The sequence below is a fragment of the Tyto alba genome, unplaced genomic scaffold (genome assembly GCF_018691265.1).
Source record: "Tyto alba isolate M040663 unplaced genomic scaffold, T.alba_DEE_v4.0 Super-Scaffold_42, whole genome shotgun sequence".
In the NCBI taxonomy this organism is placed as follows: Eukaryota; Metazoa; Chordata; class Aves; order Strigiformes; family Tytonidae; genus Tyto; species Tyto alba.
This window is the reverse complement of record NW_024881318.1, coordinates 15,506,650-15,795,007: the sequence shown is the minus strand read 5'-3', so window position 1 is coordinate 15,795,007 and position 288,358 is coordinate 15,506,650. Positions and strand designations below refer to the sequence as shown.

Sequence of the window (288,358 nt, the reverse complement as noted above, 5' to 3'; positions counted from 1 at the left end):
CTGAAAAACTTTACAGCCTGAGTCAGAGTAAATGAGTTTCAAGCCATGACAGCATTATTGTTTCATAGCCAGGAAGTCCATTAACTCATTTATTAGCCTTCATTGTCTGCTACTTATTAACATTCACAAAAGTTGTTAACATTATTTTTCATAAATAACATCATTTTTTTCCATAAAAGTGGTCCTAGCTGTGAAGTGTCATTTACAGAGTTACCAAGGAGAAGGTGTTTGCACCATTAACTACTTCTTGTCTATACTCTGAAGACTGCAGGATCTTCCAGCTTCTTTCTTGATATAATTGTGTTGATGTGGATGACTGGGAAAATGATTCCCTGACTTCAGGACTGTTCTCCTTTTTGTTTTGGAATTACTCAGGTATTCCTACATTAAATGCTTACAATAAAATCTGTTTGTTTTTCTTTTGTTATTTTAAAATTGAGACAACGGAAGCTACTCAAAGATGGCATGTTGGAGTGAAGACTGGTTCAATTTTCACATGGCTTCTATTGATTTAAGACCTATGCTTCTAGCACAGGGAGATAGGAGCACCATGAAACAAATCAAATACATTAATCAAGGTGCAAAGGCTCAGTTCAGTGCAAAAAGCCTCCCAGTAAGGCTAAATGGGCAGTTGTATCCAATACTACTCTCCTGCTTTACCGGTAGATGTCTCTGTGTCAGCTTCTCCCTCTGTCTTGCCTCTGATAAAAAATTTGCATTTGAACACTATGCTGTAAAAGGATGCCTAGCATTCATTGCACCTGTTAATCTTTGTCTATATCTAAGTGATTTTGAAAGTAATTAAAAGAATCTGCTTTGTCTAGATTATTTTAAAATGTAAAATTATATTTTTTAAATAGACAAACTACCAGCAATTAAGTTAACCTTAAGTAGGGGATTTTCATCTTGAATATCTATATGTTATTTATGAACTAATCTAATAGATGAAATGGTAATTCAGCAGAAGCACATCACAACAAAACAATTGATATAAGGAAAAAATGGGTTCACACTAAAGAAGAAAACCCCTACAATAAGACTGGCTGTGAATTTCACATTATCTCAGTGCACTTTTATGTCCAAAGAAAAAAAGAAATGCAGAAATATCACCAGAATGCAAATAACCTTCCCTCTAAACATTGACTATCCTTAACAAAATTTCCTAAGAGAAAAGAAGTTAGTAACCAATAACAGGAATTATTTGGGACGTGCAGTTCACACATATAAATGTCTGTCAAATAGAAATAACTGAGAACTTTTTTCTACTGCTGATAAAGTTAATCTTATTAGGACCTGATTGGGTGCAGCAATCTGAACCCAGAGATTGTGACTATACTAGAATACCATTCCATGCCTACCTTTCCTCTCAGGCTACAATCTAATCAAAGAGTTATAGGACAATAGCACAGAACGGAATGAGGTTAAGAAGCAAAGATGCATATGGACCGCACAACTTCAAGATCTCTAAGTATAGCACATACCTGCTTTTATCTTCAGGTAGAATGTATTTGATCTATCAAATTTTCTGCAGTTGCAAGCAATATACACAGAATTACCTTGTGGCTGATGTCAGTGCTATTAGAGGAACTTGGATGTCAACATCCCAGTAAAGGTAAAGGTAATGTAAAGGTGTGAATGACAGTTACCCATCACTGTCAGAGACGCAACTCTGTCGTAAGAAGGCTGCAAACTGAAGGGAATGTGACCTTGTCTGAGCTGTTTCATTTCTGTCATTCCTCACATGACAGAGACTGGCAGCTTTGGAGGCCATCTCAGAGGAGAGGGAAGGGAGGAAACAGCAAAGAGCCCTCCCTCAGTAAGGAGGCAGGGAAGGTTAGGATTATAGGGGTGATGAACACAAGCAAAAGAAGAATAAGCAGAGAAGATACATAGAAAAATAAGTAGAAAAATGGTGTAGTACAGGATCAAATACATTGCTCTGTTTCCTCATTCTATGGGGTTAGAAAGATGTCTGAAGATGAATGTGAGTTCAGATTTTCCCTGAAGTAGAATACCTGCCTGCCTGAGTTGAAGGCCACTGATCTTGGGATATTGCCTGATGCTAATGAGGTTCAACAGAAAGGATCTTAAAATTGCCCATGACTGAGAAGTTTGCATCAGCTGAGGTCATTTTCCAGAATACACAAGGTAAAGCCTTCCTACCTGTAAGTATGTATATACAGAGGTGAATTATGGGCTCACTATCTTACCTTTTTGATAAAAAAGGCAAGGGAAAAAAGCAAAGAGGACAGAAAGAAAAAAGTCATGACAGTAAATGAGCTGATGCTTGGAGAAGAATACATATTTAGTGAATGCTCTGTCTGCTACTGAGCTGAGAATAATATAGTATATGTTGTGACCACTGTGATGTTTTGCTAACACCAGTGAGGACATGACCCACAATTTTAAAGCTCAGTGCCATGGTGGAAAAGGAGTCCAGTCTCTAGCACAGCCCAAAGTCTGAATGAACACACCGATTACTGCTCTAAGTAATCACTGAAATACCTCTAGGAGACGTCAAAAAAAAATAGTTAATCTAAACTACAGTCTAAGCTTCAAGTCTTAATTAATTTCAGAATAGTTATGCAAATGACTTAAAAAATAGATTGTCAAGTAATTCCAGCAAGAATTCCCTCCATTCTCTATGGCATGCTGCAAAATACTAGAACAGACCACTACATAAATAATCCGGGGAATTTCTCCATCAAAACTTTGTTTTCAAAGACAGTAATTGAACATTTAAAAAATTGGCTTCAAATTATGAAAGACTTAGGTGTAGAGATTAAAGCTTTCTGACATAACATTTCAAAGGAACACACTCATTGTTTATGAAACAGCAGGCCCACATGTACAGGATATGTGAAAACACAGTATTTTCTCACAAATTAACTCCTGTCTGTTTGAACTAAGGCTCTTCCCTGAATTGCTCTACCAAATTGCCACATTTTTTTCTTCCAGGTACTTATTAAGAAAATCAACTTTTCTCAATCAGCCTCTAAGCATCTCAGAAACAGAAAACAGAACAGCAGTTGAAAGTTGCAGACTATTTTGTAATCTCCTCCTGAAAGACAACTATGTAAAAGAGAATTTAAATTTTAAACACCCAGAGAAGTTGTTCAGGCAATTTCACTTAAGGTAGCCTTCAAAGATCAGTTACATTAGAAAACTTTCCTTCCATTGACTACCAAAGAGAAGTCTGGACTCTTAACTGGAATGGCTCTGTTAGTTGTTAGTGTACTGTCACTTATGTGAGGTTAATACACCCTCCAACACAGTTTGTGCCTAACATCATGCTCAGGTTTCCTGCATAAATAAACTGTAAACAAAGGAAAAGAAGAAAAAAATAGGCACTTAAGTTGAAGAGGGTCAAATAGCAGAAAGAGTTGTTTATAAACATGGCATATTAAAGAACTGTTAGAAATAGACTACACAGACATGGTTAAACATACTAGATTTCAGTGTCTAATAACTAAGGAATTCAACAAGGTACAAAGAACAATGAATCTCAGCCTCTGAGAAAAAAGAGTTAGCATGGTACAGGTAAGAGGCAAGTTGCCAGTTACTGGACATTATACACTGCTTTGTGTTAGTAGACTTTTCTCCCCCTGAAAAGAGCCTCTTACATTTAGTTTCATATTAGTTCTGACTGGTTTAGTTAAGTAAGAATCACATGTTTGTTCAAATGAAAAGCAAACTTATGAGTTCAAGCACATTCATTAAAGGAATATGTCCATTTGCCTTTCTTTTCAAATACCAGAATTCAGCTCCATCACTATCCTTTAGAGCCTTGTATCGGTGTGTTCCTCTTGTGTCTTTTTTAACAGAACCTTTTCAAAAACTTACTTCCCAAATATATTCAATTCCTTCCAAGCTACATCATCTTTGCGCACTCATTACTGACCTTTCTTCTTTTTTCCTTCTTGATTTACAGCCTTGTCTTCTCACTACTTCTAAAGTCACACCTCACATGCTTAGTAACTTCTCCCAGTACAATACATCCACATTGCTACAGTTTGCAAAACTCTAAGCAAACACCTGTGTAATCCCACTGAAGTTGACTCGCATCCTACAGCTATTGTTGAAGAATGGCCTCTTTGAGTCCTTACCAGCAACAAGTGGTGTCAGGACAGATGTATCCTGTTGAAGAAAGTCTGGGATGGGAACAGGGATTAACCCATGACATTTACATCCAAATCAGAAAGAGTTTGACCAGCTGCAATAAGATGAGCTCTCCCAGAGGGAATTCAGCCTTGAGAAAAACCTCTCACAGGTGAACAAAAATGGAAAGGTAACAAAAATGGAAACACATAAATATATATCTGTCTGAAGGTTGTGGCAAGGAGTTTTAATTTTTTGTATTTTGAAACAAACAACTGAAGGGAAGCATTTACATTATTCTTACCTAGCTAATTAACTTATGGTGAATAATAACAGTTATTTAGCACTGTTATCTTGAATGCCAACCATTATGTTACTTGTAAGTCAAGTGTACAGACAGGACAGCAGTGAAACTACAAATGTGAGAGGCTTTGAATTTGTACATGCAACCAGCAGGTTGTAATCATCAGCAGTCAAACAAATGTGAAGATCTTTTAAAGGAAGTAAGCAGTCCTTAAGGGTAAAGATGCTAAAGTTTCAGTTTATTCATTTCAGTATTCATTGGATGCCTGACTACCTGGATACCTAGAAAACTCTGTATGGACAATACATTTAGAAAGCTTTTCATGGCACTTCTTTCTCTTCTCACTAAAAACTTAAGAGAGAAAAAGTAATCGGAAGTGCTTTAAGGAATCTCCTGTAAGAAAAAGAAATCCAACTTGTCATTGTCAGTTTAAGAGGTTCCTCATTGACACAGCTTGTCAACAAAACAGTGAAAAAGAAGTCCTGCTTCTCTTTTGTCACAGTCATCTGATGAACAAACCATTGTGCTGCTCCTGTTGCTATTTAAAAGTCTAAGATAATCAGAGAAGTTTTCCTTCTCTCAGCACTGTGTAGTTCGTTTCCCCAGTAGAAGATAGATATTTGTAATATGTTCTCTCCTTGTCTTCTTTCTCTATCTTGTTCAAATTTCCCCCTCTTGCTCTCTCTTTCTTCCCCATCAATATTACTACCACGTGTACAACCTTCTCACACAAGGGGTTTTTTTTTTTTTTTTGGCCCTCCACATTAAGTACAAAAATGTAAAACCCACAGTTCTGGGTATGTTACCAAAGGAAACAGTTTTACTTAAAATCTTGTTTTTGCCAAAATATTTTCAAAGTATCTGGAAAGGAGACAAACCACAGTGGCTCTCAGTTGTATTTCCTTTTACTATTTCCCCAGGTACTCCCTGCACAGCACTAAGTAATTGGATAGTCTTTTGGGGGAAAAAAAAAAAAAAATGAGGCTGCACGAGACAGTTTGTAGATTTAAGAATTATCCTTCTGGGGCCTGTGGGGATAAATACAGGGCACACAGTTGTCAAACTTGAAATCCTTGCTTGTGTTAGTTGTTCTTGAAGACAGGAATCAAATATGACAATTTGTACTAAATACACTGACTATGTTCAGTCTTTGTAATGCTGCTTCAAAGTTGCTTAACTTTTGAAAATTAGGAATCAGAGATTGAAATTTTCTCTGATTTTACTTGATTTTGATACTCAATCCTGCCTCTATTTCAGCTCAGTCTTTTCCGATAATGTAGATATGAATTATTACTTTAGCTATACACTACTCACAAAGCATTAATAATGTTGTAGGGAAAAAACGTTTCTAATGAAGCTAGGTTTTCTGAATTAATCATATAATTATATGCTATAACTGCTATCATTCCATTTTACATGCCATCTAACTAAATCTTGTTATAATCCAGACTTCAGCTTATATTAAAAACACAGCTGCAAGGCTTCTTGGTATAAGCCAAACACATATTCCTTGTATATTGGGGGTCTTCCCACAGGCCACCTGTAGTCTATTATTTTTAAATTTTACTTAATTCTTCTCAAGCTATTTGTGGTCTTGCTGACATCTCCAGAAGACTTGTTCCACATCCCCCTTCAGGAGTGTTAAAATCTTGAGAACACAAGCACTTCACTTTGGCACTAGGAGTTCTGTCTCCTTCTCTTGACTGTTGTTGAATTCTCTCCCACTAAAACTGGAAAAAATGTTTTAAAGCTGAAGTAGGAAAAGTCTTTTCGTCCTGTGCCTTCATTATCCTCATAGAAAGCTTGATGTGAATGAATTCTCATTATGTTTTCATTTCTTTGCAGGATCACAATTTCTGGAGGAAGAGAGGTATCAGACATTGTTTGGTGAAGAGCACATGCAAGATTGGCTGAGGGAGCAGCAGAATAAACGTAATTCAAATATCACAACTCACAAGATACAGAGTTTATGGTTAGCCTCAGGGTGCCTGTTGGATGCAGAGCATGCAACTAGGAGTTTGTTGGATAGACCTTTCAGTGAGTTAACAGTTCCCTTACATCTTTGAGGAGCCAGTGTTAGCAGATGAACTCTGTCTAATGGGTTTGTAAAGAGGAGACAACAGTTCCCTGGAGTACACACTGCTGCTATTCAGTATATGTGCCCTACTGCAATAATGTCTTACAGACCTTAATATGCCTTCTCAAAGATTATTCATTTGAAAATGTGCACACATAAACAACATATATATAGCTGTAACAATGTCCAAAACACAGAACCTTTCATCTCAAGCTGGGATTCTCTCATCACCCAGTGTTATAACAAACTTCCCTTTCCAAAAAGTGTTAGGAAGAATTATATAATCTGCAGTTTGACTTGAAAGTCAAGACATTTATGATTGGTGGGATGGAAGCTGATATTCGGTTCCATTGCTGTGCTGGTTTTGGCTGGGATAGAGTTAATTTTCTTCATAATAGATAGTATTGGGGCTGTGTTTTGGATTTATGCTGGAAACAGTGTTGATAATTCAGGAATGGTTTAGTTACTGCTGAGCAGGGCTCACACAGAGCCAAGGCCTTTCTGCTCCTCACACCACCCCACCAGTGAGTGGGCTGGGGGTGCACAAGAAGCTGGAAGGGGCACAGCCGGGACAGCTGACCCCAACTGACCCAAGGGATACTCCATACCATGTGGTGTCATGCTTGGCACATAAAGTCGGGGAAAGAGAAGGAAGGGAGAGACGTTCAGAGTGATGGTGTTTGTCTGCCCAAGTAACCGGTACGTGTGATGGAGCCCGGCTGTGCTGGAGATAGCTCTAAAAACCTGCCTGTCGACGGGAAGTGGTGAATTAATTCCTCATTTTGCTTTGCTTGTGTGTACAGCTTTTGCTTTACCTATTAACCTGTCTTTATCTCTACCCACTAGTTTTCTCACTTTTACCCTTCCAATTATCTCCCCCATCCCACCAGGGAGGAGTGAGTGAGTGGCTGGGTGGTGCTTAGTTGCTGGCTGGGTTTAAACCACAACAACTGTCCTGTGCAGAAACAACCAAAAAGTGCATCAGAGAGGAACTTATTCTCAACGACAAATACTGTATTAACATGCACTACTGATATCCTAGTATGTCAGAATATGTTATTGCGTTATTCAGGTCTGTAAAATCAGATTTGGTTGCATCACTGAGTGTAGTCCTTAATCTGAAAATGCATTTTGGATGTACATATGCAGGAGGAAGTAAAAATCCATCATAACTTTTCAGTCTCAAATCTTTGTTTCTTGGGTCACATGGCAGAATTTCACTTCAAATCATCTTTTCTTGCTACTAGACTCACAACGTATGTGAAGTAGGCCTGCCTGGAGAAAATGTAGCATATGGCAAAATGTCACAAGAACCTGTAAGTAGTACTGTTAAATCAGAGGAATGTTTTGCTTTTGCTATTCCGGAGAGAATAAATCATCTCTTCATTCTGATCTCCAAAATAAAGGAAAACTCTTTCTACTCCTAACTACTTGCAGGAGTTACAGAGACAGTGGAGCTTAACTACTTGATATAGTGGCAGATTACAAAACAAAGCTGTCTCACTAGTTAAGGTTTAAGAGGTTCAGACTGGACATTAGAAAAACTTCTTCGCTAGAAGAGCATTACAGTACTACAACAGGTTACTCAAAGAGGAGATGGAATCTCCGTTCTGGGAGGTTTTCAGCACTTCACCATACAAAACAATTGTTGATTTGATCTGTATTGGCAAAAGTGCTGCTCCAAGTGAGACACTGGACTGGATAACCTTCACAGTTTCTTCCAGTCAACATTTCTATGATTTTAACATAGTTGCAACAAAGGCTAAAAACAATAATAAGAAAAGACAACATAATAAAAAGCAAGTAAATCCAGCTTTGGAAGAAACATTGTAGAATGGAAAACTCTCTGTGAATATCTATGTTCTTACTCTGTTTCAACACCAGTGAACTTAATCAACAGCTGATAAGGGCTATTCAGGAGCATCCCTAGAAAAGTGGCATTTGGGAGCATCTTCCATCCAGTCTTCCTTTTTATGCCTGCCTTGAGTCCTCTGAATTTATTGCAGGGATACCAATATAGGTGGTCAAAGATAGGATTGCTCTACCAGAGCACAGTAAATCGGTCACATCACCTTGTTAGTTTTGCTGTGGAGTCCATATCGGAAGATAACTGTTTGTGGCAGCGAAAGTGGGAAAGAAATGTTCACTTTTATATAGATGTGACTATGCTGCAGTCCCTTCTGAGATGTTTGGGAAATGCCTACAATGAATGGTGTCTTATGGTTTGAATTGCTCTCTGTCTTTCTGTGGGGAAAGCAGGATCATAATTCAGATTTAATAACCCCCATAACAATTTCCTGTGTTTTGCCCACTCACACAGAAATTTTCCTTATTCCCAAGGATGAAGGAGCCTGTATTTCTTTAAAAGTATTTATTTAAAAATATTCCAGCTGCTGCCTTCCTATTGGTTGCTAAGTTTAATGAGAAAGATTTCAGTCAATATCATCCTTCAGTCAGACTCCAAAATGAAATAAAAGTATTTCTTTTTGAACATCATTGTTTTTCTTGAAGGCACCCCAACTTATAATTGGTCCCAAGTTGTTTCTTAATTTCTCCATATTTGTTCTTACTCTGTTTTATTATTATGAGGACAGGAAATATGAGTCAGTAACCCTAAGATCATCCATTTCACTCACTTATGGGGGGTTGAAGACCAAGGCAAACAAAAAGTGTCAAATATTTCAAATAAACTGAAAATACCTCTGCCATTTACCACCCACAGCTGAGTTCACATTTGCAGCAGAAACATAGCTGGTCTACAGCATGTTTAAAGAATTAAGCATAGTAGCCCCACAGAAAGGAATGTTTAGGCTCTCAACAGTTACTCCTGAAAAGGAATATATTATGAGGTGTTCTTTTAAATGGAGCATTTAATGTCTCTAGATAAATTTTATATATTCTTTGTTGCATAAATAAGGTATTCACATTTGTCTTGGACTACTGAAAATGTGACCAGTCTCCATATTTTCTTGAATGAAAAATTTCACTGTTTTAACTGCTCATTTTCCTGACATTATCTTCTTGGATTCAGCTGAATTATAAATAACCATGGTTATAGAAAGTCCATTTTTCAGTATTTCCTGTTAGACAGAAAGCACTATTTGCTGGGCTTCTCTAGTGTTCATCCGTTCTCCAGAGACTCTGAGATCTGCATTTAAGGTGAGAGGCTCAGAATATTTAGAGAAGTTTATATGTGTTTCTCTAGGCTCGCCTCAGCACAGTTAACGGGTCCCAGTCAACCAGAGTAGTACACCTACCTGGAAATGGCAACTGAAGCAGTCTTCCACCACCAAAAGCCAAAAATTTTAAGCCAAATTTAGTGGTGACAGCTGGACCTCTAATTTATTCACTTGCCAGTTACCCTATGGTTGAAGTGTCTTAAGTGGAATCAGTCACTGAAGTTTTTAATTGTAGAGTATGGCAAAACCACTGTGCTATCAAGAGTTACACACTTGATAACAGCATTCACAGAAGACAGTACGTAGAAGAAGAGGACATCTACACAAACAAACAGGAGCAATGATGGATAAGGATGTCTTAACAGCCACTTTGCTTCTAGATTCAGGCACTGTCTGCAACACTACAACAGATGCTTGAGTGAGAATGTGGGTAACAGTCTCAAACCCATCCTTTACTTAATTTTTCCATTTGGTGTGGGAGCTTGGTTACTCTATTCTTTTAAAAGATGGGGAGAGATCTTGGTAGTGCCACATTTTTTGTAATAGCTTAGTGGTGAAAGGATTTGTGCAAGAAATCAAGTCATGGGCTCAGTGGTGCACTATATATCCTGAAAATGTCTATAAATAACTTACTGCTATTGATTACATTCCCTGGAATTGTTAATGTTTTTAGAAGAAAATTAATTTGCATTTTGGCAAATAGTGGCACCACAAATTCTGGTGTTCATGGGAAATTTACAGTACATCCAGAGCATTGCTGAACCATAGGCTGCCATTCCTGAATGTATGTTTTGACTTAAATGTTTACTGTAAAAAATGTTGGTAGAACCAGCTTCATCAGTTGCATGTTTTCAGTTAAGGTGGCTGGAGATGTCATGGGTGAGCACTAAGTATGCAGGATCTGTGCTCCTAATCTAGCCCTGTGATTAGGTCACTCATAAAACTTGTACATGGGACAACCTCCTTTGGGAAATTTAGGTGTGCACAAACTGTTGAGTGTCATTTAGGCGATACTAATCAAAAACATCTCAGGGTATGTGAAACAGCAATATTATAGATGACTATTTATCTTCACTGGTGGCAAATCAGTGCCTGTGGTCCTTCTGTTTAATTAGAGAACTAGGAGTTGTAGATTTCTCCTTCAGTTTAGATACCTAAGACACACACTAGACTCCTAAATGCTTTTTCAGACCTATATTTTAGATGTCTAAAAGCAACCCCCCTCCCCCTCAAAACCAATGGAATTTTTGTTCCTTCACAACTTTAAAAAATGTTATCCCACCTCTCATGTCTGATATGAAGAAATATGAATCTTAGGTTACCACATACCTTTCTAAAACAGGGTTATACAAGCTTGCCTGGTATAGCTCCTCAGTAATAGGGCAGGGGGAAATGATTTGATTTTGTTTCTGTGATTCTTCATGAAGATCTTGTTGTCTGCGAAGAGCAATCAGTAACACTGGGTGTTTTTCAGTTTTCTAATGAGTTCCTAAGATTTTCCTGTTGCTATAAACAAAATTATATAAATTTAACAAAGCTCTTTAAAATTGTCTCAGGGTCATTCTGCTGACTAGGTGGAGACACTGCACAGAGGTATTTGGCCTCTCTACCTCTTAAGCCTTGTATTTCGTATGTTAGGGAATTCAGTCCACTCAAGGTAAAAGTTCTTTGTGGGAGGTCTGTAGGGTATCCACTGCACCATTATACATTTCTTTGCTATGGCATAGGCTGATTTTTATCATGTTCTTGTAGTGCTCAGCAAGCTTGGGAACTGAGCCGAGTCTTGTGTTACACATTTGATTACAGAAATGAGTACATTTGGGAAGAGAGAAGTGTTATTAAACTGAATTATGATATGCCTTCATTTTTCTGCTTCATAGAAGCATGATATAGACTGAGTTAAGTCAGGTTTGGGGCCTTTGCATTAAGGGAATGAGTTAAACATGAGTATGGTACAGTGTGGAAGATGGTTTCTACCAAATTTCAGAGAGATTCATTAATCTTAAAGTAGTCATATTTTCCTCTTAGTCTATCTGTCCAGAAAACTCTGTTAGTCTGATTGCCTCTTGATCTTTACCACAGTTTTATACATTCATGCTTAGTTTGGCTCAGAATCACATATAAAACTTATGCGAAGAGATGGCTTCTCTAAATATTACCCCTTCAAATACAATCTGATCTAAAGGTCAAGCTAAGTTCTTTCTTGTGACTCATCAGGAATAATAATGTTTCTGCAAGCCAAATTCTGGTCTTAAATTCATGGCCTCGCATTCACCTGTGCAAATAACTAAATGCAGAATTTGTTCTCTAAACAGATCCATTAGGAAACTACATTGTCTTCCACAGGGTTCTGCAAAGGTTCTGTAAGATCCACATCCCCTTAATCTAAGTCATGCTAAATAATTTCTCTTACTTTTTCTCTAAAAGAGAAAAAGATATATACTTTCGTTTCTAAAGCATCCAGAGAATTCCCTCCCATATAATTTTTTATGTTTCTCCACACTCTAGCCACAGACCAGAATTGTTCATTTATTGTAATACAAAATGGAACTGCTGCATTGCACAACTTTCTGAGTGTTTTGATATGATGTTTTAATTCAGATCTATTTCTAAATAACTGGAAGTTGAAAAATCTCAACCACAGTAGTCCTAAATAACAATTACTCTTTGTTCAACTTTTCCCTTCAAAACTTAGAAAAAATAGGTTTAAGTTTCTTTTTTTACTGGTTAAAAACTTACAATTTATCTAAGTACTTTTGAAAACGATAACTATTAAAGGAAAACTCATAAAATGAAGAACATTTTAAACAATTAGAAATATTATTTAACTAGCTGGTAAAAGTGTCAGCACAAAAAATGAGTAGCACTAACATTGATTCTACTGGGAATGTGGAGTAAGTTGAGGCAGGTTAGGTTGGCAGGTGTGAAAATAAAACAAATGATTTGGACCAAGAAATATGTTTGAACAATGAGAATATAATTTATCATGAATAGTTATGGCAGAGAGAAAAATAAAGAAAAGCATTCAGTCATGAGCCTGGAGGAAAAGTGATCCACCCATAACCTTTCCTAACTTCTCTATCAGCAATACTAGTTTAATAATACTTTTTACATTTCCAAGTCCTTTGTTTTATTAAAATATATATAAATACATATATATATATACATATATATACACACTTGTAGTAAATACTTTCACACAACTGATTATTTTAAGATATTTTGTGAGCACAGACCCTGTACTTGCCTGACTTTTGGGTTTTTTTCTCCCAATCAGAATGTCAGAGAACATTTGTTCCCAACCTCACAAGTTTCCTCCTCAGTTTTGCGGTATTCATTGAGTTAAAAGAAGAAGCTGCTGCAGTGATTGAGAGACCACAATTCAAGGTCTAAGACTTGCTCTATTAAGTTGCTGCTGAAATTAGAACCAAAATCTTGAACGGCATCACAAATGAATTAGGAAGCAGCTGTCAGCTTGAGCACAGTACAGACAGGGGGGTTCACAAAGCATCCAAAATATTATATATTAAACTGGGAGTCAATATCAGATTCGATGCAGTAAAACAGTCCTCTAGAATGAGTGTGGTAAACACATGGGCTGCTGTGTCCAGACTGCACTCTGAACAAAGCTTCCTAGCAAGTCAGAAAGTAAAAGAAAGGCAGGCATTCAGACTTGTTGGGAGGAGTATTGCAAAGATTTTGTGATGTTGTGGGTTGAATGCCTACAGAGACATGTGGAAACAGCATCATGGACAATTCTTTTATGCTTTTTTTCCTTCCCAAACATCGCTTTCATCTTGCTTGTTTCAGCTTGAGTCAGTTGGTTGTCATCTGAAAGGTTATTTCCTGACCTATGCTGATGCATTAGACATAATGACAGCCACATGTGCAAACAAGATAAATAGTTAGGTGTTATCATTCTATTGTTGGTAGCTAAGACCAACTAAGAGTGTTTCTCTCTCACCTTCTTCCAGAAGTCTTATGTAGATCTTGAAAAATAAGAAAAAAACCTCCAAGGTTAACACCATCTCAGCAAGATGTTCAGAGAGAAAGTGCAGTTGCACATAATATTAGGAAGTAATCTGAGACCGTGCCTTTGTATTCCTGCTACATGACAAAGATGGTGGTAGTGGTAGTGAGTTTTGCTATGTCAAGGCTACAAAAAAGCCCAGTAGTTTGATAGGGAGTATTTCATGTGTGCTTATGGCCTGGAAGAAGTTTTTAAGTAGCCTTGGCACTCTGTCCTATTCTAAACTCCACTTATGAGCCTTCCATAAGGTCATCTAATGTCACCAGCTGTTTGATTTTGATGGTTACTTTTTCCTTGGTTATTTTGACCAAAAGGAGGAAAATCAGGATTTTCCAAAAGGAATCAAGACAGTAGCTGGAGAATACTCTGACTAACTGTAAGGTGGAAGATGAAACTTTATCTTATAAAGTCACCAATTCAGTTGTCAGTGCCATTCTCTAGCCTAATATTAAGGAAGTGGTTGTAGCTGCTATTATCCCATTTTGAGCAAAACAACCATTAATTTCCACCCATTGGAATGACTTCAGTTTCCAGGTATTTTTCTGCAACAACTTTTCAAGAAAATCTAAGGTTATTATTCAAAGTCCTGAAACTACAACTCAGAAATTGAAGCATTATTAAATGCTTCTAACACCTTAAACAACTTACTTTAATATCCATCAAGGGAGAGAAGACCTTTCTGTTTCTCTGCTTTGCTTATACTTCATGACCAACTCCTTCTTTTCAATCTGTATGTTCAAAATAAAGATACAGCCTTTTAGTTGTATTTTTTTGAACATGCAGCTGATTCATCAGGTGTTCTGTTTATCATCAAGGTAATATAATCATGCGATTACGTCTCTCAAAGTAAATCCTCCTGTAGGCTGTGGACCCAAATCAACAATACTCACTACAAATATCTAGACTTTGGATTTCCTTAGTTGATCTTTATGCCTTTCTAACTAGGGAAATCTTTCAAAGACACTCCCTGTGGCTGTTGGCAGAGTGAGCTGCCAATTAACTGGGAAATAACATACCCAGGCCTTCATTTAATGTGCATTATCTCATGTAGATGGAGATTCGTAGTATCTCAGGACACATACCCTAGATATGTACACATACCCCAGAATCTGATCTCTAGAATCTGCTACTAATAATTAGCTTTTGAAGTGCAAAATAACAACTTTCAGAAGAAAATATAAGAAACAAGGATCCTAAGCATCCACTGGGAAGCTGTGAAGTGTTTTGTGGCGTGGTAGTCAAATGATTCTGGCCTCTGATGTGCAAAGCTGATGCAATTAAGCAAAACACAAAATAAGATGTTTTAGGATGGCATGTTACTACAGACATCTTAAGAAAGGGTCTGGTAGAAATTCATATCAACCTGATATTTTTCAAGTCAATATCCTCTGTAATGATGAAGTGGCCATTTCCATACCAATTCAATTTTTCTAGGATGATGCTGGTTTTAATTATTTTATCATTCCCTCTCCCATAATCCAGAGCTCCGTGCAATGTTTAGCTAAATCTGTGTCTGCACAGTCTGGGTGAGCTTTGCGTTTCTGAACAAGCGAGTGTTATTGGGATTCCATTCATTCCAGCTGGGGAACAGCAGACTATGGGAACAGTTACAAGGAGAGAGGTTCCCTTCTCCTCCTACTCTCTTCCCCCCTACCCCCTTCTTTTTTAAACCTTTTTTCAGGATAAATATTTAAAGATTAGAATGAGGCAAAACTCCCATTCGGCTGGAAACACAGACAAGCTTACACCAGACAAGTCTGAAAAATACCCTTTTTGTTTTGTTTTTCTTTTTAGCGTCCAAGCTTTAAAGGTTTCCAGCTTTTAAATTATCTTTGAAGAGAAGAGAAACCATATTACAGACTTTTTAGTGAAGATAACATATTGGGCATTAATTTTAGTTTCAGGAATTCATGTCATGTAATTACTAGAATATGACTTGGTGGCTAATAATAGTAATAATAAAGACAGAGAATGAAACCCATTTTCCACTTTATGATTAGAGGTTCAAATGCTCACACAAATGATTTTCCACTGTTGTTTTTCCACCTTTTATCACTTTTGTCCTTTGGCCATACAGTCAGGTGATAACAATTTCCCTACTTTAATTCCTTGTAAAATACTATAGAGACAGCAATAGTTCTAGGGGTTTTTAGGATCTCCCATGTGACATGGTACAGTTGGTGAATAACTTCGAATTCATACTAGCATTGTTCAAGTCTTTGTCAGTATGACCAGGTATTCTAGAAGTTGTTTTAATAAAATTCCTGTATCCCATATATTTTAATCATTCACACAATACAAACACTTACATCCTAGTTCTGTCAACATAGAATTACTATTTGTTGGACTTCACTCACCTCATCTCTACAATTTTTTCTTGTAGAATGCTAAGTTTCCCACTACTGATCCACTTAGTTTAAGTTTTGCATGGGCAAGTTGAACACAAAGCTAAGACCCTGACAAGAAAAAAATTTCTAATGTGACTTTAGTTTGTGGAAGAAAAAAAAGAATGAATGAATGGGCTGGTTGAGAAATTTTCATGGGTCATGCTTAGATATCTGCTATACTAGTGGAGATTCATGCAGACACACAGTCTGTTGCCTATAGTGTCCACTTTGATCTATCAGAAATTCCTATATTCTCATTTTTTAAACTAAACTAAACTGAACTTTGTCAAAAGTTCCTGCACCATTTTTTTATACGCAGCTTGGATTTCAGTCCCTGTCAAAGTTACCTGTTTCAGTGTCTTCTTTGCCATCCATGTGTCTACAATTTTTTCCTACTTCTTTTCTCTCTTCACCCCATTAGCAACATAACAATTAAGCTGCAGTAAAAGCTTGTTCAGTCTCATAGTGTTTTCCACTGATTGTGAACTCAGAAATTGGACTGTATTCAACTCTTCTATCTATGATGAGGGAATGCAGTGTATTGATTCTTTGGACATAAGGTTGTTATATTTCCCAGAAACTTCCATTGAGGACAGTTAGAAAATACCCTTCCAAATGATTCAAGGGCAAGTGTTAGACTGCAAGCCATTAGAGAAAAATATGTTTATGTCTATACTAGGGCATTAAATGTGCTCCACACTGTCTTACAGCACTGAGTCTAACTGGCACACAACACCCTCTGTCGATACCAGTAAAGTCTCCTACCCTGAAAAGGGGGGCCTGTCAGTATACACCCTATTTAGGAATGGTGGCTCTCAGACTGTGAGCAGAAGTAGTTTGGGAAGCTCTTCATCCATACCATGCAGCAGAGAATCCTGTTTCACACTTCTATAAGAATGAGAGTTCTGTAAAGTGCAGTAGCAAGAAGTCTGTTGGCAAAAGAAGCTTTGTAAGGGCCAAACTGTGTTGGATACCATTCTGATAGTGTACCAGCACAATTAGCTAGCATGCCCTGGCTCTGTTTTGTTTACTATCACCTATGTAGCCACTGGCTTTTCTGGGCTGACCATTGACAATTTCCCCTCCATAGTCATGTCCAGGTCTTCCTGGTTCTTATCACTCTCATTAGGTACAGCAGCAGCTGTACATGACCCTCCTGATCTGCATTTGACTCTTCCCACCTTTTGGGGAGCAACATCTTCACTGGGAGTGATCAGGGGGTGCTTTGGCAAAGTCCTCTTAGAAATCCTCCCCGCAGAGACGACAAACAGTGTCAACGTCTGACAGCTAAAAAGGACTTGTTTCTTTTGGAACTCAACAAAATACATAGAAATACTTCACTTTCAGGTAAAGGCAGAATAAAGAAATTCATAGGATCATAGAATGGTTGGGTTGGAAGAGACCTTAAAAGTGATCTAGTTCCAACACCCTTGCCATGGGCAGATATACTTTCCACTACACCAGGTTGTTCAAATCCCTGTCCAACCTGGCCTGGAACCCTTCCAGGGAGGGGGCAGCCACAGCTTCTCTGGACAACCTGTGCCAGTGCCTCACCACCATCACAATAAACTATCTCTTCCTTCTACCTAATCTAAATCTACCGTCTTTCAGTTCAAAACCATTACCCCTCATCCTATCACTACACTCCCTGATAAAGAGTCCCTCCCCATCTTTCCTGTAGGCTCCCTATAAGGTTTCCTCAGAGCTTTCTCTTCTCTAATCTGAACAACCTCAACTCTCTCAGTCTGTCCTCAGGGGAGAGGTGCTCCAGCTCCCTGATCAATCTTTGTAGCTCTCCTTTAGATCTGCTCAAGCAAGTCTATGTTCTTCTTGTGTTGGAGGCCCCACAGCTGGACACAGCACTGCAGGTGGGGTCTCATGAGAGCAGAGTAGAGGGGCAGAATCCCCTCCCTCGACCTGCTGCCCACACTGCTCTTGATGCAGCCCAGGAACCAGTTGGCTTTCTGGGCTGTGAGTGCACATTGCTGGCTCACAGTCAGTTTTTCATCCACCAACACCCCCAAGTCCTTCTCCGCAGGGCTGCTCTCAGTCCACTCATCTCCCAGCCTGTGTTTGTGCTTGGGATTGCCCTGACCCATGTGCAGGACCTTGCACTTGGCCTTGTTGAACTTCATGAGGTTTGCACAGGCCCACCTCTCCAGCCTGTCCAAGGCCTGTTGGATGTTATCCCTTCCCTCCACTGTGTCACTGCACCACACAGCTTGGTGTCATCAGCAAACTTGTTTAGAGTGCCCTCAATCCCAGTGTCCATGTTGCTGACAAAGATGTTAAACAGCACTGATCCCAACACCATCCCCTGAGGAACACCACTCATCACTGCTCTCCATGTAGAGATTGAGCTGTTGACCGCAACTTTTTGATGTGACCATCCAGCCAATTTCTCATCCAGTGAGTGGTCCATCTGTCAAATCCATGTCACTCCAATTTAGAGAAAAGGATGTTGTGTGGAACAGTGTCAGATGTTTCACACACGTCCAGGTAGATGACATCGGTTGCTCTTGCCTTATCCACCAATGCTGTAACCCCGTCATAGAAGACCTCCAAATTTGTCAGGCACAATTTGCACTTAGTGAAGCCATGTTGGCTGTCACCAATCACATCCTTATTTTTCATGTGCCCTAGCAGTTACCAGGAGGATCCACTCCATGATCTTGCTGGGCACAGAGGTGACACTGACTGGCCTGTAGTTTCCTGCATCCTCTCTATTTCCCTTTTTAAAACTAAGGATTGTGTTTCCCTTTTTCTAATCAGTGAGAACTTTGCTGAAGTGCCACATCTTCTCAAATACAATGGATAGTGGCTTAACCACTTCATCTGCCAGTTCCCTTAGGACCTCTGGATGCATCTCACCAAGTCCAATGGGCTTATAACCTTCACATTCCTTAGATGGTCTCAAACCTGATGTTCTCCTACATTGTTCCTTGGCTATTTGCGGTTACTAGTCAACACGGCTTGCCTTATATGCATCTCCAAGGATAACCAAATAAGTCAGTTGTCTTCTGAATTAAGATATATTCTTTCAGTCATGGGGGAAGGGAATTGATCTTTTTGGCCATATCCTAAGAGAAAAAACAGTAAGATAGTCCTGTGCACCTCTTCCTAATCCCAGGGCATTTGCCTCTTCCCTTGTCTGAATAGTTAAGAAAAGTAGTTACCCTGATAATGCTGAAATACATTGCAAACACTGTCTGTGGTGCAGTAGGCTTCAAGCATGCTGGCATTTCAGTTGGATGAATTCTACGTTATTTGAATAACATATCATTTACTTGATGTAATATAATAACCAGCATTATCTGAGAGAATTATCTGAATAATATTTTCCTTGATGTGCTGGACTTACTATGGTGTTTGATTGTTGAATTGATGTTCTTTGGCCTTACCACAGAAGGAGCTTTGCTCTGTCCTACACTTTAAAGTTTATCTGCAAATGAAAGAATTAAGCTGTGACCTTTCTGTTTGATGTATGAGAAAATATTAGTTGTTTGCAGTCTTCTCTTTACATCTTTTTTACTCTAGATTTTTTTCAAAGAAAATGATGGGTTGTGGTGAGCAAGAGAATTCATTAGAAGCTGACAGAAATCCTGATCCTTCATGTTTTGAAATCTCTTTGCTTGTTGTTAAACCAGGATTCAAAAATAAATGTTTAATGACAGTTAGACAAAGACTCTGACTTTTTCTTGTACAACAGGAGCCAAGAATGTTCCCATTCCATTTCTCTGGTCTCCTAAACTGACTGCCAGCAATACTAAAGAAAACAAAAGTTGAAATTCTTTGCGTTTCTGAAGGGCATTAACCTCATTTTTATTTCTTTATATCTTCTCACCTTCAAATTGGAGGAGTCATTTGTATAAAACAAACAAAAAAAAGTTTAAAGGAAAAAAAATAATCTGGGTTTCTAGTTTGTGTATGCAGTGTTCCCTGCTCCCTGAGCAGCAGTCTCATTGCTACTGAACTTTGGGATTCCTTACAGAATGTTTATCCTTGCAGAAGGATAAACCAGGATGCTCTGCTACATGGTGGGAATGAAGGGGAGCATGTTTCCTTAACCAAACATTTTGCAACATTGAAGAAAAGTTCATGTCTTCTTTGCTTAGAAATCTTAACTTTCAATTACTTGCATGTTACTCCAGCTGAAAGTAATCTGCACAGGCATTATATGATGTATATTATATAATCAGTAAAAAAAGTAAGCATTTTCTAATTACAGGTTTCTTTCCAGAAGCAGAATGGAAAGGTTTCTGAGGGAGCTTTTAGACATTCTACATTTTAGAAGGAAAATAATTACTAGATTTATATCCCAGAATTACCAAGGATAATTACATGATTTACATCCATAACCCAACTGAATTACCTTTTTCACAAAATGAGAATTAACAAAATAAACCATCAATAAACCCATGCAGATTCTGTGAACCATTTCAATCCCATTTTCTCAGTTTGGGGAGAATCTCACACACCAGATTTTAGACTTCTTTTTCATTACTTAACAAAGAAAGTAAATTATTCAGTAGAAAAAGTTTCCATCAGCAGGATTTTTTTCTTCTCCATGAACTTTGAAATCCTTAAAGAAAAACAAACAAACAAACAAACAAACAAACAAACAAAACAACAGAATTAGAGTTTGGCATTTAATCCAGTTTTATAAACTCTTGGCCTGAAAGTTGACTTTACAAAAAACATTCTTCCACCTTTGTTTCCCAAACATCCATTCTTACAGATCACTACCAATAAGGTGTGGGAAAAAATTATCTACCACTAAGTTCATTCAATGAGAACAAAGTCATGCTCCCTATATCCTATTAAGCATAATATTAAACAATTCAGGCAATGTTTTTTTCAGTACTAGTATACAATGTGAAAACTCTCCACACAGTAAAATAGCTCAAAATTTATCAACTTTTTTTGTTATTGCTCTCATTAACTTCTCTATTCTAGCTTTCTGGAATAGAGTCACAATAGAAATAAGACTATTAAAACCTTTTGAAGTGTGTGGCATATACTGATTTCATTTTATTCTTAGGCAATCCAGCCATTTCCACAGGGCTTTTTAATGATCCATACACAAAAATCTACAGCAACAAGCTAAAATAAAGTATATTAGTCAAAAAAAAACCCCAACAATCACTTTTAGATAATTTTAGCTATTAGCATTTTTCCAAAATGGGATTTTTTGTTTGTTTGTTTCAGTGTATACATGAAGTGTCCACAGATATGTCTGAGTAATTTTTTTTTCAATGTACAGGTAAATTGAATTATATCTCGTTCTACATTCGCATAATAATCATTCAGTTAAATCTGGAACATGGCCCTAATTCAGCAGAGCATTAGCTAAGTACTTAAAAAAATTAATAGGTCCTCTAATCTTGTTACTTAGATTGGTACTTTTTGCAGCTAAAATAGTTACTGAGTTACATGTGATTGCAAATGCTGGTCTATAAATTTTTCAATACGTTTAATGATAATGACCCCTTTATACTGCTTTGAGAAAATCAGTGTTTAGCTTCTACTTATTTTTAGGACAGCAGCATGGATCCTCTGCTGAGTATAAAAGGATTCTAGTGCAGTTGTATTCAGGGAATCCCATTGGATTCAGAAATGCATAAGGATATCTGTTAGCTCCTTCTTTTAAGTTCTGTTCAATTCCTTTCAAAATGATGCTGCCATGTATTTAAATGACAACTGGGTCAGGATAAATTTTTGTTTAATTTATTTAAACCATAAGTACATCATATTGACATAGGCCTTAGCTACTTTGTAGTTTTACTTCTTTGTAAGTAGACTAATGAATACCTGACAAAAAACATTTTATGGCTCTGAATCATCTCTTCCTCCTTTTTAAAAGAGGAACCAACATCAAGTGATCAGTTCTTCAGCAAGCTGCTTTTTAAAATGACAGTGCATTTCTTGTTACTCTACTGATTTCTTTTTTCCTGAATGTTACACAATATGGGTCTAATCCAAGCTATATTGCAGCATCTCAGTCAATAAATTTATTTATGCAATGAAACAAGTGCGTGCAATGAAATGGCTGCTTGTATACAGACACTCATTTTGTAGGGCTGGAGTCTGGCACAAAGGAAGAAATGTCAAAGGCTTTCATACAGTACTTAACTCTGTGAAAAAACATGTTACACTGACCTGAACTGTTAGAGATTGCATATGAAGCTCCTGTTGGCTTTAGTGGGACACCTAGTCATGATAGAATTACCACTGACATATCCAGCCCATACACTTCTGCTGAAGTTGTTTTCCAGGCTTTATGATGACAAGAAGTCCAAAAGGAGTTACTGCTAATATGACACTGTCCAAAATGCCAGGATTAAAATGGTTACTGTGTTTTGGTTGTAAAAATACTAACCACTTGCAAAAGAAAAAAATAATTTTATTTTTAAAAGACCAGCCCCTTAAAGACTAATTTTTTTTTAAATTATAATGGATGTGATGGAATCTAGCAGCAGCAACAACAACAGACTCTGAGATCAATTCCAAATGCCACTGTAAAAGATATATATAGAACAATTTTATAGAAATATGAAACATGCAATTAACTTGGATTTGAATATTGTTTCAAGGATCCAAATAGTGAACTCTAAAGGCTAATTTTTTACAGTGGAGACATCAACAATGTTAACAATGGCAGCTCTGCTTTAAAGTTCTAATGAAGCCATTAAATGCTTGTAAAATGTTAATAACTACTAAGGCCATTTGTTCACTACTGGAAAAAATAATTTCATTTCCATGTTTTCTCCTCAGGTCATTTAGGTTGGGCTATACTTGAAGTTCTGACCACAGTAAGAACCCCAGACATATAAAAGAGCCTGAGCAGTAATGTTACCTGCCAAAGATAACTGTTAGTTTAAGAAGTAGTATGGTGAAAGCACATCACACCACTTGCTGGGATCAGACAAATGCACACAATTTCAAGAGAGAGAGAAACCAACCATAACTTAACTAAAATTTTGAGGAGCTGGCATGAGTCTCCTATCTTTTTTCTCTCCAATTGAAAATGCAATGATATGTAATATTTCTGCCTCCACCCTCGGTCCTACTAATTAGAACTGAAGCAAAATCAAGCTGATATTTTCCTGCTAGGTGAGCCAATAACAGACCAATATATACAGTGAGCAGTACCCAGAGAGCTGTTTTACACACTGGCAATTCTGCTCCAGTTTCAGTTACAACACTCTGAGGCTACAAAGTGATTATTTCCCTGGCACAGAAGGAAAAGAGAGTTATGCTTAAACATCATAGTAAGCATGAAACCTATCTGTATCCTAGGAGTTCCCTTGTTAGTTGTGCAAGGAATACATCACTGTCTTTAGTGAATTTGTTATGTGAGGAAGGAATACAAATCAAGAAATTACCGTTGTTGCAAAATGTATTCTCTTTCTGTGTTTGAAGATAATCTGAATGAGTCTGATGCATGCATCACAGGTAAATAATTTCTTTTAAGACCATATATTCTTTTCTCCCTCAGTGAGACTCCTTTAACATCTGGTTCAGCTGGATGAAAAACAAGTGAATTGGCTCTTTTTGGAGACACATTGTGAAAGATGTTTTCTAGCAACCATCTTCTGCTGACAAGAAGCTCTTAACACAGTTTCTTCTCTATCATTCTGCCATGCCATACATTTGTGTATTCAGTGTTTCTTGCTCTCAGACACTGGAAATCATATAACCAGTAAACTGAGGCCGTCTGGCGAATCCAATAATCATATATGCAGGGGGAAATACAGGATCTCCCACAGCTTGCAACCCCAGTGCCTGGACTGACAAAGGCAATACAGAGCTAATCACAGGGTTTGTATGAAAGGAAAAGTGAAGGGTAAAATCTGAGGGAGATTCTTTTTGAGGAAGAGAGGAGAGGTGGGACATTCCCAGAAAGGCCTACCTCTTTATTCAGAGAGAGAGATGGTGTTTGGAAGTGCTATTAGCCCTGAAGTTTACTGTTGTGTAGAGGTGAGAGGAAAGAAGGTGAAATAAACAGACAAACCAGGGTTCTGGTTATCCCAGCCCTTTCAGGTGGAAAAGTATTTGCTGATATTTAATAACAACAATAACAATAACAATAACAATAACAATAACAATAACAATAACAATAACAATAACAATAACAATAACAACAATAACAATAACAATAACAAAACAACAGCAACAACAACAACAATATAATTTGGGAATGTAGAGGGTATATAATAGGAAGGCAGAGTTTACTCACATGAAAGAAGACATTTTTTGAAAAAGACAAGAGCCCTGTGTAGCAGTAGATGTAGGATTGTCAGTGGAATAAGCCTTAATAAACTTGAAACATTCTCATATCTTAGCTGTTATCTCTTCATTTTGAGCGGTGGTGAGAGATAATTTACACATGATCTAGTTTTTCTATTCTGGATCCAAATACATCATCATTTCTCTTTGATGTGGATTTAAAGGAGTTGTTTACTTCATTTAAACCTTTTATGTCCTGGACCACTTTTGTGGTCAAAGAATCCAGGGTCCACTAGTCATTCACATGCTCCTTTCTAATGAGAATTTACATAATTTCCCCAGCAAAACAAAGAATAACAAAGTATTTTGCAATGATATTTTCCCAAATTTGAGCTTCAGCCTAAGCTCTGGGCTAAACCAAGAGGTTTTTCCCAGTTAGTCTCTCCCTATTTCTGTAGCTGCTGCTAATGTTATTGTTCTCTATGGGACACATGCATGAGCCAGAGCTGCTGTTAATTTCAGCATTTGTCAAATGCTGTTCTCTTACTAAAGTCCCAGATAAAGAGCAAAATGCTGCTTATAAACTAAACAGAAAGCACAATCAAGTTGTCACTGAGAAAGTATTGTAATGTGGAAAGATATGAGAGCAGAAGAGAGAGGCTGAGGGAAAAGGGCATGAATGATGGTATCTGGAAGCTGCATTTTTACCAAGGCCCAGTTTCCTCAGTTCAAAACACACCAGAGCTGGATGGTGCACTCCAGGACATAGAATATATATTAAGATTTGGTTTGGAAATTTTGTGACCTTCCTGGGAAAATGGCCTCCATAATGTTGCAAACAGAGCAAGTGTTTAAATTCACAATATTGTGCTGGCACAGATGTGTTCAACTGGTCTGGACTTAATAATGCCCAGATGCAGTAGTCATGAGTACAGTAGAAAGGTGTGCAATAAATGAAGTAGTGGCTGTTCAGTCTTCATCACAGTTTTGGGCTGACTTTTTCTAAGCTCTGTATGTGAGCTTTGACAATAAGGTGGATGAATTGCTGGTTCCAGTTTGTAGTTATCTGTACTCCTGGTTTCTTTTTATACAGCTCCATTGCCCTTGACAATCTCTTGCTTGAATGAACCAGAACACAGTGTGAAACACAGATAAACTATCTATTTCTGAACTGTCCGAGGTCATCAAACAAAACCAAAAAATGTCTCACAGAATTTCCATCCGGAAGCATGAATTGGCTGAGCTGAATGCACAAACCCTGTCAAGCCTTCCCTTAAGTCTCGCCAGGATATTAACTTTGAAATAAAGCCTAGTTTTCCTGAGTTCTGTTTTGAAGATTTCTGCTCTATTCAGAATGTCTGGCTTGCCATTATTTTAAGAAAGAGGCAAAAGCCAAAGAGTAGAATTTGGAAATACATGTGTCACCAGCTCAATTATATTGTTGTCTCAAAGTGAGCCATGCTGGCACATAAAACTAATTTATGGTTGTAATTATAAGCATGGGACACTCATAATACCTTTGCTTGATCCCTCTAGTAGATATGGCCACTAGAAGTACATCTGTCCCATGTAAATTCAGCTATTGATAACTCTCTGTATACCCCATTTCTGCATTTTGCCTTAATATAACAAACAAGAAAGATCTGGGGAGTCATGAGGAACATTTCAGAGAGCTCGCTTTGTAATAAAGGTTTCTAAAAACTCATCCTGAGTTTCTACCTTCAGGGTCATATTCCTGCCATATAAAAATTTTACCACCAGGTTGTAAACCACTGGAAATTAGGGAATTCACTCAGACCCAATATCAACAGTGCTCAACCCTCACCGGCAGTACTATCATGCAACAGGAATCACCAGATAGATTAATTCAGTGCCCACCTAAGTGAATAGGAAACTTTCTGTCGGTTTGAGGGAGAGCTGGTTGGGAAAAGAAAGAGAGGTCCAACAGTGATTTAGGTATTAACATGGATAGGTAAATTTTCAAACATCAAGCCATAAGACTTCACGTTTTTGTAGAGAGTACGTGGTTTAGTGACTGAACAGCTTTATTTCTTTTTATTCCTAATAGCATCAAAACATTTGTTGGATGAGGATAAAACACACACGCGTGCACACACACACACACACAAAACATGTAACAACATTTATGGTAAAACCTTGAGGTGTATACACTAGCCAGTTCTTTGAAAATACTGATTTTTAGAAATATTTTTTTCTGATTGGTTTTCTACCATTCTTTGGGAAATGAGGTCTTATATGGCTCACATTTTGCACTATGATTCATCACTTTGAAACATCGATCATGTCTGGATTGTTGAAAAGCTTGGTGTTTGAAAAGGTTTTGCTCAAAAATTTCAAACTGGGTGTTCTCTGCCCACATACTCATGGATACATTTCTTTATACACAGTGCTAAAAAAATATTCAACCAACTCCTTCACTCAACCAAGCTCATCTCAGTTAGTGGAAGTGAAGCAACATACTCCTGACCCAGCTTTTGTTCACTGCAAGGATATTATGTATCAGCTGAATTCAGATTAGAACATCAACTGGAAAAAGATATGACAAAACATTATCAGATCTGACTGATTTTTGATATGTAAGCTAAAAACATGACAGGAAAGCACTCACCTGAAAAAGTATTCATGACTGGTGAGCAGGGATAAGCAACAGGGACTACATACTTACGTGATTGTCAAGATTTTGCCAGGAGGTGCTATCACCTTCCTAGCAGCTGCTGTTAGTAGGCCTTGGCTCCAGTGCAGCAGCAGTCCCTGGATGAAGAGCCTGAAATGTCTGTGCTCCTTTGTTTCTAGCTGCTTCTACAGGCCCCCAGGCTTCTTCTGTAAGCTGTCAAATACCACTATTAGCAGCTGGAAAAAAGGCGAGCCAAAGTTGTTCTACATACACCATAAGCACCTGGTCCATCAATGGTTCATTCATGAACCACAGTGTGGGAACCTCTGAGAATATATGTAAACAGCATGTGCAATTTGGGGATGGAAGGAGACCAGTCCAAATGGGGAAGCCAGAGCAATGCAGCTGCATGATAGCTTTGTGTGTGAAAAGTGAGCACGTGTGGGTCACTACTAATGAGAGCATTAAATCCCTGTTAGTTCCTCTGGTAAACTCATGCTGACAGTTTTGCGTCAACACAACATAATTAAGTGCATCAAAATGAAAATCTAGCCTATTCCCTAGCAAAGGAATGATCTATATGATACCAGAACAAAACAGGTCTGCCTTGCTAAACCCTCAGATCATCTACCCTAACTCTCTATCAATAGAAGTCATCGGACCAAACGAATGTTCAGAATTTGCCTAAGTCATGCAGCCTACACAGTGAAAGCTATAGAAAACAATGCTTTTCAGATCTCCATGTTATGGGTAACAGACACAGGCTGCATGTTAGGAACACAAAGTTTTATGCTTCACCTGTCCAGTTTTGTGACTATTTTAATGTTCTGCTCTCTTAGCAGAATATCTAACCCAAACAACCCTCTGGAGGACTATTTGAGTCTGACCCGAATCCAGACCCCAGCAAGACTTTTTCTGTACCCTGGGCCTATGCTTCTGCTACCAGGCTGTCTTATTAATTCAGCTCTTGGAAGCCCCTTGGAAGACTGTGCTAATATGCTTGTGCATTGTTACTTCATTAGCTTCTACATCCTTTGCTTTCAGATTACAATGTCTTCCCAAATTCAGAAAGTTCAAAATAAATACTGTCTGTGAGCTCTTACACTGTGATTCATGACACCTACTTTTAGTTTTAAAAGTGGAGCAACTTGTCTAAGCTGGCCATCCATATTCCTCCTGTTGCAGGGGGACAAGGGCCTCCAAAAGACAATTCACTCCAGCAAAAAATGAATGCCTAATATAAATAGAGTGAATCATGATCCAGAAGCTTCAGTTTTTCCGATAGTAGAGAAAGCTTGGGCAACTGGTTTAGATTACAAGCCTAACTCTGCCTAAAATTAGTTGAGATGCATAGAACACTTCACCATATTTTGAACTGTTTATTACAAAGATCTTGAAACTTTGGAAAAAGTCTCACAGATAACTTTGAAAAGCGTCTGAACGAAGTGAAGAACTGCACCTGCTATATTTACAACAGAAAGCAATTTACTGTTAGAAATTATTCAACAGAATAACCAGCAAACGGACCAGCCAGAAGCAAGGAGAACATGGCAGGTTACAGAATTTCTACCACAGAATGTTGTGGATGATAAAACTTTACAAGGGTGCAATAGGAGACTAAATTTCAAGGCAGAGAAATACATGGAAGGTTACATATATATCATATACCATCAGGAAGCCACATGTTGTGACAGGCTGTAAGATTGCTCTAGGGATGCTTTGCTGAATTCATATACCTTGTCCTACACATCTGCTTTTGGCTACTGTTGGAGTGAGAGTATGAGTTAGACAACATTGGTCTGACTGAATATGTCTGCTCAGATCACAGATTCTCATGCATCTACTAGTCCCATTACCAGTTTTTGATTCAGAGATTTACTGGCTAGGAATTACCACATTTGAATACCAGTCATCTAAACTAAAATTAAAATACTTGCCAATTAACATTAACTACCAATAAAGTTTCATCTCTGATAATTATTTAGGCTGAAGATCATCCTGAAACTATATCCATAAAAATGGCAACAATAATTGTTGAAATTTATTGACTGTACATACTCTTTTGGGGCCCCACATGCACTTATTTATGCTTAGAAGACCATAATATATGCTCAGCTGAACATTTCTTCACACTCAGTCTTTTTCTCATTATCATATTTTCTTTTTTTTTTTTAATGAACTACAGTAAGTTTGGATCTGCTACTTAGCCTACTGTTTTAGTTGTCCAACCTACTAAAAAGCCACATGAAACACGATAAAACTTAAAGCTTTTAAGTGGTCACCACCACCTGAGCCAAACCAACTTTTTGGTATCTTTGGGCTCTGAGCATCTGGGTTTTAGCTTTACATCCTGTAAAGGAGAGAGGTAATATCACAGGACACAGACAAGAAAAGTTGGAGCAAAACAAAGGTTTAAAAATAAAAATTCTGAATCAAATTTTTCAGGCTGTGATAACCATATTAAAAGACTGTTTTCAGCAGAAGTTGTGGGATGTTGCAACAATTGTGAGTCATACTACTGAGGCTTGTGGAATGTTGCAGTTTTTCTCTTCAGTCTGAGAATTCATCACAGTTATGCTCACAAAGACTTTAAGTAGCCGTGAGTATGCCACCAGTTTGGATGAGGAAGGTATTCAATTCCTCACTGACATCAAGTTATTCTGAATGAACTTTATATATCTCTAAATGAAACCAGAAACAGCAGATTAGAAAGAGGCAAAAAAAATGGCAAGAGATCATGACTAGATATGATTTCTGTGTGAAGAGGAACACATTTGAACACTTCAGGGAAGGTCAAATTTCTGTTTGTTTGCTTACTCATTCCTGTAATACAGGATCAAGGGGACATCTGATGAAATCAAAAAGCAAGTCACTTAAAGGTGTTGAAAGTAAGAGACACATAAAAATGAACATTTTTAAATAATAACACCTCACATATTACTGACTTGTTACCACAGGGCTGATTGAAGGAGAAAGCCATTATAAGACTCATAGAAAGGTTAAGCATTATGTGAATTGTACAAATACCCTCTCTTGCATAAAACATGATGAAATTTTGGGACATCATTCCTCAGTGAATAAACAACCACTGAGAAATAGGGTTAGGAAGTAATTTCCCATTGCACATATTTTACCATAGTTCTCTATTTCATGGTTCCCTTGTAGTTTCTTCTTAAGATTTCGGTCATGAACAGTGCTGGAGGTCAAGATACTGGAATAAGTGAATTTTTGTGTGATCTAATAAGATTGTGCCAAGAATCCTTAACAAATTATTTGGTTTCTAAACAACTATGAACCTTGTTTAAGACCTGGAAGGACTATTAAAAATGTCATGGAAGTCTTCAAAAGATACCTGATCCAAAGAAAAAAAAATTCTACTGGAGTAAATGGGAGAACAAATGTGAGAAGTGTAAAAAAATCAGCAGAGAACTTTTTCATGTCGTTTTCTATATCATTTCGTACTTGCATTGGAAATTATCTAATTAGACTATAACAATAGTGTGATTAATTTCATTTTTAAGAAGTATTTCTATGCAAGAGAAGCTCTTAAATTTACCTAATGAGTAAGACAAGACAGCATTTTACAGCTGTGCTCAGTATTAAACTAGAATAGGTCTAAACCAAGGATATAGAGAAATATATCCAAGGGAACATGAGATAAATGAAATTAAATGCAAGAAGCAGTACAGCCAAAGAAACACATAGCTGAATGATGGTTAATCCACCTTCTTTAAGGGGATCAAGAGACCTGAGATGCTATTTTTCATCCAGTTTTAAACAACACATTTTTGCAAAGATGTAGATTACCTGGAAGAATGCAGAGGAGAATGGAATAAAGAGTATAAAAATAAATAAGTTACAAAAAAGTTTGAGGATTTTGTTTTCTTTAGAAGAAAGAAGAACAAGAAGGACATGATTGTGTCCCTCTGATATATAAAAGGCTGGAAATACCATAATGAAAAACTGGTTTTCATGCAAACAGAAGAAAAATCAAGAAGAGATCTTACTGTGACTACAGAAAAATATTTGGTTGGATATTAAGGAAAATGTTCTAATCAAAAGGCGCTGAAACACTGGAATAGGCTACTTCAGTATGCTGTGGTATCTCTCGGATAACTTGGAGAACAGTTCTGAAAAATATCTGTCAAGTACGTGCAAGGATATCTGATTGTGCTTCAGAATAGTTCTGGATCATAGAATCATAGAATCATAAAATGCTTTGGGTTGGAAGACACCCTAAAGATCACCTAGTCCCACCCTTCTGCCATGGGCAAGGACACCTTCCACTAGAGCAGGGTGCTCAAAGCCCCGTCCAGCCTGGCCTGGAACCCTTCCAGGGAGGGGGCAGACAACCTGTGCCAGTGCCTCACCACCCTTATATTGAAGAAATTCTTCCTAATATCTAATCTAAATCTGCTGTCTTTAAGATAAAATGATGTCTCACCACTCCCTGTAGCCTTCCATTTTTATCATTTTGTGGTACACTCCTGGGCAGATGAATCCCAAGGAAAGATTGGTTGTGCTTAGTGGGAAATCCCAATGGGCTATGCCAAGGAGCACAACAGCGAATTTGGGACATGGAAAGCTCAAGTACTTGTAGATATACTGGAAAAACTGTAACATACCACACAAGCAGCTTTTGTAATTCCCAAACCTGGTATGTGTTCATCAGTCAAAACTAACATGACACAGGCGCCAAAACCTACATTGTTTTCTGTGCTGATTTATTTTGTGGTTAAAATAGAGAAAGTGCCTACATTTTCATACAAAATATTGAATTCATATACAGACCCTCTTTTTTTTTTTTGTCTTCTGAGTTAGTGAAAAGCGAGGTCTTTTGAGATGTTTTAAGAACGTAATCCAGCCTCCTTCAGGACTGAGAGTAACTGACATTCAGCAGTTTTAGCTGAAAAATAAACTACTGGAAAAGTCTAAAAGATGAAGGCTGAAGACTCAGTGGCAGGAGCTGGGGCATTAGCATAAGCAAACTTCAGTGTTTAGGACCATCTTTCAGTTTCCTTTCAAAATTCTAAAATTTAAGTAATTTTCTAATTCCTATCAGTTTTTAGTCAATTTAACTCTCAATTCTGGCACTTTTTCTAGTACAGATCTGTTTAAATTGCCTTCAAATCAACTCCATCTGAATTTCTTTAGACAAATATGCTAAATCTTACTGAGTTAACCAAGAAGTTCTGCTATTTCATGATACTGTGTAAGAAAGGACTCATTAAAAGAATATTATTTCTCTCATTCACTTTTAATTAGTAATTTTCAGTTTCTTCCAACAGTAACAGGGAAGATCATTTCCCTTGGACTATAAAAGATATAATAGTGAGCTGAAGTTCTTTCCATGTTAGCTTTATTAGAATTAATCATTATTATAACAATGATTTTTCAAGAAGTGTCACAATATTGTCAGGTACCACATAAAAGCAAAAGAAGCCACTGTTCATCTGAGAGAGCAAACAGTTAATTTGTTTTACAAGAGCTTCTACTCTACCATTTTTGGAGTGTTTAATTTCTCATCAGCCTGATGATGGCACTTTAGGTAAGATTTGGACTGGGAGCAGCTTTACAAACATATGGGAAATGATCTACACAAACGTCATAGCATCAATGGCACGGCAGACAGCAAAAGTCACAGAGTCTGACAACAATTTCAGGATAGCAAGAACAGTGATAATTACCAAAAGTCATATAGGCATGTAAATAGAAAGGGTCAGGCAGAAGTGTGGAAGGTTATGTGAAAAGTGTATTTCTACATCAAGTTGAAAACTGTTGCAAAAAACTAAGAATAAAATATTTCAGTTGGAAGGGACCTACAACCATCATCTAGTCCAACTGCCTGACCAGTTCAGAGCTGATCAAAGTTAAAGCACGTTGCTAAGCACATCATCCAAATGTTTCTTAAACACTGACAGGACTGGAGCATCAACAACCTCTCTAGGGAGCCTGTTCCAGTGTTTGACCATCCCATTTCCGGTGAAACTGCTTTAATCACCAGTTCCAGTATTTCTTTGCCAGCGTCAGTAGTGTGCCAGTACTTCAGAGGCCATGGCTTCAGTTCTTTTTGACACATTTCATCAACTTTCCAATTCACTCATTACATACATACCATTAATAAATGGTCTATAAATAAATGAATACATGCAGCATGTTTAAAACTTAACTTAGAGGAAGAATTTTAAAATGCAACAAAACTGTCAGTTTTGATATTTTACTGAAACCCTGAGACTTCATACATCCTTCAACCTTTCCTCTCTAGCCACATTACTGTTAGGTACCTTGGAGGTTAGAAGGCCTGAATGGGCACTGGGGAATACAGGGGTCATGAGTCTTTGTAAGGCACAATCAACACTTTAGGCTTCCTGTTTCAATCTACAACCAGGCCAGGGCTAACTTATATCATGGCTTTGCACTAAAATATCTGCTTTAGAAAGCTAGTAAGTGCATACCCCTTTACTATACAGACTTAAAAACAATAGAACTGAAAGTTTGCCATGCCCTGTAATACTTTAGTTTTGAAATGGTGGCTGTAGGATAAAGGAATCTAGTTGAAAAAAAAAAAAAAATTATCTACAGAGGTGAAGCAAAATAATTAATTAATTTGTAATGGTTCTCCAGGGTTGCTCTGAATTCCTTCAGTTCTTTGTTCTGCTGATACGGTAAGGGCAATCTGCTCTTTTCAAGTCAGTGGGCAATGAAGATACTCAGGGCTTGATCTTGCAAAAGCTGTTCTAAAAGTATGCATGATTTTGGAATCCCAGGAATGTGCAAAGATTTAGAATTTATGCTTCTAGCATTACTTTTTTTAACCCAATTAAATCTCACTGTGCCAGATACAGTAGCTGAAATTATAGATTTGGAACAGTTATTCTGAGGATGTTCCAAAGTATATGTTAATCAAGAACCATGATTATTTTTAAAAGAACCAAGAAGCACTTAGTTTTGTGTAACAGAAGTTTCTTAATAACCCACATTCTTTCATGTTTGCATGTGTATTTAAGTAGGGTCTGGATTACATCTACATTGCAAAATAAAGCACCCAGGAAGGAGAAAAAGTGTAGAGAGATTGAGTCTCATCACTGCTGCTTCCCAACCACAGGATAAGTGAGAAAGGCAGTATGAATTCTACAGTGTGTTCAGGTGTGTAGTTGAAGCTCATCCAGGCTATTGAAACCACTGGGGACTTGAGGCTGAATATTTCTTTTAAAAAACTCTCCTTCTGAAAAATCTATCATACTTCACTAGGCTCAATACTGGTACCCAAACTGAGCACACTAATCCACAAATCCCATGAAAGCCAGAAGGCCAAGATAAGAGAGGATGTGTTAAGATTATTTTGATACTTACAGTTTTTGACAAAACTAGGTTTTCCTATCACTGTGGCAATCACTTTCCTGACAGAGAAAGAAGTTACGCTCTGTCAATAAGGTAATTTAATTCAGAAGATAAGCTCTGTTCAGAGCCTTCAGCAAGACTGTGTGTGTTTTAGAGACACAACATGACCCTATCTATTTTATCCTCAGTTTTATAATAGCAGAGAACATGCTGAAAAATGTTAAAAGGCATTTTAAAGAAACTGCAAATGAGTTCCTTCTCTATCAGCCTAAGTGGAATTTTCATTGCAGTTCAGGGTAGGAGAAGGCTCACCACAAAGCAAAGTCATGAGCAAATTCCTCAGCTCATTTTGCCAAAAGCTTGTACACCCCTTTGAGCAGTAAAATACAGAATTCCTGTGGCAAGTGAATTAGTCAGGTATAAAACCTATCCTTGCCAACAACTCAACCCTTCTGTGTTGTGGTGGGAGAAACAGCAAGGGTAAAAAGTCAAGTAGAAACAATATCATCAGACTTTGCAAGAACCAGTTCATTGAACTGGTCACTTGAACGTGGATGTGTAGGAGACCAGGACTCCCAAGACGTCCCTCAAGGACACCCAGGATTTGTTATGACACCATCAGTTTCCTATGGCACAATTTTAATTTTCAGCTGATAATCCCATGAAATGGGTCTTAACATCTGACAGAACCTGTTCTCAGACTGGTATACCTGTCACCATGCATCTGTGTTTGTCCCAAATCCAAAACACTGAAGGCACCATACCTCCCCATGCCCTCTCCACAGAATTCTTTCTGTACACAGGTCTCGGAACAATTAAAAAACAAACAAACAAACAAACACACACACACACAAAACACCACCAAACAAACAAACAAAAACAAACAAACCACTAAACAAAAAGAATCAGCCAGGAGAAGTAATTTTCCTCCTTTCCTAAAGCCAATATTACTACTAGAGTTACTCTGGAGATGGACACCCTAGAAGCACATGTAACTTCAAATGTAGGTTCTTTTTTTACCTGGAGAGAAAACAAACAAACAAAATAAAGTGTAGCTGCCATTCAGCTGCCTTAAAGAACTGCCCAAAGTTTGCACAAATATGAATGCTTTGAAGGGAAGACTTCTTTATGAATTTATTTGGCTTTTACAGAGAGTGCTCTTCTTTTTCCAAACTCTCTGAGGTAGGTCATGTGGAAAAGACAAATGATGATTCTATCCATGTCATGAGCTTTTCCATCAGTTCTGAGATTAAAAATTGGGCAGATCTAGTTTCTAAAACTCTTGACCTTCCCTACAGGATACTGTATCCAATGACTCTTTTAAGCAAGGCTCTGGGTAGCCTATTTGTTCCCAAATGGAAAGAACCTGACATAAGTTAAAAGATAAGGCTGTCCAGGAGAGCTGTAGAAACTGAGAAGACAGAGGGCAATGACTGACTTTTTTTGCTGTAGCTGCAACTTGCAAAAAAAGTATTTCACAGAATTACAGAATCATTGAGGTTGGAAGGGACCACTCAAAATCATCAGAATTCCTCAGAGCTCTGTCCTGGGTTGAGTGAGTGGTGGAGTTTTTTGGTGGCAGGGGAGGGGGCTATCGGGGCGGCCCCCTGTGAGAAGCTTCTCCAAGTTCCCCCAGCTCCAAGTCAGCTCCACTTCTGTTTGGGAAATTGAGCCCATCAGCTGCGTCTCTGCGATAACGTATTTAAGAAGGGACGTGGTGACGGGCAGTGGGACTTATGAGGAGGAGTTGCTGCAGCTGCGTGAACACCAAGGTCAGTGGAGGAACGGAGGAAGAAAGGAGGGGGGAGGTGTGCCGGAGCAGAGACCCCCCTGTATCCTGTGGTGAGACGGCAGGGCGGCCCCCCCCTGCCACCCATGGAGATCTACGGTGGAGCAGACATTGATTTGTGGCCTGTTGCTCCTGCTCAGAATAATCAAGGTTCTGTGCCCGAAGAAGGCCAGGGTCTCATGGAAAAAGGCAGCCCCGCTGCTGTAATTCAGCACTGGGAGGATTGCAGCATGCGGGGGAGTCCCACGCCGGAGCAGCTCGGGAAGGGCTGCAGCCGTGGGAGGGAATCCAGTCGGAGGAAGTTAGTGACCCATGACGGAGCAGTATGGGGAACACTGCGGCCCATGGGAGGAATTCAAGTCGGAGAAAGTTTGTGGAGGACTGTCTGCTGTGAGAGGGGGACCACGATGGAGCAGGAGGAACAAGTTCCAGACACTCCCCTCACCGAAGATAAGAGAAGTGGCAGCACTGACTGCACCCCCCATTCCCTGCCCCTGCGCCACTGGGGGAGGAGGCAGAGATATCGGGAGAAGAGCCGAGCCCGGGAAGAAGGGAGGGGTGGGGGGAAGGTGTTCTCAAGATGTGGCAGTGCTTCTCACTGTGCTGCTCTGTTACATGTTGTTAGTGTCTGTAATAAATGTATGTTCTTTTTTTCTTCCCCTAACGAGTCTGCCTTTTGCTCGTGACCATAAAGGGGAATTTTCTCCCCATCCCAGTCCTATCTCGGACCCCAAGCCTGGCTCTCTGTCCCTTCTCATTGCCGGAGGGGAAGGGAGAGAGAGCTGCTGCGTGGTGGTTGGCTGCCAACAAGGCCCAAACCACGACAAGCTCACATCATAGAAAACCCAACAAAATCACTTACAGAGTCACAATTCTAGAAGATCCCTTATGATCACCCATTCCACACAGATGTGTGCAGGTAGAAGTTTTCACACAAGCTAACCAAAAGCATAGTCATTCAAAAAGACAATAAATATTATGCAAAACAGCTTTCTCTGCCAACTCCACCTAGTAAGTCATGCTTCTTTCAGTAGTGACTTGCATGAAGCAGAAGGTCCATGAAGTCTTCAAGGTTTTAAAATCAATACCTGCAGCTACAAAAATCATAGAATCATAGAAATCATAGAATCATGGAAGGGACCTTTGAAGGTCATCTAGTGCAAACCCCCTGCAATGAGCAGGAACATCTTCAACTAGATTAAGTTGCTCAGAACTCCGTCGAACCTGACCTCGAATATTTCCAGGGATAGAGCATCTACCACCTCTCAGGGCAACATGTTCCAATTTCTCACCACCCTCATAAAAAATTTATTCCTTATATGTAGTCTGAATCTACCCTGTTTTAGTTGTTCTATTACTACAGGCCTTACTAGAAAGTCTGTCCCCATCTTTCTTTTAAGTCCCCTTTAAGTATCAAAAGGCCACAATAAGGTCTCCCCAGAGCCTTGTCTTCTCCTGAACAACTACAGCTGTCTCAACCTTTCTTCTTAGGAGAGGTGTTCCATCCCTCTGATGATTTTTGTGGCCCTCCTCTGGACCTGCTGAGACAGCTCCATGTCTTTCCTGTGTCGGGGAACCCAGAGCTGGACACAGCACCGCAGGTGGGGGTCTCAGAAGAGCAGAGTAGAGGGGCAGAATCCTCACCCTCGACCTGCTGGCCACACTTCTCTTGAGGCAGCCAAGTTTATGGTTGGATTTCTGAGCTGCTAGCTTACATTGCCTGCTCATATCTAGCTTTTTATCCACCAGTACCCCCAAGTTCTTCTCGGCAGAGCTGCTCTCAATCTCTTCATCCCCCAGCTGGTAGTGAAACCAGGGGTTGCCTTGACCCATGTGCAGGACCAGGGGAGGGGATGGGAGGGGAGGGGAGGGAAAGGGAGGGGAAGGGGAGAGGAAGAGAAGGGGAAGGGGAGAGGAAGAGAAGGGAGGGGAGGACCAGTTTGCTCTAGAAGCAGTTTCATCACCAGTCAGCTTTACTGCCAGGAAAGCTGATGCATCTGGTGGACAAAATGACAAAGATAAATAACTCTTCATAATGTCTGATAAAACTCTGAATTGATTGTGGTGTCCATTTATTTTGCAGCTGGCTATAGAAAGAAGTAAATATCACGTCTGCAATCCAACTGTCTGAATAGACAATAGTTAAGACATTCCAGCATAATGGAAACAAAAAGGTATAAAGTCCAATATCTTATTGAATTTACTGAGATTTTCACTGTCGTTGGGATGGTGGGATTCAGAAGTAAGTTCTCTAGTATTTCAGAAGAAAGCCGGAAAACTAAGAGAAAATGTCCATTTTTTCATTGTAGCTTGAAATATGCAAAGACATTGAACTTTCTTCAAATGCCTGAGAGACTAGGTTTCTGATATTCACTGACATTCTGAATGACCATAAAAAATGTTCCTTTCATCCAGTAATATACATCCATATGACCTCTATGAACCGTAGGTTGTCACATGCATATCAGAACATGGGCTCTGTGCTTAAAACTTAATTGGAATGTTTTGCAGACACCTCACTGGGGATGAGCCAGCAAAAGAAATAATTTGGTCTCTCAACCAAAGATCCTTTTCTTAAGTTTTAGTCAATACTAGCATAGAAGGTGGGTGGTAATGTGTGGTTCTAAATCTCAGTAGCCAGTTATGTGCAAAGGTAAAGAAAACATCAAAAGCAGGCTGAAAAACACAGCAATTCACTATTGTATTTTATCACTGGATCATATTTTACTTAAATGCACATAAAATACTTCAAATTCTGAAGTTTAAAAAAAATACTTCAGGAATCCCAGTACATTTTTTTTCCATAATAAGCTTATAAGTGCCACTTTCTAATTTTGCAACAATTTACCTACTGACCTCTCTTCATGCTTTATTCTATGCTGCCTGGAATGCCCTTGAAAGAAACACTTCTCTCTCTGCAAAATTTACCCGTGCTCTGCAGACTGAAAAATGTATATCTGCATGGTATGCACTTATTTATGCATATTACTACAGGAAAAAGAGAAGCCTTAAACTTTTTATGCATTACTGCAGAAGGAGACATCTTTAAGTCTGGGAAATAAGCCAGGCCAACAAGAGCAGCAACAAATGCTCCTTAGCTTCCTCCCAAGATGTGAATCAGAAGACCAGCCACCTCAGGTTGCATATCAATGCACTCAGTCTGGGCAACAAACAGGAGGAACGGGAGCTCCGTGCCCAGTCAGAAAGTTATGATATCATAGGATTAACTGAAACATGGCTGGACAACTCACATGATTGAAGGATCACAATGGATGGCTATAAGCTTTTTTCTAAAGACAGGTAGGGAAGAAGAGGTGGAGGAGTCACACCCTATGTTAAGAAGAACCTTGAATGTATAGCAGCTCACACATCATCCATCAGGTTCCTGGAGTGTGTAGAGGACTGCTTCCTCATACAAAAGTTAGATGTGCCAACAAGGAATGTGGCATTGCTGGACTCGCTACTCCCAAACCAAGAAAACTTGCTTTGTAATATCTCTGTTGGTGGTAGCTTTCCCTGCAGTGATCACAATATTGTGGAGTTTGGGATCCTGTTGTGCATGCTGAAGGTTAGTACTAAGACAAAGGTTTTAGATTTTATAAGAGCAAACTTCAGCTCTCTCAGAGCTCAGATGGGAAGGATTCTGTAGGATGTTTCCATGGAGCATCAAGGAGTTAGCAAATGCTGGGATTTTTTCAAGGATGCTCTCCTGGAATCACAAAACCTGTTCATCCCCTTTAAAGTTAAGGGAAGTAAGTAAAGCAAGAGAGTCCCCCTGGTTTAACTGCAAGTTTTTGAGTCTGATCAAAACCAAAAGAGAAGCATACCAGAGATGGAAAAGTGGACAAATACCTGTTGAGAACTATAAGGGCATTGCCAGGGCATTCAGAGATGCAGTTAGAAAAGACGAAGCTCAGCTCAAATTGAAATTGGCCAGATATGTCAAAAACTACAGGAAAGGGTTCTTCAAGTATGTAAAGCAAGCAGAAAGAGAAGGAAAATTTTGGTCCGCTGTTAAACAGGAGAGGTGAATCAGTCACCAGTAGTGCTGAAAAGGCAGGAGTTCTCAACACTTTCTTCACCTTTGTCTTTACCAGCACTGCCGGGCCTCAGGCCTTGGGAACAAAAATCCAGGTCAATTCAAACACAGAGCCACTGTCAGTGAAGAGTTGGTATGTGAACTATTACAGGAGTTTGACCCTTACAAATCAATGGAACCTGACATTATTCACCAAAGTGTATTAAGAAACCTGTCTGACATCATTGCAAGGCCACTCTCCATAATCTTTGAGAAGTCATGGAGACTGGGGGATGTCCCAGAAGATTGGAAGAAGGCTGCTAACATCCCCATCTACAAGAAGGGATTAAAAAAGTATCCAGGAAATTATAGGCCCATCAGTCTTACTTCAATCTCTGGGAAATTTATAGAACGAATTCTCCTGGGGGCTATCGCAAGTCAAATGAAGCATGTGAATAGGAAAAGCCAGCATGGCATCACCAAGGGCAAATCATGCTTGACAAACATGATTGTCTTCTAGGGCACAGTAACCTGCGTGGTTAATGTGGGGTGAGCATTGGACATTGTCTACCTGTATTTCTCCAAGGTTTTTGATACTGTTCCCCACAGCCTCCTCCTAGAAAAACTGATGTGTTACAGGCTAGACAAGTGGTGTATGTGGTGGGTGGATATCTGGCTGACAGACTGCACCCAGAAGGTAGTGAGAATTACCTCTTTTTCAAACTGACAACCTGTCACAAGTAGGGTCCCCCAGGGATTGATATTGGGCCCAACTCTGTTTATTATCTTCATAAGTGATCTGGATGATGGGGTCCAGCGTACCTTGATGAAATTTGTTGATGGTGCCAAGCCGAGTGGAGAAGTAGACACTTCGGAAGGCAGAGACACCCTCCAGGAAGACCTGGATAGACTGGAAGAGGGGGCTAACAAGAAACTTATGAAGTTCAACAAGGGCAAGAGTTAAGGTCTTGCACCTGGAGAAACAGAATCCAGGAGTACAACACAGACTGGGATCTACCTGGCTGGATACCATCTCTGTGGAAAGGCACTTACGTGTTCTGGTGGACAACAAGCTCAACATGAGTGACCAGTGTGCTGCTGCAGCAAAGAAAGCCAACAGGATACTGAGTTGCATCAACAAGGGCATCACCAGCAGAGATAAAAATGTCATTATCACACTCTACTCAGTGCCTGTCCGGCCACACTTGGAATACTGTGTTCAATTTTGGTCCCTGCTATGCAAACAAAGATGTGGACAGGCTGAAGAAGGTCAAGAGAAGGACCACAGAGATAATCGAGGGACTGGGAAGCCTGACGTGAGGAAAGGCTGGGAGAGTTAGGTGTGTTCAGCCCTGAGAAGTGAGGGTCTAGGGGAGACCTTATCACCATGTTCCAGTGTGTAAAGGGTGACTACAAAGAAAATGGAGAAAATTTTTCACAATGAGAACAATCAACAACTGGAATAATCTCCCCAGGGAAGTGGTGGAATCCCCCAATATTGGACACTTTTAAGATTCAGCTAGACAGGCTGCTGGACCATCGTGTCTAAACCATGCTTTTGCCATGAAAACTTGGACCAGATGATCTTTGTGGCCCTTTCCAACCTGGTATTCTATGATTCTATGAAGTAACTCATGTATCCGGTTTTACTGATAGCTGGCTCGTGGTTAGTCTTATTCTACCTTTTTCTTCATCTTTGCAAAAGGTGTCTATTTTCTGTCTTGTGCTATGCCTCCATTCCACTAAATTAACTTAAATGGGTCTGATTGTGATAAATTTCTGTGATCCGAACAAAATCAGCTACTGAATTTATTTGTTAAAGTAAGCTGCCAGCTGAGTTTAAGATTCATCTTGACTTTTGGTGTCACTATATTTTAAATATCTTGCACTACAGAACTAGCCTATACAACACCTCACCTATTATCAGTGACTTTTTTATTATTACACAGAGGGTAGCAAAAACTGGAGAAAAATAAACGTGTCTCCTTGATACAATGGGGTATCCCGGGCAACCTCACATGACAGCCTTCAAAGAAAGAGCTAAGAATATTTCATGTCAAGACACAATAGAAAATTTATCTGAAATACCATGTGCCATTCTCATCCCTCATGTCTGATCAGATGAATTGAAGTCAGAAGAGATTCAGTGAAGACAAAACAGAAGGATCCAAAAGGAAATATGGGAACTGGGAGGAGTTTTGATTTGCTAAGTCTGAAAGGAGATTTGCTCACTGCAAACATACAGATGGATAGACATATGTGGTGGAGAAAAGATATTTAAACCAAAAGACAGCGTATTTATTCCATGACGTACCAAAGGAACCAGCTGATAAGAACCAATGAATAAATCTAAACATTTCTCTTTAAAAGAGCTTTCAGCGGAGCCTTTCAGATGAAAAAATCAGGAAAAAAATATAATTAGTTTCCAGGCAGGGTTTGATCACATGCTGTTTTCTGACTTCCCCTATCATAGCTAGGGAACTAGACTTCATGGTAACTTCCTGCAGTGTCTTTCTACATGACGTAGTTGTGTTAGCCCCATCTAAAACCTTGGAATAGATGTGACATTGTCAGATGTGTTCAAATAATGATTTGATGTTACAAGTCGGAACTTAGGAAAACTGTCTTTCCATATTTTAATTCATAGTATCTCTGTTATTTTAAGTACCAGAAGATATTCTTTCTTCTGGATCTATCATGATCGTTCTCTTCTCTCCATATATGATAATGATATACAGGAAATTATATACAGGATTCTATGTCTTCATATAAAGCCAGATATAATTTACAGGAATTGATCAGGAGACTATTGAGACAAGTCCAGCAATTTTGACAAGTCTTCTCTAAAGACCGTTTCCCACTGTCGAGGTAGACACCTCAATCCCATAAAGTCATGCAAAAATCTTCAACTCAAGTTGGATCTCTGGCCCACACTATTCTTTCCATTGAGATTCCAAGCCAAATGTTCAACAAAAATTCTGCATCTTATTTTTTAAAACAAGTGCTTCACATCCAGCTACCAGTAAAAATACAGATCTTAGCAAAACCTTGTACCCAAGTCTCTGTGTTATATTCTCAGAAACATTATGTTTTGTGAAGACTTGCATTGCTTCTGAAATTCCTTTGTGAGTTGTGCTGTCTGTGAAGAGATGTAGAGCAGTAAATTCATTTCTTTCACACAACACCACTCACATTTTTCTACTTTACTAATAAGAATTGTAGGAAAAGTAAATTAGAATAAAATAATTTAGAGACTACACTTCATTTGGGAAGAGATAGACAAGATGAGTTTGTTTTAGTTTTTTACCTATATGGATTTTATTACCTTCTTTTATTTAGATCTAAAACTAGATGGAACTTTACCTCACACAGCCTTGGTGAGTTACTGGATATATTACAAAATCTCAGAATCTTTGGTAATTTCCCAGAAAATCATGAGGTTTGAGAGGACAAAATAGGGTAAATTAGCATGGCTCCTGAATGACATGATGTGGATGGCCAGTCCAGTGGAGCAATGAGGAAGCAGAGATTCACTACTACTGGCAAGCTAACTGGAAAGGACACTAAAACACTTCTGCACACCAGTGTCTCAAAATATAGTCCTATGTGATATGATTTTTCTCACAGTGTTACACATCACAGAGCCATTGGAAGGAAAATGCACATGTACAATTGTGAGAAAAAAAAATTGTTTAATACATAGAAACCTTACCTCCAAGAAAAAAAAATAGTGGCAGGGCCAGCTAAGCATGTGCAAAAATGTTTATGGGACAAGCTGTGAAGTTAGGCAAGGACATCCCTCCTGGGCAGTTCAAAAAAGACATCCCTTTTGCAAACATCTATAACAGCATTCTGGAATCTGCCAGATCCATGAACTACAGTAACTAGACTTTAGCAGTGAATATAGCTGATACATCAAGAAAAAATGGATCTTATCCCCTTTCCCTGAAAGTCTCCTCTATGTTATTTAGATGATTAGATATTTTTTGTAATAGTTAAGAAAAATCTCTGACCTCTGTGGAATCTGCTAATTCACTGCAGCACAAAATGTAGGCTTTATTTTACTAAACTGAGGGCACTTATGTTTGGGATGACAAGCCAAGTGGAATTCATTTGCAGAAACAGAATTCAAAAGTGGGAATTATTCCAGAAGAAGGAAGAGTTCCCAATGGGAACATTTGCAATCTGATGCTTTTGCACATAAGAAAAATTAACTCAGCTACCAGTAAATCCACTACCAGTTCTCAGCTTTGAGGTGGAGAAAAAAATATCTTCCTCTCCAGATACTTACCCTAGAGATTCAAGAAAAGCATGAGGGAAATGCACAGAAACACCAGTATGTCTCATCAACACAATTCCCTCCAACCTCAGCTCTTCACACTAATGTGAATGATTTCATGGCACTTCAAAGGTTTTTGTACAGATAACTGACATAAGGGTTATGTATAGGATAGTCAGCTCTGAAAAAGGTGTCACAAATTACCTGATGCTATATTTGCTGCTGCTCCTGCCAGGACTGTTGCTCTCTTAAAACAATGGACAGTTCAATGCAGAGAAATCACCTAAAGACACCATTAGCCACTATTTTATTAATTTACCTTACCCAAGAGTAGAAACTAGTAGGCTTGTTTTTGTTATACTAGGCTGTACAAGGGAACTTAAAATGGGTTGGCACCTTGCTGTCCATCACACAGGTCACATTCACGTCACCAACAGACAAAGTCAAAACATCCTGGTATGGCATGTACAAGGAGTGCAAGATGCAAGATGTGCACTGACAAAGCCAGAAAGACAAATCTTTTCCATATCTTTCCCCAAACTGCACAAATGAGGAGGCCTAGCTCTAACTAACTAACTAAGCTGAGCTGTTTTGATTGAATGAAGGAAACGTTACTCACATCAGTGAGTCTATGTTCAGTGTATTCAGTCCTTTGGTTGCCATAAATATCAAGCTCAGTGAAAATATTTGATGAAAAATCATTGTTTGAAGAGTGAGGGAGAACACCTAACACAGTCACCATTATACAAATATACAGAGTATACTAGCTGTGAAATATTTGCAAGTATAGACTCTAAACAATAGTAGTTGATGTGATGCAGTGAAATATGTACATGCAAGCCAATTTAACACTCTTTAGAATAATGTATTCACAAACCACATAAAACAGTCCTTTCCAGTATTGTCAGCTTATATGCTACAAACTGACCTTTTGGGCATTTTTGTAACCAAAAAATGGAAGAAAATAGTGTCAAATTTATTTAATTTTAAATAATGAAAAGATTATATAATTATTTCCTTTTATTATTTCTGCATTAAAAGGATACTTTTCAATAATCAGAGAATGTTATGCTTTGCCTTGGTGTCCATGTTATCGTTTTACAATAACTTCTACAAACTGTAATATCTGGAAGTACTACAGGTCTTCACTTGGGAAATCTTAGCACTGTTTGAAGGAATGTTCTGTGTTTCAGGCAACAGTGGCCTCAAAGAACAAAGATGGGTTATAGTGATAGCCAGTGGATTCAATTCCCATGATTACAAATCCACAGTTAATGATGGGACAAAGATATTCTACATTGTATTCCAAATAAGGAAAATCTTTGATATAATTCTAGGTAAAGCAAACTGCAAAGAAAAGGGTATTCTATGAAAAGCTCCCTGTCTTCAGCTTCTTGGAAACTTAGCACAAAATGCTTTCTGGTCTAATGAGGTGTAAAGCAGGTCTTGCAGAATGGAGTTAACAAGACAACAAAGGAGGCTTGAAGACTCTCCATGACAATGAAGTGGTACTAGCTATGATTGGCCCCATGGATCTGTGAAAAGTCATCTACTAGAACTCCACGGATGGCAAAGAAATGGAAGGTTAAGTTGCCCCTCTTAGTAGGAAAAATTACAGTTATTGGTATAGATACATCTGGAATCATCATTTGAGGTCAGCTTTAAAGACAATAAACAAGGTAGAAACTTGATAAAAATAAATCTTATTAAAAAAAAAAAAAGAGGAAAAAAAAAAAAAAAAGAAAGAAAGAAAAAAAAAAAAAAGTAGAGGGAGTTCTGCCTGTTATTTACATGAGGAAATCTACTGAATTTTTCCTGGAAGACTATGGATGGCTGGAGAACAGGTGGGATTATCACCACAGTAGCACACAAGTAAAGTCTAATTAATACAGAGGGGAAGCAGTTTATTATTTGGACTGTTTAATGCTTTGATTTATTTTTGTTAACACCTACTTACCTCAAACACTGAGACACCTGGCAGAAATAACTAATCCATTTTGCATTTCAATGGAGATCTGAGAAAGCTTATAACATGCACATGGGACTTCCAAAGAGACTTTTAGGGAAAAGAGAAGAGATCAAATCTAATATAGCTGATACTTTTAAAAGCAAAAACATCCATGACTATAACACCCTAGAGAAGTATGAAAGACCTCACAGCTTCTTTTCTGTTTTGTTCTGTTTTGGTTTATTTCAGTACTTTGGCACGGTATTTATAATGTAGAAGTAGCCATTGTCTTCTGATATTGTCTCACAGGATAAGGACAGAGCAGACTGTTACACCATCACACCTACACACCAACAACCTCAGTGCTTCATTTAGGCACGACAAGACTTGTTGCATAGAAGTGAAAGAGCTCACCCTAACTAACCCAGTAGCTGGATGTTGTCAACCAGTTACATTTCCCTAATAGTTTTTAAACTGGCGTGAGCATTTTGTTTTTATGTTCAGAGTCACATACTATACAATCATTTCTGCAAGGCCAGGGCCAGGAGATGGCTGACAGCAGAGAGGAAAGAGGGGAGAAAACAGTGCTGAAAAGAGAGTTAAAGACTCACAGTTGGCATTGGAGGAGAAAAATCTTTTAATATGGTAATGTTAAACTAACTTGACAAAAATGGCTACAAAATAAACAGCAGTTTAAGTAATACAATGGAAATACTTAGTTATACTAAAAAACACTGGGCTAAGGATTAAAACCAGAAAAAAAGTGGAACAAATGTAACCAAAACAGCGCTCAACACCCACACTAACAAATACCACTTCACAAACACATTTTTTCCTGAAGGCAGAGTTTCAGATATGACACTAAACCAAGTCTCATATCTGGTCTAATATTTCTTCTCAACACAAAAATAGGCACAGATTAGAAACTAAAATCTGAAGTGTGTCTATATGTGTGGTAGACAGATACTGACAATTAAGTAGGAGGTGATGTTTCTGAAGACATTATAGTTAATATGCATTCTTTCCCTTCAGCTGTATCTGGTAGAAATTGCAAATTTTCTAACACATGCACACAAGACACTAAATAAAATCACTCCCCAAGTTATTAGGACTCTCTCCAAATCACAGATCAAGATAGCATGAAATGTAAAAGCCAGACACTAGTAGAAGTATAAAGATAGGGCATTACTGTCACCAATACCATTTTGCTCTTCAGAGTTTGAACACTGAAAATTTGCATGAATTTGCTCTAAAGTGAATTTTATTTGCACTACAAATTTTACAGGCCAAGAGTTCAGAGCATCTAATAGAGAACTTGGATAATCAAAATCAAGTATTCAAAACAATCCTGACACTAAACCAAACATAGAGATTTATTTACCGGTTACTTCAACAGGATTGCCAAGCAAGTGGCTTTTTTTTTTTTTTTCCCAAAGGACCCTAGATGTTTTGGTGTGGCTTTTTTTTTTTTTTTTTTCCAAAGCACCCTAGCTGTTGTGGTAACATAGATGGGCCAAATTCTCTTCCTATTCATGTCCAATTTAAAGGGAAGCTGGTGACTACCAACATTCCGTTTTCTGAGACTCTGTTTTACACCAAGATCCTTGAACAAACCCCAGAAATGGGATTTTAAGGCTGAAAGCAGCCATAGAGCATTTCTGTTTCCTTTGTCAGAGAAACAGCATTTCCTAATAATATACATTAAGGTAATATGTCAGTTAACAGACAACTGTCACATATCCCAGATTTTTCACTTTGGACCCAAAGTCTGAAAATATTCAGTAAAAGAAATTTAACCATCTTAACATGTCTTAAGATCCTTCCATGATTTACCTTTCACAAAGAAGTCATATGTATTGGCACAAAACAAAAACATGCATGCACTCAAAAAGCTTGCAAGTTTAAGACAAGTTTTCAACAAAACTAAGGGTAGGCTCTTAACACATTTTGTGTTCCAGTGGGATTTTAATGTTTCCTACCTCAAGTGTTCATTGTAATCTGATCCTGTTTTCACACTGTTACAATCTTGTCAGTTTCATTACATGAATACCATAAGTACTTGCTAATGTCAGAATCCCATTATGCTGTAAGACAAGAATGATCCTAAACAGTTGACTGTCCCAGTACTTTGGCTTATTGTTAACATCAACATCTCCAAAATCACACCTTACCTTTCTTAATTTATCATCATTCACCTTCCTGAAATCCTATGTCTTTATAATGTCTCTGCTAATGATTTCACTCAGCATGTACACATGTGTGCTGGTTTTGGCTGAGGTAGAGTTAATTTTCTTCATAGTAGCTAGTATGGACTATGTTTTAGATTTCTGCTGGAAACAACAATGACAATATGGGGATGTTGTAGTTATTGCTGTGTAAGGACTATTCAGCATCAAAGCCTATTCTGCTCCTCACACCACCCCACCAGTGAGTGGGCTGGGGGTGCACAAGAAGCTGGAGGGGGCACAGCCGGGACAGCTGACCCCAGCTGACCAAAGGATACTCCATACCATGTGGTGTCATGCTTGGCACATAAAGTCGGAGAAAGAGAAGGAAGGGAGAGATGTTCAGAGTGATAGCATTTGTCTGGCAAAGTAACTGATATGTGTGGTGGAGCCCGGCTGTGCTGGAGATAGCTCTAAAAACCTGCCTGTCGATGGGAAGTGGTGAGTGAATTCCTTCTTTTGCTTTGTTTGCATGTGCAGCTTTTGCTTTACCTATTAAACTGTCTTTATCTCTACCCCCTAGTTTTCTCACTTTTACCCTTCCAATTCTCTCCCCCATCCAACCTGGGGAGGAAGTGAGCAAGCGGCTGGGTGGTGCTTAGTTGCCAGCTAGGGTTAAACTATGACAGTCTTTTTTGGCACCCAATGTGGGGCTCAAAGGGATTCAGATAATAACAAATTGACCAGAGCATATTAGAAGGGATTTATATTCATTAACAGTTGCAGGTCACAACTTTGATTTGTCTGTTCTTGGTATTAGTTTATGTGATCTGCACCATGCTCTTTTTATTTGCTGTACACAAAAGATTGATGTCAGCTTCTTCAGTTTTCTGTGGTCTGTAGTAACTAGTGATGTTTTGCCTGGGAGATTTGTAATTAAACCACTGACCTTGAGCTTAATCTGGTATTTGGGCTCTGTACTGAAGCCATTATTGTACTTTGGGTACCATCTCATGGACACAACTGACAATTGTGCTTCTTCCTCTGAGAGGCTTTTTGTGGAGGGAACACCCAGAGAACTGGTCTTACTATTAAAGACTGATGCAAAGAAGGCATTAAGTACCTCAGATTTTTCGGAAAAAAAAAAAAAAAAAAACAAACCAAAAACCAAACAACTGCCTGATCACATATGTAGAGATTGTCTCACAATGAATACCTACAAGAGTACCAGCTTCACATTTCACAGGCTTTTCTAATCCCAGTATCTGACTTTGCAGCTTTACTAATAATTTTTCTTGGAGACACCTGTGTGAACTAGCTGTGACTGGTAATGCTCATACTGGCAAGGTGAAGGAGAATAACAGGGAACTTGAATTTCCTTTTTAAACAGTTCTAGTGTTTGAGACAGCCCAGTTTAATCAGTTTTTTAATTGGACTGAATTTTACATTCACAGGCATTTTTACTGACAGTCCAGCAGAAGGAAAACATGCAATAGAGTAAAATGGGGAGACTTCTGAGACTACATTCATTCAGAATCTACTGTGGGACTGCCACCGAGCAACAATGGAAGAATTGGAGTTTCTAATTCAACTGTGTTTATTTCCTGGTGTTTTCACCATCAAGCTTCTTTGCTGCTATATTCAGATGATTGTCATTTACTAAATGCCAAAAGAGTATCCTTACAAATCCATGGGGAAAGTAATAATTAAGTCCTCAGATCTACATTTTATCTATAGGCTTCTTAATATTTTTATCCACAATGACCTAGTGTCTTTCAAGTGACCCACCCATGTCTACAAGGAGACTTTCTGTCCACCACAGCTTTTAGAGTCCTAGACCTTCCCTGAAGGAGTCATGAGAAGCAGCTGTATCTTTCTTTTCAAATAATTAAGTCAGACTTGGGTTTCTCTCTCATGATGTGGCTTGAAGAAAAAGCAATATAGGTGAGTAAGTAGAAAATCATACAGCCAGAATTGTTACAGCAAGAACGCCAGATAAACAATTTTCCTGGGAGGAAGGGGATCAGGAGCTGAAGCCCAGCAAGAAGAGAATTGATTCAACTTGGTGCTCTTCCACTCTCTTCCCCAGAATGTAACCTCTGAATTACTGCATAAGGCGTACTTTACTACTCTGACAGAAAGAAGCTGCTGCATTTTGTGGAGTTGAAAGCTGCAAACAGGCTCTGAGAATGGCTGCATGACATGGAAGGAGACAAACACCATCTGATGAAGTTCCAAGTAAACAGAGACATAGGTGTTGGGAAGTTTAATGTCAATATATTTGGCACCTACAGATTTTAGGTACCTACAGGATTAGGAAACAGCTGAATAGGGATTTGGAGGATCTAACTGTTGGGTTTAGTCACCTAAATCACACATCATCTTCTAAGGTCTTTTGTGGATCTAGGCCTCGGTCCAATAGCATCTATTGTTGGGAAACAGAGCAATGTCCTTTGTTAATAATAATAGTGATGAGAATTATTGCAAAGCAAAGATAGATTTTTTAACCCTACACAGAATGTAAAGAGAAACAAATATACTTTCCAATCAGATAAATAGAGATTAATCTCAATCTTTAGATCACCTATAGTGCATAGCTTGCTATTTTCTCAGGCCAACTAAAACAGAATGGAGAACTCCTCCAATCAGTTTCGCAATCAGGTTAACAGAATAGTCTCTATTCTTCACATTAGAAAAATTCTTACAGCCTCTGTTAAAACTAGTTTGTTGTTTCTTCAATTTTGTATGAGTCAGGAACACAAAAAATCAGTCTCTAAATAAATCTCAGGAACTAGTAAAAACAAAGCAAGTCCAGAGGACGAAGTGCTCATAAAACAACCAGGCTGAACAAATAGGTAGACTTATTTTTTGTACAAAGTAAGCCAGCTAGAAATTTCTTGAAACTTAATATAGTTTGGAGACATTCCCCTTAAATTAATTTTTAGTGAAATAGAGGAGAAACAGAAAAGCATCTTAATGTGACAGCAAACTGCTATCGTTATATTCATCCAAAGTTTTGTGTGTTCTTTTTTAGAAGGGTCCTCTGCTCCCTTACTGTTTACCAACATCTGAGCAACTAAAGCAATTATGAAAATTTAATATAGGTAGAGGGTCAAATAGATTATGCATAGTATGGTTATCACTTATTTTAGCTTTTCCCTGAGTTCCCCACCCTTCAAGACCTGTTTGATTAAATAACCATTTCCTGTACATTAGGAAATGTGTTTATCAGAGCTCAATCTACAGTAGTTTCTTTTCAGGAATAAGATCACTGTGTTAGGTGCCTAAAAAAAAGTATTCCGTTACTTAAAAAGGAACCCTTTAAAAGGTCTGACAGGCAACATCATAAAGGGATTCTAGAAAGACATGTGCCCCCTAAAACTAAATAAGCCCGTCAGGACATGACACATTAGCCCAGACAGCTGAAGTTCAATGAGATGCATCCCTTTGTTTGCCCTAGTTGCAATGAACAGAGGCTACAAAAGTTGTAGGTTTTTTCCTATCCTCCTCTGGATGACAGAAATAATTTTCTACCAAATCTGCTAAAGTGCTTTTTTTGGAAGTTTCTTCAAACCCCTCTTGTTTCTGAGGAAAGGATCTCTTTCATTGTTTCAAAGTGATCAAATTTCTCAAAAAGATTTGCAATTTCAAAATAGAATAGGTCCTTAGGAAATAAATTGTTTCTGTATGTACTTTTATTTTTTATCCTGAAGAAATGCATTTATTGCATGAATAGAGTAAGAGGAGCTTAGACTCCTTCCAGGAACAGCACACCAAGGCTAATATGCACTGTCTGCATTTGAAACATTTTGGTGAATCATTTCTCTCAGAGGGTCTATTCTGAAAACTTTTGCAGTAAATCTGCTCTGAGGATCTTTATTTCTTCAATTTAAAATATTTCAGATTAAAAAAAAAAAAAAAAAGAGTTCTGGATTAGATAAATGGCATGACTAGTCTAAATAAAACTTTTCAGGAAATTGTTTTTAAGCACTCAGGCTAGCTGGTAAATTTCATGAACATTGTTCTGTTTCAGTTGTCCCATCCAGAACTCCCGCTTCTCAAACTATACTGTGGTCTTTGTTTCTCTGAGGCTAAAATACACCTTTCATTTGAGAAAACCAAAAAAATTTTCTGGAAATGGTGGACATATATATTTGAGAGTACATTCCTCATATTTGCCCCCAAATTACTTGCCAAGTCTGTTAAACAGTCAAATAATGCCTTTTGCTTCTTCTGAAATTTGCAAATAGTAGGCTTTTGTCATGTCTTCTAACCCTCCAACTCCCCTGAACTATCATACTGGAAAAGAAAACATATTCAATGCTGCATCTGTGTAAGTTAACTTTAAAACAACTTCTAAGACCACAGTTATAAAAATGGAAAATATATTTCTCCGTAAAGAAAACCTGCAAGTTAGCTAATCAAACTTTAGCCTCAGGGGTTCAGAGAGGTGTCATTAAGCGCTTTTAATGTTGCAAACATAAAGTCAGCCTGCAAAAGTAGCAGAGGCTTAAGCCATAAAGCATAGTGTGACACTCCTCCACCTTGCCCAGCTGCATGTTCAGGGTTATCTGTATTCCAGATTCCAGCATAGCATAGAAATACCCATACTACCTTTAAATTCACTGATTCAGATATCTGAATCATTCTGGGCTCAGTAGCACTGTGCTTGTCAAAATTTTACTTTTACTTCTTGCTACTTTACAGGTAGCAGGAAGGCAGCCAGTGTTCAGTTTTGAGCCCCACACTACAAGAAAGAAAGACATTGAGGTGCTGGAGTGTGTCCAAAGAAGAGCAATGAAGCTCATGAAGGATCTAGGGCACAAATTTTATCAGGAGCGGCTGAGGGAACTGGAATTGCTTAGACTGGAGAAAAGGAGGTTCACCTTATTGTTATCTACAACTGCCTGAGAGGAGGTTGTGGCAAGGTGGATGTCAGTCTATTCTCCCAAGTAACAGGTGATAGGACAAGAGGAAATACAATCAAATTGCACCAGGGGAAGTTTGGTTTGGATATTTCTTCACTGAAAGGGTTGATAATCACTGAAACGGGCTGCCCAGGGAACTGGTTGGGTCACCATCCCTGGAGGTATTTAAAAGACATGTAGATGTGGCACTTAAGGACATGGTTTAGTAGTGGACTTGGCAGTGTTAGGTTAACTGTTGGACTTGATGATCTTAAGGGTCTTTTCCAACCTAAAGAATTATATGATTCTAAGGTTATTTTAATCGTTCCAGACTCTTCCTTCTTCTATCCCTATCATCATTCATTCATTTTTAAAATAAATATTAATAAAACTAGGAGGTGGTATCTTCCTCATGCATTGGAGAGCTGGAAAAAAATGCTTCTGAAGTTCAGGGGCAACACCTTTTAGACTTGTTTTTCCCTACCGTAAGTCTAGTGGTGATTTTTAATTTTTAGGTTGAATTGCTGAAGCAGATACATGCCTAATTTCAAAATGAAGATAGAGCCTCTAGTTTCATCATTTGTGGAGGGAATTTCATCACCTCAATTTAGGCAGCTCAAGGTTACGCCTCCAACTCTTGGCTTGTTGCCAAAGATGCCTTTGACAATCCAGCATAGAAGAACTGGTACTCTGATGTGTTTATCCCCAGTGTCTAATGCAGGGGGAGACAAATCAGTATCTGGTAATGGTGAGAAAATGAACCTGGAGTGATTGTTTCAGACATAAATAACTAACTTTCCACAGGTATGCCTCAGGCCTTGTACCAGCCAGCCACATTATTGGGGACCCCGGTGACCACTGCTGCCCATGTAGAGAATATGTCCTCCAGCATCTGGAGCATCAAGATCCAGAGTTTGGCCATCACATCCCCAGGGCAGCAGTTTCTAGAAAAGACATTTCTGCCCTGCCATTCACCTCCAGTATTTGCTACTTTTCTCCACTGAAAGGACACTTTGGTTACCATGCTGACAAACACTTTTTTCCCCTCTTTCACAGGACATGCCCAACCTCTTAGCTGGGCTCTTTGCATAAAAGTTTACTCTGCCTCTGTCCTGATTTGAGCCCAGAGGGCAACTGAGCACCAAGCAACTGATTACTCACCACTTCCCATCTCAGGAACAGGAAGGAGAAAATGAAACAAAATGGCTCAGGAATCCAGATAGGACAGGGAGGGGTGCTGATCCATTATGGTCACTGGCAAAAGACAGAATCATTAGGGGAAGAGAAAAAAATAACATCACTTTAATTCAAACACCAACAAAGACAACACTTAACAGACAAGGTGGGACAGTGAGAAGCTCCACCACACCCCAAAACACCTCCCCCCACCGCTTCCTTCTCCCTGGGCTCAGCTCTGCTCCCCATCTCTCCCCCTCCTCCCCCAGCGGCGCAGGGGCAGGGGATGGGGGTCACAGTCAGCTCCTGCTCCTTCCTTCTCGGGAGGTGGGGGAACACCACACATCCCTCCCCTGCTCCCTGGGGCTCCCCTCTCACTGCAGACAGTCCTCCACGAACCCTCTCCACTGTGAGTCCTCCCCATGGGATGCAGCCATTCCCACACTGCTCTGGCATGGGTCACCCCTGCGTGTTGCAGTTCTCCCAGTGCTGAACTACAACCGCAGGAGCTGCTTCTTCCCTCAGAGTCCTGGCTTCCTTTAAGCTAATACTCCTGTCCTGGAGTGGGCTCCTGCACAGACTTCAGGCCATCATCTACTCCCTCCATGGGTGGCAGGGAAGGCAGCCCTGCCATCTCACTGCGGGATACATGGGGGCTTTCTGCTCCTGCACACCTCCCCACTTTCCTTCTTCTTCCTTCTACTGACCTAGGTGTTGGTCCTTCTCATAACTCCTCCTTGAAAGCCCCCCGTCCCCCTGCCTCCCAGGTCCCCTTCTCAAATAAGTTATCACAGAGGCACAGCCACCATCTCTGGCTCAGCCCTGGCCAGAGGTGGGTGCAACTTGGAGCCAGAGGAGCTTCAAAAAGCTTCTCACAGGGGCCACCACAGTAACCCCCCCACACACACACACTACCAAAAATCCCACCACAGAAACCCAGCACAACACCCTATCTTTCTGCTTCCATACAGTGTGATTCCCTCAGTGGAAAACCAGGAGTGATGTGGGTGTCAGGGGATTGTGAAGGTCCCACTCAGCTCAGAACAACTCCCCTGGGATGAGGCAGGAGATGGCCTCAGCCTCCCCACTGCCTGTCTGGGGCCTCTCCAGAGTCCCCAGTGGGATGACGGCCACCCACAGTGGCCAGGGCAACCTCAGCAGCCAGACCCCTGGAGTGGGAATGAATGAGGCCCTGGCACTTGCATCCCCTCTCAGCGAGAGGCATCCCAGGGGCCCGAAACCACCTGTGGCCTGAGGGATAGGGAGCCAGGGCTGAGAACAGCAGCAAGGCAGGACCTCACCAGCCTCCCATACCTCTGGCACTGACAGACGGCTGCTTACGCTCTGTGAGTTCCTCCAAGGGTGTCCTTATTCCCCCAAACCAGACCAGAAACAAGGAGTGGGGTGCACTTAAAAACCTTTACAAAAGAAATTATCAAAACAGGTAAACCACATCCCAAAGACCCTGTGATGCAGGTAATAATTTTGGAGAGCCAGCAGCTTTTCTCCTGAATGCAGGCAACATGACAGTAGGCTGTTTCACTTCCAGGAAAGCAGAGGCTGGCCCTCCATGACAGAAATGAGAAGGTTTTGAGAAGGAATGAAAACTGGAGAATATTTGAGGCTGCAAAATGGGTTGAGACTGTAAAATCAGAGCACCACTGTTTGCTTTGCATGCTCACACAGCAGGCATGACCTTGGCACTTTTTGGCTGGGACTTACCTCTACTTTGCAGTGAAACAAGACTCTGCTCCCTCACTGAACAAAGTACTTTTAACAGAAAAAAGAAAAAATAGTGAAAGGTCTTCATCTTCTCCCCTACACCAAATTTGCCATCTAACCGTGTTTTTAAATGTTAAGAATCATGAAACAGTAAATGCCAGGGATCAGGCTTTTCATATGTTTATACTGGAGACAAATACCAGCAATTCCAAATACCATGTCCAAATTCAGGTTTCAAATATAAAGAACCTGACTGTTAATTGAAATTTTCACTTTATTTAAAAGCTTGTATGACTTAAAATACACCATTTCAGCATATATTATTTTATCAAATAAAATTAGAAGATTGTTGTGATCTTAAAAGAAAAGGCCCTCCAAATAGAGAGAATATTCATCTCACTGGTGGTGGTTACATTTTTAAAGAATCTAATGCAATACACAAGATTTCTTCCTGTGAGTTGTTTTTGTATTTTTTTTTTTTCCAGCAGACACCTGCCTCCATGTATATAGACTTATATGTTCAAGATGTATCTTTATATGTGTTTGGGTGTTTGAGGACATTTAATGGCTGACAGATGAAATTGGTTTCCTTATGGAACATGTAATATTCAGAAGCTGATTGACCTGTAGACAACATTGAAGGAAACGAACAAAACCACTTCCAGTTCTTATGAGCTGCCAGAATTCACCTTAAGCCACTGGGCTGATGAAAAATTACACATGGCTCTGCAATTTTGATCTGAGTACAAAACAAAATAGTGACACTTGTTTTATGTCTGGCTTTCCCTACTTCTTATTTATTGCCAGCAGTGAAATAGATTAACATATCAAATTTGCTCTCATACTAAGAAACCAACCACAATTTGCATAAGCATACATTTTAATGTGCTGCACACTTCACATCAATACCATCTATTCTCATGCTACTTGCCCAAAATCTTTAGGCTGAATTGTCATTCTGCAGCTATACAACATTTATTCCACAGGGCTCTACATTTCTGCTTTATATTTGTTACCTTAGGAGTGAAGTGTTGGTTGATAAGGGAAGAACAACTGACATCATCTACCTGGACTTGTGCGAAGCATTTGACACTATCCCACACAACATCCTTGTCTCTAAATTGGAGAGACATGGATTTGATGGATAGACCATGTGGTGGATAAGGAATTGTCTGGATGGTCATGCTCAAAGAGTTGCAGTCAAGAGCTCAGTGTCCAAGTGGAGACCAGTGATGAATGGCATTCCCGAGGGGTAAGTGTTGGGACTACTGCTGTTTAACAACTTTGTCAGCAACATGGACACTGGGATTAAGTGCATCCTCAGCGAGTTCACTGATGACACCAAGCTGTGTGGTGTGGTTGACACGCTTCAGAGAAGGGATGACATCCAGAAGGACCTGGATGGGTTGGAGAGGTGGGCCCATGCAAACCTCATGAAGTTCAACAAGGCCAAGTGCAAGGTCCTGCACATGGGTCAGGGCAATCCCAAGCACAAACACAGGCTGGGTGATGAGTGGACTGAGAGCAGCCCTGCGGAGAAGGACTTGGGGGTATTGGTGGATGGAAAACTGACTATGAGCCAGCAATGTGCGCTCACAGCCCAGAAAGCCAACCGTGTCCTGGGCTGCATCAAGAGAAGTGTGGCCAGCAGGTCGAGAGAGGGGATTCTGCTTCTCTACTCCACTCTGTTGAGATCCCACTTACAGTTCTGTGTCCAGCTCTGGAGCCCCCAGCTTAAGACATACATGGACCTGTTGGAGTGAGTCCAGAGGAGTCCACTAAGACGATCAGAGGGTTGGAGCACCACTCTTATGAGGACAGATGGAGAGACTTGGGCCTGAAGAGAAGGCAGCTCCCAGAAGACCTTCTAGCGGCCTTCCAGTACCTAAAGGGGTTCTACAGGAAAGATGGGGATGGACTCTTTCTCAGGGACTGTAGGCATAGGATGAGGGTTAAGGGGTTTAACCTGAAAGAGGGTAGATTTAGATTAGAGATTGTTGTGGTTTGAGCCCAGAGGGCAACTGAGCACCAAGCAACTGTTTATGCACTCCTTCCTTTCTCAGGAATGGGAAGGAGAAAATGAAGCAGAACGGCTCAGGAATCCAGATAAGTGCTGGGAGGGGTGTTCACCCATTAGGGTCACCAGCAAAAGACAGACTCCTTAGGGGAAGAAAACATCACTTTAATTCAAACACTAACACTGACCCCTCCCTTCTCCCCCGGCTCAGCTCTGCTCCCCATCTCTCTCCCTCTTCCCCCAGCGGCACAGGGGCAGGGATGGGGGTCACAGTCAGCTCCTGCTCCTTCCTTCTCAAGAGGTTGGGGGAACACCACGCATTCCTCCCCAGCTCCACATGTCTCCCCTCTCACTGCAGACAGTCCTCCAAGAACCCTCTCCACTGTGAGTCCTCCCCATGGGATGCAGCTATTCCCACACTGCTCTGGCATGGGTCGCCCCCATGTGTTGCAGTCCTCCCAGTGCTCAACTACAACTGTGGGAGCTGCTTCTTCCCTGAGTCCTGGCTTCCTGTAAGCACAGCCACCTGTCCTGGCGTGGGCTCCTCCACAGGTTTCAGGTTGGCCTCTGCTCCACTGTGAACCTCCACAGGTGGCAGGGTGGGTGGCCCTGCCATGTCACCACGGGATACAGGGGTCTGCTCTGGCGCACCTCCCCCTCTTCCTTCTCCTTCCTTCCTTCCACTGACCTTGGTGTTCACATAGGTGTCCTTTTCGTAACTCCTCCTCACAAGTCCCAACCCCCTCTCACATTCCTCTCTTTAAATACATTTTTTCAGAGGCACAGCTACCATTGCTAATTGGCTCATCCTTGGTGCAGTTGTGGGTCTGACTTGGAGCCAGGGGAGCTTCAAGAAGCTTCTTACAGGGGCCAGTGCTGTAGCCCCCTCCCCTGCTAGCAAAAACCCTACCACAGAAACCCAGAACAGAGATAAGGAAGAAATTCTTCACTGTGAGGGCAGTGAGGCACTGGCACAAGTTCCCCAGAGCAGCTGTGGCTGCCCCCTCCCTGGAAGGGTTCAAAGCCAGCTTGGATGGGGATTTGAGCAACCTGGTCTGGTGGAAGGTGTCCCTGCCCGTGGCAGTGGGTGGTTGGAATTAGATCACTTTTAAGGCCTCTTCCAACCCAAACGTTCTATGATTCTATGATTTGGAATCTTCTGTCACACACATTAAGAGCTTTTTTTTTTTCCATGGTGAGTTTAATTATCTCTAAATCTCTCAGTCATGACTCAGTTTAGTATGACTAAGCATAGGTGTGCTTTGCTAGACCAAGTCAATGGCAGTATAATTCATTAAGCCAAGGGTCCGCTGTTTTCAAAGGTCTGTGTCACCTCACAAGGGCTCAGTGGTAAACCCTCCAAAACATCATACTTAACAAATTCAGGAGAGCATGCTACTGGTAACATCTATAGCTATACTAGGAATTTAGATACTGAATCTTTACAATTACCTAATTCTTTATGATTAAATCATTCAGAATGTTATGATCATTTAAAGCAGTTTAAGCACACTTGCAAAGGCATTATTAGAAACCATATAAATACGTGCGTATCACCTTTTCATAAAGAATTGCAAGAATAGTTTTAGCTTTAGAATAAAATACATAAGAATCAGATGATTCACAATAAACTGGGCATTAATATTATTAGTTACTAACGTAACTCAATAGTATGAACATAATAAATGTGTATTAGTTGAATTGTATTTATTATGCCTTTTTAGAAAATCACCACCTGGCAATTCATCACACCATTTAACATGCAGATACAGGCAGAACAAGCACAGAAATCTGCTTGCCTTCTGATGGAACACTGTTGCTATGAAACTGGTAAAAAAGTAATTATTTACAGAGAAATAATCTTTCTATTGTGTACATGTATTATGGCTAGACCAAAAAGCCTTAAATTATGTCTGAGGATTCCAGGCATCACCACAAAAGTAGAAATAATATTACTGGTTTTGCCTGGTATCTCTAAGATGCATTACTTATGAAATGATAGAAATTATAGTTTATAATAGGGAAGAAAGTTTACCTGCAAAATGGTTGTAATGTGTTTTTTCTTTTTGTATCTATCATTAAAAAAAATCCTACCTGTGAGAGAGGTTATTCCTACGTTTCTATGGGAAAAAAAGTCTTTCACTGAAAGAACAGGAATTGCAATTATATCATCCAACCCCTCTACAAAGATTGTATTTCTGATAGGGGACAAATAAATTTCCTGTAGGTTGTTCCAACCAAGTCCCTTGTTTTCTAATTTTTCACTAAACTCTCAGATAGAGTGGTTTGTCCATGGCTATCCATGTATAAGGACTACTCTAACAGTTAACACCCAGACCTATCAGGCAGAGACTCCTACAGGCGTGAAATGGAGTCATGCTCACTTTCTGCAATCTAAGAGTCCACATGTTAGAAAAACATTAGGAAAAGGTGAATGGTATCACTGCTGGCACTTTAAGGCACAATGTTGCCTAACATGAGAGAACAAGCCCCATGTTCCCCGCCAGGCCCCTGCTCACCGGCACAGCAGGACTGACACACGCTGCTCCACTGCTCCTCCTCACGGGACCCCGAGAGGGAAGAAACTGGAGATGAGCTGTGCGTGTACACTCCAAGCTGGGGCAATGCTATGCAGTATGGCATGCACTGCTTCAAGGTCAAAGAACATTTGTTCCATGCTCCACTCCATGTGAGGACATATTGTTTACCTTCAGCCCAGTTCACTCAAGCCGAAACCGAGGGTTTAGGGCTTAGGTCTAAATGAGTTATTTACATGAAAGGATAATGTGTGGGTCAGGTTCAACAAGAGGCATTAGAATAAGAAGTACAAGGCTGCCACAAGATTGAATAAATCCAAATGTTACCACCTTTTCTGGGAAGAAAATAAACACCACTCTAGAGAAAAAGTGGTCAGAAATCAGAGACGTGTCTGACCTGAGTTGTACATACCACGGTGTTGTTGCTCAGGTTGACATTCCCACTGAATCACTGGCCAGAACAACACTGCTGCTGAATTCAGTCGCCGCACTGTGAACCCAGCTGTTAAATACTGAGAACTCAAACAATAACCTTTATAATGCACTGAGTTAGTGCTGTTCCCACCCAACTTTCCTATCTCCCCCTTCACTTTATTATTAAAGGATCTATTACCACAGGTTTGTACAGCAATTTAATCATACAAGGCCTGATCTTGTGAGTGTGCTGAATACCCTCAGCTAACATTTACCACACATCAGCGGAGGAATGTTTTGTCTTTGGCTACATTTTCAGCCTGGCTGCTTCCACTGTCTTTTCCACATGTAGTGGTGCTACATGATCCCTTTAAAGGGCACCTTCACTGTTCTTTGTATTCCTGATACATGGAATTATTAAAATAATTTATTTAGTAAAGTAACTATTTTAGTGAGGTAACTAAGCATATTTATAAATTTAAAAGCAGAGAGTATTTCCAGACTTCAGGGGAACTAATCATATGTTTAATATTCTTCATTAAATTAAATTCCAGCCAAAATGAGCTCTTTACTTTATAATGTTGTACAGGCCCTGAGGACGTGGCTAGCACTAGGGATTCACAAAGCTGTGAGGGAGCCTGTGACATCCACTATGTCACATAGGCCCTATGCAGCAAAATAAACATCACCGAGGCCATAAAAACAAATCATCATCTTATACTACAAAGGAACTTCACAAGGGCTTTCCAAAGTACTCCACAAAACAGAGGGATTCAATTATGGCATGTTGTTTGCACAGCCACAAATACATGAAATGAAGATCAAGTCCTTGTCTAAAAGAATTCATCACCTGAAATGCAACTACCGGTAGGGAGAACCATGACAGCTCTTTAAAAGCTTTGTGCATTTTAGGTTCTCCAAGGACTGAGGTAACTGGTCAATCCATCAGGTCTATAAATAACAATAAATAATACACATGTACAATTATGAATCTATTTTAATAAAGAGCTGTCTCATTCACCCAGTTGTAACATTTCCATTATAAAGCTGCCAAATTTCATTAGCTTTCTATTTCCAGTCAAAACTACAAAGGAGGTGCCAGCCACTCAGTAAGAATTGCCAGTTTTGGCCAAACAAAAACATGGGACTACAAGACAGATCTTTCCAGAGATTAATGAGAAGAAGGATCCTGACAAAATACCACTACTGAGATGGGAACTTTCACTGAGAGAGCTGATAGTTCTCTTCAGCTGGAGAGATTATAGAGGCAGAAAATCAGGGTTAGGCCTGATTAGTAGGTCTTCATCCAAACTCATGCATTTTGAATGAAACATCACAGAGTTGCCACCAGCAGAGAGAAGGGACAGCAACAACTGTCTGCATCAGGAGGGGGAAGGAGAATCTCTGACCAGGGGAAAAAGTAATTTCTTCATCGAACACTGCTGAAATGTAATCATGCCCTTGCCCAAGCACTCTTTTTAAAGCATGATATGACTCATCCACATGATTCTCCTCTGAAGCAAGAGCAAACACCTCTTGTTCACCCTTCACCTGTAGTTTTCCAGCAGATAGATCCATCAGTAGCAGTTAGTCACGGGTATATGATTACTCATGTATCTTTTGACAGAGAAAACAGGACAGTAGCTGCCCTTATTTGGTGTAAAGCACCACTGCCCTAAGCATATTTTGAACGGTGAAATAAAAACTGTGCTATGTGCTCTGCAAGCCACCATTGCCTTAAAGTCCAAAATATGCTCTTCAATCTTCTAGGTGAAGAATTCATCATCCTTAAGAAAGAAAATAAGTACAGTCAATCACATTTGCCAAAAGTCAGTCAAAGGATGAGCTATTAAATTGAAGCTACTGCATTTATCAGGCTGGAGCTAGTCCTTATATTCCCCCTTAGGCAAGCTACCAAAAAGTTTTGTACAAGCAAGTGTTTCACTGACTTTGAGAGTCTGCTTTTGTGCATAAGGATATCATACAAGGGGGACACTTCTCAAGGTCTTACCAAAAGCTATAAAATTATTAGCTGAGCACACATGCATTTGTACGAATGTGAACAGTGTTTGCTCCTAGTTCACCTGCATATCTCTCTCCAAGAACATGAAGGATCAAACCCAGTCATTATTGTAATCAGTATTGACATTTTATCTGTATATTAGTGTGTTCTGGCCTCAGGTACAGGGAGATGTCAAGCTAACTTTTAAATTAAAATAAATATTTTGAGTTTTTCTAGCCAGTTTGAAATAATGAATGCCTGTATGATTAGCATAGCAGTATTTAATCAGTGACTAATTACAGTCTGAAATTTGACCAAATAAAGAAAATAATTCATGGAACAAATTATTTTCTAAAGTGGACATTAATTTTCCTGGCTACAGTTAAGAAAATAATATTTAACCTTTACCAAAGTCACTGACAAAATACAACTCGGCACAGATTTATATTTTCCATGAATATTTGTGATATGTGATTGATGGTTTATATTATTACCACATGCAGTAGTTAAACATTTGAAAAAGTAAACCTTATAAAGAAACAACATAGAAGATAATATTTAATTTCCAGTGGAAAGAATTTAAGAATTTTCAAATGAAAGTGGTCTGTACGTGGAGTGAGTAAATTATGTAAACATGATTTAAATGTTTGTAACAGAGTGGTTGTATAGAGCATCTAAATACTATCTAAACCAATTAACAATGTTTGAAACCAAAGTAATAATAAAGATTTACAAGTTGTAGAAAGTTTAAAAATAATAAACCAACATTTTAAGTACAGGCGGGAAAAACTTCAAGGCACCTTGTAAATACAAACAGACAACAAAATTTTGTTACCTGTAGTGAGTTTTATGAAGAAAGAAGTGTACAAAAACCACTTATTTTCCCTAAAAAATATTCTTTCTGTATTTGGATTCCACACAAACTAATTTAATTTAAAAAAATATAGGAAAAATTTTTTTAGATTGAACCTTTGCTTTCAACATAACAGATAATCACAGTACAGCTCTACATTACAGTGGCCTAATTTCAGATGGGGCATGGGTGAGGGACACCCAAAATTCACTCGAGAGAATTGTTTTGGTTGTGCATAAACATTCAACATTTCCATCATAAGGAGGAAATCTTTAGCTTAATGTAGACCTAATTTGCCTAAGTCTTTTCCATCCAGTCCTCCATTTAGAAGAAAAGGTATGTAACATATGACAACTAGAGAAGCTGACGTGGTACACTTGGGATAACTGTGCACAATATATCTAACTTTTCATGAAAATGGTTCAAAATGTGCTCAAACTATGATATGTTGTTGGGATCCAACAGAACTGTGTGGAAAGAGAGACACAAAATCTTCTTCTATCATACATCGCTGGTGTTGCAAACCATGCTCCAATGAAAACAGAGCAGCATTTTAGAGTAGTGTGTAGCTGATTGGCATAACCTTAACGATCAGTCTTTTTTAACTTACTCTACCCAGGAATGTCTTCATCTGAATAACTTAGTCCAGTAGCTTTATTCTTTTCAATATAATATTAAGAACACAGAGGGCTATAAACTTAATTAATATTACTGCTGAACTTGCCTTTCTTTGTTGACTCTGTGAAGAATTTTTTGAGGAAAATAACAAACATTTAAAAAACCCTCTTTCATGCTGGGAAATGTCTTTTTCTCATAAGATGTATCCTATGGGGTACTTTTTATTCTATGTCAGTAACATCTGAGTTTATACAGATGAGCCAATCCTATACAAGCTGAAACTTTGATTTAAATTAGAAAGACTATTATATACACACTCATGCCCAAGAACCAAATGTTTCTTTAGGAAAAAAGATATCTTTATCTTTCTTTGAGGACTGGAGTGACGGGAACATTGACATTGGTAAGGAAAGTGGGGCTGGGAGACAGCTACTGGACTGAAAAAACTGAATCAATTAAATTAATTTATGAAGTTTTGCAGCCCAGTGCCATTTCCTCCAATGATGACAATGACACAAAAAAACTTGTTTCCTTCTAGGAAGAGAATAGAAACTGTGGAGAAGCAGTGCATTTTTGAAAAAAACAGCTTTGTGCTATGGCTGGTCAAATTGCTGTCTGGGCCAATGATGTGACATTTGTACAGATGAAGCTGGGGATTGGGAAGAAAATCACTTTTATATCTTTTACACTGACCTGGAAATTGATTTCTTCTGGTTTAGAAATTCTACATTAATCTCTTAACCTCAAAGAAAACCTTCCAAATACATTTATTGGAAAACCAACTGCCTAATCCTTCTGCAAGTGAAGCCAATTCAAATTTTACTTGAGCAAAGACAAAACCCTAGAGGTTTTGTCTGGTTTGGTTTCATGGCCTGATCCAAGGTTGATTGCAGCCACTGGAAGCAGCACCACTGCATTGCTCCAGGCTTCAATCTGCTCTACACACCTGATCACTTCATCATCTAACACTTCCTTTGCTGGAAGAAAGTGGACAGAAGTTTGGACAGTGGGACAATCACCACCATTTTTGCTGGAAACAAGGAGGGTACTCCTTCAGGAGGAGCAAGAGCTTAAGGAAAGAAAGGTCTTAGTGTAGGTGCTATGAATCACTGCCTGAAGCAGCTCCTCTCACTCCACTGAAGGCATGTCGAGCCTGGGAAAGCAGATTATAACATAAACACGGAAGGTAAATGCTGCCCATGACTTCCTATATTTGCCTTTGCAATATTTTTCACACTGCTGGGGCTGTTACAAGGAAACTCCTTTTCACCTGAGATCTGAGAGCATTTCAGCAGCAGTCATTAACGAACAAGAGAAAAAGAAAAAAGACTAAATTTACTGTCATTGTCAACCCTTAGTTTCATTTTCATAATCAAGCCTAAAATTAGCAGTGTCACTGGAAACAATGCAAATAAACTCAGCACAAGAAAGAACTGATTAATCTGTCACTGAAGTCGTAGCATTTGAATTCCTGTGTGAAACCCCTGAGATTTTAGTAAGACTTAAGGCTCCTCTAAAAGACATAAACTCATGAAAATTCTTGCAATTTCTGTCCACAGTTAAATGAGATACACAATCATAAGATAAGGCAGAATTTAGGGGATACATTTCATCTTATGAATACAAGGAATAAGCTGCAATTTCCCCTGCTGAATGAGGTACAGCTGGATCTCTCCCCCTTGCTTTCTGTAGACTGTACATTTGAACTCTCTCTAGCAAGAAATTTAAATAACTCAAGAACTCTTTTAAGTGGCATTTCTGGATTGCACAGTGACATTAATAAATTATAATTTATTACCACAAAACAGCCTAGAGCTCATATGGAACTGAAGTGTCTATGAACATATAACACCAATAATATAATCTCTGATTTGAGATGAGTAGGACTTGTGAATTATTTACAAAATTCCTTGGGATGTTAAAGTGTTTCTGGCATGTAACTTACAGTAGACTTCCATAAACAGGTATACTAATGTCATTTAAAAGTCAAACTCTGTCCTTAGCCATACCTTATACATAGGTTCGAAGGAGGTGTGCTGTGAAGGTAGTGAACATCAGGTGGGACTTCTATGCAGGTGAAAAATTTGTGCAGCTGGTCATAAAGTTGGCTTGCTGGAGGTAAAGACCATTCCTGCTGTCAAAGCTAAACTCTGACCCAGGCAGATTCTTGACTACAGTTTTAACAACAAGCCATTGAGTAAAGTCACTAGTTTTGAATTAGATATATTCTTAGAAGTGTTGCTGGGTTGAAATGAAAGATGAAGAAGAATTTTTAAATTTACTTTCCTTTGTTTATATACTAACAAATAAACTAACTATAAGTTCTTATAATATTAATTCCAAAGTACATTTCTTTCTACAAATATTCAGGATACAATGCTGTATACAAGTACAGTATATGTCAGGTATCTCAAAAAATTACTCAGATGAAACAGAATAATGTGTAGGAAAAACCTGCAAATGAGATTGGAATTTGCAAGCCTTAAAAGAAAACAAGGTAATAAACATAGTGCTCCTAACAAACTACTCATATCTGAGGCTACTCAGCACCTATTTTTCCTGGAGCAGAACTAGATACCGCTCAGCACTCAAAGCTGTTTCAAACCCAGACTGCACCCTTCAAACCTCACCTTTTCCTCTTTAGGTCAGTTCAAAAATATTTTCAACAGTGGGAAGTGCCTGATTTACAGAACACATCCCCAGAACTTCTGCCAGCCTCAGCATTTTCAAAAACTTTCAGATTAATTATTTTGAAATTAACTATTTCATACATTAACTCAAAGCTTCCCTTGAGAACATCTCCATCATATTCATGCATATGAAGTATATTTCTGTAAGAAATTTCTGATTAAACTAGATTTACTGTCATTCCCTCATCTTTCTCTGCACCTACCTCCTGTGTTAAATTTGCTTTTAAATTCCAAGTCTTTGGAAGCCTGTTTACAGATTAGAAGAGAAAAAAGCCAGTGTAGATATCAAATCAGGACCCTTTACTTAAGTTCCTCATTTCACTTCACTTCTGCACTGAAGCTGGGAAGTGCATATTTGAAACCAAATGAAGAATATTTTCAATTCTAGTAACCTGAACCAAGTCTTTGTGGGGAAATTGTTTTGGGATCTCACAACATTAGGTTAACATCTGCTGCTTTTGTGAGAAAATACTGTGTAGAACTGAAAAACTTAAATGCTGGTGTACAAAACAATTTGAAATAACAACATCAATCTAGTTGTTTTTAAATGCATTTATTTTGGGGTTTTTTAACAAAATCAGATTCCACTAAAGTGGGCCTTTTTTTTAGATATACTGAAAATTGTCCTGAAACAATAAATCATCTTCTCCCAAAAGATTTCAACTATAATCAGCAGTGTAGAAGGAGGTAGTATCTCAGGGGTATTGAAAGGCATGCCAGTTACTAAAAAACCTGATGTGTTTTAAATCATTTTCATAATGGATGTGCTTTAGAAGATGCTGTAAATTATTTTGATTACACTCTTCTCCCAATTCAGACCACTCTACTCTCACTTTCTTAGTAAACAGGCAATGCAGGAAGCCTGCTCAAACTGATCTTTTTCTTTGCAAACTATAATACCCTACTTCAAAACCTCAGGAAGGTAATTTCAAAACTTTTCAGCTGTTCAGGAACCCGGACTAATCCGCTCAAATCTACTGACCTCACATATGGAAAATAACCAAGTAGGAACTAATGTGTATATCCTCTTTGAACTTCCTCTTACAAATTTCAGACTTAAGAAAAAGGCTGAAAAGGAAAAGCATTCTTTCCTATAAACATTAAGCTTTACAATACCATTTGCTTTCCGTTCTCAAATTAAACCGGAGCCCACATTTTGTTATGGTTTTAAATTGTCTTCAATAATAACACCTTCCCCCCCTTCTAAAATGTAGAAGGCAAGGCATATCCAGGATCATAATGTCTGGGGTTGTTTTAAACCACTTAGGAAGTCTGCAGAAACTGGACTCCCACAACTGCTTTGCATTGAGAGGAGAATAGGTTCCCGAAAGGAACAAGAGGTCTTTGTTTTGGGTTGTTTAAGATGCAGAACAAAGGAAACTTTTTGACAACAAACAAGCCTTAACAGACCTTAGAAAAAAGCAGGGTTAAAAAAAAAAAAAAAAAAAAAACAAAAAAAAAAAAAAAAACAAGCCACACAGCACCAAAATCAACAGCAAAACCAAACAAAACCACAAAATCTTTCTCTTACAGTATATGAAAGAAAGAAATCTCACTGCATTCCTCAATTCTTATGTTTTTTCCCAGGCACTACCTGACTTGTTCCCAAAGCCACAGAGGACTCTATCCTAAGAGATGAGTGCATTCAGCCCCTGCCCACTCTTCAATGTCTTTTGTTTAAGTGTTCAGAGCATTGCACACTCATTTCCAAAGTTCAGCTTCCCAGATATTTGTGTCCTGCTAACTCTCATCAGAGTTTTTCTTCCACAGCTTTCTTCCACAGCACAGCTTTCTCCTGTTAAGTGTGATGCCTTTTGCTGAATGCATCCTTTTCCAAACGGACTTTTCTTCCTGAAAGCTTTCATTTGTTGTTTTTGTTCCATTCACTGAGAGACCAGCCGAATGTCCTGATATTTCTCTTAATCATATTTCCATTGTTTTGTAAAAGCCTTTTGCTGCTCTCCTGTCTCTGGCATTGGTCTTACATGGCTGAAATGAGTGGGAGTTTTGCCACTGAATTGCATGGGAGCAGAAACAGATTCTCAAAGCAAAGTAAGCTTGTCAAAGCCCAATTCTGTCTTCTGAGCAGATAATGCACTTACTCTTCATATTAACTGCTTTTGTTTACAGAATACATTCTGATTTCTAGTAAGCATATAATAGTGAAATGTTGGGAAACAACACAAAAAAATGAACCTGTATAGGCTTTTCAAACTCAGTATTTTTTTAATCAGTTAAATACATAATTTAAAATATAGAATTTTATAAAACTATTGTTGACTTCCATTTCCAGAACAATATTTCAGGCAATGAAGAAATCTGCCACCCACATTTGAAGTGTGTTTGAATTGACAGGAAGCTTTCACCCATAAATTTATCCACAATAATGCAAAACTCATCATTACACCACCTTTGCTTTCAACAGAACTAAGGTGAGCGACTGTCACATAAATGCAGTGGAGTACGGAGGGAGCCATTTCCCTTATGATGCTCCCCACACCATGTACACATAGCCAGAAATGTATGTGCTCAGTTCCTCACTGGACTGGAAGGATTAGCATGGCTGTGCGTTCCCCAAAAATAGCTGTCATTCTTCCTGACCTCACCTCTTCTGCAAACCAAAAAACTGCCTTTCAGCATATGTTTCAAGAGGCAAATTAATGCTTTCTCCAAGATCTGAAGAGAGGCATCTTCAACACTTCTAAAGACTCAGGGTCTACTTTGCAGCCAACCCTCACACAAGGACCTTTTTCCATTCATAATGATGCATAAATAAGTATTTATTCATGTGTCTCTTCTGCAAGGTCTGTGTCATTGATGGAGTCATGAGATCAATCCATCAGAAAAAGGCAAATCTTGTGTACTCGAGAGCTGCATTGATGCAAAGTACAGGTCAATGGCTTGAATTTACAAAACAGACAATGACTGAAGGGAATGGAGAGGAACAGCACCACAGCTGTTGGTTCTGTCTCCTGTACTATCAAAATGTCACGAGGAGTCTCCATGAAAAACACAAGATATGACAGAGCCAGCAATGATGGATTGATGATGCATTTAATTTTTATGTACTTTTGGTAAAATGAAGCCATGAAAAATTTTGCTATTCAATGCATGACCCAGAAAGGCTGCATCAGATGACATGGGAATGCAATCAGCTTTCTTAGAATGAAAAGGCAACATCTGAAAGTCTTGTATATCTCAACCTGAGACGAGAAACAAGCAGTATGTAGACAACACACAGCACTCAGAAACACATATGGTTGTAGACAGATGTGTCATTTTTTCCAAGGCAGATACTATTTGCTTGACAAACTCATCAATTACATGGTAATCTTAGGATCATCCAATCATATCAGCATGTATGAGACAGTAACCTCACTCAGTAGTCTAGTTGTCATCTAGCTGGTGGGTTTGTGATTTCACATAATCATTTGAACTGGCTCTTGTGAGAGACTTGCTAATCATGAGAAGCTTCAAACTGTATTTCCTGTTCTGCAAGAGAACAGGAACATTGTGGGTACAAGAAGTGTAAGAGTGGCCATGTTCATGCTGATTTACTGAGACAAAATCTCTTTAAAATCATGCAAATATTAGGAAGTTTACAAGTTTCAAAAGTGATGTGAAACTCGAGCCCATCCAGAGCCAAGGAGTCCCACAGAGAGCTGCTTCTTGGGATACTGTAGTCCTCTGGTCAGCACGCCATAGCACAAGTTCAGCATAGCACATCCAGTTCCAACATGTGCATGCCAGAACTCTTCAAAAGCACAGTTCCCTACTTCTTCCCTTTTTATAATCATAATACAAGATTTTAAACACTGAAAACTGCAGTCCTGTAGTTTTGAACTTGAACCACGTTAATGCCTCAGGTGTCTTGCACTACCTGGCCCTGCAAACAGAAGCAGACAGAAAAGATCTGGCGCTCAAACCTCTCCTCATTCATGGAAGCTAAAATCCAGTCTGGACTCTCATGCAGGCAAAGCAACTGACAGGCTGCCCACATTGCCCTTCTCTTGTGATATGGCTGGGCAGTGACTGTTTCCAGGACACAGCATCATGATGGTTTCATTTTACCTTCTCTGCCCCTCCATGTATTCACAGGTCCCCAGGCATGTTGACAGGGGGTCTTAATGCTGCTGATGTTCAACTCCTGTCAAAGAAAGTATCCATAGTTCAATCCTACAGTTCAAAATGTCCTTCTTGCATGGATTTAAGAGGAAGTAAATGAGACATTATTCCCACTGTTATCTGAGATCTCACATTACACGACTGGGCTTTAGCTGACTGATGCACAGCCCCTCTGCCCTCCTTATCACATGAAGACCCTGTGTGCACATGAATTTTTTTTAACAGGTTTGTGTTGCACTTCTTGGCAATTACAACCCAGCAACCTTAACTAAAGTCTCATTTGATACTGACAGTTCTTTTTTAGAGTAACAATAACGAGTGGGAGCACATGACCTCTGCTACTTGGCCATAATGCCTTTACTTGTTTCTGAGCAGTGAATGAGAGTATTACACACTTTGTCAGTGTTTTTTCTTTTAGTCTGATTATGTACAAAATTTAACTTTACAGTGCTTCACTGTATTTTAGACAAATTTTACAAAACTTATTTTTGTGGTGGAGGAGAGCAACTGTTTTCTCAGAGGACAAATCTGCCAGACTCTTTCTGACAATGAGAATAAGACTCATCAACCAGCATGAATGTCTTATAATAAGATATTTTGCATCAGTGAGCAAAAAACAAATCTTCCTTGCAATGATTCAGTGCTGGATGACCATATCAGGCGTGATTTTAACAGTGGCAAGGAGGTGGAACTAGACCCCTCATTATTTCTATAATGTTTCAAGTTTTCAAGTTTTCAACTTTGAATGAAAAGGAGTTTTTATGCTGACCTGTGATGGCATGCAGAATCTGCCCACACAGACTTGGACCCAGGACCCAGGGAGAGGCATTATATTTCACATTTTATAGCCTGGCAACTTGGCAGTGACTGCACCACAGATTTGTTTGCCTTTATTCTGCAATCACTGTCCCAATCTCAGTGGACTACAACAACTAGTGGCAGCTCTGAGTGTAGTCTCAGCAGGAGGAGATGTCAGGCTTTACCCTATGGGGTACCCATTAGGGCTGAAATACGCCTGACCTCCACTGCTTCATTTGTTGTGTGGGTAAACCCAGCATTTCACTTCCAGCACTATCAGACTTGGACTTTTGACAAGCATTTGCCTGCAATATTAAGACAAGATCCTGTTGATTTTAGCAATTTTCCAAGCTTGTTTGTTTTGGCATCATGAAAAAGTCCTACCGACAGTGCTGGTCTGATACCATCTCTGAAACATCCCTTGTTATCAGAGAACACTGCAGTCAGGGAATAGCGATTGTGCAAAGGAAGGAACTTCCTCTCCCTGACTCCATTCCAGATCTTGGAATAATTTTCATGTCAATAGTAACAAGGGGATGCATACACTGAAATGCATCAGCATTTCCTTATAACATTCTCATATTGTTCAGCAAACTATTCTCCCTGCATGGAAAGAAATACCTTCTTGCATGATGATAGCAGGAGCTAAATTTGCATCAGCCAAAAATAATACTTTCTTCATTCACATGTCAGGGTGTGAAAAATGCACATGAACTGAATGCTCATAGAAACTGCTTGATGGAGGGCCATGGGCTAGCTCTTACCTGGAGAAGCATAGTACGGAAAGAACATCTTGCTAACAAAGACTGATTGCTGGCTTGACTGTCCATGCTTATCAAGTATTCTGGTAACAAAACCTACATTTCTGATATGGTTTTCCTCATCTGAGACTCCCAAAACACACACTTGTTGAACAAGAAACACATTACATATGCAGTGGAGACCCAGGAGCATAAGGGTCTGGTCCCAACCCTATTGGAGTTAGTAGGAAAATTCCTCCTAAACGTTTCAGGCCTGCTGGGACAGTCTCCAGGTGAAGACAGTGAGGTAGATGAGACAGGACTTCTCCCTTAATCTACCAAGCCTTTGCTTCTGACAAACATTAAATGCAACAGAAAGAACCATCTGTACTCTTAGTCCTCACGCTGAATTGTCATGACTGACTGCCAAAAAAGACATGTTGTAATAGGCTGACTGATTTTTGACATACCTTAAAATAGCCAGTGATTTTTTTTTTTTTTTTTTTTAATTAAAACACATTTATGCTATATCTGTATCACTACATAAAAAAGCATCAGGGAGTGATCTTGCATGCCAGACTGCTGATCACCCACGTTGACTCACTGTCAACACATCTCAGCCTGGGTCAACTGCCACCTCCCAGTGAGGAGTGTGGGTTGAACTGCACCTTCTCTGGATCCCTCCCCTTGACAAAGTCCCCCAGTGGTCTCCTGTAGGAATCGACACCCTCAAGCACCCTGGATGTTCTTACACCCTACATGCAATGCACACCTATGGTTTCATGAAATGAGAATGTCCCACCAGTGGCCCATAACATAGCCCTCACTTTAGGCATTTGGAGGTGGAAGGGAAAAACAAGCAGCTAACAACTACGTTCAGGTCTGGAAGAACCTCATGTGGGACCCAGAGAGACACAGGGCCAATAGACACATGGATGAGATGTGTCTGTAATATCGAGACCAGAGCACAGAGAGTCATCCTGTTTTATTTAGCAGTATAAAGGTAGCCCAAGTTTTCTCTGGTACCAGGAGAAATTGAAGTCATAAAGGATGTTCAAACCATATACCTTTTTTGTGTTATTCTTGTTCTTCCTAGTTTCAGAACTTCTTTCTAATACACATTTATATAACACCTCCAAAGTATCCTGCTTGCCTCAGCTGCTATATTTGCTACTATTCTCACTAACATTTGTTGCAGAAAATCCGTTTCTTCCTACATCTGTGTTTTGGCTCTTTTCTATTTCCTTCATTCCCTCATTTTTTTTTTCTTTTAATAATAGAATATATACATCCAGCAGCTTTCATTTGATGCAATACGATCTACTATTTATATGTTTTTTAGCACATGACCTGAGACCTGAAAATACAGCTAAAGGCAACACAATTTTCAGTCAAAATTACAGGAGTTATATATTCTGCTTTATTTAAGCACCAAATCAAACAATTTGTTTAACTTGTGCCAGGAATTAGTCCCTGTTCTCACCACAGCTTTGCAAACATTTTGAGCTGGCTCTGTAACATGCCATGGCAGTGCCTGTATGCCAGCCTCCGTGAGCCTAGACTTTTTGTTAAATCCCTGAGGAAAAATGGTAAAAATCATGTGTTCTGGCACAAAGATTTTGTGCTCTGTCAGTGTCAGGAAAGGGGAATGACAATCCCCTTATATGTGAAAGAGGAAAGGGGAGGATTTCAGTTAGAGGCAGACCCACTCCCAAGACTGCTCTCTGAGCTAAAGTGATTTCTAATAATAAAATTCCTCAAAATATAAGTGTCTTGTATGTAACAGTGCACAGAGCAGCCTACAACAGCCATTGTTGAAACACAGAACAGACCTTGAATTCAGGCAGGGTTTTGGATGAATAACTGTTAGGGGGAATTGGAGAAAAACCTTATAAATGGTTGGAAAGTCCAAAGAGAGAAGTGAACTATAGAGCTGGGATCATGTGGAGGAAGAGATGTCTCATTATATAGTCATGACCTCGAACTATGTCTGAAGATTTCTTGCTTCCAAACTAAAACTAACTTCCTCCTTGTGGGTGAGGAATGTTAGAGAAAAAGAACAAACACATAATTAAACAACAGCATTTCCTTCCTCTTCCCCCTTGCTGGTATTTCTGGAGTTGAACTGGTATTTATTTTGGTCCTTCTTGCTGAGCCAACAGGTAGCAAAGTTAAGATCCAAAAAATATAAAAACAGTTCCTCCCATCTCAACTTGTTTACATATCATTCAAAAGCTTCACCATCTTTCATAAGACTGCATTAGACAACAGACTGGCAAAGCAATTTTTTTTCCCCTTGGAGAGATAAATATATCTTGACATCTATTTTGTTTAGACTGCAGATAGTGCTGTTAGCATGCAGGTTTCTTAACTTCCTCTGTATTTATCCAATTTAATATATAATAAATAGTAGAAGTCTTAAAAAAGAAGAAAGTTAACTTGTTTAGAATTGCATTGCTGCTTCTGCTTCAGGCTCAGAACAGAAATCTTGAAGGTGCAACTTCTGGATTATTCAACACTTGTGTCATTCAAGCAATGACAGCAGGACTGTGTAATGAAAATCAGGACATAGTTTTATAAGAACAGACTTGGGAGTGGCGTAAGGTAAAGAAAGATTTAAAAGAGGTATTTCAGAGATTTTTAATTGCTTTATAATACAGCTGAGAGTTTCCTGAAATTTCTTGATTTTGCAATGAGACTCATTGTCAATCTGCAGAGAATGGGGAATGAACACCCTCATCATTTGCTTTTGCAGCACAACACCAGAGATTCCCTGTAGCAGTGACTGGCCCACAACCATCATTTTAAAAGAAGATGTTTTGCAACAGAAGGGGAGGAAAAAAATCCTTGTTTTCTTCTATGGCCTCCATGAAGCTGACGAGGAAACAATATGTGTTCCCTATAGATACACTTTTGGGATCCCCAGACTTCTCTTGGATTTCATTCATTTCCCTTCTATCCAGAAGAGAACACCTTGTGAACCCCTTGGCAAAAATGGAGGAAAGCTGTTTTGAAGCTTGCTCATCACATTCCAGCTTCTGCATCAAGAGAAGCTAGAAAAACCTCTGGAGTGTAATCAGGTCTGATTTTAGAGCCCAAGCTTATCAAGCTTACTTGAAAAATTCCCACTGAGTTTGTATTGACCACAAAAATCAGTCCATTAGTCTGAAAGAGACAAGTTACATTTTGCCTCATTATCTCTGAGAATAAAAATCTATATAGATTTTGGCAAACACAGCCAGATATTTTTTACTGTCTCTTTAAATCTTGCTTAATATATAAATGACACTTGAAAGTACTTTTTATTGCAGCTGGCATTTTACCTAAGGTCATAACAAGTTGCTTCCCTAGTAAAATGTCTTTTTTCCTAACCACAAGGATATAATTCAGACTCTCAGATATATTTAAAAAAAAAAAAAAAAAAAAAAAAAAAAAGAAGTTTAAGTGTTAAAGCAACCCTGTGGGAATAAGAAGTAGGATTTCCCACCAAAGAGAAAGCAGTCATTTCAGTGTGCTGAACTGGCAGGACACCAAGGCCTGTAGTACTTCCTACAGACAACTTTCCAACACAATCCTTGAAAGAAAAACTCTCTTTTTCACTCATTGAGATAACCTATGATAACAGCAAACTATAAACAAAAGGAAAACAAATCAAAGGAAGTCTCTCTGCTAAGACATGAGGTGGCACATTATTTACTGGGAAAGAGCAAAAATAAAATGGCAGCACATGGCAGTGTACAAGCAGATACAGGCTCTCTACAGTGCAGAGCTTTGTGCCTGTATTTGCACTGCAGGACACATCTGATGCCAGAATTGATTACCGTTAAGCTTTACATGAACAGTGTGCAGGAAGAATGGGATATTTGTTTTGAATAATGGGACTACAATTTGGACCTGGTAAAAAAAAATTTAGACCCCAAGGTTTATCTATAAATAGAAAATCACCTTAGAATTTAGCCATTTGCAATCTGGCAGCTTGTTTAGACCATTTCTTCCATGGAGGTCCCTCCCTACCATTGGAATCAAATAGTGAATCTCAGTCTGTATTTGCATTTGCTTTCTGTATCTTACAGCTGTTCCTCTCTTCAGGTTCTAATTCAGCTTTTGCATTTCTAATGTAAACTTCTAGCAAAACAAAGACAATGATTAACAAGCCACAGAATCTATAGAGTGGTACCTGCACCCTGCACAAACTCTTCCTGCATGTATGTATTACACCTTTTTTTTCAACTGCACTTACTTGAAGCTCCAATTTCTGCCCAGGAACTGGTATACTTTGAACTGCAGCATATACACTCAGGAAATTATTTCCTACTGTGTGTATGGATCTTTAAAAGCCCTGTGGCCCATATAACAAAGGTAATTAGGAATTGAAGCCAGCTGGGTTTTAGACACCCAGCCAACACCTGCACTATTTGGTGTTTATCTACAACCTGCAGTTCCTAAACACCTTTGTAATCAGGCACTATTTGTGCCAAAGAAAATATTTTGATGAAACTCTGCAAATACACTGGTTTGGTTCATAAAGGTAATGCACATATTGGGTTTTGTACCTATTAAGTAGCTATGCGAGTTCAAACAGTGTGTCACCGTTTGGGCCTGGTTGGCAGCCAACCACCACGCAGCAGCTCTCTCTCCCTTCCCCTCCGGCAATGAGAAGGGACAGAGAGCCAGGTTTGGGGTCCGAGATAGGACTGGGATGGGGATAAAATTCCCCTTTATGGTCACGAGCAAAAGGCAGACTCGTTAGGGGAAGAAAAAAAGAACATACATTTATTACAGACACTAACAACACATAACAGAGTAGGACAGTGAGAAGCATTGACACATCTTGAGAACACCTTCCCCCCACCCCTCCCTTCTTCCCAGGCTCAGCTCTGCTCCCGATATCTCTACCTCCTCCCCCAGTGGCGCAGGGGCAGGGAATGGGGGGTGCAGTCAGTGCTGCCACTTCTCTTATCTTCGGTGAGGGGAGTGTCCGGAACTTGTTCCCCCTGCTCCATCGTGGTCCCCCTCTCACAGCAGACAGTCCTCCACAAACTTTCTCTGACATGAGTTCCTCCCATGGGCCACAGCGTTCCCCACACTGCTCCGTCATGGGTCACTAACTTCCTCTGACTGGATTCCCTCCCACGGCTGCAGCCCTTCCCGAGCTGCTCTGGCGTGGGACTCCCCCACATGCTGCAATCCTCCCAGCGCTGAATTACAGCAGCGGGGCTGCCTTTTCCCATGAGACCCCAGCCTTCTTTGGGCACAGAACCTTGATTATTCCGAGCAGGAGCAACAGGCCACAAATCAATGTCTGCTCCACCGTAGATCTCCATGGGTGGCAGGGGGGGCTGCCCTGACATCTCACCACAGGATACAGGGGGGTCTCTGCTCCGGCACACCTCCCCCCTCCTTTCTCCCTCCGTTCCTCCACTGACCTTGGTGTTCATGCAGCTGCAGCAACTCCTCCTCATAAGTCCAACTGCCCGTCACCACGTCCCTTCTTAAATACGTTATCGCAGAGGCGCAGCTGATGGGCTCAATTTCCCAAACAGAAGTGGAGCTGACTTGGAGCTGGGGGAGCTTCGAGAAGCTTCTCACAGGGGGCCGCCCCGATAGCCCCCTCCCCTGCCACGAAAAAACTCCACCACTCACTCGACACAGGACACAGTGAGAAACTCTTCCCACAGTCTGGTCCAGGAGATAAAGCGACAAGTTACAAAGATTTAACCTACAAATATGCAGTGGCAGCTAGAGTGGACACCCATGGCAGCACAGAACCACGTTCCTCCACTGTCCTCACTGAGCCTGTGAAATCTGTGAATCCCACCCCAGGGAAATGCTGAGTTTCATGCAAGCAAATTTTCTAAGAAAAGATACACTTAAGAGGTGCCTGAGGGACACAGACTCAATGGCTAATCACTTTGGATTTTCCGAATCCCCTGCAGGCAGTTGCTGGGACAGTACACACAATCTTTACTGCTGACTGGCACCAGGCACACCATGAGCCTGTCCAGCTCTGTTCAGACAAATTGCCACATCAAAGAAAGCTGATGAGCTGCAACCATCCTGGCTTCATGATATACATAAGGAGGGGAGGGCTCCTAGTGTACTTCCCCTTAGCCTCTTTGCAAAGACCAAATACGTGTTCCCCATGTCTTTATAGGAGATTATTTCTAACCCAGCAGTTCTAAAATAAAATTACAAATTCCAGATTGTTTCAAACCATCAGTGAACCTGTTCTTGCCACTATTGTTCCAATAAGATCTATAAAGCACAAGTTGAAAACACAGTCTCTCCTTTTAACATTTTTGATGCAATGCCCACTTGGAGTCAGGAGAATGCTGTATAATTCTCCGGACGAAGGAGAAACCACAGCCATTTCACTCTGAATGTTTCCTTCTTCCTGTAGCTCTTGTGTACATTTCTTAGCTCATATCCCTAAAAGTTTTTGGTTTTAATTTCAATACTTACATTCCCCTTTACCTACCTACCTCCTCATCATGTAATAGTTTTCCTTTCCTAACTTCCCCTCTAAAGGATTGTGCCAAGAATGTACTCGCTGCAGAATTTGTATTGGCTTTTATATTCTTTTTTATATTTCTTTTTATCATCTATGGTTGTACATTCCAGTCATATACATTCTTTACACTCCTTCATTATTTATACTGAGTCCCAGTGATTACTGAACATTCCTTTAATTCCCTGCCATAGGCTCATGTATTTCTGCTCTGCTGTGGAAAAAATGAGTGAGCACAACAGAGAAATTCCTCTGGACAGTCCAAATTGCTTCTATTTTCTTCCAAAATCACAGTGGAATTAGTGTTTTGCTCCTGGGGCTTCACTTTGTCTTAGTGGTTTTTTGATGCATTGTGGTATGGGCGGATATCTGGCGTAGTTCATCTTCTGAAGATCACCTCTGAAGTCAGCAGTCTTGATTCAGCACCCCATGTGATTTCCTTTTGCCCCAGGGTGCTCTGATCCAACCTGCAATTCTGAAAACCTTTATTCCTGCTGACTGAATTATCCATGCTTTGCCTTTAATTTACAGTAAGTCTTCATATGGAATTTCAAAAACCATTAATAAAGAAGCTTTAACTGGTCTAGTACAAGCACAGAGAATAGTCTTAATGTCTTCAAAGTCATAGTCTTACTGTCTTCAAAATTAAGGTCTACTTGACAAAAATGAAAGGTAATACTGACATTTATGGCTGAAAGGTCTTCTCTAAATCAAGCAAGTTGAGATCAAGTTGAGATCTGTTGTTTGCATTAGTCAATGAAATGATATATATGTTCTTGCATATATGTACACTGTCTCTTACAGAGTTCAATACTGATGATTACTCTCTATCAGAGAATTTAGTGTCTTTGCAGTGTAATTCTTGCCTTCCTAACTCAATCCATCCTACACTTTGGGGATAGGAGGATGTGGGGAGATGAAGTGATGGGGGAACACACTACCCCTTGTTCAGTTCTGGCCCCAGAAGGCTTTGCAGAGGCTGAGTGTGCAAGTCAGTTTTCTGCAGTCTCTCCCAAGATCCCTCCAGCACTGATAGAGGACTTAATAGGGCTGCAACACACTGAGAAAATAAATTCCCAGGAAAAAGCCAGGTATGGGAAACAGTGAAAGCCAAATCAGATTCAGAAGAGGAGTACTAAATCAATTTCTATATAAAGTTTTAAAACTCAGTATGCACTGTGTATTAGAATATATAAATATACATACACGTTTATATTCTTTTTGAAACTGTGTATATGGGGAGTCTGTCCTCCCCATATGAACCTGTTCAATCCCCACCCTCTGTCCCTCTCTCAGCCACTTTCTTTCTGCCTGTGCAACATCATCAAGCTGTATCATGTCTCATCCTCCCCTAGATTTACCCAGCAGCACAGGGCAGATCTATGCAAGAATCACCAGCAGCCTCCCCAGGAATCACCAGCTTACCCCACACTGTCTACTCTGCAGTAACCATGTAGGAGAGAGACCAGACCCCATACAACTGGACATTGTACATTATACCTGGCAGTCCTCCTCCCACCATGGAGAGGGCTCACGATTCACCATACACCATGGAGTAGTAGTTTACTTGGACCAATCCCATAAAATCACCTCGATGGCAGGAGAGGGCTCGCAGGATGCAGCCAGGGCAATGCAGAGGGCACTGGCTGACAATGCCTCAGGATTTTCTAGTTCCCGGGGCAGGTTTCCAGCAAGAGGGACATGGAGCCAAACCTCATCATGTAGGAGGCTCTGTGGAGGACTCGGTAGGAAGGGAGGTCCTCCCCAAGACCCCTGGTCAAAATGTACAGTCTGTCCTCTGGCACTGAGAAAGGAAAGACAAAGAGACTTCATCTCCCATTCTGACGTCCATGCTTTAATTTCAGTGCTCGTGTGTTCCAGGTGACTGTTATTCCCCTCAGTGCTTGCAGGCTTTAAAAAAAAAAAAAACAAAAAACAAAAAACCAAAAAACAAACAAACAAACAAAAACAAAACAAAACAAAACAAAACAAAACAAAAACCAAACAACTCAGAAAATAAAACCTTGAGAAATACTGAGTTAATTATTGTGGTTATTCAACATGCCTCCAAAGGGAACCACAGTCCCATCTCTCTACTTCTTCTGGCTGCAAGTCTGTTCCCTCAGCTGCTCTGAATTTTCAGATGGTCTTACCCAATTATGAAGATATAAAATGACACAAGGGTTGTAAACTCTTTTTACAGAGAATTTAATTGAAGTGCTTGTTTCTACAAAGCTAAGAAACAAACAAAAACTCAGACCCTTACTTTAGATAAAATAAACAAATGAGACATAGTGCATCAAGCCTTACAAGATTTAAAATGTGTCTTTATAAGGTGTAAGCAGGACATTGTAAACCAACTTCGCTTGCCAGAATTCTCAAGTAGGAATTTTATGTGGCTTGTTATTAAATGTTTAGTCTGAATAAGGTGAAGGAAGAACTGAGTCCTCACATGTTCTAAATGAGGCCTGCAAAGTAGTTGAATCATTTTATTTCTCATGAATCATAAAGTGGTCAAAGTCTACCAAAAAAGGATAGAAAAATCAAAACAGAAGCACTTAGGACAGTGTTACAAACCACCCTTCAGTTAATTACAGAAACCTTTGGTATATTATACAAGTGAAGAAATGTCATTAGTCCCCTTGAAATCGTATCTGTCAGATTTTATTGCAATTATCATGATTAGTGCCTCTGAACATTCTGCTAGAGACAGTCCAGTTGTCTGTCTATGTAAGAAAGAAGTTGATTGCAATTCTCAATTCTGCTCAGACCTGAACCCAGCTAAGTTAAAGGGCCTGCCTTTTCCCATCATTAATCTTGGCTCAAATGCAATGCTTTTGTTCTCCATCAGAGCCTGGTCTGGCACATTTCAAGTAAAATTATGCAAAAAGCACTTGCTTAATGTGCTTTTTCTCTGATTTTTTCAATAGCTGGGTTGCCATTTGTCAGCAGGAGGCAGCGGGAATAAAAGTTTGGTTTGTTGGGAGCACATTGTTATAAAATGTTTTAAATTAGAAACACATCCAAGGATTTGGATGGACATGATTACAAATTAAAATGCATGTAAAAATATTACCCCAAAGGGTGTGCTTCTTATTTGTATTGAGACTGGTTTTGTCCTCTACCAAGCAAGTTAAGACAAGGTTTTAAATTATGGAATTACACTCATTGGCTCCACAGCACATGAGAGAGGCAGCAGTACCAATGCTGTACTTGGCTAATAAGCTCTAGAACTAATTAGAAGATTCTCAACAGAACAGAAAAGATATGATCCTACTTACCAGCTTCTGTATTCCTAATTCTGTCAGTAGGTCACAATCTTATGTCATCAAAAAGCAACAAAGCCTGTGCTTTCTTGATATACCTACCAGAAAAGAAAGATTTGGGGAAACAAACTTCATATGAGTTTCCTACCAACCATTACTCCTTTTTTTTTTTTTTTTTTTTTTTAAGATATATATAGTTTTAAATATTAGAATAGCTTCTTTGAGACAACTGAGTCACTGTGCTTGGATGGATGGGAGTGACAATCCCATCCTGCTTTCTTATAATACCCACTGCTGAACCAGCAGTGCTGCCAGTGCTGATAGTCCAAACCATGGTTGATAGATCAGATGTTTTGCAGCAGCTTCTTCATCCGTCTGGCAAAATCTCACTCATTGAGAGGCATAGATCCCACCTTTGCCATCACATACACCGTGCTTTTCTTGGGCTTCCTGCTGTCACACCTGTGGGTACCAGGGAGGGACAGAAAGCGAGTATAAATGACTAATGTAAACCGGTGGTTTTAATCAGCTGCATGCCCATTCAGTTAACACTCTCCTTTAAATACTGCCTTCCATGTTCTCTAAAGAAAACATCTTGAGGTTTCTTTTGAAACAGGATTTTGACAGCCACTCTGCTGAAATTAAATTAGAAATACACATATATATACATATACATTTTCTTCTTCTTGCTTCCTCAGAGTAAATAAATCAAAACCCCAGGTCTACATACAGCTTTTATTTCTGCAGTGCAGCTGGCAAAGAAAAGAAAAAATAAGGTCCCCTCTTTCAGTTATTTGTACACTTTTTAGATGACCTCCCACATGTAACTTATAATATTCATGAAAATTACCCTGACATTTTCCTATTCATTTACTAAACCCCAGGAGACCATTACAGTTTCTAGCCATTCAAACAGAAAGTCACATCATTTCTCACACATTCCAAATGGAGCCAAAAAGATGCTGGCAACCCATCAACTACAGAGCAAGCCTATGAACATATTTCCTCCAAAATGTGTTTTCCTTACATTAAGATGGTGTGAAGATTTCTAATTCTTGCAGAGAAATGAAAACAGTCTGTAAAAATCCAGCAACTCAGTAATATTACAGCATTATGATCAGAGTCAAAAATAAAATTCAAAAGGCTGGGCGCCTTTCCATGGAAATGAGTGCACTAAGAGCAGTCTGCATGGACAGTACACAGGGATCTGAAGGCAGGAAGCTAAGGAACTGCAACAGCACCTGCTCTTTAAGGTACCCAGATGTTACACAGTCAGAAGGAATAACTAAATCTTGTCCCAAGTAATAACTTTCAAAGACCATTGAGAAATGGAACAGAACTACTGTACACAGAAAAGACACCAGTCTGGCATCAGCACCTGAACTGTAAAAAGGTAATTTGTGAATACTTATTTTTCAGTGAAACACAGGCAAATACAAAGCAAATAACAAAATAATATCATCAACTGGTCAGTGAGAGGGAGACTTACAAAACACTGTAGAAGCCAGAAAACAAGAGCTGCACAAGAAGCACACTTATAAGATATAAATCCAGAAAGAAATAAGTTTTGACTCTACCATGCAAGACAGCAGGGATAGTGCGAAAGGTTTCTTCAAGCACCACAGATTCCTCAAGACTGTCAAAAGCTTGGAATAAACTTTGCCGTTTATCAAAGACTTTTTTTCTCTTACACTTTTCTTGCTCAACAATACTAGTGCCAGTAAAGAGGAGAAAGGAACGAGTATTAGTGGATACAGTATGTCCATATCTAATATTGTTTGGCAATCTTTCTGGCAAAACATCCTAGAATGAAACATAGCAAATAAAAAGTATCATCTCACCCTTAAATATGGTCATTTCATATCTTGACTAAAGCACCAGAGCAGGACATTGTGAAGGGTATGTCTTAATGTATTTCTGTACTGTGTATTGATTCTTGCTTTTTATTTTATTACTTATCAGGGACATGTTTTCTTAAGGTCTTGCAGATGCAGCTGGATAGACAGCCTACTGAAAAGAAGAATTATGAATGACTTTTTCTTGCCTGCACCCAAGATTTCTTTTGTCTTTGGCTTTGTCTGGAAAGGATTTTGTAGTTTAAGAAGCCGCACTTTAGTTCACATGCAAAGGCCACTTGCACAAAGGGACAGAAGCAGTCATAAGCAAAACTTAAAGCACTTTTCCTACTGAAGTGCTCAGGAGTATTCAGGTCAGCCGGAGCACTAGCATGAGTTGGAACCCAGGAAATGTGCATTTGACTGCAAGGACTTCACTGTGCATTGCCAGCAGCAGTAAGATGATGCTCTTAGCAGAAAATACAGAGACTGTCAAAATATGTACTGCATTTATTGAAATCTCAGTGTTTAGCACCCAAAAACCTCTTAAAATCATTAAGGTGCCTCAAAACTTCTTCATAAACCAGCACATGAAAAGAGTACTGTGTTCCCAACATTATGGATGGAAAAACCTCCCAGAAGAAAGTCCCAGACCTTATCACGATTGCTTCCTGAAAGGAAGCAAAGCTAAACAGTGCCCAAGGCCAATCGAAGCCTGCTTGGAAACCTTGCCTCTTGTTGCTCTAGGTATCAAAATAGGAAGTAAACAGCTTAGAAACAGTGCTGAGAATGGTTTGGAGGAAGTACAGTTTCCTCTCCCTGCACTTGCTAAGTTTGCTTATCTTTCATGCTCTCAGCATCACCCCCTTCACACACTGTAGCCAACAAACACCACAGAGGCCTTGTAGAAATGACCTAGAAAAATAACGTTTATACAAAAAAATCTGTCACCAGCTCATGGCTCTGAGAAACCTTGCAATGGTCTGCCTGAGAACAAGAGCTTGGAAAGCACTGCTTTTGTGAGGATAACTATACATCACATCCCTTAGACCCTCTCAAGGGCTTTTTCAAGGACCAACATCTTCACCAAAGATACACCTCAAATAGGAGGTGATCTTACACCTTTGCTGAAGATGCAACCTGATTCTGATTTTCACCATATTTATATGCGTATGGTCATAATGGCGAAAACTCTTTGAAGTACATTATAAGCATGACTTAATGGGGAAATATTGTATTTCTTTAGTTTTCTTTGTATTTGCATTGAATTTTGAAGAAAAACAATCTCTGATCTGCCTGGTGTCTTAACTAGAGGGATGATGTATCAGAGATAGACAGAGATATGAGATTTTTCATCAAAGCTAGAGGCTTTTATGAAAGACTTGGCAACAGCAGACCTACTAATGAGAAAGAATGAAGGGCTGTACAAGTCGCCAAGGCATTGATCCTACATGTGAAGGCCAAACCAGACCTAAGACCGCAGTGTCACTGGTCTCAGGTTCCAAGTGACCCAACTTATTACTAGTGTATTAGGGATTTTGGGGTGGGTTTTTATTAGGGTGAGGAGCTAATATGTGATTTTATATTGTCCTGGTTTAGGCTGAAATAGAGTTAATATTCCTTTGGGGGACTAGATGAGTGATGTGTTTTGGATGTAGCTTTGGGTTTGGTATGGGAAGAATGCTGATAGCACACTGATGTTTTCAGCTGCTACTGAGACTTCAAGGACTCCCCGACTCCCCATGTCCTGCCCGTGCACCAGGGCACAGGGAGCAGGGAGGGAGCACGGCCACAGCACCTGACCCAAACTGGCCCGTGAAATATTCCATACCATGGCACGTCATGCTCACTATATAGAGGAGGGGGGGTTGGGAAGGGGCTCTCTTGCTTCTGGGATTGCGACTGTGGGATCTTGGTATCTGGGGGTCGCTGGCTGGGAACGGGCTGGGGATTGGTCAGCGGGTGGTGAGCAATTACATTGTGCATTGCCTGTTTATATTTTTTTTCTATTATTGTCATTGTTCTCATTTTATTACCATTATTAAACTGTTCCTATTTCAGCCTGAGAGTCTCCCTTTACCCCTCTAATTCCCTCTCCAATTCCCAGGTGGGGAGGGGGAAGTGTGGGTGACCAGCTGCAGTGGTTGGTTGCCAACCAGGCTCAAACCACAACATATATGCATTGGTGTGGTGAAATTCACATTAGGTAAAGAGGCAGTTCAGCTATAGAGCTTCTAACAGATATAACATGATGAAAATGCCTGATGGACAGAAAAAGGTTCCCAGAAACTGGAAAAAGCAGAAGTGCAGTAGTTTAGCAGGGAGGAAAAAGAAAAAGGAGAAAAGAGAACCCAGTCAGCTTCATTCCAGTTACTAATAAATACAGGGACAAATAAACAGCTGTCTCCAAGATAAGTAGGCAATAAATTACAGGCAACATGGAATTGTTGAAAATAAATCACATGAAACCACTCCAGTTTTCTTTATGACAATAACAAGCATTGTGGGTGGAGAGAAGCCACAAATGTCATTTATATTGATTTACACAGAACAATGTCAAAACCTTTACTAAGCTTTCTCAGAAGTTAACCAAAGAAACACTTTCTAGATGAATCAACGGTAAAGTGGGTGCTAAACTGGTAAAAACCAGACCAGGTAGGTCTCAGTTTTTCACTGCAAGGCAGAATCAAGCAGGACTCCCAGCCAATATGCTCTAAATGGGGACTGTTTTGACATTTTCATGAGTGATTTGGCCAACAGGATATATAACATCATTGTTATTAAATTGCCAATGGCTGGGAATAGCAGTGGGACAAGATGACTTAGAGCCCTAGGGAATTCCCATAGGTAAGAACAACTGATTACACAAAGAAAGAAAAAAGGGGTTGCTTCTCCAGAGAAAAGGAAGAGCAGCTGAAATGTGGTAATTGCCTTCAAGTACGTGAAATGTAAAGCAGAGCCTGTTCTCCAGGCCTGTCCGCCCTGTAGAACATGGATTCAGAGACCTAAATTCCAGCAAAGGAGATGCCAGTTATGGCTTCAGGACTAGTTTAGAGTAGTATCTGTGGGCAATTGTTAATGCTTGGGGCTCAGGGTTAGCACAACACTTGTCTCTCTCCTAGCTCTGTATTGTCTCTGATTTTAATTACAATTGAATACTTCTGTAAGCTATAAAAAAAAAAAAAAAGAAGGAAAATTTGAGGTAAATATGTAGATCTACAGACATCTGGTTTGGACTATTACCATCTGGAAGTTGATTAGTTAAATGAGTGGTGAACATATTTAAATTTAATTTCAAGTTTGAATTCAAGTTCAGGTTTTCACAATGAATCATGTAAACGCTTGTGATTGACTATTCCAATATAAAATTACCTATTTTGCAAAAAAAAAATCTCTGCTGGACTGTAAGCTGGCCCAAACTTCAAATTTGGGTAGGTGATTTAGGGAGTTTCACAAAGGAATTTTCATATCCCACCACTTTTTGCTTTCACTATCAAGTGTGAGAATTTTTAATATTTAAAATTAAGACATTTGGAAAAACTGAGCTGATGAAACAAAACTTTTATTCTCATTTGCTTTTTTGTTTTCTTCAAAAGCTCGTGACTTCAGTCTTTCTGCTAAATGTATGCTTTAATTCCATTATTTTATTAACTGAACAAAACACTCTACTGGAAAAAAAATGCTACACCAAAACTCTGATGGCTGCTTTCACAAGACACTTACAGAGTTTTAATACAATCTGTAAAATACATGGAATTTTAGCCTTTTCAATATTCTAGAAATTATGATCAAGATTTTGTGAACAGTTGTATTAGCTTTTCTTCATCAGTGCACTCACAGATTATAAAATCAAATTTAACACTGGGAACTATTTGAGAATTAGAGGGGGGTTTTGTACCCAATGAGTAAGCACACAAAATCCTTTCAGAAAGAGAGAAACAGGAACTACAACCATCATAACCTCTGGGGCTAGGAAGTATAATCACCTTTGATCATTTTTTTTTTTAAGGAACCAAACTAAGGCTGAATTATACAGAGGTAGTTTCAGACTGCATCTCTAGAGACCTGCTGGAAACAAAAGCCTGTTATTTGTGAGGGGAATATGCTCACATTCGGGTCCATATTCAGTTAGGGCATGGTGAGTAGCCAGAGAGCACTCCTGGGAGCCTGGTGATTTCTGTCCAGCAGACATGAAAGGTGAGAAATTGATTTTAGCTGGGGGTGAATGGTGAAGTAAATCTTTGTTTTTCCTCCTGAACGCATAGCTGCCCTTCTCCAGGCATGACTGTGTGTGAAGGAGGAGAAAGAAGCATCCTTCAGGCCAAGAGGCCTCATAGGCAGTAGATTAAATAACAAGCATGGGGAGGAGTGTTTTCCTCTCTCTCTTTCTCTCAAAAAAGCTTCAAATGGTCTTAGTTTCATCCCACTGTAGAAAGGGAATATGTTGAAATATTTAAAAATAAAAGGCTTGGGGAACGGAAAAACAGTTTCCTGCCAAGATTTAATTTTGAATCCATTGAGTCAAGCCATTCTGACCTCACTGTTTAAATTTCAGATTTACTTGGCCAGCCTCTGGGCTTTTGGATGGGAGTTACTTACCTTGTGAAAGCAACGATCTGCAAAGCCTCCCCCCAGAAGTGGCAATGGCAATGGCAGTGTCACGTGGAGAACCTGACTTTGAACTGGGTCAGTGTTCACTGTCAGTGCAAAGTTTGACAGTGCATTCAAGAGGTTCCTCAAAAATGCCCTTTTCTAGAAGTCTAAGCCCATGGTGAATACTATCCTTTCCTTTCTAGGCTCTGTGGTCACCCTGTTGAATCTTACCTTACACAGCTTTATTTGCAGTTCTTTTATATGCAAGGGAAGTTTTTAAAGAAGTGTAATTATTGCTGTGAAAGCCACAAATCTTGTGCTGGGAATCCACGCGCCATTTCAGGATTTCAGCTGTATAACAGTTTTCACCATGCTTTTCTGATAATAAAGTCACTTTTACTAGAGAATGGAAGTTGCCCTAGGGCAGAGTAAAATAAGTTATACTTGTATTATGTGAAGTGTTTTGTGATCTGACAAAATATATATATATATGCGCACTTTTTTAAAAGGGAGAGAAAAAACTCTTTATTTCATGTTTGGAAGTTTGGATTAAGTGCCAAGCTTTGATTGAAGGGAGAGCTTAATTTGAACACCTGAACCAACAATGGATATTTCAAAATCCATCCATACATATTGCATTGCTTTTATTTGAAAGTTCAGAAAATAATGGTGGTAAGAATTTAAGTAGCATGTTAAATCTTCAGCCAGTCTTTCCACTCGATATATTTGTTAAAATAATGTGCTGAAGCAGCAGGAATTTATTATTGGGCTTTTTCATACAAGACACACCTTGATTTTTTCCATTCTAAATCTTGTAACAGATGCATAAATTTGTAAAGTTCTTCATAGAAAAAGCTTCATATATGGTATGAGTTCAAACAGCAACATAATGAAGATATGAAATATCAACTGTTGAACTATATCTTAATTAGTTTCAGATTTTCAGTCTAACATTTTTAGGTGTCTTTATCATCAGCAATCATATAAAGTAAAAGCTGCAACAGACATTAGACTATGGAGAAAAGTCAGTTATCGTTAGCATATATTTTGGGTAGCTTTCTGGTCTGAATTTTAAAAAATAGCTAGTTTAAGTATCACTTCTACAAATTCAAAACGCTGTATACTATGGATTTAGTCTAAAATTGTATTAACATCCCGCTGTAGCTGACCTTGACTGTCTGAAGTAGTGTACGAGACACAGAAATCTTCATTACTGTGTCACAAGAAGTAACTAAAGATGCCTATTTTGTCTGGACAGATAGAGTCAGATGACAATATAGAGAGCCTGCAAACCTAATGCCTTACCAGGATATACAGTGCCTTTTATTTCAGAAATGTGTGTTCAAAATGTCAGAACAAATGTAGAGGGCTCATGTACTCATGATGCAAATGCTCACACATAGTGGGTGCTGCACCTGGCAAAGCTTGCAGGACTGGATATCACCACTGGAATAATGTGGCTGACACAGGAGCTGCCAAAATGGGTTAAATCAGATTTCCCCTTTTCCCTGTGTGCTGCAGCACTGTATGTTGGCTTCTTGCTCATGGGCCTCTTGCCTGCACTCTCACCAATTCTGCCCTGCCACCTTCATTACAGAGACAAACCTTTCCTCATGACCATACACACCAACTTTTGCTTAAAAAATACAACATTATGTTACATTAAGAAACAGATAAACTGTCATGAAATGATGTTAAAATTCAAGAATATAAGTTTGCTTGATTTTTCAGCATGAGAATTAGTTCACTGTTTACTTATTTATAATTGTGCCTTTTGTCCAGAAGCATCCTATCATTCATTCTTGGACAAAGCACATGTAATAACATGTCACTAACGCAGCACCTACACAGATCAGCTTCCAGGATAAAATCTGAAAAAGGTAGACCCATGTGAAGCTTGTAAGATTCCAGTAATAAGTCCTGACTTTTAAGATATGCCTGATGGCGTTTGTTTTCATTTCAAACGGTATAAAAAAGTATGCAAGCTGCTCATAAAGATACCAAAACAGAAGTTATCGCACACTAAGATCAAACAGCTGTTGAATCAGTAAAGATAAAAGTAACCCACAATCTTATAACAAGGTTTACAATTTTCAGAGCCTGTTGTATTGCAACTAGTTAGCTGGGCTGCATATGGTAAGTCATAGTGTTTCATTAAATTTCCAACACAGCCTCTTGGGCAAAAAGAGCAAAAGATTTATATCGGTGAAAGAACTGTTTGCTAAAAATTGATATAAATAAATTGAACTTCTACAGTGTTTTGCATCATACTGAAAGAGATATTTTTTTGGAAATAATAGAAAAAAATCTTTTGATAAGGAAATAAGCTACATAGGCAGCAAAAAAAAAAAAAAAAAAAAAAAAAAAAGACGTGAAATTCACTATTACAGTGTGCTTCTGGAAGAAAATAATGTATTTTTTTCCCCAACAGCTACATATTGCTGGGCAGAATCCACTGCCTGTGGGCAAACTGGAAAAATTCCTGACAGTTCAAGGCACAGTTGGCCATTTTATTTAGCTCTGTATTTGGAAAAGAGAAACCAAGTGTAAGAAATACAGAATAATGTCTGCGCTCAAACAAGATTAACCTTGTTCCTTTTTGTGTTTTAACCTGTCAAAGAATCTCTGCTTGAGCAATTAAAGTTTTCACAAGGACTCCTAGCATTAAGAGGTGTTTAGAAGATGACTTCAACAACTCCTGAAGTATTCTGTTAGAACAGTAAGTAGGCAGAGAGCTCAGCCTGTGTGAAAACAAAACAAAATTGTTGTTGCATTACTGATGTTCAAAATCCCCAAGAAGTAATGCTTGTTGAAAGTTTCATCAATCACATAAACATAAGTAATCATTTGAAATAGAAGTTCTGTGCTAGCAAAATTTCGTAGCACCGAGAGACCAGATTAAGCTTTTATAGGCTGCTCAGTGAAGAAATGGACTCTCATCAAGCATGGGAAGAAAGGATAATCTAGAATGCAGGTAAATCCAAAATGACTGGAAACCTGAAAATGTGATAAATGTTTGATCTGGTTTAGCATCTTAGAAAACCAATAGAAGGGCAAATGCAAGAGATCATTGTTGAATCATTGGATAATACTGGAGGAAAAAATTTATGGCAGGAAAACAGTTGTGTCTACAACAAATACTGAAACTGCATGAATGAAAAATAGTGCCTTTTTGTTGCAGTTAAATTTAAATATCAATGTGCTTCATCTGTGGGGGAGAAGAAGTATGTGTGCAAAGAGATGTTTTACTAAAGCACAGCAAAGTATGTGGCAGCTGAGAATAACAAACACTGAGCAAAAGACCAGGACATCTAGAAGAATGCACAGCTACTTGATTAAATCACCTGGGCAGATTTAATGCCTAAAATATAAGCAGTTTCTGGCAGAACAAACACAGTCAAAGAGGTTGATTTTTATAGTTAGTTTGTGCTAACGCCTGTCCCAGATCAGCTTTTAGCCAGTGCAAGATTTGCCTGGGAATCAGTAATGGCTGTACTTCTGTTGTCCCCAGTGAACTGCCTCCCCTTTCTCAGAAGCTAAACAAATTTGGCCTTTTCTTAAAATTGCTCCCAAGCTAGAAGCCCACATCTTAGTTTCAAAAAAACATGACTTGCTACTTAGGAATGTAAATCACTTTGCATCCTGATCTTTGAGAAACACAAGTCAGCCCAAGGAGTGGGAGAATGATCCCCCTTGTTCTGCACCACCCCAAGGGCCAGAGAGTGGGTGACCTCCACCCCCACGAGCAGAAGGGCCCAGCGAAAGGAGCCGGGAGGCAAAGGAGGGCACGTCATTTTGTATTGAATGTGTTTCATTTACACATAATGAGGGCACGTCCTCCACCAGGCTGCTGGGGGGGAGCGGATGCTGAGACTACTGATAGAGTATTTCAATGCTTTTCAAAAGACAGCATTTAAGGGCTCTCTTAAGGACTTTTTTTGCTCCTTTATTTAAAATACATAGGCACCATACATGCAAAGGCCTGGCCTGGAGGTAACTTCTGGGGAAGGCAGCAACATTGCATAAAAGGGGGAAGCAGAGCCTCTCCTAAAGTGGTTTTAAAAGGTCTTATCAAAGATTTTAACCCACTGGTGCAAACAGATTATTACAGCACAAAAACAAATAGCACATCACAGGAGTAGGGTAGCTAGCAGTGTGATATGCATCAGGAAGGGATGGCAATGCTCTGAATCCACAGCAATATGTATCAGCCCCTGTGGATCTGTCTCAAACCAGTTGTGCAATTGCTGCCCTGGGAGGGTTCGGGGAAGTCAGATATATTCTCATCACCTTGCAAGCAGTGTTAGAGAAGATCCTGAGATTTTTTTGCCTGAGATGGCCATTAGAAATGTGAAGATGAATAAGGAGCACTTCCTGACTAGGCGATTCACGAGCACCTTTCCTTTTCTTTTGTAGGCAGAAACATCCAATTCTCTTAATTTCTGTCCTGCTTGCCTGCACCTAGATGCAGTCTGTTGAGGTTGTGGGAGAATATACAGAGGCAAATCAGACAGTATTTCCTAGTCTTCTCACCCAGGCACAGACTTCTCCCATATTACTGTGAGGTCTTTGAAGTGGAATTTATACTGGGACAGCATATCTAATGGCAAGAGACTATTTCACAGAGTTATTGAGCATCACACAATGTTCAAATTGCAAAACCAAAATCTAAAAGTTCATAACCAGTAAAAAATAAAATTAATTAAATAGCTGTCAATGAACTAGCTGAAGGAAAACATAAGCAAACAATGGAGTTACCAACAGTTCCTCTAAAACAAAATCCACATTCCCACTTACAACTTCCACACATTTGAGGATGGCCGAATGTCTTATTTACTCTTACTAGATAGCACTGACTGTTTCTAGCAAAGTCAGTAAAACATGGACTGAGCTATGCAGATGAACAAAGGGAAACAAGTGAATAATGACTTGAAAAATGTTTGATTATGTACAACTGTACTTTTCATATTTTTATAATAACTACTAGTCAGCAATATCAGAGTGTCTTCAACAATGACAGTGAATAGTAGTCAATTGTTCACAGCCCAAAATTTAAATCAGGTATTTATGAATCAAGATGACTAATTATAAAGTCAATTATTTTTACTACTAATAGGCTTAACTTCAAAAATAAATGTGATTATGAAATTTTGCCAAAGAGCTATATGATATTTAAGGTAAAATTCAGTTCCATTACAGCAAACAAAGGTACAACTTAATATTCAGATCTCTTGGACTAAAGGAAAGACTCAAAAGCATAATTAGATGTGATGGTAATTGCTAAAAGTCTCAATATTGCACCACATGAAACAACTAACAATAGCTTTTAGGACGACTTCAAGGAAATTCTGTTCTAGGACTAACAGGAGGATTAAAAAGTTAATGTCATATAACAATTACTGCTCAAAGTTATGGACTCTTCCTATTTACCGCTGTAGGTGAACATTTTTCTGCTGTAAAAGTTAGATTAAAAGCACTCCATCCAAAAAGATCAGTTCCATAACATCACAAAATGAGAGAGATAGTGTTGCTCGCACTGGATTTGTTGCACACACAAACTGGTTTTGTTGGACAAAGGTTGGAATTTTAATTTTTTCTGCATTCTGAAAACGTTATTTTTTTTCTATCAAGAGCATGTATTTATTTCTTTGGAAACTCAAGAAATTCCTCATGGAATCTGAAGGAAGAAGTGTTGATTTCTCTGATTTCTCTGGCACTGAGCCATCTGGGTGGACTCCATCCACACAGCCATTCTCTCAGTGGTCTTTGAGGGAAGTTAGAGAAGCTCTTGGAGAAGGAGAGGTTCCTGGTCATTCAGATCTTTAGAAAAGTTGTTTCTTTCCCAGAATTATTGACTGTTTAAATGACTCTTTGGAGAAGCAAAACCTTTAGCTGGGGAGTTCATTCCCTGTTCAACAGCCTGCCTGAGAAGAAACTTTGGTTTTAGTGGATGTCTCACTGCTCAAGCCAAGCTCAGGCTTTTACCATATCCCATTTCTCAGATTCCAGATTTTTTTAAAATCTGAAGGTTAACAAAATGGATCATGAGAGACAATCTGCCTTTGTAGCTGCTGCCCAGAGGCAGTTGTCCCCTTACATTCAAGCTCTTCTGACTTCCCTTCACACATAAGAAGACTGTATTCCTCTTTTGTTAAACATTTAAGTATGATACTTAAAGATGAACATTTTGTTCATCTTTAAGTATCATATCTGTAACTAGTATACCCTAAATAAACTGAAAATTCTGCTTGAAAGGTCTAACAGCCTAGAAAATTTTGAACATATGAATCAAATGAATATGGTTTCTGACTAGCAGCATCTTCTGTGGTTAATTGTCTCAGGATAGAAAAGATGTATTTTGTTACAATATTTTGCATTAGTAGCTTAATAAGACCTCCCAAAAAGCAAAAATATCACATAGAAACAATAGCTGTAAAAAAAGTTAGCCATGCATTCATCTGGAGTTTCAAACTTTCTTGCAAGAAATAACTGCAATTTGCATCATTTTAGAGAAACCATTCACTCTTAACAAAAGTCTGTATCTGAACGAAAAGTATATCTTAGTGAGTGCATGTTTGATTAAAATCTGATTTCTTTTTAGGAAATGTCTGATATATATTTATTTATTTCAAGTCCTTAGGAAACTTTGCAAACAATAAACATGGCAGCAAACTTGCTGATTTCTAAGTAAGCATTTCAGCAATAACAATAAATTCATGATTGCAGCCTTCCTAAGAGAGTCATAAATATTTTTTGTCAGTGTGCAGTTCTACCATTTTCAACATGATGCAACATTCATGGTAGTATCAGAAGTTCAAATTATAGTATCCTGCCAGGAAGCTTTAAAGCAGCTCTTGGACTGCACTAAAGTATCTGGTATCAAACATAAGATCAACAGTTTCCCTGTTGACTACTATTTCCTAACATGATTTTCTGGATGACACAACAGAAGATACAACTTAGAGAATATAACTGTATTCATAGAAAAGAAAGCAGAAACAAATGCCAGTGTTGTTTTATTGTTTGTTCAAATTATTTTATGATTAAAACAAGCAAGAACACCCCCACATGCACAAGGAACAGATCGGTGGGGAGAGCCATAATTCTGAAGCCCAGCTAGGAGATCATAAAATTAATTCCTGGTGCTCTGTGCATGCCTGCACAGCTATGACTAGAAAGCTGTATGTGATCCTGGCAGAAATGTTTTATAGGTTGAGTTGCTCATTTAAAACTTAAAAAAAAAATATGCTGAGAACATTTATACATGTGATATTAAAGCAGTATTCATAAGCTGGCTTCTACATGCAATATCAGGTTCCTCCATAAACACAGAACCCTCTTCTTCATATATAATCCCAAAGTATTACAAGGCTGATATATTAACTAATTCCCATCAGTTGTAAATCACTGTGTGAAATATGCCATAAAACTTACTGAGTCATAGATACTACTCCTTCCTTCAAATCAAATACAGGTTAGGCCTAAACTTGAGTTTAAGTGTTTGATTTAATATTTTTTTTATTGTTCCCAGAGTTATTGTTTTCTAAACAAGGAATTTAAAAAAAAAATCAATAAAGTATGTTGTGAAAAAAGATCAGAAATATGTGATCAAGTGTGAGAACGGGGATGGAATAATTTTAATTAAAATCATGCTTTTCTATCATTGTTTCTCAGAGGACAAACTGAAAGGACATAAAATTAATCCTCTTTGCCAAAATTAAGCAATGACACTTCCTAGGGGAATCTTCAGTGAAAGAATATCCAAGCAGAAAAGCCAAGTGTATTTATGGTTCTCTAACCATATGGAAAGCTGTCACATAAAGTTTTATGAGCCTTTTTTGAGAGGTTATAATAAGTCTTTATTAAGTGTATTGGAGATAATTTGAACTCTTGAAAGTGTATTCTAAGTACCATGAATATCAGTGGGCTCTGCATGAGTTTTGTAGAAACACAGCAGATACTTCTCCCCTGTTTATAGATAAAAATAAGAATTATTTTTTCACGTTGAAGAGGGACTGTGGCCACAGTGACTCTTCAGCACTGTGTATATTTTTTCAGCATCTAATATGGATAAATGGCCTCTTCATGGAAAGACTGACTTCCATGTTGTAAAGGAAAATTGTAGAAGCTCTTGAAATTTATAGAAGTTAGAGACTTAGTGAAGTTTCTCCACTCTTGGTGGAACAAATAGGAATTCCTGCAGCTCTTACCACTTCCTCTTCCCAAGTTTGTTTGTTATCTCCAGATCAATTCAGTTCTTGACAGGATGTAAAACAGATTAAAATACCCCCTCTCAATTTGTGCTCTCTTGGAAGGTTAGAAATTAATTAATTCATTTTGACTCAATGTTAAAAATATGCCAGAATTTAAAAAAAGAAAAAAAAAAAAAAAAGAAGAAAATACAAAGCTTTCTGACACCTTTCAGGTCAAAACCAACCAAACAAAAATAAAAAGAAAGAGAGCACAAACATGTTCTTTATTGAAATTGAAGCCTCTCCGTCTGCCAAACCAGTGGCTATTTAAAGATCTTCTGCACCTCATTTCTATGTTCTTCCCTGGTTGACCTTCCCTAGGCCATGTCTAGATAGGGAAAAATAGTGAAGTGCAAGGAAAAAACCCTTTAATTAGCCATTGCCCTCTGCAAATGGGGTCACCAAAGCAATGAACTTACTCAGCATCCTCCAGTAAAATCTTTTGGTAAGAAGTCAAGCCATAACCACACACCAGGCTCCCTCTTCCCTTTTCTGAGTTTGAGGCCCCAACCACATCTCTGCCACAGGGACAGCAACCTCCAAGAATGCTATCCCAGCAGGGTCATCCCTGAGTCACCCTCCAGCCTACTGGTCCTGGGGACAGCCTTGTCATTGGGTACAGGAAATAATAATAGACAAGGAGGAAAGTTCATACTGGCGATGTCTATACCAGGGAGTGATCTGGCAAAGTGAAGGAGCTGGGGCTGAGGACCCAACAGTTGCACTATACACATTTCAGTGCATCTTTACATAGGACTAGCTCTGGTCTCATCCCAGGGACCAAATGCCCACCTGTACCTGCAGCTCACTTGAGGCTCTCTCAGCTTAGTATCACCTAAAAGGAGACCAGCTCATATACCCTAAGACTGCTCCATGATGCAAACCAAAGTACAGTAAGTGGGGAAAACCAGGAAATTTTCTTCAAAAGCAGTCTCCTGGTCTACACGTCATGCCTAGAGCTCAGGGTCAGCCTCTCCCAACAAGTACATCTACTGTCCTTCTGGGACAGCTGTTCCTGGAGGGTTCTCTCATCTTCCAACCACACAAGTACCAGTAATATAGCAGGGGGAGACTGACTGGTCCCAAGGCACCTCATTAACTCTTTTCTGTTCTTCATGGACTTTGCTTCTCTCATTCCACTGGGAAATCAAAATCCAAGGTTTGGTTTTGCAGAAAAATATTTCCAATCCATTCTTCTCTATGCACCCAGGAGAGGTCAGGGTCAGCATTGGGCAGGCAGTTTATTTACTGTATATTTTTTTACTTCACTTACTATGGAGTATTTTCTGTGTGAAGGAGGGAGAAAAGCAACACTTCTCTTTGCTTGTGAAGTCACCATCTTCCAGCAAACAGCAAACACTCTCAGTACATCATTTTTGGGGTAAAAAATAGGTAAAAAATAAATTAATGGCAACAATTTGCACCACATTCACTCTTCTTTCGTTTCAATCATTTCATTAGGTATTGGTATTGCATGCTCTTGGTGACCACTATCTGAGGGCACAGTGGGATGAGAGAAAGACCCTGCAATGCCACAGCAAATCCAGAGGGGAAGGAAGGGACAGGAGCCGCAACATTACACAATTGTACTTTTTATATATCCACAGTGCCCAAACCACATCAACCTTTAAAAGAAAGAGACTTTCTAGGGGGAAGGTAAACAAAGGTATGGTGTTCAAAGGAAGCTAATTTACTTCACAAACATTTTTAAGCGTTAAAAGAAGACCTGTCTACAGCTATTGGGCAGAAGTCTGACTACTGCAAAACAGCAAAACTGCTAAAATGCATTTCACTGAAAGTAAACAAAACCACAAACCTAAAAAATACACAAAAATGTATTTTGAATGTACAATACACCTCAGTGAAAGAGCATAAAATAAACCTTTGCCAACAACTTGGTGTCTATTTCAATGACAGCCTTGGACTGCTGTTACTTTAAAGTGGAAGTTTTCACAATATACAGTGATAAAATCCAAATACTGCAATAAACTTTTCTTTACTTAGGAATTCCGAGCCTCTCTATCCTGAAGGGAAAAAAAAAAGGTCACATTAAGCTTGAACAGAAGAGAGAAGCAAAGGAAGAGTTCTTGGCCCAGAGAATTTGCTATTTTTTAGCATGGGATGTGCAGACTGTATGGGTAACCCTCCTGTCCTCCCAAAATACCTCAGTGACTTGAATGGAAATGCATTTATTTCCTCCAGGGACAAACATGATACAATTTCCTTATGCATGATCTTTGATGCTTCTGTGTGATTCCTGGAAATCTCCCAGCTGTTTGCAGTATGCTTCTCCTCTAGGACTCACCTCCAGGAGCAGCACATCTGCCTCGCTCACCCAGCTTGAAAACATCTAAAGCCCTGTTCCTGAATTCACTCCTCCTTTCCCAGTTTTCCTCCGCTTGCCACAGGTGCAGTACATGTCTGGAGCTGCACTGATGTACCCTGACAGACTGGCTCCCTGCAGATGGCATGAAAGAGCTCCACGGTGAAAACGGGGGGATGATTTTAATTCTCTTAAAGTGGGAAATGTGAAATTCACTGTGACTTATACTGCTTCTTTGTCATCAAATCCAGCTATTATAAACTGCTCTGGACCAAATGACCAGAGCACTGACTGCAAGAGCAGTCTCTGTACCCAGTGGGCAATTACCCATGGAGCTATAACCAATATCCCTTCATATTTCCATTTCTTTCCCAACCTGTTCAGCCCTTGAGAAACTTGCTTATCCGTTCCTCTTTACTCCCAAGGAAATCCAGGGTAGTGGTGATTACCTTAACACAAACCTTTCAGGTTCAAAATGAGGAAAGGTACAACAGCAAAGCACATTCCACCATACATTTTTGTTGGAGCTTAAAACAGTTGCATAGAAATATTACTAAATGTTGTTTTCAATTTTCATGTATAGTAGAAATATAAAAAAAAAAAAGCAATAAATGCTCCGCTTCCCCTCTCCACAGGTCCTTATCCACTACTACTGGATCAGGCCAATGTCTCTTCAGCAGGCTCACATAATTCCATTGTGTCTGGTTCCTCAGAGCTGGGTTCAGTCTTTCCTCCATTGCCCCACAGCACAGTTTTCTTGCTGATTGTACAAAAAACTGTGAAATACACATTTGCACAATATATGCAGAAAAAAAAACAGAGGATGTCTCTCTGAAAGGTTTCAGTGATGACTTTTCCACAAAAACATGCTGGCCAGCCATTCTGCATCTTCTGGTTTCATCCATGGGTGCTGAGAGGAGGTCCAGGCCTCCAAAACCTGTTCTAGTATTTTAGTGCTCATTCCTAGACATGCTTAAGGCTTTCTTCATTACAGCTCCATCCTCTGCTGTGCTGGTCACCCCACCACCAGTAAACACACACCTCCTACACCATACAGGCCCTGGGACAAGCAAGGCAGCTTCATAGCTGTGCTGGGTTTCTGTGGTGGGGTTTTTGGTAGTGGGGTAGGTGGCTACAGCACTATCCCCTGTGAGAAGCTTCTCAAATCTCCCCCGGCTGCAAGTCAGACCTACATCTGGCCAGGGATGAGCCAATCAGCAACGGTGGTTCTGTCTCTGCAAGAACATATTTAGGAAGGGGACCTAGGAGGTGGGGAAACAGGGGACTTGTGAGGAGTAGTTTTGAGAAGGACCAACACCCAGGTCAGTGGAAGGAAGGAAGGAGAAGGAAGAGGGGGAGGTGCGCCAGAGCAGAGACTCCTATATCCTGTGGTGAGATGACAGGGCTGCCCTGCTGCCACCCGTGGAGGTCCACAGTGGAGCGGAGCCTGACATGAAGCCAGCGGAGGAGCCCACGCCAGGGCAGGAGGCTGTGCTTAAAGCAAGCCGGGACTCTGAGGGGAGAAGCGGCTCCCGCTGTTGTGGTTCGGCGCTGGGAGGGCTGCAACACGCGGGGGGGACCCACTCCAGAGCAGCTCGGGAGCTGCTGCGGCCCGTGGGGAGGGATCACGCTGGAGAAGGTTCGTGGAGGACTGTCTGCAGTGAGAGGGGAGCCCCAGGGAGCAGGGGAGGGATGTGTGGTGTTCCCCCACCTCCCGAGAAGGAAGGAGCAGGAGCTGACTGTGACCCCCATCCCCTGCCCCCTGCGCCGCTGGGGGAGGAGGGGGAGAGATGGGGAGCAGAGCTGAGCCCGGGGAGAAGGGAGGGGTGGGGGGAGGTGTTTTTGGATGTGGTGGAGCTTCTCACTGTCCCACCTTGTCTGTTAAGTGTTGTCTTTGTTAGTGTTTGAATTAAAGTGATGTTTTGTTTTCTTTTCTTCCCCTAAGGAGTCTGTCTTTTGCCTGTGTCTCTAATGGGTAAACACCATCCCAGCCTTTATCTGGATTCCTGAGCCATTCTGCTTCATTTTCTCCTTCCCATTCCTGAGAAAGGAAGGAGTGCGTAAACAGTTGCTTGGTGCTCAGTTGCCCTCTGGGCTCAAACCACAACAATCTCTAATCTAAATCTACCCTCTTTCAGGTTAAACCCCTTAATCCTCATCCTATGCCTACAGTCCCCAAGAAAAAGTCCATCCCCATCTTTCCTGTAGCCCTCTTTAAGTACTAGAAGGTCACTATAAGGTCTCAAGTCTTCTCTTCTTCAGGTCTTGAATGGCCTGAAGTGAATGGATGAGTGAGCCACCTTTCCCTCTCCTTATCTCAATTCCTGAGCCTTTTGCTTCATTTTCTCCTTCCCATTCCTGAGAGGGGGAAGGGGTGAGTGAATGGCTGCGTGATGCTCAGTTGCCCTCCGGGTTCAAACTGCAATAGCCTTTTTTCCTCCTTGCTTTTCCTTTTAGGTCTTCAATGAGATTTAAGGAGATGAAAGGAAATGTGAGCATCTCAGTGAAGGTGATGAATTACTGCTCAGGTGGGGGAAATTTTGTTTTATTGAGTTTTTCTAACATGATCAGCACTGGTGGCAACAAAAGAAGGACTGAGAGGCAAAACGTTATTTGAACAAATAACAAATGACTTATCTACAAAAAAGATACAACATTTCATGGAGCTGTCAGAATCTCACAGCAAAGCAGAACTGTAAATTAAACATCTGTGGGTTCTTTCTCAGGCTGGCCACTCTTGAAAGTAATAAACAAATCTTTGGTCAATATCCAAAAATAACTGCACAAAGTTTTGTCATCACAGTTTCAAAATGGAGGAATCTCTGCATGGGCTTACTGGACAAAGAGAGACCTTGCCTTTCTTCCAACCCAGTATAAAATAAAATAAAATTAAATTAAAAAATATCATAATGAGACGCAAAGATATTTAACTAATAAAGTCTACATGCATGTTTATTCATTTTTGTCTCTGGGGAACAACATAGTGATTTCATGATGCTGCTAAGGAGAACCTTTGGCTTGTATTGGTTTGGAAACAGAAATTCTTTGCATATTATAGTCATTAACTAGACTAGCTAAGAATTACTCAATGTTAATCCTGACCTACATGGATTGGAAACAATTATCCCTTGATACCAAGAGCTGTTTCTTTCAATAACCAAGAAAGTTATTTTTCACCCTGGACCACATTTTTTTAAAAAAAAACAACACAAACATGTTTCCTAAACTAGCCTAAATGCAAAAATGAACATTTACCCTAAACGCAATTTGTTTAAACTGATGCAACATCACTTCTCATAATATATTTGGATCTATTTCAGCAATTGTTGGAGAAAAAGAGTGAGCCTTGGAGCTCAAAGTGCTTAAGGGCTGTTGTGGCAAGTTTGCACCATCCCATTGCTGTGCTCAGAGAGCATTGTGTCATTGGTATGAGGTACAGCTGCAACGTTGGAGGGCAGAGCACATGCAATTGGGCTTGGCTACAGTCCTTGCTGCCCCCACCACAGCACAGATGTGCACCCTTTTCCCCTTGTAGTAAATGCTTGAGCCACCGCCAGCAGCAAGGAGTTCCCCTCTACAAGGCAAACTGTTCACAGTGTCTCTCTCTGGTCTAGTTAAGAGAGTGAGTAAGGAGTACAGGGTTTAAGTATCTCCGTGTAAGAGATTAACACCACAAGATCTTGGTTTGCAGAAATGGAAGTTTCAAACAACAATTTTAAGTAACGAGTCAAGATGCAGGATGAAGAAAGAGCTGCTACTCACATCTTTCCAAAAAGTGCTTATTCATATCCTCATGCAAAACTGCCTGGACCACATCTCTTGGGTATTTTAAAATGAACATTTTTTTCTCCACCAACTAACAGTGATAAAAGTTTCCTATAATTTAAATATGTAATAAGAGCGTGACACACAGGATTTCTGGTAAGAAGTTCTGTTTCGCTTTCCAGCCTAAACCACAGGATCTCATTCTGAGTTAAGGACGTCACTGGATGGCAGGTGTCACCAACTAAGGCTGGTAGGACAAGAGGCCATGGGGTTGCTCCTGGGAGGGGGCACATGAGCACTCACTACTGGGGCTGCAACCATGAGCAAGGTTATAGAAGCACTACAGGGTAGTCTGTTGAACCAAGGGTTTGAGTTTATTTCTAGCCGGGATCAAGTAAGTATTTTAGCCTACATTAGAGGATTTTTTTTCAGCCTGTACAGAAGGGTTTATTAGCCTTTTTGGAAGAATGGTTGAGTCTGGGGACAGTCCAAGGAAAGGAAGATGGTCTGCAGTAAACTGCAGAGACGTTGAGGGATATGTTTCTGAGCCAGAAGGAAAATTAGTTGGGTTAGGAGCTAAGAGTGAGGGTGGAGGACAGAGCAAGCTGGTGAGTGGGAACTGCTCAGATGTGTGGCAGGAAGAGGGACAAGAAGAATGTGGAAATGCTGCCTTGTCTTTGGATTTCACACCCTGGCATACACAGCTCCCTCCTAAGGTGAAGTAGTCACAGCAAATAAAACTTAAGGAATACATTGTCGGGGGCAGCCTGGTCTCTCCTTCTAGCAGCAAGGACGTGCTCAACTTGGCGTCTCGTAATTTGCATACTCTGTAAGCAAACTGTTACACCCCTGGGGCTAAGGACGATTTCTTCCAGGAGGGCTGGTTTCGTAACTAAAGATAAGCACGTGCTATAGAAACAGGAGTAGAAGTCGTTAAGGAGAAGAATGCTGTGAGCTAGCAGAAAATTAACTGCAGAAAAAGTCAAGCTGACCAATCATGAGCTCAACTTTTGTAATATGTATTAGGTGATTAACCATTGTGCCAATCAGCTTAAAACACGTGTCTCTCTTTGTCTGTTTGGAATATAAAATCGGTTGTTGTGTTCAATAAAGTAGATCCTGACTTGCATCGAGCTGGGTCTCCGTCTCTCAATCGCGGCAAATTGGTGACCCCGACGTGATTCGGGATTAAGAACCACCTATCTGCGTGGCATGCTGCGAGTCCCACAGAACTTTGAATGAGCTGCTGAAAGGAAGCAGGAGCCGGCATTAAGAATCCCTCCGGAGTTGTGAGGTGAGCTGTGGGAGACATGGGAAGTCAAGTCTCTTCCCCAGAGAGGGACGTGTACGAACTTATGAAAGCCCTTCTTGAAAAATATGAAAAGAATCTCTCTGGGCAAGATCTTAAGGTTATGCTCAAGTGGGTACAAGTGAAAATCCCCACTGTGACTGCTTCCAGTATATTAACGACTGAGCTTTGGGATGACGTGGGGATTAAGCTGTGGGACGCGGCTACAACAGGGAATGCTGAAGCACAGCGCATGCTCCCGTGGTGGAGGACTATCTTTGAAACTCTGAAGGCTCAGGAGACCGTTAAGAATAAAGACACTAAAGACAGGAAAGGTCTCCCGGTCGATAAGAAGACCTCGGAGCCTCTTGAGGTGGGTGCCGCCAAGTACCCCCCAGAGGATGATCCTTTTGATCCAGGACCAGTGGACCCAGAGGAGGAGCCAGATCTCTACCCTCCCGATCCCCAGGACGTATGGGCAAATATTAAACGACAAGCTCTGAAAGAGGGGGACTTGCAACTTGCGAAAAAAATAGTCGCTCCTGTTATCTATCAGGGGAGGGGGGCTCAATGGGAGGCATTATCCTTCCCTGTGGTGAAGGAGTTGCGCCGTACTGTTACCGAGCATGGCCTCTCTTCCCCATATTTCGCGAGTTTGTTATCTTCTGTCTTAGATACTTATGTCATGACTCCGCATGATCTCAAATCTCTCGCACAGTTGCTGTTAACCCTCACACAGTATTCGCTATGGGAGTCGCAATGGGGGAGGGGACTCCAAACGCATTTTTAGGAGGGGCATGTAGCCTCTGTTAAGCCCTTTGTGCTACCTGTGCCTATGATCTTATGAGGACGTGATGTACTGTCACAATGGGGAATGGCTATTCAAACGCATTTTTAGGAGGGGCCATTGAGGTGCGCGACACCCTGAAATTAACCTGGAAAACTAGTACCCCTGTCTGGGTGGATCAATGGCCCCTGCCGCTAGAAAAGCTTCGCGCCCTGGAAGAATTAGTTGATGAACAGTTATCCAAAAGACATGTTGTGCCCTCTGTAAGCCCCTGGAATTCACCTGTTTTTGTGATTAAAAAACAAACTGGCAAGTGGCGCTTGCTCCATGACCTCAGAAAAATTAATGACGCTATGGAAGACATGGGAGCCCTGCAACCAGGGCTCCCTTCTCCCACAATGATCCCCCGGGACTGGTCTCTGACAGTCATTGACCTCAAGGACTGCTTTTTTAATATCCCTTTGCATCCAGAAGATTCTCCTAAATTTGCTTTTTCAGTTCCAAGCGTCAACATGCAAGCTCCATTGCAGAGATATCAGTGGGTTGTGCTACCACAAGGAATGAAAAACAGTCCCACAATATGCCAATGGTATGTAGCCAAGGTCCTTAGCCCTGTTAGAACAAAGATGCCCTGCGTTTTATTGTACCATTACATGGATGATATTCTAGTGGCAGCACAACATCACGAAGTCATGGAGGAAGCTGTAGCCCTTGTCATAACTGCTGTTAATTCAGCAGGTCTTTGTGTTGCGCCAGAAAAGGTTCAGAAAATACCACCATGGAAATATCTAGGCTGGCGCATACGGGCTCAAACTATAGTCCCACAGCCTTTACTAATTCAAGCAGATGTGAGGACTTTGCATGATGTGCAGAAGTTGTTGGGAACAATTAATTGGGTCCGACCTTTGCTAGGAATTTCCAATGCAGATTTAAGTCCTTTATTCGACCTGCTTAAGGGGAGCACAGACTTATGTTCCCCTCGCGCTCTCAACCCTGCAGCTGTTGATTCCTTACAAAAAGTTGCTACAGCTATTACCTTAAGACAGGCACATCGATATGCCCCTGAGTTACCTTTCCTTTTAATCATTTTGAATCCTGCTCGACAGTCTCATGCCTTGATATTTCAATGGGACTTGCAGGAGTCTGACCCGTTGCTTATCATTGAATGGGTATTTTTACCGAATCAACCCACGAAAACCATCTCAACACAGCATGAAATGTTTGCATCCTTGATTGTCCGTGCCAGGCGGCGCTTGTTAATGTTGTCTGGAATGGACTTCACTTGTATTTATTTGCCTATGGTCAGTGATTATTTACAGTGGCTTCACCAACAATCGGAAGCCTTCAGTATAGCGATAGCTGGTTATACAGGCCAACTCACTTCTCACCCACCTTCTCATAAATTGTTTAATGCTAATTTCCAGCTTGTACCTAGACCAAAGAGGAGTGACCAGCCTTTGCAAGCTCTTACTGTTTTTACAGATGGATCTGGGAAGTCCCACAAATCTGTTATCCTCTGGTGGGACGACCAGCGCAAACAATGGGAATCGGATATAAAGACAGTGCCGGGTTCCCTACAAATTGTGGAACTGACTGCCGTCGTCCGAGCCTTTAGAAAATGGTCTACACCGCTTAATATCATCACTGATTCAGCTTATGTTGCAGGGATTGTTGAACGAGCTGAGGCGTCTGTGTTACGAAATGTCTCACATTTTGCATTATTTGCTTTGTTACAGGAGCTTATTTTTCTTTTAGATTCTCGCATTCATTCCTATTTCATTATGCATGTCAGATCTCACACTTCCTTACCTGGCTTTATAGCGGAAGGGAACCGGCAAGCTGACCTGCTTACATTACCGGTACAGGTACTGCCAGACCGCATAGCACAAGCAAAACTCAGCCATGCTTTCTTTCACCAAAATGCTGGTGGGCTTAAGCGACAATTTGGCCTTACTACTCAGCAGGCAACCAGTATAGTTGTTGTGTGTCCCGATTGTCAAAGGCACTCATTTCCTACAATAGCAGGAGGAGTTAATCCTAGAGGATTGCAAAGTTTGCAACTTTGGCAAACCGACGTCACTCATTTTTCGGAGTTTGGTCACTTAAAATATATTCACTCCTCTATTGATACCTTTTCTGGGGCATTATTTGCCTCTTGTCATACTGGCGAAAAGGCGCGCGATGTTCAACGACATCTGCTGCGCGCTTTTGCCACTTTAGGCATACCTTCTCAAATTAAAACTGACAATGGCCCTGCATATATTTCAACTGCAATTAAAAAGTTTTTGAGTTCTTGGGGGATCAACCACATTACGGGTATCCCTCATTCCCCCACGGGCCAATCCTTAATTGAACGCTCTCATCAGTCTCTAAAACGCTTATTGCAACAACAAAAAGGGGGAATAGGGACCGTTACCCCCGAGGAACGTCTTCAGAAAGCTTTATATGTTTTTAATTTTCTGAATTGTTCTTTGATAGACAGTAAGCCTATCAGGATGGTTGAGAAGCCTTGTAAAAATGATTGTGTATGCTTTAGTCGTTTTTATTCTTTTGTTACTTTGTTTACCCTGTTTTTTTTGCAGTGTGTGCAGAACCTGATAGCCAGTTCAGTGAAAAGGGTCCTTATTGTGCAACAAGAAGGGGGAGATGTCGGGGGCAGCCTGGTCTCTCCTTCTAGCAGCAAGGACGTGCTCAACTTGGCGTCTCGTAATTTGCATACTCTGTAAGCAAACTGTTACACCCCTGGGGCTAAGGACGATTTCTTCCAGGAGGGCTGGTTTCGTAACTAAAGATAAGCACGTGCTATAGAAACAGGAGTAGAAGTCGTTAAGGAGAAGAATGCTGTGAGCTAGCAGAAAATTAACTGCAGAAAAAGTCAAGCTGACCAATCATGAGCTCAACTTTTGTAATATGTATTAGGTGATTAACCATTGTGCCAATCAGCTTAAAACACGTGTCTCTCTTTGTCTGTTTGGAATATAAAATCGGTTGTTGTGTTCAATAAAGTAGATCCTGACTTGCATCGAGCTGGGTCTCCGTCTCTCAATCGCGGCAATACATCCCACTGTAGAGATACTTTAGCTTCCCCAGCTGAGATGAACTGCTTACTCTGTTTTTTTCATTTTAATTTGTCATTGTTTGTTAGCTCAGAACTGGTCATGAACTTGCAGAAACTTTTCTTGGAAACTGCACAGAAAAGCAAGAGAATCTTGGCAAGGGATGGCACAGTTGCAAAGTGCTTTCCCTGAGCTCCCTGAGCAGAGCTGTGCTCCTCTGGATGCAGTGCCCACACTATAGAGAGCAGAGAAATGAATTCTCTTCTGTAGTCCAGAACAGATGAGTTTGGGCTTGTTCACAGAGGGTTCCAGAACACAAGGGAAAAAGGATATTTCAGTTGGTTGATCATTGCCGAGAAAATATTTCAATAAATGAATATAGTGGGTTGACCCTGGCTGGATGCAAGAGGCCCACCAAAGCCACCCTATCACTCCCCCTCCTCAGCTGGACAGGGGAGAGAAAATATAACAAAAGGCTCGTGGTTCAAGATAAGGACACGGAGAGATCATTCACCAATTACCATCATGGAAAAACAGACTTGACTTGGGGAAACTAGTTTAATTTATTGCAAATCAAATCACAGAAAGATAATGAGAAATAAAACCAAATCTTAAAAAACCTTCTCCCCACCCCTCCCTTCTTCCTAAATTCAACTTCACTCCTGATTTTCTCTACATCCTCTCCCTAAGTGACACAGGGGGATAAGGAATGGGGGTTGTGGTCAGTTCAGCACATGTTGTCTCTGCTCCTCCTTCCTCCTCACACTCTTCCCCTGCTCCAGCGTACACTCTCTCCCACAGGAGACAGTCCTCTATGAATTTCTCCAATGTGGGTCCTTCCAATGGGCTACGGTTTTTCACAAGCTGTTCTAGCATGCGTCCCTTCCACAGGGTGCAGTCCTTCAGGAACAGACTGCTCCAGCGTGGGTCCCCCACAGGGTCACAAGTCCTGCCAGCAAACCTGCTCCAGCGTGGGCTCCTCTCTCCATGGGCCCACAGGTCTTTCCAGGCGGCCCCTGCTCCAGCTTCCTACAGGATCACAAGCTCCTTCAGGCATACACTTGCTACAGCATGGGCTCCTCCACGGGCTGCAGGTGGAGATCTGCTCCACCATGGGCCTCTATGGGCTGCAGGGACACAGACTGCCCCACCATGGTCTTCACCACAGGCTGCAGGGGAATCTCTGCTCCAGTGCCCAGATCACCTCCTACCCCTCCTTCTCCATTGACCTGGGTGTCTGCAGAGTTGTTTCTCTCACATATTCTCACTCCTCCCTTCAGTTGTTGCTGGTTTTTTCCCCTTCTTAAATAAGTTATCCCAGAGGCGCCACGGTCAAGAATGGGCTTGGCCTTGGCCAGTGGCAGGTCCATCTTGGAGCCAGCTGACATTGGTTCTATCAGACATAGGGGAAGCTTCTGGCAGCTTCTCACAGAAGCCACCCCTGCAGCCCCCCTGCTACCAAAACCTTGACACAAATCCAATAAACTGAGAAATATTTATTTGTCAGGTACTGAACCAGACTATATTCAGATTTTTCCTCTCTTGATGCTTAGTTTTATTTCACTTGTGTAACAATCCTGGCCCTATCTCTGAGGGGTGGGTTTGCATTTTAGATAATTGCCTGATAAGTGGTAGGATGGGACCCTTCAGCACTTCCCCTTCCAGTGCAGGTATCTTGTACCACAGGGCTTTTTTCGAGGGGGTGGAGCTGTGGGCAAGGGAAAATGTCACATTTTTCACAATACTTAATGCACTGTGACTCAAAGACCATTGGGGTCTCATTTTGGCTTCATTCAGCCCATAATTAATTTCTTGCCCTTTTCTCTAAAAGTTATGGGTGGGCCATAACCGTTTTCCACAGAGCAGATGGCTCTGTGGTATGGCTCATACTCAGGCTATGATTGGAATTTCTCAAACTAGAATTAAACAAAATAGGTCCCAAAAGCAAAGCCAAAGTCTGGGGGTTTGTGAGTTAGTTTGGTTTGGGTTTTGGTTTTTTGTTGTTTTTTTTTTTGTTGTTGTTGTTGTTTGTTTGTTTGTTTGTTTGTTTTCTTTTTTTTTTTTTTTTTCTGGAGATTTCTCCATGCAGGTCGATTCTGCCGCTGTCCAACAGTTAAGAATAATAATCATCCACATCCCTGAACCTGCTGCAAAGATCTGTAGACTACAGATGACTCTTTGACACATCTGTCAGGGCCCTGAGGACATCAGTAAGCCTTACTGACTCTGACCAACCTCCCATGGAACCTCTCTGAGACCCACAGCACCCTTAGAGAAGTCAGATGGAGACAAGGATGGAGGTCATTCCCCTCTGCTTAGGAGGATGTCCTGTGTTGAGTGAGTGGTGGATTTTTTTGGTGGCAGGGGAGGGGGCTATCGGGGCGGCCCCCTGTGAGAAGCTTTTCCAAGCTCCCCCAGCTCCAAGTCAGCTCCACTTCTGTTTGGAAACTGAGCCCATCAGCTGCGCCTCTGCAATAACGTATTTAAGAAGGGACGTGGTGACGGGCAGTCGGACTTATGAGGAGGAGTTGCTGCAGCTGCGTGAACACCAAGGTCAGTGGAGGAACGGAGGAAGAAAGGAGGGGGGAGGTGTGCCGGAGCAGAGACCCCCCTGTATCCTGTGGTGAGACGGCAGGGCAGCCCCCCCTGCCACCCATGGAGATCTACGGTGGAGCAGACATTGATTTGTGGCCTGTTGCTCCTGCTCGGAATAATCAAGGTTCTGTGCCCGAAGAAGGACGGGGTCACATGGGAAAAGGCAGCCCCGCTGCTGTAATTCAGCGCTGGGAGGATTGCAGCATGTGGGGGAGTCCCACGCCGGAGCAGCTCGGGAAGGGCTGCAGCCGTGGGAGGGAATCCAGTCGGAGGAAGTTAGTGACCCATGACGGAGCAGTGTGGGGAACGCTGCGGCCCGTGGGAGGAATTCATGTCAGAGAAAGTTTGTGGAGGACTGTCTCCTGTGAGAGGGGGACCACGATGGAGCAGGAGGAACAAGTTTCGGACACTCCCCTCACCGAAGATGAAGCAAGTGGCAGCGCTGACTGCACCCCCCCATTCCCTGCCCCTGCGCCACTGGGGGAGGAGGTAGAGATATCGGGAGCAGAGCTGAGCCTGGGAAGAAGGGAGGGGTGGGGGAAGGTGTTCTCAAGATGTGACAATGTTTCTCACTGTCCTACTCTGTTATGTGTTGTTAGTGTCTGTAATAAATGTATGTTCTTTTTTTTTCTTCCCCTAACGAGTCTGCCTTTTGCTCGTGATCATAAAAGGGGGATTTTTCCCCATCGCAGTCCTATCTTGAACCCCAAGCCTGGCTCTCTGTCCCTTCTCATTGCCGGAGGGGAAGGGAGAGAGAGGTGCTGCATTGTGGTTGGCTGCCAATCAGGCCCAAACCACGACAGAGGACCAAGAAGGAAGAGCTGCCCTATGGGCTTGGAACCCAGGAGAAAGGAGACAGGCTGCATGCATGATGGAGCAAAGGATAGCCTGGAGGCGTGTCACCATGAGACGTACACAGCTGACAGGTAAGGTGTCTGACAGCACCTGGACATAAATTCTTACTTCCTAAGTTCTTCATGGATCTTTGTAACTGGCTCCTGATAGTAGCTCCCTACAGACAATGCATGCACAGGATGAGAGTGGGAACCAGGCAGAAAGATACTGAAAAATTATAGGAGATTTGAAGATAATGTAAAAGCACAGCGAACTGTGCTTTTCTGATTGTTACAAACTCAACAGGTAATAGAAATCCTCTGTGTCTTACTCCAGCAACTGACCGTGTTAGAGAGGTAGCCTGTTAAACTCTCATGTCACAAGCAGGGTCATGATCTGACCAATAGCCTGATCCTGGGAAAGCTCAGTCTTGGGTCTGAAGCTGCTAGAGATTAAAATGGTGCCTGAATGAAAAACAGTGTTAAAATATTCAACAGCAACACACTCCACACTGTCTCATGAACGTGACTACCTACCTAAATGGATCAATGCAAGACTTTATCATGTCTGGAATGGTGACCTGTTGGGGTTGTGAACTGCTGCTGTTACTCTACTATTGATGTAGTAACAGCTAAACAGAGATGTAAATATGTAAAAAAATAAGACTGGGGAGCAGTTAACATCTCTCAGACAGATGGACAAAAAAAAACTTTTATCCTTGCAACACCACAGGGGGAAAAAAGAAAATCACAATGGCACTGTCTCTTTTTAAATCTTAACAACTCATAAAACACTTGTAGTCCAGAGAGCACGGAAATTAATCAACAAAGACTAGAAACACAGGCCTGCCGATGAGTTCTCAGGCTGTATCACCAGGCAGTTTGGAATCTTAGTTCTGCTTAATCATCTGAGTAAAATTTATCTTCTTTGTTTTTCAGTCCAAAGCCACAGCCTTTAGCACAAACACTATCTGGACAAGCCAGGCTGAAAGCCCCTGCGTGGAGCGCTGCTGGGAGCGAAGGAGAGGGCGATAGCGCAGCCGGTGATGCCATCTAGCTGCTGTGCTGCCTCCAGGGGATGCTTGCCATGGTGGTGGGCCCATCAGCCTGCATGGACCTTCCTAAAACAACTTCTAGCTATTTTTCCTTCCACTGGAAAATAGGTTTGTTTTCACTCAAGGCATGAGATGAAAGGCTGGTGTTTCTGCACCAGTTGTGTTTTATTATACTTTCAATCCATTCTTGTTTTATTCATCCTGCTTCTCTCCTTTCTTCTGATTTTAATTGGTTCTGATTTTAGTCAGATGCCGCTGTGATTGCCTCTAATTCCCTTTCCACCAATACTGGAAATATTCTACTTTCCCTTCTCACTACCTGCACACCATCAGCCAGCTTTCCCCTGCCTTTGACCTCCCTGGTAATAAATATAACTATTAATTTCACAAGGCAGACATGGGGTCCTGTGTGGTAGTTTCCAGCACCTTTAGAAAAATAAATGGCTTGGCCCATTCCTCAGACAATCCAGGTAGCCCTGGATTTCACCAACAGCACAGCTGTATCCATTGCCTTTGCCCCTCTCTGATGTCCCCATAAGCTGACAATAAGGAAGGAATTTTCTATCCAAATTTTGTTATTTCTTTGCCATTATTCAAAAAAGAATATGTGTAATAACTTAGGCAATAAGAAAACCTTTTAATGCAGATGAGGACTGCTACTCACCAACGTTTCAGCAATTCTAAAGAGGATTTCATTTTTAAAACGTTCTCCTCCCAGATGACTCCATAAGCCACAGAAGACCTCCTGGACGCTCACATCATCCAAGGATCCAGGCTCTAAAGCTATCCAACACCTGTGCAAACAGAGCTAGTATTACACAGACAGCATGCCCTGCCATAACATCCACTGTGCAGGGCTTCGTGCAAAGGACACACATCTTTCCAAGGGGATCCAATGCAGTGGTGTTCATTGATGACAGTGTACCTACATGGTGAAAAACTAACATAAAGTGATCTCAGGTCTCACAACAGCAGCAGAGGATGCCCGAGTTTCTGCAATGGTTCATTTGTCCTGAGGTATTCTGAGCTGCCAACTGTCTGGCCATAGGGGCAGATAATGTGTTCTGATTCATACATGGCAGATGTGAAATATCTGTAACTCACTTGGAGCTCTTTAGCAACTCATAATTCCTCTGCCTGTTCCAGGAATTGGTCTATGCCTGCAGAATATGGCCCATGCATCTGCCACGGTGTGTGAAATGCAGCCAAAAATCCAGGGACTGCACTTGGCACTCAGGAGAGGATCCACTGGGAGGGGGCTGATGGATTATCCCTAGAAAATCACATGCTACACAGCATCAGCAGCCAGCTGCTCTAATTTGGTTTGGGAGTTGCCACTGTCTACATATTCATTCCTGCAGAACATGACAAGGGAGAGGTGGAAGTGGTGGTGTGATAAAAGAAGTAAATGAGTTAATGGTAATGACAGACCAACTCAAGCTAGTTGGAAACCAGGACAGTGCAGGGTAAGCTGTTGACAAAGCATTTGTCAGAAAACTGGAAACCACTTTTATCTGAAGAGGATGAATGTGTGTAAATGCAGATAAGCAGAATTCAGAAAGAAGGTCTGTAAACCATGCTGTCTGAAGCCCATCTCTGCTAGGAAACACCTCTACATTACAAAGTGTTCACCTTAACCCATTTCTTCAATATTGATCCCAGTAATTTCCTTCTGGCCAGAACATAAACCTTCAAAAAGCATTCAGCTCTGCCTTAAATATGTATCACTGCTTTCTTTGTGATACAGGTGACAAAGCAAGATGTGGGGCTGTAGCTGGAGTTAGGACCAATGTCTTGGCCTGTCACATTGTTCCCTTGCCTTGTAAGACCCTATTTTCAAGTGCTTACAACATTGCCAAACTATAACCTTTTGGAATTAAATTTTCCATGCCAGGTATCTGCCTTAGGCTGAAGTTTTTGGAAAATGTCCACAAACTCAGACGTTTCCAATAATGAGGGTAAGGAAAAATTCATTGTTTTGTCCAAGTTAAAAAGCAATTGTGACCTTTTCTTTGAAAATCTCTGGCACCCCTCTTTCTTGGAGCAGGAACTTGTTAGAGGGTTGCCTTTCATCAGAGATATCCCTTTTGCCTTCCTGAAAATCTGCCCAAATTTGGCTACCTTGTATACCTTTGGAAAGCTGAATTTTGCACATGCTCAGTGGATCACTAAGAGATTTCTTTCATTGTAGCAACTGAAGCCCTGAAGTTTTCATCCTCCCTGAGTAGGTTTCAACCTCAAGTCAAGCAGGACCTCCCTTGCAGTTTCAGCTGCAGACTTCCACAGCCTACGACAGGGCCAGACATGGGAAAGGAGAGCCAGGAGTCTGTCTCTTTTGGTCTCATTGATATTCATTGGGATGAGACAATGTGGAGGAGAAAAATCCTTGGACTGAAACACAGAAATTACAAGAGCCAGACATGTGGGTGGTAATGAGGGAGGGGAAGACTCAGAAATCCTCCCAACATGACAAGTAGGACAGGACCAAGGATGGCACATGGATGTGGAACAGCAGTGTGGGGTGTAGGGCAAGGCAGTGGTGGGAGGCAGAGAGACATGGTGGCTGTGGAGGATGGCTGAAATGAAGCAGGAGCAGAGAGGAAGAGAACAGAGAAGCTTTTTCTCACCTGAGAACTTGATTCCCTGGAACCGTAGATCCCAGGGTCAGCATTTTTGTCTGATACATCTAATGTGTGAAATGTACAGCCTCAGCCCAGACACCAAAATGAATATGCATCATTTACATTAATCTTCACAGCAATTCAGTAAAAAGGGACTCATTTCCTTCACCTCTGAATGATGCTTTAAAAATGAATTAAAGACCAGTTATATCTGAGAGCTTGGCTATAAAGACAGAGTGCCATGGAAAAAAATGTACATTAAAAATCAATAGCTCTTGATTTAGGGCAGAGCTTGAATAGTGAGACATAATAAAAAGGTATTTTATAGCAGAGGACAGAGTTGAAATTCCATAGTTAACTTTAATTCCAGAATTTCCTTAGCTGATTGCTGTTAAGATCTCAAAGTTAGGTGTTATACTTGTTATCTTTTTTTTGTTGCCTAATTTTCTTAGCAGTTCTGGCATTGTCCATAAGCACTGACTGCGTGTGCCAGTTTGTGCTTCAAAATGGAGAACAGCAACAAGCATGGATAACAATACAAGTTGGGATCTGGTGTTGGGACTGGTTATTTAAAGGTGAAAAATCTAGGGCACAAGTTGTTCAGAAAGGTAAGCAAGACCAGACTGTATCTTTTAGAAGGCTAATTTGGGCTGAAGAAATTAGATGATTACACTGGAAGAGGAGGTGATCCTGGGAAATTTTCCTCTTTATAGTGTTTTCTTCAAACATTTTTTTCAGGGATACTTAGAAAGGTACCTAAAGAAGCACATCCATCATCATATCATTAGATTTAAATTCTTTTTATAGGAGTCTGCATTTCCAGTAGAAAATTTCCAAGCTTCTGCAAATTGAAGAAAAAATCTGCGAAAATTCTGACTAATATTTTTGGAAAAGAAGTTTTGAGCCATCAACATGTGTGCACTGATGGAAAGAAGCATTACAGACCTCAACATGTATTTGCCTGAAGTTCTTTGTACTGTATTTGTTAAACACTTATGGCCCTGCCATGGACACCCACAGTGCTTACTAAGACAAGGAGTGGAGATGCTAAGGACAACCCCATGCCTCAGACTTCTGGAGACTGGGCTAATGGCGAGTACTTGTTAACCTAAGAATGCTCATAGCACAGCTAATGTTTGATGCTAAAGAAACAATTTTGCATCACAGGGAAAAGGTGATACTTCAGTGTTGTAGCAGTCATGTGAAGGGGACTTTCTCACTGTTTGACTGTCCATGGGCTGTTTGTGTGTCCTACCCCAGTGACTGGGCACAAAACTCCTGTCTCAGTGACCTCCATCAAGCCCTGCTACCTCCTGCAGCCTCCCATGCAACAAGAATACTCTGTCACTTGCTGCTTCTGAAAAAAGCCCCTCTACTTTTCTTCAGATCTCTTGCAGTGGCGACCTACATCACTAGCTTCATTGATGGCCCAGATCCAGAGCCAATCCCTCTGAAGGCCATTGCTTTCTGCCCTTACAGACTTCCCTTAAGAGAGCAAACACCTCTGCACAGCCACTGGGCACTGTTTGAGGAGTCTGTCTTGGTGCCTCAGATCTCTTGACAAGACCTATACAGGGAATCAGAAGTTCCTGTGCAGCCATTCTGCTCGCTTTTGTCGCTCAAAGTTTCTTTTAAATATCTCCAGACAACATTAACATACGTTAGTGACTGCTTAGCATATGCTAAAATTTCCCAGATAGGAAGTGTTCTGCTGCACTGAGTGGGTCCAAAATAAGTGAAGGAGAGTTTGATCATTACTGAGCAGCTGGACATGCATCGCTTATTGGCCCTGACACCAGAGAGCCTATCAACATGTGAGCAAACTGGGTAAGCCAGAGGGAGAAATGGCAATTTGTCAAAATATTGATTCAGATATGCACACAAATACAGAGTCTTGCCCTTGGCCATACCAGCACAAGGTCAAAGCCTGTTGTGTTCTTAATGGGCTGAGGAAACAACACGTTTTTCTTACATTTCTTTTTGGGTTATTTTTGACTGCTTGGGAGGTGCTCAAATATTATATGATGGGAACTACACAAGCACTGAGACTGAATAGGAGACACATTTTTTCTTGTGGGAGACATGTCTTATATATGCAAGAGTGTCAGTAATTACTAGGTAATTTTTACCTTAAACCATCACCATCAAAGCAGCCTTTGTAACTATTATTTCCCAAGAGGTGTCTGGACCTGTGAGGCTTTAATGGTTACTTATTTGCATGCCACTGGGGAGAGGACATTAACCTTGCTGAATTTGTCCTACTCATCAGCCTTTGGGCAACCATCTGTGCTTCTCTTTATCCAGTGGACTAACTACAGAGGGGCAACAGTGTTTTGCTTTTTTTTTCTCACTGTCCTCATTCTTCCAGAGTCAGTAAAATTTTTCAAAGCATCAGAAGCTCAGAAGTGCAGGAAACTGCTCACACCACAGTCTGGAGAGTGGGTTCAGCTTGAGTGAATATTCAGATGCTTCTCCAAAGCTTATCTGGCCTAGCCAAAACCTCCTGAATTTACAAAATTGGGCTGGGCATTTTATGAGAACAGGATCTCTTACAATATTTGCAGTATTTCCTCTGCTGACTAGAAAATACCATGAGATCAGCTTGGAAACCAGAATAATTTCTTTTGATTGAAAATGGGTCATAATGTTTCTAGATCCTAAAAAGATTCAAAGTAAATTGGCTTGTAGAAATTAATTGAAAGTGGAGGATGACTCCTTTTACTTTGTCCTCCTTAACCCAGTTTGCTCTTCTCCAATGGCATCCAAAGTAACTACCCTTGGCAGATGTGTTTCCCATTTAAAACCCAACCCTCCCCTTGCTCCAACATTGTCTTGCTGCTGCAGCACCTTCTGTTGAAATAAATTATTAACAACTTGTAAATTCTAAGCCAGCAATTATTCCCCAAAAGGTCAGGCAGATCAAATGTCTTCCACATCAGCTCAGAGCTCCTTCATCAAAAATTAGATGAAAGCACTGGTATGCCTGATCCTCATTCCAGTCCTGCATCCCAGGTTTCAAAGGCCACACTTTGGTTTTGAAGCTGAGGATGGGCAGTCAGATACCCTGAAGGGTTTTCCTGTGGGGCTGACAGTCTGTCTGCTCTTTTGAGCACACACATAAGGTCTTTAGCATTTACACTCATTAGGGTGGCCTTTGCTATGTTCACAACTGAACTGGCTTTATCTCTGCAGCAAAAACTGAAATGCCATCTCCTAGCAAAGCCGGGATGAAGCTTTGCTGAGAGGCATGGCTGGCACTGTTTAGCTGAAGAGTAGGCATAGTGGTTACATCACACCACCCATTACATCTTCACCAGGTGCACACCACCCTTTATTCTGCAGAACCTTTTGACGGCAAAGGTTACTTGCACTTCTTAGAAACTTTCCCCAGAAGAGGCTGTTTTTCTGTTGTTGCCTGTAAGAAGGAATATAGCCACTCTAGTGACTGCAAACACATGAAATGTAGATGCCAGGTGTGGTGAAGACCAACCTTGCTGTGACCCCCAGGACGGGGCCGGGAAGTCTGCAGTGGCTGTTCATGCCTGCTCTGTCTTACTATTTTCAGTTTGCTTTTATTATTTGCTTCTGCCCTGGTGAGTGGTTGGCTTTGATGACTGAGTTGTCCCTTGAATGACCCAGGAGATGGTCAGTACCTAATGGTCATCTGCTCTGTACATAGAATGTCACATTCCCCCATCAGTGCCCATGGGGGTTAACAAAGGTGATGCAATGAAAAACATGGGTGCATGGGCATACAACCTCTTCTAGGAGGCATTAGCAGCAGTGCTAGAGCTATTTTCACTCCCCAATGAAAGCCAAAGTCAGCTTCAAAGAATAGAACACAGTGGCTGTGACTACTACAGAGAAAAGTGAGATCTGGCCAGGCCTGGACTACATCCACACATCACAGCCAGAGAAGCTGCAGAACTGCCATAATGAGAAGAAGCAGCCACTGACCCCACAGAACAAGTTAATCTGTAAAAGCTGCTTCAATATCCTGCTCTGAACTACAGCTTTTTATTTTAAAAATCCTGCTGAATCTCAAAACTTGTAGAGATTAAAGAATTAGAGAGGGGAAGTCTCCTAGCAGCAAACAGATGAGAAAGTACTTTCATTGGCCACTTTAATGTATACAGCAGAGAGTAACTGTGCAAGAGCACTGTAGGTGATCTGCAATCCTTCTGCGAGTGGGTTCCTCTGTACTGTCTGGCTTCCTAACAGTGATGTGTCGAAACCCAACAGATAGTACAACACCAAGCCCTTGGGAAAATACTTTGGTGGGGGATGATGTTTGGCGTGGTGATTTAAGGTGAAAAAGTTGCCACAGGTTTAAGTCTACTCCAATATATGTAAGTCTTCCTTTTCAAGACATCAGAGTTAGCTAATGGTATACATATACATGCATCTATATTTGCATGAATATATAATTAAAATGAGGATGTTTCTGGCAAGAAATGACCAAAAACAACAAGGGAAGCTCCCTTTAGCCAAGGGGCGAAACAACTCTCCCAGTGCAAATCTGAAACCAATGAGTCTTAATCAGTTGTTGGATATGTAATCCAGAATAATGGCAACATACTGACCTATTTTAGACACTGCTGAGATCAGGAATAAGTTGTTTTGCCTCCTGCAACCCCAGAAAGGTGATGGGAGCATCTAGAAAAATGTCTGGAGAATGGAATATTTCAGTGGAAAAAAAGATGATCTTTGCTGTAAAATTACTAAGCCAGTCTATAGAGGCTATTAAAGAGAAGGCTTGAGCAAACTTCACCGCATTCTACAGCTGCAAGTGTTAAGGAAGTGTGCATTTGAGTGAGGACTGCTCAAACTAGCTGAGACAGAATGAGATCCAGTTACTAAAAATAAGTATTAAATTAGCTTCAACTGGAAATGGAAATAAAGACTTAATGATAAACACAGTTATCCACCAAAGCAATTATATTTTAGAGGTGGGTTCTGTGTTCCTGGATATGTAAAACAAAATTGACTTTTCTTTAAAAATATTGCCTAACTCAGGAACGCCTATTCAAACTAGTTACTATTATGAGGAATTTTAAACAAACTAAACTAAATGATCTCAAAAAGACCAGACTTTCTGGTCTTATAAATCTGCAACAAAAATGCAGCAACAATGAAGTTGGTCTTGGGTTTAGGTTGCTTAGTTAACCTCTAATGCTTGAAGCTGAAACAATATATTTGAATCTCAGGGAGATTACGCTGCCGCCTAGGTGTTAAGAAGTCGTGTAGGTTGATACCAAAGATTTATTCAAATTCCTTTCTGCTGTCACACCCTGGTATGTCTCAATCTGCTAGAGAGATGCAACATTCCCTGTACATGATGGTGTCAGCACATAGCAAATAATTGCTAACCACAGCAGAGCCTTGGGTCAGATATATCTGGACATGGTGGAGTCCCAGTAAAGGAGCTGCATTCTTTCCTTTCTGAAAGCTGAGATATGAGTGATTTAAATATGCATGTCCATCCTGCAATCTTTCCCTTCAAAGTCAAAGAACTGCCTCCCTCCAAAGAAATCTAGGCAGGGAAAAGGCAAAGCTTCAGCAAGGAAAAACAACTCAAAAGACAGAATCTCATTAAAAGGTATTTTCTACAGTTTGCCTGTCCATCAGTCCCAGAAGATCTCTTCCATCAAAACACGAAGTCCGTCTATCAGCTGGGACTGCACAGGGCACACCAGTGGTAAGTGGAGTTCAGAGGACACAGGTCAGTTATTGTAGAGCAGGTAGAATTTCTCCTTAACAAAATACAGCTGAATAAAAAATCTAGAATACCCAGAAAAACTACAAGCAAAAGTCAAACAGAGGGCAAGGGAAGAAAAAATTAACCCAGTGGAAGGCTGAACCTGTGTCACGCTTCCTGCTAGACATCTGTCCTGTGTCTTCCTCTCCTGCACATAGCATGCTTCACATATTCCTGCTTCTCCTGGTCAGAAAACCTTGGCAACAAACTCATTGACCAGTTTAAGAATCCAGGTGAAGTTTTGGGAAATAATGTCTTTTGTGCCCTCAGATGGTACACAAACCTCACGTTTTTTGTGGTAATGTTTAACCGGGACATTTTCACTGTGGGCTGATTGTTAACATGGATTTCACACCACTGAAAGAATGTTCAAAGTCTACAAAGAAAGACATTGTCTGGTTTGTTTAACAAATGACATTATTTCCCTTCTGCCTAGCAACCCATAACAGGGCCAGGGGATTTGTAACAGGGAGCTAGAGTGAGCTAACAGGACAGAGCATTTCAAACTAGCAAATAGATCTCAGGCTTTCGTTGCACTTTACAGCTTAGACAAGAACTTGTAAAAGGATAAAAAAAAGAACAACTCTCTTAGTCCAGTAACTGTGAGGAACTATATAAACTCAGATACTTGCAAGTTCATCAAAAATGTAAGAAAATACAGCTTTCAACAGCATTTCAAAATACATTTTTTGAAAGACTAATTGCTTTGTATATATTTCCATGCAGACAGTAAGATTGTCACCTTACCATGCCCTTAATTTCCATTGTGAGAACTAATATAATAATCTAATGTTACTTTAAACATCAACAGATCCATAAATCTGGGGCATTTTCTCACACTTCTTCACAGTTATCATAATTCTCTTTATGTCTCTGATATGCTGAAACTGAAATAATAACTGCATTTTAAAACTTCCATATTTTATGCGTTGAAGTTTTTTATGCTTGCTTACAGCCAAGCCATATGAATCAGGCTGTGTCATTCATGTAGAGGGTACAATGGGACAAAAGCAAGAGGCTGGTAAAGGCTTATAAATGTCAGTTTGGCCAGCAGCTGACTTGTAGGTCTTATACTTGTAGTAGAGCTGGGGAGGGAAAGGGGTGACATTGCTATAATATATGTAGATCTGTTTGTCAATCCAGAATGACGTGACAAGATGATAATGCACTGGTAAGGTCAGGAAGCATGTTGGGGAACAGCAAGAGCTGAACGCTCGGCAGGGGATGGCAGAGCTGAGGCCAAGCTAAGAAGGCAATTCAGCAGAAGATGAGCAAGGTACAAGACTGGGTGCTGGCATTCCCACAGCACACCTCAGGGAAGGCACCAAGGGTAAGGGCCTGAGCTTGACTGCAGCTGCCAGGCAAAGCAAAGGAGACCCCAACAAGGCCGCTCACTGCTCTTTCACACTGGCTTTTTTCTCAGAGGTCTGATTCCATGTTGCCTGTTTACATCAGGTGAGACCTAGCCATTAGCCCAGGCAGCCCAAGCCCCATGAGATGGGGGATGAGGCTGCAGAGACCCTTGGTACACACAGGGCATGGACAACATGCATGACAACGCCTTTCCAGCTTCTTCCTGGGCTGGAAGGGGCAGAGAGGAATTGACTATGTACACATGTATCTCTTTGGGTCACTAGATTTAAAGACCTTGGAAGATTCTCCTGTCAGTGACTTTTAAAACACCCACATGGAGGTGGCACTTGGTGCTCCCCCAGAACTCACTGCCAACAGATGCTGTGACACATGTGGAATGTAGCTCAGTTCAAGGGAAGACCAGGCAAGTACATAGAAGAGAAATCCACCAAGGGTTACTAAATACACAGACTACACCACCAGCTGAAGAAATTCCCAAGCTGAAGACAGAAGTCAGGAGGCTGCTCCAGAGAAACATCTTATTTGCTTTTCCTGGCTTTGCTCTTCCCTGTCTATCACTTACAGCCACTGCTGGAGACAGGATCCTGAGCTGGAGGAGACTTTGAGCTGGAGGAGACTTTGATCTGACCCAGGACAGCTGCTTTAATGAACTTCCTAGTCACAGTGAAGGATCAGTTTCATCTCTTTTAAGTTAGGAGTGATTCAAGCTCCCTACACAGTTATTATCAAGAGAAGAACCTCAGTGAAAACTTCACCTGAAACTCATCTTCCTCTATTCATCATATAAAGACCATTCCCTCAGGCTCCCAGTTCTATGTAAGATGAATCTGGACCCTAATATCATTTCCAATCCTACTGAAAAAAAAAAAAAAAAGGCAATACAAAATAATTTTCAAAGTCCTTATCTCTTTGAAAATTGCACATGAAAGTTTAAATACCTTCTTTTCTCAAATAATTGCAAAACTGAACACCTTATTGGACCCCTGCTGTAAATAAGAAAGTATTGTAAAAAGCTCATCTGAGAAGACATCTAATGGTAATCTCAATAAAAACAATTGTTAGATATATAAATAAGTTATTCTTTGTACAGATAAATGTTCTGATTTATTGCACAATTCATCTGATCAGATAAGAAATTTTTTGCAGAGATATTTTTATGTACTGTGGACATACTTTACATTATCTTTATGTTAAAGTATTTTAAAGGTAAGTTCTAAACAGATATGTCCCTGTGAATTATCATGGAGTCCCTTTTACTGGTAATGATGCTTTTATTGATCTGCCTGAAAGAGCAGGTAGCTCATTTACCCCTGCCCAATTAAATAAACTTCATTAGGGACAGGCAAGGCAAAGTCCCAAATTAAAAATGTCTCTACAAATGGCCTAGCACAACGTGTCCCAGCTGAAGATGTCTTCATCCCGTATGCCAGAAGACATTAGAAGGTCTCTGAAAAACAGCTAGAAAAAAACAATAGCACAAACACGCACTCAATGACATACACAAGCAAGGCAAAAAAAAAAGAGGGAAAATACAAATATTAAATGAACGTTCAAAGCTCAGCCCAAATTTCATTTAGTTGTAAATGAAAGCCATTATTGCAATATAGATGGCCTTGAATTTTTTTCTCCAAAACCTGGTATAGTTCTGTGGGCTTTTAAGCACTACAATAAAATCTAAAACAAAAAAAAATCACAGTGTTCAAGTTCTCTTTTAAAAGTTGGAATATAAGACTAGGCTAGTAGTGCAACCACAGGCATTGAAGAATTAAGTAATACATTTAATTTTTTGTCATAAGTGATTTATCTATATACAGGGATGTAGAGTATGTACACACAAGCAAAGTAGTGGTGAACCTCATTTCTGTCCCCCACATCACATGGATTCTGTGATTATTTTAACAGCAGCATTCGTTTTTCCTTATTTCCATTGTTTAATTGGAACAAAAACAACCTGCAGCCTCACTCACAAAAATCATAAATCTCCCAGTTCAGTAGTCTGTTCAGTGGAATTGTGTTCAAGCTCTTGGGCAGTATGAGAACTCAGGCAGTCCAGGAAGTGTTTATACAGATAAGAGATTTGCAGGAGGGGGGAGGGTGTGGAAAGTGCATGACTTGTGTGGAATTTCAGTTATTCTGGGGCTCAGAAGCACAATGAACATGGTGAGGATTGCAAAGAGGGCTGTGGGTATGATAGCACCATAGCACCAACCTTGGTCCTCTTTTAGGGGCTTTCTCCTGCTTGAGATACGGGGCAGATGAACTGAGTAAGCAGGCTGGGAAGGTTTGGTCTCATGTGAATGTCCAGATTTGGGACGGAGATGCTCACAGCAGAGCTGTTCACCTGCGGGTAGATCAACAGTGGCTGTAGCAAGCATCACATCAAGAATGATGAACAGGCAATGTGAGGAGACGTGAGCACCTTTCATATTGACTGGAAAGTTTGTGATGGAAGAGTTAAAGAAATGCATAGCATGTTACATGGCTTACAAGCAAAAAACAAAGTAAACATAAAGCAATAATTTACCCCTCAGAAGTCATCGATTTCCCCTATTCTCACACCGAGTGCTGCAGCGTCCGGAATCTGTGTCTGCAGCCAGCACCAGGAAATCCTGACTCCCGGGTCTAAACCTTAAAGGGATCATTAACTGCAGCAGAATAGCACATAGGCAGGAGCACAGCTGGGAATGAGACATGAAGGAACCCTATAAATGTGGACAGAAAGAACCCTACAAAAAGGATAGTAAATGAAAGAGGGCATCCAACTAACTCCTCTGCTGCTTTCACACTGGGAAAGTGAGCCACAGCTTCAGAGGGCAATGGGCAGAGGGAAATGTGAAATAATATGTCAAGGTGCTGAGAGCTTAAATTCTGGAGCATTGATTTTATGTAGTTATATGTAGCTGAGAAAAGAGGGCTCTTCCTAAACTGCTGCAATAATAAAGGAAAACTTAATATTAAGGGATTTTTAACTAGTTAAAGGAATACAACACCAAACTTTCTGAATTAATTTGTTCTGGGAAGCTTTTTGAAGTTGCCCAATCCAATGTAAGAGCACAAGAGTTCAGTGACAGGGGCTGCTTTCCTACCTGCACATGACGAACAAGTAATTTAATTAAATGCAATACAGGAAGTTTCCTTAACCCAGGCAGGGGAGTTGTGATCCTAAAAAGGAAGGTGCTGAAGGAGCACAAAAATTGCATAAATTCCTGATTTCATGGTCCCTGTAAATGTTGTTAAGATCTAGGTAAACAAACTTATTTTCCCAGTGGCATGAATGCAGTGGGAAGTGAAAGAATTAGTTTGATTTAACTTGTGACAGAACACTCATAAACCATGCTAAGGGCTTAGACCATACAAATGGTGTGTTTTTCAAAGCATAGCTCTTGTAGCCATGTTACTTTGGCTGTATGACATTAAAAACTTTTAAGAACATTTCAGGATATCTGGTTGAAATTCCTGCCTGGAGATCTGCAGCTGTCACACAAGTAAGGCTGCCCTACGCCTTTCAAGAGTAAATGTTGAAGTCAGTGTTGGCTGAATCACATAGATTAACAGAGAGGATGTGGAGATGAAATAAGAGTACCTAAGGACTGCATGGAATCACTAGTGAGTCCTGGCCTCTTGATTTGTGTAACTAAATAGCACAAATAAAAAAGCAAGGTTTCCAGATTTCCTATTTGGACTTAGCAAATCTCTACTCTGATACAAAAGGATGTAAAAGTCTATCCAAGCATTTGGACCAAGCAACTATCAAAGATAGTCCAGAAGAGATAACTGGGGGACAATAAGGCTGGAAGCAAAAATTCACAACAGGAAATAAGTGATTAAAATGCAGGTGCTGCATCTGATTGACAAGGGATATAGATTGAGTTACTATAGACAAAGTCCTTACTTAAGTCAATGTACAGCTGCAGACAAGAGCTGCTTTTGAGCTGATACCAAACATATTACACTTTTATATTTAAAGAGACAGGTTTTTAACTAGTCAATTTAAAATATGTTTTTAGAGGTGAATCCCATGTTACTGCTTCCCCAGATCTGTCTCACTATAGTTGGCTCCTTTATTTAAACAGCTCAAATGAAATTACTGGTCATACAAGACACCCTCCCAAGGTCCACCATGAGCTCCCAGCTTGCTTTGGATCCACCTGTGACTTTGAGGTGACAGATTGCAGAACTGTCTAAATACAGGTAGGCCCCATTTTGCATGGTGAGAAAAAAAAGGATGACTAAAAGCGAGGCTCTTACTCAGACAGTTTATTGTAAATCCTCGGCTTCTCCAAACTGGCTATGGAGCAAGGACAAATGGACGCAAATAATTTAGGCTAAGGGCAAATACATTTTGCATATGCCCCAGCAGCAAGGCAGAGTGCTGGTGGTTGTACTCTGCCACCAGATTTTCCCAGGCTTTGCCTTGCCTTGTAGAGGAAACAGAGGCACTGGGGTTTAGCAGGCACGATTCTCCATCCCCTTCATGATGCTCTTCTCTGCCAGCTGTGCATAACAGGGCACCCAGACCCTACACCCATCTTCACCCATTTCTCCTCTTTCAGTTCAAGTTGGCATCTTCCTTCCAATGCCTCCCAGGTAGGTCCTGACAAAGCTAAGAGTCAGGTCCTTGCTTCTGAGTTGAATTCCATATATAGCTAACATACAAACCACATAGGGTGATGTTTCCTCTGCTTCTTTCTATTTAGAAAGTCTCCAACTCAGAGCAGTGAGCATTACAAGACACTGTCAGACACATACCTATGCTGGAGGTCCCACAGCCTGTGACCTGCTCTAGCAGAGTCACTGACTCCTTGCTGCTCATTCTGGCTACCTTTCTCTATGTCTAACTTCGAGTGGTTAGGATTCTTCTGGTGTGTTTTGCTCTGTTTACAGAGCAGACAGCATAACTCCCCTTCCTTACCCCACCTGGAGAACAGGAAATCATCAGTATGTCACTAATGAGGGGACTGAGGTCAGTGTTTGTCTGGTGCTTAGAGGCTGAAAATAATCGACAGCAATGCCGCATCTACTCTGTGGTGCCCTGAATAAAACCAGAGTTTGGCAGCTGAGCCTAGCAGAACAACACACGTCATTTGAGTCTTAAAATGCCTTCAGCCATACTATCCAGTCAGCAACATGCTACTCCTATCACATCACCCTGCAAACAACTGTGTTCGTTGGCATGCTCGCCTGTTTATTTAGGTGTGTGACAGGCTTCCATTGTTATTTGGACCAAACCTGCCTCATTATGTTGATTCCAAACACTGCTTGCATGCTGTTTTGTAGACATCTCCTATATATTTTCCCAGAGGTAACTGCAAGAAATAAATGCTGGTACTGACCTTGCAGACTTGGGATACAGATAAGAGGTACTCAGAACGTCAAAGGACTTAAAGCTTGATGTGGTGGAGAGAGAATATTACACTCCACAGGATCTCAAGCTGGTTTTACTTTCCGGAGACTCGGTGTTACTCCCTCTAACGCAAGACCTCAAGGGAAAACTGTTTTGTGCATTTGCAGCCCGCAAAGGCTGGTTGATCACCACAGAAAAACAGTCTACATGCAATGAGCCTCTTCAGAATATCACCTCAGTGTCATCTGCAGATTGTCCAATTCTGCTTATCTTCAATCTATGCTTATCATCTGCGGCACTGTGGGTAATAATACTGACACAGCTCTCTTACTTTGAGAACTCAGTGTTCAAGGGCTTGTAGCAGCTGTAGTAGGAACAGCTACATCAGATTTTAATTATGTGAAACCAAAAAGGACATCACTTAGGTGCTCACTAATAAGAACTTGTGTTGGCACTCATTACAATGTCAAGTCTAATAAAAAAAGTAAACTAACCTGGGAGGCTAGAGCTGAAAAGGAGGAAGATGTAAGTGTAAGGCTTCAGCTGGGCTTCCAGCACCATCAGGACCTTCCAGGAGCTGCTGTATTTCAGGACAAATCTTTTAAAAGGGCAGTTACATTTACAAGTGATTGGATTCCTGACACATGGACACATTTCAGGCTAGTGGGGCCCCATCCTCAAACATCAGCCCTTTCTATGTCACTATTCCCACATGCAAAAGGGAGCCAGTCTTCCTGACCCTGACCACTACACAGCACAATGCTTACAGAACTTAGATGCCTCTGACCAACCCCGTGAAGTCCACCTTTGGGCAACTCCTGAGAGCAAGATCTGGGTTTTGCACAGCTGCATAGCTGGCTCAAGAAGTGACCTGCTGATGGGGTACATAGGAATACTTACTGGCTCCCTGCTTCTTGCAGCAGAGGACTGCCACTGCCCAGCAACCCTGTGCCAGCACAGCTGCCCATCTGGTGGCCAAGCCACCACTCATGTGGAGCCATTTTCGGCTTCAGAGCAATTGAATTGCCACAATGTGTGCCACAAAGACCATTTCCAAACAATGCCTCATTTATAGTCAAACTTCCTTTTCCTGACCTGCTTCCCCTCTTCCCACTGCCCCTGAAAGTCAAATTTGCCTCATGCAGTGTAAGAACTAGAAAGAAATTTCATCCTTCTCCTAATGTGGCATTCACTATCTTTCACTATGTCATTTTGGTCCTTGATACCCTCACGTGCATCCTATTCTCCCTCAAACAGATCAATGTAAAATCAGATACAGAATGCAGTATATATGCAGATAAGAAATACATGGCTTAGATATGAAGCCCCATGTTACAGAATATGGCATAGGTGTATCTGATTGCAGTTTGTCTCCTTGGCACTTTAAGTATTGCTGGTTTTGCCATCTATGACTGGCTGCTCAGGTAGTTTCTCAGCAGCATCTACTCAAGGTTCTTGTTCTTGGCTGTTTGGTTTGAATACTTCATTTTCCAGCTGGGAAGATACATTCTTGTCCTTTCCACCCTTGCAGGTCTTCAAGACTTGACTACCCAAGTCCCTAAGAAACCTGATCTAATTAGATCTGCTTAGAGTGGAGGTTCGAATAGATGGCCTTTGGATGTGCCTTCAGACTTAAATCATTCTGTGATTGTGGTGCCTGAAACAAAGATCCAAGAGGACTAGCATTAAGTCAAGGTAGATGATCAAGACTGGGGTTAAACATGCAGCAGAGGAGTATGAAACACCCCTGAGGCCATGAAGCCTGGGAAGGGAAAACAGGGAGGGTTGACAGCTGGGTGGTCAGACCACCAGAGAGAAGTTTAGCAGGCCATTTGGTGCCCAGAACCATGAGGACAGTCTATTATGGGTCTGGTGGCCCTGGCGGAGCCCATCAGTACCAAAATGGAAGTTGAAAAAGCAATCTGAGCATTTGACGAAATCACCTGAGCATGAATGCAGGCAGAACATGGGAAAATGAATAAATTTATCCTTAGTAAGTGCACTTAACATCAGCAGGATGGATTAGAAATTTAACACTGCACTTATAAAGAGCTAGGCCTTCTCTGCTCTTGTTGGATAGATGCAAAACAGCCATTCACTCCATGGAGAAGGAAGAAGCTAATATGTAATAAACATAATACAGTCTACCTCCTTAACACAGGAGAACATTAGACAGGTAGGTGTAAGAATTTAAATATAGTTGACTTAACTCTTTCATACTTCGACCAGTATAGACTAAAGGTAGTTGCTCACTTTCCTTACTAAGTACAATTCCAGATCTGCCATTATCAACTCTAGAAAAGAAAGAAATATTACTTACATTATATGGTCAGGTAAGGTTCATGCTATTTTTGGATGAAGACAGGGTGCAGAACCCATGAGTGACTTCATTAAGAAAATAAAGATTTACAAAAGAATTTACCAACACATGGGCGATGATTGGAAAAGTACAGAGTTACACTCCCAGGGCCAGTTGGGCATGGGATATGGGGAGATTTTATGTGAAGGCTTTTTGTTTTGTTTCTAGCAAGAAGTAATTCCATGAGTGGAAATCATGTTTATGACCCTTTTCATAAGCCTTTAAAGCCACTTGTTATTGTTGGACACTAAATGGGATTTTGGCAAAGAAGTGACAAAGGAAGAAGCTTAACAATCAGTAAAAAGCACTGCAAGAACAGAATAAACCATATATACCTTGTGACAATTATTATCTAGAAATAGGTTATTTCAAGCAACAATCCCAAGCAGCAACCATCTGCACTGACAGCTATATTAATTCATCTGCACTTACATGGAGACAGGGACATCAGACCTTTAACTTCTATTCAGGTTATTTTCCAAAATCAACATTCACCAAACTCTTGTTGAAATGAGCAGGCACAGAGCCAGGATTGCACATTCATACCACTACGTTAAGCTGTTATTGAAGTTAATGTAAGATCTGCTATTAGCTGAAAATAAGGTTTTTCACATACAGCTGATTTCTGGTGAGATTTGGGAATGGTATTTGAAACCTGATGACTCTGAATCTGGTTGATTTATTCTATCATTAACTTACATTGTTCATGCTTTTGAGATAGTTGACAGATCTGGTTTGCTTCCTTATTTCACGTCCACCTTTTAGATACCTATTTTTACAGGTTGCTCTAGTGTAATGACACTATATATTAAGTATGACAGTGTTACGCCTGAAAATCATTCCTGGTCCTCAGATTTCCCAGAAAAGTTGTACAATGGACTGGTTTCTTCAGTTATTTTCTTACATCAAGTTTCATAAACTGGGGATGGGTCTATGAAATCAGGTACCTCTTCACTGTAGGACATGTACTTGTTCATCAACAAAGCCAAACTTACGGAAGTCCAGCTAGCACATCTTCCTACAGGTCTCACCTATTCCAACACTCAGTTATCCAGACTCCATCATTAGTCTTCTGGGTTGTACCTTGATAGTCCTTGTACCTTGCCTGATAACATTCCACCAGCCTTTCCAGGAGTTGTTTCAAGCAACATAAAGCAAGAATATGTCTGTCTACTCCAAAGCCCTGGCACAAAGTATCCCCACCCTTCCAAAGGGATGCTGCATGCTGCACACAGGGAACCAGGATGATGCATACTGTAGTAGCTTGTGGCCCAGTGCATTTTCCATTGCTTTCATAGGACTATAAGGAACTGAAGCTTCATTAAAAGCTCTTAATTGAGCTTCCTATTTCTTTTTTTTTTTTCTTTCTTCAAGGGCTCGCACATTTCAATCATTCTGGTCACAAAGTGTGAGGAACTGGGGTGAGAAGGAGCATGGAACTGAGATTGATTCCTCCCTCCTCGAAACTACATCCACCTCAAAACATGCCATATTCTTTACAACAGTTTATCTACAATCATCTCTGGTGTAATCACTCTAGGTTCCTGACTGCTCAAACGGGGCAAATGCATGATGCATGGTGAGAACAACAGGTTGATTGTCCTGCTCCAGACTGTGGTGATCATGAACAGTTCAGAATGACAGGGATATCCCTGCACAGCCTGCATCTCTTGCTTTGCTTTGCCTAAGTTCCTTTCTCTCACTCCAAAATAAACAACGTATCCAGCTTTAAATGGTCCCCTCTGGTCCTAGCTATGCTTATTTTTTGCCCTTGTTTTTAATTTTGGCCTTGGTTGGCAACTCCACTCTGCTTTTACTATCTTTCAATATTATTCATCTAAATGATCTCCCAATGACTCCTTTCACATCTTTTGTCTATAAATTTCATCCACTACTGGTTTATTAGTTTAACCCCAGGTTAGGTTGGTTATGTGCTTTTCCTCATGTCCAGCAGTTTCTTCCATTGCTACCTTGTTAGTTATCCTCCAGTGGATTCTCCATCCACAGAGATTTAGACAGAAACATAGAAATAAGATTTAATACTGGCAATAGTTCTGATCTAAGCAGGAGGCTAGGCTAGATCTTTGGGTTATTGGACCTCCATAGATCTTTCCTCACCACTGTTTCTATGATTCCTGCATGACACAGCATCTGTAAGGGTACTTTCTGCCTGTCACTCTGCATTTGGGACCTCTGAATTATAACATCATACAGTATTTGAACTATAACTTTGTACAGCATTTCTGCTGTCTCAGGCATACTTGCCCATGCTCAGAACAAGACCTGCACAGGGACTAAAAAAATCTAAGATTTCAATAAAAAAATGTTCTATAAAAATTGTTAGCTCCACCAGTAAATGCCAATAAGACATGCCTTTGGATTAAGTCGCTCCTTACACTGAAAACCTGTTTGCCAGAGAATAGATTCAACAACACTCTTTCATCACTAGATCACGCAATTCAAAACTTCCAACAGGCTGTGTCCTTTTCTTCCACCACATAGTTATTTTGTTGTTGGTTCCAGGCTGGAGAGCTGGTGGAATGCGTTCTTGCAAAGCCTAATCTTAAAACCATTTTGATTTGTACAAAGTATTGGATCAGTCCTGCACCCTAATTCCAGAACTGGGCAGATGGCAGAAAGCAAATTGTATTCTAAGAGAATGTATTGGAATGTCATAAGAAGCACTAATGAGTAAAATTTGTTTTTATAGTGAAACATTTAATATGCATGACATACACTCCACAATTATTCACATTCTTAAAATGAAATGGATAAATGTTTCCAGCAGGCATCATCTTCTAACAATTCTTTCAAGTTGATGCCAAAGGGAAAAAAAAAAAAAAAAAAAAAAAAAACCCTAGTAAAATTTCTGTACAGAACATACCAATATTGTCTCCAAAGCTATCAGACATGTTTTCATTAAAATTAAAGTCAGGTTAAAAGAGAGGCATCCAAGATATATTTTTTTCTAAGAGTAGGGATAAGTAACTGAATCACATAAAACCACTTTCACATAAGGTATTCTGTTTCCATTAGAGAAGGGCAATTCCAGTGTAGCTTAAGTTCAGTTCTGATCAAATGTCCCATAACATGTGACCCCAGATGTCTGAATGCTTGCAGAGGAGAGTAAAAGCCATCCTTCTTGCATACATAGCACCTGAAGCAATCCCAAACACTCTCTAGTCCATAAGTGCCCCTGTTTTTCAAGGTTCCTCCTTCTGCCTCTTCAGTCAGTACCTCTGCACCTTTTCAGAGTAGTTTTAGAAAATTAATTCCAATCTTCCCTCTTTAAGACGCTTGTGCTAGCTTTACACTGAAATAATCTACAGTTATTGCTCAACCCCTGCAGTTCTCAGTTTCTCTGTCTAACCATGAACAAAATTTTATAATTTCTTGCTTGTCTATAAAATATCTGGCATGTGGCAGACATTGACACAAACTAGTTATAATGTTCATTTTGTAGGCTAGGATCATATCTAGGTTTTACAATTAAAAATAAGCCTTTAGCTATCGCCCACTGTTACTGCACCTATTTCTGAGCAGCAGCAGTGATTTCAGATGGCACCTTGGCAATATCTCAAATGCCTGGACCAGGAATCTTCAAAATATGCACATGTGATTGCCAAAGTGGTAAGGCACAGTTGAGCAGCAGTCAGCAGCCAAGCTTAAGACATTTAATGAGCCAGCTGCCTTGGATACACACACAACTATGCAAAACAGTGATGTGCAATCTCATGACCTGGGCAGGTCTTGGGAAGCTGGAGACTGCAGGGCTTGCTGCAGATTCAACTCTTAAATTCATGTATCCAAAGTGTTCACAGGCTTTTTGTTCTGCTCACTTTTCATAGTTTTTTCAAGACTTCTGCTGAAGATGGCAAGGCTTTTGCTTACTTCAGCAGTTGTTTTTCTTCCCTTGACTGCTATATTACTTTGTGTGTTTTCCCAAGGATACTTGCTTCTCCTTTTCTATCTCTTCCATTTACATAGTCTTAATTTGTTCAGCCTTCCCATAATTTGAGATATCAATCATGGCTGCTACGTATTGACCTCAGCAGCAACAGATTGCTTGCCTACACTTAAAATGGAACACAAATAAATATTGTGGAATTAAACCATCTTTGCTTCATCCACTGGCCTTTTCCATGTGGAAGAGGTGGACACTGAAATGGCTGCAGTTTTAATTGCCTTGTCCTACATTTCTTCCCTTGAGGGAGCACCTTTCACAGGTAGTAGCCCGTTTACAGCTCATCATGGAGGTCAGGTGTAAGGGATCTGGACAGACATTGTGAGATGTCTGGTGCTGCCACACACAAATGAATACTGAAGCCATCCACGTGTCATACACAGGGCCTTTATATCATATTTCAAATCCCATTTAGGAGCAATTAGTAGGTTAATACATTGCTGAAGACAATAATTAGGAGACATTGCTCATGATATTAAATCATAGTACAAGAACATCATCTCATGCTATAAACAGTTGGGCCAGACAATCCACCAGCCTTATTAGTATGATTCTCAATGTGACTAATGACATGCCAAAAAAGTTGGAGGAATTAAGTGTCTATAACTTTTCTTTACCTTTTCTCACTACAAAAATGCCATATAATATTTTTGCAGTGCTTTCTGTTGCTGAGATGACTCATTATACACTAAATCGTCACATAACTGTCTGTGAAATGATGAGCCAACAAATGCTGTTGTTACTGTATGTCATCCAGTCATGCTACCTATGAAAGGGTTACAGCCATAACATCTCCCTGTCCTACACTGTTCATGAAGACTAATGGTCTGTGCTGCTGCAGTTCATACCTGATTGCTCATATAAAGAGCAGGAAAATGTCTAGAATCCAATTGTAATCAACAGCCTCTCCTGAAAACCAGATCACTTCTTCATCATTAAAAGATTCAGAGATAATTTCATTAAAAACATATTAAAAAAGCTAAGAACTTTGTTCTTAGGCACTTATGGTAAGCCTGTTTCAGACCTCTGTCTTTTTCTGGATCTTTAGCTCTTCTTCCCTGAATTTATTCTTCTTTACTCAGTCCAAAATTCTTCAAACAGGGACTGTCTTTTATTTCATGTAAGGAATGTGCCTACTCTGCCCTCAGCCCACCATCTAGCTTGAGGCCTCTAGACATAAAGAAATAAAAATATTATTACTAAGAATAATAGAATAATGAGTTGTCCTTAAAAACCTCATTAATGTTATATGCCCCACTGTGTGTCCTGTTTATGTCCCTTCCTTTTGACCGATGACTGGGCATATGAAAGAAGATGCTTGATTCAGGGTAACCCTGCAGTGACTGGTTTGCTATTCTAACAAAGTTCTGGGAATAACAGTACATTTTTCATCTTGGAGAAACAAGATACAATAATAATGCATATTAATCAAATATTGTATTGTGTTCTCATCTTTGGTAAGCATGAAACCATTTTCCACACTAAAAGAAAACAAATAATTAATAAAGAAAACCTTCTTTTTGTGAAGGAACAAAAGCTGGAAAACATCCTATAAAGTTACAAAGTAAAATGGTGTGTTTTTATAATGACTCATGAAATGTTTATAAATATTGTTTATTTTCAGTACCATGGACCACTGAGCATCCGATAGATGGCAAGATAGTATCTGATTCATTTTTACAGCTACTTTCCTCACAAAACTTGGTTGCATATTCATCCAAGCATGCCACATGCCAGTTCTCCTCTGTTTGTCATAATAACCACAGCCAAATGCCATCTCAGCTGAAGCAGTGTCCTATGAGGACTGGAATGTATCACTAGACTCAAAAGAACACAGGACTGTAATGCCAGTGTGTTCACTGTTTTTGAAAGGAAAATCATCATGTTTTAAAGCATTCAATCCATGCAGGAAGCATACTTCAGGATGCCTCTCCTGGTGCTTTTTGTTTCCCATACTCAATGCAGACAGCCCCATGTTGTTATTTCCCCTTTTTTCAAATCTTAAGTGTAGTTTCCCTACTCTAGATACATTCCAGCACAATGGGAAAAATATTTTGTCCTATGCTATGTATAGTCATTTCCTCTGAAATGCCCTCTCACCGAAGAAAAAGAGCCTGTGCCTGCCAGCTAGAACGAAGATCCATTTTCCAGCAGCCATGCACAACTGACAGAGTGCTGCCTGGTTCAGAGACCATTCACCCAGGAGGAAAACTGGTGTTATCAGTGGGAATACAGCCTTCAGAATTACACCAGTAAGCACAGAGGAGCACTTGTCTCCCATCCCAGCCAGAGGGAAATCAGCAGGTTACAACGCTTTAATGCCCATGTTACACATCTCCGTCACCTCTCCCTAGCCAGGCCGGGTTCAAGTACCTGTCTCTACATGTGGCAGCATATGCATACATACACAAATCAGAAATTCTTGCTAGTATGGCTCTAACTTCCAGTGAAGCTGAACCCCAACACTGCCCCAAAATTCAGACACTTTGGTTCTTATTTTTAAGGACATTTAAAAATCTAACTCTGGCTCTAATGTGCTTCATGTTTTTAGACTGGGCACCTCCTGCAGATTATTGAGCAACCTTAGATGGATGCAGATAGATTCATTTATGTATTATTTATCTCCCAAACAAGAGCAGTACCATTCTCCAGGGTTTCACAGCACACTATAGTAAGCATTTAAAGCAAAGTTAAGATTTTAACTGCTACACAAAATTCGTGGGAATGGATTATAATTTCTTAAATTTCAGCTTTGCCTTCTTGTATCTATGTGAAAGCCATTTGGCAAATGCTGTAAGGAAAAGAAGTTTGCTTTGCATAATAAGTTTCTGTTATATTTTGTTAATAGGGTCTTAACAGTTCATTGAATTCTGTGGAGTTTCCAAATTCCCCCCTTTTACTTGTTCTTTGCTGTCTAACAGAGGTACACATAATGAAGGAATTCAGCCTGCGCTGCATCTGGGCTGTCCTTGGCTAAACCCCGACTTGGATGGTGGGAGTGACCATTAATGTAAAGTGGCAGACAAGTTGAAGCAGAAATAATATTGCAAAGTGAAGGGTAATTATAAACTTAGCTGGACCATGTAGAGAGTGGCAGATTTATCAAAATATTTAAGGAGCTGTAGCCCTTTCATTAACCAGAAAAATGATTGGGAAGTGCTCTGCCATGGGATTACTACAAAATTGTCTTCAGGGGACATGGTGGCTTTCTCATAGTGCACCCTCAGAGCTGACCTGAGTGACAAGGCACTCAGAGTCTGGCTTGAACCTGCCTCACACAAGTTCAAGTTGGCCATCAAGCTGCGCAAGCTGTACTGGTAGCCATCCAGTGCCAACAAGCACAGGGTGGAGCTCTGGGACTTGAAAAAACTAAGGAAGGGCAAAGACATTTTGCTCAGGTGATGATTAGTCATACTGGAGCAGGCACTTCCACTGCAGCAGAACTGAGTAAAGGGTTCACCAGAGATTGGTTTTCACTGTCATTTTAACTGCTTTAGCTGGCAAGTTATAGGACAGTGATATAACCTTCATAGAGTGGTGAACACTACATTAATTAAAAATTGCCAGCAGCTGTAGTTATATCCTGATACACAAGAGCTGCACTAGTGCAATGTCCCAGTACCAGTAAAATTCACACTCTAACCGAGTTTGGACTGAGGGAGATGCCAGAACAAGGGAACCATCTGTAAGGCTCCCACCTTCAGCAGTAGCTAAGAAACAACTTCCCCATCCATGACCTGTGCAGTAGCCAGAATTTAGGACTTGGCTCTCCCTCTGTTTGGCCCCCTTCACATCAGTAATAAACACATTGAATATGCTATCTACTGCTATCTTGCTATTTGGCAGGAACTCTTGAAAAAAAGTAGAACAAAAACACTCCAACAATACAGAACAATGTACTTTTTGGCAGGTCCTTCTTAGTCAAATGTGACTAGGTCTGCAAGCAGTGAGTCCTCTGTGGCCAGTGGACATCTCACAGAGTTGGAGCATGCACCTGGAGGAGTCCCAGCCTGCACACTGCATTAGGAGACAGATTAAATCAGTCGTCACTTGGAAATAACAACAATGGAGAAATGGCTGGAGACACAGGTGCAGAGTGAGGGATGACAGGAGCTTCCTCTGCAATCATAAATCTGAGGGAGAAGCAGATGCCTCACCCCACCCCTAAAACTGACTTTCCCTAATGTGACTCAAGCCAGACTGTCTCTCCTCTTTCAGAAAACCCTCTGGCTGCCTACAGACAGGGTACATGGTGGGAACTGCCTAGCACACTGAGAGGGCAGGGAGAATATTTGTGAAGCTGCAGCTTTCCAGTCAAGCTTCTTGTGCTTCTAAATTCTCCTCCCAAATACCATTCCTTCATCTCTGTTTCTTCTGCACTCCCACCTTCCTTGTCCTCCTCACTGACAGGAGGCACTGAAGGCAGAATGGCAGAAGGAGATGGTGGGAGAGCTGCTGAACTGCCTGACCTCTCCTATGGGAAGAAAAGATGTTTTGTCAACTGCTCTAGTTTCTTCTTCTGATGAATTTGAAGAGATGGAGGAGGACCCTTCTCCCCTCACCGTCATTCAGCAAGAACAGAAAGGGAAATGAAAGGAAAGAAAGCTGAACACTGTACATGCAATCTCAGCTGTGAAATTTATTTGCATGGTTTAGAGGTGTTGGGGCATTTCAAGGCCACCAGTCTCTGCGTGATGTTGGATCACAGACACCACCACAGGACAGGCCTCTTCGCTCAGGGCACAATGTCATTGCTTCATCAAGTGCAGCTGAAGATCAGCCCTGCTACTCCCCTTCTTACACTCACCTGTGCATTGGTACACATTGTGTTCCTGCTGAATTTTAAGCATAGGCATGCCCAATTTCACATATTAAGGTAGAAATTATCCCCACTTCCATCACAAACCAATTTGTTGATCCTGATGAGCCCACAGGACACTGCCAGACATGGTTTGCACACTGCTATCACCATAGAAACAGCTATATGATAGACATTACAACTGAAGAGGGAATTAAAAAGTTACTGAGGCTGCCATAATAGTATAATAAAATCTCTGCCATATGTTGGTACACCTGCAAGGGTGTCTGTAAACTTATGACAGTTATTGGCAATGCTTTCACTGTGTGTCTGCACCTGGCAGGCTGGTGGGCGATCATTAGCCAGAATTGATGTGCATGCATTACTAATTTGATCTAACTGATCTGTCTCTCTCCAGATAAGTGCAGTAGCCTATGCAGGAGTGAGTAGTGAAGGGTGCGTTGATGCATATCTTAGTATTTTTGTTTCCTGATCATTGAAACTGAAGATCTGGATGGAACATCTGGGTTTTGGCCATAAACTTTGGGTCTCACATCAGTGCAGAGCTGAGATATGACAGAGGCACAGTCCTGCATGTCAGAGTTCAATAGTGGATCTGTGTTCCCTGGACCAAACATAACTCAAGAGTCTGTTTTTTCAAGAAATAGAACCAGGAAAGATCCTGAAGCCTGAGCTCAGGAATAAAAGGAAGAAGCTTGAACATTAAACCTGCCTGGATTTCTTGCATGGGAATGCAATGCAATTCCAGTGCTTTAGCTCTAGTCCCATCTACAAGGCAATGCTATAGACTAAAGAGAGCCAAGAAAATGCTCTTAACAACAGTAGTGTGAGTCTTAAGTAAATTTAGTAACTACATTCTCCTGGCAACTCAGATTACTTAGTATTTCGATTACAGTAACTGCGGTCTAAAGACCAATGTACATTTTGTTGCAGATTCATATATGTAGTTAGTTCATGTGCTGGGCCTAAAAGCTAAAGCAAGCGCAGTGTCAAGACATCAGAGAGCTGTAGACTCTCAGAAATATATATTAAATAAGTAGAATAAAACCATGTTCTGAAGGCAGCTTGATAGAATATGATAGGCATTACAAAGGAAAAACAGCTGCCAGGACTTCTATCCCCCAAAAGCAAGGAGCTGTTCTGTCATATTTTCTAGCACTCGTATTCTCTAAGCAATGAGACATGTACCACGTATCTAGTTATATTCACATCAGTCAGATACAATATAGACACTATTTCAGAAAGCATAAAATTTGATCATAAAAACATGAACCAAAGAAAGGTGGTTGCATAAATTTAACTTCTGATTAGGTCTCAGATTCCAAAATAACAACCCATCTTGAGTCTTACCAGCTGGGAAAAAATCTAACATAGTCTGGACAGAAAGTTCAGTGTAACCTTGGCTAAAGAAAGAGGACAGACACTTGGGCAGCATTTCAGACAACCTTGTACCCTTGCAGACACTTTTCCAAAGAGCATGGTTTACTGTGCCCAAAGCATCACTGAAGTCCAGAGAAAATAACCCATGTGAGATACCATCAGTCACTGACTCCTGAAGATTCATGTCGCCCATAGAGATTACATTAAAATTGCTGCAACTGAGAAAACAAGTTCTTGTTTCAAGACTGTTGACCGGAATAGCTGATCAGACACTGGATTTGGCCTTTCCCCCTGGAACTGCAGTAGATTTTTGGTTTCTTTGTTTATGTAAAACAACAGGCTGAAATAGGACCTATTTTCAAAGTAAGTAACATAATACTTGTTGCCAGAAGATGAACAAATAGCCTTGATCACTGAGGAGCTGTGGCAGAAATGTAGTGTTTGAGTCATTTAAGTAGCAAGTAATCAAGTATGAGTGCTGGGATTTAAGTCAGAATTCAATGCAGCAGTCCTGTATGCTGGGTTTGCTGATTTATTTGAAGGGATAATATTATTATGAGTATCAACATGAATTCAAGCAATTGGAGACACATTTTTAGGGATGGAAAAAACAGCTCTGATCCCATCAATTTTTACTTTGGAAAAAAATAAGAAAAATATCTTTCTTTGCAGAGCAGTAAGTAGAAGAAGAAATCCTTTCACTGGGATACATATTCTAGACATCAATAAAAAGCTGCCAAAGACTATTCCTGATTCCTGTTTGCAATGAAACCAGATTTAAGTAGCACAAATCTAGCAGGCGAAAAAACCCAAAACTAATAATACGTGAGTCAGCTACTTTGCTAAATGTAATAGCAAACAAGGGTTGTAAATTCCAAACTAGACAATGAATTGGATGCTGGTTTCCCAGCAAGCACCAGAGGTATTTGGGCGAAAAAGTTCCTTAAGGTCCTGTGATAAGAGAGTTCAAGATTAGCATTTTAGCCTCTGTGAAGTATCTCATTGACCTAAGACCATCCTGTTAAAACAGGATAGATGTTGTTATGTGGCTAGTATTACACTAAAGTAATCTGCCTGAAAGAACAGTTGTTTTTGTTCTCACCCTCACTTGAGACCACAAGCAGGTTCCCACACATCTAAGGTGTACTGGAGGTCAGTTACCAACTGTGCAGAAGAGGGAGTAAAAGAAAGCACACTACTATTTCTCTGCTTGTTTGCATTTCACGATCATAAATACATTATAGAAGATTGTGAGATGTCCAGATGCACATTTTTGTGGGGACATCAGAACTTCAGTCAGATATAAACAGTCAAAAGACTTCGCTTTCCAGGTTACCATTTTCTTTCTAAAGGCTTTTATTCCTTTAGCGATTCAAAATACACTATGACAAAGTCAGATTTTACACCTCCTTCATATTGCTTAAACTGGTTGAACTTCAGGATGTAATTTCATGATCAGTTAAAGCTGAACTACACCTACACCCTTACCAAAAGTGGTGATCTCCCTCTCCACCATGGCCAGGTACACATTCCTACTCTTTCCTCCCCTGGGTTCAGCCTGTACAGATATACAGACAGGCAGATAGACACTAAAACATTCTGAATACTACCCATACTACCCCCACCAAAAAAAAAAAAAAAAAAAATAAAATTCCTTTTCAGCTGTATAGATTTAGATCAGCTGATGATCTTAACCCATCTTCCTTTTCTTGTCTGTGCACAGAATTTCTAGGACATTCATGCACCTTGGGAGACACACCATTGGTCCTGCATTTGCAGGCACAATGCTTTGGGACCAGCACTCCCAAACAGGCAGAGACAAGGTCAGAGAACACAGAAGAGATGAAGAAAATGAGTGAGAACATGTATCACATCAGATGCAGTGCGCTAAGACAATAAAAGAATGAGAGATCAAGATACAAATTGAAAATAGTGCAAGAGACAGCAAGAATAGATTTTGATGCTTGTTTGGTAATATTTATTTAAGAATGAACTAAGACTCTCTAGCTACAGCAGGCTTATATACAATCAGTCATATGTTGCTTAAGTTGCAGATCTTCCAAAAATAAGAAAAATATTATTAAAAGCTAAAAGAAAATATTTTAGAATTATATTTTAATAAGCTAAGAAAAGATACCCAGGGCCAAATTAGTCTCTGTTGCCAACACACTGACCACAATAGAATTGCATGTGGAAAGTTCTGCATCAGCTTTGACAGCCACGTATCTACATCTTACAAAACTATAAACTAGTACAATGAGCTACGTTTCTGGTGCTATATACTGTCCTGCAAGATCAGAGCTTTCACAGCTACTCAAAAGGAAACTTTGCACTTCAGTATTGTCACTTCATAGGTCTCACCTGCCAGTGATCAAAAGAACAACAAATCTGGTGAAGGGCCTAGAGAGCAAGTCCTATGAGGAGTGGCTGAGGGAACTGGGGTTGTTCAGTCTGAAGAAAAGGAGGCTGAGGTGAGACCTTATCGCCCTCTACAACAACCTGAGACGAGGTTGTAGTGACGTAGTGTTCATCTCTTCTCCTAAGTAACAAGGGATAGGATGAGAGGAAATGGCCTCAAGTTGCACCAGGGGAGGTTTAGATTGGATATTAGGAAAAATTTCTCTGCTGAAAGGGTTGTTAAGCACTGGAACAGGCTGCCCAGGAAACTGGTGGAGTCACCATCCCTGGAGGTATTTAAAAAGCGTGTAGATGTGGTGCTAAGGGACACAGTTTAGTGGTGGACTTGGCAGTGCTAGGTTTATGGTTGGACTCAGTCTCAAGGGTCTTTTCCAACCTAAAAGATTCTGTGATTCTATGATTCTTACACAGGAGAACCTTGCCTCTCTGCTTTATCAATGAGAGAAGATATGATACAGGACCTGTAATAGCCCTGATTCTGTTTTAAAACTGCCCTACTGAGTGAGACCAATGGTCCATTTAGTCCAGTAATGATATATCTAGCAGTGGTAAAGGAGGCACAGTTAGGGACATGGCCTCATAAGTGCAGTACTTTCTGTTGCCTGTTCCCCCATCCTTCCCCAGCATCCGTAACCAGGGCTGTTACTGAGTCTATTCCTCCTTGTTTTTTTCAGATTCCCTTTATGAACGTGCCTTGATAAATTTTGAACCTGCCCCTACCACACCCTGTGGCAATAGGCTCCCAAAGTACTTTTTTTTCCTGTCTTAAAACTCCTCAGTTGTAAACCTCCTCAGCCATCTCCCCACAGACTGAGGAGTCCCAGTCTTTGCTGGGGCCTCACGCAGGTCATCAACACTATGGATCTGTCTGGATGTCCAAGAGCATCTGCCTTTGAATCAGACTACTAAATTCCTTGTTTTGTAGCAAAAAAATCAGCAGGAATTGCCATCCATTACAGTAAACATATATTCAGGATTAAACCCAGATAGAGAACAGATATGCATAAGGTTTGAAAGGTAAATATTTAAGATCTCATTGAATCTCTGAAATATTTCTTCTAATAGCATACAAAAATATTTAATCACTTCTAATTATGGACTTGCACTAAATGTACCAATATTGAAAGAATTCTTGGGCTCTTAGGCACAGACAAAATAGATTTTAGCTAATACATGAGATTAGAGCAGCTTCCATAGAAACTGGAAAAATTGTGATCACAGAACAGGTAGTGGGAACATCCATCCCCTGAAGATCTTTTGGGATCATATTCCCTACCTGGAGCTGAGTTAGGCCGTCAAAGATGATGATACTCATATACCAGCCTCGCCCTGAGAGCAATCAAACTGTAATAAAGATCTGTCAGTCATCACCTTGTCATGTTAGGGCTTTGCAATTGGGCCTAACAAGGCATTCAGAGTAGCCAGGCTCTGCTGGGTAATGCAATCACAGTAAAATGTAATGTATAAAGGTCCTCTAATTGAAATTACTGGTTAGAAACTGTCACTGAGATTCAAATACACACTATAGGGATTACAAAGTAATGAAGTCCACAGAATTTCTAAAATACGTCACAAATGTCCTGACAAGATCTGTGACAAGGAATAATCTAATTTAACTTAATGACAAACCTTAACAACATTCTACACACAACCCAGCTTTTCTAGAGTAAAATATTATTTTTAAAGCAAATGAGAAACCAATTGATGTTTTCTCCCTTCCAGATACCCTACAACACTGAGTGTCTAAATCAAGTGCATTCACATTTCAGAAGACATTAGACTCCCAGGCTGAATGCTCATCTATTAAATTTTAGCCTGAAAGATATTTGGGGGCAGGGGGGGATGATACCAAATGTAAATTCCACCGGGGTTTATAACAGAAGCACTGACAGCACAACAACATAAATGCAACTCAGTCTTCCTGGATGCTCCATAAGACCAGCTCTATTTCTGGTTTGAAACAGGAACTGCTGAGATGTGCCATTTCCAACTATTTCTTGTGTTACTTGCATTTAGTGCAAACTTATCCCGAGGACTCGGGGCCCCATTCCTGCAAGCTGATGCATGTGAGCCTGCACAAACTCTTATTATCTTCAACAGGGCTTTGCGTGGGTGTAAGGGTTTGCCTGAACAGATCAGTTTGCAAAATCAAGGCCCGAGAGACTGCACTTAAGTGCATTTTCATTTCTGTCTATCTTTCTCCCTGCAGTTGGGCCTTAGCTGTCTCTTCCCCTAAGACATCCTCCCTCTTAAACTCAGTCAGTCAAGGCTCACATCCCAAATTTCTCTGCACTGAAGGCCAGACTTTCATGCTCCCCAGCTTTTTACTCAGAAGGCAATATGTTTCACTGACCAGTTTTTTCTTTTCATCATTACTAGCCATCTCTACTCTCATTCAGCTCAGCTCAGTCTGCTCCCCATCCCCAGCAGTCCAGCTTAGGATCAGCCTCAGCTCATCATAACCTTCACTTGTGAACAAAGCCATGCCTGAATCATAGCTGACATTTCCATGAACTAGAACAGAGTCATGATATCTCATTCTCCAGACAAGAATTTGGCTCTCCAAGGACATATATTTATGGTCAAATTATATTCTAGAATAAAATTCTTATGGATTTGTTTTTAAATTTGAAAAAACTTGTTTGTACTAAGTCCTGTAAAAAGCATTTCTAAAGAAAAAGTAGTTGTAGTGTAACCAGCAAAAAAGTCTTTCTAAGCCTGGTATAATAGCCTTCACTTTGAACATTTTATTTCAAGGCTAAATTTGCAAAACTACTGACACCATGGCACTGAGGATCCTTGACTTCCCATGGTTTCTGAGCTTGGTTTTCACTCCCTTTGTTGCTGTGATGGTAAGTCAGACTGGTTTGTTTCCAGATTCAAAAAACTGTTGCTAGAAACTAAATATTTAGTAGAAATTTATATTTGTTAAGTCTTGAGGTGCTTGTCTGGCCCCAGCTCTGTGATGTACTTCTCAATGAGTCAATGTTTCACAGAAAGGATGTGGTTAGAGGGACCTCTGGAGATCATCTAGTCCAATATGCCTCCTCAAAGGTGACAAATAGAGAAGGTTGGTCAGGGTAATACCCAGATAGGTTTTTAATTTCTTCAAGGATGAAGACTGCAAACTCTCTGTAGAACCTACTCCAGTGTTGGATTGCCGTTTGAATAAAAAAAAATTCTTATGTTTAAATGAAATTTCTAGTATTACACATTCGTGCCCATTGCATCTTGTCCTTTCTCTAATAAAAGTCTGGCTCTGTTTTTATTTCCTTTCATCCGGATTATACGTATCAATAATCCCACCTCAAGCCCTCTCTGGTCCAGGCTGAACAGACCCAGACCTCTCAGCTTCTCCTTGCAGGTCAGATCCTCCAGTCTCTTCATCATCTTTGTGGCCCTTCATTGGAGTCACTTCTGTAAGTCCACCTCTCTCGGAGTGGGGGGCCCAGTGCTGGATCCGGCACCCCAGCTGAACTTCACCAGTACCAAGCAAAGGGGAATGATCAATTCTCTTCACCATTTGCCATCACAAATAAAGCCTCTTGTCATCAGGAGCAAAGCCACAAAAATGACCCTCTGATCTCGGTTCCTCACCTCTTCTCATGGAGACCCTGAAACCTCAGATGACTGGTCCTACTGTGTGGAGTTATTTGCCAGTGTATTTACTGGACTGGGGCACTTGTGAAGTATTTACCAGTTAATCTCAGATCTTGCTTCAATCCAAAGAAACTACCTGGGCATAACAAATTACCCAAGCATGCACAGCAAATCCAGAGCTCTATGAGGGAGAAGGCAGGCACATTTCCATGCTGGTTTCTCCAGCTCCATCAACTTTCACTCACATTCCTGAACCTCCAGCTTAGTTTCACAGACATCATCTGATTTTCCTTCAGCATGAGGCTTAACTTCATTTTTCTGATGGTGCATTTTTCAGATTGACAGTTTTAGAAAATATTATTTTTTTGCATTTCCTTATGTTTAGAAAACTGGAAAGACAGACCAAATACTGTCTGAGACCTCACACTGGATGCAATGTCTCCCTTTATCTCCTTAAACTCTGTTCAAACTGGAAAGCATAAAACACTCTACAATTATTGGGTTTTAAATGTGAGGAGACCCTGCTTTATTTTTTCACATTTCACTGTAACGAGGTAGCCATCTTTTTTCAGCTTCAGCTTAAAGTCTCTGTTGGTTAGTAAAGGTATTTGTCTAGTTATCTCAGCAATTATCCCTGCTGAAACTCCTAACTACATACTTGTTTGTTGAAATGCAATAATCCTGATTAACAGGCAGTTAAATTTTGCTCCTAGATTCTTTCTCATAGTAAAAAATAACTTTAGCAGTAGATTTGTTAATGAAACATGCCTTCCCACCTCTATCATATGAAATATTCTCCTGTCTTTCCCATTGTATTTTATAACCAGCCTTTTTCCTGAAGCTTTCTGGAAGTATATATGGCAAGAGGTACACTGATTTACCTGGACTGTTGCAGAGCTTTTTGAACAAATCCAAACAAAAAAACAACCCATTTGCTCTTTTTTCCTGTCTTCAGTCCTACAAAACCCAAGAATCACTGGAATATCAGTAAACCAGTTATCACTAATAAAACAGATGCATTTTGAAGCACAACAAACAACATCATCTAGATAAAATTCACCCAGAGAGACATCCCACCTGGAGCACACCAACTCCCTTCTGTCCATCTGCTCCCTCAGGCAGCCAATCCACATGCACCTACTCCAAAAAATAGAGTTGCTTAGTTATACCATACCTGGGTTCTATATAATCTCTTCCTGGACCCCAAGGAAAGGTACATGCATTATAACTTCTGAGCAAAACATAAGAGGTGTAATAAACTCTGTGGCTGAAGCACTTTCAAATTGATAGGATTTAAAGTTCAGAGTAGAGGTGGGGACTCTCAACCTGACCAATCCTCTCAGCTTTTGAAAAATGCTGAAGGGATTCTAGCTGCAGACCCACAAGGGTAGGAATTAGGTTCATTTTCTTGTATACATTCAGATATATTTCTCTCCATCTTTCCACATAACAAACCTATATAACTAAAAAAGATATTGAAATTTACTACAGCTTAACAGGACTTACAAATTTTTCCATCATTTAATTGGTCAGAGTAGAACAGATTATAATGCACACTTTTCCATTTTTCTGTGCTAATTTTTTTCTTCTCCCTTTCCCTCCCAAAACAACATAAATTACATGGAAAACTCTATATTTTTTGTAATTACTTCTGGACTGAGACCAAGTTTCTAAGCGGAAGCAAATTTTTACATCCAACTTATAACCTCTGAAAAACAACTTGTAATGAGAATGCTGACACAATTTTAAGTGGAGTGACATGAATGGCGCCAATACAGTGTAGTCAAAACATGTGGGAAATAAATGATTTTTTTCCAGAAGGATATGAAATTCCCAACTCAGAATAAAATATATGTCTGGTATTTACTGGATTCTACCAAACATAACAATTTTGCAAAACATACAAGGGCTTCTGGGAGTATAGGATTCATTCACAACTCAAAACCTCTTCATCTTGGATATATTTGAGACAAAGGAATTCATAAGCCACAGGGGCTAACTTCTTTCCTTCCTCCAGAAAACCAAGTCAGATTTACCCCAAGTGATTAATGATAATAGATAAAATAGGAGTCCAGCAATAGCTCTGCCTAACAGAAGCGTTCAAAAGCCCACATAAAATCCAAAATGTTATAAACCACTTCAAATGATGAACTGCATAGTTACTATGCAGCAAGAGACCCATAACAATATACCAAAAAAAGAAGAGGATGTGAGTTTATATGTTCTTCACAAGATAGCAGAGGAAATTTCAGTGCTGACATGGAGTCTGAGATGAGCTACTATCATGTTACTCTTTATTAGTTGTTAAGCACTGATGTTGCATTAATTGCTTTGACAGAGGGCCCTTGTCCTAACAGATATACAGTTGCAGGCCTTCTGACATTTGTTCCAGCCAGTCCTCTCAAACCCCTGATCTCAAGATAGATAAAGAGATCTACCAACACAAACCGAATGACCGCACAAAAACCACAATGTTGATACAAGGCTAGAAATATAGAAAGAGTTAATTACACCTTTACAAATCATTTACTGTGGGGAATACAGAAAAAGGAATTGTTTAAGTGATGTGAATGGGAAGAGAAGGATTAGTGAAATAATGGATTACTCCTCTCTTGGTCAAGAAAACTGGCACAAGTAGAAAACTGCAGAAATTGCTTGTAGAGCTTTACCCAGAATCTATGATAAGGCAGAAACAGAAAGGAATAGCTATGAAAAACAAAAGCAGCAAAGGGGGATAGAAATCCAGTCTTGTACAGGATAGGTAGATGATGTGCCTCCTGGGGAAAGAGCACAAACTGAAATTAGGAAAAAAATAATGACTTTCATGTCTCAAAAAGAGTTGCCCCTCCACCTTTCTTCCTTCCTGCCCCCAGCTGCAGAGTCTCACCCTTGGTGCTGACACAGGCTTTCATCTGATGAGAGACAGATCATCTTCTCCCCAGAAGAAAACTACTTCTAGTTCCTGCTGGGTTATTTTTATATCGCCACATGAGGAGCAATGGAGAGAGGAATAGGACTGTATCTTTTCTGCATCAGTGAGCCAGTAAATTGATTTAGCCATCTTCCCACCTAGATACAGCTCTAATCTGCATGCAAAAGCTCTTCAGCTTCGCTGAGGGGCTCCATGATGCAAACACATTTTTGCTGGCAGGGACCTGCCTCCCTCACATCTTTGATGAATGGATCCATGCTCGAATGCAAGCACAGCTGAACTTCAAAATTCTTACTAAATCTCACTTTGTTCTTAGCTGTTTTAGCAGATATCAATGTCTTTTTAAATGAGGACTAAAATGTGGGAAATTATTAGGAAAATTCACTCAGGTATGATGCTAGCAACATGGATTTCACTGAGCATTTCACAAATACGAACATCTGTAGCTTCTTGTACTAGTTACCACATCTCATGTCATCAGAAATCAACTTGACAACAGCACATTTTAAGCAGGAATGGCCAATTGGTAGCTCAGCTGTTAATATATAAAATAATGCTGACATCTAGTGGCTGGCTGCACTCATACACGCCTGTGCAGGCCGTAAAGCTCTGTGTGTGTCCAGCATCATTTCTTACCCTTTGGAGGCAAGAGGCTCCAGAGTTAAGTGTCATGTGTCTCAGTTGTGCACTGTTCAAACAAATAAAATACATCCTAGTTCTTCAGAGATCATATATTAAATAAAAAAGGACGGGCAAAAAAAAAAAAAAAAAAAAGGGAGAGGAAGAAAATACTATTATTCCCCTTTGGTAGGTGGAAATTATCATAGGATAAAAGAAACTAGAAGCCAGACAATTAAAAGGTAATGGGGTCAAGACTGCAGCCCACTAGAGCTGAAGAAAACTAAAGAAGAATTCAGACGTTCCCAGAAATATCAGGTTCTTGAAAACTGTCAGATTTGATGAGCTGGAGTGAGGCACACTGAATACTAACCCTACCCCAATAACTCCTCATTGTCATCTAAGAGCCTCCCCTCTCAGTTAGTGGCTGCTGGGTGGGTCTGCACTAGTGCACTGCTGCTCCTGGTCTGAGCAGGGAGGAGAATTTCTGGGTTGGAGTGTCTTAAGTGACTCATACACAAAGAGAACACAACCAGAAGAACCACCTTGACAGACCCCAAAGATAGCCAAAGAGGAGACTAAAACCTTGTCAGGGCAAAGAATAACAATGTCTTGTCCTGTCTTATTAGGACTGTGAGCTTCCTGTTGAGAGACCTGTAAGCTACAAATCAAATAAAGCTATACAAGGATGAACCTCTTTATAAGAGAGTTCTGCAAAGACTTTTGCATGGATTTCATTTTGTCCCTGTACTGTAGCTCTGCTCACTTCACTACCAAAAAAGTGGAAAAATCTAAATAGATACATCTCCAGCAAATGAACACCACTGCCCATACACCCCTCCCACACTGCATTTGCCTCCTGATGTATTAAGAAGCAATAACAAGCTCATTGCTTACACAGTGCATTTAAACTTTCCAGTGTCACTTAAACAGCAGGCACTTGAAGATCAGACTGGAAAGCTTTGTAGATATTCACATGCTGACTAAACTGGGAGATAGTTCCCTCTCTTCAGAGTTATTCAAAGCTGGTCTGAAATTTTCGCAAAATGTTGGGTGTTAGAAGAGCATTTGGCTATAAAAGAATATAGGCTGATCCAGAGTCTTTACATGGTGCAGGAGTAAAACATATAGTCCACAGATGAGCCTTCCTCACGCTGGAAACTGAGTTGTGCCATTTTCTAGTGCCAGGAGGCACATGTTTATCTGGAAACAAGTTACTTGATTAGAGATACACTTCATACAGCTGTTCTTGCATTACTTTTTTCCATCAAGAAGAGTCCAAGAGACTGTTGTACTTTGCAACAGTACCTTGCCTTGTTCCAAAGCAGACTTTGGTGGAGGAAGGCTATTCTTTTTCCAGGTGCCAAGGAGTGCTGGAGATAACACACAATAAAGTACAGAGCAAGATCTCATAGGTACCATTGCTGCTGCTACCAGTATCCCAGAAGGTATGCACACTGACAGTGAAGCTGACAGAGGCAAGAGATAGTTTAGGTAGAATTACAAAAGGTAGAATCACTGCAAGATTGCTGATCATTTGGGAAAACCTAAGGTAGTAGAGAGATTAATTCACACTTCACATCACAAAACACACCATATTTCAGTACCAGAAGAATGGATATGAGAGGAGCCCACCTTGTCAGAAGACAAGCCAAGGCAGCCATATGCAGTAATCCATCTTCACAAGTTTTCATATATTTTACAGCAGTAAATGCTCAGTGTTGTCTGAAACAGTGAAGTCCTGAGGCACTCCAGGCACTATATGGCCAATGTGATTCTGTGATGGTTTCCATCTCACTGCTCTGGCAACTTTCCTACAGGCTGAAATAAATTCTTAACAACAGTAAACAGACATGTTATTCTAAATATTTTGAACAATTAACACTGTTTTGTTTTAACATATTGCTCAAAGTAGGTATACCAAGACAAGTATACCTGCAAAACATTGGCCAATTAATTCATCAAATGGAATTGACACAGGAAAGTTTTTCCTGAAGGCTGAAGACAACCGTTCTTTAATATCCCCAGTGCCATCATTAACACAGTAAGAGGGTGTTGTTTAAGACAGTGTTCTAATTTCAACTCTCAGTTCTTTGAAAACAATAACTCAAATCCCTGTCCCACCAGTCAAAGGTTGAAGGTTCACGTGTCAAGAAGTGGAGGAAAGCACTTCAAAAGACATTTCATTTCCAAGTTCTGCAAGTGCCTCAGCACTGTTGGCAGCCAGCAGTACAGAACACTCAAACAGTCTCTTTATTCACAACTTTTTGCCATCATAACCCAATACTCTCCCTGAGTTCACTCTTTCAACAACAGAGTTCTCCATAAAACATGGAGGAGGTTGACTTCTAAAAGACCAAGAAAGTATCTAAGAAATTTAGAAACACTTCCAGAATGCAGAATTCCAACCCAATAATGCGGTATTATTATAGGCCACACATAGGTAGATTTCCAGTTCTTCTACAACAAATACTTGCAATGACCTTTCTACTCTGCAACATCCAAGAAATCCAAGTACATGGACTGAGACTTAGTACTTGTCACAGGTGATTTAAGAGACATCATCATTATGGGGTGAACTAAAAGGGTTTTATTAGTGATTAAAGGATGATCAAATCATAATGAATCAATTACTGAATGAAAATTAAATGGTAACCAAATGGTGATTAAGCAATCATTGAATGGTAATTAAACATTTATGTGACAGTGATTTAAATTATGATTTAAACAATGAACAGCAGTCAAACACCCTATTACTTAGTACACTTGTAATAATTAAGCTATAGGCGGATATATATATATAAATGTTGCTACCATACGGTATAGTTTTAGGCCAAATGTAAAATGCCACTTACCTCGCAGTAGATATCAGATGCTGGCCAAAGGATCTCTCAGCCTTGAGAAGGAACCTTGAGAGGCGTCTCTGCTGAAGGGGAGAGATCACTGCTGTGCAGCCTGCTGCCGTGCAGGAAAGCTCAGCAGGCTCGAGGAGGGTGCAGGTATTTATAGTGTAAAGAGATGGACTTGTAGTCAAATCCTGACTTTGCTTTTGTTCAAGTGTGCAGCTGGTGTACTTTTAGTTTTGTCTAGTCCCGGCTCGGGCTGCTGCTGTTATCTGCTGATAAGCCGCGGCCTAGAGCGCTCAGTCCCTGAGAAGCTGTGGCCTAGCTCTGTTCTCATGGCTTCCCCGGCGGCGCTGGTATCAGCCAGGCCTGCCTGTCGGGGATGTCTGAACCCAAGCACTGCTCTCTCAGCCAGCGCGGGGGCATCCATCACGGTACCATTTACAGACTTAACAGTACACACATACACTGCACTAACCTATACTGAATTATTACTTAAATATTGTTGCCAGAAGAGAACTTGCATTTAGTAGCCACTTACACGGAGATCTGTCTAAATATATGTTAGACATAATATAAGTTATTTAAAAGTAATTATTGAGGTTTGCCCAAGGGAAAAAAGAAAAAAACGTATTTCACCTCTCTGAAATATTACAAATACTGCTGAAGATTTACCAGCAGGTTGTCAAACTGTATTATAAGAAGGCTTTCAATTCAGATCTTGTATACCCTTAATGTGCAAATCAGTGGTATCAGTTATTTTATTCTACTTTACACTTTCCGTCTATGTTGCATTCAAAAGATTCATAACGAAGAAAACATCTGCTAGCCGACAGAACAGTATTACCTTGCCTTGCACCAGGACTCCATTGATCAATGATGCCTATAGAATTACAATAGCATAGGCTCAAGCAGAAATGTAACCAGATACAAGACAGAACTGAAAATTATCTAAACTATATATTTATTGAAATATTATAAATTTCTTGACTATGTGCTAATCTCAGTCCTTTGAAGATAAAACCACACAAAATAGAATGTTTAATTAGCAAAGCTACATGTCCATCCAAATTTGACTTCAATAGAATAAATACACCAAAAACTCTAAAAAAGTCAGTTGTGCCCTTCATTAATATAGCACACTGCTAATACCAAGGCTTTGAGGCAATACTGACCTAAGGCAGATCAAACTCATTGCCCAAAGCACACAGCAGGCTCTTTGTCCAAGAACATACACACAAGAAGTTAACAAGCCTCTTTCTTCAGCCAAGGATGCAATCTCCATCTGTGGAAGTCTCCAAAATTCTCACAAAGCTTCATAGAAATTTACCTTTTTAGTTAAGATGAATGCTTCAAAATATCAAAATAAAAACACTTGAAAATTATATATTGGTATAGATTTAATTAACTTTAAAAATTTTGTGGTGCTAAACATAGCATTTATCTAGGCAGATTTCTTTATAAAAAAATATTGCTGTAACTTTTTCAAAAATATTGCATTAAAAAAGGGCACATCTGATCAACGCACGTTTGAACAGAAACAGTTAAAAATTTAAGCTTAATGTTTTTTAACAGCTTTGGGTTTGGTTTTTTCCTTCAAAATTAGAAAAATATTGCTTCTGGCACATATCCTGAAAAAGTTCAGAAAATAACTCATTTCTTCAGCTACACGTTTCTCTCTCACCTTTTCACATGGCATATCATAAGCTTGCAATTTTATAGTACTGACAGACACTTCTATCTCTTTTCAACAGTTACTCAGACTATAGAGCAAACAGTGTCAGCCAGATTACAATCTAGGAATCCAGTAAAAATCTAGTAAGAACTGCATCCAAGCATGACCTTTGCAAGTTCATTTTCAAAAGCTGCAACTGGAGCATATTAAAAGTAAGGAGTTGCAAAACTCCTTAATGATAACAGGAAAAAACAATTTCAGTTTCCAGCAAAACAATGCCAAAAAAATTAGAATACCAAGTCATGAACAAATTTATTGAAGGAGCAGAGAAAATATCAAGATAACTTACAAAAAATTGTTCCCCAAACCCAAAATGTTTGTTCCCATTTTAACAAATAAGCCACAAACATTTTACACGTTACTACAAATAGTTTTGATAGACAGCAGGCACATTACTGTGGAATAGTAACATAATAGATGCTGTAGGAAAAAGAGAAAGATGCCCTTTCTCTACACAGTGTTAGAGGAGTGACTCAGGGCAACTAGTTCTCCTACCAGGGTGTATGTCGGGACAAGCATACCGCAAGTTAATATTGTTCAAAGGTTTCTTTGGACAAATAGTAGGGCAGTCTTCATATCATCTTAAACACTACTTATGCCCTACATGGCACTTGTGGAACTTTTCAGGCTACCCAAGCAACTGCGTTTTCTTTCCATTAACCAAACCATAGCAATTACAAATACCCTTGCTTATGGCAAGCACATATCCAAGCGATAACCCTATTGTTTTTAACCTAGAAACTGTCTCACTGTGGTATTTTCCAAGTTGTTAATATTGCTTCACAGGAAAAGCATTTGTCTGGCATTTTCACTGAAGACAATAATCCAAGCTAGTATGAAGAAAACTACTTCCTTTGGGAAGTATGCATGTTGTCAATAGTAATTCAACTATTTTAAGTATACTTTATCACAATGATTTAAAATATTTATTTAAAACCCCCGTATGACCATTAATTAGCTTGTGTTAGCAATAGCAACTCTATATGCCAACTATCATTAGGATCCAATTGTTAATATATTCCTTGTCTCGTGATAACATGAGCAGACCCAGAGATGCTTGTGTTCCAGGAGATGGAGGGACGCTTCCAGTCAGAACATAAATAATAGAGGAAATGCAAAGGGAGCAGCAGATCTCAGTAAGGCATGGCAAATAGATGGCAGAGGAAACTGCAGAGCTCTGCAGAGCCATTTCACATTGAGAAAGCTAGCAAAAAGCTTCAAAGATTACAAAAAATCAACACCACAAACAGACTACACAGTTTTATTGCTGCATACCACCTAACTTTCAACTTCAATCAGTTTTTAGGGCCACATCAATCTCAAGTTTGTTCTTAATATACAATGTCATTCACCTCTCCCTCAGATACATCGTGTGGTATTTTAGTGAATATAACAACTTAGGCATTTCTGCTCCTAAGATGAAATGAGCTTTATTTTCAACAGCTTGAAAATTATTTAAATATTAGCCTATTAGTGAAAGCATAAAATATTGAAACTGTTAAGGTGTGAAACAGTTCTTTAGGTAACAACACAAGTAACAGAGTTATGTAAAAATCTTGCCATTTCTTTACTTCAGCAGTTTTTATCTCTAACATCCACCCAAGTGAACTGATAACTAACAGTAGTCTACTACGTATAACAGCCAAAGAGGCATAAAATGTTTCTTGCTTCACTTTACCAAATAAGCCTAGAGATTTCCACAAACATTTTGTTAATTCCATCAACCTTTGCAGTTTTACAGCTAGCTCTATTCACCCTTAGGGTTGAGAGCCCACCTCCTCCCAAGGGATAAGGTTTATAAAAACAAGTCCTCAACCCAACCTCAGTTCCTACCTCACTCACCATCCCATCAATGAAGTGCATATGGATTCACTGAAAGTGAAAAGGAAGTACAACAAAAAACAAATTAAGCAGATGTTACCAAAAAATGTAACCTTTTTGTTCAATGAAGCACAATACCAAGGGAACTGCTGTCACCAAGTTCTCAGCCTTTAAGTTATCTCCATGACTAATGGCACATCCCTCTGCTCAAGACACCATGATTTAAGCTTCCCTGATAAACCGTGACTAAGCCAAGGGCTTTATTTCAGTTCTTCAGCGGAAGTCATCACACTTTTACATAACAATATTAAGTTGAGAGTAGGGGACATACAGGCTTGATTCACAACAGGAAAAACACTGCCTCTCAGATTGTTCTTCCATCGTCACAGGAGCTACAAAGATCACTCCTATTGATAAGTGAGTGGCAGTAAATGAGAAACAGGCAGGACATAATGACCCTCCATCAACCCCAAACTCCATTTCTTTCCTCTGAGTCACAGTAACTTCTGTTTCTGTGGCTATATATTGCTAATCAAAATTACTTGAAAAACCTGTTCAGTTCAAGGCTACAATCTGTTAATCCACTCCCTACAAATCAGTCACTGCAAGTTTATGAAAAGCAAATATCCTTCTTAATGAAGCCTACAGTGATTTAGCTGACCAATGATAATAAATAAATGGGCGTGAAACTATCTTATCTATGGTTATGGTCAGATCAGAAGCTCCATTGAAAAATATTATCAGCCATTTTTGTAACAGTAGTGACTTATCAGGTGCTTTCCTCGTTTGATCTGTTTGATGTTTGAAAGCATGTTTCTATCTGCTGCTTCCATATTTACATGACACTTGTCCTATCACTGTGAAAAACTTCTATCCTTCAGGGTCATACAATCAAACCCCCACCCACAAACACAAACGAAGTGTAAGACGACCAAGTTTTCAAATTTCCGAATTATAATAGTTGCAAGAAACAAGCAGCAGTTGCCATAACAATTTAAGGAAAACTTCTAGTGTAGCTAAATTTCTATTAAAAATAACACTATGTCAACAGAAGTCTTCATTTATTTCCAAGTGTTAAAATTGTTATTACACATATGTCATTTAACTACTTTTTATTTGAACATTAAGGTAATTACAGTTGGAGGGCTTATATTTCCAGTGGCCTCTCTGCAGTAGATACCACCAGAGCAAAACATGAAACATTCTACATGGTTAACAATGTGACATTTGAGTTACCAGAATTACAGTCATCAATTTTTTTGCTAACAGATCACATAAGTACGTAACTGGGGAATTTCCTTTAACAGAAATATCAAAGTTGGTACTGCATTTGTTTAATTTCAATATGAACATCTCTAAATAAGAGCAACATCATACATGATAGTTTATCACACATAAGGTTACTTTGGCAGCTATGTGATATATTTTTCCTCCCAAGCTCCATAAGGTTTAATTTATAAAACATATTGCTAGTATGCCCTGCATAAACCTCAAGAATCAAATGCATCTTTCTTTTGCCACTTCAATGGGCAAGGGAGCAGTGTTTTTTATCCCATACTATACAGCCTTTTCATACATCTAAGTTTTTCTTCCATGGACACTTCCACACATACTCTAATTACCATTTTGTCTGCAAGAAAATAATCTTTATTCAAAAAATCTGCATTTTCTTCTCAAATTAGAAAGACTACAGCTGTAGACAATTACATGACAAGACACTACGAACTATTTATTTCAAAATAACATTGAGTGTGTCCAATTTTTATCAAGTAACAAGCACAGTCATCTGAGGTGCAATGAATTCCCTCATAATTCAACTCATCCCATTTTGAGTTAATTTGTGAAACTGACTGGTTTATTTAGTTACTTTTTTTTAGGTCAACCATGCAGACATTCAGATTGGCTCAGGTAAAATATATGGTATTTCATCAATATTACAGGCAGAAATGTAACTGGCAGATGGAAAACTATTTTTAAACACAGTAGCTACGTAAAATCCAACTGTCCCAAGTATTATTAAGTAAGGTGGGAAAAACAGTTTCAGTTATTGTCACCACAAATTCAGCAAGGGGGTTTTCTATAATAGGAACTAGCTCTTGGTTAACAAGCACTAATTTCTTTGAACACCTCTGCCATCAGTTTCCACAAAAGAACTAATCACTATTAAAACTTTTTCACTTACTCCCCCCCAAGTGAATGAATTTAATTCTCCACCTTTCTGAACACAATTATACTGTACCCTGATACACAACTGCCATCCAACGACATACTACCACAGTAATCTAAGTGAGGACAATGTTTCCTCTAATATCACCATGCACTTCAAAAGTAGCCACATGAAAGTTTTGAGGTAAAATGCGTGAAATCTGGTTATAAAATTTCAGATTTATATGAAAAAATCATATATACATACAGCAAATAAAAAACAGCTAGAACCTGTCAATAGTGATCTGAAGCAAGTTGTTTCATTCAGTCATCTGTGAAGCTTTAGCAGATATTTCATATTTATTCTGTTTGGTCCAAGCATCCCTACCTGCCTTTAGAAGTCACTCAAAGAATGTAGTGTCCAAAAAATGCATCTGCTACCACTAAACATCTCTTCACCCTTTTATTCACCCTCAAGCAGTTCTTAGAAACTCAGATTTCCTAAGTTATACAAAAACAGATTTTAACTTTATCTGTAATATGTCAACAATGGGTAAGTTAAAGCAGGTGGAGGTATCTGATATATTTGAATCATATGTGTTTAATTTGATGAAGTCACCCTTCCATACCTATTTGTATCAAATTAGAAACTCTGCTGCACAGAAACAGTCAGCATATGGCACTTCCATGAATATCTGCAATATAAACGATGACATTAAGATATTCCCAAATTTAAGAAATAGTAAATCCTATTTGTCTACAGAATATTGCAAAACTACATTAAGTTTAATGTCAAATGGGAAAATTACAGCTGAACCAATTAAGTTGTACATTTACTACATAGTCCTGAAATCCATTTTCATGAAGTTATTTCATCTTCTTCCTTTGATTAACTTAAGCCAGAAAAGTAACTCTTCTCCAATTTTGCTAATATACATTTCTTCACTATAGTCATTGTGTGTCAAGTAACTTTGATCTTTCACCTTCAATTTCCATACTGGCATGCCCCTTATCTCTCCAAGTTCTACTCAAACATCAGTCTCCCTTCTTTGTTGCATTGTTCGCAACACCTACCAAGAAGTCCTTTCAACTAGGGCAGCATCCAGTCTAATAAAACTTCCACCGTGCAGAAGCTTCTCTTACCAGAATAGTATAATGTTTGACAAGTTCACTAGAGTCATGATCCACTATGTACCAGCGCTCCACTATAAGCACTAAGTATCTTCTGTACAAAAGGTAAAACAGCTGTACACACATAAGCCACACAAAGCAAGCCAAGTTAAGTGGTTTAGGCAGACAGTGTGGACAGAACAGAGGCATGACAGCCAGACATTTTGGCTGAAGCAATTTTAACCCTGTGACTGTTTAACCTGTGTTACAGCCTAGTTTAAGTATCATTGTTTAGACACTACTCTCAAAAGAACAAAAACCCTACAGAGACAGGTTAACTGTTCTTTTCTATAGAACAACTATTTAGTATGTGTTCAAGAATTAATTTAATGCAAAGCTTGAGACAGGTACCTAATAAACATATTTGGAGCTTTTAAATACTATCTTACTCTGAGGTATATATCTATTACTGTACAAGTTTATGCATTACATTCTAAAATCTAGGGTCAAATTAAAAAGGCTTATTATTTTTTTCTAAGTCAAGCAAACTATATGAAAATGGGAAGAAATCACATGTGGCTTGTGTTCAAGCATTATGGTTTAACATAACACTTCATGCAAGTAATGCAAAAAAATGTATATTCTCTGGACTGTTTACATTAAACAGTAATTTAGCAAATTACAGTATTTAAAATTATGTACAAAAAAGTGTTTTATCAAGTGTTCACTGTTTGTATCAAGTCTTAAAGCAGAAAGCTGTCAGGGCAATACTGAAGAGTATGAAATAAAAGAAAAAATTAAATGGAGACATTTTAAGAAGTCTCTTCAGAAAACAAATTTATATTAACTGTTAACTCAACTGAAACTAAAACAAAGACTAAAGCTATTAGTTGGCCTTACCAAACACCTTCAATCAAAAGGCCATAAACAAATATGCTTTACATATTATTTGATTTGTTTATTATACACCACCAGGTGAAAGCAACACATTTCCTTTTAGTAAAGTATACACAAATAGCCTCACTCAGAATACACTTTTAATGCACATAAAAAAAGTATTCATCTTACAAATCGTTTTGCAATCCAAATATACAATAGCTTGGAAAACAATATTTTAGAAACAAAAGCCAATGTAAAAAGACCTCTTGAAACAACTAAATGATAGCAGTTCCTGTATGGCTCTGTCTTTACAGTTTTCTTACTGCATCATCAATATCAGAAATTTGTTCCTTCAGCTGGTTCCACTGTTCTGGATTTAAAGAAATACCTGAAATGCATTAAAAATAAACACTTAAAACAAAGAAAATTGTGGTGCAGGATCTTGCATAATTACTATCAAAGCTGGTTTCATACACAAAGTCTATGTCATAGCTATTAATGCTTGAGCTACTTCAACCACTGTCTCAGTTGCAAAGTGAAACTACTCAGTTTAGCTTTAGCTTATCTCTGGACAAATTGAAATTAGAGATTAGTACAGTGTAACGAATTCACTCACAAGTATTAGGCTAAGTACTAGAAGGGAAATACAGGTCTGGCCTCGATAGAAAGCAGCACAAAAGCCCTGGATGAGAAGTAGGAAATCATTCATATTCCTGTTGGCTCCTAGAAGACATACCTCTGCGGCCTGAACTTCTATGCAGTTTTAAAGTACCATAATTCTGGGGCTTTTTTCCCCCTAGCACTCACAAACCAACACAGAAGTTATTTCAAGTACAGTTTCCAGTGACATTCAGTCAATAATCAGTCAGTGGCCCACAACCCACCTCCTCGGTTCTAAATTTGTAATTCCTCAAGCTTGAGTCCAGGCACATCTCTCCTTCGCACTTTAGTCTCATTCTTCCCCTACAATCTCTATGCCAACTCGATGGAAGTACAGACTCACAGGCCTACCTCTCATACTCTTTCCAGCCAGGCTCTTCTACTATTTAACCCCACTCTCCCCCCTCAGTGATCAGGCTTCCTTCATTGCTTTCTCCCTGTAGGTGGAGCAGGACCTGAAAACATGTGAAACTTTGAATTCCATTTTTGGGGGTCATTGCCTTTTTTTTCTTCCACTGTCACTGAGCGTAACCATAATCTTGAGCAGCAAGCAGTCTGCATGGAGCTACTACTCTAAGTAGTTTTTCACCAGTCTTTAGAGGGCAGGTTTCTTTTGAAAACAAATTAGGTAAGCTTTGCTAACCACTATTAGGGGACCAAAGACCATCAAGATGTCCCCAAACCACATACCAGATGAACTGCATGCAGTTCAGACCTGCTGTTTGCAACAACCTTCAATAATTTAAACTGTTGGATTTTTTTTTTGTGTTTGTTAGACAATTTCAACTGCTTACACTGTTTTTAGGATAGCTAGATAAGCGGCTCATAAGTGCACCAATGTTATATTAGACTCACATACTGTATCAGATTATTATTGATTTTATCCTAATAAAATTCAGACCCTTTTGCCACATGGATAAACATTTCTATCTACATCACATAATTTTTGTCACTTGGCCTACCCATCAAATCTCATTGTAGCTTGCCACTCAAATGGTTTACTTTTGACTTCTACCTCAAAATACAGCATGTTAGAATCCTTAGAAGTTAGAGTAGTATTTTTTAAGTAGCAACAAATCCAAAACAAGAAGGTTTCCTGTACAACACCAGTACATCTGTTCATACAAACCTATTTTCAGTGGTTATTTAAGAAATGTTGAAAATGCTTCTCAAGCTTTCCACATGTCTGTTCACTGAGTTGCTCCTGGACAAACCAGAGGAATGTAACAAACCTTATGCTGTTTGTACATTAAAGACTTCAATCTCCAGGGCAAAGTGTTTCATGCTTACCTCTTCCCTCGGCGTAATATGAAAATTGATTAAAAGTAGGCTTTTCTAACAGAAGCAACATGATGCTAAGCAAAGCACTACTACTGCAACTATCCTCACATCCTCATCTTACTATTGGCAAAGTTCTGAAAACAGTTCAGTGAAGGTATGCCATATAAAGCAGGTATGGCAGTAGCAATTAAAGGTACAATGGCTTATGCTGTGCTGCAAATTAGAAGCACAGTACAAAAACTTACACACTTGAGGTGTTTTCACCTCAAATAAGATCTTGACATTTTTTCTAAAATTAGTCACAAAAAATGTTTTGATTATTTTAATCTAAAATTTGATAGAAATGAATAATTGTTTTAAAGAAATTAATAACTTGTCACAAGTGAGTAATTGGAATAAAAGAAATAAATTGCGTTAAGTTAATCAATGCGGAGGAAAAATTATGGCTATAACTCCCATACCAAATTTACTTATATTTGATGCCTTGTCTTTCATAAATCATGGAATCATGGAGGATCCATTTAGGAAAACAAACTCGGAACAATGAACCGACTTTGCTTTTTGTTTATGATCTACAGATAAAACTAATCATTTGTTAAAATATAATTTATATCAAGTAGCAACTAAGTGTAAAAATCTGATACATAAAGTTCTCCACAAAACTTCAGAAAATGTTTTAATGCAAAATAACATGAAGTATAACAATACCTTTTCTGCCAGGCTTCATTTCACCTTCTTGATCCATCCAATATTCTCTAATATCAATTAAGACTTTCCCTTTAAAGTCACGAACGCTGACATACCTCATTTTGCCGATCTGTCAACACACATAAAAGGGTCTTTTAGGTATTTTACATATTGCAGCATTCACTTTTCCCAGCAGCATCAGACTCTGACATGTGACACTGTACACTGCAGCTTATTTTAGACACCAGAGAAACAACTAGACCAAAACCTTAGTCCAGATTAGTGTGCTGGGTTTGTGTGTGTGGTGGGGTTTTAGGTAGTGGGGGAGCGGGCTACAGCCATGGCCCCCTGTGAGAAGCTTCTCAAAGCTCCCCCAGAACCACATCTGCACAATGGCTGAGCCAATTAGCAACAGTGGCTGTCCCTCTGCAATAATGTATTTAAGAAGGTGAACCTGGAAAGAAGAATTGTGACAGCTATGTGAACACCAACAGAAGAAACAGGGGGTGAGGTACACCGGAGCAGAGACGCCTGTATCCCATGGTGAGACAGCAGGGCCACCTCCCACCACCACCCATGGCAGTCACTGGTAGAGCTGCTGTTGACCTGCAGAACTCTGTGGGAAGCAGCAGCTCTCACTGTTGTAGTTCAGCACTGGGAGGACAACACTCTGGGATGTCCCACACAGGAGCCGCTCTGGAAATGCTGCAGCGCATGGGAAGGACTCACATGAGACTGTTTGTGGAGGACTATCTCCTCTGAGAAAGGGACCATGCTGGAGCAGGGGGAGAAAGCCAGAAGTTCACACACACACTCCCCACTCTCCCACCTCCTCTGACATGGAAGAAGGGGCAGGACTGACTACACCCGCCCATTCCCTGCCCCCTGAACTGCTCAGGGGGAGGAGGTAGAGAAATCGGAAGCAAAGATGAGCATGTGAAGAAGGGAAGGGTAGAAGGTGTTTTTAAGATGTAGTAATGCCTCTCACTGTTCTACTCCACCTCTTAAGTGATGGTGTTGTTACTGTACGTACTATATTTATGTTCTTTTTTCTTCCTGAGATGAGTCTGGTGTCTGTCCATTGCTTGGGACTAATGGATAAGTCACCCCTCCCAGTCCTTATCCTAATTTCCAAACCTTTTTATCTATTTTTTCCTTCACAGTGCTGGGGGTGAAGTGGGGAGTGAGCAGCTGTGTGGTGCTCAATTGCATTCTGAACTCAAACCACAAGTAGTCAGCAAGCTAATAAGTAATGACAATATAAACAGATGAACAACTTAAAGCAAGTTGAGCATTCAGTGCTCAGTGCAAAAGTAATTCTCCTAGAATATAAACACCTATATTAATATGCTTACTTCTTACAAAAGCCGCTAATTTACTGTTTTCTGAAACAAAATTTTGCCTCTATTATAACCATCTGTGCAGCAGTTATAAACAGGAAGTGAGGGAGCTCTACTCCCCAATCTAAATTTTAGTCTATTTCAAATGTACAGAAAGTAAATTATATATTCATGAGACAACCGCAATTTCTGAATACGTTTCTATTTAGGAAACACATTAGTTAGATTTTAAATCACTGTCTAGATTTCAGCTGAATGTTCACATTAAATTTTGAATGTTTAGTTGAATTGTATGCAAACACTGCCACTGCTAAAAGCTTTAAATAGGCTTCTAAAGTAGTTTCAAATAACTTCCAAGATTAAAAACCTCAACTAAAATCTAGATTTGGCATTTCTTCACATTCAGTTACCTGCAACTGTGGCACAGATTAATTTCTGAACCATTCTTTTTTCACACAGCAGCTAATAGTCCTAGAAAAATTTCACTGATCTAAGACATCTTTATATCTCTATAACCACAGCAGTGTTCCAACGGTTACACTGATTTATAGCAGCATAGTTACTACAGTTCAACTTTCATACACAAATTTTTATGCTTTTTATTAAATATTACAGCTCTTTATACTACACTATTGAATTACATAAATGAGAAGACATTAAAAGTATTATTTCCAGGTTTCCGTTTCTTAGAGTAAAATGCACTGAACCATGTCTCAGTTCCTTTCACAGCTATGCAACTGACTTCCTGTATGACTTTCAGTAACTATCCCCTTCACCATTTTTCTTCCTACCTCCAGTTTACCTTGATTAAACTGTAAACACACTGTGGAAGTAGAAAGAGCTAAAAAAGCATCCTTCTTTTTTAGCTGATAACTATATGTATAGCACTAGGAACACAATAAAGAATCCTGTAAGTAATGAGATCTGCAAAAAAGTAAATTGATTGGAAAATGCATCGGTGACCACTTCAGTTTCAAAATTAACGTGCTAAACCAATCACCTTTCCAGAACATCATGAACCTATGTATTTATCTACTTTCAGAAGCCTATGATAAAGACATTACACTAGAAAACCAAAGAACTTATCTCTCCCAAGTCAAAAAACAAGTAAGACTCAAACTTTAAAAAAAAAAGAGTAAGAGAGGGAGGTGGGACAACACACAGATGAACAACTTTTGAAGTAGCAATTTCAGTGAAATGCACGATCATGCAGTGTTGTTCCACTCTGGACAGTCATTAATACTGCATCCTGACAGCATTGACAAACCTTATCCAAATCAGGCATAAGTAGATGACAGGATTTATCAAACTAGCCAAAGCACATGATGCAGAGCTTATGTCGGCTTGAGGCCACAGTCAGAAATCGAATGTATCAACACTAAATCCTTCCACATTAACATAAATAATGCTCATCCTCAGGGTCTCTAGTAATACATCACAAATGGAAGATAAATTTCCGCACCCCAGCTGCACCCTAATACTTTAACACAAAATCCAAAGTATACGAGGCTACCTATAAATCTTAAAAAGGCCAAGACATGTAAATAAATATGCTTGGTCTCTTATAATGACTTCATTCCCTACTACTTACATTTATACTATTCTTCATAATTAGTTTCAAGAATATGATTACACCAACATTACTCAAACAAAAATAGTAAAATGTAGATCTTTATGAAAATGCTAAATCTTCTAAACACAGCAGTCACAATAAGCTCTATATTAAGGGAAGATGCACACTTTGAGAATACAGCCTGTGGGTATGGAACAAGCAGCCTCTGAGTTTCACATCATTTGCTGCCACTTCCACCCAGAATATGGACACCACAGAACTTCTATCCTAGGAACGCTTTACAGCCTGATTTCCATCAACTGAAGCCACACTTGTAAGTTATACTGCAAAGTCACTTGCACATCAGAGATCATTTTACTGCCATGGGAAAGCAGAAAGGAGAGTTTCTAGTATTACTAATAGTCCCAGGGCAAACAAGACCATACCTAAAAAATTAACATGCAACTAGATCTTCTAGCACACTCTCCTAGGTAGGGCAGAGAGAGGGGGAGTATCCTCAGACCTACAGGCTACTTCTACACTGAAACAGTTGCATCTTAGTTAACTCACATAGGCTGATGCAACATGAAAAAACTCAAAGCTTCACATAACACACTAAGACATCTTAAAAAAATTCTGTTGATTAACTAAAGACAGGCATATACTAAGTAACACTGATGTTTTAGGTCAAGGTGATATTCAAGTATTTTTTCTGTATTATACTCAACACTGGAAGAATTCCTGTTCAGACTAATAGGAGTCCTCTGCTGTCTGTTTTTAGTAACTTTATTATCTTAGGTCAAAAAGGTTGAAAGAAATCAGAGCATGCAAATACTTTTGCTTTCATTTGAAACAGTTTGGACTTTTTTTGCATCTGGGAGCATTAAAAGTGCTCTAAATGAACTTATTACAAACGTAGCATAAAGCTTATACATATTTTTGAGTTCTAACTGCAGTTCACCACAAAGTCTGGAAGAACCATGTATCTCATTCTTCTTACATGGTTCAAAGCATACCCCAGGAAAAATAAAAATATTATATTCTTCCTTTGATGAGTAAGTCCAGGCACTGCCTTCAGCTGAGGCTCTCCCTCACAACTATAAGAGGAAGGCAAGAATTGATACTGTAATACAGGTCAGTTATTTTTAATATATCTGTTCAGTTAGTCTTCTCCCTAGAAAGGGTTTGGGGTATTTTTTGCTATATTATTTTGCACAGCTACAGCCCCAAACCATTTATTTTGCCTTATTCAGTGTTGGGACCATCTTATTAGGCATCCCTCCCATACCTGTTAACAAACTTAAGAATCAAATGTCTCTAAGAATTTCAGTTCTTTGTAGCTAACCCCAGGAATTCACTACAATACCCTGAATTGACACATGCATCTTGCTACTGAAAAATGTACATCCATCCCATCTTAAAAACAAGGATCTGTCAAAAATTACAATCCTTCTGGATGTTCAGTGACAAAAACCTGCATCATAAAACAAAGCAACTGGCAAAATTTATTCCAAGACACTGTCTGATCATACAGGAGCCAAGATGCTCTTGACCTGGTTAAACGGGAATTAAGAGTCTATACTCTGGTTTCCAAGAAGCTTTCTTTCAAGAGCCCCAATTAGAAAACATTTCCATGTAGAGACAGTCCAGATAAAGTATTTACAGTATTCTCACAGAAAGTGCTGTATATACCAACAAAATGACTAACCAGAGTTAGAGCGGGCAAAGATATGATGGTTATATCAATTGCTACAAGTCAGATTCTTTTACTCTGCTGAAACCTGACAATGCTTTCTGAGCATCTCATTTGCATGCTAGCATCGTAATCCCCTTTGGCCAAGGTTTCAGGAGACCAAGCACTATGCTGTCCAGATATTCAGATCATCTCACAAGTTTTATAGTGAATATGATGTAATGTTACCTTAACCAGACTCTAAGAGTCACCAGTTTTACCTGAAACATATTCTCGTCTCTGTTACTGCTTTGCTTAGAAGAAGCTGCACCTTTTGAACTTTCACCAGTCTTTTGTTTCTTTATAGGCTTTTCTGGAGCTGCTTGCTTTTTCCGCTTTGCCTTGGAGAAAATAAAAAGAAAAGCATGAAACAATTCATTCTATTAAGTTACTGAAAACTTTATGTTAGAGGTCACCAACTACTACTAAGCAATGTACACTATCACTTTCCTGCTTGTGAAGACAGGAATCCAATACTGTACATTTAGATTGGAATTTAAAAAAAAAAAAAATCTTCAAATAAGCCTGATGCTGCTTCTTAGTGAAGTTTGCTGTAATACTCTGGCTTTACAGAGAAGTTAACTAGATCAAAACATATTTCAAAAATCCTACTCTTTCTGCATGGTAATACTGTCAGTTCAGTAGTTTTAATAAAAAATTTAAAGTCTAATGGAAGTTTAATTTCCACTGAGTGCAACAAAAAACGCAGGACAGCTTACAACTCTTCCAAAAAAGAAAAAAAAACTAGATGACATAATGAAGAAAGGATCTCGAAATCATCTCCAGAGTTGTATTTTTTTTTAAATTAATGCCAAGTCTCTGTCTATAGCATGGTACATTAAACACATTTAAAACATTCAGACAATACCACCTGTAAATTGGATTACCTGCAGATGCTACAAAGTTACTATTTCTAATGGTTATATAGTAACCACGCCTGCCCCCAAAAAAAGGGAGTAATACAAAGACACCAAAAATTAGTCTCACCTGCTAGAATGATGCTGTGGATAACCTCTTTTCAAGACCAACAGTTCCAACAAATATGGGAGGTTATAACAACCGCTCTACTGCCCACTAAAGCAGACTGCTAGACTGTGTTTTCAGGAATACAGTTCCAAATAAAAAAAAAACCTGATCATTTTCTCTTATATTAAGATCTGACAGAACACCTAATTTTCAAAGTGCAACCAAGTGACTTTTGAACCAATTCAGTAAAGCAGACCAAGTCTCTTCACATGCTACATTAAAAGACCTGATGATGTCTGCATTACCACCTAGCTTTTCTTAAAAAGACAAATTCACTGTTTTTGTCTGGTTTTGTTCATAATGACTGGCACGTCTATACAAACTTGTAAATTAAAAAACTATTCAAAATATATGGCAACACTCAATTTATACATTTAAAACAGTAAACATAGTAAAATTAATCAGCTCAAAGTCAGGCAGGCTGGCTCAGCTTTTAAGTGAAAAACTAGCTTATGGTATTACAGTTAAATGTAAAAATCTGAAACAGAGAAAAAGAACATGCAAACTAGGTATGCCAGTGGCACACTGAGGACAAAGCAAGTGAAGGTTTGTTTTGGACAAGCAATCCAGATATCAAAATGAGGTGGAGAGGGGTGGGTGTTTGTCCTCAAAATTAGTCCAAATTCTTGCCACCAGGGGCAGCTTATACAAAAGCCTTTTATCACTTGAAGAAAAGGAGCAAAGAATTCCAGGAAGCTTGTGGTTAGATATATCATATGGAAAACCCTCAGGAGAAAATGCAACTTAGAAAAAGTTTAGTGCAACGAAAAAAGCATCCTACCCACTCAAACCCTAATCTTGAGAGGTGGAGATTTTTTGTTGTAGTTGTTTGGGATGGGGGGAAAGGATTTCTGGGTTTTGGGTTAAGTGATAAATTCTAGGGAATGACATACATGTTGTGACATAGTGCTCACCTAATTCCTTGACCCCAGCCTTAAATACAAGAGTTAATACAGTAGTAATAAACTGCATATAATGTTCACCTTTTTGTCAACTTCGCTATCTGAATCACTGGCAGATGAGCTTGAAGACACAAGTTCCTTTGATTTAGGCATTCTAAGAAGAGAAAAATAGTATGAGAACACTATACAAGAAATATGTCCCATTACAGCTGGAAAGCCATTTTCAAACATGTTTGCAAGGGCTCATCTTATTCAAAACCCTCCCAAAGGCATCCCTGCCTTCTCATATAAGCTTTAATATACATTGTCAATGCAATCTTCCTCTTCCCTCTTATATTTTTTCTCATTTTTGCTGCAACTACTTTAAATGAAAATTTTAGTTTCTGAACTGTTTACAGAGACAATTTTTAACCTGTTTCATATACCCTGAGATGTGAAAGAAACCATAATGAAAAAAATACATTCACAAAAAGTATTATGTTCACAAATATAAACTATCAAAGACCTATCACTATCCCTACTCTCACACGGGTATTTCACCCAGTTGAATTTGCAAGAAACACGCTGCATAATCGTCATACATGAAGTTGAAGTTCCCACCAATGATACAAAAGTCTGAAAAACACCTCAGTTACAGTGAACCACAGTACTGCAATTAGTATTTCCACTGCAGATTCAACACATCAATCACTACAGTCCATTCATCCATCAGACAAGTGGACATTCAACTTTCCTTGAATGCATGCTGTCAGGTTTGTTTCTACATCTCTCTCATATGCAAACATGTGGTTAGATATAGCAGTTGCACATCTTGCCTACTACTAGAAACTTTAACAAATAAATAGCTGATTTGTTCTTTCAGATTAAAAATAAGCATCCCAGAGAAAAACTGCATAAAATAAGCTACAGCTGGGAAGGGTTGAAAAAGCATTAAAGAAGCATCTCAGAAGAGAAAAAAGGTGTAGTAGTGTTCCTAAACTGGCAGTGAAAAATGCACATGCAAAAGAAAACAGTGTCTGAATAATGCTAACGTATCTAAATACTACTAGTGATTCTAAAGTTGGGCAAGTTCTGCCGTAGTGGCTTGGAGGTCAACAATAGAAGCTGCAGCACTGAAATCAGCACAGGATATTGGGAAGCACACACAAGTCACGCTGCAGGAGGGAAGCAGAGGAGAGCTGGAATGAGACAAAGTAAAAATAAGCACAGCAATGAGATGAGGGAGCCGAACATGGAAAAGACTGATACGCAGGGGGCTAGCAGGGGATAACCCCAGGGTCCGCATCAGGATGAGAGAGTGACAACATGGAGGAAGGTGGGGGCGGAAAGTGGAAGAAATGGGGGGTGGAGGGCACCCCTCGGGAGAGACTGGCAAGCAGAGCGTGAGGAGACACCGCAGCACCGGGTAGAGAGAGGGCGGAGGGAGACGGGCCAAACGAGGACGAAGGACATAAGAGGAAGACAAGCCATGAGGAGCTAGGAACTCCAGGTAGGCGGATCCCAGCCGCCATTTTCCTCCTCTATTACACTTTTCCACGGCTTGTGTTGCCCCCCAACGGAAAGGGGCGAGAGCCCGATTAGGAGCACACGGGGAAAAACGCCTAGGTCATCCCGAGGCAAGGTGGCAGCAAGCGAGCTGCAGGTCACCGGCGGCGGAGGAAAGAAAAGGTAGCACACGAAAAAAAAAAAAAAAAAAAAAAAAAAAAACAAACAAACAAACAAAAAAAAAAGCCGTGGGGGGGTCTCAGCAAGCGGGGTCAGATCCCGGCGGTGGGGGGAACGGAGCCGGGCGGTTCCCCGCCGCCATTTTCTCCCTCACTCAAATCCTCTCTGCCCCCCCAACATGGCAGTTTCTCCTCGACGGCAGCTCCTCCTCCCGCCCCAGGCCCGCTCCACAGCGGGGCATCCCTCCCGCAGGGAACAGCGGGGCGTCGCGGAACACGGGGGAGCCTCGCTACACGGCTGCCCCAACGCGCCTTCCCGGCGCCGGCCAGGAGATACTGGGGCCCCCGCGGCCGGCGGCAGGGTCGGGGGATGAGAGAAAATGGCGGCGGCCCCGGCGGGGCGCGATGGGGGGACCCCAACACTCACGTCCTACTCCACACTCCGGTCTTCTACCGCACGGGCAAAACGGAACTGACGCACCGTCGAATCCCCGCCTCTGCTCCGCACCACGTGGGAGGAGGCGGCCGGGAAGCCTTAAAGGGGACGCGGGGCGGGGGGTTATTGGTCGTTCCTCCAATGCGAGCCGGGGGGCGGGAGGTGGGCCGGTAGTGCTTAAAAGGATCGCTTGAAAAACAAAAAACAAAAACAAAAAACCTAACTAAAATCTATAAATGACTGTTTTCTTTAGCATGATACAGAAGTTCCTCGATCTCGTTCGGAGCCGCCCGGCCAGCAGCCGTGCTCGAGGAAGCGCCGCGCGGCGGCCTCTTTGCATACCGAAACCGCCGGCCCAGGCGGCACCTGAGGCGCAGTTCAAGAAAGCGCCGGTTCCCCTTTCTCTCAGCGGGTGACTCGGGGTTTCGTTTTCTTCCTGCCAGGGCTTTGCGGCTGGAGATGGCGGGTGAGCATTAGGGGTCCCCACCTTGGCAGTCCTCTCGGGGTCAAGCGCAGGGGACTGAAGCGCTGGGGACTGAAGGTTGAGCCAATGTCAGCTGCTGTTTTAAACACCGACCTTTTCAAAGTCTTCCAAGAAAACAAAACAAAAAAAAACACGCTTGAAAATATAATTTTACAATTTTGCCTCTTCTGTAGCATGTTTACATCAAAATGCTGCATCCAGAGCGCCCTGATTGATGGCATCTCCTGTGTCAGGACTTGGAACAGGGACAGTAGACTTAGTTCACATAAACATGTACGTAACACCTTCCGAGGTAAACCAAAATGACACCTCTTTGGAGAGGAGGGGGGGAAAAAGGGTTGTCTGCCCCCAACTTTGGAACAGGAGAAGACTTCTAGCAGCCTTTGCAAACTGCAATGGGCCAAACATGCGGTCAGAGCATGAGTGGTTTCATGTTGTGTCTTCCTCTGTTACTTATGTGAGGCTATACTTCCAGTTTATGATGAGATTTCTTAACATTAAGATATTATCATAGCCAACACAACTTCACACAAAACTAGCCCAGCCTGTTACAATTTGCTTATCACTGTTTGCACCGATGGCTCATGTGGTTGTACTGTAAGCAGTGCAGGACGCCTAGTGCTTCAGATACCCATTACCAGTTTAGTCCTTTTCTCATTGTTATTACCTCTAGACCTGTGCTTTTGCTACCATGACAACGCCAGCTTTTCATAAGAAGTGCACACAAACTATCAGAAATAGGAAGTGGACTCTAATCACAATCCTAGCTTCTAGATAAAGCTTTTGTTGGTACATGTGGAGTGGGGTGGTGGCTGATCTGCCTCTGTAGTTTCAAGAACAAACACCTTAAAATCAAATGTCTTGGGCTTTTTAAAGTTCCAAAGATCTCTGTACACTGACTTGGGCCTGAAGGATAAACATCATGTTTCAAGAGGGGATAATCCCCCTAAATCAGCATAAGATGCTGCAAGTCCTAAGCAGTATTTCTGAAAAAATACTTACGGGAGGAGGGCAAAGAGGTTTTTAGATGGGATCCATGAGGTCTTGATAGCCTTCACCACGAACTGAGGTATAAGAGCCAGTTCTCAGCATGAGAGCCAGTTCTTCACTTTTTTGCTTAGTACCAGGAAAACAGGAAGTTAATGCCAGAAATTAGAAGTGCACTCTTTTAACTAATTCTCGCAAATTGGTGGTTTCATAATGTTATATATCTTACAAAAGAAAAAGAAAAAAAAATTTAAAATACAGTTTTTACTACATATATGACTTTTGAAAAATAAAACTATGGTTCTTTATTCAGAATCAAAGCATAGTAAATCACATGCATGCAAATATAGTAATTACCACCACTGTGCAAGCATCAGGCTTGTCAAACCATGTAACTGTGGAAGATCTTTTAATACTTAATGTTTAACTCCAAAAAAAAAAAAAAAAAACCAAAACACACAAACCATTCTGCTCAAGATAGTCTCCCCATGTGGAATATTAATTTGAAAAAACATAGCTATTCTATTCATGACTAACTTTTCATATTTGAATAGTAATGGCAGTTCAGTTCAGGTCTGCTTTGCTTTCTTATAGGTCAACACCTACTACACGAAGAACAGTAAGGTTTTTGGAGCACCACACTGAAGTCAACAATTTTTTATGCATTTTTAATCAAGTCCTTCAGCCTTGAAATGACTAGGAGATTTTTCTGCTGGACCTTAAAGAGTTAATTTCTCCCACCTACAGCATTTTCTCCAAAGCTAGCACCATGTTTAGTTTTACAGCTGAATTTGCAAATAACAGGTCAGTGAGAGGAAGGGAGTGCTTGCTACAGCTGGAGATTTCGTGTTGTGTTTTTCAGTAATGATAGGTTTCTTCGAGAATTATTCTGGTCATTGAGTATAGTGGCTGTTTGACCTTTTTGGTAAATTACCCCTACTATATTTTATTCTGTTTAAAAAGAAGAGGATACTAAGAAAAAATGCTGGATTTAGAAAAGTAGGAAAGGAGTCTTAATTTTTCCAAGGTAAATTTTTTCTGTTACCTTCTGAGTGAGTCATTTCTCCCCCCAAGGGGTACAGTTCACTTTCTGAGCTCTTAAAATAGATTTTTGTAATGGATTTGCTCCCTCATCAGACATTTTGCTTCTGTAGCTGCCTTAAAAGGGCTTAAATTCTTCTAGATACTGCCTGATTGCCTCATTTCGTATCACACATCTTTGGCGTTTTCTTCAAAAAGAAATTTTAGCATACAGATTTGAATGGGAATGCTGAAAAATACAAGCTCGTGCTTCTGGTCTCATAACAATTATTAACTGCAGTGGTTTGACTCTGGTTAACAAATAGTAGAGCTGATAGGAAACAAATGTGCGAGCAAACAGAATGAGGGACTCTTCTTTAAAAGTTTAGTATTCAGTAGTTATTAGTTTAAAAGGTAGATGAAGAAATCTGATGAGGAAGGGAAGGTTAGCCTACAATATGGATGCTAATTTTATTAAACTGTCAGGAAAGAAAGAGTAAGGATACTGCCAGAGAGTATTTCCACTTGTGTACTGTAACTGGTTCATTTCTCATGTGCATATGATGTGTAATTTGAGTTTGCATTAGCACTTGCATAATTTTGTATTATGCTTGGATTTGGGTGGTGGATTTTTTTATGTTGCAATTTGCTATTCTAACACTGGTAACTTCCACTTGTGATTTAGTAAATTGCTTTTATTTTATTAACACTTCTGTTGTTACAGTCACTGTTCAATGTCTAAGCCCTGTTGTTAAAAGGTAGCACTTTTTTGCTTTAATCACTTAAAACCTTGGTGAAACTGTTTGAACTTTGTCTTCACTGCTTAAAAAATGTCATTTCACTTTAAAATAAGAAGGTTGGTAAATTGATGAATGTCTTCTGTCTGTAGCTATCTGAAATAATTTCCAGGTGAGAATAGAACATTTAGACTCCTTATACTGGTTTTAAACCTTTTCCTATCTAGGGCTTTTACAAATAGAGCACTAAGTATTAAATTACCTTTCCAGGAAATAAAAGTGCCGCTCTTGTCAATATGGTCTGTACTCTACTGTGTAGGAAAGCTTTAATCTTCTGCTGCATCTGCCCTGCCCTCTGGTGGTCACACAAAGGCCGGCTGAGAGTCTGGTTTTAGATAGACCGGAAGGTTGCCTCTGAGAAATCTTACCTCCATCTGATACAAAAAAACCAAACAAACAAAAAAAAGAGTCTATGTTTGCTCACTTTTAGTGGTTTGCAGATAAGGTACAAAAGATTTGGAGTTTTCCACATTGTGTTTCAACTCCAGTTTTGAACTGTGTAGCCAGTTTATCCTGTGGTAGCAACAGAGACGTGTGTCTAAAACATTAAATAGTAAGACTGATGAGACTGCATGTTATATGGTGCTTTCTTCTTCTCACTGTATTTTAGAGATCTCCCTTTATATAGTTGAAATGAAGGTCAAAGATTTGTTGTTCCGAATGCTAGCTTGCCATTTTTGTCTGTGATATTTTTAGATGCATTGAACTTCACGCAAACAGAGTAGCTGTACTATTTAATTCCAAATTAAAGTTTTGTGTTCCGGTGTGTTTTTATTGTCAACATTTTTGGCAGTTCTTTTGTAATCATAATAGGAACAGAGATGGAGAAGTTTGTTTTTCCTATTTAAAAAAAAATAATCTTATGAATGTTTCACTAAAGCTTTTCTGCCTCTCTCTCTCTGCCACATGATTTGCGCTTTATCGCTCCATTTATTTTCCCTCCAGTTAAAGATACTGAAATTGGTAAAATTCAAAATGCCCTAGAGGATCTAATCTGAATTTATTACTCTTTCATTTTGAAGCAAATCTGATACACGTGTCTGACAGAGATGCAATCTTGTTTTATAACCCACTGAGGTTTTTTAAGTATAGACTATGAATCTGATCCTGTGAGCTAGTAGTAACATAAATAGATGTTATGTAATGGTTCACAAAGTCACCAGGAAGCATCAGGTTCTTATTAGGAAACTGCTGAGGAAAGACTTGTATAATACCACTGGGGGTTTTTTCCAAGAAAATGGGAAAGCTTCTTGATATTTTACTTTTTTTTTGGTCACACTTAGTAAGTGTGACTTCTCAGAAAGTATGTTGTAATCTTTTTAAAGTGATATATATAGACTGAACATTCAATATGCAAAATTCACCCAGAAAAGTAATCTGAAACTTCTGCTGAAATTGCAGCTGAATCAGGCTGACAAATGAGAGCTCTGCTCAGACATAGGCAGGGCTGAAATAACAAGGTACAAGGTGGAATATTTGAATTAGAACTACTAGAAATCACTCAGACAAAAGAAGTTATGAAACCTAAGACATAAATCTGTATTGTGAATAACAAAGTGGGGTTTTTTCCTCAGCTTGTGGAGCCAAAGGCTGAAAAGAGGCTAAATATTGCAAGTTTACCTCATCAATGAAGAAGGAATAGGCAACTGCAGGCCTACCCACTTGCAAATATAGCTTTAATGATACACAGTTCAAAGGTGTGTGAATGTCTGTTTATATAGATGCTTACATTTTTAATGAAATGTGTATTGAGTACTGTATATTTATCAATATAATGGAAGGTTTATAATGGAAAAAACTCAAAAGACAGTGGAGTAAATAAAACTTCCATTTCCTTGTCTAAGCACCACAATCCAGTGGTCCAATTCTGAACATTTTTTAATAAAAATAAGGAGGGGAGAGTCTACATTTCCCCCTTTTGAAACTATAAAAGAGGAACTTCACTGTAGTTTCTCTTATATTAGTCTCATTTTCTCGTAACTTTACTTTCCTACTGCAGAATATTTCCAAACCCACTGTATTGTTACCTGGACACATACAAAAGCAAGTAAGGCATTTATTATCATGCCCAATAACTTCTTCACCCATAGACTCAGATCAGGGAACCAGGAAGTTAACCATCTAAATAACACATAACATGTGTCATCTTTTTGTGGAGCGCTTTGGTCTGTTTCCAGATTTCTTCAAAGTCTGTAAAAATTCTACCATTCTGGTCAACACACACACCATAACTAGTATTTAAAACTGTGCACACTCTTCCTTGGGAGGCTAGCATCATATCAAAAGCTATTCTATTTTGTGAAGTGATTTTAGCTAATTCAGACACTTCCTCTTGTAGGACCTTTGTAGCATCATAAGTTGTTCCAATTTTCTTAATTATAGCAGAAATATTTACTATAGCTGTTTCTAATTCACTAACTCCTAACGAGGGGATAAACCACCTAATGGAAGAGTGAAACCCCATAGGTTGCTTGACAAGGGGTTTATTATTTCTTATGTTCCTTCAGAGGTATGTCCTCATCCATAACTGGGGTTCTAATTTCTTACTTATGACCCCTAGTACACAAGTTCCTGACCAATTTGGCGGTAAGGCCTTACAGGCTTTAGTTCCACAAATCCAGTACCTACCTATCCCATTGGGTGTGAGCCAATAATAATCATCCCAGCCTTCTGAGATAATCATCTTAGTCATTTTACAATATGGGTAATTCCCTACCAGAAAATAACTCTTCTTTGGGCCTGGTTTTAAGCACTGCTCATAACCTCTTTTAGAGCTTTCAGTTCTAACCTCCCATTCTCGGTTTTCAATACTAATAATTCTATGAGTTATGTTGTCCCAAATGTCACTCCATGACATTTGGGTCAGTACTGGAATTCCAATCAAGGAAATTCCCCTTCTTGAATGTTCCTGAAAGTGGGTGCAGACCCAACAATGTGATTTATTAAGAACATCTAGTATTTAACTTCATTCTTAGGCAACAGAGAAGTATCACCCTGCACTGGGTTTCGGTGGTAGGGTTTTTGGTAGTGGGGGAGTGGATTACAGCAGTGGCCCCTGTGAGAAGCTTCCAAAAAATATTGTGGCCACTACTGATTATAATATATTTTCTTTTTTTTTTTTTTTTTTAGTCAGAGGATTTCCTCTGAAATTTTTCCAGTTTGCAAAGCGTTCTGGCCATCCCATCTGGGTCTGCAAAATGTTATCCCATCAGAAGGGTTCTTTCACCTTGTATGCAAGCCAATACACACAGGGTCGAGGTATTTATTTTTATTTCATGTCTGTGCAGAGATGGGTGCTAGGTAGTGATACCTGTGAACTAAGATTATTAGAAAATAGATATTTGTGGAATAGAATTATTAAGATCAATTTAAGATGTTTTAACCATTTAACCGTTGTGCTGTAGAACAAATATTGATCATTTTGAGGAATAGTTAGAATGACTGTAGGATACGGAACTCATAAATAATCTTACTTGAGATGGTCTTGCCGTGTAGTAGCAGGTGCAAAGAAACATAAAGATAAGGAAACTGCAAATTAGCGACAAAACCAGACCAGGCCAGCCTTGAAGGACAAGATATACATGACCACAGGGGTGAGTTTGTGCAGAAGGGTGATCTAGTGGACAAAGTGAAGAAGAATACAAGCTTTCATCTAAAGGGTCCCGACGACCACCTGAAGACTCCAACAGACATGCTCACGAGACATTAACATATGCTAATGAGTTCCTGGAAAAGTTATGAATATGTTAAAAATATTATAAAAATTCAATTAATACGTATAAGTAAGGTAGTATAAATGCTTGCTGATTTTGTTTTCACACACACATTAGGAGGAGCTATCCTGTGTGTCTGGCACTGTAATAAAGAACGCCTGCTTTCTAAAAGTCCAAAATTGAGTCTTAGAGAGTGAATTAATTACCACTTTCCAGTAACAGTAGTAATTTTACAAAGCTAGCATGCCACACAAAGGAACTACAGCCTATTTATCTTGTTTCATAATTAGTAAAAATCTATCTAAATGTACACTCATTGGTCTGTAATTACCATTCCATCTGCTATTGGTTAGTTGTATTTAGATTAGCCTTGCTTGCTATGTAAATTAGCACACATGCTCCTTACAGGTGGAGGGGGGTAAGGCTTTTTGGTCTTGAATTGTGTCAGTGGTTGCAGTCTCTCCCCACCACCTTTACCTTTTACCCCAGTTACCGCTGATTTTCACTGACTTCATGCTTCCCAGACAATCATCCAGCCTTTGGCACCTTCTAGGGCAGGATGTTCCCTTCCTATGAGTCTTTTAGCTCTTCTTCAAGGGCACAGTCATTAGCAAGGCTTGCATTGTTCACGCAAAGTATCAGGCTCCAACAATAGGGCCAATGTTTAGTGATCCTCCTTAGAAGATCAGTGCGGTATATTTGATCCTAAATTAGTGTCACTGTACTCAGTCTACAACATTGCTCTTCATACATGTTGTGGCAGTGATGCAGCTAGGGGCTCAGGTGAAGCTGCAACAGGTTTCACATTTAGACAAATTGTAGGTCGTGCTGTGAAGCCTGCAGGCGTGCACCAACTGCAGCTGCTGATTTTCAGCTCCGTGGCCTTGCAAGAGTGCCAACTACATTCTCGCGGTGTATGCCCGGCTCCAGCGGATGAGAAGCTAACCCCATCTTTGCAACAGGAGTCCGCGGCTTGGGGTGTGGCATGGCTGTGGGCACGGAACAGGGGATAATGGCGGGAGGACGGGGACAGGCAGGCCTACGAGCAGGTCGGCCCTCAGAGGTGCTCACCACCGCGCCTGGGCCTGGGGGGGGGCGGGACTGCAGGTCCCAAAACCCTTTGCAGACCCAGCGCACACGAGGCCCGGCGCCTCAAGCGCGGCAGCGGCTCCCGCCGCGCCCAGCCCCGCTCTCCTGCGGGCGCGGTCCCCCGGCCACCGGGCCCCGCCGGACTATGACTCCCAGCAGCCCCGCGAACATCCCGCGCATGCGCACGGCGGCGGCCCGGCCGCACTTCGCCGTTGTCGCCGTGGGTGGGTGGGTGGGGGGAAGGGAGCAAGCGCCGCGCTGAGGAGGGAGGGGGGGGTGAGAGTTGAGAGTTCAGTTGCCGCTGTTCTTGCCATTAAGGACTCATGATTCCCATATGCCCGGTAGTTTCGTTCACCTATGGTAAGTAACGGCGCCCGTTATATTCATGTGTCATGGGCCGGGAGGGGGAAGGCGGTGTGGCCTACACGCGGGGCGGGGGGGGCGACCTGAGGCGCTGTGTCTGACCAGGCGCTCGCGCGCTCTTTCTGCCCCATGTCTGCCTCTTCCCTTGCTTTCCTTCCCCCGTTTCTTCTGCTCCCCGCCGCTCCTCCTGCTGGGCCTCCTGTCATGGCCCCATCCGCCGTCGTTGTCGTCGTCGTCGTTGCCGCCGCCACCGCCGTCGCCGCCGCCGCCGCCGCCGCTTCGTGGTTACCGTCTCCACAGTGCCCAGCCGGCTGGGAGAAGATGCCAAAATGGCCACCGGCAACTACTTTGGATTCACCCATAGCGGGGCTGCTGCCCAGTATAGGTAAACGCCGCGACCCCTCCCTGCCCCGCCCCGCCCCTCCCCTCCTTCCATCTGGTCCCGCACCCCCCTTTCCCCTCATCGCCTCCGGTCCCGTGTCCCTGATGGGCATCTTCATGCCCCCTCGGGGTGAGGGCTCGGGGCTACTCCCATCCCCCACCCTACGGGGGGGGCTCTTCTGCACCCAGTTCCTCTGTCTGGGATGGTTGTGCCTGGGACCCTTCTGTTTGTCTGTCCTGCCCACGGGTGTGTTTTCTTATCGTCCTAGTAAGGGCCTCCCTGTATCCCCGATGGTGTAAGGGTGGGGAGATGAAGCTGGGCACCACAGAGGGGGAGGAGAATCGGTAGCAGCATCAGGTCCCAAGGCCGTTAAATTAAAATGGCCACTTGCAGTCAGCACCACCTGTAAGTTACTGTCTGCTGCCCCTGGACCCTTCTCCTCCTTCAGATTCAGGGAAGATAGACCTTGCTTCCCAAGTCTTTGCCCCTACTTATGTCAGTGTAGAAGGACAGAATCCTTTTTAACATAGGTTATAAACCTACCTATAGGAGGTTGGATGGATCAGGGAAGAGCTGAAGCACCAGAAAATTCAGGGGACTTGATTCCATTGAAGCAATGTTATAACTAATGTGGCTAAGAAAATAGAGAAGGTACTTGCAGGGCCAGACACCTTTTAAAAAGATTTCCTACTTTGATATCTAAGACTAGGAGCAGGTCTTCTACTGGGGTTCAGGGACCTGTCACTGTATATCTTGTAGAGACACAATTCCGTAAGTCTTTATATCGTTGTGTTTGTGCATCCACATTGTGTATCAGAGTGTTAGAAAGTAATTGGTAGCATCTATTATCTCACATTTTCTGAAATCAGATTACTTAGTTTGTCAAAAAACTGGTACAATCTGGAATGTCTTCACATTTTTGGTTTGTATTGGAGTAACAACTTAGAGTCCACGTTTGAATCTACATTATTCATTTCATAAATCTGTAATAAAGGCAGTCTTTGATGCCTAAATCTTGGGTAATGGGAAAAACAGAAAAATAAAACAAATATGTATAGGGCTTATTAACAAATGAATGCATATATGCACTACTGTTAAGTAGCTAATAAAAACTGCATACTTGACATAATTTCAGGAATGTACAGTTTTTTGGAGGTCTTGGGATGACTCCAAATATATTCTTTCTATTTTTCTTGGAAATGGATGAAAGTACATTACATTTGCTTTACTCTAATGTTTAATAGTTAAAGGAGAGGATTAAATATAGCTTGTCTTCTAGTTCTTTCAAGATTAGGTACTTATGGAATGTTTATGTTTTACTTGACAGTTACAGTGAAATTTGAAGCTGAGTTGTTATGGGGTATGAAGGAGTTCCTAAATAGGATTTCTTTTTTTTTTTTTTTTTTGTAAGTAAACAAACTAAGTGAATAATAAACTGAGGTCCATATATCTGCAGTTTTGAAGTGGAGATGAATTTTAAAAATTATTATTCCTTTTATTGTGGAGCTGAGGTGGTCTCTAGACTTACAAACCTGAACAGCTTGTTTGAAATTTCCTTTTGAACTGCAATATAAAAACATACAATTGGAATAATGTTCAAGTTCAAAACTTGCTTTCATAGTTAATCCTAAATGTGTTCCTGAGAAAATGGAAAACTGATCAAAATAAGCATTTTCCTTTGCTACCACAAGTGCAAGATATGATTTAATTTGCTATCAGTAAAAGACACTCCACCCTAGAAATGGTTGATTACCACATCTCAAAGTGAAGAGACGCAGTAATCAGTATTAAAGCAGCCCTTTCATAAGAATGATTTTACTCTTTTGAGCAGAAAACACAGGAGTCACTTAAAATGTCTGAAAGTGAGCTTAACTTCATGAAACAGACTTGGCAGGTCCTTAATAGCTTGTTTATAGAGAGCTACAAAATGTATATTCCACTGCTGTATATTTAAGAAAGATGGTGGTAGCAGGATTTTTCAGTTTCCCGCGTTCTGCTAGCAAGCAGGTGCACAAGAAGCTGGGGGCAGCATGGCCAGGACAGCTGACCCAAACTAGCAGGAGGGATATTCTGTACCATAGGACGTCACGCTCATTATAGAAACTGGGGGGAGTTGATTTGGGGGGACTGATCGCCACTTGGGCATTGGTCAGCGGGTGGTGAGCAGTTGCATTGTCCATCACTTGTCTCAGGCTTTATTTCTCACTCCTTTTGTTACATTCTTTTCCATTATTATTTTATTTTAGTTATTCAACCATTCTTATCTGAACCCACAAGTTTTACCTTTCTTTGATTCTCTCTATCTCACTGGGAGGGGGGAGGAGTGAGTGAGCGAGCGGCTGTATGGTGTTTATTTGCTGGCTGGAGTTAAACCACAGCACTACTGTAACAGTGTAAGGAGTATAGTTCCCTGAATTGACTAAATAAGAAAGGGAATAGATGTCTGTCTTTATTAGTTCATAAATACTACTTTTCATAAAACACATTTGAAATATTAACTTGTTTCATATTTAATCAAAGGCAGTGAAAGAGCTAAGTGCCCTTTAAACCTGTAAATAATGGATTAGAAGCATTCTTGTTCCTTTCAGTGTAGTCACTGCATAAAACTTCATGCTGCCCAGCTCATCAAAATTCTTTGTATGCACTAGCCAGTAATAATGTCATGACTTAATGAGAGAAGCATTAGATTATGCAAATACCAATACAGGAAATTTCTCTGAATATTGCAATACCTTTACAATTTGTGCATTCTGCTAGTAGTAGTATTAGGGCCTAAGGTTATAAATCTGCATTCAGTGCAAACTTCACCTGTTACTTATTTAAGTAACTGTATTAATCCATCTATTTAGGAGCCTGAAATAAATGTGGAATTTAGTGATATGAGACCTCTTTGTGTGTGCTCTGTAGGTCACCTGAACCACTATGTGTCTATTCAATTTCAAACAAACAACCTAATATTGGAGTGTCTTTAATGTGTATAAAATACTAGCGTTCTCAATTCAGTGCTAGAAAGAGGCATAGTTATGCTTGTATTCTAACGTTGGGTGATTGAAATGTGGGGATGCTGCTGGAGAGGTAGGGGCATTGAGAAATGTTTGGACAGGAAAGTATGCAAATTTGGTAGTCTCATTTAATTAACTATGTGTTAAGGTTCTGGTTTCTGTTAAGAAGCTAAAGGCTCTTTAAGTGTCTGAGTTTCATCCTAGTGATATTCATGCAGTGTCCCTCCTCTAAGAGACAGAACACAGATGGGAGATGCTTGGGTAGTCAAAAGTGATTTGTTAACTTTGAATTGTCTTCAAGTAGTGGCTATTACTAGATGTGGCAAGCCGTTGCAGCTAAAGTCAATTTTAGCAATTCAGGTCCAGAGCAGATCACAGTGCCTGTGAGATTAGGTGAAAATGCAATCTTCTAGGCAGCCATATGGAAGTGAACTCTTGCAATTATAGCTGGTTTGGAATTCAAGTACAGTACATGATACTACAGGATATTTGAGGCTGGTGCAGAATAGCAAAGGAAGGTGAAATGCTGTGGATGGATACGTTGGCTATTGATTATTGTTTGGGGGTAAAGTAGTGAAGTTTTCTTCTACATTTGCTAGTACTTCTAATTTACTTTTGTATTCAGTGTCTACCCCAGTTACCTCCTCTTCATCTAGATACTGGTTTCAAAAGTATGCAATCTTTCAGATATATTAGTGCTGTAATTCACATGGGCTTCCTAGCCCAAGCTTAATGTATCACTAACCACAATTCAGTCTTGTACTGGTGGACAACAGGAAGATAAGGACAGTAGTAAGTAGGACTTATGGCTTCTTCTGAAGTGAAAATCTACTATGAGATTTAAACTCATATTAAGAAAAACATTTACTTACCTTACACTGTCGTGTTATATACACCCCATTCTAAAATGCAGGAGGAATGAAAGTCATAGTTTTATCATAGGATAAAGGTACCAATATCATAGTATAAAAACTCCAGAAGCTTTCTTTCTGCAAATTTTATGCCCATTCTATCTTGAGTTGCATCACATCTTAAAGTATATGCATTTTTAGCAAAAGAGAGACTTCACTGAATATGATAGAGCTGTGTGGTGCTGATTCTCTTTTGTTCAACCAGTGTTAGTCTTAAGTGCTCTCTTAAACATGCGGTTCTAGCTTACTTAACATACACAAGAAGCCTCCAGTAGGCTACTGCTGTTTATAAAAAGATTTTGATAGGCTTATTTTCAAATCAGTGAGGTCTCATTCTCAAAGGAGGTATGCCAACATTAGAAAGGCAATAAGGAGCTCTGGGTTTGTTAACATGGGCTGTATGCCAGTATTGCAGTTGACCAATGATGGGGAGACAGAGGAGATGGTGGTAATTGGAGAGGAAAGGTGTCTCACTAATCAGAGGAGCCTTTGTCATTTTTAGGGGGCAAGTCTGCCAGCTGCTTGAAATTTGCAGCAGGCTCATGTCTTTAGGAACCAAGCACTTCAGGAAGCTTTTCTGTTAATGGTATGGTTATGTCTGTTGTAGTTGTTACCTCAAAATGGATTAATGGTTGTAGGCTTAATGCTGGAATGTTAAATTACGTGTAAAATTTTGTCTGCCACTAAAATGCAACAATGGTGGGTTAAAGTGTAGTTGCGTTATTGGTACTAGAAAAGCAAAGTAGTAGTTTAAGACAGGAAACATAGAATGTTTTAAGAATTTAATACAATTTTTAATACTTGTGACGTTGCTTTCATCTTACGGAGAACTTGCCAATTTTAGCATTTTTCCTGTTTAACATCTTCATTAATGATATGAATGATGGGGCAGAGTGCACACTCAGCAAGTTGCCCAGGGAAGTTGCAGGGTCTCCATCCTTAGATATTCAAAAGCTGTCTGTCTGGACACAGTCTTGGGTGACTGGCTGTAGGTGACCATGCTTGAGTGGGATTGGACCCACAGATGATCTCCAGAGGTCCCTTCTAACCTCAGCTATTCTTTGATTCTGTGGTTTTTGAGAAGGAAAATGTTAGTAGTTAGTACTATCCCAGGCAGATATAATATCCCAAGCTCAGATCTTTTATCTTGCATGTTGTCATTGTGAACATGGCTGTTGACTACATGAATAAAAACAATGTTTTGATAATAAAAGAAAACAGTATGGGCAATGAGCTGTCCACTGTGTGCAACTGAGCAAAGGAAGGTAGATGCAGAATGTATATTGCATCACTGTTAAGACACTTGCAGTTACGTTGTGATGTACAGTGAGGAAAATACTGCAGAATTTGGTTGGTTTTAAATCAGGTTGTGAGACTAAATGTGAAGATTAACAAAGCAGTAAGGGTGTTCTGTAAACATAAAGATACTCATCTTTGAGGTGAGGTATTGATACTATATGGTTTACCTATCTAGTAGCAGTAGTATTTTTTGTTTGTAATGGAATGACACAAGGATGTTTTTAGAAACAAGGAAGAGGAAGGGAAACTCAAAATTGCTACAGAGACCTGTCTTTTTAAGTCCTTATTTAGTTAAACCATAGAATAAGTTATTAGCTGCTGAAATTTAACAGAACTCAAGAGGGCATTGCTCATTTGCATGCCTTCAGGCTTCTCTTTGGATTCTTAGTGAGTTTTGTTACAATGTTCTGTTACAAAAATGTAATAATAGGAAATCATTTTCATATAAGTTCTAAAAAGATATGTTCCGTCTTCATTGAAATTTTATGCCTCTAGTGCATCACAGGATCTAGAAAAGCAGAAGTCCGTTTTGAAGTACAACTTACTGTAATGTGGTACTTCATTTCACCATTTTATGCTGCTTATTGTCAATTGTGTTTAAGAGGAAAAAACCTAACGTGATTTGTTATTGTTATTTTGTTTTTACTTTGCTCTGCCCAGGTTCCATTAACACACATCAAACTTCATCTGACCAGTTACTCAGTATTGACTTTTCCTAGGTTAGGATCTGAAGAAGCAGCAGACTGTAGTACTTCTTTCAGTTTTTGTAGAATTAGGTTATACGTGTTTCTGTCTTCATATCCCTGAAAGAAAAACTACAAAACTGTACTTTTTGCTCTTCTGCTGCTAACAGAAGAATCTCTGAAATTTTTAAAAATCTGGCAGTTAGGTCTCGACTAATATGGTTTCATTAAAGTTAGAATGTTTAAATGTTATTAAAAGTTAGAATTCAAGAAATAAGTCTTACTTTTTTTTAGTTCAAGATATTTGTATTTTAAAAATTGTTTTAAGAGTAGCTTAAATGTTGTGCTAAACTAGCCTGTAAATCACTTATTTAAATGGAAAAAAACCTACAAGAAATAAGTCTTAGGAGTTTTAATTTCTGAGGAAGCTTGTAGTTTGGGTAGACACAAAATTGGTTTTAGTCCTGATCTTAACTCTATATCAAAATAGCACTCTTCAGAAAACTAAAACTAACAACTTTAAGATGTTCTTTGCCTCTACAAAGAATTTTCAGTGTTCAGCACTAAACAGAGCTGGAATACCAGCAGCGTTAATGTGTGTGTGTGTGTTGGTTGTTAGTACGGAGATGCACTGGAAATGAGCATTTTTGGTTTTCTTTCGCTTACATGCACATGAGTTACAATTCATTTTAGTTTTTAAATTAAATCAGTCAGTGTGATGGAAAACAAGGCTTGTAGGGAGAGTTATGTGCTTCCTCTGTCTTTTATGTGCTGTATATCTTATATGGAAATAGACTGCATTTTCCTGAAAACTTACTCCTCTGACAATAATCGCTACAGATACCTTATTAAGTTTTTTAACACATGACTTACTCCACAAATATCTTAATGTGGAAAATAAATATCTTACAATGTTACGTCATCTGAACTTATTACCTGGCAAAATAGATAGTGTTATATCAAAGTACTGTGTTTTCTTATTATTGTTAACATGCGAAAAAATAAAGCTTTCTACATTCAATTTACTTCTTTAAAAAAAAGCCTCAACACTTTTTTTACTAGAAAAGTCCAGTAGCTGGAAATGAAAGAGGACACAAGCCAAGTGTTCTATGTAAGAAAATTCAATATTTGTTTCTTAATTACGCTTAATTCTCTTTCATTCTTGAAGTAATATATTACAGGAAATCCAGACCTTCTATAAGTTTTGCTATATGAAATAATTATAACACAATTCTAATCTAAGCTTTTTTTTGTGAAGGAATGTTGCTCATTTACAAACCTATATTATATAACTAGTGAAGTTCGACAAACCTTTGTTGTTTTGGAACTAGAGAACAATGTTTTACTAAGTGGACACCAATGTTCCATTAATTGCTATTGAGCATCAATTTCTGCCTGCTAGCCAGCTTCTGACTTAATTTTAAGTGTGCTGCCAGCTTTTTTCCTACTTTGGAAGTCCTTATTTCTTTTACTATATCAAAAACACTGCTATACTTTTGTTGTTGAAGATACTTGTGCAGGTCAGAGAAGGTTTTTAATTGCTGCTTGAATATCCTGTTTTTTCACAAGGGGAATAAAAATATCAACAGAATTATGAAACTATTTATTTTAATAATTAATACAGAGTAGCAATGTCTAACACTTGTTTTGAGAGCTTGTTCTGAGGGTGTGGACTTCTTGTTGCTGGGGTTTTAATACAACATGGGTGAATGTAAGTTTTCAGGCTGGATTTTTCCTGGCTAGATATCTACCCAGAATTACACTTTTTTTTTTTTAAAGCTATACTATAGCTTAATTGATTATAGAGTAGAATTGGGCAGGGAGATCTTCATAACTCCTTGATACCTCAGTGCTTTTGAATGGAAGCTTTCAAAATGAGAAAAAGATTTTTACATATTATACTGTTTCAGAATCACAGTTCTCACTGTACACCACAGTATCAACTGTTGATGCCATGAAAACAGCTGAAGTATTAGTCTTACATCCAGGTTGCAAAGTGTCTGGGCAAAACATGCACCTGCCTTGGGAAAATACACTTTCACTTAGTGAAAGAAGTTTCATACACCAGACAGCAATGTGGACAAAGCTAAATTTTACTGTGGCCTTTGTTCTAGGATGAAATCTACAAGGTTGTGAGCGAGTGTGGCCTGTCACCCTCCCACCCTCAGAAAATCAGAATGATACAGAATTGGAGATAAGTGTGGAGAAATATATATGGTCACAGCTCATGGCAGTCAGTCTGATCTAAGAAGTTTAATATCATAGTGGTATTTCATAATATATGGCATTTGTTCCAATACAAATGCATCAGAAGGATTAGCGTTTCTCATCATTAATGTAAGTGGACATTAGAATAGGTGTTATTCAAAGATTTGAGTCAAATGTGTTTTACAAAAAAATACTTATGCATTATAATACAATAATTGTGAATAAAGAATTTGTTATCTCTGTCTTTAGGTTACTTATGTAGGATGTGGAAGATGAGGGCAACCTAGGTATACACTGGAGTATATAAAACTTTTGAATAGGAGCAAGCTTATATGGGAGGAGGCAGCAGAGAGCATGGGGAAATAGGGATATGGATGTAGGAGTTTAAAACAGGTAGACAGAGACAAAACACACTAGATAAGGTGCTGAAAAAGGCCTGTAGTTGACTGAATAGCCACAGAACCTGGAGCAGAACAATTGAGTTCTGGTGTGTAGACCAGGCTCTGGCTGGGATAGTGAAAACATAGTGAAATAGAAATTGGGCTGGAAGATGAGCATTGAAGAATGTGTGCTGTTCCTAGAAAATAGAAATTAAAGTCAGCTTCATGGGGAAGCACTGTATTTATTATGATCAGCTAAAGAAATAGGTGTGGTATGAATAAATTATATTTTTGAATGAAGCATTCTTGCAGAAGAGGTAATGTAATAGCAATACAGTAGAGTACAGTTTGAAGCTGCCAAGCCCTTCACCCACTTCTTAAATCAAGGAATGATGTTTATTTTAATCATAAGTAAGAATTGTAATATGAAGTTACATTGAATTGAATGGTCACAAACTGCGTTTTCGCTATGTAAATGTGGTTTAGAGATCATTTAGTTTTGGAACTGAAAGTTTTATAAACTAAGGAAAAAATTATTGACAGTGAGGGTGCTCAGACACTGGAACAGGTTGTCTAGAGCAGTCTTCCAATCTCTATTCGTGGAGATGATCAGAACCTGACTGGGTGAAGCCATGAGAAATCTAATGCAACTTAAAAATCAGCTGTTCCTTGAACATTGGGTTAGAACAGGTGACTTCCAAATTTTTGTTTCAAACTAATTGTTCTGTGATTTTTAAGCTCCACCTAGTTAGTAAAGCCAACTGAAATGAATATCTTTTCATATAAAGAGAGCTGGAATTCCTTGAACTCAGAGATGCTTATAGGAATATTAGAATTTATTTTGGAGAAGAATTGAACTACAAATAAAACTAAGTTACCAGGTCAGTGAGTTAGCCTCTCTCTGCTCTGCTGTGCTGCAGTACCTGTTTGCATGTCCTTAGCCCACAGAATGTACAGAGTTATTTGGTTCAACTTTCTCCCACTATGTTGGGGAATTAAACTAAGTTGAATTACTTTCTTTGTTGTGGTGAAGAACACTCATGTGGTTTGTTACCATACCTCAGTTGACATACTGTATTTCATTGTTGCTCTAATAACTTGAGCACATGTCTGAATCTTTTGGAATCTTATTTATTGGAACTAAGTTGAAATACTTGATGTGGTGCAGTATGGAAAATTATTACTGAAGGTAGAGATTAGTAAGAGAATTGTAGGGAAGGAGATGGTAGAGGTGGTTAACAGAATTAGAAGAGTGATTTTTCAAATAGGAATAATGGCAGTGGAGTTCCCTAGGGATTGGTTCTGAGTCTTACTTAGTATCATAATATTCCATACTAATATAAATACTTGATGCAAGGAAAATATTGTCAATACACAGGTAACTACAAAGCTGCTCTGAGGAAGCTAGACTGTTTGGAAAGAAAGCACTGTCTGGAGCAGAATGGGTAGCACAGCTGAAACTTCATCTGAAGTGATGCATATAGTTCTTGCCATCTGTAGTCAAGAAAGAAGAATAAGTAATATTAGGATAGGTGCACAGAGGCACTGCAAGAAAGATCAGTGGAATAGGGAGTCTGGCAAAATAATGTAGGAGGAGGTAAGTTCATCTCAGCAAATGTGATGAGGCAGTAATTGAAAAACAAGGATAAAAACTCTTGTTAAGTTAAATGAAATTGGCACAAAAATACTTCTGTGTAAATTAATTACATTTAAATGATCATCGTAATGTTCAAAGATTTTCAGTAAGACCATGAGTAGAAAAAGGGATGTCATAAATTGAGAAAAGATGTCATCATGAATTTCTGTAGCATAACGTAACATAACTTTTAAAAAGGAAGGAACGGTCAATTCTAGAGTATTTTTCTAGCAGTCTTGCAAACTCGATCACTAGCTCTGCATGATGTTGCAGAAGCAAGGGGAACAGGTTTGCTAAAGTAAACATGGTCATAGAACTATGTTAGCCTAATAAATAAAATTATTTGGGCTGTTCATTCTATACCATGATAAGGAATTTCAGTACAAAAATAGCACAGAAGAAACTAAACTGTATACCAGAGTCTTCGTAATAGTCCTGCTGATAACAATCATAATCTCTTCACAATGTTAAATACTTAAAACTGTCAGGTAGCTTTAATCATATTTATTCTGAGAACAAAAGCATTTTCTTTGATAAACTGGCTGGTGCTGTTACTTCATAGTGTGTTGTGAGCACTGTATCATATTTTGTAATAGTAACTTAAGCAAGGTTTCATGAAACTTGGAAGAGCCAAGTTAATGCTTCCTGGACAAGTCCCTGTTCTTTCTCCTCCCATTTTTTTTGCCATTCCCTATGTATAACATATGTGGACTCTGGCACTCAGCAGACTTGTTTTGTAAGCTCCAATGTTTCAAGGCCAGGAAAAAGAAATCTCATTGTTTTCTGTTAGAGAAATGAGTTAAATCAGTGCACTGAATACCTTGACAAGTAGCAGAACTAGCCAGGGGTGGAATAGGGTGGCATAGTCAGGTCTGGTGTGTGAGAGGAGGAAACAGTAAGAGTGAGGATAGGGTGGAGCAAGACCTTCCTTGTTGGCAGTATCGAATTGTTGATGTTCTCAACTGCAGACTGAGTTTCACAAACTGCTATCTATTTTCTCTATTTAATGTGTTTTTAGTAGATATATATGATAATTGCCTCAGAATTTGTGCATATTTTACAATTCTATACTGCTAGTTTTGTAGCTAATGCAGCCTAATTTTATAGATTATCATTCAGTTCTACCATGATACAGTAGTTTTCTTGAATTCTCTGGTGGAGTCCAGTTTCTCACCTTAAACTGATAAAACAGTCTTCCTATGTATGTCAAGTAGGAGGAATTGTTTCAGGTAGTGGTGGGAGCTACGCCAAAGTGTTTTAGATCTTTACCTTCTACTGCTATGCTAAGAAATTGAAAATAAAATGAAACATAATTGTGAGCACAATTTACAACTGAATTAAATTTGGATGGAATGCAAGTAGTCTTTTTGGCAATCAAGGGTCTATGATGGGAAGAAGGTGAAGTCCAACCTTGGAAATCCAATAGTAATAAATTTGTCTCTGTTTCTGTGGTAAGAATTTTTTTTTTTATTGTATTGAAGTTAATGAGTTTTGCTCTAATTAAAATGACTAAATCAGTTTTTCTAAAAAAACAAACAAACAAACAAAACCAAAACAAAAAACCAACAAAAAACCACAAACAAACAAAAAACAACAAAACAAAACAAAAAAACAACACAACCCCCCCCCCAAAAAAACGCAAAGGAGTAATAGAAATGTAGAAATGTCTTTTGCAAAAATAATCATATATATAGGCAAAAGGTGCTTAGTTTCTGGTAGTTATGTCAGAGGTAATATTACAGACTTTAGGAAAAGATACAGTAATTTGTTCCTCTTGATTTTGAGCATAAACATACTGCAATTCCATTGTGCCACGGAGTATATTTTCTTCAACTGAGATTTCATTTTTCTATTTTCTTATGAGAAATAGGGGATACTACCTTCTTGATAGGCATAGAGTTGGTTTTGAGTTATCTTTTAATGGTGCTATGGAGATGTGAAGCCCTACAGAGATTCTTAAGTATTAGTGAACAGTGCAATACTAAAAAATTCATGATATGTGTGCATCCACAGAAACTTGAAAATGATACAGCCTTTTTAATGGAGGTGGAAGAGAGGTAATGAAAGCCATTAAAGCGTATGCATAGAGAGATAGCTGCTGCAGGTCTGTTTATAGAACAGACAAGTATTAATAAAATCTGAGATTTTGAAATGTGTAGGCATTAGCTAAGTACGTTGGATTAATCTAATTACTTACTGTCTTTTTCCAATATAGCCAGCAGCCAGCTTCGGGTGTAGCCTATTCCCATCCAACTACAGTTGCTAGCTACACTGTCCACCAGGCACCAGTCGCTGCGCACACCGTTACTGCAGCCTATGCTCCAGCAGCAGCTACGGTTGCTGTAGCCAGGCCTGCTCCAGTAGCTGTTGCAGCTGCTGCAACAGCTGCTGCATATGGAGGCTATCCTACAGCACACACAGCTACAGATTATGGTTATACACAGAGGCAACAAGAAGCTCCACCACCACCACCTCCTGTCACTACGCAGAACTACCAGGTGGGTTCCAAAAAAAATCACTTCTGTTGTATATTTTTTTAAAAAATGATATGTTAAAAGGGGGAGACTTGTTTGGATAAGAGAATGTGATGGTATTTATTTTTTTTTTTTTTCTGTGAATCACAGTTTGAGTACAACTCAAATTACTTAGTAACAAAAACTGATAAAAGGTAAAGTGATTGCAGTCTCATATGGCCTGTATAGGGGATTATCAGCACTAGTACAGCAGGAGCTAACATTTAGCCATTCACCCAATAAGCAATGAACTGATGTTTACATCTAAGTGGTTTTGTGAAACTACTGCAGAAAAGAGTAGTACTGTCTTGTGTCACCTAGCTGAAATGTTCAAGGGACATGCAGTAAGCTGGGTCATTGAACTGATGTAGCTGAAAAAAACTGTTTCAATAAAAATTTTCAATGGACATAGAAATAGCTCCCTTGTAAGATTCCTAGGTACCACAGGAGTTCTAGTACCAAACATATGAGAATATTGCCCTAGGAGAGGAACTACCCTTTGAGTAGTTTTTGAGTACCCTCTGCAAGATCATTGCCTAACATTGTGTGGCTACAGGCTTCTGCAAAAGGAAACTGTAGTCTCTTTTCATGATGTTGAAATAGTATGTCTCTTATAATAGTTTTTTAGCTTTTTAGTCCTAAACTTACCAAGGCATTATCTAGATTCTAAATAGTATCTTAGCTTGTTTAAAAGGACTATACTATTGCTGAGTGTTCTCAATTCTTTCATATGGCTTTTATAATTTGTTATATACGGTAATGAATTATAACACAGGAGGCTTTCCCCTAGCACAGGTACTCATAATTACAAGGTCAGTCATTAAATGCATTCAGATGGAAAAGGAAGTCCTCTATACTAAATAAAAACCATTCCAGTTTACACAGGTTGGATGGAAGAGACTTTTTATTGTTGTATTTCTTGGAAATAAAAATAATTTTTATACATTAGTACACTTCAGGTATAGTAGTTCATGCCTTGCTACCCCTCAGTTGATCAACTCCTTACGCTTTACCATAAATATGGTGAGGATGAGAGAATGTATGTATATATATATATATAGCAGCTTCCAGGCCTTCCCATTCTAAACTTATTAGCTATCTCCTGAGTTCTAGAGGTGTCCAGTGGGCTACTTGCTTTGCCATTATAGACTAGATATGGTTCCCTGATCAACTAGTTGATACTCCAAAAAGTAAAGGAGGCTTTAGAAGTATCAATTTCATACTCTAAAAAATAAAACCAAGAAAACTGTTGTTAATGATGGGATTTTTAAAGTCAGTATAGGGCCATGTTTGTAAACTGGTGAGTTTATTGTGGCCTGTAGAAATTCACATCTTGTGGAGATTTGTAGTGGTTTTTCACTTCGTATTTTACAGAAATGTAATCTGATACAGTCATTATGAAAAAGTAGTGAGAGTAGTTGCTTTTCAATAGCAAAAATAATTCAGTAGGGAAAGTAATTTGATAGCATGAAGTTAATACCTGTATTAAGTGTGAAAGACAAGCAGGGTTGTTTTCAGGCCTGAAGTATCAGTAAAGGTAAATTTAATTTATTTAATGCATTTATTTGTATATACTGTATCTGTAGATATTTTTTTTAAATCTGCTTTTGTGGACCAGCAGAAAATATATTGTTTCTTTGACTCTGCTAATGACTTTTATTACTCCAGGTGTATACACTTAAAGGAGAAATTTGCTGGTTTTTCTTTTTTGAATTTTTAGGATTCCTATTCTTATGTTCGCTCTACTGCACCAGCTGTAGCTTATGACAGCAAACAGTACTATCAACAGCCAACAGCGACTGCGGCAGCTGTGGCTGCTGCTGCCCAGCCTCAACCTTCAGTAGCTGAATCGTACTACCAGACAGGTGGGTGGCATGATTCAAACTGCAGTCATTATACACAGTCTGTGTACTACTTTAATATCTTAAAAATACTTCTTTGAATATTTGACATTATCCAGATACGTTTTTTTTTTTTTATTTTCATGTAATCTCTGTCAATGTGTAGAAAAATTTGCTGCACCTGCAACTTGAACATTATTCTGACATTGCCACAAGTAGCTATCTATGAGGTCTGAATTGTTGCTAAATACACTCAGAACATACTTCTAGGAAAACTTCTTGTTTATTTGTCTAGAAATATTGCTGAAGTAGGTTCAAATAGTCAGTAGTGAGTTCAGATGATAACTTGATTAGAAAGACTTTTTAAATTCTTAGTTACTTAATCTACGTAGTTCTTAAATTCCTGGTATCATGATTGCTACAAAGCGTAAAGCCTATTTATTTTTTTTTACTTTAATTAGAAAATATAGGAAATTTTATGTGCACTTTGGTTTAGTGTACTCTAGTGGAAACATTGAATAACAAGATTGTTTAAAAGCATGGCAGCACAGTTAAATAAATCTGAGGCTTGCTAGTGTGAGCTGTGACATGATTAAACAGTTGTGTGATACGTGGTACACAGTACATAACCGTAACTGTAAAAAAACAAACCAAAATAAAGACCAAAAAAGCCCACAAAAAAACAAAACCAATCAAACAACAACAAAAAAACTCCAACCACTTGTCACGCGTTTATTCCCCAGCATATTGTTGTCACTCCATACGGTTTGCATTTCATTCAACTAAAATGTATCAGTGTTTGTACACTTTTATTTTCTATCCTACTTAGCTCCAAAAGCAGGATATAGCCAAGGAGCAACTCAGTATACCCAAGCTCAGCAAACACGACAAGTGACAGCTATAAAACCTGCAACCCCAAGTCCAGCAACAACTACATTTTCTATATATCCGGTGTCATCTACTGTGCAGCCAGTGGCAGCAGCAGCTACTGTTGTTCCATCCTATACTCAAAGTGCAACATACAGTACAACAGCAGTTACTTACTCTGGTAAGAATTTTGCATATTATGTTTCTGGGATCTGCAGTTGCTACAGGAGCAGCTTTAAACACTCAGAATTTTAGCAGTTCATGTTCAATTACATCATAGTCTGCTGAGAAGTATCAGCCAGTTCAGTCATTGTGATGGCAAAATATTTTGCTGTATTTTTAAAAAAGGTTTCATGTTTTTATGTGCCTGTTTAGTTACATGTGAGAATAAACAAAGTGTTGGCATTTCTACATGCAGAGTGTATTGTGACTTATTGTAAGGTTTGGAAAGAAAAGATGGGGGATAGAAAAAACAAGGTAATGCATGCACACAAATATTACCCAGGGAAATTGGAAGGGAGCATGCTGCCATCAAAGAGCAGTTAGAGACAGGGAGAAGCAGTCCAATATAAATCTTTAGGTTTGGACTGTATTGACCCAAGATGGGAGGAGAATGGGTGCTGAAAAAAAGATTTTTCCTTCAAACATTAGAAATCCAAAAAGTACTTAAAGATGAAAAGATGTTTACTTTATGGCCGGATGGTAATTCACTGGCATATTATAGCTGCCTTGGAACTTTGTCTTGTTTGTTTTCTGTTTAAAAAGGGATTTTAAGACTTTCTTGAGACAGAACCTGATCAGAGGATGAAAATAGTTGAACCAGTAGATGTGGAAGGTTTATGGGAAAACTGGCACAAAGGTGTGAATGCTCAGTTTTCTTCATTTATATAACTTTGATACTAGAAATCAGTGACTGCATAGCCAGGTTTTAGTGGGCAAGCAGATTCTCTTTACTAAAACAACTTAAGTCAGTGAAATAGAATGTAATAGCAATAGCCATTCTGTGTTTTATCTTCATTTTTTTCCCCTTCCTCTACATAAAGTCTGTCTTCACTGCCACTTGGAAACTTGAACAGCAGATCTGGTTCTGGAGGACTGCTTACTTCAAGTGGCCTTTGATAAATCTTTTATTAAAATTCTCGTTACATCATACTCAGTCTTACCAAATGTATCAGGAAATTTCACGTATTCTTTAGGGATGTTTTGATATATCTAGTGTAACTGAGTATCTGCAAAGATGTGTCTAAAATCAGATATATTCCTGTTATAATTGGTAGCTAGGTATTTGTGTACTGTGAAACATCAAGAAAAATTCATACTGCCTGACAAGATCTCAATAAATTGTTTATATACTGCCATGCCCCTCCCTCCCAACTATTATGCAACATGTTTTGAACTGGTGTATTATGTAATTGATACATGATGTACAGTGATGTAACATTTGTTTTATTTTGATCTTGGAGGTACCTCTTATTCCGGCTATGAAGCCGCAGTGTATTCAGCTGCATCGTCCTATTACCAGCAGCAGCAGCAGCAACAGAAACAGGCAGCAGCTGCAGCTGCTGCTGCTGCAGCAACAGCTGCTTGGACAGGGACCACCTTTACTAAAAAGGCACCATTCCAAAATAAGCAACTGAAACCAAAACAACCTCCCAAACCACCCCAGATCCACTACTGTGATGTTTGTAAGATCAGCTGTGCTGGACCACAGGTACCTGTATTATGTAATATTCTGCTATACACTTTAGTCATAATTTCTTTGGCTGAAAAACTAACCCCGTTAAGAATATTTGCTAATTTTTGAAGACGTGATTCTATACTTGTACTAAAGGAATAATCAAATGAAAATGTGCGCTGTTACAGAAAGATTTGCTATGAGAAGATAAAAAGGTATATCCCCTGAGCTTGTACAGAGAAGCTTTAGCTATGCTTTGGACTTCAGAAATACTGTAAACTTTGATTTGCTTTTAGCATAGCAAACTCCGTAGAAAATACTTTTTTTCAAAACTATGGATTTACATACATTTTGTGAATGATAACACTGTAAGTTTATTCATTGTTGTATTCCAGCATCTTGGTTTAGTTTCATAGTGGGTACAGGTGAGTAGAAAGTAGATAACAATTCACACAGAGTGCTTATGTGTGCTTTTGGCCAAACAACAGCTCTTAGTCTTTAGGTAAACTTGTCATTTTTCCCACCCTGTCTGCTCTCTAGATTGCCAGTGTTTGTATAGAAACAAATACCAATTTTGCGTTTCATTTTCAGCACAGCTTTATGCACTACTTCCTTTTGAATGGTTCTTTTTTAGTTCTCGGGATACACTTGATCACAGTGGTCTTGTAGTTTCAGGAAGATTCAAACTCAAGAATAGTAGAATGCAATGCAGGAAAGTACCATTTTCTGATCATATCACATTTTCAGTGATAATATCTATTGAGCAGTACTTGATTGAAGAAGTGGAGTAAAGCCCATATTCTGTTAGCTAAAAGTGAAGTCCTGCTGGTGAAGGAAATTTCTTGATCTTAGGAGTGGCCTCTACTGCCTTAGAGTATGTCATATGGAGGAAACGCTCAGTATAGGATGTATTTCTTATACAAAACATGGTTTATGCTATTTTGTATATTACAAAGACAGCTTATTGTGTGTGTATTGTTTGTTTAAACAGACTTATAAAGAACACTTAGAAGGCCAGAAACACAAAAAGAAAGAAGCAGCATTAAAAGCTTCCCAGAACACCAGTAACAGCAGCACTTCTGCTCGTGGAACTCAGAATCAGTTGCGCTGTGAGCTTTGTGATGTGTCTTGTACAGGTGCAGATGCTTATGCTGCCCATATCCGTGGAGCCAAGCACCAGAAAGTAAGAGTTTTCTTTTGTTCTTACTATACAAGTCAAGTTGTGTATTTCTTCCCATCATTTTTTCTTGTCTTAGAGAGGAGAAAGTATGCAGAAACAATATAATTTGAATTATTTTGTTTGAAGACATTTAGTTCTGCTTTATATTTCAACCTTATCTCTGAGCTCACTATTAAAAGGGCCTTGTTGGGTGAAAGGGGGGAAAAATATTGCCATGGTATCAGTGAGGAGAGGATGCATTGAGGAAAGTGCATAAATAAGGAAGGAGGTATAGAGTAAGACAGAGAAAAGAATTAATGAGGACATGCGATAGCTTGATTGTGCTGCCTAGTGCTTTTCAAGACTTTTTTTGCGGTTTGTCTTGTCTGGTGCTGTGAAGCTTCCAGTGCACTTCGAAACACTGTAAACTGTGTCAGTGCCAAGGGACAGGACTATTATGCATCACTGTGGTATTTCTTGCAAAGAAAACTGTCAAGGAACAATGTAGACTTTATAGTGAGTGTGTTTGAAAGACTTCTGGTAAGCATGTTTTCCTTAGCATTTGGGTGCAGTTAGGTGGACATTCTGGAAGAAAGACACTGAGCTGCACTATGAACCCCTGTGGGCTCTATTTTAAATTTGGCCATACAAAAGCAGATGCAATGGCAGCATAGAATGTATTTAGATATTACAGATTTTCCTCATAACCCTGGTAAGATTAATGTCAATAATAAATACAGTATTAATATCTGGCTTTTGTAGCTCTTTGCATCTCAGACCACTGTGAAAAGTGACATCAGTAACATTGTTCCTATCAATATATCTCATAGCAGATTTAGAACAATTTTCCGCCAGGTGCAAAAGTTATAATTTAGACAGACTTGCCTAGTGTTCTTTCTTACGTTAATAAGCTGAGCTATTGCATTTTTGGCTTATGCCAAATAACTCCATAGGTATATGGCGTGTAGTATATATTATCTTTATATATTTGGATGTAGCTTTCTCCTTCTCACAGGTAGTGTCATGGATCGAGCTCAGAGGGCAACTGAGTACCACACAGCCGCTCACTTCTCCTTCCCCTCCAGTGCTGAGAAGGGACAAATGAGCCAGGCTTGGGATTTGAGATAGGACAGGGAGGGGCAAATCACCCATTATGGTCACGGGCAAAAAGCAGACTCATATGGGGAAGAAAATAAATAAATTTATTACATAAATTTATTACAGGCACTAGCAACAACACTTAACAGAGAAGGACAGTGAGAAGTGTTACCACATCTTGAGAACACCTTCCCCCCACCCCTCCCTTCTCCCTAGGCCCAGCTCTGCTCCTGGTATCTCTCTGTCCTCCCCCAGTGGCGCAGGGGCAGGGAATGGGGGGTGCAGTCAGTGCTGACACTTCCATCTTTGGTGGGGGAGCTTCTGGAACTTGTTTCCCCTGCTCCAGCATGGTCTGCCTCTCACAGCAGACAGTCCTACACAAATCCTCCCTGACGTGAGTCCCTCCCACGGGCCGCAGCGTTTCCCCACACTGCTCCGGCATGGGACACCCCCGCATGCTGCAATCCTCCCAGTGCTGAGCTACTACAGCGGGGGCTGCTTCTTCCCACAGGATCCCAGCTCACTTTAATTGTTCATGTGGGGCCCCTCATGGGCCATAAACCAGTGTCTGCTCCACTGGTGACCTCCATGGGAGCTTGAGGGGGGCCACCCTGCCATCTCACCACAGGATACAGGGGGGTCTCTGCTCCGGCACACCTCCCCCCTCCTTTCTCCCTCCGTTCCTCCACTGACCTTGGTATTCATGCAGCTGCAGCAACTCCTCCTCAGAACTCCGACTCCTCCTCACCATGTCCCTTCTTAAATATATTATTGCACAGGCACAGCTGACTGGCTTAGTTTTGGTGCAGAGGTGGAGCTGACTTGGAGCTGGGGGAGCCTCGCGATGCTTCTCACAGGGGGACACTCCTATTGCCCCCTCCCCTGCTACCAAAAAACCCCACCACTCACTCAAACCCAGGACAGGTAGTCACTAACCACTGCTAATCAAGTTGTCATCAGGGTAAAAATGAAATCTCAAAGGACTCTATTTCTGTGGTACACTGAAGAATCTTATGAATTACACTGGAAAAAAGTAATTTTGAAGAGTTGCTTGAACTTAAGTTTATAATATTGTGTGACACTAGTATGTCTGTATTCTGATGGGGAACATAGTTTGAAAAATAAGAACAGAAATCTAGGAAGTATATGTATACAATTGTGTGCATATCATGATTATGTACATGTGGTTGCATTAAAGGCATGTCTCTCAGATTTATATTTTTTACTGCCATTTGCTAAACCCAGTCTTTAGTTTTGATTTTACATGTTTTGTTCTTATGGGCTACAAGCATTGCTTTTTCAGGTCATGATCAGCTGTCACCAAAATGAAGTATTATTCTGTCTCAAGCATGTGATGGAAATGCCTCTGCTTATTACTTCTAAGAATAAGCATATACGTCTTTAGTTTTTATAAGATACTAAAGAGCTCTGGAATACACTTTCACCCTCCTTAACTATCTCCGCAGATGTGTTCTGTTTCTTTTTTTAAAAACCCAAACCTGTGCCTAAGGAATCTCTTCAGTTTTGCTAGGTAACCTGGAAATTCTTTCAGTACAAATACTCTTAAAATGTAGTGGTCAAAAGAGACAGTGTTGTCGAATCTGAATTAAATAACTCTTATTTATTAATACTATTTGGAACCAAGATAGTTCAATCTACTACACTTTGGAGAGAGAGTAGAAAGCAACCAGGCAGAAGAACAGTCATGTTGAGACAGTTGGAGCAAAATGTTTCTTTGAATTGTATTGGCCTGTGAGTTTATTGGCTTTCTGTTCTTATCTACACAGCTTTTGGAGTAAATATCTGAATTTCTAATGGAAATAAGCAATGTGAGATGATTACAGATGACAAGAGCATTTACATGTCCATCTTTTTTTTTTTTTTATACCCAAGATCACTTTTTATAAAGAAGTAATAGTTAACTTTTTATTTATACTGATTTTTTTTTTTTAGTTATATTGATGTTTGTGTTGCATCAATTTTTATAATTATCCCAGGGAGATCATATTATGACTTTATCTCATTCTTACAGGTAGTAAAGTTGCACACAAAACTTGGCAAACCCATTCCTTCAACTGAACCAAATGTGGTTACCCAAGTTACTTCCTCAACGTCCACATCTGCTTCCAAGCCAACTGCCTCTGCTTCAAATATAGCAACTAGCAGCAGTACTGTGAACTCCTCTGTTGCATCCTCTGCAGTGAAAATTCTTACTCCCATGACAAACACACCACTTAACACTGCGACCAACAACAAAACGTCTTCAACTGCTGCTAATATAGCTGTAAAGAAAATATCTACACCGAAAATAAACTTTGTTGGCAAGTACAGAAGTCAGTCTTTATTTTGAAACCTAACCTATTCTATATATTTTTTTTAAGACTTAGTGTAGCAAAAACAAATGTATTTAGTTAACTTTATGCATGAGTAACTGTGTTTAAGAGAATTACTGATAGGTAGAAGTAAGAATGTACATAAAAGCTTTGCTTCAAAATTTATGGTGTTTTCTGCCTGGCTGTCTCCACCTGACCTCTCTTGGAGGCTTTTCTCATCTTCATAAGAAGCTTCCCACCTTTGGTTTCTTATGTAGTAACTGCTGGAGTATTGCGTTTTATAGTCCAGTTGGTCCTAATTTCAGTTCACAGCCTGGGCTGTTAAGGGAACCTGCAGTAGGTTGCAAGTTGTTAACTGGGTAACTGAAACATCCTTGTAACAGTGGAAATCTAACAGTGGAAACTTCCAAAATGAGCATGACAAGATATTTAGAGATTGGAAGCAGCTGTTCCACAATAAGTTATTCTGCTCTTGAAAGAAAGACCTATGCAGTTGCAACACTGGAAGTATGCTATATTTGTTAGTACAAACATTATAAGGTTTAGAAATACTTTTTTGATCCATTTACAGAAAAAAATTATCTGATGACAGAAAAGAGATTATTGAAATATACTTGATGTGTTCTTCCTATTCAGTCCTGTCTTTTTTGAAAAAACATGGAAATGAAAATTGCAATTATATAAAGCAAAATGTTTTCTTGCTAAAATAAAAAACTAATTGTTTAAATAACTTGAATGTTGTTAAACTTATTTTTAAAAAACTTTAATATTATTTGACATATATTTAAGTTTTAACTTGCTTTTTAAAATAAGACTAGTAATGCTTTGGCCAGAACATCGATATTTGCAAATTAAGTCTTCAGTTTGCAAATCATGTGTAATCACATTCTCATTTTATGGAAGTTAACAATTTAACATCTTTGATTTGTAGGTGGCAATAAGCTTCAGACAACAGGAAGTAAACTGGAAGAAATGAAATCAGCTGAAAGTGTTAAAACAACTCCTGCTGCTACAGTACAAACACAAGAAGTAAAACCAGATACAGCAGCTGAACCAGTGACTCCCTCAACTCTTGCTGCCTTGCAAAGTGATGTCCAGCCAGTGGGCCATGACTATGTGGAGGAGGTATTGATAGGAAAATGTATATTACTTTTTAACTATTTCAGTGAAAATTTGCTCAACATGAAATAGAATCACAGAGTGGTTGAAGTCAGCAGGGACACCTGGAGGCCATCAGGTCCAACCCCACTGCTCAAGCAAGGCCACCTAGAGCCATTGCCCAGGACCATGTCCAGAACAGCTTTTGAGAATCTTTGGGACTGGAGACTCCTCAACTTTCTTGGGCAATCTGTGCCAGTGCTCAGTCATGCTCACAGTAAAAAAGTGTTTCCTGATGTTCACAGGGAATCCCCCATGTTTAGGTTTGTGGCCATTGCCTCTGGTCCTGTCACTGGGCACCACTGAAAAAAGCCTGGCTCTGTCCTCTTTGCACCCTTCCTTCAGGTCATTATATACATTAAGAAGATCCCCTCTCAGCCTTCTTGTCTCTAGGCTAGACAGTTTCAACACTCTCAGCCTTTCCTCATAGGACAGATACTGCAATCCCTTCATCATCTTTGCGGGAGCTTTGTTGGACTGTCCAATATGTCCATGTCTCATGTACTGGGAGCCCGGAACTGGATGCAGGACTCCCAGGTGTGGCATCAGCAGTGCTGAGTTAAAGGGGAAGGATCACCTCCCTCAACCTCCTGGCAATACTTTTTTTCTAGTTTAGCCCAGGATGCCATTAGCTTTCTTTGCTTCAAGGGCACATTGCTGGATCACATTCCAACATGGGTGTCCACCAAGACCCCCAGGTCCTTTTCTGCCAAGCTGCTTTGCTGCTAGCAGGATGACCCCCAGCATATGTTGGTGCAAGGGGTTGTTCCTTCATAGGTACAGAACTTTGCACTTCCTCTTGTTGAACTTCATGGTTCCTGTCAGCCCATTTGTCCAGCCTGCTGAGTTCCCTCTGGATGTCAGCACAACCCTCTGGCGTATCAGCCACTCCTTCCAGTTTTGTGTCATGTGCAAACTTGCTGAAGGTACACTCTGCCCCAGCATCCAGGTCATTAATAAAGATACTAAACAGGGCTGGACCCAGTATTGATCCCTGGGGTACGTTGCTAGTTACTAGCCTCCAACTAGGCTTCATACTACTCTTCCGCCACCTTCTGGGCCTGGCCATTCAGCCAGTTTTCAGTCCACCTCACTGTATGCTTACCTAGCCCATACATCAACAGCTTGTATATGAGGGCATTATGGTAAGACTGTGTCAAAGGCCTTACTAAAATCTAGGTAGCCAATATTGATTGCTCTCCCCTCATCTACCAGGCTGGTCATTTCATTGCAGAAGTTTATCAGGTTGATCAAGCATGACTTCCCCTTCGTGAAGCTGTGCTGACTACTCCTTATGATTTTCTTGCCATTAAAGTACCTGAAAATAGTTTCTAGGATTAGCTGCTCCATCACCTTCCCAGGGATCAAGGTGAGGTTGACTGACCTGTAATTCCCTGGGTCCTCCTTGAAGATAAGAATGACAAGGCATTGAACCTGCAAAGGCTTGTGCATATGTTTGTATTGGGCATGTTTCTTTTATGCTTAGTGGGGCATTCTCCGTGTGGGTGACATGAGCTATGATGAAGTCTGATGTAAATTTTTCATCACTTGCAGGTTTGTAATTATTTAACTTGGTATGTTCAGGCTTGAGTTTAAAGCTTTGTACTCTTTGGAATGGAAGAACTGCGTTCTTTGTTCATTACCAAGCACAATGGTGCGTCTGTCAGAATTGAAAGTTCTACTTTGCCTTCTTTCAGTTACTGTGTGAACATTTTACCGTGTTTTGAGACAGGTGGACATTATCCACTGTCACTGAATTAGATTAATTTTTACATCAGCTTTGGGGGTTTTTTTTGGTTTGTTTTTTTTTTAAACCCAAATGTGTTATATCTTTATTTTCCAGGTAAGAAATGATGAAGGAAAGGTGATCCGCTTTCACTGTAAACTTTGTGAATGCAGTTTTAATGATCCTAATGCCAAGGAGATGCACTTAAAAGGGAGGCGGCACAGACTTCAGTATAAGGTTAGTAGAAATGTTAATACTTCTGTCTGAAAATCCATCAGATGTCAGCTGACTGATTACACATTCTTACATTTAAAGACTAGACAAAAGTAAGTATTCTGAGTAATCGGGTTATAAAAAAATGTAGAAAACTATATTTCTTAGGGAATGCAGTCTTTAAAAAAGTAATGTGGCCTGTGAAACTGTGTTTTTATTGGCATTTTTTTAAACATTTTGAACATCACTTCCAGGCAGCCTTTGAAGTATCAAAATGTGGTACAACGTATGGAAGCAACAGTAGATACTTTGAGTTGTTAACCATGAATTTCAAATACTGTAAAATAGTAGTGCTCAATGTTTTTGGCAGAATTAACCACATAAACCCTTTCTGGAGACATCTGAGAAATAAGTAATATGAATTTTTTAGTTATGAAGAGAGAGACAGCTGTATTGACATGTGGTGTGCATTTTCATTATTATAAGGTTATATTGGAAGAGACTACTGTGGTGTTATGGTTTAGCCCCAGCCAGCAGTTAAGCACCACGCAGCCACTTGCTCACTGCTCCCGCCTCCTAGTGGGATGAGGAGGAGAATTGGAAAAAAAGTAAAACTCGGGTTGAGATAAGAACAGTTTACTAAATATAATATGACAATAATAAAATATTGTAGTAGTAATAATAATAGTGGTGAAAAAGAATATAACGAAATAAAACCCAGGAGAAGACAAGTGGTGCGCAATGCAATGTGCACACTCACAACTGTTCTCATATAAATGAAGAGGGAATGCATGCTATGTGTAATATGTTGCTATTCCTGTACAATACTGGACACTGATTCTTTTTTTTCTTGAACTACTCATTGAGTGCAGTTCTAAAACTGCATTTTACTCCCCTTGATTTTATCGTAGACCTGTAGTATGTATTAAGTATGTCAGAAGAACTCTGTAATTTTGAGATGAGAAGAGGAAAAACAGCATTTCGTTAATTATTTTTCTGAACTAGAAAAAAGTAAACCCAGACTTACAAGTAGAGGTAAAGCCCAGTATTCGAGCAAGAAAGATTCAAGAAGAGAAGATGAGGAAACAGATGCAGAAAGAAGAATACTGGAGAAGGCGAGAAGAGGAAGAACGCTGGAGGATGGAAATGAGGTAATGCATTCTGTTTTATCAATGAATGAGACAAAGCTGCAGTCAGGTTATCTAAAAACTAACTTTGCTTCTGTAGTTAGTTATTTTGAATACTTGTTTTGGGACCTCTGTGCTGTCCTGTTCTAAATTGTCATTATCCCTCTGAGGTTTTCATTTGTTAGGGTTCAATCCCTTTGAGGAATGCAGACATATTAGGAAGTCTTTTGTTACAAATTCAGACATATTTTCAAAATAACCATTCATTTTAGTTACCCTCTGGAATTCACTGATATTTGCTTATGGCTAGTAGAAATTAGTGAGGACATACAAGAAGTTATTTAGAAGGGTTGCAAGTATTAACTGCTATATAAAGAGAACGCTTTGATTGATTCACTTCAGGCGGTATGAAGAGGACATGTACTGGAGGAGAATGGAGGAAGAGCAGCATCACTGGGATGACCGTCGCAGAATACCAGATGGAGGATATCCTCATGGTCCTCCAGGACCTCTAGGCCTGTTGGGTGTTAGACCAGGAATGCCTCCTCAGCCACAAGGACCAGCTGTGAGTTTCCTAACCTGAGAAAAGAAATTTAAATCATACTTAATAGGAGGCACAGTTAAGAAGTATAAATTATCCAGTGCTACTTCAATTGTCTCCAGTGCTTCTTAATAAAGGATTTGGGAAAGTGAAGAGGAAATTATATGCTAATGAAACTGTGTAGGTGGGCCCATCTTCCAAAATGCATCCACTGAAATGACAGAAGGATGCCTTAAAGACAAATACTGTTTCTTCTGAAATACAAGTCACACTGGATTTGTGTACCACTTCTTATTTAATTGCATTATACAGCATTTTTTATCTAATAGTAGAGAAACATATGGATGAAAAGTGGTTGGATTGTCAATCCCAGAGGATGATGGTTCGTTGTGGGTTGTACTCTACCTGAAGGTCAGTAACAAGTGCAGTACCACATAGGTTTATCCTGGGATATGTCTTACTAGTGCCTTATCAATGATCTGAAAGGTGATGGAGTGCATGCTCATCGGGTTTGCAGCTAGTATGAAATTGAATCATTTTCAGATGGGGAGAATAGTTGATATATTTGAGGGCAGGGCTGCCATCCAGAGGGACCTAGGCAGACTGGAGGAATGGACAACAGGAACTTTATGGAATTCTGCAATGACAAATGCCTAATGCTGCACTTGAGAAGGAATTAACCACTTACACTGATACAGGCTGGGGAATGACAGCCTGGGTAGCAGCCCTGCCGAAAGGGGTCTGGGGATATGGGCACATAGCAAGGCAACCATGAGTCAACAGTGTGCCCTGGCAACACTGAAGGCCAACAGCATTCTGAGTTACATATTATAACAGGAACATAATGAGGAGATGAAGAGAAGTGGTCAGCTTTCATTGGACGCAAACTGCAATACTACATCCAGTTTTGGCATTTCCAGTACAAGAAGGATACTGTAAACCATAGGAGTTTTGGTGTGGGGCTACCAGTATGGTTAGGGGTCTGAAACGCATGCCCTGTGAGGAGAGACTGAGGGATCTTGGCTTGTTCAGCTTGGAGAAGAGGACTTCAGTGGGACATGATAGCCTTCTGATACCTGCGCATTATAAAGATAATGGAGCCAGGATTTTTAGTCGTGAGAGAGTGAGATACAACCAAGCTGAGACAAAAGAGATTCAGATTGAATACAGGAAATAATTTTTTTTCACACAGATATTGTACCACCTCCATCTCTGGCAGTTTTCAAGAACCAACTGGATAAAGCCCCTGAGCAACGTGATGTGATCTTATAGCTGACCATGGTTTGCACAGAAATTTGGACTAGAGGACCTCATGAGGTCCCTTCCTATTTGACTTCTCATGTGATTTTATGAAAGCAATGATTTTGCAGCAATGTGCAAGTATTTTGCAGTTGACAGACAATATTTATGTTTGGGAGATACTTGTGATCCTAGAATTTCATAATTTCTTTAATTTTGTTACATTTCATCTTGTATCAGACATGATTGTGACTAGCGTAAGTTGATGAGGACACTTCATGTTCTATTACATTTCAGCGATTTGAGGTTTGAATATGTTTAACCACGTTTGGGTTTTGGTCATTTATCATTTGTGAACTTGGAAGTGTACCCAAATTTCAGAAATGCACTTTTTCATCTGTTCAGCCTCTACGCCGCCCTGACTCCTCTGATGACCGCTATGTGATGACCAAACATGCTGCTATATATCCAACAGAGGAGGAACTTCAAGCAGTCCAAAAAATTGTTTCTATTACTGAGCGTGCTTTGAAACTTGTTTCTGACAACATGACTGATCATGAAAAAAGCAAGAACAAAGAGGGAGATGACAAAAAAGATGGCAGTAAAGACAGGTATTTTTTTTTTTTAATAACTTCTTAATAATTTCATTGTTTGTTTTTGAAGTTTTCCCTTACATGGTTATCAGCTCTTGCAGGGATTCTGCTGTCTTTGTGTTTTGATACAGTATATGTTCCTATGGCCTCAAAAGTATGTGGAATACTCCTATTTTATTACACTGTCATGTCTTCAGGGTTAGTTCTGAAGTTTTCATATTATTTTAAATGCAACTTTTAACTGTAATTCACAGAGCTTTGAAAGGAGTTTTACGGGTAGGCGTTTTGGCTAAAGGTTTGCTACTCCGTGGAGACCGAAACGTCAATCTTGTTTTGTTATGTGCTGAGAAGCCTTCAAAGACATTGCTTAGTCGTATTGCTGAAAGTCTTCCCAAACAACTTGCAGTAAGTAGAATTTTGATTTTTAGATCTGAATTTTTAAAAAAATACTGTAAAAATCTATCCTTAAGTGAAATGTCTGCAGAGCACAGTGTGCCATGTTTCATAGCTCAGGTTCAGTTTCTTTCCATTTTCTGAGTGGTTCCATATGAATCCAGGGACTGTGCTGCATGTTTTGCTTTCTGTATATTGTATTCATACAAGTGTCTTGATGTTTATGCTAGGGTGGTAGTACTGATCATCATTTAATAGATTGTATTTAATTGGGAAACAAATGAACAGAAGAAAGCCCATTATCCAGTTATCAGCAGCAGTAGAGGTAGTTTGTGCAGCGTTACAGGAAGCTTGCTGCCTGAGGGTTAAAGTTCTCCATTAATGCCAGTCTGTTTGTACTTATATCTTGTTTCCAATTTGTCTGTGTCAGTGCTTTGTAGTTCCACAATTAGTAACTAAATCTTTTGTGGTTTTGTATGTTTGTTTTTTTTTCTAATTCGTCCATTTTAAATAAATAAATAAATAAATAAATAAATAAATTATATGCAGTCTTAGACCATTCAGTGGAATTCATATAAACCATTTGTTTTATTTCCACAAGAAGTGAAACTATAGAATAAAGTCTCTGCTCTCTGTTGAATAAAGCCTGTCCACCATTGTTATAGAACACTTGCCACAGCACTAGTATTTCAATACTGCCTGGTAGAACATTCGGCAGAATTGGTGGTATGGTTGAGCTTTAGGAGGATCAGATTAATTAGAAAATAATACTGAATTTGCTCTTATTTGAAGTAGCAGAACAGAAGAAAATTTTAAAACATGCCTTCATCTGTCTTTGTGGAGAAGTCACTTGTCCCTCTAGTTTGTGAAAGAAGGTGACAGAGGTGCCTCAGCTTCCTTTTGGGGGTGTTTTATAATTATTACATCTAGTTGCAAGAAGCAATTCAGAATAACCACCTTGTTAGCAACTTTTACATTTTCCCCCCGCCCCCACCCCCGGTGTTTGTCTTGCCCTTTGTTCATAGTGTGTTATGACAGATGAGTGTAAAATGTACCTACCAGTACCCATCTCGTGATTGCAGTCTTGAAGAGCAACTATCGCATCTGTGTGCTTTTTAAAGGCTTCAGTGTTCCAGTGAAAAGCATATCCATCTGACGTTTTAAGTGGCACTGAGGCTTTTCTTTATCTCAAACACTATCAAAGTTCTTGTTATGTAACTTGTATATGAATTTCTTTTCTGCATAGTTTTTTTTCTTTTGCATGCTTGGTGACTGCTGTGTATTTTCATTAATGATTTGGAAAAAGTGTGCAAGTACATACATACATATGTTAATTGTCTATACTGTGGTTTCTTTGAATACAGAGGTATCTGCTTCATATAATTATACTGCATTTCTGTCTTTCTGTTAAAAAGACTACGTTGAAATCCGTTTTCTTCCCAATACTTTTGCTGGCCACGTGCTAACAGAAATTTCTGTTTTCCATATTTAGGTAATAAGTCCTGAAAAATATGATATCAAATGTGCAGTCCCAGAAGCAGCAATAATTTTAAATTCGTGTGTGGAACCCAAAATGCAAGTTACTATCACACTGACATCTCCAGTCATTCGGGAAGAGAACCTGAGGGATGGAGGTTGGGAAGTTGTTAAAAATGTTCCTTCTTTCTCACCCATTATTTTTTTAGTTTTTTTGTTTATCTATTCTGCTTAAGATGGCATTAAGGTCCTGGAAGGCAACATGCTGGCACATACATTTGATCGAAACCTTGTTTTTCAACAAAGTCTCGGTAGAGAACAGTTGGTTAAAATAAATGATTATATGATGTGTTTAATTTTTAAAATTTCTAACTTTATATCCAACCTCAGCTTTCTGGAAAAGGTACAAACTTGAATATTTTTCCCCCTCTTCTAAAATTATGTGGAAAACTAAGTATTTTATAGCAAGTGGCTATAAACTGGCTTTCTAGAGCAGTCATGCCCTAAGAGAAAGTTTGTATGGTTTTAGAAAATCAAATCATAGGTTTTTGGGTTTAAAATGGATCAGTATTGCTATCACTTACACATTCCAAATAGCAGCACCACTTAAAATGCACTTTTATAATATTTTTGATGATAACAGTGTTTCTAACTGTAAAAGTGCGATTTTTTCCAGCTTTCTGAGGTTGCTTTTTGGTCTGGAGTGATTTTTGCGTATATTTAGGCTCCTGGTATTATAATGAGTCTTTGATCCAACTGGCAAAGCCAGACTAGTACAGTAAGAAATGGCTTTGTCATTGAGCTGAAGTAGAAGGTGGAGCTTGTAAATCAATTTACATTTCTGAAGTCCATAGTTTATCTGGTGCCAGCAGTGTTGCTTTAGGGTCTGTTCTGTAACACTTTCAAAGCTCCAAAAGCTTTTAAGCCAACAAGCATGAATAATGTCTGCAGTACATTGGTTCTTTTTGTTTACGGGTCAGATAAAATTAACTTTTGTTTCCTTTTAATCCTGTATTTTCATAGTTGAAAGAGATCATGGCAAACAGTGTTCTGGTGTTTGACAGTGAACCTACAAATAGGAAATTTGAGGCTATCTTAACAGTTCTTATATGCAGGTTGAAAAAAATTGTATGTGTGTATGTATACATGTGCTTGTGTATATACGTATTTATATAAGCCATGGAGGTTTTTTTATTTCATCTCATTATTACCTGTCCTCTAAAATACTTGAGGTTTTTATACTGCATTAGTAAATGTCCTGTAGCTGTGACTAGTGCATTGTAAGCAAACAGTGTTAACAAAGTCATCCTATACAATCAAAAAGAAAAATTTCAAGATGCATTCTCTGGTTTGGATGACTTATGAGGAGTCTTTAAGAGTGTTTTGTACATGATTTTTGAGCTGTGCATATTATTCCTAGCTATAAAGGGTTTGTACATATACTGTCACACCCAACAGATTTTACTTCTTTTTTGACAACCTAAGTGTAACATGACTTTTGGTTTGTCTGTGCTGAATCTGACTTCACATACTAAGTTTATAAAGAATAACTTAAAAAATTTGATTATTCAATTAGATTAGCTGTTAAATGAAGTTAACCTTAAACACCGTGTTTATTTCTTAATGTACTGTGCAAAAGTGCAGTATTGATTCCTGCCACAATACTTGATTTCAGTTAAGTGGTTTCTGGCCTAAAATTCTATGATGTGGACTAAACATAAAATATATCTCAAATTACTATCATCAATCCCTTAATTCATGCCACTTAAAGGAAACAAATCTGTATTTTTGTCTGACCCACACTTGAGTTAAAATGATCTTTGTGAGTTTATTCACTGCTGAATGCAGTACTGCCTCTAGGCAAGCAAAATGAAGTTAGATTTCTCTTCAAGACACTGAGCAGTATAAAATGGATGTGCAGAAAAGTTCACTTTGGAAACTAGAGCAAACAGAAGACTGAATTGCAAATTATTGCAGCAGAGAAGGCCTTATTACGAAGACTGCTGCTTATTTGCTGCAGAGTAACAGTATGTGTTTGTGTTTTTTCTTACTGCAGCTTCTCATGCTCTGTGTCTTACAACGGTTTCAAGTTTTCATTCTTTTTTAGCCCTCTTGGGGAGCTAGTTCAGGTGATAAGGAAGGCTTTACCGGAAGAACCAGTTTGAGTAAAGATGAGACTGAGACTTGCAGTGGAGTAGAATCATGTTTGATGTATAATAATCTCATTACATGACAAAAAGGCTAAAAAAAAATACAGTGAAATCAAATTGTTAACCGCATAGCTACTGTTTCTTACAGTATTGTGCGTCTGACAGTTTATTGAATCTGATATATTCGAAGTGCTCTAACCCCTGCTGTGGAATCTTTACTTCAGCAAACAAAGTGTACATACTTACAAACGCATATATGTGTGTGCGCATGACTTTTTTATCCTTAGCTTACAGCCCCGGTCCAAAGCCTTCTAGCAGAGGGACTTGATTTCTGTCAGGGGTTGCTGCCAAGACATTGGAAGGATTTTTGACCAAGGTTTTCTAAAGCTCAGTGTCACACCTGCCATGCTTGACAAAGGAGGGGGTTTGGATGCATAGTCCTAGCATCTCCTGTTACTTTGTTTTTTTTGTTTTTTTTTTTTTTTCCCTTTCGTCTTTGTCTCTTTCTTAGAATTAAGCAGTGTTCACACTAGCCTTGAAATAGTTGACTGGGTAAAATGTATTTCACACAATAAGACTTATTGAAATTTATATACCTGTTAACTTCTAATAAAGAGGTAGTGTGGACACAGCATGTCTAACTGAAGATTAACCCCTTATATTTAAGCTAGTAATAAATTAAGTTACATAGGTTAAGAATTCGTGCTTGTTTTGTAAATCAATTCAGTTTTTTGTCTTAGCTTAACAGCATGGTAGGCTAGGCATCTGAATTTAGTTAAACAGACTTTAAGGGGTTAATCCTGAAATGTGAAACAGATGCAAAAATCCACAAGTTTCCTTGACACATTTTCTTCAGTCAATGTATGGTCAGTGCAGTAGGTGCCTTGGCAACTTCTGACTTTTAGAGTCTTTTTAAGTTTCAAGGGTATGTATATGATATCTATCAGTAGCACATTTTAGGTTGACATTTTCAGCACTGAGTAAGATTCTTTTCTGTGCATTTAAACTGTAATTCTTTTGAGTAAAGTTGTTTTCCAAATTAAAGTTTTTCAGAGCTAGAAGTAATTGGAGCATCAAATAATGTAACATGACTGTGCTGTAAGTTTGCACAGTGTCATCTATTTGCGTAGTAGTTTTAGAAGAATTGAAATAATTGGCTCATTAGCCTACTAGGCCCAACAACCTGTATTTTTGTTTTTAATTTCCGAACCTTACTCTGCCACTCTTTCCCTACTGTGGATTTTCTCTAAATGTACTCTTTGTCTCTTATAGCCAGGTTGTACTCGTTTCATCAGTTATCTTACCTGTCACCTCTCTTGTATAGGTTTGGGGTTGTTTGTTGTTTTTTGTTCTGTTTTAAAGGAAATACCACTATAAATGTTTTCATTTGCTCTGTAAGTGCCTTGTTAGTGCAGATTTTCATCTTTCCACTTTAACATACAGTCCATAAGTTTGAATATCTGTGTGGGAAGATACCTATGTTCTTCTCAGCTTCATTCTTACTTTGAAGTACTCCCCCTTTTAGCCCTGTGCAGAGCAACAGAACTATCATATAAAAAATAATCAAATCTGAATGCAGTACTTCAGATTAATTATTATATTGCAAAGTTGTACCACCATGTTCATTCATGGCTTTTTGGCTCTCGGTATAGTAAAGTATCCTACTATTTATTTTACATTTGTGTAAAGTAGGTGGTTTCATAGCTCTCTTCTTGCAGCATTCCTAAAAGCTTCTTATTGCAGGCATGTTTCATGAGTCTCAAAATTTTTATTTTTTTTTTATTTTGTTCTCTGACTTACCTAAATTTATATCTTGCTGGAGGAAACTGTATTGTTCCATACAGCCAGCTGCTGTGAAATAAGTGCCATTGAGTGAGGGCTTCTTGTTCATTTTATCTGGTGTATCACCAGTTATGCTACTGATATACTTTGTTACTAGTCACAATAGCCATTTTCATAATGAGTAAAACAACTTGTAAAGCTGATCACTGCATTATATTTTTCAGTAACCCAAGGATAACATTTCACATTGTTCAGTAGTTGCAGTTTCATTGATTAAACCACTTCCAAAAGGGCCTGTAGTCTCTTCCTTTTTGGTAACAAAGCAATTAGCTTGGCAATTACATCCATTGCTGAACAATTAAATATATGAGATCTACTGTATTTTCCTTATCTTTCAGACATTCTGCTTTGTTTTTTAAACTGTTCCTTGCTTTTCTTTTTCCTGCTGAATCTTAAGTAAAGCAGTCTCTTTTCAGACCCTTTCTTGTGTCCTGAATTATACTGGAGCACATATATTTTATTTGTATGAGGAAGAGGGAGGTTACTGGAAAGTAACAGAGCTCTGTAATATTGAAGAACATTTCACATTCCTTTAGTCAGGTTTTTTAAAGCAAAACAATTTCAACTTCAAGATATGATAAAAATAACATAATTACTAAACGTCTAGTGCTTTTAAGATTTGTTATATTTAGTTTTCCTTTTAATAATAGGTCCCAAATAACACAAGACCATTAAATTCAGAGGAAACTAAGTCTGAATGTTTCTACTTGGTTAAAGTGGATTTTTGTGTTCCTTCTGTCTTGTGTCCTCTGTGCTGGTGCACTGTGTCCAACCATCCTTCCTTCAGTATTTAATTTTAGGGGACATGTGTTTCTCCAGTGTTAGCTTAAATAAAGAAGTACTACGCATTGCATAATCTGCAATGCATTTGAAAACAACCTCAGAGCTGAAGTATAATACGCTCTTGATCTTCATACTGGATTAATGCCCTAATCCTAATTGAATGGCTTTTGTTGAACATTCACATTTGTCGTTCAAGGGTTTAAACTTTAAATGGCATGTGTGACATTGAAGCTACTTTAAGGAAGTGTCTTGCTCACCTGGTCAAACACCCATTCCTCACTGCATTTTGCCAATTCAATCCATTTTAGATGTAACCTCGGGTATGGTGAAAGACCCACCGGACGTCTTGGACAGGCAAAAATGCCTTGACGCTCTGGCTGCTCTACGCCACGCTAAGTGGTTCCAGGTTCGGAACATCATTTTACTTTTTTTTTTGTAGCCTTATGAGAGATTAGTTCCGTTGCAATATAATTGTTTAATTGTGTGAAAACACTCAGCGTTGTTCATGCTAATAATACTTAATATTTTTCTGGTCCCGAAATTTAAATGTAGAAGGTTAAGTATGGAGGAACTGCTTTATGCAGTTATTGCTCATTTGACGTGATTTTTTTTTTTCTGGTCATTGAGAAGGCGATGTTGAAAGCTTGACTCGCTTGGGGTGATCATATGTTGTATATTTGTTATATATTCCATAAGGCTGCAGAGTAACTTTGCTTTAAATAATGGAATATGTGTTTAAAGCTTTATGTTTAGATTTAAGACTTTTTTTTCCTATTTCTTTAAGTGCATTAAGTGTAGGGAATGGAAGGCGAGAAGCAACTGTTTGGTTTAGTGACTTTGCATTCTGGCAAAGGCACAATAAAGAAACCAAACAGATTCCCTTGACCTTTCAATCTCTATACCTATTTCTTAGATCTTTACTTTATCCTTTTTATTTCTAATATAGAAAGATACTGTATTTATTGTTACAAATGAACATAGGTCAAAGTGTACAGGGGATCAAGAAACGTTATTCTTGTATAACCTGTGCACTTTGACTTCTACCACCTTAAATTACTAACCCTGTATAAAATACTGCTGTAAATGGCAGCTCATGGAATAAAGTTGTAGAATGATTTGTTTTAATCTTGTATCTGAGCTTCCATTGAACAGTGGTGTTTTAGTCTTTCAACAACTCCTATTTGCTGTAGGTGCTGGGATTAATTAATTTGATTCTGTATTGCTCCCAAGGCTAGAGCTAATGGTCTGCAGTCCTGTGTGATTATCATACGTATTCTTCGTGATCTTTGTCAGCGAGTTCCAACTTGGTCTGATTTTCCAAGCTGGGTAAGTAATGTTCTCTTGAATGAGTTTTTTTAATATATAAGGTACTGCAAGTAAAGCACAGGGAAGTGTTATTACAGTTTTTAAATGTAGACTTTCTCAAGAAGTAATGTAGGGTTTTGTTTCAGTTTTTTGTTTTTTGTGGTGCGCTTTTATTTTTTTTCCCCAAACAATCCACATTTCTTCTAACAGTTTAATTTTTTGAGGTTTTTGTCATTTGGAGCTAGATTTTTTTTCCCCCCCAACAGGAGTTTTCTTGTTCTTTCTTTTATATTATTTGTGGGTAGCATTCTTATTCTAGATTTTTGGCATTTTTTTCTTTCTATTTTTTTTACTTTATTCTTTATAAAAGAATCTAATTTTTTACTCTGATTGCTTGGAATTTACTGAAACTTGTGTAAAATAATGTCGGCTGTGCCCAGATATTTTTCTGATAACAGAAAGGCTACTTGAAAAATAAATCACAGTAATTTCTGTGATCATTAATATGTCCCTTCTGCAAGATGAAATACCACAGTACTTCAGTACCATCTGTGGATGTGTCACTTAGGTCTCTAGGCTGTACTGTGTTACCTTTCTTTATTCTTGAAGCGGAGTGCTTTTGGAGCTATTCCTTTTGCATTGACTGTCTTAAATGATGCTCTCCAGGAGCGCAGCCTGTGCTCCAAATATTAACAGATGTTCAATCTGTGGACTGGACAAAGTTAGTCTGAAACAAAATCTCTGAAGCATGTATCATGAGGAAGTAAACTAGCTCTGACTGTTTAGTTTCACAGACCAAATCCTGTTACACTGTGTGCTGCTTCCTTTTCAGTTTTGGCAGGAAAAGCGCTAAGGTTTGAAGACAGTTTGAGCATTTGGCATTATTTCAGTGAGAAATGTTTTACCATTTTACTAAGTTTGCAGACAATTTTTTTTAATTAATTCTGATAGTATTTATTTCTTCTGGAAAACTGTGAGCAGTTGTTTCTGGATTTAAATATTTAAAGTAAAAAAAAAAAAAATATTGCCAGTTTCTGTGCTATATTTCATGAAAGATACATTGTGCAAATACAGCCTAAAAGAAGTGAAGAAGTATGTAAGTGCCTTCTATGTCACTATGATACTGAGTTGGCAAAGAATAAATCCTGGTATACTTTTAGAAAAGCATCCTTAAAACTATTGCAACATGAAGCAGGCACATAGCTGAAGAACAAGGAATATTGTTTCTTATTTCTCACATTATCTGTTCTAAGGCACATCGATAAGGGAAGAGAGGTATGAAGCAGTGTATCAGAGCTGTCAGTGTCTGAGTTCTCTCCAAAAGTGATTCCTGATTTGCTCCCAATACCTGACCAGTGTTGATCCATGTCACCAACAGTGCAAGTCTGTGTAGTCGCCTGTTCTTTTGGCCTCCTGGCAAAGCCTTACTTACAAAAACAATAGAAGAATGAAAATGGTGATTTTTAAATACATGTAATTTCTGCCAGTCACAGATGAAATTTCATAGATTGAAAAAATTTTTTTTTCTGGATACAGAAATTCTTCTAACATATATGCTAGAAGCCTGTTACAAAACAAAACGATGCCAGAGCTTTTCAAAAAGAACCTAAGTAGTTGTAAAAGTAGAAGATATTAGGAAGTCCAAATATGGACATTAGTAGCACCCTCTTTATGTATCTACAAAGAAAAACTAAATTAGAAGTTTGTCAAGTTCCTACAAGTTAGAAGAAACTATTACTCAAGGTTGATTTTTCAAACTTTAAATCCAGCCTTTTGTGCATATAAACACCAGGGCATCATCATTCACATTTTCGTAGGATTAAGTTGTAGACTTTAGTTCTTTTGGATCCTCATATAATACACTAGACTTAAGTAAATGCAAAAACATCTGTTTTTTTTTTATTTTCTGGTGTATTTTGCTTCATGCTTGAAAACAACAAAATTACTGTTACTAAATCCTGAGTGATGCAGTGGGAGTATGGAAATACCATGCTCAATTTAAATTCGTAAGTTAAATTGAGCTAGAATAGAAAGGAATGGGCACTGTTAGTGAAGGATTGTAATCAACATTGCCTGTAGGTACTTGCATAGATCAGAATAGGGATTCAGTCCTGGGGAGTGAAAATAAAAGGCGACATTTAAAGAGCTGTAAACTCAGTCTGGGAGGCTGTAAAACAAACCCACCAAAAACCAAGAGAGGTATTTACTGAAAATTAAACTTGCTAAAGAGATAGTATTGAAACATCCATTAAATGCTGGAAAAAAAACCTAAAGAAAGCAATTGTTTACTTCTGCAAATAACTTCTATAGGTCTTTCTGGAAAAAATAGTACCTAATAAAAGTAAACAATGGAAATATTCACAGAAAAAAAACATATTTAAAATACAGCTGATCATTTAAGGTCATATTAACGAATATTAAATAATGTATAAATTTTAGAAAACCTCTTGATCATCACGGTCTTTTTACACTTGTTTAACACTTGAATTAGTGTTAGCCTATATCCAGGAGAAATTGTAGAAATAATTTATTTCTCTGTAGCATCCTGTTAATTTCATTAGATATGCTGTGTGGTGTTTATTCATGTGTGACAGATTTGGGTGACTTAACATGTTTCATACACTCTCAGAAAATGGCTGGAGAAGTTATCTACCTGCATATCTAGTCTACTACTCTATAAATTTCTACAAAACTTTTGAACAACTTGTGATGAGAAGCAGCATATCAGTATCAGTACTCAGTGTTGATCTTTCACCAGCTTTCTTTTTATCAGTGTTTATCTGATTTTTTTTTTTCCATTTTAACTGAAAGTGTTCTGTGATATGTTATGTTCTTCAGAGTTCGGGATTTAAAAGTTCTATATTGAACAACAGTAGCAGCTATTTTCGGTTTTAATGTGTTTTCTAAATTGGCTGGATTTTCTTATTGTTGGTCTAGGCTATGGAGTTGCTTGTGGAAAAAGCAATTAGCAGCGCTACTGGACCACAGAGTCCTGGGGATGCACTGAGAAGAGTTTTTGAGTGTATATCTTCAGGAATCATCCTTAAAGGTAAGTTGCATTTGATCAGTGCCTGTTTACTTTTGCTTAACTAATGTAGAATCTGTATTCTTGGTTGAAGTAAGGTAGAGATGTGTTACTAATTAGCCTAACCATTGTAGGTGGTCCTGGCCTTCTGGACCCTTGTGAAAAAGATCCTTTTGATACACTTGCTATAATGACAGATCAGCAACGAGAGGATATTACTTCAAGTGCACAGGTGAGGAAATGTGTACATGAAGTAACTAAATCTGATGGCCTATTTTTGGGGTGGTTTTTGTTTTGTTTTGTGGTTTGGTTTTGTTTGTTTTTTTAATGGAGCTATATGGTGGACATTATTTTTTCCTTTCTTAAAATACAGTCCAGTCTTACCAGTCTTAAGCTAGGCAATGAACATGTCACAACAGAGGATAGATAAGAGCATTAATTTTTTGCACTAAAACTAACATATTTTCATGAAAAGTTTGAAGCACTCCCATCTATATATACATATATCCATAAAGATTCTTACTCTACAACACTATGTTATTAGATTTAAAATTACATTGGCATTTAATGTTTTATAAATAAATCTGTGTACATTTAATTTTTAATATTTATTGTATCCACTTACAGTATTGACCATTCACGCTTGCAGCCTAAGCGGTTCCTGCCCCTACCTCTTCATTTGATCCTTTTGCTAAAGATTGCTAACGCGTAATTGGGCGTGTGACAAGCCTTGGCTTCTTCAGCGCAAGTCCAGCAGCTGAAACACATGTACATTATTTTTAAACTAAGATGATGTACTATATACAGAAGCAGCAAATGTGACATACACATTTTATGTTGACTTTGTTGAAGGGGGAAGAGGGAATAATGAGAGCTGAGGATAGTATCATACAGCACTAATGTTCTTCATTAATCATTTAACAGAGTACTCAAAATTGATGTTTGTAACAAATACCTTCTTTCTACCCTTTTTCTAGTTTGCACTGAGACTCCTTGCATTCCGTCAAATACACAAAGTTTTAGGAATGGATCCATTACCACAAATGAATCAACGCTTCAACATCCATAATAATCGTAAAAGGAGAAGGGACAGCGATGGAGTTGATGGATTTGAAGCAGAGGGGAAAAAAGACAAAAAGGATTATGATAACTTTTAAAAATGCTTGTCATCAGTGCTAAGATTGAAGGCAGTAAAAAGTCCATTTGTTGCCTTGCTTTTACTTCATTCATAATAATGTCTGGTTTAAAATGTACAAAACCAACTCGGGTATTAGATTTGGAAGAGAACAACTGAGCTCTTCTGCAACATTCTGAATAGTTGAATGGATGTACTATACCAGACAAATTATGGATGGAAAGACTGCAAATGGAAACTGTCATAAAAAAAAAAATAGTTTTCCTACATTGCATTTTCTTTAAATGTGTTGCTAACTTTAGTAACTTCTTTTTTTGTCTTTTTTATTAACAAGTGCGTTATCTTCTAATCTTGATCTTATTTAAAGCAGCATTTGTGCTTCTGATGCTATGTGTATTTTGACTTTTTATTTAGAAGGTTTTATTGTTTGCCTTTGACACTAGTTGTGTAAGTTACTTTGTGTTAGTATAAACTGTTCCCCTCTCTATTAATATTTTACAGAACTTTCTTTTGTAAAGTGAGACTGCAGGATTATGTTTTTTTTTCTAAATGTGAAGGGGTTACAACACATAATTATCCTGCCATTATAGTGCTCAGAATTAAATGTTTTTGCCAATCTTGTGGCATCTGTCTCCTTAGTGTGATATAACGGTGTAATTAAGATAAATTTGTGTTAATCTAATCAAGTTTGCTGTTAGTTGTGCATTAGCAGTATAAAAGCTAATATATACAGTATGGTCTTGCAACAGTTTGAAAGCAGCTGCATAATTGATCAAAGTTTTGCATGATATTTTTATTTCAATAGAAGGGCTTTTACAACCATTATTTTGAATTAAATGCGTAGGTCTTTGTATGATTGACTTTGTGACATAGCAAGGCCAAAAAATAACTTTCTGAATTTCTTTTCACCAACATACAAGCAAAAGTTGGGGTTACCCATTTAGACAAAGTTAGTCATTCTTTTCAGTCAACTTTGTCAATATGATTTTGATGCCTCTCAGCCCTTAAAATAAATGTTTGTCATATCAGTGCCTGTGAGGTTATTCCTTATAGCTATTCCTGTATAAACTTTGTGATTTTTTTTTTTTTCAATAATTCAGATTTTCAAAGTGAAGTATTACTGAAAAGGTGGAGGTTATCAAAGAAAAAAAAAACAGAAAATTATTTGATGTGGCCATAGTGTATGCTTACGTCTCTTTCAAAAAGCTAAATATAGCGGTGGTGTAAGTAAAGTTACATCATACTATTGATGTATGCTCTGGTACACAGGTGTGGTTTGTTGTCACAGCACTACAGTGGAATACACAAAACTAAAATTTATTAAAAGACTAAAATTCATTATACACTGCAAACTGGAGTTTCACTCATTTTGTTCAATGTGTATTATGCTTTGTTGCAAACCCATAAAACACAGATTAGCATAAACTAACATTGCAGTAACTACTTACCAATGGCAGTAGAAGAGTATCACACATTACAAAGATAATTTGTTAGCTCTGGTACCATTTATTAAAAAATACTCTTTTTCCATTTTGAGGTCTAATTTATCTTTGACCTTCTTAGCAGGTAACTCATTGAGTTGTGGGATGTTTCTTTTTGCAACACCTACTGCTGACAGCATGGACCTGTGGAATAAAAATGCAGTATTTGAGAAAAACAGAGAGTCTAAAGACTTCAAAACAATATTTAATATAGTGTTCTTCAAGCATCAGAGAGCAATTTTTAGGGGAGAGATTATTGGTAGTTATCAAATAAAAGAAAAGCCGTCGTATTGTAAGAAAGCTTACTAATTTCAGCATCAGAAATAGAGAAAGCAGAAATGCTTTAAAATTACTTTCAAAAAAATATTACACTCATTTTTGTTGCCTAGTCTTCATACACAGCTCCAAGCATATGCTTGTTCTTAATTTTTTTTTTTTTTTTGGTAAGATGATATCCTACTGCCATGGTGTCTAGTTAGTCGTTACTATTTAATTTGAAAGCTATAAGCAGTATTCGTGTGGCTAGTTCAACTCCATACCAAAGTGTCTTTTCTCGTCAAGCCAACTTGTCTATCCAGGTATGTGACCCTAAAAATTAGGATTAAAAAGGGCAAAGATATATTTTGGATTTCCTTTATTTTTGTTCTACTAACTTTTATTCAGTTTCTGGATCTTTTGAAATATTGCATACCTAAAGTGGTTCCACATTAAATATGAAGCTGTGACGATGATTTTTGCACAGTGTAGTGAAGAGTGAATTTGCAGTTTTCTTCTGGCTTTCCTGCCCATTTTAATGGGCAATTTCAAGTAACTTTTGACTCATGTTAACATGCTGTGTGTTGAATCTCAAAATCCTGGACACCATCATCATCATGTGCGAGAGAGAAATGTATCCAGCAAGAAGTTTCTCCTCAGTGCTCACCTTAGAAGAACAGTTTGTGAAAATGTGAGCTGTTCTGTTTTGAAGCTTCATCAAAATTTTACTTGTCTGCCTAGTTCATAAGTGTGTCCTGTTTCTGAGCAGTGTGGTTTTACATGGATTCCTATACAAAGGCATTGCTAGAAAATAGTCTGTTGGACATAGTCCATCAACTTCTTGCCCTTTCATGAAATTCTAGATGAACTTCTAATCTTATAGAGCTATTGAATATGATGAGTTTGTTTGCTGCTTCTATTTTTAGACCTATTTCACTACTTAGAAGTTATTTAATAGTACTTAAAATTGTTGTACCTAGCAAATTTGTGAGAGTTGGAATCAACTATTATTCCTACAATTTGTATGCATATTTAACATTCTTGTTGCTGGTGGAATATCTGCTGATCATTAGTCTGTTAAGTATTTACACAGTGATGAATTTGTTTCTTTATTAAACAATTAAGACTTGTCTGGACTAACCAGATGGATTTTAATAGTATAGCATTAATAATAGTGGGGGGGGGGGGGGAAGTAGCAGGCACAATTTTCAATCTGTTTTTTTCCACTCACATTGTAGGTTTGCAAAGTATAGTGATAGATTCAACAAAAACATCTGTTTTCCTTCTGTTGGGGTTTTTTTCTCACAGATGTAAGCCAGAGCTTTCTATCCAAAAAGGCAAGCAAATTAAATTTCTCTTGAGATATTCTTTTATAAATCTCAAGATTTCTGTTTTTCCTTCAGCACGGTATTTCTCAGTCTTTTTAAAGTGGAACAGATACCTGGTCTTTTGGCAATGGAAAAAAAAATCCAATGAGTGTCATCTACAGAGTTAATACTATAGTTTTGGTTTATATCCAAATAAAATCAGCCTTCATTGTGTAAATATATGTTAATTTGTATTCCCCATTTGGTCCACTTTCCCATTTGGATTAGAAAAACGTACATATATATTTCTAGTACTCAGGCAAGTTTGCTGCTGATTATTGAGCTGCTTTCTGATGGTTTAGTTTGCATTTTAAGAAATGCTGCCCTAATACCACTTTGCAAGTGTAAAGTTCCTAACAGGGTAAAGGTTGCTGTCTCATGGGTGCATGATTGGCAGCTCTTGCTTGAGTTTTTTATCCTGCACAGTGCACATTTTAACATTTATCAGAGCCTTAATCTATCTGAGTTAGCAGAGGTCATCATTAAGAGTCATTGTCTTTAATACGTGTGTTTGCAAAATATTTGGAGAAAAAACATGGCCATTAATATTTGTTCTGAGGCCATTGATTGATTTATTGCAGGCTAGTTTAAAGCACACCAGCTTTTAGAGGCTCAGCGTAGCTTAAATAGTTTCACACATATTCTATATCAATCTTATTTCAGGTTGATATCCTAAGTCCAAAGAAATGTAGAATGGCATCAAGAAACCTCTGCACTTTGAAGTTTCCTGTATTTAAAGATCTAAGATCACAGAATGAAATAGCTGATGAAGAGAAAATAAATAGCTTTTTCTACAGTAAAAAGTTACTTTAAAACACAAAGCCCCTTGTTTCTACATGAGAATCACAAACCTTGCTCCTTATGTAAGGTTTTTTCTTTCCTTTTCTGCATTCTACATTCTTATGTATTAATGTATTAATACAATGTATTCATTGTATGCATATATGACTAGGACATTCTGTCCAAAATATGCAAGACAGCCTTATCACAGATTTAACTTCTGGCATACATTTAAACTTGCCAGTAATTTCCTGGTTGTACAAGTTAATGTTTCATAACCAAATTAGTAAGCAGAGCTGCACTGCTAACAATAAAAGTTAGAACAACAGGGGAGAGATGAAGGTGTCTGCAGACAGGCGTGTGCTGTCACCTTACATGTTCCTAGGGTAAGTGCTCCAAAAGAGGACAGGTTTCTCAGAGGTCCAGGCCCATAGGTGCCAGCCCCGTATGTATACTTCAGTGTGCATTATGATGTCTAGAATGGCATTGTGTAGGTAACTACTGTATATTTACATGCATGAGAGGAAAGTGCAGGTAGTTTTAAAACTTTGAGCCAGTGTGATCCAGATTGTTGCCAATATAGTCATGTGAAACTGCAGCTTCAAGAAGGAGTGATAATCATGAAGGAAGCGTTGTGCTATTAGCAATGGAGTGTGCTTGTCACAGTGAAGGGCCTATGATAATTAAGTGCCATCCCAATTTTCCCTGGTAACTTTAATAATTTTTTGCAGTGTGCTTTGTAAGCAGAAAGGAAATAGAATAGAACAGAACATTTCAATTGGAAGGAACCTACAAGATCATCTAGTCCAACTGCCTGACCACTTCAGGGCAGACCAAAAGTTAAAGCACGCCATTTCGGGCACTGTCCAAATGCCTCTTAAACACTGACAGGCCTGACGCATCGACCGCCTCTCTAGGAAGCCTGTGCCAGTGTTTGACCACCCTCTCGGTAAAGAAACGCTTCCTAATGTCCAGTCTGAGCCTCCCCTGGCGCTGCTTTGAGCCATCCCCATGTGTCCTGTCACTGGGTACCAGGGAGAAGAGCTCAGCACCTCCCTCTCCGTGTCCTCTCCTCAGGAAGCTGTAGGGAGCAGTGAGGTCGCCCCTCAGCCTCCTTTCCTCCAGATCCAGACAAATCCAAAGCCCTCAGCCGCTCCCCACAGGACGGGCCTTCCAGCCCTCTCCCCAGCTTTGTTGCCCTCCTCTGGATCCATTTAAGACCATTAACACCCCTAAACGGTGGGGCCCAGCACCGCACCCAACACGCCGGGTGAGGCTGCACCAAGGCTGAGCACAGTAACGTGCGGAAAGACGACTTTACAACCAGTGAGGTTATGAAGTAGGTATGTTTATTCAGCGCTGGACACACGGGGGTCGCTCCTCCACAGCGTGCGTGCCCTGGAGCCAATAACGGCCCCCTTTTATGATGCCAAAGTTACATATTTATCAGTCCTAATACATATGCATTATAATTCCAGGAATAGGGAGGGAATATTACAATTACTTCCGAGAAATCATTAACATATCCCCCACCCCAAGTGCCTCTCCATCACGCCTGCGCAATATCTCTTGGTGGTCGTGGGCAGGGCTCTTCTGATGAAGGCTCGTAGTCTTCTTCACTGTGTTCGCTAGCTGACCCTTGCTTTTGCGCAGACTCAGTTCTGTAGTTACACATATCTTGTCCTTCAGGCCTTGTTGGATACGGTTTGTTGCTAACTTGCAGCTCCTTTATCTTGGTGGCTCAGTAGTTCCTTCCTTATCTCAAGGACGATGGTGGGCTTGTCCTGTTTTTCTCTCATTCATTCGCAAGGTAGTTACCTAGTTAATGTGTTCTTGAGAAATCATCTGGTTAATGCCTCTTCATTCATACATCAATTCCCCCCTTTCCAAAAAGTAAATTCTTTTACTTCTTTACTTCTAAATATTGGTATTAGTAGGGTACTAATATACTAGTGCTAATTAATTACTTATCGTCCTTAAGCTAAACCATGGGTTGTTATATAAAGCTTCATACAAAATTTGTAATCGTTTCATCAATCTCCAACTCCATATGAGTAATCTTAATGGCTGTGAAAGAAGTCAGCAGTATCTGATAAGGTCCTTCCCACTGCGGTTCCAGGGTCTTATCTGCAAGAGACTTTACATATACAAAATCACCAGGTACGATCTTATGCACCGGGCCATCAAGTCCCCTTCCCCTTGTACTATATGCATGTTTTTCTATTTGTCTAAATTGTTTACTTAATTCTGTAAGATACTCATTTAATTGTTCTTCCCCAACCTGTGATGATGTTCCCATTATAGCTGAATATGGCCTTCCATATAAATTTCAAAGGAACTTATTCCCTCTTTTGCCCTAGGTCTGGTTAGAATTTTTAGCAGCGCCAAGGGCAAGGATTGTGTCCATGTTAAGTTTGCTTCTTGACCTAATTTCTCAATTTGCTGTTTGATCAGGTGGTTCATTTTCTCCACCTGTCCACTTGATTGTTGTCAGTACAGGGTATGTAATTGCCAATCTATTCCCAATTGTGAACTTATTTGCTGAACCACCTTTGGTATGAAATGTGACCCCCTATTGGAGGATATCACTGAAGGTACTCCAAATCTAGGAATAATTTCGTGTAACAATACCTTAGTGACCTCCCGACCCTTTGCTGTTTGGCAAGGAAAGGCTTCTGGCCATCCTGAAAAAGTACCAGTTAGTACCAACAAGTATTGGTACCCCCCTTTTCTTGGGAGTTCCGAAAAATCAATTTGCCATTGTTGTCCAGGTATATTCCTTCTACCAATTTGCCCCATTTCCAGTTTTGGTCCGGTTTTGGGGGTAGTCTGGAGGCAAAGGTTACACTGTTGAGTTACCTGTCTCACTGTCGTATACAAATTTCTGGCCAGAATTTTCCCAATCAAATACTTATATAAAGCTTCTGCCCCCCAATGACTTTTCCTATGTTCTTCTCGAACCACTCCCCAAACCATATGAGAAGGGACTATCAACCTTTGTTGTGCAGTGATGGCCCAACCTTCCTTATTGTATTCTGCTTCTAAATCCTCAGTAAGTTTCAGATCTTCCTTGCTGTAAGGTGGTTTCCCTTCTAACATAACTTTACCATCTGGGATCAGCGCTCCTTCCATCACCTGCTTTTCCCATGCTGCTTGTTTTGCCTCCCTGTCCGCAAGATCATTGCCTCTTTTCACAGCCAACTGCACCCTTTGATGCGCTTTTACATGCATAATTGCCACCTTTTCAGGTAATTGAATAGCCTGCAAGAGTTTCAGAATTTCTGTGGCATATTTGATGGTTTTTCCTAGAGAATTTAACAGTCCTTTTTCTTTCCAAATGGCTCCATGAGCATGAACTATGCCAAATCCATATTTGGAATCTGTCCATATATTGACCTTTCTTCCTTTAGCTATCTCGAGTGCCTTTGTCAAAGCTATTATTTCTGCCTTTTGGGCAGAGCTTGATAGGCAACCGCCCGGAGTCTAGCACTCCATCGGCGGTGGTGACGGCATACCCCGAATACCGGGTACCATTGATCACATAACTGCTTCCATCAGTGAACCAGTCTTCAGCTCCCTCTAGCAGAACATCCTTTAAGCCTGGGTGACTGGAGTGCAATACTTCTCAGTACAGTCATGTTCCACCTGTTCCCCTGGGTTTCCGTGTCTGGAAGTCCGAGTGCAGGTGCTGACATTAGGGCCTTTTTCAAGTCAGTATAGGCCCTTTTCGCTTCTGGAGTCCATTCTAGTTGTTTCCCAGGGCTACATACCTTAATAAGGCCATACAGAGGCTTTACTAAGAGTCTATAATTGTATATCCAAAGCCTGCACCACTTGTATTTTCTTCTGGGACACCTGGTGTCCCTGTAGGCCCAAAAAATTTAAAAGACTTACTGTCCATGCCACACAGCCTTCCCTGGTTTCTGTAGCAATGAGTAGGTCATCCAGATATTGAAGCACTTTTCCTTTGTCGGATGGCAGATCCCATCTTTCAAGGTCCTTATCCAATTGGTTGCCAAATAGTGGGGCTATTCTTGAACCCTTGTGGCAATACCATCCAGGTTACTTGTGTTTTGCAGCCGTTATTGGGCTTTTCCCATTCAAAAGCAAACAAATTGTGGCTGGACTCATGGAGAGGGAGGCAAAAGAAGGCATCTTTCATATCTAAGACTGTAAACCAGGCTAATTCTGGGATAAGGGTAGTAAGTAGAGTATAAGGGTTAGCCACTACTGGGTATAGGTCTTCTGTAATTTTATTAATTGCCCTCAGGTCTTGTACGACTCTGGAGGATCTGTCTGGCTTTTTACTGGAAGAATAGGAGTATTAAAAGCCGATTCACATTCTTTTAGTAATCCTTGTTCTAAAAATTTTTCGATGATGGGTTGTATGCCTTCTCGATCCCCTCGTTTCAGAGGATATTGTTTTATCTTTACCGGGTTCTGTCCTGCTTTTAATTCTACTGTAACCAGTGTGGCATTTTTAGCTCGTCCTGGTACATCTATTGCCCAAACTCCAGGGTATACCTGATTGGTGATTTCTTCACTCAAATGTCCTTTTACTGGGGTATTAGACAAAAGTAAACTCATTACTTGAACATACTGCTCGTTGTTTACCTCCAGAGTAATCTCTCCATTTTTAAATTCTATTACTGCTTCCAGTTGTTCTAAAAAGTCCGTCCCCAAGAGGGCCTTGGGAGAATTTGGTAAATATAAAAATTTATGAATTCCCATCTGTTTTCCTAATTCATATTTTAAAGGTTTACAAAAATAAGCTTTTTCCGTTTGGCCAGTAGTCCCCTTTACCATAACATATTCACCTTCTAAGGGCATTAAGGCTTGATTTAGTACCGAATAAGTGGCCCCCGTGTCAACCAGAAACTCCACCTTTTTCTTTTCATTCCCTAGCCTCATGGTAACCAGCGGATCAGCTAGGGTTGATCCACCTGGTCCCCATCAAACCTTGCTTACTGCCGTTATCTTTTTCAGTTTACCCCAATCGAGTCACTTCAATCTTGGGCATTCTGATTTCCAATGTCCCCTCCTTACAAAGGGCAGACTGGTCCCTTTCCAGTGATTCCTTCTGGACCCTTCTTCCCCACACCTCATTTACACATGCCACAACCTTCTTCTGACCTTTCCTATATTCTTCCTCTCTGTTACTAAAAACCCTCCAAGCCTCGTCCAACAGCACTTCCGAATTTCTACCATCCGTATGATGTAACTTTTCCAACTTGCATCTTACGTCTCCAGTTGATTGTCCTATAAAGAGTGAGACTAACTGCTGTATTCCCACATCAGACCCCAGATCGAGGGGAGTATTTTTACGCATTACTTCCCTCAATCGGTCCAAGAATTCTGATGGAGTCTCTGAAGGGCCTTGTTTAACTGCATATAGGGTTGACCAATTAATTGTTTTTGGCATTGCCCTCTCCATTCCCCTTAAAATCCATTCTTGATATGTTTTTGATCTCCTGAATTCAGCCGAGCTATTCGGATTCTACCATGTGTCTTGGAGAGGGAAATATTCCTTAATATCCTCTCCTGAATTCTTGCAATATTATACAGCCATATCTCCTGTTACTTTTAATACCAATTGTTTTTCAGTCTCTGTTAGGCAGTCCAATAACAATTATATATCATTCCAATTAGGGTTATGTTGTTTTAATATAAACTTAAATTGTCTGGTGACCCTTACTGGATTGTTTCAAAATTCTTTCACAGTTCTTTCCCATTTTTCCAAGTTCGTGGTGGAAAACGGAACTCATATTAATACAGCTCCCCTATCCGGACCAACTGCCTCCCTCAAAGGTGCTTGAAAAAAACTCCTTACTCTTTTTCCCTCGGAGTCGAGTAGCTACAGGACTATCCGGGGGAGGAGGAGTTGGAGTCTGATCAGGATCTGACTCTCTCTCTTCTGATGAGGGAAGCGGGGGAAACGGCTGCCATGGGGGAGGATGAAACAAGTCTACTTGATCAGAGGCTGTTTCTAAGTGTCTTAGTGCATCTCTGAGCAATGCTGCATGCAGAGCAACATTGCTTTAGTTTTCCTTTTATTTCCTGATTATTCCCTCGCTCCAAAGGAATTACCAGAGGATCTGACAGTACTATTAAGCTGCAGTCCCTTTGCCAATCAGGGTGATTTCGGAGGGTGAAAAACCCACATATGACACCTCATCCCATTTCCTTCTCTTCTCAGAAACAACATTAGTTGTAAGAGAGTATTAAAGTCTAGTGTCTCATTTAATGGCCATTTTGCTTCATCTTCCAATTTATAAAGTGGCCACCACTAATTACAGTATTTCATAAGGGTCCTCTTATTTTCTGTGGATCCAGACCCCGTAATATCCTTCCAATGAGCTAAAATGCAACCCAAGGGACTCTTTTTCAGGACTTCTTTGTCCTGAGAATTCCCCATTTTTCTAAAGGATTGTGTTTTGGTACCTGCTTCAGAGGAAAGTACAGCCTGATCACAGTTCAGTTCTTATCACTTTGTTTAGTTTTAATGTTCTCATTCACTCACTTTGTTCACTCGCTTCGTTCGCCTCCGGCTGCTCCCCTTGTGGGGATACGGAACCACGGATCAGAACTCCTCACTCGCTTCGCAGCGACGCTGCGTCTCACTCACTCACACACGCCAAACCAAATGTCTGTATCTCAAACTTTAAACATTAATCAATGAGTCATATACCATTAAGACATTGCCACAAATATAAAGCCAATTGATTTACACAATAAGCTTAAATAGAACAGTACCGGATATAAAGATTTCACAAGCTTGTAAAAAGATGATTCCTTCTAGCAGCCGGCTGCAAACATTCTTAAGTCCCGAGTCAATATGTAACAACCCTGGATCCACTCAACCAGTACCCAAGACCACTGGTGCTGTGCTACCAATCGTCAAACCTCAATAACAATACTTCATACAACATACAACCAACAGGGTACCTCCCCGATAGAGACTTATGCTGTACACCAGACGTCTCTGCGCGATTTATCAGCAGTCCCAGCCATGCGTACGCCTTACTGGCCCCAAATGATAAACATACCGTATTGATATTTTCCGCTGTAAGGGATGGTCGCTGTCTACCCCCGCAGTGAGCGTCCGGGGAGCGGAGACCCTCTGAGAAACACTCCGGGCACGCTTAGGGCGTCCACCCCTCGGTCGATCCTGCAGCCGAGCAGAGCACGTCCCATCTGGGTCGCCAAAACTGACGTGCGGAAAGACGACTTTACAACCAGTGAGGTTATGAAGTAGGTATGTTTATTCAGCGCTGGACACATGGGGGGTCACTCCTCCACAGCGTGCGTGCCCTGGAGCCAATAACGACCCCCTTTTATGATGCCAAAGTTACATATTTATCAGTCCTAATACATATGCATTATAATTCCAGGAATAGGGAGGGAATATTACAATTACTTCCGAGAAATCATTAACATATCCCCCACCCCAAGTGCCTCTCCATCACGCCTGCGCAATATCTCTTGGTGGTCGTGGGCAGGGCTCTTCTGATGAAGGCTCGTAGTCTTCTTCACTGTGTTCGCTAGCTGACCCTTGCTTTTGCGCAGACTCAGTTCTGTAGTTACGCACATCTTGTCCTTCAGGCCGTGTTGGATACTGTTTGTTGCTAACTTGCAGCTCCTTTATCTTGGTGGCTCAGTAGTTCCTTCCTTATCTCAAGGACGATGGTGGGCTTGTCCTGTTTTTCTCTCATTCATTTGCAAGGTAGTTACCTAGTTAATATGTTCTTGAGAAATCATCTGGTTAATGCCTCTTCATTCATACATCAACAGCGGGACAGTCACCGCTTTTGCCCGGCCGGTGATGCCGCGTCTGATGCACCCCGGGGTGGGCTTTGCCCCCTGGGCTGCCAGGGCACGTGGCTGGCTCACACTGAGCCTGCTGCCCACCAGCACCCCCGGGCCCCTTTCTGCAGGGCCGCTCTCCAGACACTCCTCTCCCGGTTTATACTTGTGCCCGGCGTTACTCCATCCCAGGTGCAGAATCCGGCATTTGGACTTGTTCAATTTCATCCCATTAATCACTGCCCAGCGCTCCAACCTATCCAGATCCCTCTGCAAGGCCCCCTGTCCCTCAAGAGAGTCAACAGCACCTCCCAGTTTGGCACCATCAGCAAACTTGCTAATGGTGCATTCAGCTCCTGCATGCAGATTGTTGATAAAAATATTGAATAGAACCGTGTGTACATGACTTCCTCCTTATTTCTTATATGGAGCAACCAGCTTTCTATGGCCATAAGTATCAAGAGTGTCACCCAATGCATTTTCATTCTGACATGTATTGTTTCTGATAATGTACCCTGTTTCAAGTTCATTATAATTTTGGTGGTCTTTAACAAACCAAGGGCACACACATTTGAGCAAGAACATGTCCATTCTTCCCAGCCTTTTTTCCTTTGATGCTCAATCACCTCAATAGCTGCATTTTTTCAGTGAAAAGTAGTCTTTAAGTGAATTACTACTTCCTGAAGAGAGAAGTTGGGGTGTAGGGGGGAGAACACAAGAAAAAATGGTATTGGAAAGAAGAACAAAACTGGTTAAATGGGTCCAACTGAAGAAATAAAATCAGGTTGTTAGAGTTACAAATCAAAGCTAGATTTAAAATTAAATAACAGTTACATCAAGTAATAAAACAACCAACTACAGACTACAGAAATACTGTGGGAAAATTAAAAGAAAGGCCTTATGTAATGCAGAGGGAAGACCTAGTCTAGTATGTGATTTGCCACCCATGCAGCAACTGCAGGGCTCCACAAAAACACAGAAGAAAAAAAGAAATGCTAGGTGATTGAAGAGGTTGAGACTGAAATGGTACATGAAATATCACTGCAAATGAGCTGGGAGGAAAGGTGAAGGTAAAGATGAAGAGGAAGGACTGACCTTTCATTCATCTATCCTACTTCACAGACAAAATTGTACATACGGTGTCCATGCCATGCTCCCTTACACAGGAATGAAGAGGAGAGTGTTGGAAAGTGTGTGAGCACACTTCTGCAAATGCCTGAAAATCAAAATGAATAATGCACAGCTGAAAAAAAAAAAAAAAAAAGAAAAAAAAAAAAAGTGTTCAGTTTTATGCAGCAAATCAACAGACTCACTGGGCTAACATTTGAAACATCTCTGTGATCACAGCAGCAGAGAGCGCTGTGCCATTAGCAGCAGCTTCCATTTGGAAAGGCAGAGTCAATTTTCACCTTGCTGTGACAAGCACAAAGTGAAAACTCTGATGTTTCAGCTACTCCAATGTTCCTCTCTATTGCCAAGGAATGAATTTAAAAATAATTTTTAAATAAATACATAAATAACAACATACAGCAAAGTTGCCATGGCAGCAAAATCCAATATAAAATTTCTGCTAGTGCATAAGAGGAGAGCAGTGGTTAGAAACACAATCAGGACTATTTCATGAATAAATTAGAAAAAAATACTTTTTGGGGTAAAGAAATTAAACATTTCATAGTAGGTATGGGGGAAAGGAGAAGAAAAATTAAACTTGTCACTGCGGGCTGCAAAGAAGAAATGAGCTATAGAAGTTCTCCAAGGTAAGGATTCCTACTGAGTAAGGCAACCTGAGAAAGAGGTTATAAAGGAAGACTTGATAAAATGTGTGTCAGAAAAGCATATCTGGAAAATCATTGAGAACAGGATGAAAGGGACATTTCAGATGCAACACTTATGTGAGGAAATAGTGTGCATTTTTGCTTTCTTGCATCCATTTCTTAAGAAACTTCTTGAAGCTGCTGCCAGAGGTGAATTCAGGGCAAAAGATTCAGGATAAGCATTCCTCATATGGCAGCAGTAAATCATAAACCAGGAATCTGGATGTTTTAACTAATGTCCCCAGCATATCCAAAGGCATAAGATGTGCCAATTTACAAGCTATGTGACGAGTTCAGAGCTCCTCTGTTACAAGAGTAGCCAGGGCTGAAGAGTTTCCCAAGGAGCAGTGAAGCGGAGTGAGAGAAAACAGACCTGAGAGCCAAGGGCTTGGAACAAAGTCCACACAGGAAAGTTCCACCAACCCTCTGCTGGTTTATATATTCTCCCTGAGGAACCGTCCCTCTACAAACGTCACCTACACATCAGAAAAGAAGAGTTAAAATAAATTATTTCCTTGGAAAAAACCTTCTGGAGTTCTGGAAGCACAGGTGCGTTCTGGAGTCCCCAAGACAAATGTTTCCAAATACTCATCCAACATGGAAGCATGCCAAATTCCCATTCAGACATCAGCATGAATATGTTTTAATTCTAGAAAGTTTGGTCAAGAAACTTTCCAAAGGCCTGGAGCTGAAAACCACAGCAATTCTGGAGAAAAATATTCTAGCAAATCAAAGACAGTTGCTAACAGGGAAGAATATATGAGTTTATGAGATCTGTTTCACAAGAATTTCTGCTTCTACAAAGTTTGCTGCTTCAAACATTCTTTTGTCTTAGCCAAATAAATGTTTACCTGGCTTAGATAAAGGCCTTTTTGGAGTCAGGGACAAAAATGAGAAGCTAGAGACAGACTCTAGATTCACATTTGTGTTTTACTATTACTTTCTGCTAAAGAGCATGTAGCTTTTCTTAAAGGGTAAGCCTGTGCCTCTTTCTTAAATTATCTGGGCTGGATTTTTTAGTTACAGCAGCTGTATGGGAGCTGGGTATGACAGCATGAGTATTTAGCTGTATGGTTTCTCTCAATACCCAACATCTGTGATTAGTGACTCACACATGCATTTTTCATTAGGAAATCAAAGACAAGAGTATGTCAAGGGCCTGGTAGGCAAAGTAGAACAGGCATATTTTTTACTGCAGTCATGTGCTAGAAACAATTTTCACTGCTAAAGGAAAGAACAGAAGAGACAGAACACTGCTAACTTCATGCCTCTCTCTATGTGTACTTGACAAAGAGAAGAGGTAACTGCCTACCCATAATACCAAGTATTTCTCCCTACATATTGAGTGGAACAAGCCTGTTCTGTTCTCACTAGCTTCTCTTCTTCCAGAGCAGGAGTCCTCACGCCCAATAGGAAGAGTCCCACAAGGAATGGGTATTTAACTAAATGCACCATCTCCCCAGCTGGTGACAGATAGCTGGAAATCTTCCCCAGGGACTCTCTATCCACATTGTGTTTGGAGAAGTTACTTGGGCAGAAAAAAGCAGGGCCGCCCAGTAACTCCAGCAAGGACCCCCCTGGCAGTTTCTTCCACTCAGCTCAGGGACTGGCATCCAAATTGGGAGCTGACTTGCTCTTTTCTTTCCCGGGGTTCATTCCAAGACAGAAGAGTCAAATTAAGCTCTTTGATATCAGGATGACCATATAGATATTTATCATTCTCGTTTTCTAAGAGCTCCTGGTCATTAGCACCTCCCTTTAAACTTCAGGTGGAAAAGAACCGAGGGTGAGGTGAGCATTGATTTAACTCTGCCTCACATCCAGCTGTGGCGTAAGCTTTCTCTTGGTATGGATGGGCTTTGGTTCACCCTTTGGATACTGTTAAGGAGAAGTCTGCAGCCTGAAGTAATTTCGGTTCATAGCCTTTAGGAGAATAAAAGGAAGAAGTGTACCACACAACAAAGAAGTCTCTGTGTGCCCATGAACGAGTAATTGTGTTTGCTTTCAAGAGAACTAAAAAAAGGTGGGGAATTTCCCTAGCTCCTGTGTTCTTGTTTCTGATACCCATGCTTCCTTGGGTGAGTAGAGTTCTTAGTTACTCACTTCCTCTTCTCCCACTTGTAGCTAAGAAAAGGTTGTTTTGATGTTAAATGAGAGGTGCATTGTTCCCTCGATTTTCACAGCTTTCACAGTAATACTGTTTTCCATTCTCAAGTTTAAAACAAGTAATTCCCAACTGTGTCTCTATGACTAAAGACTCTGGTCCAGGGTGTGTTTTCAGCAGTTAATGTCACTGTCCTATTCTTCATTATGTATTTGTTAATTTAGTCTTGCACTCTTCTGCATTTGCATTTTGTCACTATATGCCCCAAATGGCAGATCAACCTTCCTGACAATTGGTGGGATGCCCCCATGGCCCCTCTCAACAGCCTTTTACTATCTAGACTATCACTTGACCAAAACTTAAAATTTCAGTTTGCTCATTAGCTCTGGAACGACCTTGTAGAACAAAAATATTCAGTAATTAGGAGATGGATGCTAAATTGCAATGGTCTGTATTGCTACCACTGAAGGAACTGCTGTTTGCCATCTCAGTCATGAACTGGTCACATGGGACCTTCCAGACGGCTTTACTTAAGAAATAAAATGGCTCTCTTCAACCACGTTCAGGGAGGAACTGGGCACATTATGTCCCAGGACTAAAACAGGGGATGGTACAGGAGTCAGAGTCACAGGTTTCAGCTGAGGAAAATTAGTAACTGGAGGAGATTCACACAAAACCTCTCCAAAGAAATTAGGTTCTCACAATTAGTTGTGAGTCAGTAAAGAAAGAACACAGCAACAAAGACAACAGATGAAGAATTCGTATAGGACAGCATTATAGAATCTCTGACCATACACTTAGTAAATGAGAATGAAAACAAATGGTTATATTCCACAGCTCTAAATATTACCTAGAAGTTCACTACGAAGGTGCCAGACTGAAAAGGATGAAATCTGAATCAAGTTCGGAAACTAATTCCCAAAGGGGACCTGAAACTACTGGCAGAGGAAAATATCAGTGTGAATCCAGTGTTAAAAGCATCATCACAGCAGAAAGCCCTTCTTTTCTTTTTTTTTTTTATAGAATTGTCTTGATTTGCACAAAACTAACATATATGACTTTTGGTAGTAAATTATCTTAACCTGTGTAAAGCAAAGATAGCTCCTGGCTGTTTATACAGAGACTGATTTGCTGACCTTTCCCCAAAGGACACCGTAGTACATTCCTCATTTCTAATTTTTTCTTTGATATTTTCCAGTAATCTGACTTCCAGCTTCATCTTAAGTCTTCTACATTTCTTGCATAATGTGGCCTCATACTGTTTAATATACTAAGCTCTAAGCTGAGTTATTTAGTTGAACAATAGAAATAGGGAGTATCAGACCCACCATGCACTGCTGATCTCTGTATACTGGAGGTAAATCCAAGACTTTTGGGACACCTCCTACCTTCTGAGCACACATGGCCATCTGTGATACTCTGGGAAGTGGCAGCCTAATTATGCACATACTACAGAAACACCCCAATTTCTGCATCTAGGGGCAATTGTTTTGGTAATGACCAAACAAGTGTTTAAAAAAAAAAAAAAAAAAAAAAAAAAAGAAAAACTTCAAAATCTACCCAAGTAGCTTTTCTGGATAGAAGAGTAGGGTCGGGAAACCTTGACAAATGGTAGCTTTCTGTGAGTCTCTTTCCAGCTGCTGCTTCAAAATTTTTACCAGTATCACCACTGGAAGTGCATTTACTAAAAGCAATCTCCAGACCTGGATCCAGCCATGATGAGAAGTCAAAGGGTAAACACAGCCTCAGAATCCTGTCAATGATTTACCACCCTGGAATGGAGCTCTGAATACATCTGTAACTTAGCAGGTCTATAGCAGGGTAAAGACTCCCTTTATTTTCTTCAGAAGAGGAAATAGGGAGTAGAAATTAATCTGTAGTCATGCAAGTTTGCTCAGCACTCAGGAATGGCTTTTAATACTTAATTTGCTACACTTGACCAACTTACACCCAAAGTGCCCACAACATGCAGTGACCTGCAACCTCTGCCCATCAGAGAACCCTTGGGACTCCCCACGACACCAAGATTTACAAAGCCCCAGACTCGGAAAAGCTGAAATATGGTATAAAGCTGTGTTCAGTGATCATCAAAGCCCTCAGTGCTCTGTAATCTGTTAGGTCACAGTGACTGCTGCAGCTGGCCTTTTCAGATGCAAATGTACTTTTCTGAGGTAAATTAACTTCCATGTGTTGCAGCTATGTTTCTTCCATTCCAGACACACTGACTGATGAAGTGGGGATCTGGATCAGGCCCTCAAATTCCAGGAAAAGGGCTTCAAATCCCTTCCACAATAGGTTCAGCCCAGTATATTTGACAGCCTGGGGAGCAAAGCCCAGGAAGAAGCACTCCCTGTCTATTACCAGAAACAGGACATGGGACCATGTGGATATTTTGCTGATGCAGAATAGCAGCTACATTCCATTTTTTTGGATGTAGGGCTTTTCTTGATGAGATGTTGAAGAATGAATTCCCATGTGACATGTGGGAATTAAGGCTCCTTTTGCACTTCCCATCGGAGTTAAGACTCTGGCCTGGTGTCAAAACATCCCTTCCTCTCTGATATGTGTTATGCCAGTAAGTAGCTGCTTTTTGCCTTGGTCTGCTATAAACTTCAGGATGTGCCTGGAGGTAATCCTGCTGTTGCCATTATAAATTCAGATGCTTTAAAGGATTATTTTTTTTATAAAGCTATTATTTTTCTTTGTATATTATAATACACTGGAGAGCATGCAGGTACTGTCCAAATTTTTCCCCTGACCCTAGATTTACACCAATGTAATCTCATGGGCTGTACTTTTGACCTATGCAGCTGAGGTCAGATGCAATGTAAAGGAATGATGTGGAAGCAGCTGTGGAGTGAAATGTGAGAGCTCTTCTGCGTGGGATCCCACACCCAAATAGCCTTTGTTGTGAAACTACTAATGAAATCTAATCTATGAGTCTTATTTTTTTCAGGCAGAAGGTCATTAAATCCAAAAGACTTCTCATTCCTTGAGTTTAAGATTGAAACTAGGGAAAATAATTTATTTATTAATTAAAACAGTCACTCCATTTTATTTTTATGAATGTTGTTGTATGACTCCATGTGCCTCTTTCTTTCTCCTTTGATTTTTCTAGGTTTGGGTTTGGAGCAAGGTAAATAAAGTGAAATATTACAAGAAAAAGAGAGGGAGCAATATGAAAAGTACTTGTAACTAATATTTGAAACAACTATTTATTTTCATGTCCTATGGTCTATTGACGTTAGTAAAACACATTTTATTTTTGTAAAAATATTTCCATAAAGTCTACTCTGTATGCAAATTGTCACCTAGGTTACCATTCATCATCTAAATTGCTGGGCAGTCTCGTTGCATTGCCACAGGCAGTTGACAATATTTGCATTGTTCTGCATCCACATGAAAGTTAAGCTTTTAAAAGTAACCTAGATACCTGGTAAACCTGGTGTTTATTTACAGCTCTGATTATACAGTGTCCAAAGACAACATACTGGGGAGGCCAGGGCTGTAACACTTTAATAGACATTGGGAAGGGGAATTCTTCGGGTGTATCAGCAGTCAGGTTTTGGAGGATTATTTAATGGAGAGCTTGTCTGATGTCATTCTCCTTACATCTCTCCTGCCGTCAGTAGAACTCAGCGTCTCAGTGCTTTCTCCGGATTTTACTTAACGCTGAGTTTTCTTATGAGCATTCATGTCTACAACACGGGGATTTTGCAGCCAAGAAACAGTGAGGACGATTCAGACAAAGCGAGAATTCGACCACAGAACAGGCAGGAGCGGGCACCCTTCGCAGTGGTGCGAAAAGGGAGGGACACGGTTACCCCGGGCTGGAAAAATCCGGCGGGAGCCGCCCCCACCCCCAGCCCTCCCCCTGCCCCCCCGCCCGCGCAGGGAACAGCGCCCCCCGGCGGTGGCGGCGGCAGAGCCCCCCCGCCCTCCCCTCCGGCCACCGCCCCGCCTCCTCCAGGCACGCCCCCTCGCGGCCAATAGGTGGCGGGCGCTCTCATGACTGACGGCATCCATGCCCAATGAGGATGGGCGCGGCGGGGAGGCGGTGCCCTCGAAATGGCCGGCGGCGGGGCAGGCGGGCACCGGCCGCGGGGTGGGGTCAGTTGCGCGCGCCGGATACCGCCGGCCCCCCCCCCCGCCCCGTCGCGGACCCCCGGAGGAGGAGCCGCCCCCGCCCCGGGAAGCGGTGTTGCCGCCGGCCGGTGCCGCCGCGGGCAGAGGGGAGGCGGCCGGAGCCATGTTGGGTAGCGGGGCCAAGGCGGCCAAGCCCTCCTTCGTGTCCTACATCAGCCCGGAGGTGCGCGGCCGCGCTGTGGGGCGGCGGGGAGCTCGGGGGAGGGGGAGTCTCGTCAGGGCCGCGGGAGCGGCCGGGCCGGGGCGGGGGGCGGCTCCGCGGGGTTCCTGCCGTGCTGCCGGGCCCCTCGCCCCTTTCCGGGGCTGGAAGCGGGAGCTTGGCCGCGCGGGGGTGCGAAGGGCCCGGCGGTGCGCCTGTGGGACGGGGGCCGGCGGTGGTAGGTGTGCCGGTCCGGGGGGTTGCGCGTCTGCTGCCTCGAAGGTGCTTCCCCGAGGGCGAGGGGGAAGCCCATGGCTTCCTGAGAAAGCTTTAAAATATGTAGTTGGCTGGTCAGTTTTAACCTGATGAACTTTCGGGTACTTTGCTTCACTTTGGGTTTTGGTTTTTTCGTTGTTTTTTTGTTTCTTTTTTTTTTTTTTTTTTTTTTTTGTAAGCAGTGACCAGATGTCAGGCTGTCATTGTGACTTCAGCTTATGAGGTGGCGCTTTGCGAACCTAATTTTCTTAATGACCCTCAACATCACTTCACTCCCAAGGTGTGCTCTCTTTGAAAACTCCTTGTTTTCAGTTCTGTCCCTGTAAAGCCCCGGGACTCTTTCTTTAACAGATTGATGTTGATCTTTGCTGTGCATATCTTTCATATTGTTCTTCCTGTTGTCCTTTCACTTACTTATTGAACCTTATGTCGGCAGTTTGATTGAAGTGGCTTTAGACTCAATTTACTGAGGTCATGTTGTTAGCAGATGGTATTAGGTCAGTATTGTTATTCAGTATTCCTTCATTCTCATTGCTGGTAAACAGCTGTTTTGTAGGAAGTCCAATCTTCATGAAAATTGGCCATTTGTGGGGTTGGGTTTTTTTCTTTTCTGTAGTTCTCTATAATCTGTGTCAAACTGGTTCTTCTTAATTTTTCACTTCTTTGAGAGAAGAAAACTTTCAGAGTTTGTCACTGATAGAGTTTGTCACTGATAGGGCCTTGGAGAATCTGCTGGTTTTATTTTCACTCAGTCTGAAATAGTGCAGAGTTACTATGGCTTAAGCTAGCTATGCAGTTTAAAATTTAGGTCCTTATTTTGTGGTAGCCACTCTGGTTTTATATGTTATGCAGCCCTGGTGACCTGTAGTTCGCTCACTTTACTTTAAAAGTTTTAAATCTTCCTTGTATTTCCCAATGTAAATGAATGTAAATAATAGATACAAATATTTCTGGGGTCAGCTAATATATCTCTGTCTGAAGTCAGTCTCTCACCTTAGGAGAGGGTGTTGTACAAATATATATTTAAAAAAAAAAAGCATGTGCTCAAGGAACTGAATTTTACAAAGGTAAGAACTTCATTTGTTGGACTTACTGAAAGATACTTCACTATTTAAACGAACATGCTGGATGGTTAAAGCTTGCTAGAAAAAACGGCTAGTGGGAAAAGGTACAAGTCAAATATATGTAGTGCAGTAAGATACCAAATAATAAAGTTTACTTTAACTTGATTATAGCTACAGTAATGTGAGTCTTCAAATATGATCCTGATGGATGCAGGAAGAATAATGAAGGTATTTAATAATGGAAGATTAAGTTCTTAGTGAAATATCCTGATGCACTGGAGCTTGCAGTCATTCACTCTGTGTACTCATGCTGCTTTTAACCATCTCCTTTTTATACTTAAATTTAAGAATTTCATGGGCTTTTGCAATGCAAGCTTTGAAATACAGACTTGACTTCTACCAAAGAATTGGTGTCTCTTTTGCGTCTTCAAAAGCTCAGTGAAACTAAGGTCTGAAGCCAGTAGCAATTAAAGCAAGTTTAACTCTTTGCTCTGTTGTGTATTGCTCTCTTTTTGACAGCCTATGACTGCCTTAATGGGACGGTTAAACAGGAAGCTGAAGAGTTTAGTGGATTTTATGAGGAATAAAAATAAAACTTTAGATATATGATGCAACCTTTGAGGCCATTTGGAGATCTGGAAAAAACATGTTGATTAAATATCCTAGAATAAGCAGAAGTGAGCATCTTTCAAGGAACTGTGTTCTGTATGTATGTGAGAAAAATAACTTTCTGAACACAGATTTCCTGTACATGTTAACTTTAATGTAGCAGAGTTTTCAAATTGGAGCTAGACTGGTCAAACAGTGGAAATATTTAAAACCTCTTATGCAGAACATAGTTTGGTCAACTGGGATCTTCCTTTCATCAAGATAGCCAAACTGCCAGATGCATGGGGAAGAGTATAGGTGACAGATGTGTCCAATGTGGTGCTTCCTCTGGTAGACCTTGTCAAAAGGTGGGAAACAGTAGCTCAGGGACTTCGTGAGCTTGAGGTTACATCTAGATAGCATTTGGGTTAATGGTGGACTTGGTGAACTTACGGAGCCTTGCTTTGAACCTGTTTGTACTTCTGACTTGCAGCAAGATTTTCTCTCAGCCACTGTGCAATACAGAGCAATGTAGTAATGTTATGCCGTAGTCCCCCTTGTTTAAAACCTCCAGATTCTTTGGGCTTGTCCTTGTTTGCCTGGAAAGTTGTTTGAGACCTTAAGCTGCTGCTTCCAGGTTAGGGTAGCCCTACAATAAGAAAATGCAACAGGCAGAGCTAAGTTTTGTTATAGCCCCGTCTTGTTTAGACAATCCTCAGGTACCTGAGGGACTCAGTAGGTAAGGTTCAGAAAAATAAAATGAAGTTAGCTTTAAACTGCTTTTGGGGTTTGTTTGTTTGAATATGGAAAGAAACAGGAGCTGTATTCACATTAATGTTTTGCAAGCTGGAAGTAAGGAGTGAACAGAAAATGCTGTTTATTAAAGGAACAGAAGTAATTTCTGATGCAAAACCCCAGAATGTCTGGAAAAGCACAGTTTTTGACATCTGACTACGTGCAACCTAGTTATGCTCTACTGTATGGAACCACAGATCAATCAGTGGTCTGTGGAGAGCGAGACCATAGGATGTTGATATTAATGACACACTTCCCCTCAGGACAGACTTGGCTACCCTGCAGGAAATGGGGTGAATACTAGGGTATAAAGTCAATGTTTTGACATGTTTGATCATAGACCAGGAATATTTGTCTGTGGAGACATAGAAACAAGAACCAGTGAATACTTCATGATTTCTAACTCTAACATTTCAAAACTGAAAGCATTTACAAGGCTAACAAGCAGGATCATGTTTTCCTTAAGTATTTTAATTTGAATAAAAATGTAGGTACAAAACTTGTTTTGAAACTTAATGTTACTTTTTGTGTGTGCATTCTTAAAAGTTAAATCCTTCATGTTAATCCTTATAGGATATTAGTTCTTGTATTAGCCCTTATACTTTAAAATAGTTTGTTTTGCTTCATGCTGTTTGTCCCTGAAATCTGGAGTAAACATCAGGCTGCTGACTTGTGAGGGTAGCTTTCATACCTCTTGTGCTTCGTTTCTCAAATTGTGCATTACTTTTAGCTCATAACCACTATGAATACTTGTTGCTTGTAAATCTTGGTGCAATATTGTGTGTTCTGTAGTGATAATTTTTAAAATAGTAAGGTGCTCCTTCTAAATTGGAGTGATGGAATTGAAGGGTGGTGTAAGGAATGGGAGTTACTGAAATGAACAGCTGGGCTCTGGACTGACATGGGGGAAGCAGGGAATTGAAGTCAGAGGAGATGTACAGGAACAATGTAAGGAAAGAAGAAAGGATAAAAGATGGAACGGACATGGAAAACATGTGCTGTGATCTAATGAGCTATTGGATAATGGAGCCATGAAAGGAAGGAAAACAAGCAGTTAGAGATTATTTTCAGCACTGTTATTAAAGTGTAGTAAGTATCTCCTCTGGATTGTATGGCATACAACATGGGATTAGGCTTGTTTGACCAAGAAATAGTCTTTCAGAAAATACCAAGTATGTGTTGTGGTTTGTTTCTGAATATAAAGTATAAGCTAAGCATGTGCACAGGTATTTCCTCTTTTGCATGAAATTCCATGCTGTTACTAAAAAGTTTGATTTATTTTACACAGGAATACTGTGTTCACTTGTTGGAGCACAACTAACTTGCAAATATTTCAGTATACAGTTTAATTTTATCAGTTGTAAAAGTAATGGTTAAGAAAGCTATCTCAACCTTCTGATAGTGTTTTAGTGAATTATAAGTAAATAAGGAAAAATGGATGTTCACAGCAAGCCTCACAATGATGTAGAACTTCTCTGTGCAGAGATTACTTGCGGAAAACTATATAAAAACGTATATCCTGTGTTCTCACAGCACTACTGTTTGCTGTCAGTCTTGAAAGAATGTATGTTTCAGCCATTACTTTTGAAACCTGGCAAGTGATAACTCGCTCCTTCACTACTTGAATCTAATAAACAATGTTTTTTCCCCAGTATGTTTACTAAAAATCTTGTTGTCCATTGTGGGAATTACCTCTAGCATAAATGTCCAACTATGGATAAATGGTAACATTACCAAGGGGTAGGGGAGGTTCAGAGTGTACAGCATGTAATTTGGAGCAGCAGACTGTGTGCATGATCTCTCTGCTCAAGGTGATGAGCAACATCCAGTATTAATAGTATTTTGTAATGCTGATTTAAAAAAAAAAAATCCAGATTCACTGATAAGGTCTGGATTCTGGTATGCAGGGAATGTGTTTCACTTTTTACTCATTTTCTGTCCACGATTGTGTGCCTCCCTGTGGAGTGGGAGGCAATGAATTGCTCTCAATTGTGGTGAGGCTACAGGACAAAGAGCAGGGATCACCTGGGTTCCCTCTCCTGCCCTAACTGTTAGGACTCTTAATATGGCATAACTGCTACTTGACTCTGCTGCCTTAAACTCAGTTTTGCCTCACATGTGGTGGCTCTTTTATGCTTCAGCACTTGGGGAAGACATGTCTCCCCAGACAGATTTGGGGAATATATTTTAGCCCCTTTAAATATGTTTTGGGAGGAGAGCTGAATGTAGTTCCTGGGTATTGCAAACTGTGCAGTTATTCCCTATACCAGGTAAAAAACAAGTAGAAGAGAAGGAGAAGAGGTGAGCCTTTCCTTAAGAAAAACAGTTTCTCTATTGTGTTATCTCCCCTCTATTGAAGCAGAGAATCCAGAGTGCATGGTGTCTCCTTTCCTTCACACTTCATGGTTTCATAGTGCTATCAGCTGAAGTCAGTTTGAACAAACAAGGAGGAAGATGCAGTATGAATTAGTATGGTGTGACATTTTGTCAGCCTGCAGTTTTGGTTATGATTTGGTATTCTGTACTGTTATAATTGATAGTTATGGGGTGTTGCTGTATTGCCTACCACTATTTGATAACCTGGAAAAAGGAATGTAGCACAAGGTAAGTGCACAGCTGAAAGCATCTCTGAGAAAGAAGTCTCTAAACCTTCAGCAAAGTTGAGGTCTTTGTTTCTGTAACTTCTGAGGCAATCCAAAGTTAATTTTTGTCATTTGCATGGTGTCCTATGGGTATCTGCTTTTAGCTGTTGCTGGCAGTAGGGTTTCCTGTGTTGTATTTTGAGTAAGAAATGCTAAGATGCTGCTTGGGGCATTCAGAATGGTAAAGCTACAGATGAAAAAGTATTTATCTAAAGGTGTGCATGGCTTTCAGTGGTTATACATGGAAAGCGCTTGCATGCTTAACTTCAACAAATGGTTAGAGGGAGAAGTTTTCCTGAGGTCTCAGTGGATTTAGTAGCTTGTGGAAAGGGACAAACTTGCTTCTGCTGCTTCCCTTTCTTTTGTTTCTGTGTTCATATGACCTGTTGATGAGCCAGTTCTGCTAACAATAGGCCATAACAACAAAACCAAATGTAGCACAAGTACAGACTTTCCAGTTGATCTTATGAAACAAATTGCCTCACTATATAGTCAGACAAAGCCAGGGATAAAAGGGATGGGTGCATGAGTATGAACTGTGTGACCAATTAAAGGGGTGTTGAGTAGCATGCATTTTAGTGTCAGCAGGCTTTTAAGTTAGTCCAAAGATCTGTGTTGCTCCGAAACTGAAATATATTAGAAAAATCAAGTTGAAACAGAGCAGCGATGTTAGCTAAACTTAGGGGTTCCTAACCAATTTGCGCTGACTCATGATGAGTTAACAACTTTTCTTCATAAAGATCTTTGCCTTTTCTCTTAAAAGAGCAAATACAAAATGTGACATCAGTAGAATTTAATGTATTTTAATATCCTCCCTTGGAAAATGAGCACAGCAGCATGGATTCTTCATCAATGTTCATGGCTTGCATTTTAGCTGTCCATAGTCCATGTGTATGCAAACTGTCTTTAAAATATTTGTGATTTTATTATGGGAATATAAATGTTGATTTTCAAGTAGAACTCTTCTGGAGGCTCAGCTCTTGGAAGCTGTAGTATGCTATAGGAATTCTGCCTATACTAAGCACTTCAATGCCTGTAGGTTTTTGTCAACAAAGAATGAAACTAGATTTTACAAGCTAATCTCAGTGTTTGACTGAAGTCTCTATTCTGCTGTGATGCTATTTAATTAAAATTCTAATTCCTTTCAGAAGATAACCAATTTAACTTGTAACCAAAACCCAAACCAGAATTATTTGCCTCTGTGATACATGTTAAAAGCTTCATTGGATTTTAACAAATGGATGTAATCTCAGAGAACTTCTTTAGGATCAAATACGTTTTTTTTTCTCAAGTCTTATCTTCAAACACTAGCATAAACTGATATTTATGGCAATAAGTATGAACATGCAAGCAGTAGCTTCTACATGTCTTATCATATCTCCCAAAGTAAAAGTTACTGCAAGAGCACCTAGTTAATATGCTGCTTTACTGTTCCAGAGTAGTGATCGTTGGCATATAATTTGTGAGCAAACAGTATTGCACACAAATAGTGATAGCAGAAGGCATAGCTATATACTACAGAAGCTATATAGCTGTAGAAAGCATTAATAAACCCAAAGCTTAGCTTAAAGCTACCAGTGGTGAAGGGACAACATTGGCAAAACATTTATGTGTTTCTTCTCTGAATGCATCAGTGTTCAGCTTGAGCCATATTTACATGTTAATTTATTTAGCTGACAAATGTGAACTTTGATTAAAATTCACTTGTACGAAATCCACACCTAGAAGTCAAAGGCAGCAAACTGTTTTGTTTTCTGCATTAGCTGCCAGCTCTAATTAACAGATTTTCTTCATACCACCACTGCTTTCATTTTATAATGTTTGCCTCTTTTCAATGTGTTTTGAACATCTCTGCTCTTCTCATGACATGGTTTACTAGTGGTTTTAGTTTTGCCATACAGCCTTCAAGATTTGTTTTGGGTCTTCTGAGTGTTGAGAGCAAGTGTTTATATGAATGGCTAAAGGGGATTATCTTTATGCTCTCAGGGGTTTTTGTTTCTCTGTATTTAATCCAGAAAAAAATGTTATTTCTTATGTCTCCTTTTGATTGCTTGCCTTGATTTGCAATATCCGACTCTGGAAGCTGGTGGCAAACTAAAATTAGTTTGCTTACTGCTGTAAGCTAACCGGGAGGGTTTCCAGTTAACTAATAGTTTTCCAGAAAGACTCCAACACATGTGAAGTGATTCGGATTTGGAGGAGGAAGTTCTGAACTGGCTGAGCAGGAAGGGTGTAGCATGTCCTCTAGTTTAATAGTCTTCCAGATGGAGATTTTAACCTAACTATCAGTGCCTCAAGGCTAGAATAAATGACACTGAGAATTTAATAGGTTTGTTTTGTGCAATTTGGGTCCAAACAAAAGGATATCCTGTGAGTGGTTTTACCGCTTGGCTCCGGGATTCCAAAATCCCTTTCCCTATAATCTTTGTAGTACTGTTTAAGTAACTTTCATATTTCGATTGCAATAATACATGTAAGAAAATCAGAAACAGGTAGTGAAGGATGAAGCTTGAAAAGCTGTTAAGGGTACATTAGAAACAAATACTAAGTCATATGTGAAAAAGCTTTTGAATGAATTCTGGGAGATGGTGTTGTAATGCTAAATTTATGCTTATCCTTTTACAAGTGCTGAGAGAACTCAAGAAGTATTGATAATGCTTTATTTCTCCTGGTAATTTATACAAATAATGCATTTTCTTTTTTGTGTTCACAACTGCATGTAACTGACACTATGGCTGTCAAACCACTGACTTAATTATTTAGCTAGTAGACTACTGACCTTTAGTGAAAGGAGCACATTGCAGACTTACTGTCCTTAATTTCAAAAGTTTCTTCCTTAGTTTTAATTTGTCTATTTGCTAGAATGTGAGGAATTCAGGAGGGAAGGTGCTGCTATTTAGAGCATGTGTTGGAGGTACGATCTTTGCAAAGTAATAATTACTCTTTCTCTCTTTAGGAAATACACGTAAAGGAACCCATAGAAAAGGAAGTAAATCCTCACTTATTACCAGGTAACTGTTGTATATTGTATTATTGGAATTAAATAATAAAAAATTAATAATGTAAACAATATTAAATATTCCCATGTCTGCAGCAAATACTCATGTGTCGTCAGTGGCCCAAGTAGTAAAACAGAGGGTTTGGTGTAACAACCGAGGCAGGTTGAAATGTTTTACATATCTGTATATGCACAAGTTGTTGAAAGATTCTATACAAAATTTGATTTTTATATAGTACAGTATCTTCAGGTAGGCTGCAGTGGAGAACTGTCTATATTCAGTTTGCCATGTTTCTTAAAAGAGAAGTTTGGTTCATTGTTTGTTTGGGAACTGAAGACCAAGAACTAGTGGAAAGTTACTTTCTAGTTGTTTTGCTTCTACTGTGAGTTACTTAGGACTTTTGATGACTCATTCACTGTTAGAATTGTAAATTAAAAAAAAAAAAAAAAAGTAGTTTGAGTTGTTTTTGGTTTTTATTTATTTTTAAAAAATGTTTCCCAAGATTAGGAAATATGACATTACTAAGATAAAATGCAAATACGAGCTTAGAATAAACTAGTATTGTTCTGTTTGGTTTTCTGCATGTTTTAGGAAAGACCAGGAGTCTGGCTCATTATACCTATTAAAACCTGTTTTTACTTTCTTGAACTTTAAGTTCATTTCCTGCTAATTTTAAGATGAGGATATCATTTTCCATTATTTATGCACATTTGTGTTTGAGAACTTTAAAATAGCCCTGGGACCTGTAAGATAAAAAACATCTCCAGTCAAAGCTATGAAAAAGTAACTATGATAAACTTATAATGATCAACTCAACTGTTTCAGCATTCTTAGAGTTTAGCAGTAAGGAAAATTGGAACAGTTTTCAACTTCTTTATTGACTGCATAAACTACTCTTTGGACTTTGTTTTTTTTGAGTACATACTTATATGGTACTCTTTACAGCTCTGGGTATTGTTCTCCTACCACTTAGAGGAGGCCATGATACAGGTACCTCTGGTTACAGAACTGCTAAATGTGTGCAGCTGAGCAGTGTTCAGTCTATCTTGAGTAATGTTAATAACCTGCAAGGCTCTTAATGTACTGATTCCAGGAGTTGCCTCTTAGACTTTTTGTATATCAGTGATGACTTATGTTGCAAGTCTGTGTTTCATTTATACAGGTGAACTACTGCTGTGTGAGGCAAGCACAGTATACAAGTATATACAAGATGGGTCAAATCGTGGCACCTATGGGAAACTCATATGCACGAACTTCAAGATTGCTTTCCTTGATGATGATTCTGCTTCAGATGATAATGTAGGAAGACCATTTTTCTAATTATGACCAAACAGGCTCTGAAGACATACGGTGTCTCTGATTAAATAATCATATCTTTTCCTTATAGAAGGATACAGAGTGAATATAGATTTATAAAAAAGTTTTGATGGGTGCAGACTAATTCTAATCAGTCTGCATCTGCTTGGTCTATGCAGATCCCTCCTCAGGATCTACTGACTGTTTAAATAAAAATGGTTAAAGCCTGTATGTGGACACTTACATTAGACATAGTTTGCAACTCTTTGTCTTGTGAGTTGGTAATTTTATGAAACTTAAGTCAAAAGAATGAATTGTTTTGAGAATTAAATCAACAGTTTGTTTAAAACTGATTTCTGACTGCTTGTCTAGTAGCAATCACAAAAGTGTGAATGTCAGACGTACTTATAATGCTGTATAACCTCTGCCTGACCTGACTTTGGGCTACATCTGCAGAACCATTTTAGGGCTTCATGAGACTGAGTAAACTAATACTCAGTGGAAATACTCTAGGTAATTGTGTGGCTCAGTAAAGCTTGAATTATTCCATCAAAGGCGGGTGTTGAGTGCAAAGATTTTAAAAGCTGATACTATTGAGCTGGCAAACATTAAAAAAATCTAAAATGTCCCCAAGTCTTATAAATTAATTGAATCTTGTTTTTTTGTTCTAGGTGCTCAAATTGAGCTGTCAAAGGGGATAGTAATGCCATACCTTTTTTGATGTGCTTAAGCATCTGAAAGTCTGGTCCTTTTAGGTGATAAAAGTGAAGGAGAGCCTAGTATACGGCTCTCCAGTGCAAGGTGATCTTGACAGTGAAGAATGAGAAGAATAAGATTTGAAACACATTTATTGTAGTTGTGTTTCTTAGGGTAAAATCTCAGGGAATTTAAATGTTAAACTAAGGCTTCTGGAGGTAAATATGTTTTTTGGGGACCTTCTGGAATCAGTTGGGGCAAAACTGCAGAGCCCTTTCCATAGATCACATCAGATTTATGCCAAAATTGGTAGTGACTGTGCTAATTTCTGTTCAATCACTAACTTTAATCTTGGGTTTATAGCATGGCAAGTCATCTATATTTCTCTTAACAGAAGTTTAGAGGTTCTCTGTTCACAGCTGTCTTCATGTAAAATGTACTTTGCTGATGTAGTGTACATCAATCTTCTGGTAATAATATTTAACATAACAATGTTTAATTGTGGCATCACTCAAATGTCATTTTTCACTCTGAACTCATGGAATTATAAAAGTGAAGAGAGCCCCAAATCACTTCAAGTTTGGCAAAACGGTGGATAAGAGAATTGGTTTGTTTGTGTGTGTCTTTATTTTACCCAGTGATAAGTCTGGCTGTTACATTGGAATATTCTTGAGATACTTGTTCTTTTAAGAGACTTTTTATTTCCTGCCAGGTTTACATAGCAAGGAAACTTGTCATTAAAGGGCTTGAATTACATCAGGTTACCATATTTCCTGTTTACTATGATGATTCTAGTTTGAAAAGTGACTCTCAGTAGAAATGTATGCTTTGAATCTATTTGAAAAGTGAAAACTCTATCTATGTTTCAGGCATGGCTGAGACTTAAATAAAACTGGATCTACAGTTTATAAACTACGCCTGTGTAACCTGCATCTATCTGTATTTTAATAAGTGTTCTTCAGTGTTCTGCTTTAGCTTATGAAAATAAGAAAGAATGCTGATATTGAATATGTACCGAATACATCCTTAACTTGTGAGAAGGTACTACTGCTTAGTAGTATGACATTTCTAAAAATTTTTTTCATGTTCTAGGAGCCACAGTTTAAGAATAAGATTGTAGGAGAAAATGACATAACTCTGCAATGTGTAGACCAAATCTATGGAGGTAGGTCATCTTTCTTCTCTTGGTTTAACATGCCTCACACTTCTAAGTGTCTTATAGTGCTGGTGCTCTTTGTATGTGTACATCCTTTTTAGAAGACTGATAGAGTTGTCACTTTGGAAAGTAGGATTGGGTGGTCTAGAAAGAACAGCTGCAGTTACATTTAATGATTAAATGACAGGTAAGGGATCTATTAGAACCCAGTCTTAGCCTTCAAGCTTGTCAAAGCTACATCTTGATTAATTGTCTTGCTGGAACAGACAAAACAATTCCTTCAAAATGCCATGATGCAAATCAGAGAAAAGTGTACTGTGAAAAGTCTTATTAGGGTTGGTGCACAAAGATGTTCCAGTATATCAACTATTTCTACAAGACCAGGTTGAATGGAACTTTGAGTAATCTGGTTTAGTGGGAGGTGTCCCTGCCCTTGGCCAGGGGGTTGGAACTAGGTGATCTTTAAGGTCTCTTTCAACCCAAACCATTCCCTGGTTCTATAAATATGGAGGTATTCACTTCACTTGAGCAATAGCACTGCAGAGCAGTACAAGTACCGAATTCCCAAATAATACCTTTTTTTTGTCTAAGGGAACTTTGTTTTATGAGATTCATGATGTCTTCAAAATATCAAGGGAGATAGAAAACAACGTTTTAATTTACAAGTTAATTAGTGTTTTGCAGCAGAGCTTACAGGTATGCCTGTATTGATAAAAAAGTCAACCAAGAATGGGTCTGGTAATTTGTCAGTAGCAGGGAAGACTTTATTGAGAAGCCTGATCCTGGAGTAGTGTTTGAGTATTCAGACTATTTATGAATGGTGGTGTGGAGTCATGAAGGAGTGGACTAGTGGGAAAGTAGTGAAAGCTGGTTATAAGTCACTATTTTGTTTCCTTTACAATGGCCTAGCTGGAAGCACTTAAAATTGTGAAATGATACATCCTCAAATAGAAGTGAACAAAGGGCTCTCTTGGGGACTTTATAGTGGTTAAAAAAAAAAAATATTTTTTTAGGAACTTAGAATGATCCCAATTGTTTGAGGACTTTCCCTCTTGCGAAACTACTAAATTATGTTGTTTATGCATATCAGAACTTTGAACTTACTATACGGTCAGAATGTGAACAGAAATAATCACTGAGCAGCTGGCTTGCTGCAAATTTGGTTTCTACCTTTCAGGAAGTAGTTTGAGTAGGTTTAAAAAGAAAAGTTGAGTATATTAGCACAAGAGCTTGCCAGCGTGTGTTGTAGGGTGTTTGTTTTGTCTTGCTAAAACCTGGGCTTGAATTAGTTTCTTGAGAATTTCAAAAAGTCAGGCAGGGATAGCTGTCTCAACTGATGGCAAAGTCCTTTTTGACATTTACTTAGACTTTTTAATTTTGCAGTTTATGATGAGAAAAAGAAACTTCTAACTGGGCAACTGAGAAAATATCCAGAGAAGCTAATTATCTACTGTAAAGACCTTAGAGTATTTAATTTCTGCCTGAGATACACAAAAGAAGAGGAAGTGAAAAGAGTAAGTATAGTAACTTAATTTGCTTTTCTTTTTTAAACTTAGTGTTGGGTGTTTTGTCATGGGGATGAGGGAAGGATAAAATTTACCCTGAGAGATCCCTTAAACTTGAAGTGTCTTCTGATGATTCCCAATTGAGAAAGTAAGACTGATTTCTAGCTGACTTTACTCATTAAACATTGCTATGTATAGCAACTAAAGGGATCAGATGCACTGGCTCCTTGAAGAAAACTAGAGCTTTAGACTACTACATGAAGATAACTTCAGCTCAGGCAAACTTGTAAAGCTGTTCTGTTTGTGATATATAATTTTATTACATTTTAGACTTCAGCCTTTTTCATACAAAAGCAGTTATTTTCATGATAACTTGAGTTCTTTTGACAGGTTAGTCTGAACTCCAAGCTAGGAGTCTACTACCATTACTTAAATAATAAGGGTCATTCTGGAAGTTGAACATGTATAATACTTCTCATTAAGCCAAATAGGTATTGTGTCTTGCAGACAGTGGAGAAAGCTTTCTAAAAGTCACTTTTCAGCTGTTGGGTATAGAACTCATTGGACAGTTTTGTTTAAAACCTGGGGGAGGAGGGTAAAAAAAAAAAAAAATCACACTTTTTTACGCTGACAGTCTGTGTTTGGGTGTTAATTTTTGGTCCTTTCCTAGATCGTCAGTGGTATCGTTCATCATAGCCAGACACCTAAGCTGCTTAAACGCTTGTTTCTGTTCTCTTATGCATCAACTGCTCCAAACAACACAGGTAAATGTGTTTCTGGTTTTTATTTGTATTTGTTGCATCCTGTTTGTTGGAGAATGGCTCAGAGACAAGGGTCATGAGCCCACCGAGCAGTTGTACGATCAGAGCCTGTTCTAGGGGCTGATGCTGCCTCTCTGTTGCTGGGCCCCACTAGGGTTTGCCTGCAGCTGCTCGCAGCTGCTGATACATGAGGAATGTCAAGGACGCTTCGGCCCTGTGTACCATGGTGTGTCGAAAACAGGCTAAGGGGAATTAGAAATAGTGGCATGAGAAACCTAGTGTTATGAGAAGCTTGTGCTGTTAGGTAGCTGCAAGTAGGTGGACCGTGTGAATACGACCTTTAGAGCTTAAGCCAATCAGCTAGTGACTAGTAGGCATAATAATTAGCGTTGTCTGTATAAATATATGTACCCTGGACCAATAAATACGATACGATATATGATGCTCTATCACCCACATTGAACCCGTCTCGGTGTGTCGTTCGTCCGCGGCTCCGCGAGATGGTGCCCGAACAGGGACCTGCATAGAAGAATAACACGGACGGAGCGGCGGAGGCAGAGAAGCGCCGGGTACAGCGGAGAAGCGCTGGCTACGGCAGCGCCCGGGGGACCGAGAGCAGATGTGGAGAAGCGCCGGCTACAGCAGCGCCCAGGGGGTCGACACCAGAAGCGGAGAAGCGCCGGCTCCAGCAACATCCGGGGACTGAGAGCAGACGTGGAGAAGCGCCGGATACAGCAGCGCCGGGGGATCGACACCAGAAGCGGGGAAGCGCTGGATACAGCAGCGCCCGGGGGATCAGAAACAGACACTGAGAAACACCAGATACAGCAGCGCCCGGGGGATCAAGAACGATCGAACATTGGATCTCCGACGTGTCGTTCCAAGGACCTGAACCAAGATAGAGGGTCGCTCTCTGCAAGGGCTGCTGGCAAGAGCTGCACCTGGTGCCTTAGTCACGGAGCATCAGCAACATATCAAAGTAAGGGAAAGTTTCTGTGCCTTAGTCAAGGAGCAGAGGGCTGGCGGTGCCTTAATCAAGGAGCACCAGGTCGATGATATGGAACAGGAGGTAGCCCTGGATTTATTACAGCGCTTTTTAGAAAAGCGGGGAGTAGATTGTGTAAAATCACTCACGGGATTAGTAGCGTTAGAACGGGTCAAAGGATGTTTTCAAAATCCTAATTCTCTTTTTGGTGTCGAGGAGTGGAGATGATTAGGTGATGTTATATGGGATATGGTAATTGATGAGGATAAAGCTGCAAGGAAAATGATGAAACCGTGGCGGGATGTGGTGAATAATAGTAAGCGGTATCAGCTTGAAAAGAACCTTGCAGCTGTGGCAACTACAAAGTTGGGGGGGGAAAGTTCCACTGTTACCCCAGAAAGTGATGCAGCTGGATCTATGCTCTTTGACAGTGATCGTATTCCTGTACCATCAACAGGACTGCCGGTTTCAGTTAACATAAGTAGGGGAAGTCCGGAGGCCAGCCCCCTCCCAGTGCCCTTATAGTCATGCCCACCCCCCCCCCCCACCTCAGAGGCGGAGGGGCAGAGGGACGATGGCCCCTCGCTAATATTTAGCCAACAGGAGTGGCACGAAGTAGGTGATTTATTGTGGGACGAGACTATCACTGGAGGCAATAAAGGCAGTGAAGCACGACAGCAAGGGGTGGTCTGGCGAACGATCGTAAAAGCTCTGCGGGAGATGCAAGCAGAAAAGGATGTAGCTGCTGCTGCTATGGCGGCTATCGGCGCTGTACCATCTCCACCAGTCCCTGCCGAAACCAACCGTCACCATTAGCCACCTTCTTCGGGGTTAATCAGCAGCTCCGCTCTATTAAGGGCATGTCACCAAGTATTCCTGTTTGCTCCACCGCACAAGAAGTGGCAGAGAAATCAGGCGGCGCGGGGGGACAGGGGGGAGCGGCTGCCGCCCCAAACTCCGCCCGCCCCCCCCCCCCCGCCCTTCAGATGGTTCCGCCCCTGATGGCGCGTCAGCGTCTGAGTCGGAGAGAAGAACGGCGGCTCTGTCCGAATTAAAGCAGCAGGGTCACACATCGGTAAGGGACAGGGACAGAGTCCGAGAGCTTGAAAGAAAATTACAGAAGTTGAGCTACAGAACAGAACTCTGCATTTACAATTACAAGAAAAGGAAGCGCTGCCGGCAGCCCCCCCCCCCCACCCACTCCCATCACCCTTATCAGAACTAGCTCTGATTTTAGCTCGGTCCCGATAGAGTGGGGTGATTCATGATGCCTTGTTAGAAGGGGACTGGCATGCTGCTGGAGCGTTGGCCTGCCCGGTAGTGACAACGAATGGGGAACACAACACCACAAGATTCTCCTCGGGGGGTCTGGAGACTCCTTACAAACTTCAGAACTCTGAACTGTCATCTGGGTGTTTCAACATCAACACTGGTATTAAGAACTTGTTCATGTAGTATCAGATTCATTGTATGTTGTGGGTTCATTTCAATGTTTAGAACATAGCATGGTGAAACCTGTATGAAATTCTGTATTGCATACTCTGTTGTTACAATTGCTGACACTATTAAAACTGTAAGGGTGGTTTTCTTGCTACATAAGACTGGAAAATGGACTGACAGAATGGTTACAAAACTTGGGAATTTGTAAAAATGGACTGACAATGGTTACAAATCTACAAAACTTGGAAATTAGTGGGTGGCTGAAAGCTTTGTTGATGCATGGACTGGCAATGCTGATTGTCATTATGATTGTCATGATGGTATTGGGGTCTGTGTGGAAATGCTTTATGAATGCTATGAATCGAACGTTAAAAGAGTCTGGATTGTCCAAAAAGAAAAAGGGGGAAACCTGGCAGGAATTTCTTTTTTTGGGGATCAGGGTCATGCACTGATCCCACAGGGTTTGGACAATCCAGGCTGGGTCTCTGAGCAGAAAACTGCCACGTGGTAATCCTGCCCTTGAGGTCACCTGGAAGGGCAAGAAGGAGGAAGTCAAGCTGGTGCTTCCTTCCTGTTGAATGCCTGGGTACACTAACCACAAAGTAGATATAGTTTGTTCACGCGTGCTAACAATGCAGACCTATCACAGCACTTCTGGGGGTGTGATGAGTGCCTTTAGCCAATAGATTGTAAGCCTGCATGCTTAAGTTGTGCCTTGTCATGTATTAAGAAAATCTTTGAACGAACGTTAGGGCAGGCTCTGCTCGTACAAAAAGAAAAAGGGGGAATTGTTGGAGAATGGCTCAGAGACAAGGGTCATGAGCCCACCGAGCAGTTGTACGATCAGAGCCTGCTCTAGCTGCTGATGCTGAGCCTCACTAGGGTTTGCCTGCAGCTGCTCGCAACTGCTGATACAGGAGGAATGTCAAGGACGCTTCGGCCTTGTGTACGGTGATGTGTCGAAAACAGGTTAAGGGGAATTAGAAATAGTGGCATGAGAAACTTAGTGTTATGAGAAGCTTGTGCTGTTAGCTAACTGCAAGTAGGTGGACCGTGTGTATATGACCTTTAGAGCTTAAGCCAATCAGCTAGTGACTAGTAGTCATAATAATTAGCGTTGTCTGTATAAATATATGTACCCTGGACCAGTAAATACGATACGATATATGATGCTCTATCACCCACATTGAATCTGTCTTGGCGTGTCGTTTGTCCGTGGCTCCGCACCTGTTAGTTCCTTAAGTGGTCTGGGACACTTAGTAGTTGAATTTGTGCTTGGCTTATGACCCTGCCCTGCTGGCAGATAGCCTCAGAAGATTCATTTTTCTCTTGCTATGCATTGTTAGACTTGTTGCTAAAAATCTCTAAATTGTCTACTGTTTCTGTATCCTTCAGTGTAGTTGCACAGAAGTCTGACTAGATCACTCTCATCTAGAAAATATTTTGCTTATTTTATCAATGTTACTTGCCTGTGCTATTGCAGTAAACCAAAATTCCTGCTCATAATTCTTAAATTACTACATTTTCAGAGCCATCTGACAAAGTATTTCTCTTTTTGCTGTTATTTGCAAGCAATCTGCTTCTCCCAGGCAACAGCAAAAAAAGCATAGATTTGCATAGCAAGATTCCAATAGACATCTGATTTCCTCTTATAGCTGACTTGTTACATAATCTTCCCGCTTGATCAAACTTGACTGAATAATATAGTAAGATGCAAAATTCAAGATGAAAAGTTGTCACTACTTTCTAGCATTTCATAGTTCAGACTTTAACCGAACCACTGTTCCGAGTTAAGAATCTGATTCTTAGTGCACCAGGAACACTTATTCCTTTCACAGGGGGAGGTTTTGATGTACCCGAGGTATTTATCAAGCATATTACCACTATATGTCAAGGAGTATGGCATCATTGAGATTAGAGGAAACCTCTGGAGATCATCTAGTCATGTTCCTGTCCATCTGCCCCTGTTAACTACAGCAAGCTTACCAGGGTCAGGTCCGGCTGAGTTTTGAGTATCTCCAAGGATTGAGACTCCACAGCCTTTCTGGACAGCCTGTTTCATTATTTGACCATTGTCATAGTGAAAAAATTATTATTACAGTAAGATGGGATTTGCTGTAGTTCAGCTTGTGCACACTGGCTTTTGTCACATCACTGGATACCACTGAATCTAGATCCATCTTCTTTACTCCCCTACCCTGCTTCTGCCCCCAGTCAGGTGCTTATACACACTGGAAAGATTTCTTGCTCATTTGTGCCTCTGCCGAGCCTTCTATTCTCCAGACTGAAAGATCCCAGCTCTCAGTCTCTCCTCGTATCACATGCTTCAAGCCCTTTAATGATGTTAATGGGCTTTCTCCAGATGTGGTTCAGCAAGCTTCTGTGTGTCATGTACTGGGAAGCCCAGTGCTCCAATAATGCCCTCACCAGTGCTGAGCTGAGAATAGCAATCACCTCATTCAACCTGTAGGCACTGTTTTTCCTAGTGCAGCCTAAAAATACATTTGCTACCTGTTGTGGTTTGGGCCCGATCGGCAACCAACCACTGCAGTTAATCACCCTCCCTTCTCCCTCCCCACCTGGGAATGGGGGAGGGAATTAGAGGGGTGAAGGGAGACACGCAGGCTGAGATAGGAACAGGTTAATAATGGCAATAAAACGAGAACAATGACGATGATGGGGGAAAACAAAAAGAAATATATAAACAAGCAATGTACAGCGTAATTGCTCACCACCCGCTGACCAACCCCCAGCCCGTTCCCGGCCAGCGACCCCCAGATACCAAGATCCCACAGTCGCAATCCTGGAGGCGAGAGAGAGAGAGAGAGAGAGAGAGAGAGAGAGAGAGAGAGAGAGAGAGAGAGAGCCCCTTCCCAACCCCCCTCCTCTCTATAGTGAGCATGACGTGCCATGGTATGGAATATTTCACGGGCCAGTTTGGGTCAGGTGCTGTGGCCGTGCTCCCTCCCTGCTCCCTGTGCCCTGGCGCACGGGCAGGACATGGGGAGTCGGGGAGTCCTTGAAGTCTCGGCAGCAGCTGAAAACATCAGTGTGCTGTCAGCATTCTTCCCATACCAAACCCAAAGCTAAATCCAAAACACAGCACTCGTCTAGTCCCTGAAAAGGAATATTAACTCTATTTCAGCCCAAACTAAGACACTACCTCTGCTGTGAGGGCAAATTTCTGGCTCAGGTAGTTCCTGCAGGCTTTATCTGTACCTGGTGTTCAGTTTGAACTACAAAGGTCAGAAAGACTGTACATTTTTCCAGGTAGAGACTAAGCAAATGTGGGAGAAGCCTAGTTTTTATAGCAACATTGAAGTGTTGTGCCACAATTCTTTCATGTTTTAATAATTATCTTCAATAATAAATGCCTAGGTCTCATTCTTTATGAAGTTGTTACAGGACAAACCAAGTAGACTTCAGAAATCCGGTTTTATGCCTCTTATGGTCTGATATTCTTAGAATCTTGTCCCTCATTAATAATGTTTTGTTTCAGCTGTAAATTTTTCATCTACCTTATCTCCTCACAGTGGAAAGTTTCAGCTTGCCATTGTATCTTCTGGGGAAATTCTATCTCTCTTTGGTATTTCAGTGTTAACTGATGTTGCAGGATACTTAATTATGACAGGTGTCTAAACCAATTGATCTTACTCAATAAACTATATGATTATTATACAAGATCTGAGGCTAAATCAACCTGCAGATGGAAGTGTTGCTGAGGTGGCTAAATAGAAATACAGGCAAAGTTCTCAGTTGAAATGATTGAGGCTGGTTACAGCAGAAAATTGATTACAGCAATTTAATTTTTTGCTCTTATCAAGTGCCTGACATGTTTTATTCAGTGTAAAGCTATCCATGTTAAAAGAATGAACTTTAAATGAAATGCAATATCTGAATTGCAGAAGGGCTTTTGTTATGATTCTTAATTCTACGTTTAAGCCTATGTTCTTAGATGCCAGTCAGCTGCACTAGTATATGAGGTATTTGCTGCACAGAGTCCTGGATTTTAGGCTGTACGTGAGGACAGCCTCAACTATATGGAACTTCTATAAAAACTAAATAGTTTCTGTAGGAGAAACTATTCCTGAAGTTATTAGTTAAAGCTGTATTTGACAGAATATGTGTCGTTAAAGATCAGATGGAAGCAGTGTGGTGTACAAAGGCATTTTATCTTTGACTAGAGGCTTTCTGTTCACAAGAGGTTTTACTTGCTTACCTTAATGAAAACTAACCACTTGATTTAGGAATGCTTTCATGTTAGAGTCCCTGATAGTCTGCAAAGTTAACATGATTGATGTCTGACAGATGGAAGAAACCAAACTGTGATGTTTGATACTCTTGAGGACTGGCGTGCTGAGTTGGAGCGGACCAAAGGGAATGTGAAATACAAAGCAGTGACTACCAATGAAGGCTACAGAGTATCTGAAAAGTAAGTTTGCCCTGGTTAATAGTGAACTCTGGATATATGTCTCATTAAGATTTGCAAAAATCAGTGTTGCCTTTGAGCATTATACAGTTCTTTAAGGTTTTTTTTAGGGTCTGGTTTCCATTTTGATTTATGGTATATTTTGCTTTCGGACCTCAGGGGGACATCTTATGCAACCCCTACTCAAGCAGGATTAACTTCAACATTAGATCAGGCTACACAGGACTTTGGTCAGTCAATCTCTGAATATCTCTAGGGGTGCAGAATACCACCTTAAAATGGAACAGAAAATATGTAAGCCTGGTACCTACACTTTTTTCATACTTACTGGTTAGGATGACTTTTTCTCAGTCCTGTACCTTTACTCTGGTAAAACTTCATGTTACATGCACTTGAGATTTTCTGTTTTAGTTGGGGGGCTGGGTGAGGAGAGAAACTGTTTTAAAGCATATCTGCAAAATGAGCTGATGGAAGTTTAGTTGCTTTGCCTTTAGTGAAAGGTTAGAAATATGTACTTCTACCAGTTTGGCTACGTAGCATCTATCAGTGAACTCTTTAGGATTTATACAAGGCTTTGTGCACTGATGTTGTTTAATAGTCAAATCCTGAAAGGTTTCACAGACCTTGGGAACAAACACCAATTTTCAAAGAAGTCTTAACTAATTTTTCTAGAACTCCATTTTGAGAGACCCAAGCTGAGGTTAAGTACTTATCTTTGTTGCTTCTGTGGGCGTTGACCATGGTGTTGTCTGATACTGGAAATTCACAGTATGTTAAATGGCATTCTTGAATTGTGATGTGAACTGATTACAAGGCATGGAACCAGAACTAGTTACCTAATACTACAAGGGTATCTTTTGAAACAATGAAGAATGAAAGAACCAAAGTGGTCTTAACAATCAGTCTTAGATGTTACAATTAAATATAGGACTTAATTGCAACCTTGGAAAGGCATGAGAATGTTGCAGTGAAACTAATGAAGAGCTCAAGATTGGAGGAAAATACCTTATTCAGCTGAAAAGAAATGGAGAGTGAGGCCAATGTAATTATCTAGTAGGAAAGATTATTGCAGCAATGAGTGAATATATAGTTAGCATGTGGGCTAGAACACTCACAATCATTAAGAGGAGTTTGGAGGTTGTTCTTTGTTCAGTTTTAAGTACAAGGAACTCTTTTTTTGTTATCTTAGGCTGCCTTTGTATTTTGTTGTTCCCATATGTGTTTCTGAAGAGAGTATATTGAAGTATGAAGGCAGAGGCATTCCTGTAAGTATGCATGCATGTCTGAGGGTAAGAAATCTTTTTTAGAAGACAAAATTCCAACTAGTGTTTCGGATATTATTGCATATTATTTTCAGAACTTGTTTTTAACAGCTCACATGTATACCTAGTCATCTAGAGAAGGCGAAACAGATGTTTGAAGAAGTGCTGAAAGTATTCTTTATTCCTCTAAACAGTGTAAAGCAAAATATGTATGTATGGTTCAGAGCCCCCATTTACTTACATCAGATATCTAATGTCCTATAATCTACGTATACTACTAGTCTGGCTATCCATCAGCTTGTTTTTCGTAAGGCTGAGTACTGACTGGCACCTAGTTGGACCAGAACGTAGGGCTTGAAATGCTGTTTGAATACTGAGGAGAAGACCACACATGTACAGGTATAGCTGAATACCTCCAGTTACCTCGGCTGGGTGCTGGTAAGCAGTATGGCTGTGATGATGCAGCATTTTTACAAAGCCAAGTAGCCTAACTGAAAATCTAGTTTTACCTGTCTCAACAGAAAATAAAGTTAAATATACTGTTTTGTGCCCTGTAGCAAGCTGGTTTTGGCTTTCTACCTTGTACTAGATTCCACAAACCAGTAAGACAGAGTAGATGGAGATAAGGAGAAAAGTAACCTCGCTTATGACATCTTACCTTAATTGCTGAATGTCCATTAAATTTGCCAAGGAAAACCATGTTCACTTCATGCTCTTAACCTAGTCAGTCCATGGAGAAGATAATGCTGTACTGTCCTGCCTAATTTGTCCTTTCAGAGAGTGAAGTTCAAAATAATTTGGTTTGCTTTTTCTCAGATTGTCAACCAGATAAATTACAGTGGCTGTTACACAGAAACAGAAGTGATTTGGTTTTTTAAATTCCATCTTGCATTCATAGAATCATTCCATCTTGAATTCATAGAATGGTTTGTGTTGGAAGGGACCTTTAAAGGTCATCTAGTCCAACCACCCCCCACTGCAATGAGCAGAGTCCTCTTCAGCTAGATCAGGTTGCTCAGAGCCCTGTCCAGCCTGATCTTAAATGTTTCCAGGGATAGGGCATCTACCACCTCTGGCCAATGCGTTCCAATGTTTCACCACCCTCATAGTAAAAAATACAATTTTTCACATCTAGTCTGAATCTGCCCTCTTTCAGTTTAAAACCATTATGCCTTATCCTATCACTGCAGGCCCTGCTAAAAAATTTGTCCCCAGTCTTTCTTATAAGCCCCCTTTAAGTATTGAAAGGCCAAAATAGGGTCTCCCTGGAGCCTTCTCTTCCCCAGGCTGAACAACCCCAACTGTCTCAGCCTGTCCTCATAGGAGAAGTGTTCCATCCCTCTAATCATTTTTGTGGCGGCCTCTGGACCTGCTGCAACAGCTCCATGTCTTTCCTGAGCTGAGGACCCCAGAGTAGAGGGGCAGAATCCCCTCCCTTGACTTGCTGGCCATACCTCTTGATTCAGCTCAGGACATGGTTGGCTTTCTGGGCTGCAAGCACACATTGCTGGCTCATGTCCAGCTTTTCATCTATCAGTACCCCCAAGTCCTTCTCAGCGGGCAGCTCTCATTCCCTTCATCCCCCAGCCTGTATTGATATGGGGGGGTTGCCCCAACCCATGTGCAGGACCTTGCATTTGGCCTTGTTGAACCTCATGAGGTTCACATGGACCCACTTGTTCAGTTTGTCCAGGTCCCTCTGGATGGCATCCCATCCCTCAGCCATGTTAACTGCACCACACAGCTTGGTGTTGTCTGCAAATTTGCTGAGGGTCCACTCAATTCCACTGTCTATGTCATTGGTGAAGATATTAAGCAGTACTGGTCCCAGTACGGACCCCTGAGGGACACCACTTGTCACTGATCTCCGCTTTGACATTGACCTGTTGACCACTACCCTCTGGATGCAGCCATCCAGCCAACTTCTCATCCACTGAACAGTCCATCCATAAAATCCATCTCTCCAGTTGATAAAGAAGGATGTTGTGGGGGACTGTGTCAAAGGCTATACAGAAGTCCAGATAGATGGCGTCCGTAGCTCTTCCCTTGTCCTCTGTTCAGAGGCCTTGTAATACTCTTCTAATTATTTCCAAATTCTGTTTGGGAAGCTAGTGTGAAAATAGCTTGACCATATTAAATGAGTTTGAGATGGCAATGAAAGAGCAATATAGTCATTTTTTTCACCCTTGATGATTGTGAAGTTTCTGCATCCTTCCAAGGTGTACCTCTTGGCTAGTATAAATTGGTAGTAGAATTTTAAATTCCTGAATTGAATTGTGTAATATTCCTGATGAAAATTATTGATTCCCAGTTCCCAAGAGAGTTTAAAGATCAGCTTGAGAACTTCAAGCAGTAGGTGTGAGTCAAGAAATTACCTGTAAAGTGAAGTAAGAAACTTTGATTTGCTACAAGTAATACCTGTAACTATGCAATCTGATTTAGTCATGGAGTGTTCGTTTAATATCTTACTTCATATGCCTAGATGATCCGCTGTGCATAGCTCACATGGGAAGGCATGACAGTGCATCAGTTGTGAGTTATCGCAAGGCTGAAGTATAAGGAAAACACTAATCTGTGTGGAGAAACTGGTGGCTAAGATGTATATGCGTTACTTACAAGAGCTATCTTGCTGTGGTGTATTTTCCAACATAATTTGGCCATAGCCATTTTGATCAATTTTTTCACCTATGAGGGCAGTTGAGAAAGTAATCTTCTGATAGTCTGACATTTTATGTTTCTCTGTGCCTGTATAATGCTTACCTTAAAACTTGCAAATGATAAAACAGTGTGCTGAGGCATATAGTTTCAGTGCAGATGTAGAAGTTTGCTTCTGCTGATGGGTTCATTGAATACACCAAAAATTCAATGAAGCACAGCATAGAGAAATGTCTTTTAATCACTCAGTCACTTAAGCAAATACTTTGTATGGGACAGTTTACCAATTTTTACTACCTGGTAAATGTCTTTCTGCAGATTTGGTGTTGGTCTTGCCATAACGGTGCTGCTCTTCTCAAAATGTCTGCATTTCCCAAAGAACAGGATGACAGCACTTCACAAATGCAAAAAGCCTTCTTGGATGGGTCAGTAATAGCTATTCTGTCCACAACACTTTGCTTGGTATGGACCTTGCTTCTCTTCTTCCATATATGCTGTATCTTTAAGCTTGCACGCATCAGGAAACAAGTTCTAGATCTGAAAGTAGTTTTCAGTAGTGGAATGGGTTTAAGCCCTTGGCCTAACAGCACTGGTCACTTGTGCAGGACTGTAACATCACTGAAGGCTTATTTGCTGAAATCCATGTGTGTGTGTGTGTATATATATCAGATGAATCTCTGTACAAACTGTGGCATATTATTAGGTAAAGCAGCACCAAAGCCTGTAGGTCTTAAGTACAGTTGCAGTATCGTTAGCTGATGGGCTCAACTGTGTTTGCAAGTAAGAGAATCTAGACTCCATCTCTAAACATGCATTTGCAACCTCTGAGTGTTAAACCTCTCTGAACTCTGCTGTCTTCTGGGCACTAGATTTGTGTTCTTAAATAACTTTAAAGTGACCTAAAATGACTCAGATGATCTAGCAGTTCCTTCTGCTACTTTCAGATGTGATGGCAGACAGCACTTTATTTCAGCTGAGGTTGTGAGCTGAATTAGATCAGCAGTCTGAAAAATGACAAAGTTAATGTAAGCGGAAGAGCACAGCTGTCTGGCTGAGAGTTATGGCAATGACTTGTTGCTCTTTTTCTGACTTTTTTTAACCTCTCTAATAGAGAACTTCTCTCTTAGCCGCAAGCTATTAGATCAGGCTAGTATGTACAGATCGTACTGCTTTGCCACTAGCTCCTTTCTCTTCATAATTGGAGAATCTGTTAATCACACAGAACTAACAGCATATAGCTTGATTAGGCTCCTAAAACCTCTTTTGTTTATAAAAATATACTTGCATGGGAAAGGCTTTTGACCCTTCCCACGGATTCCCTAATGTTTCTGCCCAGAAATGGGGATGCTTACATGACTTCTAACTCTTTTTGATGCTATTTTGTAATGTGAAAGTAAAACTAGCAGCAAGCTGTAACAAGGTATCAACTGATATTTTGATCCCGTGTATGGGGCCATTTGAACTTGGGGCAGTATTGATGGTTTTCTTTGCTACAGAGTTACTGGTGGTTAACCACTGATTTGAAAATATATCTACAAGTTGTCCATTAGGCTGTGTTAATGTGCCGTTGCAATAGTAGTCTGACCTCAAGCACACAGCAGATGTTTATTATTCACAGCTTTTTATTCAAAAAGCTGTTTAGAGCCAGATCTTCTAGCATAAATTCCTTACTTCAATTTGGAAATAGTATGGTAATTGACAAATGATTGCTTTTTCTCAGTTCTCTTATCTGATGCATCTTTCAGTAGGTCTAGTAATGTGCATTTCTGATGTGGACACCTGTAGTTCTCATGTAAAGTAGGCTTCTATGCTACCCCATACAAGAACCAAAGTACTCTGTCCTGTCTGGGCAAATGCCTTCAAGGCTTCACTTCTGAAGTATGAGCTAGAGCAGCTTTTCCCAAATCTTGTCAATAAAAAGTCAGCATGACAACAGAGGTATTTACTAATCTGATGTTCATCTGAGCTCTGGAGCCTGAAATGGGAAGGGATGTTTTGGGTCCAAACCAAAGCTTCATCTGGCCTGGTATTTTTTCCTCTTCTAGGGAAAAAATTAGCAGATATGTAGGGAAGTACAAGGCAGGTATATTGCGTTTTTTGAGTCCAAATTGGTTTACTTACTTTTACTCATGTGTTTCATTAGCAGACCTGGCAGTTAGGCATCAGAATGTAATTTGATTGGTAAAAGTCAAGAAAAATTGTAAGTGTCTGATGGGACGTTTGGGTGTTTCTATCCATCTCTCTTTGGATTCACCTCTAAATAGCCTCCTAGTAAAGTAATTTTGATGTGTCTAGTAAAGACAATACTGAAGAATCAATAGTAAAAATCAAGTAATGCTTGTAATATTCATAACTGCACAAATACGCACACATATAATTTTATGGGTGTAAGAGTTAAGATCACCACAGTTTGTGATAAGCTTGTATGCAAGCTTCCAGCCAGTACTTAAAAATGCATAGAGACTGTTAGCTTTCCAGGTTGTATATCTTTTGGTGTTAGAGCTGTTTCCCAGGCCATGCTTATTAACTTTGTCTTCAGTAGTAATAGTTGGTGCATTATTTGACTAGTGAAGCGGAAGATTTTACTCTGTTGATGATTTGATTTAGAATCTATAAGACCATTAGCAAACCTCCTTATGAACTCCTGAAGATGGATGACTTGTCAAGCAGCCTTCCATCCCTGCAAGATATCCAGACTGCATACACAAGATTTAAGCAGCTGTTTCTGATAGGTAAGTCAAACTTTAAAGTAGTCTTTTTGTCTCTGAAGTGACCGAGATGCAAAGCATAACAATGCTGTTTTATGTCTCATGAATGCGGTCTTTGTCTTAATTGGTGTCTTGCTTTTGACAGTGGTTAAAAGCAGACTTTTAAATGTGTAACTGAAGACTGTGCTTATGACTGGCATGTTAATGGTGGTTTGTGGTTCTTAGACTTACTACCTCTTGCTAAGCAGTCACAGTATCTGAAAATCACTTTTAAAGTGAGTGACTATGGAGTTTAAATGTTAGTTGGAATACACTAGCTGAATTGGAATGTATTTATTTATCTGTGATCTGCTGAAATTAAGTGTTAACCTTTTAAATCTCTGTGCTATTTCAAGAGTTGAATCTAAACGCTAATTAATTTTTGCTATAGCTTTTGTTACAAACTAGTCAGATCTCAAAACATGTGAAGTGTGAGCTTGCTAAAAATTCTGTCACTCTGGCTGTAAGGCTAAACATAACTACTGTAAATAGTAAGTCCACTTGAAAGAAGTAAAAATGGGAGCCATGTGAAAGTATAATCCAGGATTGAGACTTTTTTTCTGGGACTTAACTATTTTGCTGTTGCGAAAAAGTACTTTGACCTCACCTCTTGGCTTGAAAAAAGCTCCCCACCAACATGCAACCGTGCAATGTGCCAGCGGGCCAACTTGCAATGTGCCAGTAGGTCTTCTGCAAGATCAAGGGGGTAAATGTTGCAATAACCTCTGTCTGATGGCATGCTGAACAGCTGGGTAGCTCACCTGTGGCTATTGATGTTGGACATAACTGAACTGATCATCATGAGGGAAATGTGTATTTGCCGTGTAACCTACAGACAGTAACTAAGTCCTACTGACTTTATACATGGAATTTAGCTGATAAGTTGATACTGATTGAAAATTAGTATGAATGGTTTCTGATAAATATGTAGTAAAGATCTCAGTGGCACTCTGAAGAGAAGTCTTAAGGTATGAGGTATTTGCCAGAGTTTCACATCTATGGTATTGTCCTGAATACACTGTCAAATCCACAGTGAATCTTAAGAGATAAAAATAATTACTTATGTCTTAATGTAGTTTCTGTTATCTTACTGTTGTGGTTTGAGGTTAGCTTACTGTTGTGGGTTCCTCCTATAGGAAAAAGACCAAAGCTTGAATTTAAGTCATTTAACATCTCTCAGGATATATTTCATGTTTCAGTGGTTTAATTGTATCATTGTCTTGTATTACTTGAAGCAAAAGGCAATATGATAAAACTGCGTTCCAGTAAGTGGTTTTGTCTTACAGCTTTTTAAAGAAGATCTGTTAGTTGACAGTAGCTCCCTGAATATAGTATTGTGAACCAGCAGTTTGAGAAAATCCTTGAGATAACTTTTTGCAGAAGTATTAAAATCTTACAGAAATTTAGTACCTTACTACAATTTTTCAAAGACTGAACATGTTAACCCTTATTTTTGTTCTATATGTGCCTAGTTAATTTCATTTAGGTAACTTAGGGGTGTTGGCTGACAAGAAGCTCAACATGAGCCAGCAATGTGCATTTGCAGCCCAGAAAGCAAACCACATTCTGGACTGTGTCAAACGAAGAGTGACCAGCAGGTCAAGTGAGGTGATTCTCCCTCTCTACTCTGCTCTCGTGAGATCCCACCTGCAGTACTGGGTCTGGCTCTGGGGCCCCCAGCATAAGAAGGACATGGACATGCTTGAATGGGTCCAGAGGGGGCCACAAAGATGATCAGGGAGCTGCAACATCTCCCTTATGAGGACAGGCTGAGAGAGTTGGGGTTGTTCAGCCTGGAGAAGAGAAGGCACCGGGGAGACCTTATAGCGGCCTTCCAGTACCTAAAGGGGGCTACAGGAAAGGTGGGGAGGGGCTTTTTACAATTGAGTGTAGTGGCAGAACAAGGGGTAACAGTTTTAAACTGAAAGACGGTAGATTTAGATTAGGTACCAGGAAGAAATCGTTCCCTGTGAGGGCGGTGAGGCCCTGGCACAGGGTGCCCAGAGCAGCTGTGGCTGCCCCCTCCCTGGAAGGGTTCCAGGCCAGGCTGGACGGGGCTTTGAGCAACCTGGTCTGGTGGAAGGTGTCCCTGCCCATGGCAGGGGGGTTGGAACTAGATGATCTTTAAGGTCCCTTCCAACCCAAACCATTCTATGACTTCCAGGGTAACTTAAATTTCCTGAAAAGATGCCCAAACTGAAGTTTCAGTTATAGAAAAGCCTCATTAAGCAAAGCAGAAACCACAGTGGTAGGTAGCTGTGTGAAAGAGGATTTTGATGAGGACAGCTTGGATTCTCTAAAATTGTTCCTCTTTATTTGAAATGCTGCAAAAACAGATGCTGGTTTTATTAAACTGCTCACAAGCCTCAGTGTATGCCATTTGCCCACATACACATTTGTACACATTTGCCCACAATGAGACTTTGAACATTTTGATTCTCAAATCCTAGTGGAATATTCCTTCATTGTCCTAGAAGATAGCAGGGAAGGGAAGGCTTGATCTCTATTGTGATGTTTTTAAGCAAAATACCTTCAGGGATAAAACAAGCTGCAAGTGTTTTATTATGCATTTGAAAAAGTTCCTGTTTTGACTTGGCAATGACTTTGGCTAGTGGAGAACTGCCAGAGCAAGTAGCTGTATCTAGAGGCCTACATGCAAGTGTTTGAGTCTAATTCAGGTTGAGCACAATTAAACACAACAAACAGCCAGCCACACTTAATGTGGTTACTCAGCTTTCTGGCGTAAAACTCTTCTGTACTGTCCATAATGTAAGAGCACTAAAGAAATCTTGAGTATAGAATATAAATGTTACTGCTGTAGATGAAAGCCTGTTATTTCTACAGGAAAAAAAGACAATCTCTTTTCCTCGGTATGATGGGTTTTGGGTGGTTTTGAAGGACTAGAAATTGGTACTATAATTTTGCCTTGATTCAGAATGGATAGAGGTTTTTCAAATAGTGATGACAGGCTAAATGGAACATGAGATTTGGATGCAAGGGAGTAATCTAAATCTCAGATAGAAAGAGGATGAACTGGAGACTAAAGGATATCTTACTTGGAGAACTGTAATGTATATACTTCAAAGGGTGTCATACTTAAAGGTTGGAAGTGAATTGGAAGATGTTAATCAGAAAAGATTGGAGAAAGCTACATCTAATGTGAACAGAACTGACTAGGGAACTTTGAAGATGCATTCTAATGCTTTTGTGGAGAATTAGTTTCTAGAGCCAGGGTGAAATGAATCAGGGGAAGAAAGATTTTTGTTTTTTTAAAAATGTGTAATCAATAGAATGAGGGACATGAGTAGACATGGAGGCAGAACAGCTACAGGAACAAAATAGATATATGCCTGTACACTTGAGGATTATAGATGTAAGCTGCATAAAACAAGACAGAAGTGAGTATGTGTTGGAATTAAACATTGGAAGCATATGGAGAGACTTTGAGAGGTGAAAAGAAGTTATACAGAAACATACAGGACTGAAGTTATCAGTGGGAGGTTAGGAAGGAGGGAAGTGTGGTGTATCTCAGTTGTTCTCAGTAGTAGAACTGTTGTAGACTTTAGTCTTCAAGGTTTGTGTCTTATGCAAGAGAAGTAATCTATTCTGGTTTTAATTGACTGTATCAATTGGTGAGAGCTTTCCAGTTTCTGAATACTGGCTTTGATAGAAATAAAAGCAAGAGATTTAAGTTGCATTCTGAAAGCAACAAAAATAGTGAAATTCGTAAGTTTAGTGACTCTGGTATTGCACTTGGCTCTCAGTTTCTCACCTATTCCCTTTTTGTTGTATTTAATGCCTCTTTAGTTGCAGTGAAAAGTGTTTAAAACCTTTTTCAGGTAGTCTTACATTCCATAAATTTCTATAACCTCCTTCTAAAACCCATTTGTGTTTCTGTCTCTAATGGTAATGACCTTCAAAATCCAGCTTCCTTGTGTTAAGCTTTATATAGATCATGCTTTAGAGTCAAGACAACTGGAACTTGGAAGAACCATCGCCTCTGACTAAACTTATTTTCCTTTCCCATTGTGTAAGCAGATTTATGTACTTGGTTTGGTTGCTGTGAACCTACCTCATATTTTTTTGTAAAAGCTTGTGGTACTATGAAACTTAAACTTTACTGGTGTTCGTAGTACTACTTCACTTCCTCATTTATTTATAGTTGACATTAACAGTGATTAGGATTTACTGACACTTTAGTATTGGTTGTTTAACAACAGTTCATAACTGAAGAGCAATACAATGGATGGCTGTTAATTAGCACTACATATATGTGAACAAACAAATTTTTGGTTTTGTTTTTCTTTGCAGATAACAGTACAGACTTCTGGGCAACTGATGTGAAATGGTTTTCCTTACTGGAGAGCACAAACTGGCTAGAGATAATCAGGTTTGCTATTTCCGTAACTTTATAGGTTTCAAATTGTTAAATCCCTTTGCAGCAGGTTTTCTAGTTAGCCGCTTGAAATACGATGACATTCTTCACCTCCAGTAGGAAAGAAAATTAAGACAGACTGATGGTCCCATTTATGTATCTTTCTTCTATAACTGGAGACGGTATTTTTACAGTGCAGGCTTGTATTAAGAGTCCTACATTAACAGATGCAAGAAGCAGCCGATCATTCCAATTACAACTCTTCCATCAAACCTATTAAAACTATAGATCCAGATATAGATAATTTCGCTCCTGCACTTAGTCACCTTCTTTCCAAACTGAAGAATCCTATTTATTTCTTGCATGAAGCCTACTCCATGTCTCTGACTAGCCTTGCTGTTCTTCTCTGTACTCTCTACTTCTGTAATATCCTTTAGGACAGGACAAACTGCAGTATTCAAGATGTTAGCCCACCAAAGGTTTATGATGACAGTTGTTCTCAGTTTTGTCCCCTTCCTCTCCTGATTGTTCCTCAAGTTCTTTTTTCTTCTCTCAGCAGTCCACAGTGAGTAAGTGTTGGAACGGTGTTGGCTAACTTAAGGCTTGTTACAGTGGAATGTTGAGGGCTTTTACTTGTTTTCAGTGTTACTTTGTGCTAACTCTATTGCCTGCCAGTTTACTCTGTGATCAGCTTGTTTTCTGCAGTCAGCTTCAGTTCTTCCTAGTCTTAATAACAATCCATAAATACTAATAGGTCTTCATTCCTCAATCCAGAATTTAAATGTATGTTGAATGGGAATGTTCTAATGAAGATCATATGTTGAGGAATGCAGTGACATAACCAAGATCACAAGTAGTTTAAAGTAAATGCCAGCCCAAGTTCCTATCCTTATGTTGTTTTGTGACTGGTCATTTCCATACTTGGATCCCATTGCTTCCTGGATCGGCCTGTTCTTGGCTCTTGCAGTTAGTAGGAATACCCTTCTCAGTTGTTCTAGATGTTAGTACAAAGGATTTGACAACTCCACACGAAATAAACTGTTAGCTTCTATTAGTGACATAAGCAGTTGTAAGAATCCTAATTTGTGAAAACTTTTGCTGAAAATAACCAACTTTATGAAAAGTCTAGAAACCAACAATGTTACATGTGGTTTTATGTTTAATTCCACTCAGTTTTCTTAATGTAATAATAATAATAATCTCTGAATAAATTTTGTCTGCATGTTTACAAGAGCTGATTGCTGCTCTTTCCCTCTGCCTCTTAAAACCAGATTATGGAAGAAATGTAGAGTGCAGTAGGTTAGAACATAAGTGTGGTGATGTTGACTTTTTCCAGGATAAAGGTCTGGTTCTTAGCAGTTGTAGTACTTTAGTATGTGGGTATGATGGCTGCTATTGATCCGGAATAAAGTACTATATTACAGATGTACAAAGATAACAACTGGAAATGCATGACCAGTGGCCAAATAAAGATACTTCCTGTAAATTTGTTCTTGAGGCTAAACAGTTCTTCATTTACAAAAGTTGAGCATGATTTTTTTTTGTTTTAAAGGATTAGTCAAGTTTCAGTAGTATGACATTCTAACCCCTTTTAGGGGAAACTAATGTAAGAAACTTAATTTTTAAAATGTTATGAAAATATTCACTTATCTTTTCCTGTACCACAACAGACGAGTCTTGAAGAAAGCAATAGAAGTTACTGAGTGTCTGGAAAGACAGCATACAAACGTTCTCCTTATAGGTAATAGTTTAGTAAGATTATCCTATATATTTTTAAAAATGTCTTCTGAATTTCTTTAGATATATCTTAATGTGTAACTTTATAATTATGGTAGAAGCTGGTAAAATTCATAGAGTACCTGAAGAGTGAAAAATGTGTGTTGCATGAGGAAGCAGTTTCACACCTTGTGAAAAGATGCATGCAGGATAGAAAGGATGAGGGCAGTATGTGCAATTGTGGGAGACTGAAGGGTGTAGGCATCAAAGTTATAGTAGTAAAAGGTTGGCTTTTTTCAGGTTTTATTGTCAAAGTATTATCCTAGTATAAGTGTACAAGAAAGTTTATATTTTTACAAAGGGAACTGTTGGAAACATGGATTAATTTCTCTCTGACGGTATAATGCAAGAAACTGTCTGTTTATCTGATCTTGAAATACAATTTTCTTTATGTGAAGCTAGCAATAGTTCACTTGATTACTCAAAATTTTAGGAATGGCTTAGTAGACAATGCGGTTTCTGTTCTCTTCTGTAGAAGAGAGTGCTACTGACCTGTGCTGTGTAATCTCTAGTCTGGTTCAAGTGATGATGGATTCATACAGCAGAACAAAGTCAGGGTTTCAGAGCCTTATTCAGAAGGAGTGGGTAATTGGAGGACATGGCTTTTTGGATCGTTGTAACCACTTACATAAAAGTGACAAAGAAGAGGTACGATTGTCTTTATTACTTTCCTTACAATTTCAAAGTTTATTTGGCATGAGGAAGGATTTAGATGTCAGTCTGGAAGTTCCAATTACTTGAAGGGTCTTTAATTTTATGTTTCGTTTTATGGGTTGATGTTTTGTACAGAGTCGCTATTTTTACTGTTTAGAGTTCAGCAATGTCCTTATAACTAAAAAGAAGAAATGTAAAATTTCACATTCAATCTTGTAGTCTTTTGAAAGACATATATCTTCTGTCCTTTTAAATGGTGTTAAATGGTAGTAGTGCTCGTAGAAATAACTCAAGTGAATTGCCTATTATTGTCATATCTAGAGTTTAACTTTATACTGTCTTGCTGTATGTTGCAGTGTCACCCCTCCATTTTTGTTTGTATTTTGGGAATAGATCAGATTGCTATACAGAATGAAAATCATAAGTTGAAACTGACTAGTTCTGATCAAGAATTACTATAAACTAGTCTTGTTTTGCTGCATAGCATAGCATAAAAGGCTGCACAGCAGCAACTTTCATACCATGTTAATGTGTGCAAAATCAGGTTAGAAAGTGTTCATCTCCTGTCAACAATTTGCCAAGGGTAGCTCAGATGATACTTCCTCAGAGTTCAGCCAAAGTTACATGCAGCAGTTCTGTAGTTAACCAGATTGATTGCCTTAATATCTGTATTTGGAGACACTAAATACTGTAAAATAGTCTTCATGGTGGGATGTAATTTTTTCTGAAACTGATTTTCTTTACTTAGTATTTTCTTTACTTGGTATTTTCTTTACTTAGGCTCCTGTTTTTCTGCTCCTGCTAAATTGTGTTTGGCAGTTGGTACAACAGTATCCTCCAGCATTTGAGTTCACAGAAACTTACTTAACTGTCTTGTCAGACAGCCTCTATGTGCCTATTTTTAGCACTTTTTTCTTCAACTCGCAACATCAAAAAGACACCAATATGGTAAGAGTTTGTTACTTTGGATGCAATGTATTGGAGAACAGGTTTGACCAACAAGCAAGGAACACTCAAAAACAATAATACCCTTACAGCACATTTTTCCATACTTACTTGAAGGGTGGTACTTTGAAGGGTGAATGAGTGCAACTTTGGGTGTAAGGAGTCCAGTTCAGGACTTAGGAGTTTATGATGACAAAAGGAAAATAACTCAAGAATATATTACTTCTAATGTGTGGCAACAGGTTCACGTTTATTGCTCTTGAGTAAAAATGAAGCTTCTTAAACTAAGAGGAATATCCTGCTGTCCTGCAGAATAACTTATCTACAGAATTGCTGTGTAGGATTTTCTGTTGTATTCCAAAATCTACATTTCCTGATCACTGATTTATATTTGGTTGATGCTTGTCTCTAGTCTAAGAAGCTGGAAGCAATGGGAATATCCTCTGCAAGGCTGCACAGAGACTGGAAAAAAAAAGTGAACATCACTGTCTTGCATATAAATAAAGCATTGATCATAAAATTTCAATTAGTAGCACTGCATAACTGCAGCTAATTTTTGAAGTTTGGAGAAGTGTATTCCACAATAGTAACATGCCCCCTGTGTTTGAAGAATTCAAGTGTTTATCTCCTGTCCAATTTTCAAAACTTTATTTTTTTTACTTAGTTTATTTAATCTTATTTTCAACTGTGGGAGGTATTTTTGGTACAGTCTAATTGTCTTGTTGAAATTAAATACTGTCTGAAGTTGCATGGAATAATACACATAGCCTTTGTGTCTATACTCAGTTGCAACTACTAATGTTGTTCAGCTATTGAATACATAGAAGTCATGAGTGTTGTTGCAACTCTGTGGGCTCCTCTGTGAAAAGCCAGTTTCTTAATTTCACCTTGACTTGGTCAGAATTCCTTTCTAGCAGTATTAATTGTGACCTGTTTGTTTTGGCAGAGTGGTGAAAGCCTCAAGACACAAAGTGGTCCTTTCAGATTTCTTACTGTGTGGGACTGGTCTGTGCAATTTGACCCAAAGGCCCAGGCTTTCCTGAACAACCCTCTTTATGCAGAGAAGCCAAAACCAGATAAAAGTCAACGGAAAACTGCACGATTCAAAGTGAGATACGTGCTACTTAACTGGGGTTTTTTTAAATGATAAAAATATTTTGCACAACTCTTACTTCAAATGTACTCACAGTGGAAGTATTAGTGCAAAGTTTTTTTAATGGGCTAAATATATACTCACCTGGATCTTACAAATACAATTTGCACCCACCTCAGTTATAAATCACTGTAAAACAGTTACTGTGCAGTTGTGAACTTGGGGAGGGGGGCAGGGAGATGGGGTTTCTTCATATTTTTGTGCAAGTGTAGTGATAACTCATAGGACTTAACATCCAGGTGAATTGCACTGACATGTTTGAAGAGAGTTTATTTTGTTGTTTCACAGCGTACCTAGCTGAAATACATAGCAGGTTTAAAATTGCCTCCCTAACTTTGAATGTAATGGGATTGTGTAGGTGCACTTGGAGAGGGACCAAGAAGGATGAAAACTCCCTAAGATATGAAAGATTATGGGTGAACCACCTCATTAATGGAAAGTAGCACAAATTCAGTAAGAAAAGTTTGTCTGAAGTAGCCTCTTTTGATTGTAATATCCCTGTTGGTTAAATTCTGCTCTGTACAAAGCATTCTCAAGTGAGATGCTGTCAGTATGATCTACAGCATTAATTAGAGAACTATTACACACTGGATCCAATGAGGAACTACTGGATAAAAACTTCTAAACTAAGTGCTTTTTGATTTGGGTGGCTAGCTTAAACTAAATGTGGAAACCTGTAACACTTGACTGTATGTAAGGGATTTTTCTTTTTCAAATAAAAATACTTTATTCAGTGTTACTTCATTGCTATAGTTTCAATGCAGAGAAGGTATCTGGGAGTACTAAATGCTGTGTGAAATATTTGTTGTATTAGCCATTGAAGAGTAACAGGTTTGGACTATGTAGCAAAGCAGGGGCTGTGTTTAAGTGACTTCAAGTATTTTCTGAACACAAGCTATGTTTTTCTTCCTCTTAAGATGTTTTCTAAAGTCCCATCAATATTCATCTTGTGTTTTTGTGTGCATGGTTTTTTTTTTTCTCTTTTAGCATCAACGGCAACTTTCTTTGCCATTGACGCCAACAAAATCTTCCACGAAGAGAGGATTTTTCAGGGAGGAAACGGATCATTTAATTAAAAACATTCTGGGTAAAAGAATTGGCAAGTTCATAAGTTCTTCAGATGAACCTCCTAATAGCTTCAGAGAATTTTACGATAGTTGGCATAGTAAACCTGTTGACTATCACGGTCTTCTGTTACCTCGCATTGATGGCCCTGAAATCAAAGTCTGGGCACAACGGTATTTACGATGGATTCCTGAAGTGCAGCTTCATGGTGGTGGTACAGTAGCTACAGCTGCCAAGATTTTGGACTTGATGGAGGAAGTGCAAAGCTTGCAGGTGAAAATGGATGAACAACATAGTCAAGCTGTTTCTGGAGATGTATGTTCTGTTCCACTGATGAGAAATTCTGCTCGTTTGTCATCCTTGTTTCCATTTGCATTACTTCAGAGACAATCTATCAAACCAGCTTTACCTACTAGCACCTGGAAAGACTTGGAAGATGAAGATGACTTGGTCAAAAGGGATGATGAATTTGTTGATCTAAGCAGTAGTATGTCATAAAGTGTATAAACTAAAGTATGAATTGTATGTGGCAAAGCTCTGAGTTTTAAATGTTGTGCTGTATCCTCATATAAGGAACTCGCTCAAGCATTTGCAGCCTGTTTAATGGGTTTGTGGGGTTAAAGAAAACCACCCTGTTTGGAAAGAACTAGCTGCCATGATTAAGTGAGCATATTTTGAACTTCCATTTCACTATAGCAGTATTTATTACAGAAGGACACTTTTAACCTAAGTGTAATAAAAACAGAAGTCTAGGCAGGAATACCTGTGTGGCCACTTTACTTAAAGAAGAAAAACAAACAACAAACCCCATTATTTTCTGATGTAAAGGTGGAATCCCAAATATCTACAGCAACAATCACTATTTTAACATAAAACCTCTTCCCCTTATGCTAAGGGCACTAGGTTTGGAAGTACCATGATTAGGAACGTAGTACATCAGCATTTACCCTCACATAAAATAAACAGAGAAAGGTGCAAATAAATGTGCATTCACAAATAAACTTTTTACAGCTGAGAAATAAACTTATAGTCACCAGGGGTTTACTGTCTGCTGTGGCATCAACCACAACCATGTGCTTGTCAACCTCATCTTTTCTGCCAGTGTTCATCTTCGACTTGCAGCACTCTACCTTGTGAGATACTATAATAGCAGCTTGGCTGCCATAAGCCTGTGCATCCACTTAGCTTAAGGATCAGATGCAAGAGCTTAACTACACATTTCAAGTCTTATTGTGTGGCTGCTGTGCTATACGTCCTTGCTGCCTTGGAATATTAAGTCCCAAATATTTGCTGTTAATTGTAAGAAATGGCCTGACTGTGAGATTCTAATTTGCCATGAGTATTTTTTCTCCTTTTAATAGAGTGAGACTTTCATTTTGAATTTCCCTGCTTATGCCAGTTGCCTTTGAGGCTTTCTGTAGCTTGCACTGAGACACTCCACAGAGAAAGGAAGATTCTCTTTCTGTAATCCTGTAGTGAAGCTGGATTTGCAGTCTGTTGCCACTTGTCATGAGTTGGTGGTACAGCTTATGAATGTGGTGTTCATATGATATGAACATTTGCATCCTGTTGCTGGATGTTATTAACAGTACCTCAGTGAAAATAGCCATAAAGAAATGCCTGTTGACTTTGATCTACTGTGTGTATATTTATATATAAAGTATTTTTACTGCAAATAATCATCCTTTGTAAAGCTGAATATTATTTGACTGTCAAAAATATTTTGAACCATTGAATTCTAGAATATCACAAGAATGGATGCAAGTCATAAGATCAGTTACACTGAGAGGGTAGACACTGAATATTTTCTCTATTGTCCTACCAATTTAGAAATCCATGCTGGAAAACTTAACTGGTAGAGAAACTGTTGCTTAAATTGTATCAGCTCAGTGTAGTCGGGGATATTAAACTGCATTACTGATTAAGCACTTCACACTGAGTTGTATTTATATGTATAGCAAAAATTTACCAGCAGCACTCTAAAAATAAATACATTAAAATAAATATATCAGTGGGGAAGGGGGGAGCGCTTAATGCACCATGCCAAACTGAAGCTTCCCAACTCTTGATTGCCTTAAGTTGTAGTAGTGCACAGACAGTACTTGAGTTTGTAGCATTATATTTAAAAATACATTAGTACTTACACTTTTTTTCTGTGATCTTACAGCTAGCACTTGCTAGAATGGGCTGTCCAGGACATATCCTTCAGACTTTATTATTGTAGTTTAAGTGACTCATGTATGCAATAATACTTTGCATGTTGAATGAGGAATGCATTTTTATGGTGAAGAAATACCTATTGTTCTAATGTCATTTGCATTCAAGGGTGTTGTTTTTTTAATACTGCCATTAAAAATGAAATGGATTTTTCTATACTTTTGATCAAACTGTTGTAATGTTTCAGTCATGAAGATTACATATTTATGTTAAAGAACAGATGTTGGACATCTTATTTGTACATAAGTTATCAGAAGTTTATATAGAAGAGAAACATGTATGTAGAATTGAACATGGGAACACTTATGATGTAGAGTAAATACCATTGTTACTGGTCTTCTGCACTGTGGGATTGGAAATGTACTTACATTTTTTACTCTAGGCTCCTGTTTATACCTCCAAGTTTTTACACTGAATGCAAGCTAGAAGCTTTACAGTCTTGTTTTCTTAATACTGGCATTTCTCTCTACTGGCCTGTTTGGAGAGTGTCAATAAAATATGCTTTGATGCATTGGTCCTGAAATGAGAATGTATAATGTATGTTTAAGGTCATACTTCGCTGTGATTTAAGGCATCATTTGCAAACTTGGCAGTGCAGTGACAAGGCTTTTCTAGTTATATGCCTGGTTTATACAGACTGTTACAGGGAAGAAGCTGTGCAGTTTTGACCTGGTTATACTTACTGGAGAGGTGCTGTCAGCTCAGGAAAGAGGAAAGTTCATTGCAGTATAGTAGGATGACTATGGGAAGTTATGAAGGTGGTCTAGAAAGTATCTGCTTAATGTCAGCATTTGAGGGTTTGTTAAATACTGGTTATTTGTCTTAGCAATGTACTTGCCTTCCTGCATTCCAAGTGGAAAACATTGTAAGAACCTTGTTAAACTAAGCAACTTCTTGAAATCGCTACAGCACAGTGCATCTCAAACCAAGTGTGGAAAGAGCATGGATAGGGAGATGGTCACAGTAAGCCATAGAGTACACAATAAAAACATCTATTTTTTTTCAGAGATTACAAATTATTAGCTTCTGTACAAAAACACCACTAGCACAAATTGCACATTCAAAAATCATGCCACTTTGGGTATTTCCTAAAGAGAATGTGACAGACTTGTTCTTGCAGTCTCATACAGCACAGTTTATGTAGCAGCTGTGAAGTGCTGTGTCATGTAACACAAGGTGTGCCTCTGCCTCACCCACATCTTCTAAAGATCAGTGAGTGTACTTTGACCACTTGGTTTTAAGACTCTGTTCACAAGTTAAAATGTTCAGCTATTGGTGTATACCATATCAGAATGCAAATGTATACTTTGTAAAGGTAATTACAGCCAACTTGGCCTCCCAATCTCTTGCTCCGGTTGAAGCTTTTTACATTCAGTGTGGAAGCATAACTTCTTCAGGAGAGAGTATAATATTTTCTGCTCTGTGTGTCATGATGGATTAGTTTTGTCACACCAGAGGTTACCTTCATACTAATTTTTATCTGGAAACATCATATGCTGTATTTACTGCCTGGTATTCTCTTGAAAAGAGCTAAGTTTTTCATAAAACTATTCAGAAATTATGAGATGGATTAGTGAACTCTTTCGTGTCTAAAAAGAATATTCTATATACAGAACTATATGTGTTCCAGGATTAATTTATTGATTGGGAGGGGCAAACCCCTTCTTTTCATGGTCTCACATCCTTTATCTTAGTTTATATTAAAGTTAACTTGTGACAAACTATTTTTGTCAGCATTTGCAGGATGGCAGAACTCTTACCTGGTGAGCTACTAGAGTTATCTTGGAAAGGAGAGGACACAGAAGGTGAGGGTAGCTGATGTTTGAGCTGGAGAAACAATTTTGTGATGAGGGTACCTCCACATTGAATATAAAGGGAGCAGGAGTAGGGTTATTCAAGCTGTGTTAGAAGAATGTGCTGGAGACTGCAAACAGTTCTGAGTCTAAGAGAGTCTTGCTTGGGAGGTAAGTTTGACTTTAAAGAGTATCACCTCATCAGCTAGTTATGGAGGCTGAGGAGAGGGGTTAATAGAGGACTGCTAACATCTTGGCAAGGCATGCTTGATGCTGCCATTCTTTGGACTCCTGTGAAGCCTTGCCCTCATGTGGAAACCCTGTAGAACAGTAGACACTGTTACTTGATTGCAGCACGTTACTCCATGTCCAGCAAGCATTTGGTTTCTCGTTTTTTTATTTCAGCAGTCCAGTAAAATGAAATAGGTACTTCCCTTAATGTTAGGCCTGGATGCTTAAAACAGGCAGATAACATCTACCTAGGAAGTGTGTTTGTTAATTTATTTTATGAACAGCAGAACTATGAAGACTGGTTTCCCATGGCATTGACTTGTCTGGCCGTATCACAGTTCCCTTAACTTTGTCCTTTCTTTTGGTATTTCCTACCCTTGCTCATACCATAGCATCTTCAAGCTTCCTTCTATCCATTTCCTCTCTGTTCTTAAGTCATGTGCTGTATCAGTGGTTATTATGTTTGTCATGGCTACTAACTCACTGAGTTCCTGGGGGACCAAGTAAATGGACATGACTTGGGGTGACCAGGGCATATAGTGTCCAGACTACCTGTTGGAATCTAGTAACTTGAAATCTAGGTCTGTTGAATATTATCAAAATTATCTAGGGGTTTCCAAAGCTTTGGTGCAGGTGGGTGGAGAGGAAACTGATTAGCTGTCCTGTGTGGCTACAAAGGAAATCAGGGTGGGAGAATGAAACCAAACTGCCTGTGACTGCAGCTCAAGCATAATGCAGATCTGCAGTTTTAAAGCCATGCTACTCCCAGATAGGAAAATCTGCTCATTTACAGTCAGATCATGTGTCCCAGTTTTCTTGTAATTCAACAATTCTCTTTTTATTTATCTTGGATAATGTCTGTTTTTGTGTTCTAAAATAAACTTTTCATGATACTGTAGGAGCCAAAATTCATGCTAGGGAACTGATGAGTTTCCTGGAAATCAACTGACATTTGTATGACTTCTGAAAGGTCACTTACAATCTTTATTGTTATTTTTGTTCCCATCTGCAGAAAATTTCCAATTAAGAACAGGTAACACAGCTAGAATTAATGTACAGTTTTGCTAGTTGAGAGTGTAAATCTTCAAGTAAGTAAGCTTTTAAATGTCAGAGCTTTGTGGTCTCACTAGCTAGCTCACTTTGCGGACAGTGGGTTTCACTTCCTTTTGTGTTTCTGCAGGCATTAATTTAAAGTATGTTTATGTATGAAAGTGATGACAGAGAAGCAAATTGTTTGCAGAGAGTGTAAGTGCTTATGGCTTCATGTTTTGGTGATGATGCAAGAAGATATTTCAACTTTCACCATGACACTGATTCAGAAATTAAAACAGGATGCTCCTTAGCAAGCTCCTTGCACTCCCTACACAGACGAACTTAGTTTGTTTCCTGTAAGTCACTTCCTGCATTTCCCAGTTTCCTGTCCCAGACTTTCCAGTGTGGGTTTACTCTTAAAAATGTTTCTTGACATGCTTTTCTGACGGGTGTTCATCTACATTTGGAAAAGATTGGTTTTATACCTGCCATCTGTACTTGTTTTTTCCTGTTGCATTCTCCCGACGTTCAGGGAATACCTGAAAGCCAGACAAGAAGTACTACAGATGCGTTAGCCAGTCTTTTCAAAGTACAAAGTCCCTCACTTCCCTGCCAATGTGGAGTATGGCAGCTCTGGAAGGTGTCCTCTGATCATAATAATATTACTAGAATAATTTTTTAGAGTAAGTGAAATCTTCCGGCACAGCATTTTTCACAAACAAAACTTCATCAAAGAGAAAGCAGGGTGATAACCCGAAATTGTGTTTTCTAATGCATTTTATCTCCCATAGCTTTCAGTACTTTGCTGTACTGACGGCCCCAGTGGAGCATCAGGACTGACGAAAAACAACAGTCAGTTCTCCCGGGAGGGGTTGGGTTTGGGTAACACCCGACGTGGGGCAACTGCAGGTGGCTGCCAAAGGGGTCCTGCTGTGCACTGCCCAGCAGTGTGCTCCCACCAACTTCACTGTTAGTCTCATGCAGCTGCCAGCTGATTTTACGGAAACACATGTTTTGCTTTTGTGGATTGGTTTTCTATCAGTTCAGCTTGTTGATCCAAATCAGCCCATGGGGGTGCAAGGAGAAACGACAGTAGCAGATTGTTTGAGGGTGCCCTTTTCAATAGGCAGCCCCCCGTTAGCGGACAAGATGAAATGTGGAATTACAAGTGCAATGAAATTAGCTCTTGAGCTGCCACGTTGTTGAAAAAGAGATAAATCCTGAGAACCACATTTAATGTGTGGCTAGCTGAAATGTTGTAACATATACAGCTAACTCTAGCTATTTAATACTTCTGAGGAAAAAAAAAATAATAAAAGGAAAAGAAAAAACCATAACCCCAAACAGCTTTGGTTTGAGGTAGCCTTTGGAAGCCTTACAGGATGATTTAAAGTATCATTGCATTGGATCTGATCTATTTGCTATGGTAAGAAGGTAAGGTAAACAAAACCAGTTAACTCCATCTGTGTCCGTCACACACACATTGATGCTCTTCAGCCCTGTAGTTCCTTAGTCTGTGCTTTGGTTTGGACTGGCAGAGTTTTTAAATACCATCATGCTGCCAGAGCTGTGATTAAGCGATGATTGAGTGCGGCTGTTGAAAAGCAAAAATCATGTTCTGACTTGTAATCTGAAACTAACCATTGCTCATAAAGTGGTTTTGGATTCCTGACACATTCCTACTTTTCTCTTCTAAGCTTCAGCCATGTATAGCTAAGCTGATTGGTTACACCCCCAACCCCCCTTTTTAGCCTATTTTACTTATTTACTTCCTTTTATTCAGATTTAATGCAGGTGATGTGCTTTTTCCATACTCAGCCCATTATCTGTCTCAGGTGTAAGATAGAGCTTTCTCGGTTCTCATTGAGACCCTAATTTTCCAGGGAAATTTACCCACCTAGTGTCATTTCTAAGGCAATGGCCCTTTTTATGACTCAGATTTTAGCTGAATAGCTATCTGGCAGAGATGATGATAAAAAGGGCTAGTTACTGAAATGAAATACAGTAATAGTAAAACCATTACTTAATGTCTTGGTATTAAGTAGAGGCTGCGTGAATATGCAAAGCCTCTGGAGTTTTGCAGGAAATAATGGATGCTTGAAACAGCTGAAATAGTTACCAGGGTCCCAGACTCACTTAGGCAGCAGGATCTTATTAAACTAATAATAAACCTACTGGTGCTGGCTGCTGACATTAATATTCTGTCTAGGCACATAGATATCCTTCCCCTTGAACATTTTCCCTCTCAGTTATTAATATACAACCTGCTGCCTACCAGCTCCAACCTCACAAGACAAATGTCTGCCCAGCTGCAATGCACACTCAGAGGGAAAAGTTGACTTAGATCTTTACATTTGTCAGAGGAGCACTGTACATGGCTGCTCCCCCACCAAGAAATTTAATTTGAAAAGTTATATTGTCAGTTAAATAATATCTGAGTGTACCAAACTGGAGTTGAAAAGGTGAACTTAATCACAGGAAAGGAATTCTTTAATACACCTGAACTCTTTTAAGTGAGGAAATGAAGATTAACTCTTGTTTTCATGGACATATGAGGGAGAAGAAACACCGTATTTGGTCTGGCAGGTTGTTCCCCTGCAGCCCACAGAGGCCCACGGTGGAGCAGATCTCCACCTGCAGCCCACGGAGGATCCCACGCTGGGGTAGGTGGATGCCTGAAGGAGACTGTGACCCCATGGGAAGCCCATACTGGAGCAGGGGTCTGGCAGGACCTGTGGGCTCGTGGAGAGAGGAGCCCACGCTGGGGCAGATTTGCGGGCAGGACTTGTGGCACCACAGGGTACCCACGCTGGAACAGTTTGTAGAGAACTGCAGCCTGTGGGACGGGCTCACACTGGAGAAGTTCATGGAGGACTGTCTCCCATGGCAGGGATCCCACAACAGAGCAGGGGAAGAGTGAGGAGTCCTCCCTCTGAGGAGGAAGGAGCAGCAGAAACAAAGTCTGATAAACTGACTGCAACCCTTATTCCCCATCCCTGTGTGCCACTGGTGGGGAGGAGGTAGAGAAAATCAGGAGTAAAGTTGAACCCAGGAAAAAGGGAGAAGTGAGGGGAAGGTGTTTTAAGATTTGTTCTTATTTCTTGTTATCCTACTCTGATGTTAATTGGCAATAAATTAAATTATTTTTCCTAAGTTGAGTCCGGTTTGACCGTGATGGTAACTGGTGAGTGATCTTCCTGTCCTTATCTCAACCTGCGAGCCTTCCATCATATTTTCTCCCCTTGCCCTGTTGGGGAGGGGAGTGATAGAGTGGCACTGGTAGCCAGCCGAGGGCAATGCACCACAAACGCTTAAATAGTTACACCCTTTAGCAGCATCTGTTTGGCTGCATGAGTTTTTGGGAAGCTTTTATGGGGAATTATCTGTCCCTTTCGGTATGGCTGAGTTTTAAAGGTGTAGAAAATATATTTCATACATCTATATTAGCTTTTGTTCAATTTGTTTAACTATTGGTTTGCCAGTCAATACCACCCTGACAGTTATACCCGCAGGAAGATCTTCCTCAGTTAAAATCAGCCACTGATTCCCATTTGTCAGGTCTCTTGAACATATCTCCCTGGGCCTGCTGTGAGAAGGTCCGCATTCCATTAATAAAGGAGAAATCTTAGTGTAGCTACCACCAAATCCTCACTGCTGAGCTGTGGAAGTCTAAGCAATCTGTCCCACACTGGGGCAGACAATAGCTGTGTAACCGCTCATTGGTGATATTGGTGTGTGAATTAGATCAGATTTTTGAGATGTAGTTGATGGTAGTGAGGAGCATTAAATGTATTGCTCTGTGGAGAATGGGTAGGAGAAGCCTTGCAAAAGGGCTCTTGGATCAGGTCCTGGCTCAAAGAGCTGTGTTTAAAGAAACTGTCTCCAGCTGTTTGATTTTTACTGTGATCAAAGAAGCAGGCATGTACATTTTTGTAAATAAACCAAACTGCATCAAAGATGCTTTATTCCTAACCGGAGTAACCTATCAGACTCTGAGCTGGCCAACTTCCCAGATCAAGAGAGATCTTTTCCTGCAGATGGGAAACTGGCAGATGGAGCAGAACTAGGAAACTTGATTTTTTTTTTTATTATTTTTGTCCACTGTGCTGAAGAGACATAGTAAAAAGTCTACTTTTAAGTAGTTTTATCTATCGATGTATTTTCAAATTTCAGAATTATTTCCATGCAATAGTACCTTTCCAATATGGTCTTGCCAATGGAAAGTAGTAAAAATGGCATCACCTTCCTTAAACAGTTTTGGTCCTCCTATCTATTCTATGCCATATTTCCTGATGTTAATGGCAAAATAAAAGCCCTGATACTGTCAGCTTGGAGTATGCCTTCATAAAAATCACTTGTTGAAGTTTTTAGTTCCATTGCAGTACTATAGCAAAGAGCAACGTGGCCTTGTGAACGATCAGAAATAGCTCCTGTCGTAAAACAGGATGTTAGAAACACTTAACACTCTCTATTGACCTTAAATTAACAATGATTAGCAAACACATATTCAAATATGACATTCATATCTGAGGCCAATTTACAATCCTGGGAC

The 288,358-nt window shown here is 39.7% G+C and overlaps 3 protein-coding genes, 1 long non-coding RNA gene and 1 other non-coding gene across 8 annotated transcripts; 4 read left to right on the top strand and 1 right to left on the bottom strand.

Annotated features, from left to right (window-relative positions):
* The first annotated feature begins 112,108 nt into the window (after nt 1–112,108).
* LOC116961383 lies at nt 112,109–113,628 on the top strand. The gene is made up of 2 exons (XR_004406975.2): nt 112,109–112,272; nt 113,119–113,628. It is a non-coding gene; the product is annotated as an uncharacterized LOC116961383 (long non-coding RNA).
* Nucleotides 113,629–157,917: 44,289 nt separating this feature from the next.
* Nucleotides 157,918–172,325, bottom strand: SUB1 (SUB1 regulator of transcription). 2 transcript variants are annotated; one of them, XM_032992212.2, is made up of 5 exons: nt 172,226–172,324; nt 170,216–170,288; nt 168,428–168,547; nt 163,604–163,712; nt 157,918–161,342 (listed from the first exon to the last, which is right to left on the bottom strand). In XM_032992212.2, exons 2-5 carry the CDS (start codon nt 170,285–170,287, stop codon nt 161,263–161,265), a joined length of 381 nt encoding a protein of 126 aa, XP_032848103.1. In that variant the 5' UTR covers nt 170,288; nt 172,226–172,324; the 3' UTR covers nt 157,918–161,262. The 2 variants fall into 2 exon arrangements, with proteins under 2 accessions (XP_032848103.1, XP_042660556.1); XM_042804622.1 differs by lacking the exon at nt 157,918–161,342 and adding an exon at nt 161,356–162,069 and having other exon boundaries at nt 172,226–172,325.
* Nucleotides 172,326–180,570: 8,245 nt separating this feature from the next.
* ZFR (zinc finger RNA binding protein) lies at nt 180,571–222,732 on the top strand. 3 transcript variants are annotated; one of them, XM_032992256.2, is made up of 20 exons: nt 180,571–180,684; nt 180,988–181,072; nt 193,404–193,686; nt 195,422–195,566; nt 196,372–196,590; nt 197,873–198,120; nt 199,076–199,267; nt 202,374–202,662; nt 203,606–203,799; nt 205,676–205,795; nt 206,777–206,922; nt 207,301–207,463; nt 209,084–209,289; nt 209,526–209,676; nt 211,157–211,298; nt 216,224–216,321; nt 217,146–217,241; nt 220,158–220,269; nt 220,380–220,477; nt 221,223–222,732. In XM_032992256.2, exons 1-20 carry the CDS (start codon nt 180,648–180,650, stop codon nt 221,400–221,402), a joined length of 3,204 nt encoding a protein of 1,067 aa, XP_032848147.1. In that variant the 5' UTR covers nt 180,571–180,647; the 3' UTR covers nt 221,403–222,732. The 3 variants fall into 3 exon arrangements, with proteins under 3 accessions (XP_032848147.1, XP_032848145.1, XP_032848148.1); XM_032992254.2 differs by having other exon boundaries at nt 202,374–202,674; XM_032992257.2 differs by lacking the exons at nt 216,224–216,321; nt 220,158–220,269; nt 220,380–220,477; nt 221,223–222,732 and having other exon boundaries at nt 202,374–202,674; nt 217,146–217,227.
* On the top strand, nt 191,425–191,561 carry LOC116961396. Its single transcript, XR_004406982.1, has one exon. It is a non-coding gene; the product is annotated as a small nucleolar RNA SNORA66 (small nucleolar RNA).
* An 18,323-nt stretch (nt 222,733–241,055) lies between the features above and the next one.
* Nucleotides 241,056–281,273, top strand: MTMR12 (myotubularin related protein 12). Its single transcript, XM_042804790.1, has 16 exons — nt 241,056–241,293; nt 249,591–249,645; nt 250,796–250,932; nt 252,718–252,790; nt 254,165–254,295; nt 254,957–255,050; nt 261,781–261,904; nt 263,091–263,166; nt 266,137–266,243; nt 268,426–268,550; nt 272,877–272,955; nt 274,611–274,681; nt 275,192–275,364; nt 276,151–276,318; nt 277,262–277,423; nt 278,456–281,273. The coding sequence occupies exons 1-16, from the start codon at nt 241,234–241,236 to the stop codon at nt 279,029–279,031; spliced, it is 2,211 nt and encodes a 736-aa protein (XP_042660724.1). The 5' UTR covers nt 241,056–241,233; the 3' UTR covers nt 279,032–281,273.
* Nucleotides 281,274–288,358: the final 7,085 nt, after the last annotated feature.

Excerpts from the sequence above, each read along its gene's own strand:
- SUB1 (XM_032992212.2), bottom strand. The coding sequence starts at position 170,287 with ATGCCTAAATCAAAGGAACTTGTGTCTTCAAGCTCATCTGCCAGTGAT. Across the intron at positions 168,548-170,215 it reads ATAGCGAAGTTGACAAAAAG|GCAAAGCGGAAAAAGCAAGC; the intron begins GTGAACATTATA and ends ATTTTCTCCAAG. Across the intron at positions 163,713-168,427 it reads GAGACGAGAATATGTTTCAG|ATCGGCAAAATGAGGTATGT; the intron begins GTAAAACTGGTG and ends GTGTGTTGACAG.
- ZFR (XM_032992254.2), top strand. The coding sequence starts at position 180,648 with ATGATTCCCATATGCCCGGTAGTTTCGTTCACCTATG. Across the intron at positions 203,800-205,675 it reads GCCATGACTATGTGGAGGAG|GTAAGAAATGATGAAGGAAA; the intron begins GTATTGATAGGA and ends TTTATTTTCCAG. Across the intron at positions 206,923-207,300 it reads CGCTGGAGGATGGAAATGAG|GCGGTATGAAGAGGACATGT; the intron begins GTAATGCATTCT and ends GATTCACTTCAG.
- MTMR12 (XM_042804790.1), top strand. The coding sequence starts at position 241,234 with ATGTTGGGTAGCGGGGCCAAGGCGGCCAAGCCCTCCTTCGTGTCCTAC. Across the intron at positions 241,294-249,590 it reads TGTCCTACATCAGCCCGGAG|GAAATACACGTAAAGGAACC; the intron begins GTGCGCGGCCGC and ends TTCTCTCTTTAG. Across the intron at positions 250,933-252,717 it reads ATTCTGCTTCAGATGATAAT|GAGCCACAGTTTAAGAATAA; the intron begins GTAGGAAGACCA and ends TTCATGTTCTAG.